General features: G+C 48.2%; 1 protein-coding gene across 4 annotated transcripts; it reads right to left on the reverse strand.

Moving 5' to 3' along the window:
• Positions 26,818–156,675, reverse strand: CPXM2 (carboxypeptidase X, M14 family member 2). 4 transcript variants are annotated; one of them, XM_021073605.1, is made up of 14 exons: positions 156,321–156,675; positions 144,235–144,333; positions 125,236–125,345; positions 103,299–103,438; positions 73,386–73,470; positions 72,252–72,402; positions 59,851–59,939; positions 50,893–51,021; positions 49,495–49,686; positions 48,291–48,470; positions 43,013–43,310; positions 37,414–37,553; positions 34,626–34,725; positions 26,818–28,166 (listed from the first exon to the last, which is right to left on the reverse strand). In XM_021073605.1, exons 1-14 carry the CDS (start codon positions 156,637–156,639, stop codon positions 27,913–27,915), a joined length of 2,286 nt encoding a protein of 761 aa, XP_020929264.1. In that variant the 5' UTR covers positions 156,640–156,675; the 3' UTR covers positions 26,818–27,912. The 4 variants fall into 4 exon arrangements, with proteins under 4 accessions (XP_020929264.1, XP_013839280.2, XP_013839281.1 ...); XM_013983826.2 differs by having other exon boundaries at positions 27,200–28,166; positions 49,495–49,691; positions 50,898–51,021; positions 156,321–156,672; XM_013983827.2 differs by lacking the exon at positions 156,321–156,675 and adding an exon at positions 150,902–151,053 and having other exon boundaries at positions 27,200–28,166; positions 49,495–49,691; positions 50,898–51,021.

Genomic DNA, 220,282 nt, shown 5'->3' on the forward strand with positions numbered 1-220,282 from the left:
CAGAACACCATAAACCAACTATAATGGAAAAAATCATTTAAAAAATAAAAATAAATAAATACACAGGTTAAAAAAGAAAAAGAAAATTGGTACAAGGCTTTAAAGCACTTTCCAGTGACTCAGAGACCATGAAACTCTCTGAAACATTTTCAAAATCTAAAAAGGAGAAAAAAAAAGACAAGCTCCTTTTGAAAAAAAAAAATCTCAACAACTTAAATACTCAGAGCAACTCCATCAATAGATTCAACATTCTATCCTCAAAAGTCTGTGAAATGATAACACCTTCAGCCTCTTAGAAGGAAATGGTGAGGTTTATTTTAGAAAAATGGTACCCAGCCAAGACTCCAAAGGTTCTTCCTGCCTATGTGCTCAAGGACCTCTCTGTGTTGGCTTGTAGAAGAAAGCAAATCTCTAAGCCTGGAACATGAGAAGTGTCAGGTAAGATCTGGCTGGATAAAATTTGCTGACTCCCCAGTGGTACCCACAGCAAGGCTCCCTGCACTGGCATTAGGAGGAACCAGCCCCTCTCTGCCTCCTTCACTTTACTTCTCATCTCTCAGAATGAAGCTTGGTCTCATCATGCTTTCAAAGTCTACACTGAAGCCAACTTCTCTTGGATCATCTTCTAAGTCTCCCAGGGTTGGCCCCACAAGGGTGCAGGACAAGATAAAGAAAACAGATCTTACCATGAGCCCACCATGGTCCTCTCCTCACAGCTCCTGCACAGGAGAACCAGGTTAAGGAGTTCCTGTTGTGGCTCAGCGGGTTAAGAACCCAACTAGTATCCATGAGGACGGGGGTTTGATCCTTGGCCTCGCTCATTGGGTTAAGGACCTGATATTACTGCAAGCTACAGCTTAGTTCCTATCCCATGTTGCTGTGGCTGTGGTGTAGGCTGGCAGCTGCAGCTCCAATTCAACCCCTAGCCCGAGAATTTCCATATGCTGCAAGGGCATCCATAAAAACAAACAAACAAACAACACCCCCCTCTAAAACTCCAAGGTTAAAATAAGCACCAAAGGTGATTTTGAAAGGAAAAAGAGGATGTAGATGGGAGCTCACAGAAGAAGCTGGTGGAAGAGAAGGCAACAGTAACAATGAGAGCAACAGTTCCCTTAGTCTAAAAATGTCAGGAGGGATGGTGGATGAATACAAGTATAATAGGAGGTGGAGGGGGTGAGGAGTCATCATGTAAAAGCACCACTGCTTTGAGAGACACCAACATTTTAATCACTATTACACCAGTATTGATGAATTTTCTGCAGATATGCTTTTCTTAGAAAAGAAGCCCTAGTCATTACTAAGGATTTCATCTGTACCAAGCACTTTATAAACATTAGTATAGTTCATCTTCTAGCCTGGAAATGTTAGTATGGGGAGCCCCATTTAAAAGATGAAAAAATTTCAGCTTATAAAGTTTAGGATCTTAGACACACTAAATGGCAAATCCAGATTCACACTCAATCTTCCCACTTCACCTCAGGGAGGTTTGTGTCATCCAGTGGATAAAAGTCACTGGCATAAACCAAAATCTCCTGGGGGGTCGTGCAGACACAACCCTGATTAATGCTGAGAAAGGAGGTCGTTTCACCTGAGGACATGCATGGTAGGTAGGAAGGCAGGAGTGGAGGACACAAGGGAGGATGGATGGAAAGGTGCTGAAGGGGTTTTGCAGGAAAATGGAAGCAGGAAGGTGGGGGAAGAGCAAAGAGTGTCTAGGTCTTTGGTTGGGCTGCTTGCACCTGCTCTGCTAGAGTGTGATAATGGAGGGTGTGACAGAGATGTTTTAGCTGTGAGCTGGCTCTCCCCTGCCAGCTGAGAGCATGGCACAGGGCCAGTGTCCTCTGGGTGCTCAGCAAAATCAGACTCTCCTGCGTGAGGACCCAAGATCCATTTGTTCCTGGCATCTCTGGCCCAGCCCATATCCTCTCTCCAGTCTTCTTGGTCTGTGGCTTTCTGCTGAAAAACAAACATGGTGCCCAGATTGTGTGGTGGTCACCAAACTACCGGAGCCGCAGGCCCACCTGGGGATGCTGGTTCCAAAGCAGAGGTAACACCAGATCTCCCTCCCCTAGAATGTCTGACTCCAGGAATTCCTTAACACTGCCACGACTTTTCCATGGTGATTGTGTAAATTCAAGTTCCCAGTTTCTAAAACTGAGTCTGCCCTTGGTCAGGTTCAGGGTCAGGAGATAAGAGAAATCAGCAGGTGGACAGAGGACAGGATGACCTATGCTACCACTCAGGACTGTGCTTTTATCTGTCACAAGACCCTCACGTGATGCCCTTGTTCAGGCCCTCCTGTGGCCCTGCCCAGAGTTAAAGTCATCTTGACATTGCAAAGGACAGTTCTGTACAGAAATTCTTAATTAAAAGAGAAAACACACAGCCTGAGTTTTGTTGGCAGAAATGCGCCATTACAGGTTCAAGAGTTTCTTCTCTTCTTCCCATTTTCTCAGGTAGACAGGATGGACATTCAACTGGCCATGCAAAGGCTCATGAACAGATTGAGGGGATTTGGAAAATACAGGCAAATAACCATCTGTGAGTTGGAATTGTAAGCAAGACCAAAACCAAAGAAACGTGTCATCTCATCCAGGTGTCCCCAAGTCCCTGCTGCCCTTCCGCCCCACAGATAGCATGTCCTTCGGGGCCTTTAAATGTCAATGGGGAAAGGGTCTGCCCAGATCACAAGCGGGGCTTGCGGAGAGAAAAGGAAGGGGCCACCTGTCACGGATGCCTTTCCTGTCGACCCAACATGGTGGCTATTCTAATTCAGAGAGTGTACTTAACTTAGGGGCTTCCCACCCGCTCCCCACACAGCACAGGTATGGTTACACCCATCAGGGAGAGTGACTCCTTTTCTTGTGGGACTTGTGGAATCTTATTAATCAAATTCAAAGATGATCTTAGTGCTTGAAGGGAATATAGAGGTCCAATTATACAAGACTTTTTTTTTTTTAATCAAGATCACCTACAAGAATTTGATGCAGAAAAGACCAGATCATAGAGTTCCTGCTCCCAGACAAGTGAACGGTCAACAGAGTGGACAGACGTTCCACATGAACCAGTGACACCACGGTCAACAAGGCTGCCGCCATCCCTGCCTTCACAGGCTAATACGTCGCTTCTGCAACCCAGCCCCCCTCTTTTTCTGGGAATAGCACCAGCTTCCCTCTGTAGAACCAGCCTCTCCCCCATTCTCCAATCATGCTCTTAGGACGGGGGTGATCTCTGTCCCCTGGCCCTGGAGGTGGGCATGTGATCCCAGCCTGGCCACTTGGAATACTGCATCCCCTGTACCAAAGATATCAGCTCCGACACAGGCATGCCCCCTGTGAAGTAATAAGAAAAATATATTATTTATTAAATATATTATTTAAATGCACACACACACATACACACATTAGTCTTTGCCCTTGGTTCCTCTGATTTGGTCTTTGATCTTGGTTCCTGACACAGAGCCTGAATCCCTGAATCCCTTGGCATTTTCTGGGTGAGAAGAGCATCTTTTATTTTTATGAAGTGACTCTGGGTGGACTCCTGGATGGGGGCTGGTCACCAGAAAGATGATGCCATGATTAGAAGCTTAGGATTTTTAGCCCCACCCCCAATTTCCCACAGAGGGGAGAGGGACTAGAAATTGAGTTAATAACAGATTGTGCCTATGTGATGAAGCCTCCATAAAAATCCCTAGAGTTTGGAGTTCAGAGCTTCCGGGTCAATGAATACATCCTTGTACTGGAAGGGTGGTGTGTCCCACCTCCACAGGCACAGAAGCTCGTGTGCTTGGGATGCTTCCAAGCCCCTCCTAACAGATCTCTTCATCTGGTTGTTTATCTGTATCCTTTATCTTGCATCTTATAATGTAATCATAATGTAAACATAACTAAATATTTCCCTGAGTTCTGTGAACTATTGTATCAAATTATCAAAGCCAAGGAGGAGGTTGTGGGAACCCCAGTTTATAGCCAGTCAGTCAGAAGTACAGACGACGACCTGGAACTTGTGACCGGCATCTGAAGTGGAGGCAGTTGTGTGGGACTGAACCCTTACCTCCAGATAGTATCAGAGCTGAACTGAATTGTAGGACATCTAGTTGGCATCACAATTGGTTGGCATGGAAAAAACCCACATCTGGAGTCAGAAGTATTCAGTTTGAAGGTAAAGAAAAACAGTGTTTTTTCCCCTAGACACAAATTTGAAGAAGCACAGTCAATCCAAAAGCTTCCTTGGAATTACTAGGGAAAATAGTTCTCTCCTGGTATTAAGCTTATAGGATAAAAGTCTGGCATTGCTAAGACTTATCTCTGACACAACATGTTGGGAACCCTCTCACCATGAAGTAACTTCAGAGAAAGTCAGAGACAAGGTTTGAAGAAAAGTACCCCCAATGTCATTGGTGCCCAGATCCAGCAATGCCTGATGCCCACTTACTCCTTGAAGCTTCAGTTGCCTTAGTCACTCCCAGTTGTTAGTTCTCTCCTCTTCTCCAACCGCTTAACCAACACTACTTCCCTTACCCTGCTTGCAACTTGCCTCAATCCTTTATATCCCAAGTCCTTCTACTTTACCAGCCCATTTTGGGTAGCCACCCCCATCTCTGCCCTCTGAGTCATTTTTGGTGCCAAGAACCCTGACTCTGGGAGGGGTTTCTCTCCTACTAGCTTTCCTGGCCCCAGGGGACCTTCTTTTCTCCCTGCGTTCTTGCCAGGAGAGGAGAAACAGACGGAAGTAACATACAGCATCTTATTGAGATTTTCTAAGACAGAAAAGGAAAAAAAAAAATCCAAAGAAATATAGAAAACAAATTTACCGTTTGAGGATTGATAGACAGTGGAAATTACAAACAAATTTAGAAGACAAAATTCCTTTTTCTGAAGTGCTTGCAGAAAACATTACCTGTTCCCCCAGAAGGTTAGTAAAAATCACCCTAAAAGTGATCTTGGTAAGCTCACCTCCTCTTTGAGCTCATGTCTCCCACTGATAACATGTTGGAGGCTGGCTTAAGCTGTAATTGAGTTAAATGTTTGAAAAGATTGACTCGGACTCTAGAAGTTCAGATAAAGATGCCCCTTCTTTTCCAGCATCATAGATATGATCTTCGAGGCCTCGGTTCTCTCCACTGGGTCTTTGGGATCAGGGTGGAGAGAAGCAAAGGAGAGGAAAGGAAGCATTAACAGAGCTGAGTCTAATCCGAGGTCACGGAATCTGGCCCGAGCCATTATTTTTATTTGAGTTAGTGACCAGCATGTAAATCCTACAAAAACCCTGGTTTCTGGCTTTTCTTGAAAATCTAGCAGATTGTGTATATCTGGGCTGCCTTGTGGTGTGGCGCATGGGCATGCACCCTGAAGATCCCTGTTCCTGGCCTGGCACACCCAGCTGCTACCCCATCCTGGGTCTCACAAACCACTGCCAGGCCTGGAAAGCCAGCCAGTGCCTGCAGCCTCGATGCTGGCAACGGTGCCGGAAGCGCCCTTCCTGTTCCAGCAAGGCCCTTTCTTGCCTTTTTTGGGCAGGGAGGGGGGCTGCACCCACAGCATTTAGAAGTCCCCAGGCCAGGTACTGAATCAGAGCTACAGCAGTGACAATGCAAGTCCTTAACTGCTAGGCCACCAGGGAACCCCCTGCCTTCCCCTTAATCTCCTTTCTCTCTCTCTCCTTTTATAGTCTTTATTTTTAAATTAAATTTTTATAAAAATTTTATTAGAGTTGATTTACAATGTTCTGCCAATTTCTGCCATACAGCAAAGTGACCCAGTCATCCATCTATATACACTCTTTTTCTCATATTATCTTCCATCCTGTTCCATCACAAGCGATTGGATATAGTTCCCTGTGCTGCACCGCAGGACCTCATGGCTGATCCACTGCTAATGCAATAGTTTGCATCCGCTGATTCCAAACTCCCAGTCCATCCCACTGTCTCCTCCTCCCCCTTGGCAACCACAAAAGTCTGTTCTCCATTGGAATACAATTGATTTATAATGCTGTGTTAGTTGCAGGTATACAGCCACGTGAATCAGTGATGCATGTACATGTATCCATTCCTTTTCAGATTCTTTTCCCATATAGGTCACTACAGAGTATTGAGTAGATTTCTCTGTGCTAGATAGTAGGTCCTTGCTATTCATTCATTCCTTATATAGTAGTATATATTGTATATGTCAATCCCAAACCCCCATTTTATCCCTCCCCACAATATTTTGCTTTTGTAACCATCAATTTGGTTTCCAACTCTTTGAAACAGATTCTGGTTTGTTAACAAGTTCCCCTGTATCTTCTTTATTAGATTTCATATATTAGTGATCTCATGTGATACTTGTCTTTCTCTGTCTGACTTACTTCCCTCAGTATGATAATCTCTAGTTGCATCCATGTTGCTGCAAATGGCATTTCATTTTTTATGGCTGAGTAATATTCCATTGTATACATATACCACATCTTCCTTATCCATTCCTCTGTTCATGGACATTTAGGTTGTTTCCTTGTCTTGGCCATTCTAAGTTATGCTGCAGTGAACATTGGGGTGCATGCATCTTTTCAAATTATGGTTTTCTCTGGCTAGATGCCCAGGAGTGGGATTGCTGGATCGAACCATAAGGCAGTTCTTTTCTTTCTTTTTTTAAATTTTTTTATTTTTTGTCTTTTTGCCATCTCTTGGGCTGCTCCTACAGCATATGGAGGTTCCCAGGCTAGGGGTCAAATCGGAGCTGTAGCCACTGGCCTACGCCACAGCCACAGCAATGTGGGATCCAAGCCACGTCTGTGCCCTACAGCACAGCTCACAGCAATGCCAGATCCTTAACCCACTGAGCAAGGCCAGGGATCGAACCCGCAACCTCATGATTCCTAGTCGGATTCATTAACCACTGCATCACAACGGGGACTCCAAGGCAGTTCTATACTTAGTTTTTTAAGGAACCTCCACAGTGTTCTCCATAGTGGTGGCACCAATTTACATTCAAGGGGTATTGGAGCCAGGCCAAGACCCTCTTCCCCCTGGTCTGGGGTCAACCAGGTCCACACAGGCTGACCTTTGAGAAGGAATCTCCTCTCTTGAAGGACACCCCAGCCTCCTGTAGATGCCCAGCTACCTGGGAGCCCTCCCTGGGCCTCTGGGCCCACTGTCTCCCCTACCCCCCTCCTCCCAGTACAGGCTGGTACAGCCACACCTGGGCTTGAAAAGGTCAGCCTGTGTGGACTCCACTAACCCCAGACCATGGCGAAGAGGGTGTGAGGCTGGCTCAGATACCATTTTTCCTAAAAAAAGGATTTCAGATAGAATGTGGAGATTAGGAAGTCCTAATTCAAATCATTCTTTTAAAAAATCCTACAGAAAAGAAGTCCCATGACCCCATGAAACAGCCTGTGATTGGGAGATGGGATGGTGGCATTCCTGCAAGTGGCTAAGTGATGCCGGTTGGTCCCAGGGGCTGGGCGTGCAGAATGTCACTCACCCTGCTGCTGGCCTGGCTCCATGGGGTTTTGTCGTGTCTGTGCCTGAGTCTCAGCTGGAGTGAGAGCAGGATGGCGCCTCCTCTCACAGACACTGCCTGGCCCTGGGCACCTGCCAAGATGGCCAAGAGCATCTCCTCTCAGGAAGCACGTGGGCATTTGCCGAGAAGACTCCCTAACCTGGCCCTGCACTGACTCCTCTTTCTCCAGAGGCTTCGGGGTGGAGCCTGGGAATGAGCGAGCAGTGCCCGCTAAAGACCACCCCTCGGAAGAACATACCGTTATTTTTCTATTGCCTGATCACGTCAGGAACAAGAATGTAAATTAGCTGCTGGCATTTCTGCTGAGTGGGACGATGGAATGATTAAATGTGTAAGCTGAGAACGCTGATTTTTCAGTAGATGGACGCATCCCCAGGAGGACACACACATACTTTGCAGGACATGCTACTGTCGGCAGCATTGTCTTTCCCACAGAAGGTACATTCCTTTTTCCTAAGGATGCTAGGCTCTAAACATTATGTGACACATGGGGTGCAAAGATACTGGAACAGGCAAAGACTAGCCAACTTAACAAATTCTAGCCTCTGATTGGTTAAACCTCATGGGACAAATCTTCTGTACTCCTGACAGGCTTACTGGGGACAACTGACACATCTTTGAATCCATTTCCAATGTACAGAAAACCTCCCTGCTCAGTGCTGAAAAAACATGACCAATTAGTAACAGGGTAGCATATGTTCTGCTCCTGAGAAAATAATAACTGATGTTTTCTTCCCACTAGTAATGAAGAGGGGGATAGAGGGTTTTTTTCATAAAGATGTTTAAAAGTAGAAGAAAATCCTGCCTGAAGACAAACTTTTTTATTTCAGTTCAGTCTAATTTTAATTAGAGTATGGTTGATTTACAGTGTTGTGCTAATTCCGGCTGTACAGCATAGAGACCCAGTCATACACATATTCTACATTCTTTTTCTCATGGTATCTTCCATCGTGTTCTATCCCAAGTGACTGGATAGAGTTCCCTGGGCTCTACAGTAGGACATCATTGCTCATCCAGTCTACGTGTGATAACTTGCATCTACCAAGCTTTTAAATTTGGTAGTATCACCCTAGGGTTTTGGTGGTGGTGGTTTTATTTTATTTTATTTTATTTTGTGGGGTTTGTGGGTTTTATTTGTTTGTTTTTTGTTTTTGTTATGCTTTGGTTTTGCTAAAGCTAATGGATTTAATCAGCTCAGTTCAAAGAGGCATGACCTGAAAATGGGTGGGACCAATGGGGAAGGACCACAGCAGCATTGAAGGGGCATGACCTTGACTTCAGTCCTTTCTAATGAGGGAAAGGAGAGATTGGCTTGGAAGAACAAGAGGGCAAGACAAAGTTCAAAATTTGAAAGTACTGACTGGATGAATTAGACTTGAGACGTGACCTTTCCACGGGAGCCTGAAGCATGGAATCCATCTGAGAAAGCCCTATGCTGTCTGATTTGTGACATCACCGTCCCCATGGCCGCTGTGCTGCCCAGACCCCATCACCTCCCATCTGGTCTGGTGCAGTAGCTTCCGATTGGCTCTTCCTTTCCCCAATCTCTTCCCCTGCCAACTTCATCCTTGCTGCTGTCCGTACACTCTTTCTAAAGTATGGAAACATTGGGAAAGGCCACTCCTTGGCTCCATACACTCTCCAATGTCACTCAACCACATGCATGTAAAAGACATGAACAACAGAAGCCACTGTGGGGGAGCAAAACCTGCCGCCCAAAATGTCTCTTGGGCATGCAGAGTATTTCAAGCTGAGAAGGATCAAGTCCCAAACAATTCAGGAAGAAGCTCTGACCGTGCTCTTAACTTCCTAAAATAATTTAGCTAGAGGGCGTGTTCCCAGAGCAGAGTCATCTCCAGAGACGTCTGTGGAGAATGCGGGCTGGGTGTGGTGGGGAACAGCGCCTAGAGATCAGCAGCCACTCCATGCCCAGGACCTTGCCAGGCCCGGCAAACCTTCATTTAGCAAACATTTACTTTTCCATGTCTATGTGATTTGCCTTCCTCCCCTTCAGAGGCCCAAACCACTACCCCTAGCGTCCTCTTGTCTTTAGCTGAAGATGAGTTTGAAGGAGAGGGTTTCAGCCCTTTTGGAGATTTCACTTTCCTGGGTCTCTCCCACGTATACATGTTATTACACTTCTGTGTCATTTCCTCCTGTTAATCGGGTCCGTGTCAATTTACGTCTTAGACCAGCCAGGAGACCCCAGCATAGTACAAGAAAATGTCCTCCTTCCCGACACCACCGACTTAGGTGGACCTCGTGGGGTGTACGTCTTCCCAGAACATGTTATGCCCGTGCAGTTAGAGGACACCCACCCCCTAACCCCACCACCCCCTTATCCCATCAGGAAGGCTCGAGACTGACTGTGCTCTCCCATCTCCCCCAGAAATCCACTTTCTTGGATGAAGATATTTACATCCTGCAGAACTTCCTCCACGTGTCCTTCCCGGGTAACGTGAACTTGCAGAGTAGCTGAGCACATCAGTACATTGGACAAGGCATTGCTTCACCTAATCCCTCTCCACCTGTAAGCTCCTGGATGGCCTTCTACGGTCCACAGCAAAGCCACCAGGGCACCACAAAGAGCGCATCGGGGAGTGCCATGTCCAGGAGGACAGAGACACTTCCTCTTTCCTTTCCTGCTGTCCCCTGGGCCTCAGCACAGCGTAGGCTTCAGTAAATCTATTAAGTAACTGAGCAGATGAATAGAAATGTGCAGCCCAACTTCCAGTTCACTTGCTGCCCTCCAGGAACCCGTGGTCCAGGAGTCCTTGGAACCGACACTGTATCATGGTGACGAGAAGACAAGAGATTACTGGGGTCCTCACCAGTGCAGGGCATTGAGGTGGTGAATTCAGACCATTTCACACTCAGTTCTCACATACACCAGTCCTGGACCCCTCCCCCACACGTGCCTTTCTTGGGGTTGCAGGTGCATTCGGTGACTGGCACCCATGCCCCTAAGGCCACCTGCCATCTGAGCATCACACTCACTTCCTGCTGGCAGCATCCCCCTCAAGATTCTGCATCACTGGCATCTCACACTCAAGCCTTTCTCTGACACCCAGAAGCCCCCCGGCTCCCACCCCCTCTGCCTCATGTGGATAATAGTGGGAGGTATCTGCTTGCTTCTCAAGGATGCTGGGGTGTGAACTGCCATTGCCAACAACAGCAACCTTTTATTTTTCTTTAATGGCTGCACCTGCAGCATATGGAAGTTCCCAGGAGAGGGATCAAACCAGAGCTGCAGCTGCCGGCCTACACCACAGCCACAGCAATGCAGGATCTGAGCCATGTCTGCAACCTACACCACAGCTCACAGCAATGCTGGATCCTTAACCCACTGAGTGAGGCCAGGGATGGAACCCGTGTCCTCATGGGTACTAGTCGGATTTGTTACCACTGAAGCCACGACGGGAGCTCCAACAACAGGCATCTTATCTTGGCCTCCCCTCCTGCATCTCTTACCTGGCTCCCTCACTCCTGTTTCCTGGGATTACCCCCCTAATAAACTCCCTGCACCCAGTTCTTGACTCAGACTGCACTTTAGGGAGCCCCAAACCAAGGCTGTATTTTAGATAAAATATTCCATTGTGGACACTTTTCTGCTCCAAATTCCCATCCTGCAAAGCTTTTCATTATCAATCCTTTTGCTAGATGCTATTCCATTTTCTTGATAAACTGAAAATGGTCAGATACATTACTGACCGTTCCCAGGCCTCACTTCCCCCTCAGTAAAGTGGAAATAATTACACACATCTTCCCATCTCACTGCTGTGCTGGGGGACAGCGCTGGGCAAGCCGATGCCCAAGAAATGCTTACAAAGAGACCAGATTTGCCAAAAGTAGGTTTGCAATTCAATCCTAAAGCTTGTCCTGCAGTTTCTGCTTTCTTTTTTAAAAAAGCCTATTTATCTTCCTTTCTTAAGAACAAAAGACATTTTCCACCCCTTTTATGAAAAGGAAGGTTTTTAACGTCAGAAGCCGTCCTCTGACAGGGTCCCATTGCTTCTCAGCAAGCAGCAGGGCTCCTTCTCTGTTGTATTTCTTGGATATTGTACGTGTGGCCTCTGATGAGTTCTCTGTGGGCCAGGAGCACCTGCAGGACTCTGCTCAAAACAAACTCCAGCACCAAGACCTGGCCTGATCTTGCTTTGCTTTCCTTTTTGCCATCATCGGCCTCTTCTCACCTGGCTGTTTACCACTCTCCAAGGTGAGATCTTTTTCTAGCTCCTCAAACACAACACACCTTGTGTGTCTGTGTCGTTGCCGACTGTCCCCTCTGCCGGGAGAGGCCTGCTTTTCCTCCCCCGGCCTGGTCTGTCCGGTGAACTGGGTCACCTTCCCCACCCAGCGGAGGGTCACCTTTCCCACCCTACACCAACCAAGGTCATCACAGACCACCAACCTGCCTCTGGAACTGCCACCCCGTACATTGGCCTGTCTCTCCTTCCACCCGTGTTCCAAGCACGAGATTGGGGTCCCACTGCCTATCAGGATGGGACCACAGCAGACACCCCATAAAGGCTTTTAACAACAAAGTGTTACGGTCCCCGTCTCACTGTAGTGAAGCATTGGAACGGCGGACACTTTACAAATTTATTAAAGTGAAAGTACATTTTCAGAGAGGGAGAGAGGACTCAGGTGCATGCAGGTTAAAAAAAGAAGGTCTGGAGTTCCCGTCGTGGCTCAGCAGTTAACAGACCTGACTAGAATCCATGAAGGATGAGGGTTCAATCCCTGGCCTTGCTCAGTGGGTTAAGGATCCAGCCTTGCTGTGAGCTGTGGTGTAGGTTACAGACGCAGCTCAGATCCTTCGTTGCCGTGGCTGTGGTGTAGGCTGGCTGCCGTAGCTCCGATTCGACTCCTATCCTGGGAACCTCCATATGCCATGGGTGCGGCCCTAAAAAGCAAAAAAATAAATAAATAAAAGGGGGCCCGACTCACTCTGCCATAGTCTTTATTCCCTACATGGGACCTGAGTGGGGACCCAGTTTGACCTTCTGCTTGGTCTTGGGTGGGAGACCTTATTTGCATGGGGAGCAGGTGATCTGGTGGCCGGGCGAGGAATGGGCAACACTCCTTCTCTAGCAGAGAGTGAGCAGCCCAGGCTGGTCAAGGTGGGGGAAGGGGCATTACAATGAGACATGGCCAGAGGCTCTGGGGTTTCATCTCCTTGAAGGGGGCTGGAAGCCTTTAACAAAAGCCTCTTGGTTTGGGTTTTTTTTTTTTTTTTGTCTTTTTAGGGCCGCACCCAGGGCATATGGAGGTTCCCAGGCTAGAGGTCTAATCAGAGCTGTAGCTGCCAGCCTACGCCACAGACACAGCAATGCCAGATCCGAGCCACATCTGTGACCTACACCACAGCTCATGGCAACGCCAGATCCTTAACTCACTGAGTGAGGCCAGGGATCGAGCCCGAAACCTCATGGTTCCTAGTTGGATTTGTTTCCACTGCGCCACAACGGGAATCCCCACAAAAGCCTCTCTTATGACAAAGCTTCATATCAAGGGAACCCACAGTAGACTGCTTAGGGCAGGATATGAAATTTCCTTCCTGGAAGAAGGTCAGGTGCTCTCACGTGGCCATTGGATGGTTGGGTCCCATCTCTGCTAGGAGGCCTTTATATCTTAACGGTAAAGGATCCCAGGAGACGGGGTAAGTACTTTGATCTCACCCCATTAGAAGCCTACCCCAAGTGTTCTCTCTCTCAGATCCCCCTGGGCCAGCACTTGATTGGCCAGAACCTATAGCAATCATTGATCTGTGTTGTCCTACCGGATGGGGTCATGAGACACCAAGGCAGGAATGAAACCCAACAGCACCCTGTGGGGCTCCTGGGCACACAAATCTTTCTGTGTCCCCCATTTCTTGTTTTTAGGAAACACACTTCAGGCTCCATGACCTTCCCTGAGGTCCAAAGGGCAGGTTCAAACAGTTGCTCATCAGGGAAGGGAGGGGATGCAGAGACCTGGGAGGAGCAATCAAGAGACAATAGTGCAGCCTCAGGCTGGGTCCCGGTCCCTCCTTGAGGAATATACAGAACAATATCTTTGAGTTCTTCTGTGGAACCTAACCCCCCCACCCCCACCCCCGCCAAAAAATGGAAGACGTTAATGAAGCATTTTTTGTTGGGCCATCAGACCATTGAACACCAGCTTTGAAAACAATGCAAGCTTGACTCTACCCTGATCCTTATCTGTGGCCCTATGTTTCACTCCCCAAAACAATAAAACCACCTCTCAATCTCTCCTGGGGGAGGGGGGACAGTCTTTAAAGCATTAGCCTGCTGTGACCCTCCTTTGCCTGGCAAAGCAATAGAGTTATTTTTTTTCTCCTTTGCCCAAAACTCTGTCTCCGGGTTTCTATTCGGCACCGGAGAGCAGAGGCCACTTTCTGGCAATAGGAACCCTTGTTCTTTCTCCCTCCTGAGCCCCTACTTAGACCTAAGCAGGCCTAGCACTTGTATTTCCTCGTCATTGTGCAGGGAGTGAGTCCTTGAGAAATTTCTGGGTCCATCACTGCCATTGGGGGTGAGGAAGGGCTTGGCGTGTGACCAGAGAAGCCTCCACTGGCTTTGCTCTTTTTAAAGTGGCCTTGACCACTGCTCCACCATCATTTTTCTTGCATGGAGCTTCTTGGAGCCTCTAGGGAGTGGAGAGAGGAGGTCAACAGGGAAGGATCTGGGCATTTCCTGTACCTCTGGACTCAGTGTCCTCCAAAGCACCAGCTTCCCATCTTGATCCCAAATGACCTCTGTTGGCATAGATAACACTGGGTGTCAGCACAACAGGAGCAGACTCCAAACTAGAAAGTGGCCCTAAGACCCAGACCAAGGGCTCCATGTGGAGGAAGCCAGGCGGTTGGCAGCAGAATGGAGGGTTGCTCTGATCTGAATCAAGAGTCCATATATGATTGCCCAAAGGCTATAAATCCCAAACAAACAGCCCCAAGAGCCAAGCAGACACATCTTGTCTTAAAAGAGTACAGGGTAGGGAAGGGGCTGGTACAGCTTCCCCCTGCACAGCCCTTGTTCGTGGTCTAACCTCACTTCCTCATTTGCATAATGGAGCTGATAAGAACTTCCGGGCCAGCCCCCGGGGTTGCTGGGAGGTACAAATAAAATACTGACTGTACAAGTCTTCATAAACTATAAAGTGCCATGTAAATGAAAAAAAAAATTTTTATCCAGTATTCCTAAAAAAACCAGAAAAACAAAAAAACAAACTAATACAATCAATTCCTAGGACGTGACTTTAATAAAGCAAAAGGGTTCCTCATTTCCTGCGAGGGTGTTCCCTTCGAGTCAGTCCCAGGCAGGATGCTTTTGTTTCGCCGTCTCCTTTCAGATCACTAAAGGGACCCTGTGTGATCATTGCCCCTGGCCCATTATGCAGGGGAGGACACTGAGTGTGAGCAAGGTCATGTGACCTGCTTGGAGTCACAAGGCAGCGAGTGACAGAGTCTGAAATCAAATCTGCTTCTCTCTCCTTCCAGTGCCTGAGCCTCTTCTGCAAAAGCAGTGATGAGATGACCACCCACAGGAAAACAAGCAGGGGCTAGCAATTCTGAGCTGGCTCTAGTGGGGAGTCAGCCTCTAGCTCTTACATTTTGGCAGAGATTCAAAGGCAGGCAGAGGAGCTGAAAGCTTACTACCGGGAAAAGGGAAGGCTTCAGGTGTGATCCTGATGGGAGGCTATTGGCCATGGGAGGCTGGAGGTGGACTAATTAGAAGTCGAGCATCATGTGTGATTGGTTAGGGGGCATATAGGACTGTCTCTGGTGAGTCCTAACTTGGAAGCAGAGACAGAAATTAGGGAGGGCTATTGATCAAGCCCTGGCCCTTTGGGGTCGACTGTTATAGGAGCTATTGTTTGGCTTCCTGAACTATTACAAGAGCCAGCAGTCTGACTTCCTGTAAGCCTGATTTACAGGTGGCAGGCTGTTCTCCTGGGCTGGTTCCTGCAGATTATGGGTCAGAATCCTCTTTTTCTCTATGTTCTGGCCGCCGTCTACCTGCATATCCAGTTTCTCTTGCCTCTCTACCACCTGACCCAAAACCCAACCCTTCACAGCAGACTACATCTCTTTCCTAGGTATTTAGGAGAACACAGACAATTTATCCCTAATGAAGGAACCTATCAAGGAGTTCCTGTCGTGGCTCCGCAGAAGTAAATCCGACCAGCATCTGAGAGGACAGAGGCTCAGTGGGTTAGGGACCCGGCGTTACCGTGAACTGTGCTGTAGGTCACAGATGTGGCTCAGATCTTACATGGCTGTGGCTGTGGTGTAGGCCAACAGCTATAGCTCTGATGTGACCCCTCGCCTGGGAACCGCCATACGCTACGGGTGTGGCCCTGTGAGAAGTAACATAATGTCTCTTCTATCAAAGGAAATCTTGGTGACTCCATTTTGCTGAAAGGCCTTCCTGTGCCCCCACCCTCCCCTTTCCCTCTTCTCCCAGTAACAATGTGTTTCAAATTAGCCAATGGGGAAGAGTGTGTGCCCTGACCTGACCCATGGGAAGGGGACAGGTACATCACCTGCGTTAGGGATCAATAGGGGAGGGTCCTTTGATCGGGTGCACACTTTTTGGAGGGTCCGCACCCTTCTGCAGAAGTAAAGAGCCTTGTCGAGATTTCTCCTTGTCCATGTGTCTCACTTTCTGACACTGACGACCCAAGCCAGAGTTATTGTAATTTCCAACAGCCCTAAAAAAAAAAAGACTAACTAACTAACTAAATAAAAATGAAGTAACCTAACATGAAGCGAATATCCTTGGATGCTCCTTACCTTTCTGTTAACCAAAAGAAGTATCTTGAAAAGTTCTTTTTTTTTTTTTTTTTTTTTTTTTTTAAAGGGAATTTATTTATTTATTTATTTATTGTCTTTTTGCTATTTCTTGGGCCGCTCCCGCGGCATATGGAGGTTCCCAGGCTAGGGGTTGAATCGGAGCTGTAGCCACCGGCCTACGCCAGAGCCACAGCAACGCGGGATCCGAGCCGCGTCTGCAACCTACACCACAGCTCACGGCAACGCCGGATCGTTAACCCACTGAGCAAGGGCAGGGACCGAACCCGCAACCTCATGGTTCCTAGTCGGATTCGTTAACCACTGCGCCACAACGGGAACTCCGAAAAGTTCTTTATTTGTTGATCAGCTGGAAGGTGCGAAGCAAAGTTTTTGAAATAGTATGTGTCTACTTTCTGCAGAGCCAAAAAATATCTGGTTTCACTGTTATGGAGTCACCGTGCTGAAAGTTCCCACCCAAAAGTGTGAACACAGCAGTGTCCGTGGCTCCCTCCACATCAGTGCACCGAAGCCTTTGCACCCTCCAGAATCCTTAACAAGGCTGCTGAGTTAGGAGGTGGTGACCAGCGACAGCTTGAGAAGCGTTAGAAATAGCAGCCGATTTAGTGAGGTTGTCCACAAAGGACCTCAGTGCATAATGGAACATCTGAAATCTGGAGCTGAAAATACCCCGGCCACACAGTTATTCTTTTTAGGGTTATTCTTTTTAGTCACCGTTTAGCATTTTGGCTTTTGGTTTCTAACGTTTCCAGGCAGACTAAATTAGAAAAAATACATGCAAAATGTTCCTGAGTTCAGGATGGGCTGAGGGGTTGGAGAAGATTTTTGCATCAGAGAGACCTGAATTCGAGCCTTGCCTCAGTTAGGATAAAGCTCTGTGGCATAGAACCCAAAACCCTCCAATAGCAGAGGCTGAAATGAGGTAGGTTGGAAATGTCCAGAGGAAGACAGCTAGGACCTGATATATTGGCACTTGGTAACTCCAGGCCCCAGGCTCTGCCTTCCTCAATGTTTGGTTTCCATCTTCTAGGTTGGTATCAAAGATGGCTGCTGGGGTGCCAGCCTTCGTGTCGCTGTTCCAAGTTGACAGAAGGAAGAAGGAGAAAGAACAAAAAGCCGGGCCCTCCTTTGAATCTCACTTCCTGGAATTCTCATTTACATCTCATCACCCAGAGCTTATAAACATGGAGTCATCCCTACCCACAAGGAAAATTTATTTTTTAAATTTTTTTTTTAGGGCTGCACCTGTGGCATATGGAAGTTCCCAGGCTAGGGTAGAGTTGGCGTTGCAGCTTCCAGCCTATGCCACAGCCACAGCAATGTCAGATCTGACCCCCATGTGTGACCCATGCCACAGCTTATGGCAATGCCAGATCCTTAACCCACTGAGTGAGGCCAGGGATCAAACCCGCATCCTCATGGATACTAGTTGGGTTTATAACCCGATGAGCCACAACCGGAAACTCCTAAATTGCATTAATTAGTGGAATATCATTGAATGCCTAGATCATTTCTAAGTAAGATGAATGTTGAAAAGATTACTATGCATAGTTTTGAATCTATAGGCATTTGCTTCTTAACTTTATATTCATTGGGCCATATTAATGAATGTGCACATTTTTTGCTACTTTAAGAGAGTCTTTAAGGGAGGTACATAGTTATAGAAAGATGTTATGTCAATTCATGAGCTCTCCTAGTTGCTGAAATGCTGGTGTGACACGGTTCTCAATTAGCCATCCCACAGTTTACTGGATGAAAGAGAAGTTATTTTGGTTAAAAATTATAATTGAAAATAAAAGCTATTAGAAAATAAAAAATTATAATTGATACCATCGGTTAAGACTATACTGGAGGTAACAGTGATAGGGAAATAGAGTTACGGAATGCTCCTATTTGTCAAAGAAAACAGTAAATTTTCCCTAAAGCTACATTTCTTGATTTCTTTCTTTGTTTCCAGGTATCTTTATTCTCATAAAAGTGACAGAGGATCCCCCAAAGCTTTTTTTTCTTGGTCTTTTTTAAGGCCACACCCACAGCATATGGAGATTCTCAGGATAGGGGTCAAATTGGAGCTGTAGCTGCCAGCCTGCCCCACAGCCACAGCAACACCAGATCCGAGCCGCGCCTGTGACCTACGCCACAGCTCATGGTAACGCAGATCCTTAACCCACTGAGCGAGGCCAGGGATCGAACCCACATCTTCTTGGATACAAGCTGGGTTCATTAACCACTGAACCATGATGGGAACTCCCACCCAAAGCTTTTGATCTTAGAGTTATAACTATCCATCTTTTTTGAATTGGAAATTGAGAATTTTTTAAAAATTTATTTTATTGAAGTATAATTGATTTATAATGTATTAACTGCTTCTGTACAGCAAAGTGACTCAGTTATATATATATATATATATGTATATATATATATACACACACACATTTTTTTTTAATTTTCTTTTCCATTATGGTTTATCACAAGATATTGAATATACTTTCCTGTGCTACACAGTAGGACCTTGTTGTTTAGCCATTCTGTATGTAATTTCTGTATATAATAGTTTGCATCTGCTGAGACCAAACTCCCCATCCATCCTTCCCCAGCGCTCTTGGCAACCGCAGGTCTGTTCTCCATGTCTGTAGGTCTGAAACGGAGTATTTTTTAAATGCTTATTTATGAATACATTTGAAGAGAACAGTGAAAGCATTGCAGGTTAATAATATCTTCATGCCATTATTAAAAAAGTATTTTCTTCATAGGCCCCCGAAGATACCTGGCCTCAAGTAAGGTGTCCGTTTATTCCAGAACAGGAGCTAATGAAGGATACACTTAAAAAGTGAATTTTATTTGCCTTGATTTTTAATAGCTCAATTCAGAAACTCTTACTGAGTCTCCTACTTTGAATGGCTCTAGAGTTGTTTGCATGGATTTAGTAGGAACTGGGTCTCCTTTTTAATAGGATATAATTGGAAAAATTACTAACGCGACCAAAGTCTTGCCTGGAAAGTCAGATTTGAAAATGATGCTTATTTAATCTTATATGACTGCCGAGACCAGCTCAGCAGGATGGGGCTGAAGAACCAGTGCTGTGAAACTTAAGGAAAAAAGTTAACATAAAACAAGACACACAGACATTTATCTTAAGTACAGGTGGTAACCCGGGGACTCAAGGTCTCAGGGACCAAGAGCACTGCCTTAAGAAACCACACTGTCTAGATACTCATGTTGCAACAGAACAAAGGGTGGGGGGAAAAATATAATTGTAATGTATACATGTAAGGATAACTTGATCTCCTTGCTGTACAGTGGGAAAATTAAAAAAAAAAAAAAGAAAAGAAACCAACTGCTTTTATTGTGTTGTTTAGGATTATGTCACGTGCGAAGGGGATTGTAGGTGCAGGATATAGGTTTTTTTAAGTTATTTTAAATAAGTCACATAGCCGGTTGCTGATTAAGCTTTTACTCTGACCTTTAGGCATTGAACAATCATTAGCATTTGAGGAAGCTTGGCGTCAGCTATCTATGCACAGCACCTAGAGAATCACCATTGTGCATCTGCAGAAGGCGTGCCTATCTACAGCAACCCTGCGTGCCTAGGTTTGCACCTTGGTTCTTCTTTGCTAATGCATATCCAGCTAACGACCCCTCATAAACCCCTGGGGCTGTGGGGCTCCTCTTTTATTCTTAAGAGGACATATCATGCTGTGCAAATGGAGTGCCAATCTGTACAGGTCTGGTGTGCCTAGACCAATGCATTAAGTCCTCATTCAGCTGACCCTATGAATAACTTATGCCTTTGTTCTTAAGCTTAAGTCATTCACCGTCACTGCGACTATTTTTCAAGCAGGAAGATGGGGTAAAGTAAAGCAGGACAAGATAAGAGTTTTCAGCAAAGAGGCTAAGAAAATACTGTAGAAACACATCTCGTGACATATGACCCTGTCTTTTTAAGAGTGCTCTGTTGAATACAGTCCATACCATACAATTTACTCTTTTAAAGTGTATAATTCAGGGGTTTTGCAGAGATGGGCAGCCATCGCCACAATCAGTTTTAGGAGATGTTCATTACCCCCAAAGGAACGCCATACCCCTCTGCCCAACCTCCCATGCCCCCAGCTCTAGGCAACCCCCAATCTACTTTCTGTCTCTATGGACTTGCCTGTTCCAGACAGTTCATGTAAATGGAGTCATACCCTATGTGGTCTTCGGTGACTTTTTGCACTCGGCTTGATGTTTTCCAAGTTCGCCCGTGCTGTAGCGTGGATCAGTATTTCATTCCTTCTTATGGCTGAATAACATTCCATTGAAAGGCGAGATCACATCGCACTCCCCCACTTAGCAGGTGATGGACATTTGGTTCGTCCCCGCTTTTTGGTTACGATGACTAATCCTGCCAGGAACATTCCGGCACAAGTTTTATGCAGACATGTTTTCATTTCTCTTGAGTATTTACCTAGGAGTAGAATGGTCTGATCATACAGTCACTCCGTGTGTAACATTTTGAGAAACTGCCAGACTCTCTTCTAACGTGGCTGCACTTTTCTCTAAAAATAGTCTATTTTTGTTTCTGGATCTTTTTGATGCCGAAAGTTCCAAACATTTTCAGTACATTAACATTCATTGAATCTCCAATGACAATTCTAAGAGGCGGAGATTACTAAACCTTTTTTTTGGCCATGATTTGCAGTGGCTTGAGGTGGGATCTCAGTTCCCAGACCAGGGATTGAACCCAAGCTGCAGTGGTGAAAACACTGAATCCTAGCCACTAGACCACCAGGGAACTCCTTAAGCCCATTTTAGAGATGGGAACTCTCAGAGAGACAGGACAATTTACTCAGCATCACTCAGATGATAAGGGTAGTGGGAAAAAACTTAAGCCCCTCCCCACAAAGCTCCACCCCTTTCCTCTCGATCCCCCTGCCCCCCACCCCACTGCCCTACCCCCCGCCCCCCCATGGGTGCAGTGAGTGGCTGACTCTTTCCTTCCTCCCTCCACGGGCCTGGGGGTGCAATGGAAACTTTCTCTAGGGGGTCAAAGCTCTCATCTTCTTCCTGCCCTGAAGAATCCCCCGGCTCCAATGCAGTGCGTTCTGTATGAATCTGCTGAAGGCATAAGAACAGCTCCTACTGTCCCAGATTCTCTGCACTCCCCAGAGCTGGACAGAGACAACATCCAAAAGAGAGTGGCCTTTGCTGAGCCCCCTTGGCCCCTCTGGAGAGCCTGGAAGCTGGAGCTCATGCCTAGAGAGAAGGAGGGGCAAGGCAGAGTCAGACAGGAAGCTGTGAGAAGCAGTGAACATTCATTAAAAGCCAGCGTGGTATCGTAAGTATTCTCCAGGGGAGACCTGCCTCCGTAGCTCTGGAGTTGTCGGTCTCTTGGACTTAGCTCTTTCCTCAGCGCTCAGCTAATGCACGATTCAAGAGCAAAGGAAGAAGTAGGTCAAAATGGCTGCTTCCATCACAGTGATTAACTTAAAAAATCCAAGTAGTTGGTGTGGCTACGCTTATCTTTGCACGCACCCTAAGCCTCTGTCTCCTCGTTTGAAAAATAGGAATATTGATAATTACCTCTATGTGCACCTGTGAAAATGGAAAATCATCTGCACTGTGCTGGGAACTCAGTAGCCGAAGAAAAATATTTAGCTTCTTCTCTGCCTCTTAGTGCTTGCAGTGTGCCAGGTGCCAGCCCAAATGCCCCCAACCCAGATCCTCACGACATCCACGTGACATAAAGCTCTGTTTTGATACCCACTCTGCAGATGAGAAGCCTGAGTCACAGAAGTTATATAATTGACCCAAGCTTGTGCAGGGAGGAAAAGGCAGGGCTGGGACCACCATGCAGATCTCCTGGCTCCAAGGATGAGATTCTCAATTACTTGGCTCTAAAATGCCCCAGAGGTGAGTGAGAGAGGCTGGAAGAAGACTCCAGAAAGAGGTCCTCCCACAGATGGTGACAAATGGACCGGGTGTGGACAGAGTCCATTGAGAAAGGCACTAATGAGCCCCCTGCTCCAGCGGGGGTGCTCTCCTGACAGATGAGATAACGAGAAATGCCTGCACGATGCTGACCTCGGAGAGCTGACCAGGCTGTGAAGGACACCGCACTGCATCTCTGATGAGCATCGTTATCTGAAAATCCAAATGGGGCCGAGAGTCAGGGCAGCACCCAGCTGTTAGGTTGTCTGAAATGGACAGGAAGCTATGACAGCAAAAAAAAAAAAGCATCCAATAAAGGCCCAATAGCTTCTTTGGGGTTTTATTCTACATTCCGGCAGCGCCTCACTAATGTTTCTCCAGACAAGTTGATCTAATGAGGGTTCCTACCTTTTGTCCTCTGATTTCCGAAATTCCCCTGTGACTCCCAAGGCTTCCATCGCTGCCTGGGGCACAATCTGCTTCTAAGAAAGTTAGGCCAAGAGGCACAGACCACAGGGCTGCTCCAGGACCTAATGACAGAGTGCAGGGAGGGCAGTAGAAAGAGCCTTGCTCTGAGAATCCTGCCTCTGCCACGGACTGAGACACTGCCTGGGATTCTTTGTTCCTCTCCCTGGGCCTCAGTATTTCCATCTCTAAACTCAGGGGATTGGACTAGTTCAAGGACAGAAACATGAGGTACCACGGCTGTCACCCCCTTCCCATACCCATCGCAGACATAGCTAATCAATGGCAGCATTCTTTCCCACCGAGCCAGGACTCTGCCTCAGACTCTTTCTTAACACAGGGTCCCAAGCAATTACTCCCAATAAATCAGAATTGGCCTGCAAGAGGAATCCTGGTTTCCATCCTTGGACGCCTTGATCTTGAGATGCCCCCAACTGTCATTCTCCCATGTACACACCAGAAGGCCCCGGAAGACTATTCCGTGGGCTCCAGCTCTCTAATTTCTTTATTCTAATTTTCCCTGGAGTCCCTGTGCCTGGGCTGGGAACCTGAAGCTGTGTTTATGCGGCAGAGGATAGACAGACAGAAGGAAGAACCCCCACAGCCTTGGGAGGGGGGGTCTGGGTGCCCAGAGCTCAGGGGCAGGATGGGGCTCTGGGCAGCCTGTCTGGCAGCTTTCTGGCTGGTCCTGCTGGGTGGAGATTTGTGGGTGGCGGCTATCCCATTACTCTGACTCCCCCACTGAGCATGGGGATGCCAACACGAAGTGGCAGAGGAATTTGAGCTTCTCTAGGCAGGGTGGTGACCCCCAGGGCCAGTGCTCAACCTGTAACCCTGGGTGCTTTTCCAGCCCAGCCACCCCAAATACCAAGTAACCACAATATCCTTTATACTATGTCATGATTTATAAATGAATGCCAACTGCAGTTTTAAAGTTGGCTTAACGTCTTTGTCACAGGAAGACTGAATGAATTGGGGGGTTTTCTGTGAAGGTCATAAAAACTGAGCTGTGATCCCTGGAGGACCCTGATTTGAGCCGCTCTTTAAATTCCCTTTAACCAAAACAAGATGACATTACATAAGGCACTGCTGGAGTTCCCTTGGGGTGCAGCCCGTTAAGGATCCTCCATTGTCACTGCAGCAGCTTGGGCAGCTGTTGTGTGGCACAGGTTCGATCCCCGGCCTGAGAGCTTTCACACGTCATGAGTGCAGAGCCACAAAAAGGGACAAGGCAGGGCTGCAGCGGCCACGGGGCCTTGAGCAGGAGAATAAGGATAAGGCGAAGGCGGAGTCCCTGACAGAAGCAGACATTTTGTGTTGGTTTTACCCTAAAGAATGATGTCCAGATGGAAAGCAAAAGCTTCTCTAAATCCTTCAGGCGTGTCTCTGTTCAGGAAAGTACTAGGTCTATAAATGTGAAGACTCTTAAAGAGGGAAAAAGACACTCCATAAATTCAAGTGAACAGATTTTCAATGTCTCAAGTTGCATTTTCCTAACGTAGAGGGAATCTTATAAACAAAGCAGCACACGCGCAAGGCTAGTTCAATTCCACACGGATCTGTTGAGCACCCACTGTGAGGAGGAAGCCCAGCCAGCCTCGTGGGGCAGAGACCAAGTGGGACGTTGTTCTTGTCTTTGGGGAGCTTCCGGGTCGGCAGTGGAGACAGCCCAAGGTGAGACCTCTCCCAGTGGAAAGGGATGGGGGACCGTGGCCGAGAGGCCCCGAGGGCCCTACGGATCTGTCCCAGTGTCTCCACGTTGTGAACGGGAGGAGGGCTTCCCGCAGGAGGTGGCATTTGAGAAAGACCTTGAGAAAAGTGGGACAGTTTTCTGCTGTGGGGAGACACGGCAGGTGCAGAGGCCCAAGGCCACCCCAGGGAAGATCCAGACGGGCTAATTCTGAGAAGCTGGGGCGAGCCCGGTCGGAGAGACACCCCAGGAGGTAGGTGTGGGAGGTGGTCTGGCCTGAAGGCCCAGCGAGGAGAAGCTGCTCTTTTACTCTGGAGCCAATGGAGAGCCCACTGAAGGGGCTGAGGGGAGGAGTTGCTCCAACAGAGCAGTGTTTGGCATCCAGAATGTCACTTCTGCACCGGAAACCAGGGGACGCCACACCCAGACAGGCCTTCACAGTCCAAGCCCACCAGCTTCCGTTGCAGAAGCAGCCAAGATACCCGAAAGGCTGCCCTGCCCGGGACCACAGGCCACAGCAGCGCCAGCGCTGGAAGCCCCAGCCCCAGCCAGCAAGCCCAGGACACCTGTCAACAGGCTAAGCCTTAAGACAGGGCTTGCGGAGGCTGAGAACTGCTGCACACACAGCACACGGAGCCCCGAAGCCCCACGGGTTGCCCAGCTGGATGCTGGCAGTGGGATGATCATCTTGGTGCCAATGCGGGGACCTGGCTTCCTGGCAGGACATGGCAGGGGCCTGGCATTCCAGCCTGCGGTGCACTGGGGATGGTTACCCCTTCTGAACTGCAGAGCTGGGTGACCGTTTCGAGGGCTTCATGTTGTTGCCTGCCATGTCTCATGCTGCAAGGGGAAGGTTCTCCTGCACTGGGCTTGTTGGAGAGCTCTATGGCTAACAGCTGTATAACCGGTAAAAGTTAAATTTAAACTCATTAAAATTATACAACTAGAAGGGCTGTTCCCAAGTTGCACAGGCCACTTTTCAAGTGCTCCATGGCCACATGTGTTACACACCAGAATCAAACATCTTCATTGCTGGAGCTCCCATTGTTTTTTTGTTTTTGTTTTTGTCTTTTCGCCTTTTCCAGGGCTGCTCCCGCGGCATATGGAGGTTCCCAGGCTAGGGGTCTAATCACAGCTGTAGCCGCCGGCCTACGCCAGAGCCACAGCAACGCGGGATCCGAGCCGTGTCTACAACCTATACCACAGCTCTCGGCAACGCCGGATCGTTCACCCACTGAGCAAGGGCAGGGATCGAACCCGCAACCTCATGGTTCCTAGTCAGATTCGTTAACCACTGAGCCATGACGGGAACTCCTGGAGCTCCCATTGTGGCTCAGCAAGTTAAGAACCCAACACAGTGTCCATGAGGATGCAGGTTTGATCCCTGGCCTTGCTCAGCAGGTTAAGGATCCAATGTTGCTGCAAGCTGAGGTGTAGGTTGCAGATGCGGCTCAGATCTGGTATTGTAGTGCCTGTGGCTGTGACATAGGCCTCGGCTGCAGCTCTGATTCAACCCTTAGCCTGGGAACTTCCATGTGCTGCAGGTGCAACAAAAAAAAAAAAAAAAAGAAAAGGAAAAAAGAAAAGAGTATTTCCATTGTTGCAGAAAGTCCTATTAGTTCTGATAGGTAGCAGGGGTCAGCTAACTATGCCCCCTGGATGTGGGGGCCAATTCCAGCCACCACATGTTTTTATAACTAATGTCCTGGAACACAGCCTTGCTCACTGGTGTATCTACAGTGTGAGTCTGCTCTTGTGCTTCAAGAGTTAAGTACTCGTGACAGAGACTCAATGGCCTGCAAAGCCTATTATAAATATTATAAAAATATTTATAATCTGATCCCTTGTAAGAAAAGTTTGCCCATCTCTAGTGTAGATTGCCCCAAAGTGACATGAGGATTTTTTTTTCTTTCCTTTTTTGTCTTTTTAGGGCTGCACCCGTGGCCCATGGAGGTTCCCAAGCTGGGGGTCTAATTGGAGCTGGAGCTGCCAGCCTACACCACAGCCACAGCAACACGGGGATCCAAGCCGCATCTGTGACCTACACCACAGCTTGCGGCAACGCTGGATCCTGAACCCACTGAGCGAGGCCACGGATCGAACCCGAAACCTCCTGGCTCCGAGTCTGATTCGTTTCCGCTGCGCCACAGCAGGAACTCCGACATGAGGATATTTCTGGAAAGGTGCTCACTGGCGTCCCCAGGAGTTGCTAGTGGGTCCCAAGTGTCAGGATGATTTCACCCCAGCACAGGCTCCTCCAGGAAGGAGGCGGGAGACAGAGAGCTGGCAGCACCCCTGCAGAGCTTGAACGGCAGAGGGTGGGGGGAGTTTGTCCCTTCTCGAGCAGGCGGGGGCTTCTCCAGGGTGACTGAGGGGGTGGGGTGTGGCCTTTGGGTGGCCGCGAGTCTACCCAGGACAACCACACTCTAGAAGCATCTTGCCATTTGCTTTCTTTATTTTTCTATTCTGCCCAGGTCAGTGAGGCAGCGACACTAAGAAAAAGTGAGACAAATTGTTCTCTGGCACGGCGATGCACTAACCCCTTCCACATGGATGCTCAGAGGTCGTTCTAAGAGCTTTTCATCAAACTGAGTTGAATCTGGAGGGTCTGGCAGCCCACACACCAAAAATCACTCCCAGAGTGATGTCAGGCCAGCTTCGGATGCCTGTTTCCAGGAAAGGGGAGCTCTACTGAACAGGCAGCTTTGTAGGTCAGTGCCCTTCCAGCTCTTTCCAAGTCCCAGCAGGTCAAAAAGGAGAGCCAGGTGAAGGGATCTGGTTCCTTAGGCAGGCTGGCCCCTCCTGCTCTCCCCACCCAGGGAGCCCCCCAGAACTACGGCAGCACAGGAAGGTTGGGGGGTTCCCTGCGAACCCCACTGCAGGCCATGAGCCCCAGTGCACGCCTGCTGCCTGCACTCACTCTTGAATTATTTCAGCCTTTGTCTCCTTTCATGAGCAGGATCCTTTGTTGAAAGGGAAGCTAAGCCGATTCAAGAGGCTCACTGATGCTCACTTGGTAACGTCTCTATTGTCAACAGAGATAGGATTTATTTGCAGCAGCTTAGAATGTCCTGGGGCCAGAGAGGGTGGATTCTCTTAGAATACCCAGGAGCCTCTGGAGAGGAGCCTTTTGAAGGGTCATATTTGGGATGGCAGAACCCTGGGAATGTTGCCTTTCAGTCATGCAAATTGCAAATGCATGGGGAACTCTTGCTGTCACGCAAACAGGAGAAGCACCAGTTTCCCTTCCTGTGCAGCCAGGAAACCTTCAACAGGCAAGCTCCTCTCTTTCCCAGACTCCCAGGTTGACGTCCTGAATTTTCTCACTCTCTCGGCCCCACTAGCCTTCTTCTCCTGCTCCGCCCAAGAAACTACCCTAGACCTCCCCTTGGGACTAGCCTTGCAATGCACAGATTCTCCCAGGTCTTCTTGAATCACAGAGAAAACAACAAGGAGCGAGTCCTCTATGGAGCTACAGCCAGAGTGGTTTAATTTGCAGGGGTCCGGAACATGACTCAAGAGTTGCGAGGTCACCCACGCTGTCGTCTCTTCCGCCCCCGCAGCTTCTGCCGCCTGGCGGGCAGGCTGACAGGCTGCTTGCCGAACTTCTCCATGATCTCTCTGATTCGGGCCAGGTTGGTTTTGCTGAGTGTGAAGTCGCACCGCGTGGCCCCCATATCATAGCCGACCATGCAGTTCCGGGTAGACGAGGTGAAACCTTCTGCCTTGGCTGTGACCACATACTCACCAGGGTTCAGGAGGCGCCAGTAATCCCCATCACCGGCTGTGAAAAGAAAGCAGGGGAACTCAGAGCAGCTCTGTTCTAACACAGATACCACCAGCTCTGTTATTCCAAGACCTGTCTCCTGGCCAGAGACTGGCAGGCAGGCAGTGTGGAATTTGAGCTCCTGCAGATGCAAATTCTTAATGCATTTTGGAAGCCAGGATGTTTTCGTTTTTTGGAAGCCGCCTTAATGGTTTTAACAGGCAGGGGGTGGGGGGTAGGCTCCCCGCCGTGTTAATACACATGAGCAGAGATGGAGAAATGATGGCTCACATTCCTTTCTCGAGACAATACACACCATTCATGATGAACTTGAACTTCTAACCAGCATGCCCTTGCCACAGAATGCCATCTTGAAAAGCCATCTGTGCCTGGCTTCCCGGCTTCCCTTAGCAGGGAGATAAATATAAAATAGTAATTTAGGGGTGGGGCTCTTCACTTCTGAAAAAGAGAAGGAAAAGATGACAGAAGGCGAGGGCCCGACGACCTGGGAGGAGGCCCTGGGTCTGCACCTCCTTCCATGGTTGTCTATGAAGAAAGGGGGCTGCAGCAGCAGGTACACGTGGACCCAGCAGGCACCTAACCGGTCCCATGTCCATCCTGAGATCAAGGCTAGACCCTTGTTGCATAAGCGGGGTTCTAGGCTAAGGCCACTGCTCCCCCTATACCAGCTGAGAACACCTGGATCCCTGACATTAAAGAGGCTTCAAGACAGAAAAGGGGACAGCGACTCCCACGTGGCCCACAGAAGCTGGAGGCAGGCACCGATCCACCGACCCCTCCAAGCCCAGCTCTGATGCAGGCTGTACGGCGATCCCCTTTTTCTGTGTCCGTAACTGGATGCCCAGAGAGGTGTGACATCCTCCACAAGGCCACACAGCTAGTGATCAGCTGGGCTTCCAGCATCAGGATGGTTTTCTTTCTTATGACCATCTGTCCTGCACCATCGAAAGAGAAAGGGCAACGGAGAGGAAGAGCTATGTCGCCTGGGGAAGGCTTACTCATCTAAACAAGGCCCGAAGCCTTCTAAGGGTGGAGGAGAACTCTGGGACTGTGGGAATAAATAGCTCCTTCGTACACGGGTATAGCTCCCTTGTACATGTGCATGCAGCACGTTTCTTTCTTTCTTTCTTTTGCTTTTTAAATCATTTATTTATTTAGGGCTGCACCTGCGGCCTATGCAAGTTCCCAGGCCAGGTGTTGAATCAGAACTGCAGCCGCTGGCTTTTGCCACAGCCACAGCCACACCGGGTCTGAGCTGCATTTGTGACCGACACCACAGCTCACGTCAACGCCGGATCCTCAAAGCACTGAGTGAGGCAGGGATGGAATCCGCGTTCTCATGGCTACTAGTTGGGTTCCTAACCTGCTGAGCCACCACAGGAACTCCCGGAAGCGTCGTGTTTAAATTCATATCACAGTCTTCATTCATCTGAGATGCCCCACGCAATGCAGTGCACTCACGGGGGCACAAGGCGTCGTGACAAATGAGCCAGGCAGGCAGCTGTCCGCCACACGTTCACATGGCCTGCTACCTGGTGAACAGGCCTCACCGTGAGAGTCCTGTGCCCACAACACAGGCAGGCAGCACCCGGGATTTCTCAGCACCGTGCCCTGTGTCTTTGTGCAGTGAGAATGCCAATGATTACACACAGACAGACTGGATAAACACCACGGTCCTAGCGCAAAGCACAGGGAACTATATTCAATCTCCTGAAAGAAACCATAAGGAAAAGAATAGGGAAAAGTGTGTATCTGTGTAACCGAATCACATTGCTTTACAGCAGAAACTAACACAACCCTGTAAATCAACTACATGTTAATAAAACAAACTTTAAAAAAGAGGTATTGATCCCCCCCAAAAAAAAGCATGGTTCAGTTCTCAACTAAATAAAGATAAAGTGCCACTTTGTGGCTTTTCAGAAGCCCAAAGCCATGTACAGCCACTTTTGGTTTTTTTTTTCTCTTTTTCTTTTTATGGCTGCACCTGCAGCATGTGGAAGTTCCTGGGCCAGGGGTGGAATTGGAGCTGCAGCTGCCGGCCCATGCCACAGTCACAGCAACACTAGATCTGAGCTGCATCTGTGACCTACACCACAGCTCATGGCTGCACCAGATCCTTTACCCACTGAGGGAGGCCAGGGATTGAACCTGCACTCTCACAGAGACAACATCGGGTCCTTAACCCACTGAGCCGCAACGGGAACTCCAGCCTCCTCTGTCTTGCAATCAGATGGCCTGTGCCTCCTGGGGCAGGCACCCTCTGAGCCATCTCTCCAGACCCCCAGCTCCCTGGGCAAACCTGTGGGAGCCGCCCCTGCATGTTGCAGACCACGTGTCCCGAGTGTGAGTGGCCTCCCTGTACGGTCCTGGCCCTGGTAAAGCGGTGGGCTTCTTAAGGCCTGACACTTGGGGTGTGTCAGCACTATGACCTCCCTGAACGCCAGCTGGACGGAGGCAAGACCTCCATGGAAGCGCCCACCTCGAGGGCACGTGGAGGCCAGTTTGAAACACTCCAGAGAAAGGGCAGCCCAGGTTCTCACCAAGGGAGGTGCTCAGGGACCCAGAGGAAGGGAAGGAAACCTATAATAAATTGGGGGTTCCCATTGTGGCTCAGTGGCAACGAACCCGACTAGCATCCATAAGGACGCAGGTTCAATCCCTTGCCTCGCTCAGTGGTTAAGGATTTTGTGTTGCCATGGGTTGTGGTATAGGTTGCAGACACGGCTAGGATCAGGGGTGGCCGTGGCTGTGGTGTAAGCCAGCAGCTGTAGCTCCCATTCAAACCCTAGCCTGGGAACTTCCATATGCCGCAGGTGTGGCCCTAAAAAGACAAAAAAATAGAAGAAAGAAAAAGAAACCTATAATAAATAAATGCCTGTCAGCACTACTGATTCAAATTTATGTTTCTAAGAAGGCTCTGTAATTCTTTTTCTCTGCACAATGGCAAAGGCTCCCTCCCACCCCACCCCCACCGACCCGCCTTTGCTGTGCCAGCCGCCTTTCCATCACACCCTGGCGCCCTGTCAGGTGTGTGTTCAGGGCTGTGTGTTCTGTGGAGCTGCTGGGGGAGGTGGGCACCTCGCTGGCATCGCCTGTCACTATGGAGGGAAGGGACTACCTGGGCCTTAATGGATGGCCATTAGCAGGTCAGGTTCACGTCCCCCAAACAAAGGACAGTCACATGGCATTCTGAGCTCAGTGTTTGGCCAACCTATTTACATGTATTTTGAAAGCCTCTTTTCTGTGGAATTCCATTGACTACCCCTGTTTAGTTTATGCAAAATCCCTCCTGGAATAAAGCTTGTCAGATCACATAAGCCTCAGACGGAAATCCAGGCAAATTCGGAGCTTATGTTGAGCACGCAAGGACGCTGAAACCAACACAATACAGCACCATCCACGAAGCACAGATTCCTCACGGTGAGAACACACTGGGAATTAGTTACAGGAGGAGTGAGAGGGGAAGGGATGTGTTTCCCATTAGCTCATCAAAACTGTCTCTGCGATGACAGGGGCTTGAAATTCCAAGCTCATTAGGCAAAGCACTCTGTGCAGGCTTGTGGGGCCCGGGGGATGTTTTATCTCCTGCTCCCAGGAAAACTCTCATTTCCTCACATTGCGTACAAGGCACTAACAGCCCAAGGAATGTTCCAAGCTTGTTGACGAATCACTCTTTTATGCAGAAGCTTATTAATAATGTTTAAAATACAAGCCCGATACAGATGGCCAATAGGCACGTGGAAAGATGCTCAATATCTCTAATTGTTAAAGAAACGCAAAGCAAAACTACAAGGAGGTACCATCTCACACTGGTCTGAATGGCCATCTTTAATAAATCTACAAATAATGAATGCTGGAGAGGGTGTGGAGAAAAGGGAACCCTCCTACACCGTTGGTGGGAATGTAAATTGGTACAATTACTATGGAAAACAGTATGGAGGTTCATGGATTAAGAAGATGCGGTGCACATATACAATGGAATACTGCTCATCCATGAAAAAGAATAAAATAATGCCATTTGCACCAACATGGGTGGACCTAGGGATTATCATAATAAGTGAAATAAGTCAGAAAGAGAAAGACAAATATCATTTATGTTATCACTTGCATGTGGAATCTAAAATACGACACAAATGAATTTATCTGTGAAACAGAAACAGACTCATAGACAAAGAGAACAGACTTGTGGTTGCCAAGGATGGGGTGGAGAGGAATGGACGGGGAATTTGGGGTTAGCAGACGCAAACTATTATACACAGAATGGATAAACAGCAAAAGGTCCTACTGTGTAGCACAGGGACCTATATTCAAAATCCTGTGATAAACCGTAACGGAAAAGAATATGAAAAAGACTAGGTATGTGTAAAACTGAATCACTTTGCTGTAGAGCAGAAATTAACACAACATTGTAAACCAACTATACTTCAATAAAATAAATTAAAAATAAAAATAAATAGAATACCAGTCCTCTGCAGAACCAGACCAAACAGCCCGTGTCATTCACAAGGCTCACCTGCACCTCTCGTGTCTGGTCCGTGACAAGTTTCCATCTGTATTTGTTGAATGAATGACTGAATGACTAAGTGAATGAACAAATGAATCAGTGTGTGCCTACGAGGGGCTACTGGTACCAAATGCCATCCCACCCCATGTGTCGCCCCTCGCTCAGTGGCCATGAGGTCCTGGAGGGCAGGTGCTGGGGACAGTCAGGAAACAGGGCTGAATGAAGAAATAGGCAGCTGCCTTGAAAAAGATGATTCGCGATTCACCGCCTCACACTTCAATCTACGGCTTTGCGACATTTCACGTGCACTTGCCCCATTTGCACAGTAACGGGCCCTCTCTGCCAGGCACAGGTCTGCGCCCCAGCCTCCCCCGTCCTAACGCCCAGAGCCTCTGTGTCCTAGTAGGGCAAATGGGGTCAGTTTTGGGGGACAGGGTGTCTGTGAACAGCTAGCGGGCAAGGGCCCCTCCCTCCTTCAGGAGGAACAGCGTGGGGACAAGGGAACGGGCACTGCATGCAGAATCTCCAGCCCAAGGCTCAAGCCCCACTGGGCCTCCCCCTGTGCCCTCTGGGGATCATCACGTAATGGCCAGGCGGTTGGCCGTCCCAGCGCAGCGTCAGCCCTTAAACCACCAAGTGCAGGTCAGGCCAAGTCGGTGTCGTCTTGTTTCTGCCAGTTCAAGTGCACCTGGGGGCGGAGTGGTTTTTCTATGGCAACCACGATGTCCTTTCTCTCACAGATGAGTCTGTTCTCTCCACCTGGGCGGGACCTACCCCAGGTTCAATGAGGCCCCTCTCCCCACCCCAACTCTCACCCGCAGATGGCCCACATCCTACTACCCAGGACCTGTGAATTGACCCTCCTTGGAAAGAGGGTCTTTGCAGACGTCATTAAGGATCTCAAGATGAGGTCACCCTGGACTAGGCGGTGGGTCCTGAATTCAGTGACAAGTGTCCTCATCAGAGACAGAAGAGGAGGAGCCAGAAGAAAACGAAGGCAGAGGCAGGAGTGACACATCCAAGGAAGCTCAGGAAGGCCTGAAGTCATCTGGAGCTGGAAGAACCAAAGGAGTCCCCCCCTGCCCCCCCCCTGCCCCCCCGCCAGGATCCAGGGGAGCGCAACCTTGCGACACCTTGATTTCAGATTTAGGTCTCCCCGCAACTGTGAGAGAACACATTTCTCTTTCTTAAAGCTCCCCAGTTTGTGGTCATGTGTCCTGACACCCACTGGGACCAATGCAGGACCCAGTGCCCCGGGCACTGCAGCTCAGAGCAAAGCAGAGCACCCCCCACTGGACGCAGTGCACCCCAAAGTTTCCCCCCACATCCGGAAACCTCCATGTGTAACTTTACACATGGCCATGGCCCCCCCATCCCCATCAGAACTCTTGCTGACAATCTGGCCTAAGTGTCTAACCAATTCTTTTCCACGTGCATCTGTCATTGCATCATGCCGCAACATCCTCCATCAAAGCCAAGGTCACTGTTTCTCCATTTCTCCCTGAATACATCAAGTGCCATCCCAAGTGACGACAGTCCTGGGGCACGAGGGAAAGCCTAGGCTTGTTTTCATATCACTTTCTAATGAGCAAAGAACTGGGCAGCCTTGCGCTGATGCTCGGAGTGTCTGCAGAGCTGTTTCCCAGCAGCACCGAAGCTCCGGAGTGAGGAGAGAAACATCACGCCATGGCTCCGGCACCTGAACCCAGCCCCCCACCCCCGCCTCCTGAACCTTCACTGGGTCCTCCAGCCTCTGAGCTTCCGGTTTTCACTGGAATAAGGGACAGAGAGAAGCCAGAAAACTTTGCTTTCTAGGAAAGTGAGAGGAAAGAGCTAAGACAGGTCTAAGGAATACGTTGCTGGAGGTCGACTTGTGGTTTTCAGTCTAGCAAAGTCCTGAAAGAAATCGGCTATTTCCCCCTGAGAAAGAGTCTGCATACATTCGCAGTTACCTGTGCGGATGTCATGGTTAATGCCTTCTACAGAGATAACGGCGTTTGGAATTCCTTTTCCGTGCAAGTCTCTCACCACGCCTTTGATGCCCCGATGAACCTGCTCAGCAAAAATGAGGAGAAACAGGTGAGTTCACCGACTTGCTCAACCAACCAGCACAACAAGAGGGCAATTACCCTAACGCCAGCCCAAGGCTACCAAGAGCCCCGACGAAGCCACATCTGGCTCAGAAGCTCCCTGGCCTGTGTAGACGTGGTGTATAAATTTCTGTATTCGTTCGGGGTCCATCTACTGGAAAGTCTTTGACTGTAGTTAAAATATTCCAGAATATTAGAAAATATTAGGATGAGAGATGGTTCATAAAAAATACATCCAGCAGTTCCCACTGTGGCTCAGCAAAAATGAATCTGACTAGCATCCATGAGGACGCAGGTTCGATCCCTGGCCTCAGTCAGTGGGTTAAGAATCCAGTGTTGCCCTGTGTTGCAGTGTAGGCTGCAGGTGCAGCTCGGATATGGTGTTGCTGTGGCCGTGGCCTAGGCTGGCAGCTGCAGCTCCGATTTGACCCCTAGCCTGGAAACCTCCATATGCTGCAGGTATGGCCCTAAAAAAGCCAAACAAACAAACAAAAAATCCCAAAACAAAAAAAGCCACATATCCAGCAAAAACAGAATTTAATTTTATAGGCACATTTATTTTGACTTTCCTGGTCTGTATAGATTAATACACAGACTAAGTGACTTTAAGAGTCAAAGAGGCGAGAAGAGACTCCAAGATGTTTCTGGAAGTCCTAACTCAGTCTGTAGCCCCCTTCCCCTGAGGTGCCATGACACATGACACGCACCAACTCTGAACCTCGTGCCTCAGTTTCCCCATTTGAAGAGCGAAGGTGACATCCCTATGCTGCCAGTGACATTCTTTAGACATATTCCTATGCCTGGAAATTGGAGGTTCATTGGCTAAACTAGGATCATCACTTTTTTGTGTGTCTTTTTTTTTTGTCTTTTTCTAGGGCCACACCTGCAGCATATGGAGATTCCCAGGCTAGGGGTCTAATTGGAGCTGTAGCTGCCAGCCTATGCCAGAGTCACAGCCACGCAGTATCCGAGCTGTGTCTGTGATCCACACCATAGCTCACGGCAATGCCGGATTCTTAACCCACTGAGCAAGGCCAGGGATCAAACCTGAAACCTCATGGTTCCTAGTCGGATTTGTTAACCACTGAGCCACGACAGGACCTCCATGGATCATCGCTTTGGATGTCTGAGAGGACAGAGAAGGTTCCTATCCTTCCGCGCCAGCAGGGTGTGCCAGCAGGGGTGTGCATGTGGGGTGTGCCAGCGAGGTGTGCCAGCAGGGTGTGCTTGCAGGGTGTGCTGCAGCTGCACTGACCCCCTCCCTGCCCCCAGGACCCTCACGGATCAGACTTGGATGCTGCATCCTGGTGCTGGACTCTGCCACCCGTGTGCAAGTGGAGATGCCAGGAAGCCGGCAGGCCAAGCCCTTAGCTGGTTGCTTCTTCTGACTCATCTACGAGAACCCATGGAAGAAAGGCAATCACCCCGAGAGCCTTGGGATCTTCCTGGTGAATGGGAGTCACAGCAGAGTCATACGAAGTTCAACAGTCACTCTTTTTTTTTTTTTGTTTTTAAGATCTGCATCTGTAGCATATGGAAGTTTCCAGGTTAGGGATGGAATCAGAGCTGCAGGTACTGGCCTACACCATAGCTACAGCACCGTGGGATCTGAGCTACATCTGCAACCTACACCACAGCTCCCGACAACAGTGGATCCCTAACCCACTGAGTGAGGCCAGGGATCAAACCCACATCTTCATGGATACTAGTTGGCTTTGTTCCCAACATTCACTTTCATTTCTCTGGCCTCTGTGAGTCTACTCCTCAGTGGGGCACGGGGTTTATTTGGTTAGTTTTAGTAGCAAACTAGAACCAGTCTGCTCAATGCCACAACCCAGGCGTGTCCTTGAGAGCAGGAGGAAAGGAGGGCAGGCAGGGGCCTGACCTACACGGCAGGGCTTCCTCACCAGCGACAAGCAGGACCACTGCAGGCACTTGTTAGAACTGTTCCAGGTGACATTCTGCCACCTGCTGCAGTGTTCTTCAGCCTCAGCATTGTTATGGGAAGAACTGGGTGCCCCTCAAATCCACATGCTGAAGTCCTTACCCCAGCACCCTAGAATGCGACTCATTTGGACTCTGTGTCTTTAAAGAGCTGATGAAGTTAAAATAATCCATAAGAGTGGGCCTTGTAATCTGACTGGTGTCCTTATAAGAAGAGGAGATTTGGACACACAGGGCACCAGGAGTGTGTGCACACAGCGAAGACCACGTGAGGACACAGTGAGAAGGTGGCCGTCTGCAGGCCAAGGAGAGAGGCTGCAGATGAAAGCACCTGCGGATACCTTAATTTCGGACTTCTAGCCTCTAGAACCATAACTTCTGTTGTGTAAGCCCCCCAGCCTGTGTATTTCCTCAAGCAGCCCTTGCAGACGAATACAAGGGACCTGGGCCAGCTGGCTGGACACATGTCACTTCCTCCCCCTGCCACAGCAGCATCCTAGAACCTTGGGAGCAGTCTCCCTCACCGTGAACCAGGGGGAGCCATCGACACTGACTTAGAACTGCAGACAACAGCTTCTTCCGACTCTTTAGTCGCCAGCCAGGGACAGCGGCCACAGTCAAAGTACTCATTTGATCTAGGCTTTTGACCACGGAAGAGCTTCCTTCCTTAGCTGGCCCCCATCACAGCCCTGTGCCCACGTCATACCTGCTCCATGAACACGATCAAGGATTCCCGATTATTCTCCCACTCCTCGGGCAGCTCGCTCTCGTGCGGGTACTTATCACAGCCCACGTAGATGGACAGCTCGAAGCAGTTGGTGTGAAGGTAGCTGAAGTCGTTCAGACCTGCCGAGCCGAGCGGACAACATTTTGACTGAACGGTGCTCAGAGCGGCACCGGGAGGCAGCAAGAATTCAAGAAGGTGACAGAGGACTTTGTTTGAACAAGGAGGTATCGAGTAGCGACTCAAGACAAAAAAATTAATCAGAGCTGCTGCTGGGGGACAGAATGGGGGCGAGAGAGAGAGAGAGAAAGAGAGAGAGAGAGAGAGAAAGATGCTGCCGGAATGGCTGATGGGGAAGATGGGGAATGTATGAGAACATTTTTGACAAAAGAAGGACTAAAATAAGAGATTTTTATTATATTTTTATTTTTTCCCTTTTGGGGCCGCACCTGCAGCATATGGAAGTTCCCAGGCTAGGGGTCGAATCAGAGCTGCAGTTGCTGGCTTACACCACAGCCATAATCATGCAGGGCCTGAGCTACATCTTTGACCTATTCCATGGCTTGCAGCAATGCCGAATCCTTAACCCACTGAGTGAGGCCAGGGATTGAACCCACATCTTCACAAACACTATGTTGGGTTCTTAACCCGCTGAGCCGTGGCAGAAGCCCCTAAGTACTTTTGAGATACAATTATTTTTATTTTATGAATAATTTAATAATAGTTTAATACTATTTTTTTTTAGGATAAAGGTATCATTCGCTAATACTATGGGTCTTTAGCATTTAATTACATTCAGCTCAATACACACGCTGCTCTCAGCTACAGCTTTTTAACCGAGTTTTCTATTCTAATTCATAAACATAGCTATCCGTACCACCACTTGGTGAGTGTCTTACATAAGCCAGGACCCATCTTTCACCCTCTGCATCTAGCACAAACCCAGCAGAGAAACAGGTAATGTAGCCCGATTTTACAGCTCAGAGAATTGAGTCCGAGAACAGCTAAGGGATGAATGTATCTAGAGTCACGTGTCTGGACAGAGTGAGGGTTTGAACCCAGGTGTGTGTAACGTCCAGCCCCAGCTCGTCACTGCCTTGGGGACCAAAGGGCAGATGCCCCGACCACCTGGCTGGAAAGCAGACAGCCTCATGAATCCTGGCATGACTTTGATAAGGCTTGGTCCCTGTATTAGCGTCTTAGGGCTGATGATACAAATGCCCACAGCTTGGGTGATTTAGAGCAGCACTAAATGATCTTCTCATAGGTCTAGAGGCCGGGAGTCTGAAATCAAGGTACTGGCTAGGCCACACTCCTTCCAAAGGCTCTGCCTTGTTTCTTCTGGCTTCTGGTAGACCCTGGCTCGTTCCTCGGCTTGTGGCCACGTCCCTCCCATCTCCGCCCCTGTCTTCATCTTCTGCCTCAGTGTCTGTCTTCTCCTCTTCTGTCCCTTATAAGGACATTTGTCACTGATCTTAGGGCCCATCTGGGTGACCCACAATGACCTCATCTTGAGACCCTTAATTACAACTACAGACTCATTTCCCAAACAAGGTCACACTCAGAGGTTCTGGAGATTAGGGAGTGGGTGTATTTTTGAGGGGTTCCCTTCAGAACACAACAGTACCCAACATTTGCAAAATTAGTAAATGAATGTCAGATGGCCTACAGTTCCAGTGGCTCCCTTCCCAACATGTTTGCTTGGGGGGAACAGGGTCACGAGCAAGAACACGTGCTGCTATGTTCTGTGTGATGGCGGGAGGGCTCTCCAGCGCCTCCACCACGTCCTCTCTGGGTTCTGAGGGTCAAGGCCACTGACAGCAGAAGTCAGGTGGGCTGGTTTCTCTGGGTCAACTGGGAAAAAGCAGGTCCTCCTGTGCGTCCACCAGCCTTGGTGCTCATGTGTCGTCCTTGGAACGCTCGTGATGCGGTCTTCCACACAAACGTCTGTTTAAAACTCACAGCTTTGGGTGCCAAGAGCAATTCTGGGAGTTCCCATCATGGCTCAGCAGAAATGAATCTGACTAGCATCCATGAGGACGCAGGTTCGATCCCTGGCCTCACTCAGTGAGTTATGGATCTGGTATTGCCGTGAGCTGTGGTGTAGGTTGCAGAAGCGGCTTGGATCCTGTATTGCTGTGGCTGTGGTATAGACCAGGGCTACAGCTCTGATTCAACTCCTAGCCTGGGAACCTGCATATGCCACAGGTATGACCCTAAAGATACAAAAAAAAAAAAAAAAGAAAAAAAAGAAGGAGCAATTCTGTATCAGTCTGCTGCCTAACTGATAAGGTCACAGACAAAATGGCACAAAATATAAGGCCACTCTCTCTATCTGATGCCAGAGTCAAACCAGTCATATGTCAGCAGTGAGGGGCCTCTGGTCACATTTGTCTTAAAATCAGGACAATGACAGTGGTGGGATAAAAGGGGATGGGACAGTGTCAAGGGAATGGGAAATCCTTGGCAGGGCCTGGTCTGGTTGAAGAAGGTTGGTCAAGATGCCAGGTCAGCTCATTGGGTGGAACCGGAAGTGCGGAAGGACAGAGAACTTGGGGAGGCCACGGACATCTGCCCACCGGTCAGCACGGGCAGGGCAAATAAATCAATGTGATACTGAAAAATCCTGAGATGGGCCTGCCCTTTGGCAATAAGTGCGTGCCTTCAAAGCCCCAGAAGTGCTAGCAGAATTGTCAAAATGATGAGAAGCCAGGAGAATGATGGAAAACTCAAGCCAGGCTGTCTTTTTAACGCCGAACGCCTGCCCGTCCTCGAATGTCATGTGGCTGAGAATTCTTGGTAAGAAATGGCTTCAAAAGGGAAACGTAGGAGTTTCCATCATGGCTCAGCGCAAATGAATCTGACTGGCATCCATGAGGGTGCAGGTTCAATCCCTGGCCTCCCTCAGTGGGTTAAGGATCCGGCGTTGCCATGAGCTGTGCTGTAGGTCACAGACGTGGCTCGGATCTGGTGTTGCTGTGGCTGTGTAGGCCAGTGGCTGTAGTTCCTATTTGACCCCTAGCCTGGGAACCTCCATATGCCACAAGTGCGGCCCTAAAAACCAAAAAAAAAAAGAAGGAAAAAGGGAAACATGTGGGCAGGCGCCACGGGGTGACCCAGATGGTGTGTCCCCAGCCTCGGGTCCCACCTGGGGACCACCAGACTTCCTCTGTGTTCTCTCTCTGCCTGGATTCCTGCTCTCATCACAGCTTCAAGATGCAATAGTGTTCCTTAAAGCTCTGTGTGCCCGATGCTGTCACAACGTCCGTCTTCATTGTGGGGGAGAGGACACAGGAGGGTGGCCTTAAAAAGGGTCTCACATTCCTTTGCAGCTGAAATGCACACTACAAACGATGTGCCTTCCGAGCCAGGCCAAACCCTGCTCCCAGCTGCCCACTCTCCACTAACTAAGGCCTGTCAGTGCACCACTAACGAGTGAGTGAGACCCAGACACAAAGGAGAAGCGGGGAGGGGGAGGGAAGGAAATTAGAAATTGCCTTTCATTAATCTCCAAAAAGAGAATCTGTAGACTTCATCACACCGCCAGCAGAAAGAATGATTAAAAGGCTCGAGCCACTACATTGGCTCTGCCACAAAAGTCCCCGAAATAATGGAAAATATAATTGATAGAAACAAATCAAATGCTGCCAACGTGATGAGGTGGCAGCCAGCTCTTCCCAACATTGCCACTGACCCCGCTGCTGACGAATCCAGCCGTGTCCAAACCCAATTTAATCACAGCAGCCATAAAAAATAAACAGATACTTTATGTAAAGATTACTGTCCGTTTTTAGGGTTAGAGTTGAAAAAGCCGGCTATTAGGAAATTTTCTTGATAGATAGATAGGTATCTGCCTTTATTGACATATTTTTTTTACTTTGTACAGAACAAAACCAAGATGGAGATAAATGAAACACCTCTACTCAGTATGAAACCAAGAAAGAAATGGCAAGCTTTAAAATGTAGGTGTTTTTAAATGTTCACGGGAACAAATATCTACCACTTTAAAACTGTTCTTTTCCCAAGGGCTGAAACATACCTGAAAAGTATGTGAAGGCTGAATCTCTAGCAAAGGAAAATAAAGGTAATTAGTGCAGTAACATGGAGAATAGGGATTTGCTGAGACAGAGGTTTCATGGTGAGCGTGCTACGGGAAGAGGGGCCAGAAGGGGTGGAAACTTACCATAGCTGAGTGTTTCCGATAAGCTAGACAAAGAATACACACATCCACCATCTACATAAGCCTCACAATAGACCCAGAGGGGCCATGATCATCATGGCCACCACCATTCTCATCAAGCCCATTTTATACATAGAACATATGGAGGTTCAGAGAGGTCAAGTAACTTGCCCAGAGTCACACAGCATTTAGGTGATGAACTAGAATTGGAACCCAGGAGGTCTATTTGACATGGCTTATTTTTCCTTTTTGTTTCCTTTTTTCTTAGGGCCACACCCACAGCATATGGACATTCCCAGGCCTGGGGTCCAATCGGAGCTACAGCTACTGGCTATACCACAGCCACAGCAGCATGGGATCTGAGCTGTGTCTGTGACCTACACCACAGCTCATGGCAACGCCAGATCCTAACCCACTGAATGAGGCCAGGGATCGAACCCACGTTCCCAGGGATACTAGTCGGATCCATTACAGCTGAGCCACGACAGGGACTCCTCCGACACGGCATATTTTTCAGATTCAACAGAGGTTTGACCAACCTTCACAAAGTCAAGCAAATACGCGAGGAACATTATGTTTGGGATCTTTGCCACCTCAGTGCCGAGGGACCTTAGGGAATGTGACATCCTTAACCCTCCTCCTTTGGTAACTAAGGCCAGGAGCAGCCCTGACACAGAAAACGAAGGGCTTATCCTGACACTTGGACCACGGGGTCCTCTGGCTGCTGTAAAGGAACTTCTGACCTCGCTGCTGGAAGCCCCTCTGTCCCAAGTGGATGCTGGGAATAGCACCTCATGTTTCCTGCATCACAACAATGGGGCTTTGACCAGATGCCCGGCTGTGCCTGGGAGGCCTCCAGGGAACGGAAGATGTGTGACAAAGTCTGAGCGTGGGAGCCATGCCCACGTGTGGAGGAGGCACAGCCTCCACAATGAGAGGGCTTCTGAGCACAAAGCCCTGGCTCCAGCTCCAGGAGCAGCGTGCTCTCTGCCCCTTAGCTGGGTTTGCTTTCCGGGGCAGCATTTCGCCTAAGTCTATTATGCTTACACTCTCTGACCCTGCAACATCCAAAAAGCTCAGTGGCTAAGAGCAGACCACCAAGTCAAAGAGACCCCAGCTCTGCTCCTCTGGAGCTTGGACAGATGCCTTCCGGCCCCGCTCATCTCATGCATTAAGTCGGGAGTCGGTCAGACCCCCTCCGAGACTACTGTACGGATGAAGAGGCGTCCCTGCAGTGCAGGCGCTTGGTAAGTGGATGCTCAAGCCGCTATGACGCTGATGACCGTGGCGAAGGGAGGATGGGGAGGAGACGGTCCACAGGCTCCCCCTCCCTTCCCCACCCCCATCCCAGGAGTCCGTCATCCTCTGGCCCCCAGATGATGGCAGGACCATCAGACTTACTTCCAGCCACAGTGTGCCAGGAAGCCCCATTGACAGTTCCGTCCTCCTTCTGGAAGTCTTCCGTGTGGCACACCCTCCTCCTGGCGTCCGTCATGAGGCGGTGCGTGGATGCGTAGGAGTAGGCCAGCCAGCGGAACACGTGGTCGTCGGGCGTGGGGGTGTGCTCCTGCGTCTTCCACAGCGACCTCACCATGTCGTAAGGGTAGGCCACCACCAGCTCGCCCCCCTGCAGGTTGCCGCCCAGCACAAAGGGGATTTTTTCCATCCAGGCTATGACGGCCCTGGTCTCCGCCGCCACCTGTGAACGTGCCCGATTCAAATACATTGGAGAAATGAAGCAAGAAGGACACTGCCTCCTCTCTCCAGCTTTCCAAATAGGGACATCCTTGCAAAAGCAACCACGTTATGGAAGCAGCTTAGCAAAATTTAGAATTTCAAAATCTGTCCTGGAAAAACTAGACATTGTGGAAATAACAGATATAAAAAAGAGAGAGAGAGAAATTCAGAGACATTTCTTTTGGGAGGAATATTCCAGTTAAGGCACAAAGAGGGCATATGATAGAGTTTCAACATGCAGCGACTCCGCTGAATGAATGGGTCCGTCTAATGAACTAATGTTCATCAGTGGCTACAGAGAGCAGGGAAATGGAGCTGACCCAACATAATGCACCTCTTGAAAAAGGAACACATGCTAAAAAAAGCACCAGCCCTGCATGTGACCAAGCCTCTAGAACAGGGGTCGGCAGACCTTTTCTATTAAAGGCCAGAGAGGAAACAATTCAGACTTTGGGGCAACACGGTCTCTGTCACAACGACTCAACTCTGCCCTCGCAGCAGGGTACTGCCAGGGACAAGAGGCAGACAAATGAACGTGGCTGTGTTCCCATAAAGCCTCCACGGGCTGCATTTACCGAGCCCTTCCTGTTCTACATAGCGTAGTGATCTGAACCTCACTGCCAATTTACAGGAAGCAGAGAGGGATATGCCAGGTGACATCATAAGAATACAGTCAGCACCCAGACAATGGAAAATGCTAGAAGACCATCGAGTTTATAACCTAGTTGTTACAAGCGAGATCAACAACAACAAATTTGCAAGAAAAAAGGTAATACAGGAGAAACATGCAGCTTAAAGGAAACTTAAGACTTACAAACCAGGGAGTTCCCGTCGTGGCGCAGTGGAAAAAAAAAAAAAAAAGACTTACAAACCAATCAAAACGAATGTGCTTTAGTTGGATCGCAACTAAATCTCTGTGTGTGTGTGTGTGTGTGTGTGTGTGAGAGAGAGAGAGAGAGAGACGGAGAGAGAGGGAGATGGGAAATGATTATAGAAGAAATGTGAACCCTGACTGGATATTTTACAATATTAAGAAATAATTTATTTTGGTATAATAATATAATCATTTATGGCTTTAAAAGAGAGTCTGATATTTTAAAGATACTTACAGGAATACTTTAAAGAAATATTTACAAATGAAACATCACACCTGAGATTTGCCTCAAATAATCTTGGGAAGGAGGGGAAAGTGGCGGAAGGTAATAGATGAAACAAGCATGGCTAAGTGTTGAAGCAGAGATGGGTACATAGGGTGGGCAGTGGGGGGAGTCCTTTACAGCTTTATCTGCTTGACTTTTTAATGATAAAAAGTTAAGAGAAAGGAAGGGAACTAACAATGTTAGAAGCTAAAATTGGAAACTGGATATAATCAAATACTTATCAATGAATCAAATATTTATCCTAAGTTACTGATCCCTGTGAAGATAATTCCAATAGAAAAAACAAAATTGACAATGGGTTAGAAACAGACATTGCAAATGGCTTAACTATGCAGCATAGAACATTGGATCAAGGGGTGAAAGCGACTAGATAGGGTTCATTAAGCTTTGTTCTTGCTCTTAAACACACCAGGGGCCCTGAGTAGGACTAGTCAGGACTTAGCTCATGACACAGTATCAATATTGGTCCATGCCTGTCCCTCTGCTTTTATATACCTGGATATAATGAACCCCCGTGAACCCACCATCCACCCCAAGATCCACCATATATTGACAATTTCTGCATCCATATGCAACCCCCTCTGTCCTATCCTCTTGCTGCCCACTCAAGGGTAACCACTACCCCTAAATGATATGATTCTGATTCTCTTTTAATTCCATAGGTGTATGTCTATGTATATATATTATTTGCTTTTACTCTCTTTTAGTCTAAAAAGGGGGGGAGTAACCGCACTGATGATTGTCTCTTGTAATTTTTTTCCTTTTACTTTATGTTTCTAAGACACATTCGTGTTGTTGCATAAAGCTATAGTTCAGTCTTTTTCACTTCAGGATGAAGATTGTATCATTTATCTGTTCTTGTGATGATGGGCATATAGGAACATTTTCAATTTTTTTTTGTTTTTTTGCTATGACCAACAGGGTTGCTTTCAACTAGTGTGGTCTTCTGGTATACCTGTGTTGACATTTACCCTGCAGAAATCACCAGAAGTGTAATCGTCATCACACAGTCCACTTTCCAAGATCATCAAATTCTCTCTCAAAGTCACTGTCTGATTTACACTCTCACCCACGATGTATGAGATATCCACTGTTCCACAGCCTCTCCAACGCTGGCTCGGCTACTGTTAGTTTTGCCAGTCAATGGGTGTGCAATGTTCTCTCACCTCCGTTTCCTCAGTACTAGTAACACAAAATATCTTCTCTTGTTTATTCACCATATGTTTCTTCCTCCACAAATTGCCTCTTTGTATCTTTTACTCATTTTTCTACTGAGTTGTGTCTATTTTTTCTCATTTGTTATTCTTTATCTTTTCCAAGATTCTAATTCTTTTCCAATTATGTAATTTTCAAATAACATCTCTCAGTTTTTAACCTCCTCTCATTAGTTTTTTAAGTCTTTTGATGAGCAGGCTTTCTTATTTTGATGTAGCTGAATTTACTAAACTTTTATAATTAATGCCATTTAAAATCATTTTCCTATCAACTATACTTCAATAAGGTACTTTAAAAAAAAAAAATTGTTTTCCTCACCCTGAGGAATGACAATGTTAGAAGCTAAAATTAGAAAGCTTGATATGGTCAAATACTTATCAATAACCTGCTTCTCTCTGTAGACAAATTCCTTTTTTTTTTTCCTATCGTTTCATTGATTTCTGTTCTTTTTAATTACAATATCTCTACATTTGGGGAGTTTGTTCTGCTCCTCTTTTGCTAGCTTCTTAAGTTAGTTAATGTTCTGCCTTTCTTCTTTTGGAATATAATCATTCAAAGGTATAAATTCCTTGCTATAGTCCCCAAATTTTGATATGTAGTATTTTCATTTTTGTTGATTTCTAATTAATTTTTAGTTGCCAGTATGAACTTTCTCTTTGACCCATTATCTAGAAGTTTTTAAAACTTTTTCTGAATGTGTGGTGACGCTTTCATTTATCTTATTACCATCCGCTAGTTTAACTGTATGGTGGTGAGACAGTCATGGTCTGTCTGACTCCTATTCTTTGAAATTTGTGGAGATTTCCTTTACAGCCCAGAGCATGATCAATTTTTGAAAATGCTCCAGGAATCATTCAGAAAATTTATATCCACTGTATTATCTACATGTCGGTTGTAGAAGTCTTTTGGATCCCTTCTGTCAAGGCTGTTAATTGCCATTCAAATCTTTATCTTTGCTGATTTCTTATCTAATGGCTAGTAACTGAACAAGGTGTTGTAATGGTAAAGTTATGAAATTCTCCTTGTGTTTCTAAAGAACAAGCTCCAAAAACTAAATCCCAGTCTTAAAGCAAAGACTGAAATCCAAGGACTTTCTATAACTGTACTAAAATAATTACTTATCTCTGAGAGCCTCAGGGCTAAGAAAGCTGGCAACTATATTGCAATTTTGGTCCAAGGTTTCCCAGATTATAACATCACTTGAATTCTCAGCTTTGCCAGATGACATTAGTATGTTAGTTTAAAAAAAAAAAAAAAAAAAAAGAGAGATTCTATAGGATGGAATTAGGAAACGTGAGCATCCTAACTAAACCAGATGGTATTGCCACTATCTGTCTCCATCACTTGACTGGTTGCTTCTTGAGGGTCTGAAAAACACCATCCTGTGCATCACTAAATGAGGCAACCATGCTGGCTCTCCTCCAGCAAGTGGTACCCACGTGTGCCATGAGCTAGAGCTCTGAGGCAGAGCTGAAGAGCTGCCCTCTAGCCATTCATCCTTTCTCCTTGATTTCTTAAGAAGAGGAGCCATTACTTTTTTGGAGATTGTGATGTGCTTACATTTCCCAGCCTTCCTTGCAGTTGCTTGATACTGTGTTTTAACTAAATTCTGGCCAAAAAGATTTAAACAGAAGTATTATGCAGGAATCTAGGAATGTCTCTTAAAATTAACTGGCTTATCTGAGAGGGGAATTTTTTTTAACCTTTTCTCTTCTCTCCCTTCAAAGACATGACAGCTGGAGGATCAACTACCATCTTGGATTATGACCTTAAGAGTGAAAGTCATATGCTAATATGTGGAGGCAGAAAGATAGATGACTGCTAGGTTCCTGATGATCATGGGGCTTCTATTTGCTGGCCCCGAATCATCTGCCACCAGGGTCTTATGTGAAAAAGGAAAACAAACTTCTACCTCTTTAAGCCACCGTTATTTTCTTTTTTCTCTTGTTATAGTGAAATCTCACCCTTACTTATACAGCAGTTGAGGCAAACCCCTTCATGGACGTATAGGGTCAAGGACTATACGGATAAAGAGAGTTTATTGTGGGCAGAGGAGGCAATAAAAGACATTGGACATTTTGTGAAAATCAGACCTTCTCTAAGATACTTTTTGGTGAAACTAGACTTAAGAAATTTGGGGAAAACGTTTCTCATCCAATTGCATTTTTTCTTTCTGAAGAAACACCATGTGTTACAAATCCATGGGGACTTATTAAAATAAAAATAAGATACCTCAACTAATCAGGGAAGTCTAAGGATAATTTTGCTGCAATTTCATAGCACTGCCAAAAATGAGGGTAATAATGACCACAACAAACACACACAATTCATGTGGAATTTTTTTGGAAAAAGTGCTGTGTAGTTGTAAAGAAATATAATTAAATGATTTCTCATCTAAGAAGAATCTCCTCAAATAGCAACTGAAAAGGCAAACTTCCTTACATTTGGAGAAATCATGAAAGAAAAAATGATTTTGTCTTGTTTTTAAATGTTATATCCTCTGCAAATACCATGGGGGTTAACTTTGGCCTCCGCTGCTCTACAGATTATGGGGTGTTTTTACTCACCGTGGCATTTTCGGACAGAAACCACTCAGGGATTGCAATATAGTGATTGGGCACTTTCCTTGGGATGTTCTGTCGGTCCTCTGCCTCCCAGAGCAGCGTGTTTAAGTCAGGAAAGTTGTTGTTGATGTCAATTCCGTCATGGGTCCAGCGTCCCAGGGACCAGCCTCCCAGTTCTGAGCCCTGAGAGATAGTTCAGAATGTGAGGAACCCAGAGACGTCTGGACCATTCTGTCTCTCACACACATGAGATGCCTCCATCTCAATCATTATCTCCATCTCTATCTGGATGTGTGTCTCTAAGCCTCTATGTACCCTCTGACCCATAGATGACATCCAAAGGAGAATATTTGGTTAATAATCTGTTAATACTTGGTGGGCGATGGATAACATAGCCAAGTCACTCCAAAGAGGGAATGGCACAGAATCACTCCTGCCACGTGGCGGTGCTCAACAAGTATTCGGTCCTCCCTTCCTCCTCTCCCTTCCTCTCTTCTGCACTGGTTATAGGAAACTCCAAGTAAGAATGAGTCTAAGACTCCATCTCTGCAAAAATCAAAAAGCCACCATATTCACGCATATTCTCCCTGCAATTCTGGCTCACTATTTAGTATTTCAAATCTTAACCAACTATTTGCACCAATAAATAAAATCAAAATTCCACATGGTAAAACTTGCATCTGATAGGTGGCATTGTTTTAAATATAGCTTCCCATTTTATTCTCAGATATTGTGATACATAATTACAAATACACAATATAACATCATACGAACTGTATTCTATACATAACTAGAGCCTATATAAATCCTATACTATAATTAGAACAGGAAATATAAACAATACATCAGAATAATAAGAAGCACTGTCCTCAGAGGACTGATGAGAGGATTATAGTTTAGAACATGCCTTAAGTCCTCAATCAATGTGAGGTGTTACTATTATTCTATCCTATTGTTCCCATTGTACATATAACAGTATTATTATTCACATTCACTTTCTTCAGTCTGTTACTGTGTCTACCTCTCAGGCTCCCCCAAATTCTCAATTACTGCTGTGCCTCTTTCATAGGCCTTGTGGATTTCCCTGTCTCTGCAGAAAGACACTAAAAAGAAAGCTGGTAATGCAGAATTTGGATGAACTCATGACTCAAGACTCTGTGCAGTTGGAGCCCAGCTGCTGTGCTGGGCTAGGGCAGTGGTCCATTACCCCCTCGTAGGCTTTCTCATAGCCGTCCGGGTTGAGGGAGGGGAGGATGTGGATCCGGGTCTCCTCCACCAGGTGGACGATGCGTGGGTTGCCTGCCAAGTACTCCTGGCACAGGAACTGCATCAGTAGAAGCATCAGCTCCCGGCCCAGCACCTCATTACCGTGGGCCCCTGCGATGTAGTGGAACTCTGGCTCTCCTTTACTCAAAGATGGGGAAAAACAGAGGATGACATCAGACGCTTACAGCAAAACATCCTTATCACATTGTATTAGGGAAAAAAATCTCTGAATAATAGAAACCTACAGTGTTAGCCCTCTCTCTCCTTCCAAATCAACCATAACTACATCAGTACAATTTTTACTAATTCCCAGCTAGTCAAATATATAAGGTATAAGATGTATAGGAAAATCTTAGATGATGCCAGCCACGGAATAGGCATTTTACTCTTTTTTAGCAAGAAGAGATAAAATAACCCAGCATTTAGAGTTTAAAAACTTACAAATCAAACGCAAGCCACAGCAATTATTTTTCTCTTTGGGGAAGCAATTATTTTTCTTAAAAGAACTTTGTGTTCACTCTGACAGAGATAAGTAAATAAAAGCAGAAAATAGAGTCGGGGCAAGTCAGCATGACACAATTTTGTAAAGGGGGCTGTCTTTGAGACTGTTCTCTTCAAAGCTTAGCTTTTTTAGTGTTGGGATTTATTAGTGATGGACATGAGCTGACAGGATTTCGATTTCCCTCATTGGCCAAACTACCACTTTTGAGAAAATGTGATTCTACCCACAGATAAAGCTCTTACCTTTTAGAAGAAACTCCTAAGAGAAACTCCTGAAATACTGACGAAAGTTACAGTTGAGAGACTCAGACAAACCCTTGCATTTAAATTTCAGTGGATTTCTAAAGGGCTCACCATTTTACCAAAACAAAACAAAATCTTTGACCACCTTCTTCTGACCTGTAGGAGAACTTCATTTTGCGAGCAACTGAATGAGAAATGGTAGAAAACAGGAAATGCTTGTAGATTTCCTGTTGATTGAAATTGAAAAGAAAATCAGTGGAACCACCTCTACCTTGAGCCACTGGTGATCAGGGAATCCAGTTTTCTCCTGAAAAAGAACTCTGTCCTAACTGTCTCCAGTCATTCTCCTCTTTGGTGAGTGCGACTGGTCTCAGAGATGGAGAACAGAATTAAGTATGGTCCCTTTGGAGAAAAGGAGGGTATTTCTAACTTCAGTAATTTGACAGCCCACATCACAAAATGAGAGGTTCACAGAACCAAAACCGACAGAATCTATGTGAGAGTGGGTGTGTGGACAGGTTCCCACAGGGCGAACCACCCCCTTGCTCTCTGAGAAGGCACCAGACACGTAGGGCCAGGTGCACTGTGGGGGAACCTCACCGACTTCGTGCTCCCCAGGGTGGTCGGAGATCTCCACGGCGTACAACTTCAGGCCCTGGTGGCTCTTGCCGATGTTGTAAATTCTGGTGATGTTGGGGCACATTTCATTCACAACCTTCATTAACTGAGAAGCAAGAGGGATTTAAGGCTCTAAGCCTTCATGAAGGCAGTGCACTGAAGGGGGCAGAGCGCTCAAGACCGTTCTCCCTGCTGCCCCCTCCCACACACCACAGCTACCCCTTTCCCAGCTTGGAATGTCTTCCTCGTGTCTCCTCTGCTGTGTCCTCCAGCCCCTCCTGCTTGTGTTTATCACCTCCCTGGGTTATGGTTTTACCCCCCTTGGTGGTGGGATCACATCCTTAGCTTGTGGTTATCACCTTCCTTGTGGTGGTATGAACGCCCTGGGTTGTGGCTTTATCTTCCTTGGTGGCATCACCTCCGTGGGTGGTGGCATCACCTCTCTTGATGGTGGGATCATCTCTGTAGGTTGTGGTGTCACCTCCCCTGGTGGTGGTGGCAGCATCCTGGGTGAGGGGACCAACTCCCTGGGTGGTGGTATTACCTTTTCACTTCATTTTCTGTCGTCTTATTGCAGGTCTTATCAGGGACAGACTGAGCCTTTTCTCTCTCTATCTTTCCTAAATCAATATTTGTTCCTGAATATCATCTTTCCCTATCATTCAACGAACATCTACGGTGTCAGGCTGAGGACACGCACACTGCTGGAAGCGTACAGTAGATGTGGCAGCAGAGTCACACCAGGCCACTCCCCTTGTGCTTAGAAAGGGGCAGGGGGGCCGTGCCAGGACGGGGTGGGGGATTCAGGCTCCCATGAGGAAGGGAAATATATATACGTGTCGTTTCCTGAATTCTGCCGGGACAGGCGAGCTATGCTGTCAGACAAGCTGCCAAAGGAGGGGAGGAGGGCCCGCGGGTGGCAGGAGCACATGCTGCCCAAGTTGGGGGTGAAGGACAGAGGCACCCCTGCCAGAGGCTGCTGTGTCCCCCACCTCTGGACAGGTACTTGTGACACAGCCGGTGAGTCGCCTTGACCTTCTGGGTCAAAGTGTTCAGCCACCCCCTTGTGAAAGCAGCTCTGATTCAAAAGCCATCTCTGCCAGGCACCAGACAAGCCATGCTTCCCCATGGTGGAGTCAGGAGTGTTCGTGAGACAACCTCTGAGCAGACCAGCAGGGGAGCCTGGGGACTGTAGGAACAGTTGAGGAGGGCCGCCCAGCCCAGGGCAGGGAGGGGCTTTAGGCTTGTGCAAGATGAGCAGGAGCTGGGCTGGTGGTGACGAGAGGAGGGGCCCACAGAGGGCGGTGTAGGCCTGGACAAGCTCTCAGCATCTTTTACTACATTCCTGACCAGCCCAATGATCCATAAAATGTCCTCGTAAACTGTAAATAAACAAATCTGTCACAAACGTTATGGTAGTTTAATGTCTATGAGAGCTGAGAAATGGGTACCATGCGGGGTGTCTGATGGAGGCGAGGGGCATGGCTGGCCCGCGGCCTGCCTCTCACAGCACAGCTCTCTGCTCTGGCAGGTGGCGTGCCTGCGTGGGGCACCCGTAAGCATCCCTAAAGGATGAAGGGCTTCACTGCTGCTGTAGCGTGGCTCGGATGACACACACGAGGTGTTCCAGCTGCAGCCCCGGTCAGAAATCCAGGGTCTAATTCTCTCACTGCTCCTGGGAAATGCAAACATGCTTCATTGGATGAGAACTCACTTTAGGTTATGGTATCGAGGGGAGAGAAAGAAAGCTGACTATAAAGGCCTCCTGTTCACAAGAGGGCAGAGGCAGATGCCCACCCTCAATGGAGAAACCGCAAGCTAGGTCCACACTTCTCACCATGAGGGGTACAGACTGCGGGGCTGCAGTGCAGCTGCCTAGGCATGGTGCCATGTCGTAACAAGGGACACGGTGATGCTGTCACTAGTAACGTCAACCATCGTGGTCACGGAAAGTTCTATTTCTCTCCTGAATCTTGCTGTGATGACCAGCAGTGACGTACATAAGGCAGAAGGGACTGTGCCCGTTCTCCAGATATGGAGGGCGAGGCTCAGAGAGACATCGAGGGATTTGCCCAGGGTCACCCAGCTGGCAGATGAGTCAGGGCTTTGGACTCTTAGGTTCTTATCTGTCCGTGAAGGTTCAGCAAAGCAATGAAAAGCAGCACTGCTGCCTCTTTTGTCTGCTGCACACGTGACTGTTCTGAGAGAGGATCACAGCACTGTCACTCTCTAATCTGGGACCTTGCACAGCAGACCCTACTGACCACACAGTCCTTCTCAGCTATCAGCGTGGACCTTGGCAAGTCCCGATCAGCAGATGATCCACTGTCTGGCGTTCAGATCAGTGACCAGCTCTGGAGACACAGAACCACTCCAAGCAGCCTTAGCTCGGTGACCTCCACAAGCATGCAGCACGGAGCCCGGCTGTCATTTGACGCCCACCCTCCTCCCCGTTTCCATTAGATGCAGGAGAAATGTGCTCCCTGTGCTGGGGACCGTGACCTTGACACGAAAAAGACAAGGAGCGTCTTCCCTTGGATGCACACTTCGCCATGGATACAGCCTCTCAGGATGGGGTGACTCCCGGCCATGAGTCATCAGTCACCTTATCATACTCTACCCACCGCTGCAGTATTTTCACACCAGTCACATTTGCCTTCTTGGTGTCACGGTATCACAGGCATAAGAATGAGAACACGGCATTTGACTCCCTTTGTGAAGGTTCCTCTCAATTTTCTCCCCGCAGTGGCCTCTGCAATGCTGGGAAGGGCTCCTCCAGTGGCCACCAGCCCCACCAAAGCCCTATGGAAGTTCCCAGGCTAGGGGTCCAATTGGAGCTACAGCTGCTGGCCTTCACCATAGCCACAGCAACGCAGGATCCAAGCCACGTCTTTGACCTACACCACAGCTCATGGCCACGCCAGATCCTTAACCCACTGAGCGAGGCCAGGGATTGAACCCAAGTCCTCATGGATACTAGTCGGGTTCGTTACCGCTGAGCCACAATGGGAACTCCAGGTCTTGATGTTTTAACGTGAGAGAAAGGAACAGAATTTTCTTTATGGTCTTAAAGCATGCAGTCTCAATAGGGGTGACATCAGTTCAAAAGAGGTGAGAATTGGTTTTCCGGGGGCTATACGTCTTAGCTATTTCAGTGTGTCGTGACCCTCCAAAGTTCAACCCTACCTGATAAAATCTTATTCCTTAATTTTTAATACAGCGGATATAATGGGTATAGTTATGGGTATAGTTAAGAGCAGTGTCAGGAAAGGGCCAGTAAAGAAACCTGGCTGAGAAACCCCGCCCTGGAGAGTAGCAGGGCCTATAAGATGCTCAGCTTCCTCAAGACACTGCTTCCTCATCTCTGATAGGAATAAATTTCAACCTGGGATCTACTGATTTCCAGGCTCTGTGGCTTCCCTCCTCTCCTGGAGGAGCTGGAAGAAAAGAGCCCCCTTTTCTAGTAATTCAGTGTCTACTGACACATCAGAGGAAATTTTTCATAAAGGACCATAAGTTACACGCACGCTGACACCTGTTGTAACATACGTGTCATCCTCCCTCGGGGTTCATTAAAAGCGGGGAGCTTTCCAAACGCTCCCGAGCAGGAAGGTAGCTGAGAAAGCGATGACGCATCCACTTGCTGGAACACTCTGCAGCATCACAATGACAATTAGGAAGACAGCATGAGACGGAGCTAATGATCTGATTTTAACGGAGAAAATCTGGGCAAAGCTGTCACCATTCTCTGATCAAAACCCCATGAATTCTGTGAACACAGGAATTCAAACACTGGGTAGAAATGGGAGAAGATGAAAAGTGTGGATTCTTTGGGGGAGTGGGTTCATGGTGGCTCAGCCCTGAGACTCTTGGTGTGCGTGTGATATACAGACAATGTTGTTTATCTGATGAGTTAAAATGTTAAAAAAAAATTAAAAAGGAGACGATAAAAAGTCTTCTCCCATCATTTTTTACTTACTTGCCTGAGAAACAGACCCTGTGTCTGATAAGCGAAAAGGGAATTCCAGGAGTTCCCATCATGGCTCAGTGGAAACGAATCTGACTAGCATCCAAGAGGATGCAGATTCGATCCCTGGCCTCGATCTGCTGCTGCCATGAGCTATGGTGTAGGTCGAAGATGTGGCTTGGATCTGGCGTTGCTGTAGCTGTGGTGGAGGCCAGCAGCTACAGCTCCAATTCGACCCCTAGCCTGGGAACCTCCATCTGCCAGGGGTGTGGCCCTAAAAAGACAGAAAAAAAAAAAAAAAAAAAAGGAATCCCAGAGGGAGGGAGAGCCAAGACCAGAGGCATCGCCATCCCGTGGGTAGGGAACTGGGCTTGTCCAGATCCGCAAGCCTGCTGTCCTGCCCTGGCTTCCTGCCACCACTGCCCACCCCAGGGTCTGGAGCTCCGTGGCCCCACAGCCCACTGCCCATGACCACCCTTAGCTGCCATGGAAGTCAAAGCCACTAGCGGGCTGCCTGCCACCCCATGCCTCTACTGGACTCCTTTCTACTGCATCGCACACTACTTACCAGCCAGCCAACCAGCTCTCCCTGGGCATTGGGGACCGGACGACCCCAGGCCCTCAGGCAGAGTCAAATATTTTTAATTTATTTTTATTAGGGTAGAGTTGATTGGCGGTGTTGAGTCAATTTCTCTGTCCAGCATAGCGACCCGGTCATACACACACACACACACACACACACACGCATACGCACATTCTTTTGCTCATAGTATCTTCCATCATTCTCTTGGTCTGTCCCAAGAGATTAGATAGAGTTCCCTGTGCTGTACGGTGGGACCTCACTGCTGACCCAGTCTAAATGTCATAGTTTGCATCTACTAACCCCAAACTCCCCATCCTGCCCTCGAGGTCCCTCCCCCTTGGCAACCACCCTTTCCCTCAAAACCACTTCTCCTTCTCCCTCCATGGAGGGAGATATCACCCCCCGCCCTGGGAAGCACGGAAGACCCCTCTCTCTCCCTGACTCACTGGGGGGACCCAGGACTGGCCAGCCCACCATGAAAACGCCTCTCCCCATCTTCCTCCCGGCAGATCCCTCTCCTGGAGATGGCACCAGAGCTCACCAGTGTGCTCTCCATGCGGCTGCCCAGATGGATCTCCCCAGACACAGCTCTGCTCAGAGAAGGAAACTCCTGGTCTCAGACTCAGGGCAGACGCCTCTCCTGGCGCTCAGAGCAGCCTCCTCTCCTGTCTAGCTGTCCCAGACCACGCCGTTCCCTCCTTCTGCCACAGCCCGGCTCTGGTCCTCACTGCCCAGAGCCCCCTTCCTGCCAGAGGCCCTGGAGGGTGGCTGATGCCACCTGCAACCCCAACCTTTCCCAACCATGGCCACCCATGCCGCTCACTTCTCCCTCTGGTCCCTATATAGCTCCCCTGTAAAGACCTCAAAAGTACACAGCTAACCCTACACACAATGAATTTAAGATAAAATGACAGTTTCTGCCTCATGGCCTCAAATACGGGAGAAAGGCACATGTAGACACAGAGATGACAAAGCAATTATAATCAGTGACATATGCCATGAAGGCCTTTGGCACTCAGATTAATTAACCCACTATGTCTCCTAATATTGGTGTCTATGCGGCTGTTTCCCCTGCACAACACCCCGGAGCTCCCTCTGTGGGAAGAACAGTGTTTTACAAGTCAGGGTTCTAGGAGGTCCCATCGTGGCCCAGTGGAAACGAATCTGACTGGCATCCATGAGGATGCAGGTTCAATCCCTGGCCTTGCTCGGTGGGTTAAGGATCCGGCATTGTTGTGAGCTGTGGTGTAGTTCACAGATGCTACTTGGATGCTGCGTTGCTGTGGCTGTGTTGAAGGCTGGCAGCTATAACTCCAATTCGACCCCTAGCCTGGGAACCTCCATATGCCATGGGTGTGGCCCTAAAAAGACAGAAGATCAAAAAAGAAAGAAAAAAGTCAGGGTTCTAGAAATATTTCCGGCACACAGGAACAACTCCCACTGTCGAGATTTCCCTCCAATTCCACAGCTGTTCTCTTTTCTTTTCTCACTTCCTGCTCTTGCGCCTGCTTCTTTTTTTGTTGTTGTTTTTTGTTTTTTGTAAATGTCTGTCTCCATACTAGGATAAACTAATAATTTTTTTGCCCTGCAGCAGTAGACATATTTCTGCGGCAATCCAGCAGATTCCATATAGGGAATTTCTCAAAGTCCTGGCTTCCTTCCCAGCACCAGGAGCCAGGGATGCAAAGGGCCAATCATTTCCGGGGTGAACACACTTCAAGACTGATAGATGGTCCCTGGACAGTTTCCAGCTGAGGGCTGTGAGGTCATGGGACCTCCGAGAGGTCACCCGATGACCCCTGTAGGGGCCACGTTGCATCACTGGGTTCCAGTTAGTTCCAACATCTGCCAAGTGATGGTGACAGAGTCCCCAGGGTGATAAGGCATAGCCACCAGGTTTCCTTCTATGAGAAGGACCCTTATTCTCCACCTAGGACGACTATTTAAAAACACCAGCTACCCGCGTTCTCTGTGCAGTGAGCTCATTTGGAATGCATTTAGATATACTGCTTTTGACATTAACTGCACCAACTGAGTTGTTATTTGTCTAATTTCTGGGCCAAAAGATATCCTGAGATGCTCAGCAAGCAAAGGCGAGTTAAGACACAAGTGCTTTATGAAATGGACTGGTGAGCGGGGTCACATAAACACGCGAAAATGGAGAGCAGCAGGGCTGAGTCACAGACCTCAAGTCCAAACACATTATCCTGACTTCTGCAGAGCCAGACAGCGAGGCAATTTCTTTAGCATGTCCCACCTCCAAGTCTGTGCTGACAGGTGTCGGGAAGCTGTGTGTGCATCTCAAATTAAATGACGTCAAGACGAATTGGGTTTGTCGATTCCCTAGGAGAAGGCAGAGAGCCTTCGTGACACAAGCTCATGGCTCCAACCTCAGGAAAGTCTCCCGCCCATGGAGCAGGTGGCTGGTCCCCTCCCTCAGCATCTATGAGGGCTTGCTTTGAGCCAATGTTAATTTGGCCTTGGCGAACAGTTGGTTCATTAAATTCATGTGTGAAGACACTTCTTTGTTCTGTCTCTTCAAACAGTTTCTTAGATATTCTCATATCTAAGGAGTTGCCAGCACTTTCCTGCTCTTTCGAGCCCCAGGCTGGAAGCAAACGCTGATCAGGATTTCACAGCAAAGCATAGGGTCGGCTCTTGCAGCCTGTCCAGTAAACACTGGGCCCTTCCCAATTCCACACCCAGTACGCAAATGCGGTCAATAGCTCAGGATTACTAGATTTCTGTAATTAAATCTGGGGCCAGTCTCATGGAGGATTCTTCTCCTCCTAATGGTACGAAAGTACTAAGAACCACAAAGGTATCAACCAGTTGTTCGGAAGCCTGCCTATACGTGAGAACCACAAGGAACGCTTTAAAAAAGTTAGACGTCCAAGCCCTTCTCCTAAGGATTCTGCTTTAATTGGCCTGAGTCAGGGTTCAAGCAGGGGGATTTTTCTGAACCAAGAATCAGAATAACAAGGGGGGTGTCATGTATTCCCTCAGTGACTCAGTTTCTCCCTCGCAGGACAAGGACGACAGCCTTGGCCTCCTAGGGTGGTTAAAGGGACAGATGGGTTAATGCAGATGAATGGTTAATGTGGGAAAAGCGATGCAGGCCGTAGGTGTAGGTCCTGCGATGACTGTTATCAGTGTTTTTCTAGATCCTCTTCCTTCTTCGACTCTGCGCGTGACTGACATCCGTAAGTTAGCGGATGTCAGTCAAGTGCCCAGTGACCCTTGAGAACTGAGAATTGTTTTAATTGAAGTGTAATTGACGAACGGCATTGCGTTCATCTCGGGAGTCCAGCAAAGTGATTCAGTTACGTATCTATCTTTTCAGATGATTTTCGATTACAGGTGATTACGAAATATCAAATGTAATTCCCTGTGCTCTACAGGAAATCCTTGGTACTTACCTCTTTTGGGTATAGTAATGGGTGCGTGTTAATCCCATGCTCCTAACTCACCCCTCCCTTTGCCCTTTGGTAGCCATAGTTGGTTTTCCATGCCCGTCTGTTGCAGTTCTGTATATACGTTCTTGGGTATTATTTTTTAGATTCCACATATAAGTGATGTCATAACACAGTTGTCTTTCTCTGTCGGACCTACTTCAGGAAGTATAATATTCTCTAGGTCTATCCATGACATCTTAAGCCAATTGTCTGCTGATGGGCACTTGGGTCGTTTCTATGTCTTGACGGTTGTAAGCCACGCTGCTATAAACACTGGGGTAAAGGGGTTTTTTTTTTTTTTTTTTGGATATTTTGATATATACCCAAGAGTGGAAATGCTGGATCACATGGCTGCTCGATTTTTAGTTTCCTAAGGAAACTCTGTACTGTTTTCCACAGTGGCTGCACTGATTTACATTCCCACCAACAGTGTAGAAAGAAGAATTCCAGTATTAAATCATAAGGTCTGGGTTCATATTTTGCTTCAATCACTTGCTGGTGAAGGAGGCTTCCTTTGGGGACCTGAACCCCAACAAAATATTCTCAACCTCGAAACTACAAGTATTTAGTGTGGCTTCAACAAAACCATAAAACCCCAAAACCTAGGAGTTCCCATTGTGGCTCAGCAGTAATGAACCCAATTAGTATCCATGAGGATGCAGGTTTGATCCCTGGCCTTGCTCAGCGGGTTAAGGCTCCAGCATTGCCATGAGCTGTGGTGTAGGTCACAGAGACAGCTCGGATCTGGCATTGCTGTGGCTGTGCCATAGGCCAGCAGCTGCAGCTCTGATTGGACTCCCTAGCCTGGGAACTTTCATATGCTGTGGGCGTGGCCCTAAAAAAGACAAAAAACCAGAAACAACCCCAAATCTCAAATCTATGTGCTTCTGGGCACATGGCAGATTTCTTTTTGAAAATTGTGCCTCTTACCTGACGCATTTCCTTATAGTTGTGGTGCTTAAAATCCAGGTCATCAGTGGTGGTCATTTCATTCCGTCGGTGATAATAGTTATTTGGATCTAGGGACAGAAATATGGTTTTGAATTCACTCCCATCATTCAATTATTTGTGGTGGCTCTGTTAGGTGCCTGATTCATGTGGAACACAGCCCAGTGTCGTTTCTAACATTCACACAGAGGTCAGAGGGCAAACTTTCCAGAAGCATCTTAAGAGTCAGAACTACCCAGTGGGGAGAGCCTGGATCTGGAGCCAGAATGCCTAGGTTCCAATCTCTGCTCTTCTACTTATGTGCTATGTGACCTTGGCTAAGTCATGGGAGCCATTTTTGCCTTAGTATCTTCACCCCAAAACAGGGGAACACTGGTACCTCCCTCACTGGTTTATTGTTAGTATTAGTGCCTGGGAAATTGTCACATTAAATGAATGAAGGAATGAGTGAATGAACAAATGAATAAATATCACAACTATATAGAAATTTTCTGTAGTGTGGTTGACACTGTCAGTTGCTCATCCAGCATTAAATCCACTTTCCTCCTTCCTAACAGAAATGCTGTGTTGTTTGAGAAGCCCCACTTCTCCACTTAGAGAAAAATGACCTCATGCCCCCAGCTCCAAGGGTCCAACATGATTGGTCTAAGCCAATCAGAGCACAGCAGCCCAGCCACTCTTACTGGTCCAGGTTGAAAGGAAGGACTATAATGGCACAGAGGAGTGAGTGAGAGTCTTTCCGGAGTACAGGACAGAGAGAATCCCCAGTACCAGGAGCTACTGAGTGAACCAATCCCGGGTGCCCATCACCTTCCCTTGGGACTTTCAATCACATGAGACAAAGAATTCCCTGAACTGCTAAGCCAGTGGGAGCTGGAATTTCTGTTGTTGGAGCCAAAGCACCCAAACAGACATTATCAGGATGCATCAGCAGTGGGGACCCCTGGGGACTGGGGGTCAAGCGGAGGAGATTCTGCTCTTGATCTGATTCTCTTCCATATAAACTGACTTTTTCCTTTAATTCCTAGAAGCAAAACAATAAAGAGCACACAGAAGAAAGGAGGGGGGCATGGAACAGTAAGAGTGAGAAGGATAAGAGGGAAGGGGCACCCAGTGGGCCCTGAGGACTTTGTCCTGACCTGACAAAAAGTAGTGAGGCTTACAGAGCTTCAGCCAGGCTTGCCATCTCCATCCCCATCTGCATCTCCATCTCCACCCCCATCTGTATCGCCATCCTCATCCCCGTCTGCATCTCCATCTCCATCCCACCTGCATCTTCATCTCCATCCCTGTCTGCATCTCCATCCCAACCTCCATCTCCATCATCTCTATGCAGCCAGAAATCCTGGCCAGCTCAGATCTCCCCAAAATGTTGAGAGAATGTGGTGCTTTAGACAGGTCAACCTACTAACCAAAAACCACATGAGCAAAGTTGGAACCACAGCAGCTGTTTGATCCAAGAGGCTCAAATGATGATTCTGGAGGCAGTGGCGGTGGTGGGTGATGGAGGGACAAATATCTGTTCCCAGTGGTAATAGAAGCAGGGGGTCTTAATTCGTGTCACCAAATGTGGCCACAGACCAGGGGCATCCATTGCTTGTCAGACCCAGCCTAGGTCTACGGAATCAGAATTCATATTTTTAAAAAACCCAGAAGTTCGAGAAGCCTCAGGTTAAAGTACTGAGGACACTGGCAGCAGGGCTGAGGTCCTTGGGGCACATTACACACATCTGCCATCACCTGAACCTGCTGCCAGCCTGTGTCCCACAGCCACAGGTGGTGACTGTCACAATGGAACCTGCCTGCCAGGGTTCCCTTCAAGGCTGATTTCGCCCCCGAGAACTGGGGTCACATGCAAGAAGCTGAAACTCACATTTAGATCCAAACACCACAAAGACTGTTTTTAATATTCACCAAAGGTTTTCCAGTAACGCTATGAGAAACAAATAACCACTACTGAAAGAGAAATAATGTGGGAGGGAAAAGTGGCATTCTGTTCAGGGAAAAGGGCAAAAGCAATTCTCGCTTGACAAAGGCCCCCCAGTTACAAAAGTTCCAAGCTCTCCTTTGGGGAGTACAGGCCGACAACACCCTCAGGCAAGCCACCTGCCCTTTGCTTTCCAAACCTGGCCTTTTCAAGGGGAAGCACATTTCCACGTTAATTTACACTTAACTTACCCACCTGCTGTTTCCTAAAAGCTATTCAACATCCCCCAAGTTCTAGGGGCCTCTTTGGAAACTCTTCTGGAAAGTCCCTTTTGTCTTCAAACACAAGTTATGCCTTGGAGGTTCTTTTTTTTTTTTTTCTTAATTTTGTCGGAGTATGGTTGACTTACAGTGCTGTATTAGTTTCAGGTGTATAGCACAGTGAATCAGTTATACCTATACATATATCCATGCTTTTTTCCCATATGGGTTATTACGGAACATTGAAAAGAGTTCCCTGTGCTATACATAGGTCCTTGTTAGTTAGTTATCTATTGGATATGCAGTAGTGTGTATATGTTACTTCTAAACTCCTCATTTATCCCTACCCCCCTATGTTTCCCCTTTGGTGACTATGAACTTGAGCTCAAAATCTGTGAGTTTGTTTCTGTTTTATAAATAAGTTCTTTTGTATCATTTTTATTAGATTCCACATCGAAGTGATGTCATATGGTATTCGCCTTTTTCTGTCTTACTTGATTTAGCATGATAATCGCTAGGTCCATCCACGCTGCTCTAAATGGCATTATTGTGTTCTTTTTATGGCTGAGTAGTATTGCTTTGCATATATGCACCACATCTTCTTTATTCGTTCATCTGTCGATGGACATTTAGGTTGCTTCCATGTCTTGGCTATTGTGAACAGCACTGCCATGAACATAGGGATGCATGTATCTTCTTGAATTACGGTTTTCGCCAGATATATGCCCAGAAGTGTGACTGCTGGATCATGTGGCAGCTCTATATTTAGTTTTTTAAGGAAAGAATTATAGTTTTCCATAGTAGTTGCACGAATTTATATTCCTACCAACAGTGTAATAGAGTTCCCTTTTCTCCACATCCTCTCCAGCATTTATTGTTTGTAGACTTTTTTTTTTTTTTTTTTTGTCTTTTTGCCATTTCTTGGGCCGCTCCCATGGCATATGGAGGTTCCCAGGCTAGGGGTCCAATCGGAGCTGTAGCCACCAGCCTACGCCAGAGCCACAGCAACTCGGGATCTGAGCCGCATCTGCGACCTACACCACAGCTCACAGCAACGCCGGATCGTTAACCCACTGAGCAAGGGTGGGGACCGAACCCGCAACCTCATGGTTCCTAGTCAGATTCGTTAACCACTGCGCCACGACGGGAACTCCCTGACTGGTGTTCTTAAAGGAGATTGAAGAAAAACCCAGAACTCTACATACGGAAGGGCTCCACAATTGGGTAAAAGTTCCAAGACTGTCTCAGAACCACAGGTGAGCATTTTTCACAACTTCGTCTCCCATTTTTTGAGCAAATACTTCTTTACTTGTCCACTTATTCTGATTGGAGAAAGTTTTTTTTTCTTTTCCTGCCACACTCCATAGCGTATGGAAGTTCCCCGGCCAGGGGACAAATCCAAACTCAAGCTGTAGCTGCAGCAAATGCAGGGTCACTAACCACCCACCCATGGTGCCATGGTGCCACAGTGAGAATCCCCCTGATTGGATAAAGAAGTTGTACTGAGAACCTATTAGGGGCCAAGACTGTAGGTAATAAGTGAGACCTAAGCCCTGCTCCATCAGAGCCCAGAGTCTGCAGACAGAGCCAGTTAGTCAGCCAAACCCACTGTCCCCCTTCTCCTTCTGTGGACAACAGAATCCCTTTCTCCTGTTTCTCCATATTTCAGATGGTTCTGATGGAATTGCTTTGCTCATCACTCACAGGTACGGGTGTGTGACCCAGGTCCAGCCAATTAAAATATGCATCCTCTGGCCACAGTCACTGGCTCAGAGATGATTCTAGGATCCCAGTTGGGCTGATAAGACGGCTTTGCTCCCACAGTGACAGGAGGGCAGTCTCCTGCTGGAGGCACTCACGTGGTGGGTGAGTGGGGTGTTAGTGGCCAAGCTTCTTGCCGGCAAGGTGGTGATGGGGGGAGCCTGACTGCCCCAAGAAGGCCCTGAGATCCTAGACCTCTTCCTGCCTGAAGCCAGAGTCAGATCTACCCCGGAACTTTCATTTCTGGGAGCTGAAATTCCGCTCCCCGCCCCACCTTACTTAAGCTAATTGGAGTGGGACTCGTGACATTTGAAACAGCAGAAGCCCTGATTCAGTCTGCAAGGCCTTTATCCTCACAGATGGAGCTCTGGCGGATGGCTCCTGCTTCTTTTCATGTGGCTGGTTTTATCTATCAGATGTACTGAGGAGTTCTTGTCATGGTTCAGTGGGTTAAGAACCCGACTAGTAACCACGAGGACACAGGTTCAATCCCCGGCCTCGCTCATGGGGTTAAGGAGCCAGCCTTGCCATGAGGTGTGGTGTAGATCACAGATGCGGCTCAGATCTGGAGTTGCTGTGGCTGTGGTGTAGGCCAGAGGTGACAGCTCCAATTTGACCCCGACCCTGTAGCCTGGGAACTTCCATATGCTACAGTTGTGGCAGTTTAAAAAAAAAAAAAAAAAAAAAAAAAGGGCAGCAGATGCACTGAAAACCAGCGAAATCCTTCTGAAAAACCTTAGTCACGGGACTTGACAAAGTCCAGAGAGGGCACGTGAGGCCTCCAATCATCCTCCCAACTTTACTTCCCTTATTGAACGACTCAAAATCCTGCTCATTCCCCACAGGTCCACTCATAAGGCCTGTCTGGGCTTGAATGACGTCCTTCCTTCAAAAAGACAGGTCGGCATCCTGGCCCCGAGGAACTTAGGACGTGACCTTATTTGGAGAGAGGGTTTTTACAGAGGTTATCAAGTTTAAGTGAGGTCGTGAAGGTGGGCCCTATTCCGTGATCACCATGTCTCTCGAAAGGGGAAATGCGAATGCAGAGAGAAGCAGCAGGGGACACAAGGGTGGCAGACCCCATGTGACAGGAGATCGGGAGATGCATCTGCCAATGGAGGGATGTCAAAAATTAGACAGCAAACCACTAGGAGATGGGGGAGAGGCCAGGAACAGATGCTCCCTCCCGGCCTCAGAAGGAACCAGCCCTGCGCACCTTAACCTTGGCCTTCTAGCCTCTGGAACTGTGAGATGATAACTGCGTTATTCTAAGCCATTCGGTTTTGGGTACTTTGTCATGGCAGCTCTAGGAAATTCCTGTCTCCTCGCTGCTGCGGACACTGGCCCTGTTCATCCCAAATCAGGCGCCAGCTCACTACACAGGGTGGTAATAACCCCAGACCAAACCCCACTACTGGACACCCAGGGAATACCAAGGTTCCGGGACCATTCTGCTTTGCTGTTGGCTGCTCCCAGGGCTCGGGTGTTGCTTGACAGTAGCGGGTGCTCAGCTGGGAGAGGAAAGGCTATGTTTGCTGGAAAGGGGGCTCATGGAGCTCATGACCCCTTTGCTAGGATTAATCCAGAACAGGCAAATACGTAGCGACACAGCATTTTAGAGGTCACCAGGGGATGGTAGAGGGGGATCCAGAAGGGATTACTCAGTGCATCCAGGGTGTTTTGGGGTCCAGGACAAAGTTCTACAACGAGAGAGAGCCGGTGATCTCCCAACCGTGTGAATACACTAAAAAGCACTGCACCGTATTCTTTAAAACATTGAATTGTTCGTTACATGACTTCCATCTCATTAAAAAAAAAATTGCTGGCTTCAAAGTGCTCTCCGAGGAATAAGGAGGACACCAGAAATGCAGCCACAGCATATCTTTCTTTACCTGCCGTGAGGCCAGCCCTTCACCCAAGGAAAGGCACATCGCCATGGCCTTGTGACCCCCCTCGGCCCTGACACCCCCAGCCCCCCCGACTCCTGAGCACAGATGACCTGCTACCATATGCAAAGAACACCAAACCCCTTCTGCAAAGAGCTGGCTCCCTGATGAGAAGAAGGCACACTTGTCCATGCCCATCTGACTGTCCTTATGACAAGGGCACTCCAAGAGGGGCAAGAGGGAGACACGGACCCCCTGGCAGAGCCCGTTTTGATCCAAGGTCATTACTGTCAGTGAAAGCATCAAACCCAGGGCTCCACGTGGCTCTGAAGAGGGAGCAGCACATCGTTGGTGCTTATTTCCTTTCTGCCCCATCTCACTGACCCTATCCCACAGCATCTCCACCAGGCTGGTCGCCCAAGTCCGGGAAACTCTGATTTCTTGGCCGGCGCTGCTTCTCCAGAGAGTCCCAGGGCTAATTTGCAGCCTGACTGACAGGAGAAACTGTCAGGAAATACAATTTCCAAAAGTGTTGCTTTTTTTTTTTTACAGTTTCCTAGGATCATCAACATAGGGGCAGTTGGACAAAGAAGAGAAATCACACTTTTATTTAAACTCAGAAGGGTAAGGGTGAGGACAGGCTGCAGCCAGCAGCGCTGGAGCCTCCTGAATTGAGAGGGATTCACCGGGGAAAAGATGCCCACACGTCTCCCTCACTGTGCTGTGAGGGCTCTGGGAGCAGCCATTGTGGCATCTTATGTCAGAATCCCTGCCCCTGGCTCAGAACAGGTATCCCCGAAGTGTTTGATACAAGAATGAATGAGGGATGGATAGATGGATGGATGATGGATGGATGGATGGATAGATATTCTAATCAAATTATTTAGGAAGGACTAGTTACAAAAAAAGATAACATCTTTCTAGGTCCTGGAGGACCTCTGAGAAAAGGCTTACTTTATGCTATGATGCTATTTACCTAATGTTATAGCAGAACAGAGAATGGAGAGGAGAGCGGAGGGGGTGGCAGATGAAAACCACAAACTCAGGATTGAGGATAATTATGGAACATAACGTCATCTGCCATCTTTGGGTTTGTTAGTATACTGGCTCCCTAGAGCTGCCATAACAAAGTGTCATAAACTAGGCGGCTTAAAGCACATTTATTGTCTCACAATTCTGAAGGATGGAAGTCTGAAATCAAGGTGTCAGCAAGGACCTGCACTTTAAAGGCTCTAGGGAAGATCCCTGTGACACGGAGCAGGACCCTATGGTCCTTCCCATGCCTTATCCTTCGCCTGCCTTTGGTCTGTAGGAAAAACTCAGTCAAAGAACAAGTTTAATCAGAGAAGTGAGAAAATGCAGATGCAAAGGAAAATAGTCAAATGAGACCAAACAATAATAGTTCAGTCATTAATCAAAGTCAAGGACTTTCGGTTCCTTCTCAAGGGCTATAGATGGTATTCTGAGCCATATCTTGTGAGCTGCCTTGTAAATACTGAAACTCCCACCAGGTGGAAGAGGTTAACTACTTGATGACCAGACTGTAGCCATGACAAAAGCTGCCACAATTGTGAGAACTGCCCTCAGGGAAAGGGGAACAAAGTGACCCTGGAATTGAAGATAAACTGTACTTAAAACAATCAAGATGGGAGTTCCTGTCCTGGCACAGCAGAAATGAATCTGACTAGCATCCATGAGGATTAAGCATCAGGAGATGCTGTGAGCTGTGGTGTAGGTTGAAGATGTGGTTCAGATTTGGTGTTGCTGTGGCTATGGTGCGTAGCCCAGCGGCTATAGCTCCAATTCAACCCCTAGCCTGGCAACCTCCATATGCCACAGGTGCAGTTCTGAAAAGACAAAAAAATAATAATAATAAATCAAGGTGATGCACGCAGCCCCTCCCTCCTCCTAGAAAAGCTCTTGCCCGCTGGTTGCCAATGGTGGGGAGCCAGCCTTTGGACAGGAGTCCACCAGCCTCCCTCCGTTGCCGGCCTCTGAAATAAAGCAAACTTTCCTTTCCACCAACCTTGCCTCTTCAGTGGCTTTAGAGCGGTGAGCAGCAGGACCCCACTTTCCATAATGCTCCCTAGTATCTTCCTAGTTTCTGGAGGTTGCTGGCAATCCTTGGCTTGTAGCCACATCGCTCCCAATTCTGGCTCTGTCATCACGTGGCCTCCTCCCTGTTTGTCTCTGTGTCTCTGTTTTCTCTTCTTAAGGACACCAGTTATTGGATCCAGGGCCCAGCCTCACCCCGTACGACCTCATCTTAACTAATCACAAAGACGCTCTTTCCAAATGCAGTCATGTTCTGAGGTTCCTTTGGGCAGGGGGAGCGGGGGCGGGCTGTGACCTGACTTCTGAAGCAAAGGAGAAGGTAGCAACACAAATAGATTTAAAAGATCCTTGTCGCTCTGCTGACCCAGTAGAACTCAAACGTCCCCCAATTTAGACGTATTGATGAGAGGGCGTAGGGTGGGCTGAAACACGATTACCGTTCAGCAGGATTGGTGGTGGTCTTAATTAAAAACATTAAATGAATGAATTAATGTTAAATTAATTTAAAAAGTTAACATGTTAAATGAAGACATTTTCTCAGGGGCTAATGACTGGAGGGTCTATATAGTCAAAGAAAGGAGACACAGCATTTCAGCAGGTCCTGGCCACCCAAAGGAATGACTCAAGGCTGCTTCCCTCCAGGAGCATCTCTGTGCTTGAGGGACACAAGCTCCTTGTCACAGGTCTCTGGAAGGCTCTCCGCAGGCTCCTCTGAGTCGAATCCAAGACCCTGAACGCTCCCCTGCCCCCCGCCGCCCCCGCAGAGAAAGGCTGGTCTCTCAGGCCGTCAGCCAGGAAGACCAGGTGGGTGAAGCGGGGTCTTTCCTAAAAGAGGTCAGAGTCACCCACGCGTCATCGAAGCTGCAGCGCAGCAGTGAGGGCTCAGGCATCACCACACCACACACCGCAGGTCACTTCCCAGGACCCTGGCACCCTGTGGGGCAATCACGTGCAGGACAACCGGGCCCCTTCCAGAACCAGGCAGAGCAAAATGTGGTGTTTGCAATAGCAAACTGCTCGGAAACCACCACCGCTGTGGTCTGGGATTCATCTGTGTGTGCCTCAACATGAACCCTTCAGCATTAAAAATGCATCTTAAGAAGGTCCTCCCAGCGTCTGATATGCGTAGATCCTTAGTCCGAAATGGGGAACAGGCTTTGCTTTTACTTCTTAAAAACTGAACATTTAAAAGATTTCCTTGAACGAAAACAATTTTTAATCTGAGTAAAATACACCACCTATAATGTCCCATCTTAACCATTTTGAAGAGTACAGGGGAGTGATGTGAAATATTCACCCTGTTGTAGAACGAGAGCGCTAGAACTTTCTCATCTTGCAAGACGGAAACTACAACCACTAAACGGCACTCCCCCTTCTCTATTAGTTTTGAGCTTTAAAAATCCTATTAGCTGTCCATGGTATAGGGTAGTTCATTTTCCAGTTCAAAAATGTCTGGAAACACTTTTCATGAAGACTTAAAAAGAATCATCTCCTTCCTTCGCCCCCAGCTGAAAGTTCACAGGAAGACAGGACAGAACAAAGAGAAGCAGAAGCAAAGGTAAATGAATTTTTCATAAGCAAGAGCTCCAGGAAGAACAGACTCTGGGTGGCTACATTTAGAGCACAGGTCGCCTTGGGTTTGAGTGGCTGAGCTGGTTGGGTGACCTCTGCCTGCGGCCTCATCAGCTCACACAAAGGAACCGTGTCAAAAGTAAGGCAACCAGACAAGATGGATTTACCCACATGGACTTGGGGGGGGGTCCCTATGCCACCCCAGGCCCACGGATGGGACCACCACCAGGCGGTGTGCTCAAAAGCCAGCTCCCCTCTGGGCAGGCTGCTCTGTAACTTCTAGAAGAAAGATGGCCCTAAATACTCGGGGTTGGAAAATAGAACCATTTCAAGTCCATACTTGAACCCCGTCCAGATTTCACGCTGGCACTCTCTCTTTGTGTTTAAATTGCCCCCAGGACCTATCTTCAAACACACACACACACACCAAGAATAACTTCACAGGAAAATATTTATTTCATGAGACTCTCACAGGCTGCCCTCTGCCCTTTAACCATCAACAGATGAATTCCTGGCCTCAGAGAGAAACTGTGACCGCGCCCGTTAAAGCAGGCAGACTGGGCTGCGCTGAGCAAACTGGCACCGAGAGGGCCTCACAGACCCCCGCCCGCGCCTGTCGTGCAGACTCAGCGAGCCCAGGAAAGCCCAGCAGGCCCCGGCCAGCAGCGGGTGGCCACCTGAGACTGGCATCCTAGGATGAACCAGCCACAAAAGGAGGCCCGGACCCCAACCAGGAAGTCTTCAACATTCCCCCTGGGTCGGCCTTGAAAACACACACACACTGGCCTTTCTACTGTGCCTCCGTGGGTTAAGAACCCAACATAGTGCCCCTGAGGATGTGAGTTCAAGCCCTGGCCTCACTCAGTGGGTTAAGGATCCAGTGTGGCGGCAAGTTGCGGCGTCAGTCACAGGTGCGGCTCAGATTCGGTATTGCTATGGCTGTGGTGTAGGCTTCAGCTGCAGCTTTGATTCGACCCCTAGCCTGGGAACTTCCATGTGCTGTGAGTGCAGCCCTAAAAAGACCAAAAAAAAAAAAAAAAAAAAAGGAAGCAAGTAAGCTCAGGAAGTGTAAGTTCATGGCAGGGCAGGATGGCTATAGAAATAGCATGATGGATAGAGTGGCTCCTGGGAGCATCAGAGCTGGTGGTACCCTTCCCCCTGGCAGGGGAACCAGAGGGAGCAAGGCCTGAATCTCACACCAGACAGGAGAAGTGAGGCTTCCCTAGAGGAGAAAGCTCCTCGCTACGGCCGGATAGTGGGTGGAGAGAAAGGCCAAAACGCCTAGAGGCCCTCATGAAGGGCCTTAGGAATGTTCTGGAGGCCAGCTTCCTGCTCTGGAGCTGTCTGGTTAGGATGAAGAGGCTGCCACGTACAGGCTCCCCGTGGGCACAAAGTCAGAAGCTCTGAAAGGCCAACAGAGCAGCAAGCCCGACCAGGTCAGCCTGTCCAGACTGACACCAGCAAGGATCCATCCATCTTCCTGTCACCCCGGGGCTGTGCCCAGATTCCATCACGTGAAAACAGGGCAGGAGGAATACAACCTAAAGAAGCAAGTATTTACCCAAAGACAAAGGCACTTGAGTGAAGCTACCAAAACAGAAAGAGACCAGGCACATGGTCAAGTTTAAAATTACCTTCCAGCACTTCCCCCGCCCGGTGTAGCAGGAGCATTCAAGGGCAATGAAACACATTACCTAAAAAAAATGTTTCTGTCACTTTCTTTTGCCCACTTCGGAGTGGTAGTGTTGAGTGAATTTTCAACCCGGAACCATGCATTATCTTTTTTTTAAGGCCACATCTGCGGTATATGGAAGTTCCTGGGTCAGGGACTGAACTGGAGCTGCAGCTGCCAGTTTACTCCACAGCCACGGCAATGCTGGATCCAACTGCACCTGTGACCTATGACACAGTTCCTGGTAGTGCTGGATCCCTGGCCTCACTGAGCGAGGCCAGGGATCAACTTTGCATCCTCATGGACACTAGTCGGGTTCTTAACCCACTGAGCCACAGTGGGAACTCAATATGCATCATCTTTTTTTTTCTTTTTTTAAAATTATTATTATTTTTTAATAGTTATTTCCCTAATACAATTTTTTTCCTACTGTACAGCATGGTGACCCAATTACACATACATGTACACATTCTATTTTCTCACATTCTCATGCTCCATCATAAGTGACTAGACATAGTTCCCAGTGCTACACAGCAGGATCTCATTGCTAATCCATCCCAAAGGCAAGAGTTTGTATCTATGAACCCCAAGCCCCCCAACCATCCCACTCCCTCCCCCTCCCCCTTGGCAACCACAAGTCTATTCTGCAATCCATGATTTTCTTTTCTGTGGAAAGGTTCATTTGTGCTGTATATTAGATTCCAGATATAAGTGATATCATATGGTATTTGTCTTTCTCTTTCTGACTTACTTCACTCAGTATGAGAATCTCTAGTTCCATCCATGTTGCTGCCAATGGCATTATGTCATTCTTTTTTATGGCTGAGTAGTATTCCATTGTGTATATGTACCACATCTTCCTAATCCAAGTCATGTGCTGATGGACATTTGGGTTGTTTCCCTGTCTTGGCTATTGTGAATGGAGCTGCAATGAACATGCGGGTGCATGTGTCTTTTTTAAGGAGTCAATATGCATCATCTTAAAATCCCAGGAGGCAAAACCTACTTGTCATATTACTTTGGCATATTGCTTTGATGTCCCAAACGTCCGTGGGATTTCTAAGTGGGATCATGGGTGATTTTTATTTGGTTTCTTTTCTGTTTACCTATGTTTTCTAAATACCCTGCAATAGATGTGGTATTTTTGTATGTGAGAAGAAGATCATTGGGCCTTGTTACTCACCCTGGCCAGGCACCGGCCCATCAGCACTCCCGCCCCTCAGGCAGGCAGTGCGGAAGGGCAAACTCACCTGGCAGCGGGCAGCCCAGAATCTCCATCCTCATGCAGATGCTGCCATTATCAAACCAAGACTGGGGGTTGATGCGAATGTAGCGTGCCACCAGGGGGACGGGCAGCTCGTTGAGGACAGGGATCTCCTTTTCACTGTTGCCTTCAAATATCTGTTTATGAACAAGGGGAAGAAAGGAGACTCCTCTGGAGCCTGATTATCAAGGGACGGAAGCGTCCGTGATTCACTCGCTCCACAAGGTCTCTCTGAGGAACACCCACAGCGAGCTGGGCATTGAGGGGGAAGAAGAAAGGGATCAGACCTGGACCCTGCCCCCAGGAAGCCCCCATCTGGTGGGGGGGTGGAGGAGGGTCGTCCTTAGGTGTCATAGGTGAAATCTGCTAGGGCCACGGCCAAAGAGACAACGCCAGAGCTTTGGGGTTTTGGAAGAAGGAAAGGACCAGGCAAAGCTCTGGGGAGGAGATGCTGTTTGAATTGGCCTCAAAGGAAAACTACTTAGACGTGTAGGGATGGCAGGGATTCTCAGGAAAAGGAAGCAGCGGCGGGAGGGGAATTCAGGGGGGATTCGGGGGAAGAAGAGCCACTGGCTCCCTTTTACCGGAGCACAGAGGAGTGTATTCAGGGTTTGGCGGAGAGGGGGCGGTGAAGAACGCGAAAGGTTGAAGCAATCGGGGCTGCAGTCAGACTGCGGAGGGCACTGGATACCATGTTAAGAACTTGCCCTTGAGAACTCGGGGCAGAGGGTGGCAGGAACCCAACTGGCTAACCTGGAGGGAAGCATGGAGCTGAACAATCAGGGTTGTTAAAGGCAGTTCGAGAACTATTATAACTGAATGGCTGGAAGGCCCCCCACATACCCCATGTGCCCCTGATCTTCCAGAGCTGACCTGTGAGCCTCAGAAGAGACTGTATCCCAGTGGCTCTGAATTCTACATGAGCCCGAAATGTGGGCCACTTGGTACTGAGTGTCAGGACATAGAAAGAGGGTCATTATCCATCAGACGGGATGGCTGGCTGGAATCGGCATGGAATCAGCCAACAACTAGGTGCAAACACTGACTGGCGCCCCCTGCTTCTCCCCGCAGAGCCCCGCCCAGCCGGACCCCAAGGACACAGAGGGAAGGAGAGACTCACCATGTCTCCAGATCCATTCTTCACAGTGACCCACGTATGGCTGTCATTGCTCACCATGACCTTGTAGGAGGTCACCCAGTCGCTCCTAAGAGAAAACAAAATATCACTGGGCCTACACGCCTCTTCCAGGCAGAGATGCAGCAAAAAGGAACGCAGGTCCCAGGGCTGGACAGGACTGTGTCACACCCTGGCTCCACTGCTCACTTCCCTGTGGCCTTGGCCAGGTAACTGACCCTGCTCTGCTACAGATTATTCATCCATAAAAAGGGAATCATGAAAGCGGCAAGTTTAAAGGATGAACATAAGCATTACATGGTTTCAGCCCCTTTAAACGCTTAGGACAATGCCTGGTCCCCAGCACCCGAGTTGGTCCCACACATTAAGACATACGAGTACTTCCACGTTTGTTTATCCGGAACATTGCATCACACATGCAGTAGAGGTCCATGTGGAAAATACTCTCGGTGAAAGTGGCAAGTGCATCCGGAAATTTCATCTGGAAAACTGATTTGGGACCATAAACGAGGTCCCACCAGCCCCAAAAAGAGCAGCCAGAGCCTCTGAGAAACAGTAGGCTGCTCCTTGGCTGTCACAGCCACCTGACAATTCCCCCACCTCAACCCCCAGCAATAATCCAGCGACACCCGGGCCCAAGGCCAGAGCCCTGTCACCACATCCTACTGCACAGAAACACAGAGGGGAAAAGAGCCATAATTTGACTTCTCAGAGGGGAGGTCCATTTGATAGCCTTGGCAAAGAAAAAGACCTTCGTCTGAAAAACACGTGTGCCCCACCGCCGCCTCAGATTTTTTTTTTTTTTTAACAACATTAACTGTTAGGCAATAGAGGCTCGTCTTCCTGAGCATCTTCCTTTGAACTGTTTTAAGCTATTGGAACAAAGCCCCAATGTGCACATTTTGTAGAGACCATCCCACCAGCTAAAGCAAACCCTTGTTTCCCTACTGTGAAATCCTGGACCCAGGACCCAGAGAGATCCCAGTAAGGTTCTCCGTCTCTAATCCAAATCAACACTGTCTACTAAAGTTTCTTTAGAAAGATCAGCTGGTTCTCTTCATTCTCGTTCATCGGACGGACTAGCTGCAAAAATTAATCCTAGGTGCTTTTATACGCGCTTGAAATCAAACCTTCAGCTGAACCTTCTCCCGTTTTCTCTTGTGCCTGCTGGGAGCCAGGATCTGTCAAAAACACGGTCCCCCTCAGGAGGTGATGGAGCAGAGCCCATGCCTATAGATTAAGACACGTTAAGCACGCTTTTTTGCAAGGCACCGGGGCAACAGCTCATGTCCTTTGCACTGGAAAATTGTCCTCACCCAAAATAGCGACCTGTTTCCCACATTCAAGTCATTTCCAAATGACTTGCCTCTGCAGTTCCTTTGCCATCTGTTTTCCCTCTGATAAGGCTGCACAGTGATCCAGCGTGGCAGCTGGCAGAGGTGAGGGCTGTATCCTGCACAGGTGGAGGCTGTGACTTTAGGAAGCCTTGCAGTCAAAAGAAACACGCAAACAATGAGAAGGGGGTGGGGAGAAAAATTAAAACAGGTTCTCCAAAGAAAAGAGGAGAGAGGAAAGAGGAAATGAAAACCAAGTAACAGGAGTTCCCTGGTGGCCTGGTGCTTAAGGACTTGGTAGTTGTCACCGATGCGGCTCAGGTTTGATCCCTTGCCTGGGAATGTCTGCATGCCATGGGCACTACCCCCCAAAAAAGGTAACAATTTCTCAACCTTAAAAACAAAACAACTATGACCAAATTTGACACTTATGTTTGAAGGGACATGGATTTACCTACGTGGCTCTACCCTCTCTTCGGAACTGCAGACCTAGCTCACACCCTTCTGCCTGACCTCTCCACTTAATGTCTCAGCAACGTCTCAAACTGAATCTGCCCGAACCAACTGATAACATTTCATCCACTTCCACACCTCAGTCGGGGAGCCCTGGGCTCAGAAAAGCTCCTGCCCCACCTCAGGGCAACAAATCCCAGAGTCATCCTTGGCAACTACCTCCCCCGCTTACTTCTCTAATGAAACATTACGTCCCTCCCTGCTTAAAATACCATTCCCTGGAGTTCCCGTCATGGCACAGTGGTTAACGAATCCGACTAGGAACCATGAGGTTGCGGGTTCGGTCCCTGCCCTTGCTCAGTGGGTTAACCATCCGGCGTTGCCGTGAGCTGTGGTGTAGGTTGCAGACGCGGCTCGGATCCTGCGTTGCTGTGGCTCTGGCGTAGGCCAGTGGCTACAGCTCCGATTGGACCCCTAGCCTGGGAACCTCCATATGCCGCGGGAGCGGCCCAAAGAAAGAGCACAAAGAAAAAAAAAAAAAATACCATCCCCTGCTGAAAATATTTTAGTATTAAGCCCAAGTTCCTTATCATGCTCTACAAGACCCCTGCTCGCCTCTTGTTTGCCTTGCTCTTGCTTTCAAGTCCTGACACTGCTTATACTCACTCTCTCTTGCCTCAGGGCCTTTGCATACACAGTTCCATGTGGCTGGACTCCTCGTCTCCCACCCCACCCCCATCTGCCTCTAAATTATTCAGACCTCAAACTTCATCAGCTAAGCCTGTCTTCCTCCTACAACCTAGCCAATTTCTCAGGTGTTCCTTTCTGAGTTTAATTCTGCTGGTAACTTTGTACTCCTTTCTAGAATTATCTGATGATGTCCTCATCCCCTTATTCTCCGTTATGGAGTAGAAGCATCTCAGAGATGGAGGGAGATGAGATCACGCAATACTTTGGAACATGCACAGGCTCGCCAATGTCCTAGAGGAGAGTGAGGGGCAGAGCAGCAGAATAGGGGCCTCTGCGCTTGCGCTCGGTGGGCCATTTGATGGGGGCAGAACTGCCTCTGCCAACCAGTAGGGAGCTGGCGCCTTTGCTGTCGCCTCAGGTGGTTAAAAGTATTTTAGGACCAATTAGAAAGTCTTCTCTACTTCCACAACTCTGTCTTCGAGGAATGCTTGGAAGTCAGACTCTCTTAGTGTTTCCTTTCTTTTTCTTTTTTTCTTTTTGGCTTTGTGTCCTTTTAGGGCCGCACCTGCAGCACATGGAGGTTCCCAGGCTACGGGTCCAATCGGAGCCACAGCAACGCGGGATCCAAGCCGCGTGCAACCTACACCACAGCTCACAACAATGCAAGATCCTTAACCCACTGCGCCACCCGAAACCCCATGGCTCCTAGCCGGATTCATCAACCATTGAGCCACGACGGGAACTCCTAGTATCTCCTTTCTTCACTCTAGGAGCTGACTCTCCCTCCTGCCACCTTTGACTCCTGACGAAGTGACACCAACAGCAGAGGGTCCTCTTGCCCCAGGTTTACAATAAAACAGCCTTTGCTCATTTTGGCTCAGGCTTGGTTTGTCTTTGACAATTCATATTATGGTTTCTTTCATTCTCACTGCTTTACAGTATTCCACTTTGAAGATGGACGATTGATTTGTCTATCTCATTGCTAATGGGCATTTGAGCAGTTGCCAGTTTGGACTATTACAAATAGTAGCAGCTCTAAGGAAATTCTAGGTATATAGCTTTTGGTGAATTTATACAAAATTCTGCATGGTATAGAATTAGGAATAGGAGTCATTATTATTTTTAATTCTATACATAAATTTTCTAAGACATTACTATTATTGTTTTGTATGGTGAATATTTATAAACCGATTTATTTAACCTTTCTATATATTCTTCATTTATTTTTGCATTCCCATATTTCCATCTGGGATCCTTTTTTTTTTTTTTTTTTTTGGCCACAACCACAGTCTGCACAAGTTCCAGGGCGAGGGGTCAAACCCGCACCACAGCTGCGACCTGAGCCACAGCAGTGATAATGCCAGATCTTTAACCCATTGCGCCACCAAAGGAACTCCCAGTACATCTTTTAAAGCAAGTACATTAGCAATAAATTTTTTCACTTCATTTCAGACTTCATTTCACGTTAATTTTTTTTTCACGATATTTTTTCTGGGAATTCTAAGTGGACTTTTTTTTCCCAATATTTTAAAATTTTGAATTTAATGGCTTCTGAGGCATTCTTTCATTTACACACACACACACACACACACACACACACTTTGAAGTTACTGTTGTGATGTTTAGCAAATGTACAATAAAAATATGAATAGAGAAACGAGTGCTGACTATTTTAGCTCAAATTCAGCTTGTTTACTAACTATATAAACTTAACAAGCTTTCAACCTTTCTGAAAATGATGATACCTACAAGGAGGTGATATACATATATTAATTTATAAATTGAAAGATGTCATTGTATAGTAATTAAGACCTCAGGCTTTGAGGTCGAGAAGCCCACACTAGACTTCTAGTCCTTCCACTTAATAGCTGTGACCTGCATGAGATCACATGACCTCTAGGCTCCAGCTATAAGACAACTTCGCATAATGAATAAGGATTGAATGAGAGAATGCAGGTAGAATCTGACTACAGCATCTGGAACAAAATAATTGCTCCATAAAACTGAGCTTTTAAGGAGAATAATACATCATAAGTAATACACCATCAGATGCTATATTAACGTATAGGATTACCAGTCGAACTGTAAACAGAATTCAGATGCTCCCTTCAGACACTTCCAGAAAATGGCTGATCATCACGCTTAACCCTCTGTGCTCAGATAATAAGAACAATCTATTGCAGCCATAAAGAAAGAACTAATTAATTTTTTTCTTTGTCTTTTTGCCTTTTCTAGGGCCGCTCCCGGAGCATATGGAGATTCCCAGGCTAGGGGTCCAATCAGAGCTGTAGCCACTGGCCTACACCAGAGCCACAGCAACGCCAGATCCAAGCCACATCTGTGACCTACACCACAACTCACAGCAACACCAGATCCTTAACCCACCGAGCAAGGCCAGGGACCGAACCCGCAACCTCATGGTTCCCAGGTGGATTCGTTAACCACTGAGCCACGACAGCAACTCCCAAGAAAGAATTAATTAATTTTTAATTAAACTTAAGAAGGTTGATAGTCCGGGCTGAGAGAGGAGGTATTTGCCAATTAATAATGCTGTGGTAGGAGTCAGCTGTGTCTGAAAATTCTATCTACATGGAAAGATGAAGGTAACTTGGATGCGCTAAGTCCTGTTCCTAACCCTGCAGCTACTACCTTGCAAACACCATGCCAGCCTCTGAGAATACAGGGATCAATTCTATATGATCTCTTTACTCAGATTTGTACAGGTTACTGAGGGAGACAGGGAAGTAAATGGGAAATTTCAAAAGAATGTGATTAAGAGCTGTGATGAGGGTGGTAAAAGGGGGTACAACTCAGAGGAATGAAGGAAGCAGGGGGCTGGTTCATGAATACAACACACTCCTTATCTAACATAAAAGCTGTTTACTTTTTTCTTTTGTGACGGACACATCCATTGCGATTAGAGAGCCAGCTTCAAAGATCAGAGTTACAGTGCCCATGTTTCCTGATCTCCTAATCCTTGGGGAAGGTTTGAAATTCACAGCACTTTGTGGCTTTTGTCCATTTCCCTCAGAGAGATTTTTTCCACATCACAAAACCACCTTGACATTTAATTCTCTGTGACTGGAGATTTCAACTCAAAGCAAGGCAGCCCGAGCAAAGAAGTGTTTGTGTCAAAGATTTCCTGACTGCAGAAAGGCAGAGAGGCTATTCTGTCTCTCCTCTGGGCTCCAGCCCCCTCCTTCATTTAAAATGAGATAAAAAAAATAATAACCCCCCCAAAAAAACCTGCACTTGTATGAGATTATCATAGTTCCCAGCAATCCAGTCTTCTTCAGAGCAGGAAAATAGAGGAGGTGAGCTACAAAGGAAAAAACTGTAATACATTCAAATATTCTACTACCTGATATTAATTTACTTTAAGTAAAAACGGAGAATGAACATCCGTCATCAATGAAATGGTAGACTAAATGCTTACAGAATCTTCTGCTTCAGCAAAATCAGATCCTGGTTCCATTTAAACAATTAGATTTTTTAAACCATCAGTAGGCTTGCAAGCAACTAAAGGGAATATCAGGGCAGGGTGGGGGCGGGGGCGGGCTGTGAACAGGAAAAAAAAACAAACAAAAACAAAAAAAACCCCAGGAACACTGAACAGAGGAAAAGGCAGAGTTGCCCTGGGGAAAAATGCACGTAACAGTGCTGGGATCAAAACACTAAGCCTGAGATGACAAAAGGTATGGAAGCTGAACCAGGGAATATTTCTTGGATTCTCAAAGAGGGCTGAAATGGTTTCAGAGAAGGAACATCTACTGACTCCCCAAAGAACTGCATGCGAATGAATCCCCTCTAGGGAAAAGACTTTAATTTATATTTTGTTTTCACTAAATTCAATCACAAAACCATTAAACATGTAAGAAAACATTCTCCATAGACAAAAACATTCTCCAAAAACAAAAAGTAACAAGTTTTGATCCCAAAGAATGTAACTATCTACAAAGGAAACTCAAAAGAAACTAGAAATTATTACATTGATGAGCGAGTTCAGCATGATGACTGGACATAAAGCTACTGTGCAAAAGCCAATCGCAGTTCTATATACTTGCAGCCTAAAATAAGGTCCTTAGAAATAAAATGTGCAGGACATTTAAGGAGAAAACTTTATTGAAAAACATTTTAAAAGACACAAATAAGTGGAGATCTATACCATGTTCATGGATTGAAAAATACTGTAACATGTCAATTCTCATCAAAAATCCCAATAGCATATTAAAGAAACTTGACAAACCGATACTGAAATTTATTTTTATTTTTTTTTTTATTTTTTGCTTTTTAGGGCTGTACCCACAACATATGGAAGTTCCCAGGCTAGGGATCAAATTGGAGCTGAGCTGCTGCTGCCATATGATCATGGGATCTGAACCACCTCTGAAACCTACACCACAGCTCACGGCAATGCCAGATCCCTGACCCACTGAGTGAGGCCATGGATTGAACCTGCATCCTCAAGGATACTAGTCGAATTTGTTTCCATTGTGCTACAATGGGAACTCTTGATACTAAAATTTATATGGAAGAAAATAATCAAGATTCTTTATGAGAAGAAGAAATGGTGGGGGAGGGGTGGGGATTGCCCTACAAGATATTAGGACTTATTTTAAAACTTTAACAATTAAAATACTGTGATATTGATGGACAGACAAGTTATAAATTGAACAAAACTGAAAGCCCAGAAACAGACCTATGCATATATATAAATTTGATAGAGATGTCTTGCATATCAAAGGGAAATAAGTAAACTATCACATAATTTATCTGGAGGCCACTGGATATTAATATAAAAAGAAGTTGAAATTGAACCCTATATTTCACAAATTTTGCAAAAACCCCAACCAGATAGATTAACTACTTAAATGAGAAAAGTAAAATTTAAAGAAGAACATATAGTAGAATTACTTCGTAACCTTGAGGTATGAAAGGATTTTATATACAAGACACAATCACTCTAATCATAAAAGACAAATAAATTCAACTATGTTAAAAATAAAACTTTAGCTTTTCAAAAGATATCATAAAGAAACAAGTAAGGAAAACCTTCAGCTGGGAGAATATATTTTGGGCACATTTAGCTAATAAAAGAACTACCATATATATATATATATGTTTGTGTATATATATACATAGCTGAACCCTTGGCATATGGAAGTTCCCGGGCCAGGGACTGAATCTGAGCCACAGCCGCAACCTAAACTACAGCTGCAGCTACGCCAAATCCTTTAAAGCAAAACCAAACGCAGTCAGAGGGCAGGGCAGCCTGATTTCGTCTACACTCCAAGAGCTGCCATTTGTGAAGATTAAATGAGCTTGTGTAAAAATACAGGCATCAACTCTGGTCCTCCGGTATACAGCTGATGTACTATAAATAGAATCCCATGCTCTTTCAAACCTCCTGATAACAACAACAACAAAGACCACACAAAGAATGGGTAAGCACAAATAGGAACAGACAGATGTAGATGGCAGGAGGGTAAATAATGGATACAAAGCCTTCCAAAGTAAGCTGGAATTTTGGTTTCTGTCCGCAGTGCATGCACACACGCACATGCACACGCACACACACACACACACCCTAAAAATTTCTTATTGTACAATTCTGCAGAACAGAAGTCTCTAGTCTAAGGTCAAGGTGCTAGCAAGGCCAGTTCCTTTCTGGAGGTTCTAGGGTAATATCTGTTTCCCTGCCTTTTTCAGCCTCTAGAGCCTCACCCCCACATTCCTGGGATGGTGGTCCCCCTTCCTCATTTTTGAAGTCGGTGGTGTTGCATCTCTCACCAATCAGTAGTCATGTCTCCTCGGACCACAGCTGGAACAGGTTCTCCCTTTTTAACCCATATGATTAGATGGTCCCACCTGTAAATCCAGGACCCTCTCTCCGTCTCCAAGGCCGTGACTTAATCACATCTGCAAAGTCCCTTTTACCAGGGAAGGTAACATTCACAGGCTCCAGGGTTAGAATGTGGACATCTTGTGGGAAGACCGCAGGAGCCCCACTCAGGTCCCGGCACCACTCTTAGACTCCTTCCAGATGCTTTCAGAAAGTCAACAGATAATAATTTAAAAGAATCAAGAAAGAATAATAAAAGCATTTTGTTCAGAACACAGGGTTTAAGAATAAAACAGAGTAGACAGCAAAAGTGTTTGCAGTAGTTGCCTTGAGACACCAGGGATCAGAACCAAGGAGTAAGGGGTTCTGAATTGGAAGTAGTGCAATTTGACTTTTTAAACTTTTTTAGACAGTTTTAAAAACTTCTTAAACTTTTACTAATCTGAATTATAAATAGTGTAATTTGACTTTTTTTTTTTTTTTTTTTTTTTTTTTTTTTTGCTTTTTGCCTTTTCTAGTGCTGCTCCCATGGCATATGGAGGTTCCCAGGCTAGGGGTCGAATTGGAGCTGTAGCTGCCGGCCTACACCAGAGCCACAGCAAGGCTGGGATGCGAGCCGCGTCTGCAACTTACACCACAGCTCACGGCAACGCCGGATCCTTAACCCACTGAGCGAGGCCAGGGATCGAACCTGCAACCTCATGGTTCTTAGTCGGATTTGTTAACCACTGAGCCACGACAGGAACTCCTACATTTCAAACTTTTTTAAACAACAGTTTTAAAAACTTTTCAAACTTTTAAAAATAAATCGCGTGTGTCCATGATTAATTACAAAATAACCCCCCATATTTCTCTTTTTCTGATTTCTTCTTCACTCTTCTGATGCCTCCTCAGTTCTTCCACCCAGCTCAGGGTCATTTTCTTCCAACACTTGCATGAATGGAGGCCAATTTATACCTCAGTTATAGACTGAAAGCAAGATGAAAAAGCAGTGTTTCTTTTCCTTCTGAGGGTTTGCATGTTACTATATTACTCTGGAGAGAAAGCCAGTGGAATTTCATGTGAGTAAAATCGGAAAGTATTCTGCTTTCTACTTCCCATTGCCCGCCTTGTGTTCTCAACATATTGCCAATTGACTACTCTGTTGGCCCACGAATGTTATTTTTCAGACAGACTTAAGGGAAAAACTGGAGATCAGAAGGTTACTTACAAAGAAGAAAAATATTGACCTCTGTGAAACTTAGCGAAGATTTTAACTTTTAAAAATGCTTTAAGAGATGCTTAGAGAGTTCCTACTACGGCACAGTGGGTTAATGATCTGGCTCCTCTCTGTGGCATTGCAAGTTCAATCCCTGGCCTGGTGCAGTGGGTCAAGGATCCCATGTTGTCACAGCAGTGGTGCAGGTTGCACAGGTGGCTTGGATTCGATCCCTGGCTAGGGAATTTGCATATGCCATGGGTGCAGCTGAAAAAGGAAGAAAAAAAAAAAAAACACTTAGAAAAAATCATGGGTTCAACACTCCCTCCACCTGGCCTGGAGCTGGAGTAGTATGAAATGTTTTTCCCCAGAAAAGAGTTTTCAGTGGAAAAAGGAAGGATCCCAGCAGGCATGAAAGACGGTAAAAAGGAAGAAAAATCCACATGGAGTTGTTTGTTTTCAATCCCACTGGAGCATCTGGGGGGCAGATAGAACTGCCTCAGGCAGGACACTGTGGCTCAGCAGGTTAAGAATCTGACCAGTGTCCTTAGCGTCCGTGAGGATGTGGGCTGGATCCCTGGCCTCGCTCAGTGGGTTAAGGATCCAGCCTTGCTGCAAGCTGCTTCGTAGGTCACAGATGTGGCTCCGATCCCGAGTTGCTGTAGCTGTGGTGTAGGCCTCAGATGCAGCTCTGTTTCGACATTTAGTCTGGGAACTTCCCTATGCTGCAGGTGCAGCCCTAAAAAGTAAAAAATAAAATAATTGCCTTGGACAATTCCTGGCGCTGGATGGCATCTTGTAGACTCGCAGGATGACTGGATTCAGAGACTCACTCTGCCACGTACTACCCAGCCACGTTTGGCCCTGGCAGCGTTCTGTAAGAGTAAGCCGTTCAATGCTAACTGCCAGGGACGCCACCAGGGACAAAGTTAACAGACACAAATGCACTCACTCCTGAAGCTGCTTGACGCGTGGTAGATATTTCCATCATGACTGTTTCGTAAGGAAGTGTGCCCTCTTCCAGCGCCGGACACCTGACGCAGCAAGGGCTCAGGTACTCAGCCCACTGCCACCTGCCAGAACGCGTGGAAGCGGAGGGGCTGCTGCAGGAGAACCCGCACCCAGAGGAATCACGTCTTTCCTGTTCGAAAGTCTCCTTTGCTCCCCAATCAAAACGGCCAAACGTGGTTTGGAAATTTCTGCTGAGATGACTGCACCCCTACCAGAAATTCCAGGAAGACCAGAAGCTTCTGGGTAGAGGAGGAGGACCAGAAAACATTCGTTTTCTAGACCTATGTTGTACCTTAATCACAATTCAGAACAGGTTTCATAACATGGAGAATCCACTGGCTAGACTTCAAGCCACATCATGTGTTCTATACAGAGAGCCGGTGTCTGTCATTCGAAGGAAGGGGGAATAATGCAAATAAGGCCCAAGGCACCTTTGTTCATCCTCCATGGTTCCCCAGTATGTTAATGTTTGTAGCCCCGCGTCACAGCAGCCACGACGGTGCACGATGCCCAGGTCCCTCCTTGCCCAGTCTGGCCATGTGCTCTGTCTTGGAGGTGTTGCATGAGTGGTTATTTACTATCTTGTGCAGAAAGAACATACAAAAGCCCACCAGCCAGAGCCTTCATCGCTGGCATCATTTCACCAGAGTTTGCAGCCGCTAAACCCCCTCAGACAATAATGTCCATGTATCCTTGTCTCTATAAGTGTAACACAGTAGCCTCAACCCTCCCAAGCTAATTTCACCTTGTGGTTAAAAGTAGTGCCCTTTATGTATTTGAATGCAGGATGTAACATTGTCTGCTATGTTAATATGCTGATATTTTTATTAGGATTGTTTTCAGTTTAGTTATGTTCTGGTTCCAAGTTGCTTGGGTTTTGTGAAGACTGTTCCCAAAAGCCCTATTATTTTTAGTGTGCAATTTTGCAAAATGTCAGGTCTTCACGAACTGGAGTGTTACAGCGGAATGGGCTCTGTGGGGTGAGCGGGGCGCCACGGTTTCCTTACAGCCTCAGCGGTATTTAGTGTGAACATCTTCCGTGATCCCTACATTGAACCATAAAGCCTCATCGAGCCCCAGGAATCAGGCTTATCAAGGTGGACTCCTATGGGATGCTGACTCTGGACCAGACTCAGTGTAACCGTGTTACCCACTTTATTCTATTTAGTCAATACCAGGAGGCGAGGGTTATTTATCCTCATTTCACAGAGAAAGAAACAGAAGCACATGATGTCAAGTCACTTGCTCTGGGTCACATGGAAAGTGGAAATTTCTCCTGCCTCCTCGGCAGCAGGGTTATCGTCTCCTCTGCAAGGTGATGCCACTGGGCGCAGAGTTTAAGAGGCTTCCTCATTCACTTAGAGGTGGGATGAAATCACATCCAGGTTCTTTTTAATCTTTTAAATCTGATTCTTTTTAATTTGCCCTTAACAGCTGAAGAGGAGGAAGGGTGGTGAAAAGATAGTAAAGATAGCGAATTAGGTAGCAGAGTTTGGGGACAACTAATACACACAGGTAAAACCCTAAGAAAGGTAAGCAGTCAGCTAAAAGCGGAAGGGGGGTAATTACATAATTTCATATAGGGTGTTAATAGATAGTGTCTAAAGAAACACTGTATTAGGAACATTATGTAAAATTGTAATCAGAGCAAAAGCAGCCAGAACTAAATTTCAGAACTTCTTAATTATTAGAGGAAACACAACTCTATGGATATATATAAGAAACAGACTATGTGAGTCAGAAAGTTTGAAAGAGAAGCATGAGCACATAGCTATCAGCCAGTGCAAATACGGAGACAGCTGAGATTGCAAACATAAAATCTAAAGGCCAAATTCAGGGGAAAAATGCATTAAACCAGACAAAGAATGACAACACAAGATTCCAACCACTACAGCTCACAATAAGGCATTAAACTGTTATGAGCATCTAGGCACTAAAGCACAGCATCAACATTAAAGAAACCAAGTGTCTGAGATACAAGAACGGGGGGTTCTCTAGGGCATTATGGGTCATTAGTGTGAAAAAGACTAAATGGTATGATTAATTAAGGTAAATCTAATTGGAGAAATTCTAACATGAAGTTCTCAAGTCTGGAAACAAAGAGTCTTTATAGTCAAACATTTATGGAGCATTGAAAAAAACTCTCCCTATTTTTGGTCTCAAAAGAAACTTCCAAAACACCTTGAAATTAGAAAGTAGAAACAATATTCTCTGATAAAATAAGAAAGGCATAAAATCAAAAATCCAAGCCCCTCTTGCCCCAGGAAATTTAAATCAGTCTCCTAAACAATCTTTGATGAAACAGAAAATCACAGCTGAAACTACAGACTGTCTAGAAATTGATGATAAAAATATTTTATATCAGAACCCACAAGATAAAGCTAAAGCAGTGCTCATCAGAAGTCTCTTGATCTTACTAATCTATATCACTAAATAAGAGAGAGAAAAAGAAATTAAAAAGTCAACTCCAGAGGTTAATTAAACAATAAAATAAACCTTAAAAAAGGAGGAAAGAATCAGTCTTAAAAAATTAATGAATTCAAAAACAGAGAAAAAGCAGAACTTATAAATAATTCTGACCAGCAAGGAGGTAGGTCAGATGAGACGGAGGAAGGACTTTAGATGGGTTAAAGACCTAAAGGTAAGACCAGATACTATAAAGCTCCTAGAGGAGAGCATAGGCAGAACGCTCTTTGACATAAATCATGGCAACATCTCGTTTGATCCACCTCCTAGAATAACGACAATAAAGGCACAAATAAACCAATGGGACCTAATTAAACTCAAAAGCTTTTGAACAGCAAAGGAAACCATTAAAACAACAAAAAAAGACAAGACAACCCACAGAATGGGAGGAAATCTTTGCAAACAATGCAACTGACAGGGGCTTAATCTCCAAAATATAAAAACAACTCATGCAACTCAGCAACAACAACATCAAAACAAACAACCCAATAGAAAAATGGGCAGAAGACTTAAATAGACATTTCTCCAAAGAGGACGTATGGATGGCTAGTAGGCACATGAAAAAATGCTCAACATCACTAATTATTAGAGAGACGCAAATAAAAACTACAATGAGGTACCACCTCACACCACTCAGAATGGCCATCATTAACAAGTGAACAAATGCTGGAGAGGGTGCGGAGAAAAGGGAACCCTCCTACACTGCTGGTGGGAATGTAAATTGGTACAACCACTATGGAAAACAGTACGGAGGTTCCTCAGAAAACTACAGAACTACCATATGACCCAGCAATCCCACTCTGGGTATATATCCGGACAAAACTTTCATTGAAAAGGATACATGTACCGCTATGTTCCCTGAAGCACTATTCACAATAGCCAAGACATGGAAACAACCCAAACACCTGACAGATGAATGGATTAAGAAGATGTGGTAGATATATATACACACACACAATGAACTACTACTACTCAGCCATAAAAAGGACAATATAATGCCATTTGCAGCAACATGGATGGAACTAGAGATTCTCATGCTAAGTGAAGTAAGTCAGAAAGAGAAAGGCAAATACCATATGATATCACATATATGGAATCTAAAATATGGCACAAATAATCCTGTCTACAAAACAGAAACAGATCATGGACATGGAGAGCAGGCTTGTTTGCCAGGGGGGTAGAGAAGGGGATGGACAGAGAGTTTGGGGTTGGTAGGTACAAACTATTACCTTTAGAAAGGATGGGTAATGGGGTCCTACTGTACAGCATAGGGAACTGTGCATAGTCTCTTGGGTTAGAATATGATGGAAGATAAGTATGAAAAAAATAAATGTGTGTGTATATATATATATATGTGTATATATATATATATATATGTATGGTTGGGTCACTTTACTGTACAGAAGAAATTGAAGGAACACTGTAAATCAACTACACTTTAGTAAGAAATTTAAAAATAAAAAATATGTTGTATATGCATATATAATGGAATATTACTCAGCCAAAAAAAATGGAATAATGCCATCTGTAGCAACATGCATGGACCTAGAGATTATCATACTAACTTAAGTAAGTCAGAAAGAGAAAGACAAATACCATATGGTATCACTAATATGTGGAATCTAAAACACAGCTCAAATCAACATATCTGTGAAGAAAAACAGACTCATGGATAGACAGAACAGACTTGTGGTTGCCGAGAGGGACAAGGGGTAGGGGATAGAAGGATTGAGAGTTTGGGATTAGCAAAAGCAAACCATTTTACACAGGATAAATAACACGTTCCTACTACGTAGCACTGGGAACTGTATTCAATATTCTGTGACAAACCATAATGGGAAAAATATGAAAAATAACACATGTACAAATGAGTCACTTTCTATACAGCAGAAATTAACACATTATAAATCAACAATAAAATTTTTAAAATTAAAAAAATAATTCCAAGGAATGTTTGATCTTTAAAAAAGAGAAAAAAGCAACGATAAGATAAACTAAACATTAGGTAACGTGAAGAAAAAGAGGAAATTTACAAATACTTTGAAATGATAAAATAATCACTGATGAGAAGAAATGAGGAGAATCAATTTTTCTGAATCAAATACAAATATATTTAAAAACACAGATTCTAGGGCAATAGAATTTATCAAAACTGACTAAAGAGACAAAAAATCTGAACAGCCTTAGCACCGTGGCAGAAAGAGGGCCATTCATCAAAGAGCTCCCACCAGCCCCTTGAAACCTCATGCCTGGATGTATTCAAAGCAGAGAACTGGAAAGAAATGTTCCCACACTTGGAAGATCTGATACCACAAAACAACGAAAATTGCTCACAGAAATGAAATTTTAGCCTAATGTCACATCTGAATATTGATACAAAAATCCTAAATAAAATTCTGGCAAACAATACCGTTTACAATTGCGCAAAAGAGATGAAATTCTTAGGTGTAAATCTAACAAAACCTGCATAGGACTCACATGAAAACAGCTATAAAACGCTGGTAAAAGAGACTGAAGAAGATCTAAATAAATGGGAAAACACTGTTCAGGGACTGGAAGACTCAACACGGAGAAGTTCTCCCCTAGTTGATACACAGGTTAATGCAATTCCTATTAAATCCAAGGTTTTTGTTTGTTTGTTTTGTTTGTCTTTGTTTTACTTTTTACAGCCGCACCTGTGGCTTACGGAAGTTTCCCCAGCTAGGGGTCGAATTGGAGCTGCAGCTGCAGGCCTACACCACAGCCATGGCAACACTGGATCCCAGCTGCATGTGTGACCTACACCAAAGCTGGCAGCAACAACAGATTCTTAACTCAATGAGCGAGGCCAGGGATCGAACCCACATCCTCATGGTCACTATGCTGGGTTCTTAACCTGCCAAGCCACAACAGGAACTCCAGAGTTTTTATTAACAGAAATAAACATGATGATTCTAAAATTAATATTGAAAAAGGCAAAGGAACTTAGAATAGCTAAAACAGTTTTTTGTTTGTTTGCTTTTTAGGGCCGCACTCTCGGCATATAGAAGTTCTCAGGCTAGGGGTCGAATTGGAGCTACAGCTGCCAGCCACAGCAATGCCAGATCTGAGCTGCATCTTTGACCTACACCACAGCTCCTGGCAACACCAGATCCCTGACCCACTAAGCGAGGCCAGGGATCGAACCTGCATCCTCATGGATACTAGTCAGATTCTTGAGCCATGATGGGAATTCCACTAAAACAATTCTGTAAAAGAATAAAGTTGCAGAAATCCATCTACCCATTTTCAAGACCATTTATAGCTACAGTAATCAAGACTGCATGGTATAGGTAGAGGAACAGACACACAGATCTGAGGAACAGGATAAAAAACCCAGAAATAAATCCATACCAATATGGCCAACCAATTTTTGGTACAGGTGCAAAAGCAATTCCATGGTGGAAGGACAGTTTTTCAATAAATGGTACTGAAGCAATTATTATATATCTTTAGGTAGTTATTTATCATTAGGTTTAACAAGATATGTCATTAAACCTAGCACTTTATATAAAAATTAACTCAAAGTGGATCACAGATTTAAATAAAACTATAAAACTTTCTAACAAAGGAGAAAATCTTTGGGAGTCAGAGTCCAGAAAAGCGTTTTTAGACATGACACCAAAAGCATAATCCATAATGGGAAAAAAATCAATAAAGAAGACTTGATTGAAATGTAAAATCTTTTTTCTGAGACGTCAATATGAAGCTAATGTTAAGAGGATAAAAAGATAAACTGTAGACTGGGAGAAAATATTTGCAAACCACATATCTGACAAAAGATATCTAGAATTGAAAAGAACTCTCAAAACTCAAGACTAAAAACACAAGACAATTAGAACATGGATAAAAGGAGTTCCCACTGTGGCACTGTGGGTTAAGAATCTGACTGCAGTAGCTTGGGTTGCTTCAGAGGTGCAGGTTTGATCCCCAGTCTAGCATGATGGATTAAAGGATCTGATATGGCAGCTTCAGTGTAGGTCAAAGCTTCGGCTCAGGTTCAATCCCTGACCTGGAAACTTCCATATGCCATGGGTGTAACCATTTAAAAACAAAAAACAAAAAACAAAGAACATGGATAAAAGATACGAAGAAACATTTCATTAAAGAGGGTATACAGATGGCAGATAAGCACATGAAAAGATGTTCAAGATCATCAGCTATTAGACAAAATGCAAATAAAGACCATGATGAGATAGCACTACACATTCATTAGAACAGCTAAAACAAAAATGAATGACAAAACCAAATGCAAGAGAAGATGCAGAGAAACGTGAAACTCACACATTGCTTGTGAGAATATAAAATAATACAGTCAGCCAGGAAAATACTTTCCTACAAAACTAAGCATGCAATTAACATAGGAAATTGCTGGGGACGGGACGAATTTTTAAAAATCACAAAACAGTAAAGGAGTTAACAGGGATACTGGAACAAATGGAAATGCCAACGTCATGTTCTTATATAGAGGAAGACACTCTGATCTCAGGGATGTCAGTTCTCCTGCAATTAACCACTCTGGTTAAGTCATCCCCCTCTAACACATCACCCAAAATCATTCTTGGAGATAATCAAAAAATTCATATGAAAAAGAATATTGCCAGAATAGCCAGGAAAATTCTGAAATGCTTATTAAGGTGAAAGAACTAGACCTATGAGAGTAAAACAACATGTGCCGTAATAACCACACAGCAGCATGGTGTTAGCACCTAAAGACAGCAATGAGACAAAATAAAAAAAATCCAGAAGTAAACCCCGCAATAGATAGGAGTTTACAATATCATATTGGGGGCTTTTTAGTTGGTATCTTAGTCCCTTCATGCTGCTGTAACAAAACACCATAAACTGGGTAGTTACAAACAACAGAAATTTATTTCTCACAGTTGTGGAAGCTGGGAGTCTGAAATCAGTGTGCCAGCACGGTCAGATGAGGACCCACTACCAGGTTACAGACTTTTTGTTGTGTCCTCACTGATCCCAACCACGAGAGCTCCACCCTCTTGACCGAATCACCTCCCAAGGGCTCCCCCTACAAATACCTTCACATCAGATATTAAGATTTAACTGTGAATTTGGGGAGAACACAAACATTCAGACCATAGCAGTGGAGGAAAATAAATAATTCTGGGATCTTAATGGCCATTTGAAGGTAAGAAGAGTTTGATCTATTGCCTATACCCTATGACAAAATACACTGTGCACAGTTCAAAGATTTCAGTGTAAAATCTGAAATCATAAAAGTACTAGAAGAAAATACAGTGGAAATTCCTTGTGTATTCAGAAAGGACAAGGTCTTTCTAAGCATGACATAACCTTAAAAGATTGATTATGGTAACCATATAAAAATTCAAAAATTTTGTACATCAAAAGGTACTCTAAGCAAAGTGACAAGAAAGAGAATAATGGGGGGGGGCATGTGTAGCTCAAATGAGGGTCAAAGAACTAATTTTGAATGGATGTAGGGTAAGATCTGAGGGCACCCATTGGGGGGTCTCTCACACTGGGGTTTCACGGCAATTGGTCATACTGGTCAGATTCTTCTCTCCCTCCACCCCACAGAGATAGAATCCTTTCAAACCCTTGAGAAAAACCACCATGAGCTTCAGTACGTTCCATCTGATGTGGCCAATGGGCATTCATCAACTAAAAGACAGCTAATAACCCGCAACCTCCATTGTAAGGAGCACTGGGTGCCAGCCACCTTCTTGCACAAGTAGGAAAGAACTATTAAAGCCCTCTTCCGTCAGAGAAGCAAAAGTCCAACAATCTCTCCTGGTCCTGAGGCCAATTTTCTGTTGGAAGCTGGCAGCTTCCTCTTCCTGTCCAGCAAATCCTGGCAGCAGCTGAGTTATAACTCTGGGCAAGATCACTCCTCTTCAGAGGTCTACCCTTGCCTTTTGTAGCTTCTAGAAACAACATGGGGAGAAAACAAGATTTATCTCTGGTCTTCAGTAAGTGTGGGCACACCCAACACTCAAGAATGCAAGTGATACTGTGATCCTGACTCTGGTTCTCACGCTCCACACTCCCTGCCCCCCCCCCCCCCGGGCTGCTGGAACCACAATCACGTGGTTCAATGGTTCTGCCACATTCTCAGTACAGACAAATGCTGGACACTGAAAAATCAGCCACTGATTTACTGGACTTTTCACTTTCGACTGGTTACCATGGCTATTTGAGAATTCAGACCATAAGAGGGAATGTCATAAACTTAGAAATATTATCTATTTTCCATTACCTCCAGTAAAAACTGTCTACTGGGAAAAGAAGAGGGGGAAATGCCACTTTGAGGGGCCAAGTCCGATACATCTGGGTAAAGGGTAAAAGGCAGTTCCTAGTTAAGAAGCCCGCTGCAGAGAATTAAAAGTTAAAAAAAAAAAGGGTTTTTTTTTGCAAAGGTATTCAAGTTCCTCCAAATCTGAAAGGGACACTTGAAAGATCAGGAGGAAAAGAACCAAACAAGTGGCTCTCAGGAATCCCAGAGACTGGCAAGGAGAGGACCGGCCCCGATTCTCTTCACTCATAGCGTGCGTGGTGCGCAGAGCTGCCTGGCAGGCACAGCCCACAGCTGGAGGGCTCCACCCTGGCATCGTCTTGCGCCAGGCAGCAGGGCTGGCGAGGGGGCAGCCAGGTTATCTGAGGGCTTCTGTGGGCTGTGGCTACTTTTGCCTGTGGGTCTATTCATTTTCTATGGCTGCTGTAAAATCACTGCAAACATAGTGGTTCAAACACCACAGATTTACTATCCAGTGGTTCTGGAGATCAGAAGTCCTGAAATCAAGGTGTCCACAGGGTTGGACACTAGGGGAGAATCCGTTTCCTTGCCTTTTCCGGCTTCCAGAAGCTGCCCGCATTCTCTGCCTCTGGCCCCTTCCTCCAGCCTCAAAGCAGCTACCGCGGAGTCCTTCCTTTGCTGCCATCTCTTCTCCTTCCTCGTCTACTTTTAAGGAGCCCGTGATTACATCAGACTCACCCAGATAGTCCAGGGTCATCTCTCTATTTTTAAGGTCATCTGATTAGCAACCCTAATGCCATCTGCAAACGTGAGTGCCCTTTGCTATAAACCCTAACATAGTCACAGGTTCTGGGGACCAGGATCTCGGACAACACGGTGAAAGAAGAGATGGCTTCCTCCAGAAAAACAAATTAAATTACATTCTATGACTGCATTGGTATAAAGATGAACATATGAACATTTTATATTAAAATGCTTTTCTTCAAACTAAAAGTCCATTTACTTTCTCCAGGTTAAAAAAGAAGTTCTCCAAGTCCATGAGTTTCTTTTCTGCAGAGAGGTTCACTTGTGCTGTATATTAGACTCCAGATATAAGTGATATCACATGGTATTTGTCTTTCTCTTCCTGACTTATGTCACTTAGTATGAGAGTCTCTAGTTCCATCCATGTGGCTGCTGTACAGCAGAAAATTGACAGGACACTGTAAACCAGCTATAATGGAAAAAATAAAAATCACTTAAAGTGAAAAAAAAAAAAAAAAGTTCAGCACTTTCACGGGCCTCTGAAGGTCACAAGGCTCCAGGCACCGTGCCTGCTGCGTCTGACGGTTCAGTCAGCCCTGGGGCAGTCATGCAAAGTCCCACAGGAAGTGGCAGATGAAGCACACGTGGGCTCACTCACGGGGCTTAAGGCCTGGTGGCACAGGAGAGAAACCTGTGAGTCATACAGGGGGAAGGCGGGAGCAGAAAGGACAAGCATTTCTGAGGCAGAAAGAGCTCCTTGGGCTCTCCAAGCCTCAGTGGCCTCATCCACACAATGGGGACGAGAAAGGGACTCTCCTGGCAGAGTCACTGAGCCACCAGGTGGGGCAACACAGGACCTTAGCAGCCCCGGTCTAGATTTTTTTTTTTAATGGCACACCCATGGCACATGGAAGTTTCTGGACCAGGGACTGAGTCAAGCTGCAGCTGTGGCAACACAGGATCCTTTACCCCACTGCCCTAGGCTGGGGATTGAACCCACACCTCTACAGTGGCCTGAGATGCTGCAGTCAGATTCTTAACCCATGGGCCACAGCAGGAACTCCCTAGGCTTTTGATTTACGGAAATTTCTTGCTGGCTGAGGGCATCCAGCGAAACACAGATGTGTCACAGGAAGGTTGTCACAAAATGTCGGGCTCTCCTTCGTAGCCGCAACGTGACTGGTTCAGTTCTAAAGTCTTTCCTGGGTGTCCTCTGGGGGCCCTGGAGGTTCAAGCTCTGGGTGGCTGGGGGGCTGGGGGTTCGGAGGCAGGGAGGGGTGAGATGAAGCCACCTCATAAATAACAGCAGCCACGGTTCACTGAGCCCCTGCTGGGTCCAGAATGTGCCAGTTCTTTCCATGTGCATCTCATGGAATGCTCCCAACATGCTCTCCTCACCAACCAGGAGACGGAGGCTTGGAAGCGAGATAAGACGACCCAAGCCAACCTTGGTCTCGGGCCTCCCGTGAGCCACTCTAAGACCACACAGGAGGAGCCGGAGCAGGGCCCTCCGGGAGAGGACGGACCATCCATGGCCTGAGTGCTCCAAGAGCTTGGCTGGAGAGAGGCGGGGGTGTGTGTGCATGTGTGAGCCGAGAAGGGAAAGAACCCTAAGAAAACATCAGGAACCACAGATATTTGTGGGGTACTCACCATTCCTGATAGGCTATCTTAACTGCCTGAAGTGTATGAACTCATTTAATCTCCACAGTGATCCTATGCAGCAGGTACTATTATCTCTATTCTACAGATAAAGAAACTGAGGCTCAGAAAGGCTCAGAAGCACACACAAGGCCAAGCAGCCAGGGAGTCTGGAATCCCAGTCTCACTATAGAATCTGTACTTTGGGGGGAGGGGGAGGGGGAGGCAACTGTGGCAAAAGTTCCTGGGCCAGGGATTGAATCCACAGCACAACAGCGACAATGCCACATCTTTAACCACTAGGCTGCCAGGGAACTCCCGGAATCTGCGCTCTTATCGGCTCTACTCTACCAGGTGAGGACCTGGATAACTGAAAAGGAAGGACACCCAAGGACTACGAGACATGTCCCCATGGGGTGTGACACGTTTCCTCAAAGTGCTTTGTGCACTAAAGCGTCCCTTACGGTGGGCAGACTCTGGGCTGGTGGGGCCATCCAGCCTCGGGAGAGGAGAGAATCAGGATGCGATCTGAACCCTTTTGAATGGCAGAGCAGGTGAGGGGGGCAGTCATGGAGACCTTCCCTGTGCAGGGCTCCCAGCCAGCACTGGGGGCTGGATGGCAAACAAGAGCCAGGCTCCGTGGGATCCCTGGGAGTGACATCAGTACGGGTACAAACAAACCAACAGGGACTCGAACAGAGTCACATGAGGATGCAAAGCAACTGAGACTGGGCTTCAGAAGGATGGTGAGAGAAGGGCCCTGAATTTCGGGAGGCTTGTGCCTTCAGATGGGGGAATGGCACGTGCAAAGGTCCTGAGGCAGGAGCATGCTTGCTTATCTTCAGAACAAAGAGGAGGCTCCTCGGCTAGAATGAACAAGCGATGGGAAGGAGGTCAAACGGGCGGTGGGTGCCAGTCTGCACAGGCCCTGCGGGTACAGGTGTGGGAGCATGAGGTGAGCTTAGCCAGGGAGGGTGCCCGTGCAAGGGGACCCGCTCCACCAGGAGCAGATGAGAGAGAAGGCATCCCTCCCCGAGGGTTTCCTGGGGACACAGACCCTGGGTAAAGCCGGGTGACAGAAGCTGCATCTCCAGGAGGGAGTTCCAGAGCTGTTTCCTTTTCAGAGGCTTTATCTCCTGAGAACTTACTCCTTAGTCACTGGCACCCAGAGCCACACAAGGAAGAACTGCATTCAATCTCAAGTCAGTACCCCTGCGTTGTGGAAACTTAACAAAGTGAAGAAATGATTGCATGCCGGGCCTTCTACTTGAAATTGGAGATGTTTACATCGAAACCCATTCTCGCCAAACTCAGCCGTCCAGAAACTTGACAGTTTTCATAGAGGTTAGAAAGGAGTTTGGAAACTTCTGTCTCTCCCCCCCCCCCCGCCCCCCAGCCCCGCCACAGGTGCCAAACACTTCATTTTGCCAATAAGGGAAGAGACGCGGGGGGTCACGTTCTGAACACGCACGCGCTGCTCTCCCGAGGTGCCGACTAAGTGATTTACGAAGTGCCAGCGGCCGCCCTTCGAGCCCGGCTGCCAGGGGCTGCCAGGCGTCCTCGCACGCCTGGCCCAGCCTGGCGCCCCCTTCCCTCTGCGCTGGCAGGCTGCTCGGCCTCGGGGCCCAGTCCTCCGGGAGTGGAAAACCAGACGAAATCGAAAAGAAGGGGAGGGACCCAGTGATCACTTCTCACTGCGGAAACCAGAGGTCCAGCTCCTGGGCCAAAAAAAAACCCGGGCCACGAAGGTGTCGGGAAGGTTTCATTTTTCATCCCGGCTCCGGAGGAACACCCTCCAGCTGCTTCTGCGTTTGCCTCCGTCTCTTGTCACCTTCCTTTTCCTTCGCAGACACATCCCGCCATCTCCTCAACCCACCTCCTGAGCCACAGGGTCCAAAGGTATCTTGGAAATTCTCCCACAGGGGGCAGCACTGAGCAGCCAAACCCGCAACCTCAATGTTCCCAGAGGTCTGCTCCTCCCCAACCCTCCACCCCGCCCCTCCGGACCCCGATCCTCGCCTCTACTGGCCCCGTAGAGTCCCCAGATGACCTGGGTCTTCCCTTTCCAAGTTTCTATTTCTTCGGAAGCCTCATCTCCCCCAGGAATTTGAACTTGACGTTAACTTCCAGGGAATCAGCCCTCTGGCTTTGACTCTTTCCTGACCAGCCCTGGATCTCAACCTCATAACCCTTCACTCCTAATGCGCTGTGTCCCACCTGGGTCCCACATTGCCCGTGTCCTGGACCTCCTTCAGCGGTACTGCCACCAACTCCACCGCCCCCTAGTGGAGAAAGAGCCAATGGTACCAAATGGGACCATTTCAAGTCCTTGCGTTCCGGGCGTCAGCCAAGCCCCCTCTGTAACCGGGCAGAGCAGCTCCCTGCCCTTTTTAAGCCTCCAACCCCTAAATATGCCATTCTCACTGTCTGCAGAGGACCAACCTCCTACTTCACCAAGAATAGAAGCCCCGCTGGTGTGAAGGCTCTGAACCCCTCAGCACCCCCTCTCCCACTCTAACTCAGGGCCAGGAGACGCTCCTTGGTCCAGATGAGCCCTGGCACCTGTGTCAGCCCCACTCCTCACCACCACCTGGCACCCCTCAGGGAGCTACCCCTCCCATGGACACAGCGTTCTCGAGAAAAGGGCGGGAAGCAGGCCTTTCCTTGACCTTGTCTTCCTCTGAATGCAGTGCCCCATGGCTCCTCTTCTCACCATCGGACTTCTCAAAGGGGAAGCTCACATTCAGAATCTCAGCTAAGACTGGGCGCTGACAAACAAAGTGAGCTTCCTCGGGCTGGGGCTGTCTCCTCTACCACCTCTGCATCCTCAGCCACAAGCCCGGCTCACAAAACACACGCCATTCATCCTGCTCCGATGAGCCCAACTGCTCTGAAAAAATTCAACCAACCAGGCAAACCGGATTCCCCAGCCCTCACCGTCCAAACTCGTCAATCAAATTGCTGCTTCTCTTTAAGGACACACTTACAGACTCTCAAGAGAGGGTGAGAATTGTTTTGTTTATTAAATAATTAAAATTTAAAACATTGGGCTATTTTAAATTGCCTGTATTTCACCCACGTCATTAGAAGCATCTCATCACCACAGGCAGGATAATTAACTTTTCAATCATCACGTTCATTAGCATTATAACACTCAGAGATCTAATATACTTTCTGAAATCGGGAAAACAAAAGATTGGCTTTCACTAGTACACGAATGTTTCACTAAATTGCAACACAGTGGGGAAGGGTCATTTATATTGGTGAAAGATATGAATGATTCAACATCATGAAAACAATTACATATTATTACTTTCATATAGCATGACTTATTTGAAAATTACTAAAACTAGAATCATAGCGTTTTTGATCAACTTGGTTATGAACTAGTCTCAGACCATGGCTAATTCATGACCTGCCATATCACACTTCATATCTGCATCCCAGGTCGGGCGGAAAACAACCCTCTATCTCCATCCCCAAGCTATTGGACCTGTCAACACGTTAGATTCTTCCATCCGACCGAGCATTCCCTGCAGGCAGGCCCCTTTTTATATAGAATGCTTCGTGCAGAGTGCTCAATCTACAGGCGAATGAATTCATAAACACAGCAAGACAATGTCAGGAACAAATAAGATGATGGATGTTCATCTTAAAATACCAACCGTCAAAGTTTTATAAATAAAAAATATTCAGTGTCCTTAAACATATACGGTAACTCCAACATGCGTGTATAATCTAACAACCAGATAGATGCTATTTATAAACAGCCACATCCATTCGACCAGTCCCAAGGAGCCATCACCCCATTTCCCTTCAATTTCTAAAGTATCACCAACCAAATTGCAACACTCTGAGGTGAGGGTATGTTTTGCACTTTTGCCTAGAAAAGTCAAACTCTAATTCCAACTCTGCCATTGCCTATCTTGTTCTGAATTCCACATCTGCCTGTTACCCTAGAGGATTCAGAACGAAGCAATTAGCACTTGGCAGGATTGTAACCAGCTAAGAGGTGCCCTCAAGCTGTTTAGTACACTTGTGCCTAAGCGATACCTGGATGAATGATCTGCTAAGGATGCTCCTAGGTAAGGCGAGGGCCAGGCAGGCGATGCTCCCCCCAACACCAGAGTCACACAAAGCAGCTTCATCTCTCTCTGGTTTCTGAATGTTTCCAAGAAAGACTTTATATACAAGAAGATCTATGGCTGAAAATTAAGCTTGAAAACGACTGTTCCAGACAAATCCCAGGAGATAGAGAGGGAAGAAGGTACCTCTTTTTTTTTTTTTTGGCCACCCTGGGGCATGTGGAGTTCCCAGGTGAGGGATCAGATCTGAGCTGCGGTTGCAACCTACGCTGCAGCTGTGCCAACACCAAATCCTTTAACCCACTGTGCCAGGTCAGAGATCGAACCTGTGACCAGGCTCTGCAGAGATGCCGCCGATGCAGTTGCAACACAGCAGGAACTCCAAGAAAGTCCCATTTATTGAACACCTGTTTATTACATGCTGGAATCTTAAAACATCATAAGGTGATTGCATTTAGCTTTTGCCACATCTTGATGAGCTAGATGGTAGTTACCCCATTTTAAAGAAGAGCAAACTGAGGGTCAAAGAGAGAAATTTCCTAACTAGCCACAATGTGATCCCAAAGCCACACTGTTTTTCTGTGCCTCCATCTCTATAACTCCTTGTCACCTCTCAACCTACTCTTTTTTTTTTTTTTTTGTCTTTTTAGCTATTTCTTGGGCCACTCCCGCGGCATATGGAGGTTCCCAGGCTAGGGGTCCAATCGGAGCTGTAGCCACTGGCCTACACCAGAGCCACAGCAATGCGGGATCCGAGCTGCGTCTGCAATCTACGCCACAGCTCACGGCAACGCCGGATCCTTAACCCACTGAGCAAGGGCAGGGACCGAACCCGCAACCTCATGGTTCCTAGTTGGATTCGTTAACCACTGCACCACGACGGGAACTCCTCAACCTACTCTTTTCACATCCCTGCCCGCTCCCCCTTACAAGTGAAGCTGGCTCTCAGTCACTGACACTCATAAATTAATTAACTCATTACCATTCGGTGTGAAAGACTCTTTGCCAATTTGTTACTTCCTTACAATATTCATTCATTAGACAGTCATTGATTGAGCATCTATCAGATGCCTGGTACTGGGCAAGATCCCAAACACAGGCTATCAAGGCATTGCCTCTACCAGAGACTGGGGGGGAGAAATATGGAAACCAATAAACAGGAATATTAAAAATGGCACCATAGGTGGCGGTATGGGGAACAAGGTGGGGCAGAGGACACAGGAGAGGGAGGATGGGTCCACTATGTCTTCTTTGCCATTGGTATGTGGTGAGTTCTGCTGTTGGCATGTTTTCTGGTCCTAAGGGAATAGGGCCCAGGGCCTCCACATTATTCATGGGAAAAGGGCTCAGACACCAAAATGTACACGTGTCCACGTCCTCTTCACTCGCCAGCGCACAGTCTTATTCCGGAGGCAAGAGACACTGAAACTCCTCAGATTTCTTTTCACTGTTCTTGGCTTGAAATACATTCAGATGTTTAAAAAAAAAAAAAAACCTGACTCTTAAAAGCAATTCTATCCCTTGCCTCCTTCTTAGATGTTCCCAGTCCTGGGCCAAGTCAAAGAGAGATATTGTTCTGCTGCAATTTCTTATCCACCCCAAACCCTCTTGTGTTTCTGCCTGAAATAGAATGTGAGCGGCACGCCTACCTGCTCTTTCTTTTAATCCAATAATAACCCAACCACTGAATCGCGAGTGATAGTGAGTGGGCAGGTTACTAACCAAACATTAAGGTAAAATCCTTGCTTTCCTCCCACTGGATAATCTCAAATCACACCTCCTTTCCAAGTGTCTATTCTCCTTAGCACGCCAACTTTTTTCTTCTCCTGAAATCCTTGCCTTTCAGAATCTAAACAGTGAAAACAATTGGTGTGGTCATAACCCACTGGTGAGGGCAAAACACAGACCCCAGAGCAAAACTCAGCATATGTGAACTCATTCCTAAGGGCCACTGAAAGGTAAGAATAAAACGTCACACACAAAGGAGCATAAATACATAACCAAATGCTGTCAAAATGCACAAATTATTCCCGCTTTGGATTTTTTTTTTTTTTTCTTTTTAGGGCCGCATCTGTGGTACATGGAAATTCCCAGGATAGGGGTTGAATCAGAGCTATAGCCGCCAGCCTACACCACAGCCACAGCCACAGCCACTCGGGATCTGAACTGCATCTGTGACCTACACCCCAGCTCACAGCAACGCCAGATCCTTAACCCACTGAGCGAGGCCAGGGATCAAACCCTCATCTTCATGGATGCTAATCGGGTTCATCACTGCTGAGCCACAATGGGAACTCCTGGAAATTTATTTAAAGGAAATGATTCAAAGGGGATCAAAAGTCTGTACAAAAGGATATGCGACAGTAGAAAAGGGAGGTGCTGACAGAGGTGTGGCTGAGTCAATTACAGGCTATTTGAAAAGGATGCTCACGAAGCCTGAGTAACAGCATGACAACGCCATGGATCTGTCTTTAGGCGAAGGGTGAAAGCTGCACACATGATATGATTGCAAATAGGGAGAACAATTGTGTTTGTGCGAAGGAGACTGGAGTTCTGGATCATGTTCCAAGACGCCGTTAGATGTCACAGTATTGTCCTCACAGTCAAAAAAGCTCAAAGGAAAACAGACGTGGAGCCACTGCCTGACAACTGCCATTTTATAAGAAAGCCCCCTTTACAGCGACAACGACAGGCAGAACGATGTGAGCCCAGGAGCCAGGTTCCCGCCTCTTATCCGGATTGACTTATTAATGTTGGCCTTTCTAGGAATTAAATGAATCCAATCAACAAATGACCGATTTTATGTGACTGCCAGCAGGTAATTAGTAATACCTGAAAGGGGTGGAGCCATGGGATCAGAGAGGGCAGGGCGGCAGGGCAGGGGGAGGGCGGACAGGGCAGGAGGGCTCTTAGCTAACTAGGTCTGCAGCCCGTTTCCTAGCGTCTAGGTGAGGGGCACTGGGGCCCTCAGTTTCTCAGTGTAGACAGATATTACAGGAATTGAAAATGTCTTGTTTAAATTTAGAAAACACCCCGGGTCCTGCAGCCCCTCCGAATTCTCGCCTCGCCCACAATCTCTGCACATTTGCTGTCCACACGGCTTGAGCCCAGGACAGTGCCTCAGATGCAGCCCAGCCTGCCCTGAGCGGAGGTGGAAGGATTTGGCTTTGTTTACACATATATTGTTTATTGTTGTAAAATATACCTTTTAATTTTATATACTATACCATAAAATGTATCCTTTTAATCCTCGGGCAGTGTACAATTCCGTGGCATCAGGTACTCTCATTTTCTTGTACAACCATTACCTCCATCCATCCCCAGAAATTTGCATCATTCCCAACTAAACTCCACACCCACTACACAGTAACACCCCACCTGCTTCCCCCAGACCCTGGAGGCCACCATTCTCCTTTTTGTCCCTATGAGTTTGTTCTAAGGACCTCACGTAACTGGAATCACTCAGTGTGTGTCTGGCTGATTGCATGGAGCATAATGTCCTCAAAGTTCATATTTTTGAACGTTGAAGGACGTTTTTCAGAATTTCCTTCCTTTTGAAAGCTAATACCTCATGGTACATCTGTACCATGAGGTGAAGAGTTTTAAGGGGATAGAGCCCATCTCTCTTGGGACTACGAAGGTTACTTACCCAGCCCTGATCCCAAGCTCACCTTTGCAAAATGGGCCTCCATCTCACTCTCCAGCCCCACACTGCTCATCCTTCAATTGCACTACTCCTCTAGTAGTTTATTTGGGAACCTGCTTAGGCTTCATCTTTCTTCCCCGAGTCTGGAAGATTCCGACCTTCTACCGCAGGACCGTGGCTGGAGCCCATTAGCTGCTGCTTACTGGTTGTGCAGAATTCCCACTGCAGGCAGTCTTCAGGCCACCAGTCAGGGGACCAATAACTTGCCCCAGATCCAAGATGGCAGCTACCTGGCTAAACCGCATCACTCGGACAGCACTTTTGTCGGCTCAGCCTAACCTATGAGTCCCCATCTCTGGTCCTGGACCAAAGGAAGGTGTTTTTCCACGAGATGCACCTTCCCAGCCATTCCAGGCTCCCGTCCTCCTGCCGTTTTCTTCTCCTCTATTGCCTAGCACCACAAACCTCTCGGCAACTTCCTAGAACTTTAGACCCAGGCACAGGGTCCAGGAAGCACAGGTCCAGCCACACTTACAACCAGAGCGAGTTCCTCCCTTGAGTGATGACACCCGTGAATTTGGTCAGACGTCTGGCATCCACTTCAATCCACTGATGGAGGTCGTTCCTTCCCGCACACCACGCCCCGTCGTAGAAATCATTTTCATTAATACCCGCCTGAAAAGAAAGAGAAGGTAGTCTTCAGAAAGACCCAGAATAGAAGAAAATTAAGACAAACTTTTTTTACGAGATTTTGAGCAAAGGAGGCGAGGACAGAAGGGAATGGAGACGTGGATAAAGAAAATTATTGCCACCTGAACGCCTTATTCGAAATGATGAGAAAGGAGTTGCTTATTATTAACGAGGGGGAAATATTTCAATATGCTGCGTTTTCCTCTTGCCCAGTGTGAATAATGAAATTTAATGAGTTTGCGTATTACTCATCCATCCAGCAAACAGAGATCATTTCCTATGTACACCTGCCAGGTGCTGGCGAAACAAAGGTGAATCGTGCCCTCTGAGAACCTCAAGATTTGGGCAGGAAGAAAGACCTGAAAATGGATGAGTCAGGACACAATAGGACTTGTGTCATTTCAGGAATAGGAGCAAACTGCTACAGGAGCATCGAGAACAGCCCAGCCCACTTGGTCTGGGGGACACCACGAAAGGCAAACCCCAAGGCAGAGGTGATATTTGAACTAGGTGCTGAAGGCTAAGTTCATCTGGCGAAAATGTATTTATCAGGACATATTTATGTATTTATTTATTTTCTTCTTAGGGCCACACCTGCGGCATACGGAGGTTCCCAGGCTAGGGGTCAAATCAGACCTGCAGCTGCCGGCCTACGCCACGGCCACGGCAACACTAGATCCCAGCCACATCTGTGACCTACGCCACAGCTTGCGGCCACGCCAGATCCTTATTAACACACTGATCGAGGTCAGAGATCGAGTTTGCATCCTCGTGGACACGACATCAGGGTCTTAACATGCCGAGCCACAACTGGAACTCCTTTATCAGCATTTAAGTCATTTGATGTATTTGAGTATCAGCTGCAATTGCTACCCAAGATTCTCTTTATCTGCATGTACAAGGCAGGTGAAGTCTCTGCACTGGAATTTTCCCTGTATCATCACCCATTTGAAGAGACAATTCCCTGACCTTAACAAAAACACAAACAAAAGACCTGCGAGCCAGGTGAACCTTCCTTCTAAGACCCTTTCTGCAGGAATCCCATTTCCCCATGGCTATTTCAAAAGTATATAACCAGATGAGAAAAAGGCTGAGCGATACTGAAGAGATAAAAATGACAGGCCAGTCTATCTTCCCTGCCTCTGGGCACTTCTCTGCTGAAATTCTTACTTTTAATGGCCAACAGTGACATGAAAGTCAGAGCCCAGCTAGAATAGAGGAACAGCTGGGCTAAGAGTCCCATTTCCGGAACCCACCCATCACTGCACTGGCAAACAGAAGCCTTATATCAGGACGAACACAGCACATGCATTCTCAGTTCACTCCCGAAACAATCCTGAAAGGGCTCTGAGAGCAAATGTCAGAATTCTAACGTATCACCTTCTTCTAAAAGCACAACCACCTCAAATGAAGGTGAATAAAAAAAGCTGTGAGCCTACTTGCTCCAGAAGCCCAAGCTCTCAACTAACCAGTACCTTCATGTCTGTAATAAGGATCTAGAGGTGCTGCAAGGTTCTGCCTTCTAGGGCCATCAAAGAAAGGCTAAATTTTGCAAGTGTGTGTTACTGGTCCTTACCTGCGCTTCGGGGCTTGTTTAAAGTAATGGCGACTCTTAAGTAAAACTTCTCTTTTCCCAGTGCTGCCAATCAACGGGGAGACCACCATGCCAGCTTGAAGGCGCTCCTTACACAATCGCTCCCTTTCTTCATCTAAGCCACGTATCCCCCCCACTGGAGGAGACCTGCAGCCCATTAAGGGCCTGTAATATCACAAGTCATCTTCTTTAAAAAACCATAAGACACACTACACTTTTGTGGCGGTTCCTCTTTACTCATAAACCACCCATGAGGCTGGTGCTCAGAACAGTTCCATTCGTTTATGGAAATTAACCTTCACCTTGCCTCTGCATTATGCCAAGTAATGGCCCAGGCAACAGGAATACAAAAGTAGACAACGGGGCAGAGCTCAGTATGGGCAGGCAGAGTGAAGTCCCCATGATGGCGCTTGTGCCTTGGTCTTGGCATCTCAAGACCAACCACTGCACAGTGTGCTGATTAAGAGCATGTGCCCTGGGAGTTCCCGTCGTGGCGCAGTGGTTAAAGAATCCGACTAGGAACCATGAGGTTGCGGGTTCGGTCCCTGCCCTTGCTCAGTGGGTTAACGATCCAGCGTTGCCGTGAGCTGTGGTGTAGGTTGCAGACGCGGCTCGGATCCCGCGTTGCTGTGGCTCTGGTGTAGGCCGGTGGCTACAGCTCCGATTCAACCCCTAGCCTGGGAACCTCCATATGCCACGGGAGCGGCCCAAGAAATAACCAAAAAGACAAAAAAAAGACAAAAAAAAAAAAAAAAAAAGAGCATGTGCCCCGAAGTCTTGTCTGGTTGTGAATCCCAGCTCTGAAACTTCCATACTATACAAACCCCAAACAATTTGCCTAAATGTTCTGAGCCTTCCCCATCTGCTCAAGCAGGGTCACTGAGCATTTCTCGCCTAGGATGCTGGCTGTGCTTCCAACAGGACCTGGCACGTAGCTAGCCTGGACTCAAAAAGAACTGAACGCTTAATAAAGGTTAGTTATCAGTGCATCTAAAACAATGAATGTTTGGTAAATCATGAAAATACAGGTGTTTTATGAATGATTTCACATTTTACAAAATTCTAGGGAATTGGAATACTATTCCAGTTAATTGGTGTCACACTGTCTAAAAGCTCAAATATCCAGAACAGAGTTATAAAATCGAGTCCCACTGTCTTAAATTCTCAACAGGAGTCCATATTGCCCCTAGGGGACAATGTTTGCAGTGATTTGGAGCCGTCATAACTGGGAAAGGTGTCTGCGTGCATTTGGCCGCTAATGGATAGAGGGCAAGGGATGCTACGAACCATCTGACAATGCACAGAACATTCCCCAGCACAAAGAGTTGCCTGGCCCAAAATGTCGATGGTGCTGAGGGTGAGAATGCCCACTCATGGGCCAAGCAGACAAAAGAGAGTTGCCACATGGCCCAGGATGTTCCCCCTCAAGGTTCACAGAAGCCTAGGGCAGCTGTCCTCATGCCATTCAACCAAAATCCACTGACTGGGCTCTGAAATTCAATTTATGGTTCCTGGTTTGGCCAGCCTGGATTATTTTACTTCTACTGCCAATCTCAGTTCTTTCTGAGCCCACTAGCAGTCAATTAAATGCAATAAGCTGTCAGGGCATTGAAGAGCCTTTCCTGAAGCTGACGCTTTGGGAAATGACAGCCACCTCTGCAAAATCAATTATAAATTTATAAAGCCAACGCCTGGGAGAATTCAATGAAAGAGGAGGTACCGGCCCCAGAGGCGGCACCAAGTTACACCAGGGTGCTGAAAATGATACTTAGTAAAATGTCTGAGAAACCAAGAAACATTTTTCCTTCTCTGTTTAATAATGCAGAGAAATACTTCATAAATTTTGGAGGCATTTCCGTCAGAAGTTATTGAAATAAAAGACTGGATTCCTTAAAGAATAGGCTAGTCTTGAAAACACCACTTGCATGGAGTGATTATTTGTGCTATGGTACCAAATATATTAAGAGGATGCAATTTTCTCAAGGCAATTACTATATATAGCACCATTTCTTTACCTTAGAAAACCTCTACCAATGCATCTAACAGACTAAATTTTGCTTAACATAAGTGTGGGAATTATTGATTCCACGACAAAGAGAAAACCTGATTCTACCCATTTAAGATCAAAGAGGATTTTTGTTTCAAAATAATGGCTTAAATATGTTAATTTTTCCATGTTCTTCTCTCAAAAATTCCCCCAAACAAAGAAAACAAGATAAAGAAGTACCACCTTGATTTCTGATAAAGCTAGGAGACATTCATAATATCCAAATTATGATATATGGAGGGAGAAATTAGATGGAGGACTATTGAATGACTCAGCAAGAGAAGGAAGTGCTAACTTCTGAGGGGCAGAGCAGAGAGAAGCAAGCCACACAGAACCTAAAAAAGCTCAGAAACTAGATTCTTAGGTGTCTTGGAAGGCAAGAGTGAGGCAGGACACAGGGAATTGATTAGGGAATTGATTCAAAATGCATATTAAAAAAATGTAGATTCTCATGTCCCTATCCTCACTCTGCAGAAGATCTGAAATTTTCTCTTAAAAAAAAAAAACAAAGCAGGCAGGTTCTGGATTGGGGGACCCCAAATGCAAAGGGGGGAAGATGTGATGTGAAAAACAGGGAACGTGGTGGATATGACCCAGTGAAGCCTGAGGTGATGCGCCTCCCATCCTCCAGGAACACAATGCAGCCAAGTAGAGAGCAGAAGACAACTAAATAAACAAAGAAGCTCCAGTTATTATCCTTTGAAAGAGAAGATCTTGCTTGCATGAAACAAGAGCAGGATATTCTTAGGAAGGAAAAGGTGGTGTACCAGAAAGAGCTCTTGGAATACGAAAATTCCAGAAACAACAGACAGTAAGAGACAAGTAAGAAGAGCAGAGGATGCAGTCAGAGTTTTTTATTCAGGGGAAGAAATGACATAAAATACTGCACTGTAATGTCCCAGATCTCTAAGGCTTAAGCCTCTGAGAAACTAGTATAGGCCAAATAAGATCCTTACCAAGAGATATCATTGTGTACTTCAAAACATCAGAAAGAAAGAAAAGACTCTAAAAGCTTCCAAAGAGGAAACAAATAATAAAACAAAGACAAAAGAATAAGAAGGGTACCAGAATTCTCAGTAGCAACATCTGAAGCTAAAAGAATGAAGAGATACTGACCCTGAAATTCTGAAAGAAAAGGTCTTCCATCCTAGAATTTTATACTCAGCCAGACTGTCAACCAAGGGTGATGGTAACATGAAGACAGGTTTCAGGTTCACAGATCCTCAAAAAAGGTATCTTTCAGGTCCATTTCCCTGAAGCTATTATATGATGTGTTCCACATAAATGAGGCAGAACACAACAAAGAGAAAGACGTCAGATCCACAGACCAAGGGTTGCAACATAGGAGGGAATTCTCAGAATGATGGGTTAGCAAGTCCCAAGACGGTAGTGATGTAGAAGACCCAGAATACTGCAGGTCCAAGGGCTCCTGAAAGGCTGTCTATAGAAACGTAACAAACAGAAGTGAGGCTAAGAATCACTGAACGGATCCGACCTTACAGAAGGGTACACTGAAGGGTATTTTACAGACCCAGACTATCGTAGTGTATGGGGAGATGTCTTTAAAAAACATGAGCAGTTCCAAGACAGCAAAGAGTTGTCAAGAAATTTTATAAAAGGAATCTATTTCTTGGCTCCAAACTACAATAATTCTTGGCTCCGTAGTAAGCAGTATTTACAGTCATAATAATTAAAAAACCCTAAAATATAGATTTATCCAAAACTTGAGATACAATTTTTTGGAAACGTAAATAAGGGTAACTTGGTAATAAAAAGAATGAGATGAAATTCTCATCATCCAAAAGAACTTGAAAGATCTTGGACTTGAAAGATCTTGGACTTGAAAGTCCAAAGTTTATAAGCCAATACATATCAATATGTGCATATTATTTAGAAGTTAAGATTTAAATGCCCAAATAAACGATTAAAAAGAGTTGGAAATAGTTGTCCTATTCACAGCATTTGATGGCAGCCAGGGAGTGGGTATAAGGTGAAATGCCTCCACAAGGACTACTGTTTTGTTTTGTTTTGTTTTTTGTCTTTTCCAACTACATTGAAGAATAATTGACAGATACACTGGTATATATTTAAAGCGTATGACATGATGATTTAATATGCATATTCATTATACAGAATAATTAATTCACTGATCACCTCAAGTGTTGGCTCACTTTGTGTGTGTGTGGTGAGAATGCTTAATATTTAATTCTCAATGATTTTCAAGGATCACAGAATATGGTATTATTAACTATAATCACCATCCAATGTATTAGATCCTTTGAATTAATTCTTCTTATAACTGAACATTGATAGCCTTTAACCTACATCTTCCCGTTTCCCCTCCCCCTCAGCCCCGGGATACCACTATGCTATTGTTGTCATAATCCTTAACTGCTCTGATTTCTTCACTTGCTCATAAAAGAGGTAAGAATAAATTTTAATGTTAAGAAGGAAAGGAAAGGAGATACATGGATATAAATAGTAACTGATATAAAGCTGACTTTTTTTGGGGGGGCACACTGGCAGCATATGGAGGTTCCTAGGCTAGGGGTGGAATCAGAGCTATAGACGCCAGCCTACACTGCAGCCACAGCAATGCAGAATCTGAACTGCCTCTGCGACCTACACCACAGCTCACGGCAACTCCGGATCCTTAACCCACTGGGCGAGGCCAGGGATCGAACCTGTGTCCTCATGGATACTGGTCAGATTTGCTTCTGCTGAACCATGATGGGAACTCCTAAAGCCTACTTTTTAATTATTTAATTATCTGCCTGTCTACAGAGTACCTGCTCGGTGCTAGGCATTATGCAAAGTGCTTTGCTTTATGGCATACGTAGAAAACCGTGAATCTCAGAATTCACTGTTGTGAAATCACTGATCTGCACAGTACGTATTTCATGATCATGGGAAGTCGCTATACAGAAACATCTGGAAGCAAATCAAAAAGTGATATTCAAGCGAATCTAACTATTTAGCGATTCCAGGATAACACAGCTGCCACTTTGCAAACATAGCCCAGGGCTATTAGGACAGAAACAGAATAAAGTTAATAGTTATTTTAAAATATTTTTGAGAAATTTAGAAGCAGAGTCTGAAACTTTATAGAGACCAACAAGTTACCTTCTTTGGAGGGAGCGGTAACCTAAAAATATTAGATGAGGCATCTGATAAATATAGGCAAGTAACTAATCTCCCATAAAAGGCCATATCATGGTCTGAATATCTACCTTCAGTCAATTTCTGTGATAAACTTTAGATAAAGCCATAAAACTGCCTGGCTGCATGTCAGCTGATCCTTTTGCACGTTAGCAGAGTGCCTTGCCAGTTCAGCCCTTAATTATCAGTAAAGTTGGTTAAAAAAATACTCATTGTTTCAGATGCCATTTTTAGAAGCCCAAACCAATGTTAAAAAACATTTCCTTGCACTGGCCAAGGAAACCAATAAAAAGCAAGAGTTTTGAAATTAAAAACACTTAAAAATAAAATCTACTGGGAGTTCCCATTGTGGCTCAGAGGAAACGAGCCCAACCAGTATTCATGAGGACATGGGTTTGATCCCTGGTAATTACTCCATATAATGTATATGCATATCAAATCATCATATTGTACACTTTAAATATATACCAGTGTATCTGTCAATTATTCCTTGAGGTAGTTGGAAAAGTGGGATAAAGATCCCGCATTGCTGTGGCCGTGGCGTGGGCCGGCAGCTGCAGCTCCGATTCAACCCCTAGCCTGGGAACTTCCATATGCTGCTGGTGGGGCCCTAAAAAGACAAATAATAATAATAATAATAATAAAATCTATTGGATATATCTTAAAGCATTTATTAATTATTTTAAAAAATAAAAGGGAGAGAAATATGTTAATTGAAAAGATAGTAAAAATTTTTCATATCAACATTCTAATTCAGTTCAACTAAACTCTGGGAACACTTTGGTCACTCTAATTGTATATCTGTGGAATATGTTGTTTAATTCTCAAATAAACAATTATTTATTCACTCACCAAAAAGTGACCCACATAAAGACAGAGGGTGTGCCCCCATGCTCGAGGGATATAGCACAGCAAGGATTAGCTTCTGCAGTCCCATGTAGGCTAAGTTCAAGTTCAGGTTCCACAGCTCCATATCTAAAAATCCTTAACTAGGTCAGCCTGTCTGTAAAATAGGGTCAGAAACCGAATCCACCTGGTAGGACTATTTCACAAGTCGCATGTGAAGTACCACAGAGTGCCTGGCACATAGTAAGCACTCAGTAAAAGGAGGGTTTGAGGGCACAAGCATGACCCACCCTGTCTTGGGTATCTACCTGCTGACACCTGTGACTGAATTCGCTTTATGCTACAATCAAAGTTTTCTTCTTTAACAAGTGAACTTGGTCAAGTTGGCTCATTAACAGATGTTCTTTGTTTTAACAAGTCATCAATCTTTTTTTTTTTGCTTTTTAGGGCTGTACCTTCGGCATATGGAAGTTCGCTGGCTAGGATTTGAATTGGAGCTGCAGCTGCCAGCCTACACCACAGCCACAGCCACACAGGATCTGAGCCTTGTCTGCAACCTACACTGCAGCTCACGGCAACGCCAGATCTTTAACCCACTGAGCAAGGCTAGGGATTGAACCCACATCCTCATGCCAACCTGTCTTAGATATTCAATTTTTATTGCTTCTTTTTTTTTTTTGCTTTATCTTTATTCATTGACCAGTTTTCTTTGCTTTAAGTGCATATTTCTTTCCTCTGGAAATTTTAAAGATGTACCTTTGTTTCAGTGGTTAATTTAGTAACTCCACCTTAATGTAACATACTTAATTTTCTATTTTCTTAGAAAGTTTCTATTAATGCCTATTAGAGGCAGTGAGGAAATCACTATTTCTATTTCCTGCTACTTCCCAGTCTTCCCCTTCATCACCTAATTTCATTTATTATATGCTTAACATTCACTTTTAAACATTTCAATCAAATGTACCTCCTTTCTTTGATTTACCAGCATTTTTTGTCAATTGTCACAGAATTTTAAAATACATACAGAGAAGTGCCCAAGTCCTAAATGTGCAGTTCAATACACGTTTACAAAGTACATGCACCCACATACCCACACCCAGGTCAAAATATAGGATGTGACCAGCATGCCAGAAGCCTCCCTGATGCCCTCTCCAGACCCACTGCTCTGATGTCCATCTCCCTGGACTGGCTTTCCTGTTTTGGGGGTTTTTTTTTTTTCACTTTATACAGATTAAACTTACCGTGGCTACTCCTCTGTATTTGGCTTCTTCTGCTCAATGTGATATCTGTGAAATTCATCCCTCTTATTGCAGGTAGCAACAATGCATTCCTTTTCACTGTTGTATAATATTCTACCGTATGCATATACAAATGACTTATCCATTGTGCTGTTGATGAACCTATGGATGATGACCATCTGAGGGGGTACATGAACCTACCTATACACGTCTTTTGAACATGTGTGAATGCCTTTCTTTTAGGCGTAAAGAGTATATTTGTTAGATTAACAGGTATGAGAATGTTGAGCTTCAGTAAATGCTGCCAAACAGATTCCCAAGAGTGTGCTATTTCACAATCCCAGCACTGTACAGAAGTTTCTATTATTCCACTTCTTGGCCCACACTTGATATTGTCCTTTTTTTTAAAAGCCTGATTGATGCCTATGTATCATACCCCACTGAGATTTTAATCTGTATTTACTTGATGATGAATAATAATGAGCATTTTTTCTTATGTCTCTTGGCTATGATCTTGCCCCATGACTATAGCACAGCTCCAGCCACATGTAACTTTGCTTTAGTTCTCAAATAGATCATGTTTCCTCCACCACAGGGCCTTTGCATGTACAGTTCCCTTCAACCTGGAATTCTCTCCTCTCCCCTCTGCCAACTCTTTGTCTGATAAACCCTTAACTTCCAATCCTGCTTCAAATCTTGTAGCCCATCCCCGGGGAAGTCTTCCAGATCTCTAGTCCAAGGCAGGTTTATTGGGCATAGAGAACCATGTATGACGTCCTCCAAAAAGATACGTTCAAGCCCTGATCCTTGGAACCTCAGAATGTGACCTTATTGGGGAATAGAGTTGTTGCAGATGAGATTAGTTAGGGGAGGATAAGGGCCCTAAACCTGTTAACTTATAAGAAGGGGAATTTGGATACAGAGAGGAAAGACGATGTCAGGGCTCATGGGGAGATGGCGTGTGACCACAGAGGCAGAGATGGGGTGACACAGCTATAAGCCAAGGGGCAAACTGGGACACCTGGGGACCAGAACCTAGAAGAGGCAAGGAGGGATCCCTTCCTCAAACTTCAGAGGGAGTGCAGACCTCCCAACATGTGGATTTGGGACTTTTAGCCTCTGAAACTGTGCGAGAATGCATTCCTGTTGTTTTAAGCTGTGCCTAGTATATGGCACTTTGCTACGGACGCCCCGGGAAACTTCTGCACCTTGACAAAAAAAAAAAAAAAAAATAGTGGAGTTCCCATCGTGGCTCAGTGGTTAACGAATCCCACTAGGAACCATGAGGTTGCGGGTTCGATTCCTGGCCTTGCTCAGTGGGTGAAGGATCCGGCGTTGCTGTGAGCTGTGGTGTAGGTCGCAGACGCGGCTTGGATCTGGTGTTGCTGTGGCTGTGGTGTAGGCTGGTGGCTACAGCTCTGATTAGACCCCTAGTCTGGGAACCTCCAAATGCCACGGGAGCGGCCCCAGAAAAGGCAAAAAGACAAAGAAAGAAAAAAAAGAAAGAAAGAAAAAAAAAGAAAAAAGGAAGAAATTTCTGTACCTGATGCTCTCCTTCTGGGTATTCATTATAAGATGCAATTGGGCATTGACCAGGGAGATTCTTAAACATCACTTCATTTCCCCATGAGATTTTCCAAGGCCGAAAAACACGGGAAGCATCCTTGACTACTCTTTTAATCTCCCAGACCCCTTCTCCAAACCTCATCCACCTCCTCATCAGAAAAGCCTACTTTCAAAATATCCACAATCCAACCTCTTCTCATCCCCTCTGCACTCCCATTTTGGTGTTTGCTGTTGTTGTTTGTCTTGTTTTGTTTTCCTTTTGTGGCCGCCACACAGCCTATGGAGCTCCTGGGCCAGGAATCAGAGCCGAACCACAGTTGTAACCTACACGGCTGCAGCAACACCAGATCCTTTAAGCCAGTGCTCTGGTGCTGCAGAGACAGCTGATCCCATTGCGTCACATCAGGGACTCCCACACTCCCTCTCTGGCCCAAGCAAGTATCATCTCTTGTCCAGGGTGCTGAAATCACCCCGCCCAGACCCCCTGGCTTTGACACTGGCTCCCCTAAAGTCAACACAGAGACCAGGCTGCCCCTTTGCACTTGGAAAGCAGAGCACATCATTCTTGGGCCCGAAAACGTTCTGTGATTCCCCCAATTGACTCGAGAATAAAAGCCAAAGTCCTCCCTATGTCACCTCTGGGCTGGCGTCTCCTTCCCGCCACACTCTGGGCTCCAGCCGCACTAACCTGGGTAACTGGTGAGGCCAGGCCTGCTGTCACTACAGGGCCTTTACTCAGGCCACACCCCTGTCCAAACGTTCCTCCCACAGCTACTTGACTCCCTGCTGATCCTCCAGCCGACTGGGCCCAAATACTACCTCCCAAATGAGGCTGGTCTGGATCACTTCTAACTATAACCCGTCCCTCCCAAGAGCCAGACCCCACTGCTGGCTAAGTTTCGCTTTTCTTCTTTTTCTTTTTTCTTTTCTTTTTTTTTCCTTTTTAGGGACACCTCTGCGGCATATGGAAATTCCTGGGTCAAACTGGAGCTGCAGCTGCTGGCCCACGCCACAGCCATGGCAACTCGGGATCCGAGCCACATCTGAGACCTACGCCACAGCTCACGGATCCTTAATCTACTGAGTGAAGTCAGGGATCAAACCCGAATCCTCATGGATCCTAGTAGGGCTCTTAATCTGCTGAGCCACAGTGGGAATTCCCTGTAAGTGTCTTTTTCTTCTCTCCTAGCATTTATCACCTTCTAACTACTATAAAATTCACATTGTATTGCATTTCTTGCTTTGATGTGCCTCCCTCCCACTAAGACTGCAAGCTTTCAGATGGTGAGACTCTCTGTCTGTTTTGCTCCCAAGGACCTAGAACAGAACCCAGCACCCAGAGGGTCCTCTGTAAACATTCGCTGAGAGATCATGGACTATTTCTGGATTTGTCCATCACCATCTCCCCAGGACTCATGATAGCGCCTGCTTGGCACAGATAAGGTCCCCAAGAGGTGGGGTTTTTAGTGAAATAAAGGAATAAAAGAAAGACTCGGCTCTGCTCTTTCCTGCCTCCCCCTCTCCCTTCCCCATCCTTCCTCCTCTCCCCACACTGCAGTCTCTGCTTGGGCAGTGCTGCATCCATGGAAGCCCTAGCTCAGAATGACCTGTACCCCCGACTCCCACAGTGTGTGTCCAGGGGACAGTCTGGCAGTCTGCATATGGCTGGACAGACAGCCCAGAGGCCCCATCCCCACGAGGCATCAATTGGGAAGGCACAGCTCGGTTGTGCCAGCAGAATGGACACAATACCCCATGTGGTGACTGCTGACACCCCTCAGACGTCTCTGGGTCCTGCCAGGATGTGGGCCTGGAAGGTTCTAGGGATGCTCAAGCCAGGGGTCAGGGAGAAGAGCCAGAAGAGGGGATGTGGGGGGACACCACAAGCTGGTAAGCAACCTGAACCCTCTTGTGCCTGAGATGCATGGAAACAGTATTTACCTGTAGCTGGAAACCTCCCAGTTGAGTCTCAGCTCTGCACTTACTAGCCCGCAGTAAGGTCTGGGCAGGTTAGCTAGCCTCTGACTTCAATGCCTTTTCTTTAAAACATTTTCCCTCTGAATATATTGAAGATGAAATAAAATATCGATTGAAGGAAATTTAGTAAAATAATAAAGACACATTCACATAGCGAGTGGAAGAGAGTTCACTTCTGCACCCGGGAGTCCTGTGGTTCCAGAGTGACCTATGACCCACAGGCCAGGTGCTTTTGCTACCTCAGGGCCCCGCTTTCCGCATTACCCTGCTCTGCACCTAGCTCGTCTCACTGCTCTCCGCGTTCCTGATGCAAGCTTCGGAGAATAAGAACCACCCATTGATATCATGATGACAAATGCTGATTTTGAATTTTCCAAAAGTCATGATCTAAAATATTTGGTCCTGTTATTCCCATACGAATTCAAATACCCACAATTCCAGCATCAGGGCATCCAAGCACTGTCCCAGACTGTTTCTGGACACCAGATGCAGCACGAAATTGCTCTATCAGAGCAAGCAGGACATTCCTGGGTTTGGAAACTACACCCACTGTGATGAGTTTCGCCCTTGCAGCACCCAGCACATAAACAGCCCCCGGCAAGGGCTGGTTGAGTCACTGCAAGGATTCGTGCAGCCAGAAAGGAGCTGGAGGCTAACATCCGGAGAACTGGGATGGTATGAAGGGACGGACAGGCTCTGGGGTCAGAAGACCCTGGGTGCAGGTGACTCCAGTATTGGGAAGGAGAAGGGGGCATGTGCGGTGATGCCTGAGAAAACCGTGCTGCCTTGGGTGGTCTCCATACAGTCCCTGTCAGGATAAAAAAAACTGGTCTCAGAGTTCCCGTGTGGCTCAGTGGTTAACGAATCCGACCAGGAACCATGAGGTTTCAGGTTTGATTCCTGGCCTTGCTCAGTGGGTGAAGGATCCGGCGTTGCCGTGAGCTGTGGTGCAGGTTGCAGATGCGGCTCAGATCCCGCATTGCTGTGGCTCTGGCGTAGGCCAGCGGCTATAGCTCTGATTGGACCCCTAGCCTGGGAACCTCCATATGCTGCAGGAGCAGCCCAAGAAATGGCAAAAAGACAAAAACAAACAAACAAAAAAAACTGGTCTCCACGTCTGGGCAGGGGGTGAGAAGTGGTCACCAGGTACCTTGGGGCTAAAGAGGAACTAGAGACAGGTATGTACGATGTGAACTTCGACACCAGGATAAAACTTGGTTCTGTGTTTTTTTGGGTTTTTGTTTTTTAAGGCCACAGCCACAGCATAGGGAAGTTTCCAGGCTAGGGGTCTGGAGCTGCAGCTGCTGGCCTACACCACAAACATGGCAACACAGGATCCGAGCCACATCTGCGACCTACACCACAGCTCACAGCAACGGCAGATCCCTAACCCACTGGGCGAGACCAGGGATCGAACCCATAGCCTCATGGATACTAGTCAGGTTCGTTCCACTGAACCACAACAGGAACTCCCTTTCAGCGTTTCATAACCGACTCCCTGTGGGTTTATCTGAAGCCACGGGCATCAGCCATCTTCATGGCTTACACCTCACGGCAGGTAAAAAGGTTATCAGAACTCTGGAAATGGATTCTAAAGCCAGCATTCAGGTGCTCTGTAGAATTCCCTGAATGGAATAATTAATAAGAAGAGCTATGTTTCATTCTTGCAGTGCTGAGAAAAGGCTCAGACAGATGCTATTACCATAACCAGATGCTTCCTCCAGTTAGAAAGAAGTCCAACCCACATGAGACAAGTCCTCAGCCACAGTCAAATGATGGGGACCAGCCATCACAGTCATCTGGTGGTGTTAACGCTTGTGTTTTTCTTGTGACCCCCAAATGCCAGCTCCTTCTTCTCAATTCTTATTGGAATATCAACCCTCTTACCTTTCTGATTATAATATTATAATAGGCAGGCATGACGGTGACATCCTGGGGGCCAGCCAGGCTCTCGGTAGGCATTTCATTTCTTCTGATCACATGTCAGACTTACACTCAGCAGGACTTTAGAGTCTTAAGAGTGAAACTGCAACCCAGCCCTTTGAAATGTCAAGTGCTGTTATAAGCTGCCCCAAAAGCATCCAACATAACAATGGTGGTGGGATACATCGTTCAAAGAATAGTGATATTTATGAGCGATGGACAATCTCTCAGGGTCCTTAGAGGATTCTGCTGGGTCAGGACAGGTGATTAGCTGCCATTAAATGACCCATTTGAACGCAGTTACCTCCCGAGACTAACCACAGGCAAACGTTCCAAGCGTGATCTTAGAGGTCATTACTGACATTTTCTCTTTGAGATTCGGAATGTTCATTTCCAATCTGCCTGCGCTTCTCCCAGAGCAGAAGCCAATGGTTGTTTGTAAAGGAGATCACGGTCTCACAGGTGAGTCCTGTCTAAAGGATCCTGGCCACATGGGCAGGATAATCCCTGTGAGAGGACGAACCTTAGCCAACCGGCTGAACTGGATCCCTCCCTTGAATTCCTGAAAATCTCTTTTGTCCCAGGGTACTGATGAAAAGTAAATCCAGTATTTGTCTTTCTCTTTCTGACTTACTTCACTTAGTATGAGAGTCTCTAGTTGGATCCATGTTGCTGCAAATGGCATTATTGTGTTCTTTTTATGGCTGAGTAGTATTCCATTGTATATAGGTACCACATCTTTTTTTTTTTTTTTTTTTTTTTTTTTGTCTTTTTGCTATTTCTTTGGGCCGCTCCCGCGGCATATGGAGGTTCCCAGGCTAGGGGTCGAATCGGAGCTGCAGCCACTGGCCTATGCCAGAGCCACAGCAACGCGGGATCCGAGCCGCATCTGCAACCTACACCACAGCTCACGGCAATGCCGGATCGTTAACCCACTGAGCAAGGGCAGGGACCGAACCCGCAACCTCATGGTTCCTAGTCGGATTTGTTAACCACTGCGCCACGACGGGAACTCCTGTACCACATCTTCTTAATCCATTCATCTGTTGATGAACAGTTAGATTGTTTCCATGTCTTGGCTATTGTGAACAGTGCTGCAATATCACTTATATGCATCTAAAACACGGCACAAACGAACCTGTCTACAAAGCAGAGACAGATTCATGGACATAGAGAACAGACAACGTTCTAACCAACAGTCCATGCTGGTTGCCAAGGGGGAGGCGGGATGAAGTGGGATGGATGGGGAGTTTGGGGGTGGTAGATGCAAACTATTACATTTAGGATGGATAAGCAAGGAGGTCCTATATAGCAAAGAAGTCCAACCCACAAGAGACAAGTCCTCAGCCACAGAGATTGGAAACTCTATCCAATCTCTTGAAGTAGAACACGATGGAAGATAGTATAAGAAAAAGAATATATATATATAGAATATATATATATATATAGAGAGAGAGAGAGAGAGAGAGAGAGAGATTTATAGAATATATACAGCATAGGTCACTATGCTGTACAGCAGAAATTGACCCAACACTGTAAATCAACTATACTCTAAGAGAAATAAAATTACAGAAAAGTAAACCCAGGCTTCTCCTCTAAGCTTATATTATTAAATCGACACAAGCAAAATTCTACCTGTGAAAAAGAGAAATTATAAGTTGATCTATAAGGTGCTTTTACTCTGTCCAAGTCTTTGTGCTGAAAATGAGGACAGAAGTATGCTACAGACTGAGTGCTTATGTCCTCCATATTCATGTGTGGAAATCCAATCTCCGAGGTGATGGTATTAGGAGATGGGGCCTTTGGGAGGTGCTTAGGTTACGAGGGTGGAGCCCTCCTGAATGAGATTAGTGCCCATATAAAAGAGACCCCGCAGGAGTTCCCTGATGTGGCACAGCAAGAAAGCAATCCAACTAGGAACCATGAGGTTGTGAGTTCGACCCCTGGCCTTGCTCAGGGCGTTAAGAACCTGGCATTATTCAGATACAACTTAGAATAGGTTTATAAGGAGATCCTGCTGAGTAGCATTGAGAACTATGTCTAGATACTCATATTGGAACAGAACAAAAGGTGGGGGAAAAAAAAGTATACGTGTAAGAGTAACTTGATCCCCATGCTGTACAGCGGGAAAAGCAAAAATAAACAAAAATTTGATTGGAATTTTGTGATATTAAATTATTGTCCTTAATTGTTTACATTGGACAAATGTGTAATGTGTTCTCACACACATCAAAAATATTCCTCTATATAAAAAAACCTTTAAAAGCTTGAACTATGAAAATGAAAATAAAAGGAGTTTGACAGAGAAAAAAAAAAAAAAAGAATCTGGCATTGCCATGAGCTGTGATGTAGGTCGAAGACAGGCTCGGGTCTCTCTGTTGCTGCTGTGGCTCTGGGGTAGGCCGGCTGCTGTAGCCTCAACTTGACCCCTAGCCCAGGAACTTCCATATGCTGCGGGGTGCGGCCCTAAAACGCAAAAAAAAAAAAGGGGGACCCCACAGAGTTCCCTCGCCCCCTCCACCATATGAGGACGCTGGAAAAAACAGTCGTTTGTAAGTCGAGAAGCAAGCCCTCACCAGACACCCAGTCTCCCAGCACCTTGATCTTGGCCTCTCCAGCCACCAAAACTCTGAGAAATAAATCTGTGTTGCTCATAAGCCACCAGCTTATGACATTCTTCTACAGCCACCCAAAGGGACTAACCCAGGGGTGAGTGTCTCTACTTTAACATGGCAGATGCAATTCAGTAAGTGCTCATATCTGCAAAATCTCGGACTTATGAAAACCAAGTCCACAGGAAAAATAAGATTCAAAATCTATGCAGCTCTGTAACCCAAGAACAGCAAAAAAAAGTCAATTCTATGGAGTTCCCGTTGTGGCTCAGCAGAAATGAATCTGACTAGCAGCCATGAGGTTGTGGGTTCGATCCCTGGCCTCACTCAGTGGGTTAAGAATCCAGTGTTGCCGTGAGCTGTGGTGTAGGTCGCAGACGCGGCTCAGATCTGGTGTTGCTGTGGCAGTGGTGTAGGCTGGCAGCTGTGGCTCCGATTCAACCCCTAGCCTGGGAGCCTCCATACACCGCGGGTGCGGCCCTAAAGAGAAAAAAAAAAAAAAATCAATTTTAAAAACACTAAGACAGGTAAGAAGACATCTTGCTAAAAAAATTTTTTTAAATACAGCTCTAATGACAGAATTTGATCTTTAAAAACTACGGCAGGGAGTTCTCTGATGGCCTAGCGGGTTGAGGCTCCTGCGTTCTCACCACTGTGGCTCTTGTTGCTGCTGTGCGGTGTAGGTTCAATCCCTGGCCCAGGAATTCCCACATACTGCCTGTGTGGCTAAAAAGAAAAAAAAAACAAAAACAAAAACAAAAAAAAACAAAAAAAAAAAACAAAACCAAAAAAAAAACAAAAAAAGAGAGAGAGAACCTGAAATAAACATTGCAACTTTCATTAGAAAAAAAAAAAAAAAACTATGGCAAAGGCAGTACAAAGGCAGGGGGTGTGAGGAAGAAAGGAAGCTGCTGGGTTGTGGGGACAAGGGCTACACCGGCAAAGGACCTGAGCAGTAAGCATCCTGGAACAGAGCACGTGGCCGCCCTGAGCCAGAGCCGCACGGATGACAAGTACCATGAACAGGACTGAGTTCTTCTGAGGCTTCCACCCGAGGCTGTGTTGGTGCCCCTTGGGGTCCAGGCTGGTGCCCGGCCCCACAAACCACTGCTCTAATGGCAAAAATGGGACATGAGCCAAGGCTGCTTCCGTGTCCTGATGACGTCATGCCGTATTTGCCGATCGCGTAGGAGCAAATCTGCAATAATGAAACACTGAGATGGGCACCACTTCCTCCCTCGAGAAGACTTCACAGCAGCCACGGTGCCCTTGGCACTGCAGCAGCGCCCCGGGAATGTCTACGTGGCACATGCCTACGTGCAGACCCGGTGCCGTGGCAGCATGGGAAACTCAGATAAACAAGATTCACACAACCCGTGAGTAAACCGAGGCGAGATAAACGTCAGAAAAGAGAGCTGCACACGATTTAACAACCATCCAGGGGTGCCTGGAACATGAGCTGTCGGCTGGGCCAGTTTTATGGGGTTGTTTGGGGCAACGGCTCCAGCTTGAATTCACATCCTGCCTCTCCTGGGAAATCTTAACCGAGTGACTCACGGGTCCACGTGGCTGTTTTCTAAGAGACAGAGCTAATAAAAACAATTAACAGTCTGTCTCATGTCGAGGAATAAACAAAATAAGCCAGGTAAAGCACTCAGCACAGCGCCAACAACTATCAGAGCCGATTCTCGCTCTCCTTCTGCTAGAGACTGAGGGTAGCTTGAGGAAAGGGAATCTCCAGCAGCTTTTCTTCTCTGCTCTTTTAGGGCCACACTGTTCTGGAACACAAATGCACTTCGTCATGGCCAGGTCAGTGAATGGCTACTAGTGGGCATGGACTTGGCATCTGAGAATCGCTGGGGACGGTTCTCTTTCTTCCTCCTTTTGCTCCTCAGACTCTGTGAAGGTGGCAAAGGCAAGCATCTTGCCCAACGCCTCTCAGCTCATGAGCAGGTGCACCAGGACGCACTCGGAGCCCGCGTTCTGGGGGGACCACGTTCTTGCCTGCAGAGCCTGACCAGCAAAGGGCTGGACTGACCTCGCTCACATCCCGCACTCGATGCGTTTAAACTCAGTTTCTAATTCTGACACCTTGGTGTTTCTCACACATCAGATCCCATTAGCTTGACACGCCTGCCAAATACTCAGATGTGAGAGAAAAAGTGGTTATTTTTAAACCGCATTCAAACTGCATGAGTGGGACGAGGCATTTGCAAGCCCCTGTGGTGGTGGAAGCACTGATTCTGGAAGGTGGGACCCACTGAAGGGGATCCTTAATGCTACCAGATGCTTTAAGCGGAGGAGTGAGATGATCCAGGCAATGTTTCAAAAGCATCAATATAATTTCAGTGAAATCAACCTAATTTCATTGTTCAAGGAACCCTGAGCGCGCTTGGGACTCCCATTTTTCTTTCTTTTTTTGCTTTTTAGGGCCGCACATGGCATATGGAGGTTCCCAGGCTAAGGGTCCAATTGGAGCCACAGCTGCCAGCCTACACCACAGCCACCGGCCTACACCACAGCCACAGCAGCGCCAGATCCAAGCCAGCAACGCCAGATCCAAGCCGTGTCTGTGACCTACACCACAGCTCACAGCAATGCCAGATCATTAACCCACTAGGCAGGGCCAGGGATCGAACCTGCAACCTCATGGTTCCCCATTGGATTTGTTTCCGCTGCACCACAACAGGAACTCCCAGCACTCCCGTTTTTCTGATGAGGCAACTGGGGCTCAGAGACGTGAGATCATTGTTCCAAAAGTCCCCAAATCTACCTACACATGTCAAGGCCAAGGTCTGGACTCAGCCTGCCTGACTGTGCCACATACAGCCTGTCCACTCTGCCCATGGGGTTCCCAACTGGAAACACAAGACCCTCGCCCTCTGCCCAGCCTCCCACAACTTTAGGACTAACGAGGCCGCTCCCTTTCTGACCAGAAGTGCCGGTGAACGCAAACGCTTCCTCTTTAATCAAGGCTGACCTCATTGCTAGAGAAAGAATTCTGAGGCGTCAGATGACGGCCGGATCCTTAACCACTGAGCGAGGCCAGGGATGGAACCCACATCCTCATGGACACTAGTTGGGTTGGTTACCACTGAGCCACCACGGGAACTCCAGAAGAATGAATATTTTTACACCAACTTTAGATTTCATTCAAGTTAGTTCTGGAAACATTCTGCCCGAACTGTCCTGAACTGAAACGTGGTGACGGCGGGGTGGTTTGACAGTCGATTTGATGTGGTCAAGAGCAGGGGAAGAGATGCTTGGAGTGGGAGCTCTACTCAGACGCCCCGAGCCTGGGGGTCCCTGGGAAGGGGCCTCGTCCACAGTGACTGCCAGGAGCACGTTTAGAGTGACCGCTGGGAGAAGGGGGCGTCAGCTCTGCCTCTTAGAAGCTCTGAGCCTTGAGCACAGTCTTGATGGCCCGAAATCAAGGTCATGCCTAGGAGGCAGGTCAGGCTGAGATGGTAGGCATGCCAAAGGGTTTGGGAGCCACCCACAGTTATGGATCAGTTGGAAAGAAAATTAAAATATGAGAGAACCACACAGGACGGCGCAGGTGCAAATGCGGAGTTAGGAGGGGCGGGTGAGCGGGAGCTGGAGCAGGAGGGACAGGCGTCCTGGATGGGCGGGCAGAATAGCACCCCCTCCCCCGTGAAGACGTCCACTTGCTAGTCCCAGAACCTGTGAATAAGCTCGGTTACTTGGCTGCCAAGGGAAAGGAAGGCTGCATTTGCAGTCAAGGTTGCCAGAGATGGGCACCTAATGAGGCCACTGGGGCTCAGGGACGTGAGATCATTGTTCCAAGATGATCCCTTGGGAGACATCTGGTGAGAGGGTTCTGGATGAGCCTGGTGGGCTCAGTGTTCTCACAAGCATCCTTTAAAGCGGACGAGGGAGGCAGAAGGGAGAACCAGAGAGGTGCCAGAGTGAGACGGACTCAACCTGCCCTCGCTGGCTTAGAAGGAAGGGGCCATGAGCAAGGAAGACGGGCGCCTCTAGAAAGGGGAAAAGGGAAAGAAATGCTTTTCCCGAGAGCCTCTAGGGGGGTACACAGCCCTGGCGACACCTCTATTTGAGCCCCGTGAGACACCTATTCTCCAGAACTGAAAGAGAACAAATCTGTGTTGTCTAAGTGGCTACGTTTATGACAAGCTGTTAAAGCATCACTAGGACACGATACCGTGGATGAACTGGGGTTTACACCACGGGGGCAAGGTGGGGGCAGGGAGCTGCAGGCAGGACCTGCCTGGGAAATGGCCTGCAGCCAGGAAGTGTACGGTACCCGGAGGGAGCCTGGGGCTGGGGGGTGGGCAGGAGCAGGACCTTGGTGGCAGCAAGGACCACAGTGATGAAGGCCTTGAGCATCAGGGAGGGAGGCCAAGCACAACAAGAGCCAATAAGGGTTTGACCTGGCAGAACATGATGGAAGGAGCCACAGAACAGCCTGGAAGAGGCGTGGGTGGTGGTGGTGAAAAGCACTGGCAGAGAAGCGACAGAGGGCAAAAGCCGCTGCCTGCCCATGGCCTCAGGGGCTCAGCGTCCCCTCCTGCCTTTTCCACGCAGATCCCGTGGCAGGCAGGTTCAGGAACCAGCAGCATCCTTTTGACCACCTCATCGCTCGCCGTATCCTGAGTCCCAGGGCTCTCTGTCTGCAAAATGAGGATGCCCTGTGGCGAGATCCCGCCCGCTGTGCGAATGCGTGCTAACTCGCGTCAAATGCCAGGCACAGAGTCTGCCCCGAACTCAACAAACCGCCGCTGCGTCTGGGGCCAGAGCAACTAGCCCTGCAGTCAGAAGCCTTCCCCGCGAGCTGGTACCTGGATGTTGAGTCTCCCTCGATGCGCCCCCAGGCCGTAGCGCTTCGAAGTGGACGCGTGGAGCTGGAAGTCTGTGATTTTTAAGGTTTCCAGACCAAGAGGTGGGCAACCTGGAAAGGACAGTGTTGATTAAAAACAAGGACAGATGTGGACAGAGACGAACTTCTTTTTTTCTAACTCCGGCCACGTCCTTTTGTCTCCCCTGAACTCCCGCTCTGGGTGCAGCCCCACCCACTGGTATGCGCGGGGTTTCCGGACAAATACTGTCCATTCAACTCTCAACATCACACCCCTTTTCTTCTTGCCGGCCTTTCCCCCCCGGGTGTTTTTGCTCTGATTTTCCTTCTGTCTGATGCTGTCCCTGCTACTGTCTGAGGCTGTTGCCAATTAAGGATCCTTCCTCGGCGTGACTCAGCCAGGGAGCGTTATTGCTTAGAAATTTCAGAGCCATCCCGTGGCTGAGCTCTGCCAATTCATCAGAACTTGTTGATTTTGTTTCAGCAACTCTGGCCCCTGTCTTGGGCACACTAATGAGCAGAGCAATAGAAATAGGAAAAATAAAAAAGCACCTATTGTCTGCTGTTCTTGGCAAAACCAGTAATTTTGAGAACGGCTACTCGGCCCAGTTTACTGGGTCCAAGCTGTCTCTGGAATAAGATTCTGGCACTTGGGCCACCCCTCAGCCGTCATCCCAGTCCAGGCCATGGTCCCCAGGGATAACAGCTCTAACAGCAGCCTTGGGGGCAGATCCCAGGCCTCCTGAGTCCTGGGCTACTATTCTCACCGCCCACCCTGCAATCGGGCTGGAAACTTCCAAGTGATGCTTTTGCCTTCCAATCAGACCCAGGGAGAGAGAAAAACACGCAGCAGGGTAAACGAACACAAGCCACAAAAAGGGCTAGAAATCCCTACTGTGGAGTTCCTGTTGTGACTCAGCGGGAATGAACCCAACTAGTACCCATGAAGATACAGGTTCCATCCCTGGCCTGGTTCAGTGGGTTAAGGATCTGGCTGTGAGCTGTGAGCTGTGAGCTGTGAGCTGTGGTATAGGCCAGCAGCTGCTGCTCCAATTTGACCCATAGCCTGGGGACTTCCGTATGCCACAGGTGCAGCCCTAAAAAAGAAAAAAGAAAAGAAAGAAATTCTTACTGTGACAGAGGCAAGTTAAAGAGCCATGTGGGTCCCTGCTGAGATGGGAGTGAGCCCTGGGATCTCGGGATACTGGGAAGGGCCGAGAGGATAGAAAGGAGACAAACGGCCCCATTCCAGCCACGGTCCCTGCCTTGTCCACAACTTCTAGGAAATGAGAGATAATTACACTAACAGAAGTCTCAGTGGCAACTCTTGCATCCAAGGGCAGCGACTGGAATCTAGAACCTGCTGCCTGTCAGTAGTGAAAAGGGCGTCTTCAGACAAATGCCTAGAAAACTAAGCCCCCTCCCATCATAACCTCGGATTCTTGCTGAAATAGTGTGTCAGACACACACACCCACACACGCACATACGCGGAACAGTAAGAACGCGCTCCATGCAGTGACTACCCCTCAAAAGAGCCCAGGGCCCTCGATCTGCCAAAGAATTCCAAATGCAATGCAAAGCTGGAGCTGGAAGCTGGAATTCCTTTGGTTTTAAAATTCTCAAGGGCACATCGGGCCCCTGCCCAAGGAGCTGTCAATCACCATACCACCTGCTAACAGGCAGGACTTTTCTCCATCCTTAGAAAAGGTCACTGAGGAAGACAGAAGTGCTGCCTTGAGGATCAGATAAAATGGAGGAGATGCAAGTATTCCAAAGCTTAATTTAAATATCTGCAATCAACAAGTCACACGGGCAGGTGGAGGGATGGCGTCCTAGCATCCTTGTGGGACTATAATGTGTTGGTATCATCATCAAGACTGTAAGTCAATTGAGGAGACAAGCACTCGGTTTAAAGAGTGCTTGAAATCCATGGGAAACTCATTCCCAGCTCTTCGCACCTCACTCCCCACCCCCGTCTGCCAAGTCTCCAGCCAGCCTGCACGGAGCGGCTCTGGCCGGAACTCACCATGGACACAACTCCTGGGCCAGTCTGTCCAAGGATGGCCCCTGAACAGCCCTCAAGAAGCTCCCTGCTCCTCCCACAGAAATAAACTCCTTCACCATCAAGTCAAATTTTTGTTACTTCTAAGAGGAAAAAGGCTCTAATCCTGAGAAGCATGTGGGCGAGGAGAACATGGGGAGAAAAAAAAAAGTGTGAGAAGAACACTTGAGGAAAATATTAATTAGAGGTGGGAGATGCCATAATCTGGAGAAGAGTGACAGTCATCAAAGATGACTCCGCTTTTCTCTTCCAGCGAGCTCGGCTCTCTAAGAACAGCCTGTGCTGAGCAGGGCACCGTTTCCCAGGCCTGGGCTCTGTTGCCAAGGAAGTGAGCAAAGTGGGGCCCTCGGACCTCATTCCGCATCGCCCCTCCGACAGGTGCGCACACGCGCACATGCATTTAATTAGATCTGCCCCTTGCTCAACCTCTCTGCGTTGCAGCCACTTTACAAAATGGGTATTAGCACTATGGCATGTATTTATTATTGTCCCCACTATAAATGATGATTTGTACCCACCAGCTCTTTTTTTTTTTTTAATAGCTGCACCCGCGGCATATGGAGGTTCCCAGGCTAGGGGTCCAAACAGAGCTGTAGCTGCCAGCCTACGCCAGAGCCACAGCAAGGTGGGATCTGAGGCTTGCCTGTGACCTGCACCACAGCCCTCAGCAACACCGGATCCTTCACCCACGGAGTAAGGCCAGAGATCGAACCCGAGTCCTCATGGATCCTAGTTGGGTTCACTACCCCCGAGCCACGACGGGAACCTCCCCCCCACCCAACCTCCCGCCACGAGCTCTGTAATGAGTCAGAAGTGCCTGTTGCTTTTAACATCTTGAAGGGCTTTGCGACCTAGAAGTGACGGCACCGTCAGAAAAGAGGGTTTCATGGGGACCCCACCCAATATTCGCCGATAATCCATGCGGAAAAAGCATCTGAGAGAGAATGGGTGTGTGTACACGGGTGACTGGGTCACTTTGGGGTACAGCAGAAATGATCAGAACCTTATAAATCAGCTAGACTTCCATAAAACCTAAACAAAATTAAAGATTTAAAAAAAAAGAGAAGAAGGCGTTTAAGTTGGAATTCTGAATCAGGACAGATATTCAGCGCTGATCCCAAGGCCCGAAATCTGTGTAGCGGGAAGGCTGTTAGGAGAGTTAAGTCGTGAAAATTATTTTCTTTTTTTTTTTCTTGTTTTATTATTTAATTTTTTCCCTCTGTACAGCATGGGGGCCAAGTTCCTCTTACATGTATACATTTTTCCCCCACCCTTTGTTCTGTTGCAGTTTAAGTTTCAAGACATAGTTCTCAATGCTACTCAGCAGGATCTCCTTGTAAATCCACTCCAAGTTGTATCCAATAACCCCAAGCTCCCGAACGCTCCCACTTCCTCCCTCTTCCCCCGGACAGCCACAAGTCTATTCTCCAAGTCCATGATTTTCTTTTCTGTGGAAAGGTTCATTTGTGCTGTATATTAGATTCCAGTTATAAGTGATATCATATGGTATTTGTCTTTGTCTTTCTGGCTCATTTCACTCATTATGAGAGTTTCTAGTTCCATCCATGTTGCTGCAAATGGCATTATGTCGTTCTTTTTTATGGCTGAGTAGTATTCCATTGTGTATCTATACCACATCTTCCGAATCCAATCCTCTGTCAATGGACAATTGGGTTGTTTCCATGTCTTGGCTATTGTGAATAGTGCTGCAATGAAGATGCGGGTGCATGTGTCTCTTTTAAGTTGAGTTTTGTCTGGATAGATGCCCAAGAGTGGGACTGTGGAGTCATATGGAAGTTCTATGGATAGATTTCTAAGGTATCTCCATACTGATCTCCATAGCGGTTGTACCAGTTTACATTCCCACCAACAGTGCAAGAGGGTTCCCTTTTCTCCACAGCCCCTCCAGCACTTGTTATTTGTGGACTTATTAATGATGGCCATTCTGACTGGTGTGAGGTGGTATCTCATGGTAGTTTTGATTTGCATTTCTCTTATAATCAACGATGTTGAGCATTTTTTCATGTGTTTGCTGGCCATCTGTATATCTTCCTTGGAGAACAGTCTATGAAAATTATTTTCAGGAGGATTGTGATTCAGGGAGCAATGCAAGCCACCGCCCTAAGCCAGACCCTCTGAAGACGTTTTGTTGTGCAATCTTCATAAGGACAGATGGGCTCTCCCACCCCCATTTTACACAGAAACAAATGAAAATTCCAAGAGGCTTATCCCGGGGTTAAGGAGCTCGTAAGCGTCTGAGTTAGAATTTAAAAATCAAGTGGAACAAAATCCCAGGCCCCTGGGTTTTTACACCACCTCCCTCTGACTTGAAAACTCAACAGTGTGATCCAAACGCAAGCTGCACGGTGGCTTTCGGGGTCGCATGGAAGAAGGGAAGCAGAGCTGGGACAGGTGTCACCAGCTGGCAGAGCAGAGCTCAGACTCTGAGGCCTTCTGGCCTGCTACGCTGTCTGCTGGCAGGGGAGCAGAGACGCCTCCGAGACCTCCAGGGCCCTGCCAGCTCACAGCCGTCCCGAACGACTGTGCTCATTGTCGACCATAAACCAAAGAGCCCTGACTTAGGACGTTCTTTCTGGCCTTTCTGAACTTGACATTCCCTTTGATCAGTGAAGAGTGCAGAGGCCACTTGGGGTGCACTGGGAAGTGTGAGCAGTGGCACTTTGTGCGGCTCAGACGCCGCTGCTCCCCAGGGAGCACGTCTCCCTCCAGCTCTTGTGCAGATGCTCATCCCAGCCTCATCTAATCGCCCTGGGAAGCTCCTTCCTCACCTCTGGACCCCTCCCTGCAGCAGTTCTCGCCCTGACTCAACGTCAGAATCTTCTGAGGAGAAAAATAAAGATGCCTAGACTTCTCCCCAGAGACTCTGAGCCACAAGAGGGCAGAGGGACCCAGGCCCTGATCTAAAGCTCCCAAGGGCATCTTCGGAGACCCTCAGAAGCTGGTTGGCTGGGGTCTCTGACTTCCAAGGCTACACGAGCTCAGAGACTCCCTTTCCCAGGCCCCCCAGGGATCAGGCAGAGGAAGCTCTCAGGGGCGCTGGTATCAGCTAGCCCTGGCAAACATCGCTCAGGCCAGGAGCCTGCCCAGAGCCGCCCAGTCTAGAGGCGTTGACTGCTGATCAGCGGCTGCCTCACTTGAAAAGCTCAGGAGGCCTCGTCCCCCAACGCCCACACCTCTCACCCTACCCACGCCCCCTTTAAAAGTACAAACCTCACTGTCAATGTCCCAGGGCAGCCACGATGAGTTCTCATCACTGAATTCCCAAAGCCTGGGTCAATGAACACATCTGTCCTACAATCCAATAAAGCTGATATAACTGTTTGCATCATCATGGGAAATTAATCTGTTCTTTACACGTCGCTTATAAAGCCAAAAAAAGAATTGCTGGTTCAAAATAGCAGTTCTCAAACCTCAATTACTTACTTATCATCTTCATGAATTTTTTTCATGCACTATGACCTAATTAATTACTATTGCTTTATTTTTGCTTAAACCAAGTAATTTTAATAGAAATATGTTAAGGTCAAAAGACACCTTATTACTAGAACATAACATAGAAAAACATGTTCATGATTTGGGGGTAGGTAAAAAATATTTAAACATGGGGGGAGGTTTCCCACTGTGATGCAGTGGGTTAAGAATAGGACTGCAGTGGCTGGGGTTGCTGCAGAGGTGTGGGTTCGATCCCCAGCCCGGCTCAGAGAGTTAAAGGACCCGCCATTGCTGCAGCTGTGGCGTAGGTCACAGCTATAGCTCAGGTTCAATCCCTGGCCCAGGAACTTCCTTGTGCCATGGGTGCCGCCATTTAAAAACAATTTAAACATGAAACAAAAGCACTAAAGGAAAATATTGATGACTGGTCTATACTGAACTTAAGAAGATCTGTTACTCAAAAGACGTGATTACTAGAAGGCAAAGGTAAGCCAAAGAGTGCAAGAATGTATTCACTATGCTTCTACCTAACGAAGGACCCGTATCCATAATATTTTTAAGAAAAGCTAGTAAACAAAAAAACCTCTTCTATAAATCAAAAAGAGCAATGAGCCAAAGACCTGAAGAGGCATTCGCAAGAGAAGATATCTTAGTGGTGAGTAAGCCTTAGTCACTAGCCTATAGGAAAATGCCAGCTAAGACCACAGGGAGATACCAGTACACAACCACCAATGCGAATAGAACTAGAAAGACATGATATCAATGCTGGTGAGGAAGTGAAGCAATAATGCTGGCACAAGCTTTAACTGGTACAACCAACTTGGAAAACTCTCTCCAGGACTATTTGCTGCAGATACTCATGCCCTAAAACCCAGTAATTTACTTCTAGGAATATACCCGACAGAAACACATTCATACATACGCCAAAAAAACGTATGCAAGAATGATCCCAGCTGCACTACATGGCATAGTCAAAACCAAAAACAATTCAAATGATCACTAATATGAAAATGACTCGATAAACTCTGGGTGGTCATGCACTAGAATACTATAAGCCAATGAAAATAAATAGGGCCATAGCTCAACAGGACATGGATGAAATTTATAAACATGATACCAAGTGAAAGAAATCAGCCACAAAGAGTATGCAATGTATGATTTCATGAATATTAAGTTCGAAACAGGTTAAAGTGATCTCTGAGGGAGGTTATCTTTGCAGAGAAGCAGGAGGAGGGCATCTGAGGTTCTGGTCATATTCTGTTTCTGATCTAAATGAGTTTAATGACCGATTCTTTCACATTATATGGGAGTGGTGTAGGTGACAACCCAGTGGGTTGTACCCTTACGATTTCTACACTTTTCTGTACGTATGGTACACTTCAATAACAATAATTTTTAACAGGCTTAGCTTTTTCTGACCACTACATCCCATTCTTGCCAAACTAAGTCTACTTATCCAATTCAGAAAGAGTAAAAGAGAATTATGGAGAGGGAAAAAGGCCAATCTCAAAAGCTGTATGCTGCATCCCCCCATTTATCTAACATTCTTGAAATAACAAATTTATAGAAGTGGAGACCAGAATAGTGGTTGCCAGGAGTTAGGGGCTAAGGGAGGAGGTGAGGCTGTCAAGAGGTAGCACCAGGAAGCCTTATGATGATGCAAAGTTTTTTTTTTTTTTTTTTTGTCTTTTTACCATTTCTTGGGCCGCTCCCGCGGCATATGGAGGTTCCCAGGCTAGGGGTCAAATCGGAGCTGCAGCCACCGGCCTACACCAGAGCCACAGCAGCGCGGGATGCGTGGGATCCGAGCTGCGTCTGCAACCTACACCACAGCTCACGGCAATGCCGGATCGTTAACCCACTGAGCAAGGACAGGGATCGAACCTGAAACCTCATGGTTCCTAGTCGGATTCATTAACCACTGCGCCGCCACGACGGGAACTCCAATGCAAAGTTCTGTATCTGTGGTGGTATTTCCATGAAGCTACATCTGTGTACAGCTGCACAAGACTATGTACACACACACACACACACATACACACACATGAGCGTGCGTATAACTGGTACAATCATGCTCTGTGGATTGCACTAGTGCCAATGGCCTGATTTTGTTACTGCACCACAGTTATGCAAAATGTCAGCACTGGGGGAAGCAGAACAAAGGCCACACAAGACCCATTTGTTTGCAACTTCCTGTGGGTTGAGAATTGTTTCAAAATAAAAAGGTTTTTTTTTTTTCTAAAAGGAATCTTAAAAGGGAAAACTTTCTCACAATATGTTCAGGGTTATTTAACATAACTCATAAAATCATCAGTTGTACGGAGGCATCACAGACTTTGGGAACTCGAGCTTAAACTTTTGCAACCTCTCCCAAACTCATCCTCAAAACCTATAAATATGGAGGTAAAGAAAGACTCCCAACAATGCATTAAACCTAATGCCAGATGTGAAGAATAGTCACCACACAGGAAACCAATGGAGACAGTTGAGAAAAAAAAAAAAAAAATGGAAAGGACCAGAGGAGGGACAGAAAAACCCTTCCCCCTCTTGCATGGGTCCATTTTGAAACCCAGGATCTGCAGCAAGTGGAAAATCGGACACCCGGCTTCAAAGCTCAGATGTGGCTTTCTGAGGTGGCCAGGTGCTCACCTCTCCCCCAAGCCAAGTTTCGACAACTGTTTGGATCAGAAACTCTCAAAAAACCAACTAGACAGGAAGTAGGGGGAGGGCACACTGTCACGCAGTGGCAGTCTGGAGCAAAGACAAGAACACCAATAACAACATATGAAGGTAATTATAGTTCCCCATGCTCCCCATCAGATCCGAGAACCAGCAGTGAGGGAAGAAACGGGTACCTCAGAGAGCAGAAATATGTACCAAAAAACCCATGCCACCAGAAACCAGAAACTGTACTGGGGGTTCTGCATGTTGACCTGGTCTGCAGATCTGACGATGGGCTCAGACAGCCCCCTGTGGAAAAAATCTGACTGTATGTTGCCTCATCCAAAGAGAAGTAAAAGACAAAACACTGAAGTTTAGTCTTAAGGAATAAAAATTCTACAAGAAGGACATGAAAAGAGGTACACCATCTAAAATACTCCAAAAGAAATAATTTGATGTAATAACCAGAAAAATATTTTCCCATACCATACATTGTTCATTCTAAGTATATTACAAGAGACATGGCCTCTATTTGCCATAAAAAGAGTATGCTGAAAAAAACAAAAACAGATAGAAAAATATTTAAAATAAGCCAATTCAAAAAAACTAAAAATCCAAGGGCAGAATTAAAACCTATGAGGACAGACCTATTATTTCTGAACTAAGGTCTTAGTCAAATCAATAAGGAAAAGTAAATAAAAGCCTTAAAATAGAAAGGAAAAAGAGAAAATGGTCATGATTTAGTAGATATTGATTTTGTACCCATATCCAAGTTAATATTTAAATTTATAATTAGTGAGTTTAGCAAGGTTGCTGGATATAAAATTAGTATACAGAAATCAACTGTACTCTATACACTAGCAATAAAGGATTAGAAAACTAAAATTAAAAGCATTACAGGACAGCAATTATCTAAGAATAAATCTATTAAAAATGTGCAAGACCCATGCATTGAAAAATATTTTAAAAGATCTAAGAAACAGGGAGATATACCATGTTCATGGATTAGAAATATGTAAATTCTCCTCCAAGATGATTTTCCAGAATTAATGAAACTCTAATCAAAATTCCAGGAGAGCTTTTCAAGATAGTGTAACTATGTGTGTGTGTGTATGTGTGTGTACAAACACACTCAATGGTTCAAGAATAACCAAAACTGGAGTTCCCATCATGGTGCAGCAGAAAAGAATCTGACTAGGAACCATGAGGTTGTGGGTTCCAACCCTGGCCTTGCTCAGTGGGTTAAGGATCCGACATTGCCGTGAGCTGTGGTGTAGATCACAGACACGGCTCAGATCTGGCATTGTTGTGGCTGCAGCATAGGCCGATTGGACCCCTAGCCTGGGAACCTCCACATGCTGCAGGTGCAGCCGTAAACAAGACAAAAGACAAAAAAAAAAAAAAAAAAAAAAAAAAAGAATAACCAAAACTTTTTGAAGAACAAAGTTCTGCTCTATCAGATATCAAGATTTATTATTATAAAGCTATAGTACTTAAGAGAGTGAAATATTTTATGTATAGGTAGAAAAACGAACATATGATAAAGAACAGAACTGGGAGCCTGAAAACAAAGCCATGCACAGGTGGACATTGGACAGCAAACAGATAAAGGCAGAATTGCAAAATAGTGGGAAAACAATCATTATTCTATTTGGGTACTTACAAGGAAAGAATTAAATTGAACTTTAATCTTCTATCATAAATAAACAAAAAAATCCATTCCAAGTATATAAAGACCTAAATCATAAAGAGAAAATGAAAAAGAAAGCATTAGATAATAACATAAAATGTCTTTATGACTTTGGGATAAGAAGAGATCTCTTAAAGCAATTACAAATAGTAGCAACCATAAGGATGACTAATATCTTTGACTACATTATAATTAAGAATTTCTATTTATTAAGAGTCCATAGAACAAAGAGTAAAAAAAAAAAAAACAGAATGTATTTGCTACAAAAACTATAAAGTCAAAACTCATACTCAGAATGGATAAATCTATTAAAAAATTGAACAGGAATTTCACCAAAAAAGAATACTCAGATGACAAATAAATATATGCAAAGATGCTCAAGTTCATTAAAAATTAGTAAATGCAAATGAAATTACAGTGAGTCACCATTATACATGCAGTAGATTGGCAAAATATTAAAGTCTGATCATACAATGCTTGTTCAGGATGTGGAGCCACTGCATGCTGATGGGAGGTTAGGTTAGGATGAAATGGCCACTGAGGAAAACAATTTAGCATTTGTCAACTGTCAAGTTGAATCCAGTCATTCTACACCTAACGTATACACACCAGGAGAAACTCATGCCCATGGGCACCAGGATGTGTGTACAAGAATTTTCACTGGTAGTACTTTTCATAAAAGATAGAAACTGCAAACAAGCCAAATGTCCTTCAGTATTAAAATGGATAAAGAAATTGTTGTGTATTCCTATGACGGAGTGAAACTGAACAAAGTAAGCAAGCATAACACTGATAGAAAGTTACATGACATGCCTGAACACACACGGCACCATTCTACTTATATAAGTTTTTAAAATAGGCTCAACTAATTCATTTAGAAATGCAAACATCAGTGGTAAAACTATAAAGAAAACAGAAAATGTTAACAAAGTTGGGAAAGAGGCTACTCTAGAGTCGAAGGAATAAAAATATGATGGGAAGATTGAGGATGCTCTACTTCTTGACACATGTGGTTACAGAGGGATGGGCTTTATAAATATTTGTTAACAGAACATACATTTTATGGGCTGCTATATACATTTTATCTCACAATAAAATATAACATATTCTACACAAAGCTGTATGAGCAAAAATACTACTGCAGAAAATGACATCAGATGTGGTAACAAGTCTGCGAAGATCTCAAAAGGCTTATCTAAAGGATAAAAAAAATCAGGCGCCCCCATCATCTCAGCGGAAACGAATCTGACTAGTATCCATGAGGATGTAGGTTTGATCCCTGGCCTCACTCAGTGAGTTATGGATCTGGCATTGCCATGAGCTGTGGCATAGGCAGGCAGCTGCAGCTCTGACTCAACCCCTAGCCTAGCTTGGGAACTTCCATATGCTGTAGGTACGACCCTAAAAAGACAAAAAAAAAAAGGGACAAAAAAAAAAGGATAAAAAAACTAAAACAAATAAAAAATGGAGAGAATTAACACTGATTTTTTTGGTGGTGTAAATGTAAATTACTAAGTGGCACCAATCTTTAAAGGCTACATAACTGTAGGCGTCCAGGTACACGCCATTCTGGAAAAAACGAATCTCTAGAGACAGTGGTTGACAGAGGTTTGAGGGATGGAGGAATGAATGGGACGAACACAGAGGGCTTTAGGGCAGTGAAACTACTCTGCGTGATACATGGCAGATACACATCATTCCATCTTTGTCCAAACCCACAAAATGCTAAAACGAAGAGTGAACGCTAAGGCAAACCATGGATGTTAGTTAGTAAAAATGTATCAATACTCTAATCAGTTGTCACAAATGTACCCCATGAATGCAAGGTGTTGCTAACAGCAGAAACTAGAGCAGGAGGGTAGGTACATGGGAATTCTGCACTTTGCTTTGTCTGTAAACTTGGAACTGCTCTAAAATAAATGAAAAAAAAATATCCTAAAGAAGATATATTCATGGAGTGACAGTAGCTTGAAAAAGAAAATTTATTAAGATGAACTCAAAAGAACAGAAAACCTGATGGATAGAGGAAGAGCCCTCAGAGAAAGTCAAGAATTATTAAAGAATTTCTTCTATGAAAAGTGCCCAGCTCAGATGAATTCAAAGCCTAGTTCTTTCAAACTTTCAGAATGCATCATTCTACCTTTCTATACTATTCTGGCCCTTTAAAAAACAAACAAGGGTTAAACATAAATTTTTTGCTGTGTAACTTCTTGGTTGTCACACAAAATAGGTTTTTTTTTTAATCAAAAAATAGTATTAGTTATAGAGAAAGTCAATTTACAAAAGTAGGTAAAAACCCTTCTCCAGGAAGATAAAACCATTTTAAACCTGTAGGCACTTGCTTAAAGGAACACTTCTTTGTTCCTGGCTCGCACGAGGGAGTGCTTTGTACCTCTCTCTGCCACCTGACTCACTCCGCCCTTGGAGAAGCCTGCCTGACTGTACACAGGCACCGATAAACCGTGTAGTTTGGCTCTGCCCTTGACTTCTCTCTTGGAAGCAGGGAGCCCTCATGGAGCGTCGTTCCAGAGAACAGAAGGTTGCAAAACAGAACCAGTTCAATGTCATAAAAAGCACTTATATGATCTACAAACATACCTGCGATTGTGGTTCTGTACACACATACACACGTGCACACACACACACATGCGCATGCACACACAAACACACAGAGAAAAGATTAGAGAGATAGACTCCAAAATACTGATGGTGGTTTTACCTCTGGAAAAGAAGACTGTGGATTCCTTTTATTTTCCTCTTTATGTTCTTCTGCATCTTCCAAATTTTCTCCAAGGTGCATGCACCATTTTCTTTCTTTCTTCCTCCCTCCCTTCCTTCCTTTTTCTTTCTTTCTTTCTTTGCTTTTTAGGCCCATTCCCGTGGCATGTGGAAGTTCCCAGGTTAGGGGTCGAATCAGAGCTACAGTTGTCGGCCTACACCACAGCCACAGCAACGTGGGATCTGAACTGCATCTGCAACCTTCGCTGCAGCTCATGGTAACACAGGATCCTTCACCCACTGAGCGAGGCCACGGACCAAACCCGCATCCTCAGGGATACTAGGTGAGTTCACAACCCATTCACAACTCCTACTCTCATTGTCAAAATGTTGAATGTGCCAGGAAAGAAATCTATTTTAGAACAACATCCACTTCAAGCAGGTTATTTAAAAGAGTTTTAGCTCATGACAAGGCGAATTGGGTTTTCTGCTAAATCCATCCCAGAATCAGCAATGTAGTCTACAAAGGGTTTCGTCATAGAAGCTTGGAGAAGATGGAGAGAAGGCTGACAGCGTCACAAAAACAAAACTCCAAGGGCAGCAAGAGCACAGGTGCTGCCTCCGTCACGAGGATTCAGAGGAGTCCAGCACTCCAGTGGGGCCCAGTGGGAGCTTGGGTCAGACAAAACTACACTTGGGGTCACGGGGTGACAGAAATGAATGGAACCTTTCAGTGCCACCAAACCAGTGCTCTGTTCCCTGACTCCTTGTCTGGGAGGTATTTCTAGGCTGGCACGTCCACGGTGGCTCTGGTTTCTGACCGAGGCTCCTGATGCCAGTGGCCCTGGGCTGGCCACACAGCCCACACGGTACCAATAACACATCAGTGTGCCATCTGCTGCAGACAGCAAGAGTCCAGGGCCCCTGCTCGGACCCCCGCCACCCCAAAACCATGGGAGGAACAAAACAAATCTCTCCCAATTGCAAGAAGCAGCTAGAAAAACCTAAAAGGACCTATGTTTCACTTTAGAGACAAAAGAACTTCTCAGGCATGTCTGAGATGTTGCTGAAAGCAGAGAAAAGAGTAAGGACAGAGAAGCCCTGGCTTTTCCAGGGTCCACGTCGCTCAGACTTCCCAACAGAGGCCCCAAGAGAGCCGACACTTAGTCCCAGTTCTGGCTCCTTGGCTCCCCTCTCACTTCCAAAGGAATCTGAAATCCAGATGTGATCCTTTATCACAACATCTGCAGGGCAGCTGAGACCATGTCGGCTCTGCCTCCTCTAGGATAAGGAAACCAGGATTCACTCCACTGCCTTCAACAGCTCAGCCAGACGTCTGCGGACGACCACGCTGAGCCCCAGAGGGCCATCTGGCCCACAACCACGGGCAAGGCTCACAGCAAGGGTTTGGATGAAAAACCGAACTGTCTGTGTTGCAATGAAAAACCCTCAAGATTCTCTCTCTCTCTCTCTCTCTCTCTCTCTCTCTCTCTCTCTCTCTCTCTCTCTCCCTCTCTCTCACACACACACACACACACACACACACACAGAGTAGGTCAATCCCCAAGCTACCTGGCAGGGGCCTCAAATCTCACCCAACCCAGGCACGAGGAAGACATTGAGGGCGCCCCCATTCACCAGCACGTACTGCTTTGGGAAAACCATGCTATTTTCATCATGGCAGGAAATCAAGCTTCTTCCCTACAGATAAAGAGCAAGCACTTCCTGCGAAGGACCAGTCCTGCTGGTGAGAACCATGGAGAATCCACTTTAACATACTGGAGCATCTGCTCTCCACCCCAGAGAACACTAGTTCCAATATGGGGCAGATGCTCAATAAACAGGTTTGTTACTCTGGTCAAATGCTGCTGCTTCCAACATGAGCACATCCTGTGGTGAATCAGACAGAGACCCTACTCAAAACCCATGTAGCCTCTCAGAAGAGAAGAGCCAGGCTCAGGAATCACTGTGATGTGAGAGAGGTGGGGCCCAGGAGCATGAGGAAGAGATACAGGAAAGCAAAAGACAGGCATTTAGGGCAGGCTTCCTGGAGGCACCATCTGCAGAACCGTGAAGGGGTGTGTGTGTGTGTGTGCGTGCATGCTTTTTAGGGTTGCACCTGCCACACATGGAAGTTCCCAGGCTAGGGGTAGAATCAGAGCTGCAGCCACCAAGCTGCACCACAGCTACAGAAACACCAGATCCAAGCCACGTCTGCGACCTACACCACAGCTCATGGCAATGCTGGATCCGTAACCCACTGAGCAAGGCCAGGGATTGAACCTGCATCCTCATGGATACTAGTCGGGTTTTTAACCCACTGAGCCACAACCAGAACTCCAGAACCACGAAGTCCTATGGCAGAGGTTGGCAAGCTACAGCCCGCGTGAGGGCAGGCCCACCATCTGTGTCTGCACGGCCAAGAGAGAAGATGGTTTTTATATTTTTTAATGGTTATTTAAGTACTGACATAATAGCCTCCCCTTTGCTTGTTGGCCAATAAAGAGTGAAATATTTATGACCTGATCCTTTAAAAATATCTGCCAACTCCTATAACTGAAACATGAAAAAAATCCAAGAGAGCAAATAAAATTCAGAGCTAATGCTTGCTGAGCGCTCGCTGTGGACTGTGTGAGCTGCACTCCGCACACGTGATTTCCCCACAAAAACCCCAGAAAGGAGATGTTATCCCCTCTTTACAGAGGAGGCAACTGAGTCCAAGAGACAGTAACTTGCCTGGAGCCTCAGAGCCTGGGAGGGTGGAGCCTGCCCCCAAGGCTGCCTCCCCAGCCCCACTGAGAGGCTGGCCCGGCTCCCTTTGGGGGAAACACATGAGCCGGCTTTCGGCACAGGATACGTCTGAGAAACAAGCTCCTGCCTGGCTGAGAAAGAAAAAAAGGAAGCGGAGGTCAAAGCATGGGGGGCTCTGAAGGGCAAGTAGGGAGCTGGTCTGCACCCGATGCCTGTAAATGACAGCAGATAGGGTTAAGTTCACAGCAACACTCTCTATGCTAGCAAAGTACTGGAAAGACTCTAAAAGTCCGTCACCTAGCGATTAAATAAACCACAGAACATCCGCTGGGGTGCAACGGGATCAGTGGCATCTTGGGAGCGTCAAGATGCGGGTTCAGTCCCTGGCCTGGCACAGTGAGTTAGGGATCTGATGATACTGCAGCTTGGCTTAGGTCAAAACTACAGCTCGGCTCTGATCCCTGGCCCGGGAACTCCATATGCCAGGGGGTGGCCAAAAAGGAAAAAAAAAAAAAAAAAAAGATCGTAGAATGTGTCCATTCTGTGTCCATGCAACAGGACACAATGAGACTTTTTCTTTAAAAAGATGAAGATCAAGCGTTCCCGTGGTGATGCAAATCTGACTATTATCCATGAGGATGCAGGCTTGCTATCTGGCCTCGTTCACTGTGGTGTAGGCCAGAAGCTGTAGCTCTGATATGACCATTAGCCTGGCAACATCCATACGCCTCAGGTGTGGCCTTAAAAAGAAAAAAAAAAGCAAAAACAAAAAAACATGGTCTTCATCTTCAAAGGATGTGTCAGCTACTGCTGTGTAACAAACCACCAAAGACTCTCAGAGTAGCGCGTATTTCCTAGTTGTCTATAGATCGGCTGGGCTCAGCTGGTGGCTCCAGGATGCAAGGTGGGCCCCAATCTGCTCCACTTATCTGTCAGGCTCCCTGGACCAGTGGCCTAGATGCCTGCATTCTTCTTGTGGAACAGGCAGGGGCACAAGGAGCAAATGGAAAGAAGCAAGGTCTCTTAAGCCGTCCGTGTGAAACTGGCACCTGCTCGCCCCACCTGATCCTCCTGGCCTCAGCAAAGCACACAAGGCAGCCCAAAGTCAAGGCCCTTGCACCTTCTGTGAAAGGAACTGAAAAGTTATACAGCAAAGGCTGGAGAGATAGAGAGAAGTCAAGAACTAGACCAATACCTCGACCACGGCTTATGTTATTACAAACAATATCCAGGATATATTTTGGAGACTTGCTCCAGCTGACACTGCTCCTCAGTGATAGCGACAGTCATGGCCATAATCTCTCCCCTAAAGCGAAGGTCCTCTAGGGATGAATCCATATCCACACACGCTCTTTGATGCCATCCACTCACACAGCTCTGTGTGGTTAACATCTGGCCCATCCACCACCCTGAAAATGAAGCAAGTAACATCTGCTCCACCTGCTACCTTGCAGATGATACAGATGACACCTGTTGGACCTGCCACCTTGCATACGATGTAGATGACACCCCCCCTCGACCCCTTTATTCGTCCATGTCTTCAGCAACACTCCTAGCACGATCGAGGGAGGTGTTGAGAGAGTGAAGGATGCGGGGTCTGGAGCCTGTCCAGCTGTCCATCCGAGGCCCTTCTCTGCCCAGCTCCACCCCTCCTGGCCCAGACCCCTGTTCCCAATCGCTGGTCCCCTGCTCTCAAACAACCTCCCCTCTCACCATCTCTCTCCCTTCCGTGCATGCAAATCAGGGCCTCCCCAGCTTCGCTGCCCTCCAAGGCCAGCCTCAGTTCCTCAATCTTGTTTTAATAGAAAAGTAACGTGAACAAGTGTCACAGGCCAAGATCACTTCTAGGGCATTCAGTGAATCGGAGCCACGACGGCTGCCTGCGAGGCCAGGGGTCCCTACCTGCTGAGACAGGGCTCTGAGGCGAAGGTGGGGGAGGGGAAACGTCCATGCGGCAGAAAGGGAGGCCAGTTCAGACTTCAGAGTGTGTGTGTGCGTGCACGCGCGTGTGCGTGTGTGCACGCACAGAAACAGAAATGGGCCTTGAAAAATCTCGGTGAAAATGCCTCCCCAAATTACAATATCTTCCAATTCTGGTAATGAAGAACGAAGATAATTCAAACCGGCCCTTGTGCTAAGAGCTACTTTAAAAAATCTGGAAAAATATTTGTAAAAATATGTTTGAAAGCGTCTAAGAATGAATAAGACAGTAGAAACCCTCTGGCCCAGACCTGACAGCAGCAGCACCCCGAGAGGTGAGGCTGGCACTGGAAGCCACTTTAGCCCCGTGGCTTATGACCCTGAGAAACAGCTGGTGTTTCATCAGCCTGGGGGAGCAAGGGGACAAAAAGTCAGGCCCAGGACCCACCCACAGTGGGCGTCTCATTACCACTCGCTCAGTGGAAACCCCAAAGGACCACACTAACAGGTGAACCTGCAGAAACCCAGCCCCTGCAGCTTTCTGCCCTCTGGACATGCTGGGCAATGCGCCCCTTCCCACCGCCCCCCCCACACAAGGCGACGATCACGTACCTGCCTGCCTTACGACAGAACAGAATTCTCATTGAGTAAGTGACTGCAGAAGCTCACTGCAGGTGAACTGTTTTTACTTTAGGGTGCACTGTTAGTCGCATCTATAATTTCCTGGATGGCACGTTCTGGGTTAGAATCACAGCCCCAGATCATTACATGGTGCCTACTACCGGAACTCCCAATTCCCTTTGCAATGACCCACCCAGCACACGGCTTATGGGCTCACGGGGCAGCTGAAAGCAGATGCTGCCTCTAAAAATGCAAATGTGTGAAATGCTCCATTTACGTCAAGCAGCTGTGCTTCGGAGCAGAAAGTCTAGAACCAGAAAATCTTGAGTTCACATCCCTGGTGTCCAACCTGCAAGCTGCTTAACAGGAGGCAAAGGGAGACCCATATTACGGAGTCTCATTTCCTCAGCTGTGACAATGATGATGACGACAATGAGGACGATAATGATAATGATGATAATATCCAAAATACTCAGAGGGACACCAGGAGATCTGAAGGACGACGCCCAGCGCCTGGCAATTACTGAGAGTTTAAGCACCTGCTACATGTTCCTTATTGCTAATAGCAGAAATGTCATCCTAAATATCATAGAGTAACAGGGGTATAACAATGGCAATGGTAACAGTTAATAGTAATAGTAACTGTAGCAAGAGGGCCAGAATTTGCCCGTGAGTAGAACCAACGGCTTGGAGCATCCTAAGGTAAGTAGTTAAAGGACCAACATTTTTACATGATGGTGAAACGCCCAGCCTGGCACAACTTACTTTGGAAGAAGACTTGACTCTGACCCGGGGGGCCCCGGGTTTGGTGGGGAGATAAGAAATGCACACTCAAGGCCGTGGGCCTCTGTGTGGCCCCACAAGAAAGGAAGCGATGCTGTCGCTGAGGGGGAAGGCCACCAAGAGTTCCAAGGTCATTCGGAAGTGAGCTGAGTCAAGCCGACCGACGGGGAAACTGAGGCCGAGTTACGTGCAGTGCAGAGGAGAGCGGCTGCGAATGTTCCCCGCCCGGATTCCTGCACAGATGGCTCAGAGGAGACAGCAGGCCCCGGGGGCCCCACCCCAAGGCCTCTCGGGGCCCTGATGGGGCCGGGGCCTGACTCACCCTCTCGGACGGCATCTCGGCCCATGGGCACGTGGCGCTCGTCACTGGCAGCCTTCTCAGAGCTCTTGGTTTTCATGCCTTTTCTGTTGCTATTTTTACCTAAAAAGAAAAACAGTGCGAGAGAAGCCTTTATTTCCACATAAGCCAGCAGTGTCCCAGGACGGTGAGGACTCACCAACGTCTCCTGCAAGGCGGGGTCTCCACCCCCGGCCTTCTCTGTTCCCAGCGATGGCACCTGCAACTCTGAGGGGCTCGTGGTTAAAGGAAAGGAAGTGAGTTATGTGAGCACCCAGGGAAATGAACACTCCTAAGGAAAACAACGTAGGCTTGCAGGTGTTACTCCTCTAAGACTGCAAAACCTCCTGGGCACTACCTTGGACCCTCCCTGGGGCCCAAGGGGGACAGTACATCCAGCTGATACAACGGAGCTGGAACGCCTGACCTCTGAGCCCAGAGTTCGATTCCCTACCATGCTGGACTCCTCCCTCCTAACTCTCTGAAAGCCCTGGCTGGGTACCAGGAGGGGTGATGGTGTGCCCACCAACTAGAGCCCAGGACGTACTGGAGCCCAGGACATCTGCCTGCTCGTGCCCCGCTGCCCCTCCAGCATTCTCCCACAGTCTGTTCTCTCTGCTCCACAATCACCGGCTCCCTTTCAGGCCTCAGTTCCAATTTCCTGCCAGCCAGAACCTGGCATGTGCTGTTCCTCCTCCTGAGTGCCCTTCCAGCCCCTCTCCCGCCACTTCGATCCTGCTGATCCTTCACGTCTCTGCTCAGCCTGCCTTCCTGAGATGGCTTCCTAAACTCCCCACCGGCATCAGTGCCACCTTGGCTGGACTCTGCAGCACTTGGCTTTGGTCAAGCTGCCTCTCTGCAGAGCCGAGGCAGGGTTCAGTGCACTGATAAACTGAGAGAGCGCTCGAAGGAGAAGGGGGGCAGGAGCAGGATGGGGTAGAGTAAGGAGCCAAGCCGGGCTGTGTTTCCTGGTAGAGTCTGACTCAGCCTGATCCCCTGGGGAGCGCTGGAGCAGGAATTTCACACACTGTGGTCCCCGCCCTGAGATAAGGGGCCACCTTTCCTATGCCGGTTGCCTCTGGCTACAGACTGATCAGCTGGAGAGGGGCAGATGTCCCATTCCATGTTCCAGAGAAGGGAGCAGCTGTGACATCATAGCTGAGCACCCAGCAGCTGTAGGATGGGGGTACCTGGGGGGGCAAGATGGCCTGGGTGGGGTGTCAGCAGCCCCCACTACTGCTCCACACACCCGTCCTGGGTCACATCATCACACATGAATAACATGCATTATTCTGTCCATGGGGACAGGAACCGTGTCTGGTTTTGCTCATTGCTCTCCCTCCAGAGTCTGGCTAAGTCCTAGATAACAGGCTGTGATGAATGAACGCTCGGGAGGGACTATGAGTCAGTGAATGACCAACGAGACAAAAACCAGAGAAAGGCAGGCTCTATGGAGAAAGATACTTAGGTTGGACTTTAAAAAGCAAGTTGAAATACTAAAAACATCCCGTGGACTGTGCCAATTAATGAAAACATTTCACAGAGTTCTAGAGTCACCCCCCCAAAAAAATTATCAAGAAAACCTTAAATTTTCAAAAAATTCAAGGGTGCACTGGACCCGGTCAAGAGCAATGCTCTCTCCATCATAGTCTTGGGTAATAAACTGCTGGGAGCAGCTTTCCTTTTCCATGTAAAGTAAAAAAAAAAAAAAAATCACAAAATGAAATGTTCTCCTCAGGTCAAGGAAATCAATAAGCCAAAACACGCAGAAAGGCCAGGGGAAGAGGGGTGCCACCCTGAGTGCATCTGACCCCAGCCTGATGTCACCTTGGCATCTGTGCCATTTCTCAGGGTAGGAATGTCATGGGCGGTGACCTCCAAAGACAGCCTCTTCTGAAAGGGTCTGATCGGGGGTCTCTAAAGACCGATAACGACCTTGATTGTTCAGGAAAGCATACTTTTGAGAATGCAGAGTCTGATTTGGCAGAAAGAGAAGATGTTGTGGGGGTGGGAGAAGGTTTTACAAAATATGAGAGGAAAAAACCAAAGTTCTGGGAAATAATATTCCATCCCACCCTCCCCGGAAGTTGGCCATTGGCTGCAAGCCTTCCGTCTGCTGGGGCAACCTCTCCGGGGCCTCCATGGACAACACAGGTGACTCGGTCAGAGAGCACGGCCCGTGAGCACCCTCAGCCTCAGTCCCCTAGGCTGGATCCATGGTCTGTGCTTGGCGCTGGAAATAAAGGCCCAGATGTGGGGCAGATGTGCCATCACCCCTGGGCCAACCTGTGGGGGACAGAGTCCCCACAGGGAGTGACAGCGGGGCCTCGACAACAGGTGGGGGCTCTGCTGCCTCCTCTGGGGGAGATGCACTTCCGGATACGCACCCACCAATCTGGTTCCAGCCTGGGGCAACCAGGTTCTGCCACCACACTGATGCCGCGTGTTCTCAAGGGACCCACCTCTATCTTCCATCCCAGTAAGATGAGGAGACACAGCACCTGCCTCAGTGGAAGTTACGGGAGGAAACAGACAAGATCAAAGCACTTAGGGCAGTGCCTGACCTACAGGGACCACTGAATAGAAGACAGCTGCCACCTCTGCATCATGAATGCCAGCACCGAGTCCCCATGTGTCACAAAGCACCATCCCAGGTGCCGCAAGAGTGACAGCCAACAGGTAGAGCATGAGTCACAGTGTGCGAGGCACTTTCACATAGGTTAAAACATTCGAGAAATTCCTGCAATGAGGTCGGTGACACCTTGGGAGCGCTGGGACTCGGGTTTGATCCCCCGCCCAGCCCAGTGGGTTAGGGATTGGTGTTGCCACAGCTTTGGTTTGGGTCTGAACTGCAGCTCGGATCTGATCCCTGGTCCAGGAACTCCATATGCCACGGGGGCGGCCAAAAAAGAATAAAAAAATTCAATCTTGGCAAATACCCATCAAGGGCAGGAAGCTGGCTATGAATGCTATTCTAGAATGGGGACACTAAGGCTCAGAGAAGAGAGCCACCCAAGGTCACTGGCAGAGCCAGGGGCTGGCAAAGCAGGAGCCTGATGCCAAGTCTAGGAAGGCCCTTCTCAGCCCCTTCTTCTCTTATGGCAAGAAAGGCAGCATATGGTCTGTACAGATGAAAGAAAGAGGAGAGTGGAAATAATGTACAGAGAAGGAGCCAGAAGCAAATCAACATCTCCATCTGGGCTGCGTGACAACACCGAATTCCTTAAAAGTAGCCAACTGAATTGCCGGTGGGGGCCGCCTATTCTATTCTGGTCTATGGTGATAAATATCATGCTTCTCGGTTGATAGGAAACTATTTTTTCCCCTCTCTATACAAGGAGCTTACAGTAGCAATCCCAGAAACTGAAAAAATTCTTTGCCGCATATTTGCATTTTCCCCAGGAAATTCCAGCCCAAAGGCATCTGCACGCCCCTCTTGAGCAGGACCCAATCCTGGGCCCTGAGCGCCTCACCCAGCTCTCTGTGAAGGAATCCACAGGAGGAGGAAGGCCCTGGCCCAAAGGCTCTGCAGGTTCTCAGGGCCTCCCCAGAAAGGCAGCCTCACGGCACCTGCACAGGCATGAATTCCACTTTCTCAAACACCATGGCATAAGGAGGACCTGGCAGGTGAACGTGAAGAGCCTAAACAAAAGCAGTTAGACACCTTATGCTCCCTGCGGGGGTTAGCAGGAAAAGAACCCGTGTCCTTATCCAGTTCCCAAACCTGAGACGGTTTCCCAGGGATCAGGTGAAGCCTGAAAAAGAAAAAGGGTCGAGTGGCTGAAGAACACGCTTGCTGTGTTCTGTTCATCGGTGACCTGAACGGTCGAGCTGGAGATGGAGGCACCAGTGCAATTTTCTAAGTACTTCTTACCAGGCTGGACCAAAGTCAGTTCATCAATTCATCAGTCTGTCAATCAAGCAACCAAAAGCCCTCCCTTCCCCCACGTCGCTGTGTCTTTCCTGAGAAGCTAGCTGGTCAGCCCGTATCCTCCTCCGGGCTGGCCGTTCCTGCAGAAGGTTCGGTCTTATGGGAAAGGCTGGGGGAGGGATACGTTAAGAGTTTGGCATGAACATATATGCACGCTACTCTATACAAAAGAGGTAACTAACAAGGACCCACGACCGGAAACAATACTTAATATTTTGTAATAATCCGTAAAGGAAAAACATCTGAAAAAAACAGACACATATGTATGTATAACTAAATCACTGTGCTGTCCACCTGAAACTAACACAACATTGTAAATCAACTATACTTTAATTTTAAAAAATAACGAAGCCTAAAAAGAAGACGAAGACGTGGTCCCTATCAGGTCCCCTGAGCAGAAAGGACAGCCACTCCCAGCCTCTGCACAGCTGCAGCCACCTTCCCAACTTGCAACCAAATAAGAAGCCCTTTGCCTTTAAAGAGACACCTCCACCACAGCAGCAGGTGCGGTGTGCCAGGTCCTGTGTGGGGACAGCTGGTACTTGCTGGTTTCAGCTGGGCTTCTGCCTGGACCAGCCTGAAGTGGGTCTTGGGGGCAGGAGTGAATGTGGGAGGTGATTTCTCGAAGCACAAGTGAAAAAGTGAAGGGAGTGAGAAGGAAACCCCGTAACCAGGAGCTGTGACGCTGAGCAGGACCCACAGGACGCAGGGTGCTTGGGACCTTGGGGACTTGGGGACCTGGGTAGCAGCTTCCTCTGACCTGTCCTTAGAAAGACTGGGAGGAGTTCCCGTCATGGCACGTCAGAGACGAATCCGACTAGGAACCATGAGGTTTCGGGTTCCATCCCTGGCCTCGCTCATTGGGTTAAGGATCTGTCCTTGTTGTGGCTCTGGCGTAGGCCGGCGGCTACAGCTCCGATTCGACCCCTAGCCTGGGAACCTCCATATGCTGCGCGTGCAGGGCTGTAAAGGCAAAAAAAGAAAAGAAAGAGTGGAAGGCTGTGCATTGACCTTCAAATGTCACATCACCTGGGGAAGATTATTATTATCATTATTATTATTATTCCTCTGTCACAGTGAGGAATTTGAGACATGAAGCGGTCACACGTGCCCATGAGTGGAAGAGCCAGATGCTGATTCTCTCTCAGTTCTTTTTTTTTTTTTTTTTTTGTCTTTTTGTTGTTGTTGCTATTTCTTGGGCCGCTCCCACGGCATGTGAAGGTTCCCAGGCTAGGGGTTGAATCGGAGCTGTAGCCACCGGCCTACACCACAGCCACAGCAACGCGGGATCCGAGCCGCGTCTGCAACCTACATCACAGCACACGGCAACGCCAGATCGTTAACCCACTGAGCAAGGGCAGGGATCGAACCCGCAACCTCATTGTTCCTGGTCGGATTCGTTAACCACTGCGCCACGACGGGAACTCCTCTCTCTCAGTTCTGAACAAACTTAGCCAAACACCTGCCCATGCCTGGCATCGATCAAGTGTTCCCTACAAATCTGACATAGAGTCTTAAATTCACATTTGAAGGTGTCTTGGGGGCCGCTGACCAGGCTATGATGCCCAGATCAGTAGCCTTTTGTCTGCCAGCTGGTGGCAGATGTTAGCCCTTCCCGCAGCCAACCCAAGGCACCCCACCCTCACAGGTTTCATAATCCCAAAGAAGCGGCTGTGGGGGCAAGGACCTCAGAAGGTCACAGAGGGCAGAGCCATTGCGGGAGACACCAAGCCTGAGAGCTCAGGCTCCCTGCCTACCTCAGGGACATCCGGCAGAGACTCCACCTCAAAAGCCCAGGGCCCAGGACCCAAAAGCCCAGGGCCCAGGCTGCCACTGTCACAGGACTGAAGGCACCAGCCACCAGGAGATCCAGCAGCCATGGATGCTTGGGGCTCACAGGAAACACAATGGCTACTTTCAAGGACCACAGCATCCAACCCAACCTCCCCCAACACGCATGGTCTCCCCCTGATCATCTACGCACAAGCCCTGGCTTCTGGAACCACGGGCACAGGCGAGAGATTTGCCAGCAGGAATAGTTGACTTTGGAATGCATTTTGGAAACAGAGGTGGCGTCTGAGAAAGCTGCTTGCTGATGCACATGCAAAGACCTTTTATATAAAAAGTTCTTTCCCTTGGAATTTTGTAGGGAGTTGATCTGGACAAATGCTTTGGTTTTTTTGTTTTGTTTTGTTTTAACCTTTTAGGGCCTCACCCACGGCATATGGAAGTTCCCAGGCTAGGGGTCCAATCAGAGCTGTAGCCACTGGCCTACACCACAGCCACAGCAGCATGGGATCCAAGCCACGTCTGCCACCTACACCACAGCTCACGGCAATGCCAGATTCTTAACCCACTGAGCAGAACCAGGGATCAAAGCTGCATCCTCATGGATACTAGTCAGATTCATTTCCACTGAGCCACGACGGGAACTCCTGAGCAAAACACTTTGCATTTACCTCTGCACAAGACCATAAAATATCATGATATAAAGATTTCTTGTTATTTTTTTTAGGGGTTCAGATAGCCTGGTGATGACTTTAGAAATACAACATTTTGAAAAAGAAAGGAAAAGACTGAAAAAGAATCAGTGATACATGTATCACTGATTTACTTGGCTGTATGCCTGAAATCAACACAACTTTGTAGGTCAACTATATTCATTAAAATCTAAAATAAATAAAATAAATAAAAAGTAACAACATAGAGCGAAATACTTACAAACACGTCCTCCCCATCCTCACATCTCAGCTTTGCCCAGGAGAAGGCCTTTCGGTCCAAAGGCCAAACCTTGTCGGACGCCCTGAAGAGGGTTGAGGCAAAAGCTGAAGCTCTTCCCGGCAACGGGCTTGCAGGGCACAACAGAAAGAGCTTTGTTTACATCCAAATACGCTCAAATAACAACTCCTTGGTTATCGCCCCACCCCCAGCCCAGGCCAGGGCACGACACAGTACAAAGTGCAAACTGGCCAATTCTGGGCACAGACATACATGCAGCCGTGGCTCACTGCCCACTCTGCAGATTCCACGGGCTCAGGACCGTGGACCAAAACCATGGTGGCAATGCGGGCGAGTGTGTGTCCCGACAGAGGTGCATGTTCCCCAGCCCTTGGAGAAAGTGACAAACAAACCAACAAGAAGAAACCCGAAAGCCAAAGGCCACTGCTAACCCAACGGAGAGGGGAGAACCAAATGTCTTCAAATAACCTATTAAAAGAGTCTTTTGTGTTAACTTGTTTGTTTCTTTCTCCCACTTGGGAGGGAAAAGACAAGCCAGTTATGTAACTATGGTTTACTCCTCTGTTCTATTTTATTCTCCAAAAAGACTGTGGCTCCAGACCAAGGTCATCAATTTGGAGATGACATGAAAAGTACCTCCCAAATCCACTCGTGCCCGAAATGTGGTTTCGCATCTCACTTTTCGCCCAAAGGTTGAAAACTGGGGCCCTGAGAGTTCCCTGGTGGCTCAGTGGGTTAAAGAACTGACATTGTCGCTGCTGTGGCTTGGGTCGCTGCTGTCGTGCGGGTTCCATCCCTGGCCTGGGTGCTTCCACATGCCAGAGTCACAGCCAAAAAAAAAAACTTCCAAAACAAAAAAACTGGGACCCTGAGACTCACTCTCTGGACTCCAAAGCATTCCAACTGCAGGGATCTAGAAACTATTGAATTTGGCTACAAACAGCTGCGTAAAGGGAATTAGAGAGAAGCAGCCTGCCAGGTCCCTGTGTGAAAGAACAGTCTAGCCACGAGTACTACTCATCCATTGAATGGGCAGCCTCGCAAGGTGGTGAGAACCAAAAAAGCCATCAGCGGAAGTGCCTGAGCCAAGACTGGTGCTGAAATGAATTTCGAGGCCCAAGATGGAATTGCTCTTGCCTGGGGTGCCACGTTAGCAAACCAAAGCTTACATAAGTTTCCTGTCCCTAGTGATCCCCTTTCAACCAGCAACACAGTCAGCCAATTCCCAAATTCTAAGCCAACGCTGAGCCGTCTCACCCCAAACAAAGTTGATTGCGAAGCCCCAGCCGAGCAGGTATTTTCTGTTCTCTTCTTCTTTAGTCTTTATCCTTTATCCTATAAAGGTTCCTGCCTTCTGTCCCATTTTGCCTTTCTCGCTGTGCACATCAAGGAGTGGTAAATAAAGTTTGTATCCTCTAAATTGCCTTTAATCATTTTTTAACACTGGGCAGCCCACTATCAGAATCTTGCAGCGAACAAGAACTCGCAGGTGGGAGTTCTTGTCGTGGCTCAGTGGAAATGAATCTGACTAGTATCCATGAGGACTCAGGTTCGATCCCTGGCCTCGATCAGTGGGTTAAAGATCTGGCGTTGCCGTGAGCTGTGGTTTAGGTCACAGAAGCAGCTCGGAACTGGTGTTGCTGTAGCTCTGGCGTAGGTCGGCGGCAACAGCTCTGATTAGACCCCTAGCCTGGGGACCTCCATATACCATGGGTGCGGCCTTAAAAAGACAAAAGACAGAAGAAAAAAAAAACCCTAGGGAATGTAATCTAGTTAAAAATGATTGTACCAATGTCAATCTCTTGGGGTTTTTTTTAACACACAGTGCAAACAGCTTTTTTTTTAATTGATTGATTCATTGATTTCTGCTTTTTAGGGCCACACCTGTAGCATATGGATGTTCCCAGGCTAGGGGGTAGAATCAGAGTGCCTGCTGTCAGCTGGCAACACTGGATGCCCGACCTACTGAGCAAGGCCAGGGAATCGGACCCGCACCTTCGTGGTTACCAGTCGGATTCGTTTCTGCTGCACCACAACCAGAACTCCTCCATTTTCTGTTTTGATATTGTATACAGCAGTGATTCTCAACCCAATGGGGACATGCGACAATGTCTAAAGATATTTTTGGTTGTCACAACTGGGGGAAGGGTACTACTAGCATCTAGGGGGTCAAAGCCATGGATGCTGCTAAACATCCTACAATGCACAAGACAGCAGCCTCCCCCCACCCAAAACACACACACACACACAGATTTGGCTCCAAAATATCAATACAGCCAAGGTTGAGAAATCTTATACAACAGTTCTAGAAGACATTGTCATTGGGGGAAGCTGGAGAAGGGTGTAGAGGACCTCTCTGTACTGTTTTTGCAGTTTCCTATGAGTTGACAATTATTTCCAAATGAAAACTTTTCTTACGAGAAAAGTTTATTTTTTGATACTTAAATTTTCTTTTTTAAAGTATAGCTGATTTACAGTGTTGTGCTCATTTCTGCTACACAGCAGAAATGTAAAAAATTCTTAAGACTCCACTCTATTCCGTATATTGGAGCTCTACTTCTCAGGGAATCAGAGAGCCACTCATGGAAAAATGCAATGCTCTCAATTAACCAGAGGATGCAGCTGTCCAAGCCATTTCCAGGAAAATGTCAGCCCATGAGATCCACTGCGTATATCTACGGTGGCGTGAAGGAACTGCCAAGGGTCAAAGCCAAACTCACACCAAAATCAAATTCCCAAAGCCCTTGGCCCCTTAAGTAAACCTTCCCATGGGAGTAAGACAAGACAGCCTCCTAGACCCGGGCACACGGAACAGTCACCTTCCATCGTCTTTGGAACCCAGCCTCTACCGCAAGACCGACTAGCTGGAAAATATTCACCCGCCAAGACAAAGCACATGACAGACGTTTAAATGAGTAGTTATCTATGCTTTTACGGGCGTATTCATCCCTGACTCTAAGCCCTCACTCCCACTTCAGTGCCTAGACGGTGCCTGGTATGTTGCAGGCACCAGCCACCCGGTGAGGCCAAGTCCAGAAGCTCACACTAAACCCTCCCGCTGTGGCTCAGTGGCCTTCCTCTCTAAAGGCCTTCCCGCATCTTAGGACCACCTGCTCGTGGGTGGTCCAGTGCAGGGATGAACGCTTTATTGCTACCAAGTTACAAGGAGGACACATATCAAGTCACCACTTAAGAGGGGAAAACTCATTGCCTCAGTGCAATTGAACTGCACAAACTATCACTGAGGTCCAGGATAGAGGGTTCCACCGGTCAAGTGCAAGAAAAGCGGGGTGGGGAGAGCCGGAGTTGAAGGTTTGTGCTGAAGGTCACACGTGGCAAATTGAGGTCTCCAAAAAGCCCCACACAGTTGATTAGAAACGCACACTGGAAGGGCAGCAGGCCTGGAGGCAGCTGTCCTGGAAGCGGAGTCCCTGGAATTTCCAGGGACCTGTTTTCAGTTTGGGGGATAAGCGACACAGCCCTTGACACATCCGCAATTCCCCTCTGCAAGCCCAGGAACTCCGGTGCAGTTCCAGGAGGGTGGGGCCAGGCCGTCATGTTCTCCCCTCCCCCCGGACCTCTCCCAGCACCTGTTGTTGAGCAGGTTCTCAGTAACGACCCGTAGAATAACGAACAGCAGCTCACAGAAGGACCAGCACAACCATGAGCTGACACACAGCAGGCTTTTGCCGAAAAGCTCACAGAACGATGGACAATGCAAAGCGAGGTAGCCAGTGCCAGCCGTCCTGTGCAGATGAAGATGCTGAGGTCCAGGAAGCTGAGTGCTGAGCCCCAGACCGGGGTTTAAGTGCAGGTCCCTGGGGCTTCCCCCCACGATCTCCCTGCATTCCCCCCAGTAAATACCAGAACCTAACAGATGTGTCTCCCACCCACCCTGGCCCCGCCATGCCCAGCGCTGGGCTGACCACATAGCAGATACTGGAAAACAAAAAGCACGTGCAAGCTTGATTCAAACTACCAAACAAAAAAGACCCTGAGTTAAAAGCACAGGAGAAGCGCTTTCAAACCTCCCAAGCCAGTGGGTGGCCCTGAGCAGGTTGCTGAGGCGGTCAGAGCCTTCATTTCCTCATCTGTAACATAGCAAGAATACCCACTCCTCCGAGCCCCTGAAAGAATTAATAAGACAGTTGCCCACAAACCTCCTAACACAGTCACAGGGGGTGTTCTCCAAATGAGTGTTTTTTCCCAGTATTATTAAGCCAGTATGGTTTTTACGAATCTTAACGTCCATAACTCCCCAGGAAATGTGGGGAATTCTGACTGCTTCTGTGCAGGCTTCCACAACTTGCAGAACTGCCTACAGATCGAAAGAGTCGCTCACAAACTGAAATGTGGCAGGAACCCCAGCCGCCCAGGTACGTGCAAAGGGGCTGCCGAGCTGGGCCCACTCTCAAGAGCTCTGGGTCCCCGTCTCCACCCCTTTCCCAGTGCTTCCCTGCTGCCTTTGGAGAACAGTTTAACCAAACAAAGGTGATTCCTTTCAGGCCAGAAGCTCCAGGGACATGCATCTCCTTCAAGGAAGGTCATTACCAGGCTGGAGAACTTGGCCACCATCCTGCTCTCACTCCTCATTCTAGAAATACTAGGACCTGGGACCACAGCCCTTTGCAAATTTGAGCAAAGAACACCTGGGAGAATTAAGAGCAAGCGTTCTGTTTTGCAAGGAGTGTAAGATAATGAATGGAAGTCATTCTCCCAAGACAAGGCGGGCAGAATGTGGGGCTGCCCTGTAAGGGGTGAGGGATGGATGGCTGCGAGGTGCCACTGGGCTTTCCTGGCGACCCCCAGTTTGGCCCCTGCTAGGGTGCAGGAGTTGGGCTGCAGCCCAGCCTCCCCTAGCAGAGGCTCTGCTTCAAAGGGACAGCGGAAATAAGGGACCCACACAAAACGGGCGGGAGGGAGCTGAGAAGGGACACTGGCTGGATAAAGGTCCAGTGATGAGCTTTCCCCAGAAGGCCACTGTGCCAAAACAGACCCCCTTCACCAGGCCAGATCGGAAATTCAGTCCCGAGAGAACGCCCTGTGAGAAGACTGCAAAAGTAGGCAGAGTAGGATGACGGGTCCGGGCCATCGACGTGAAACTTGGGGCAGAGGGACCAGCTCCCCAGGCAGCTTCCCAGCTGCTCGGCCCGTGTCCACCGAAGAGGGGAACGAACGCCGCCGCTCAGGTTTAAGTTCTGGGGGCTCAGAGGGGCAGCGAGATGCGCAGCGCGGTGCCTAGGGAGGTGGGGGCAGCGATGGCGAGGTTCACGGGGCCCTCTCCTCCCAGACCCACGGACAGGGAAGCCAGCTGTCGCCTCAGCCCCAGCGGGCCACTGCTGGGGTCAGGCGCACGGCCACGGACGCCCCCACGGGCCGCCCAGCGCGGAAAGTTCCTTACCTGCGGGAGGTTTCTCCGGAGCCAGCTTCTCCCTCTTGGGCGCTTTCTTGGGCTTGGTCGCCTTCTTGGGCAGCCTGGGCTCGGCCGGGCGCCGCTCCCGCTCCCGCTCCCCCTCCCCGGGCCCCGCGGGCCGCGGCGGCGGCGGCGAGAAGGGCTCGGGCTCCGGCTCTGGGCGCGCGTCGTAAGGCTCCCGGTCCCAGATCTCCTGCACGTAGTAGTCGGGGTCCTCGACGGCTGCGCCCCGAGCGCCGACCCCGGCCAGGGCCACCGCCAGGAGCGCCAGGGCCAGCGCCGGCGCGGCGGCCCCCCGGCGGGCCATGCCCGCTCCGCCCCGCGCCCCGGGCAGGGTCACGGTCGCCGGGAGCGCCGGGCGGACGGCGGGCGCGGACGGCGGCGCGGGGCAGGGGGCGCCGGGCACAGCAGCGCGGCGCACGGGGCGCGGAGGCGGCCGGCCGGCGGCGCGTGTGACCCGCCCGCGGGGCTGGGCTGGGCTGGGCTGGGCCGGGCCGGGCCGGGCCGGGCAGGGGCGGGCAGGGGCGCGCCAAGGCGCTGGGCGGGCGCAGGGGGCGGGCAGGCCCGCCCTTCCTCCCTCCCTCCCTTTCCCTGCAGACCCCGCGGTGGCCGGCCCTCGGGGTTGGGGCGTGGGGGCCCCCGCCTCCATGCCCTCAGCAGTTTCCAAACGTCCCCCCTTCCGCGCACCCCGGAAGCCGACCCGGGGCCGGGCGCCTGCTTCCCCAGAGACTCAAAGGAGTTTCCATCTAGCGGGAAGCTGGAGAAGTTTTACAGCGACCCAGGGTGAGAAAGGGTTTGCCCAGGGCCGCTAAGCAAATTAGAGCCGGAAGCGCAGCCTCAGGCTCTCCTGCCCCCTGCCCTGGCCCTGGCGTCACACCAGACACGGGTTCCCCCAAAGGCCGTGCAAACCCTTCCCTCAACCTGAGCGTGATCCTATTTCAGGAACTGTGAATGAGCCCCCAGGTTCCCAGGGTTCCCAGGAATAAAATTTCCAGCAGGACAGGGCCCTGGAGGACCCCTGCCCCTGTCTCAGATGTGACTGTGCTGCGTGGGAGAGTCACAGGACACGTTTGGTTCCTGGGATGAACAGGGTCCTGTGTCCAGGGCCCTTCAGCTGGACCCGGAGTTCACCACCTTCAGAAAAAAGGACCTTCTGCCTTCGGTCAACTTGTGTTCATCCTTCAGTCCACGGTGTTGGGGAAATGAGGCTTCGAGTTGGCTTTTTATTGGTGCTGCAACAAATTACAACAAACGTGGTCATAAAAGCAACACACACATTATCTGACAGATCTGCAGGCTGGGTGTCACTAGGCTAAAATCCAGGCATCCAGCAGCAGCCTGCATTCCCTTGTGGGGCCTCTGGGGAAGAATCTTCCAAGCTCACAGGGTTGTTGGCTGAGTTCAAGTCCGGGAGGTGGTAGCTCTGAGGTCCCGTCTACTGGCCCGCTGTCAGCCTGGCTGGTGTTTACTCCCGGCCGCTGTCTGAGTCCCTCCTCTTGCTGGCTGTGAGGCGTTCCCAAGGGCCTCTGTCTGGTCCTTGCCTGTGGGCCCTACGTCTCAGAGCCCGCACAGGCATGTGGGGTCCTTCCAGGGCTTCAAATCTGTCTCTTCCCTTCTGCCACATCTTCCCTCTTCCCAGCTGGAGAAAATTCTTCACTTTTAAGGGCTCCTGTGATTCAATGGGCCCACCCAGATAATCCAGGATAATCCCCCCCCCCTTTAAAGGTGCAAACCTCAATCACATCTGCAAAGTCCATTCTGCTGCATAACCTCACCGATTCACAAGTCCCCAGGATTCAGGTGGCCATGTCTTTGATGACCACAGGAACGGACTGACCCATAACCTTGGGTTGGGCTAGCACCTTCCCTGGGCCTTTGGACCCTATTGTTCCAGGATGCCATTGAGCTGGATCTGGAACCCAGGCAGGCCTCCCCAGTTCCCTGGAGTCCACACAGCATGCAGGTATAGGCCACCCTCTGCCTCTGGCCTGCCCCATTTGCCACCTCATTTTCTTTCATTGTCCCTGCACTGGCCCATTAATCAGGCCATCGTTTAGGGCAGGTCTTCCGGTCCCAGGCCGAAGGCCAGAACAGAATGGCCAGAGTGACAGGGGGAGGACAGGCTGAGGCAGGGCCCTGCCCTGTCTCCACTAGGGCCAGGAGGTCTTGGACCTGCTTGTCAATTCCCTAGAACATGCTGGAACCCAGAGCCAGCAGAAGTCTCCAGAGCAAAAGAGGAGGAGAGCCCCCTTCCCCTCCCTCCCTCCACTCTCCAAGCAGGCCTGGGCTGGGCTGGTCCATGATCTTCCTCTGGATGCTTGTCCACCATCGTCCAGGCACCATCCTCCAGGCTCACTCACAAGGGGCTCTTTTATCTAAAGCCAGGCGCTCCTGGCAACAAAACAAGTCAGCATGGGGCTTCAGTGGGAAAAAAAAAAAAAAAAAGCTGCAAGTTGTACCCCAGAAATTCCAGCTGGCTGTACAAAACACAAGCAAGAGGATCACGTGGCAGCCTGGCCAGAAGGGGCCTCCATCCAGGCAGAGGTTTGCACCCTGCACCCCCGTTGATCAGAGACCCTGGGGCTTGCTCAACATGCAGGTGTCTAGACCCCGCCCCAAACCTACTGAATCTCCTGAGGAGTGGGATGGGGCCCCAGGCACGTCCAAGTGGCTCTTCATGGAATTCTGATCCACTTAAAGCTTGAGTCTAACCTCCTCCCTCCCGTTTCACAGGGGAGGGGACCACGGCCCAGACTCTTCCGAGGACACAAAGCAAACTAACAGCAGTCAGACCAAACCCTGCTCTTCTGCCTTTATCCAGTAGTTAGGTCGGCAGTCTGAATCTTGATGCCCTCAGACCTCTAAGTTCTGACAACATTTTCTTTCCCGGCACCTCTTCACGAACTCAAAGAACCAACACCAACACTGCAGCATCTGGTGAACGATCAGAGAAGGGCCTCCCCAACCGTGATTCTCAGCACATCCCTCGAATCAGGAAATGAATCCCATTCATCAGGGATCTCCGTGTTTTTGCTTGTTTGTTTTCCATGGAGAGGCACGTAATTAAAGCAAATAGAACAAAGAGAATAGAAACTGGCCCTGATGCCAATTCTCCCAACACGCAGCAGCCTGGTTCCTGCCGCTGCCTTCATCTAGCTCAGATGCACTCTCTCTGGGGCTGCTTGCCTAGAACTGCGCAGGGCACAGCCAGATTTCATGACGTTTAGGGAGAGGAGATGGCCAAGCCGACCTCGTGCTCTTGTTCACCCAGCCCCATTCTGCTCCTCAAGCCCAGCCTGTCTGCCAGGGATGGATCGCCTCAATCTGCAGCTTCCCAGATGAAGACTTTGCTCCATTTAGGCTTTCCCTTCTAAGCTACCCCACTGCTTCCGGTGGCACATGTGCTTTCATTCACCTCTCCCTTGGTTCACACTGGCAGTGGGCTGATCCGTCGTTCAGAGCCCCATGCCAGATTCCTGGGACATTTGATCAGCAGGTCCCCCTGCTTTTGGCCTCTGTGACTTGCTGGTCACCTACACAGGAAGCTGCCCGCTTGCTCCCTGAAACACCCACTGATAATGCTGCTCTCCTCTTGAAGAGCCCAAAGTGCTAACTACTCTCCCCTAAGTCCAATCCCTCTGCACAGGCTCAGGCTCACCAACTCACTTGAACGTAATTGGATTTTGCCAACGGGTGTTTTCCCGGGGCTCTGAGTGAGAAAGCCATGTGCTGAGACACGACGTGGCGGTGAGTTACACCAAGCAGGTGAGCAAGAAGAAAGCCACCTGCAAACAGCAAGGAGGACAAAATTAAGATGCCCTCTAGAGAGGAAAAGGAAGATGATGAAGCAAGCAGGATAGACTTTTCCCTGAAGAAGGAAGCAGTAGCCGTCTGTGTAGGAGATGCTGGCAAATCTGTACTAGAGAAGGCAGAGGCCAAAAAAGAATAAGCATTTGGTGAAATTCTTAATCACCCCTTCCTTGAACCATGATGACGAAAACGTGGACGGGCCAGCTTGGGCTATGAAGAGAGGGACAAAAAAGAGAAGACAGAACAAAGCCGCTTTTTAGGACCAAACAGTGTGTTTGCAAAGCACTGGCACCTGTACGAGTGACTGTGGAAATCAAAGTTATTTAAATGGTTTAAAAAAAAATGTACCACACCAACGCACCAAGGAGCAATAGTGCTAAGACTTGTTCTTCATAACGCCTTGCTCAGTGTTTATAAACTGATGCTTACTATAATCTGCTAATTTTACAGCCTACATAACAGACTATAAGAAAGACAAAATTTTTTCAGTAAGTCATTGCTGCATGGCTAATCTTAACTAGGGGTCTCTCAGGGCATCAGCCAAGAGGGCTTCTTTCTGAGACCTTTTTGTTCTCAACATATTTATCAGAGTTCCCATTGTAGCTCAGCGGGTTAAGAAGCCAACTGGTATCCAAGAGGATGCGGGTTCCATCCCTGGCCTTGCTTGGTGGGTTAACATAAGCTGCAGTGTAGGTCCAGGCTACAACATAGGTTGCAGATGCGGCTTGGATCCAGCGTTCCTGTGGCTGTTGCGGAGGCCAGCAGCTGCAACTCCAATTCGACCACCTAGCCCGGGAACTTCCACATGCTGAGGTACATCCCTAAAAAGACAAAAAAGTAATGTATTAATTTAACTTCAGTCTAGAGACCCTAACAAAAAGCGGTTATCATCTCCAATAGTGTAAGGTGAGTTGCCACGCTCTGCAAGCAAACCCTCTAGGTGGGGTAGTAGCGGGGAGCAGATGTGGAAACCAGCATGGTAGCTCGGAATGCCTTCTGGCTTCCGAGTTCTTCAAATGATGTTTTTTTGAAAAGTCAACTCGTTGTTTGCCTCAGTTGGGCATCTGTTACGTGCATTTCTGTTAAGCAGGGTAAACCTGTGTTTACTCAGGCATTCATTCCTGAGACTCAGGATTCTGCGAAGCCAATTTCTGTTACACAGCATAAATCTTGACTTGTCAAATAATCCTCAAACACCTTACAGAACTAATAATTTTTCAAATATTTATGAGCCCCACAGAGAAGATTTATGTTAAGCTGCTTGACAAGGAACAATAGAGTGTACAGGTCCAGAGAACATTCTGTCGAAACAAATGTAGTCAAGACATCCACACTTTTAGAGCGTTTTTCATAAGGAACTTTCACACCTGCTCATTTCTCTAATTATCCCTGAGACATTTACATGCAGAGAGAACGAAAACAGAATTGTTTCTTTCCCCAAGATCAGTAATTTGAAAAATTAGCTGCTATATAAAGAAAAATACATGTTGAGGCACAGTCATGGCCAAAAATAGAGTTTCGAGATAGATGTTCACAGAGAGAGATACTAAGTTGTTATGGCAACTATGATTATAATTACAAAGCTGGAGGGTTTTCCCGTTCATTACTCTGTTGCGATGTGATGGTTTAAATGGCAGTGTCCTTTGTAATGTCCTCAGTCTCATTACTGCATAATCACCCCTTTCATATTTAATTTTCAACATGCTTTTCTCACTCCTATATGCTGTAGAGTTGGCATCTTTTGATAAGCCTTATTCTTGGCTCATGGGTTCCCCACTCTTGCAGTGCAATTCTGCTCCTCACTATTGCTTCTGCTCTGTGATTTCATTTTCAGTTTGACCTGGGGAAACTTGCTCTGGCTTGAGGTAGCCCATGGGCAAACAACAAGATGCTCTTGTGAAAACTGTGAAGAAATCACACCCACGGACGCTTGGGGAGACACTGAACTCAGATTAGGCAGACGCTGCTCAGCATCCCTGGAAAGGCAGCGTTCCTTGGTCACCTACTACATGTGGGACAATTTCCAGAAATGTTCACATCTAACCTTTGTGCTGCTTTTTCTCTGTGCATCCCCTCCCATCTCCATCCCTCTCGATCCTCTGCATCCTGGAGCTGACCCTTGTAGAATGAGCGTCCTTGCGCTCTTGTTTCTAATGGGGTACGTCAGGGAGAGGGGTCGGCAGGGTAGGAGGGTGGGGGAGAGAGAGCTGTGTACTATCCTTCCCCCACCCCTTCCTCATCCTTCCTTTCTTTGGCTCCAGGGATCCTATTGGTGGGTGCATCTTTGTGCTGCCCTGAAGCCCCCATCCTCCGCTCCTGTTCTGCAGGCCAATGGGCAGCGGTGACTTTCTGCAGGTCTAAGCCTGCTCTCACTAGTTTCTGGTGTCTCCGTATCCCCTGTCTGTTCTCGCAGTCTTACGCATGCCTCTGGACTTCCTTCAGTTTTGGGTTTATTTTACCTGTGTCTGCACCTGTATCTGCCTAGACGTAGTTACATCCCTCGCAGCAGGTCATGGATTTAACAAGTGATTGACACAGGAGCTTAACCTCCAACTATCTGGCTCCAAAATTTCTGCCTCCATCATGCCCATTACAGTCTCAGGGCAAAGGTAACCCTGGCCCATCAGAGCGCCCAAGATGCACTTAGGCACTGGACTCCAGTGCTGGTCATGAAGGGTTGGGGCGGGGGGGGAGTGGCTTTAGTCTCTAGCAAATCTCTAGCCTCTCCTTCCAAGGGGATTGCTTCAGTCTCTAAGTTCCTCAAATTCTAGAGCTCCGCCAGTGGTCACTTAAAGCGTGAAACCTAAAAGAGAACGAGTGTAGATCAATCTTTGTGGAATCACTGCTTTTACAAAAAAGAACTCACCCTGAGGAGCCAGGAAGCCAAGTCTAGGAAGATGCCTTCCATTCTCAACTCACCCCCCCACCCCACACATGGGGCTGCCACACTCCAGCCCAGATCAGAAGCAAGGGCTGAAGCTCAGGTCTGTTCCTGTCTCTCCCCGCTCAGGGTTCAGGGCTCTCGGAAACGGCAGTGCCAAACGCACTTCGTCCACAAACTCAGGGAGGCCCCAGAAACAGACAAGACCCATGCTTCTAGCTTGTTCTCTGGCAACCAAACCCCAAACCAGGGGTCTCACGGCCGTCTCTGCAGGAGAAGTGCCTGCTCCTCTCCGCATCACTGAAGACACTGAGCCTGAGAGAACAGAGACCAAAGCTATAACGAGAAAGTATTATGAACTTAACAAATTTGAAAATCTAATAAATCCCTAGGCAAAAATGCAAAATTCCAAAGTTGACACAACCAGAGAGAATCCAAGCAGATCAACAACACTAAAGAAATTAAAACAAGAGTCAACCAGTCTTTGTAAAGAAGTTCCAGTGGTTTTACAAATGGATTTGCCAAATTTTTTAAAGGCCAGAATTCCTATCCTGTAACAGTTTTATTCTAAGAAACAGAAAAAGAGTGAAAGCTGCTTAAATCATATTATGTGGCTAATATAATCTTGTTTCTAAAACCAGAGAATGAAAACATATGAAAATGAGCACAATAGGCTCATTTTATTAGGAACATAGATGAAAAAATCCTAAATTAGATATTAGCTAACTGAATCCATCAGCTTCTTTGTTTATTTTTATTCATAGTCTTATTTTTCATTAAAATATAGTTTATCTACAATGTTGTGCCAATTTCTGCAACAGCTTATTTTCTAATACGGTACAAAAAAGCTAGCCTTGAGTTTCCTTGTGGCACAGAGAGTTAAGGATCCAGCATTGTTACTCTGGCAGCTTGGATCGCTGCTGAGGTGTGAGTTTGATCTCTGGCCAGGGAACTTCCACATGCCCTGGGCATGGCCAAAAACAAACAAACAAACAAAAAAACAAAACAAAAACAAAGATTGTTCAACAGAATAAAATCTATCTATGTGGTTCATCACAGAAATAGACCAAAAGACAAAAAATGTGAGATTATCTGAATCAATAAATTGCCAATGCATTATGTAAATCCAAAAGGCATTTCTTAAAATTCAGCACTTATTTAGGAAAGAAAAACTCTTAACGAACTACAAATTAAAGGGAACTTTCATATCTTGATAAAGTCTATATACTAAAAATCTGCAACAAACATTACAATTAGTGGAGTCAATTTAGGTGCATTTCCTTTAAGCCTGGATCCGAGGCCAGATGTGCACCATCACTCATTGTTTCTCATGGACCTAGAAGCTGTGGCCAGTGTTATGGGGACGGGGGGAGACAGAAAGGGTGTAAAGTTAAGAAGGAAAGAGAAAAAAATCTGTATTATTCAAGATGAATGATCTGCTCATTAGCCAGGAAAGACCAGCAGAATCATTAGAAAAAAATAAAAGCTGGTTTTGCAAGATTGTCTGATGAAAAATACATTTAAAAAAAAATCAGTCACATTTCTGTACACCCATAATAACAAAGCAGAAAATATAATAGAAGGTAAGATAAATTCCCAATGGCAGCTAATTATGGCGAGAATTACTTCAGAATTTATCGAAGCAAGAATGCAGAAGACCTGTAAGGAGGCAATGTGGAAAATCTAATAAAGAACTTGGATGATGTCCTGAACAAATGACAAAATAGAATCCCATGCTCTTTCACAGATGACTTAGTGTCATAAAGATTTAATTCTTTCCCCTATGTATTAACCTATAAATAAGTTAATTATAAATATAAGTCAATTATATGCAATAAAAACCTAGTTGGATCTTTGAGAAATTGAATACACTTATTCTAAAATATGTACAGAAAGGAAAAGGTCCTGAAATAGCTCAAATAGCCTCGTTCAACTAGGTATTAAGACACATGACACAGTCACAGCTGGGGGGCAAAAAAGGGGAAAAAAAAGAAATACAAATCACGGTATTGGCGCAAAAACTGACTGCCGACTAATGTAACCAAAGAGTGATTCGGTCCAAACTTAAGTGTGGTACGTGGGGAACAAAACACAATGTGAGAACGTTACGGATCAAGGTAGAAGTTTCACTGTATGGGAGTTCCCGTCGTGGCTCAGTGGTTAACGAATCCGACTAGAAACCACGCGATTGCGGGTTCGATCCCTGGCCTTGCTCAGTGGGTTAAGGATCCGGTATTGCCGTGAGCTGTGGTGTGGGTTGCAGATGAGACTCGGCTCACGTGTTGCTGTGGCTCTGGCATAGGCTGGTGGCTACAGCTCTGAATTGACCCCTAGCCTGGGAACCTCCATATGTCGAGGGAGTGGCCTAAGAAATGGCAAAAAGACAAAAAAAAAAAGAAGAAGAAGAAGTTTCACTGTATGGCATAGGGAAATTTGGCTTTCTACATGGGGACCCCTAAAACTGGTTCTCCACCTAAGACCACTCAACAACAGTGAACTCTAAATGGGTTAAAGAACTAAGTGTGAAAAGCAAAACCATAAAGGTAATAGAAGAAAATATAGAAAAAATATCTTTGTGACCCAGAGATGGGGGAACACTTCTGAAATAAAACCTCAAAAGTACCAAAGCATAAGGTGAAATGAAAGTGACAGTCATTGGTAAAGTTGCTGACAGTGAGACAAAGGATGTATGTTCCAGAAAGGACACCCTGGACCATAGGAACGGGCAGATAACAGACTGGGAGGTGAGGCCAGAGTGTCTAAATCTGACAAAAATGGAATGTCCATGATATGTAAGGAAGGAAAAGAAGCCCCAGTGGGCAAATGGTCAAAGGATATGATCAGGCTACTTACAGAGGAGAAAATTCAAAAGACTAATAATGGGAAAAGAGATGCTCAAAGTCATTAGTAATCAGAGAAATAGAATTTTTTTTTTTTGGTCTTTTTAGGCCCGCACCCTTGGCATATGGAGGTTCCTGGGCTAGGGGTCAACTCAGAGCTGTAGCTGTCAGCCTTCGCCACAGCCACAGCAATGCAGGATCCTAGCTGTGCCTGCGACCTACACCACAGCTCATGGCCACACCGGATCCTTAACCCACTGGTCGAGGCCAGGGATCAAACCTGCATCCTCATGGATCCTCGTCGGGTTGGTTAACCGCTGAGCCGTGACTCCAAGAAATAGAAATTTAAACGGCAAGGTGTCAACTGGCAATTATTAGCTGCACAGAAATGAGACGGCCGGATAGTGTCAAGTGCTGGTGACAGTGGGGATGTAGGACCCCACCCCCAGCATTGCTGGTGGGCCTGGGGGCAGGTGGCCTCCACCTAGAAGGCAGACTCACGTTCCTTGATGCACTCCCAATGAATGCGTGTCCACCACACCTGTGCTCTTTATTTGTATAAGAGAAAAGCTTAAAGATCATGAGCCCAATGAAAAAGACAAAATTAGCCGAAAGCACTTTTTCCTGCTAAAATGCTTATGCCATCAGAGACTGTCACAGGATACACATCACAGAAACAATTTCTACACTGCCATTTGAAAACAGAAGACTTTCCAGAGAGACAAACATCGTATAACATCACTTATATGTGGAATCCTAAAAAAGGATACAAATGAACTTATTTGCAAAGCAGAAAAAAACAAAACAGATTTTGAAAACAAATTGTACGGTCACCTAAGGGGACAGGTGTGGGGGAGGGACGGACTGGGGGTTTGGGACTGGCACATGCACGCTGAGGTATACGGAATGGTTGAAAAACAGGGACCCGCTGTAGAGTGCAGAGAACCCTCCCCAGTGTTCTGTGCTAGTCTATGTGGGAAAAGAATCTGAACAGGGATGGATGTGTGTGGGGGTCCCTTCATGGCTCAGTGGTTAACAAATCCGACTAGGAACCATGAGGTTGCGGGTTTGATCCCCGGCCTTGCTCGGTGGGTTAAGGATCCAGTGTTGCCATGAGCTGTGGTGTAGGTCGAAGACAAGGCTCAGATATGGCATTGTTGTGGCTGTGGTGTAGGCTGGTGGCTACAGCTCCCATTAGACCCCTAGCCTGGGAACCTCCATGTGCCTTGGGTTCGGTCCCAGAAAAGGCAAGAAGACAAAAAAAAAAAAAAAAGAATGGATGTGTGTGTATATATATACATACCTGAATCACTTGTGCAGCAGAAATTATCACAGTTATAAATCAACTATACGTCAATAAAACTTAACAAAAATTAAAAGTGAATATCAACATATCAGCAATATGATATACAGAGTTTCTTTGGGAGGTAAAATAAAACAAAATAAAATAAAATAGAAGATTTTAGCCAACAACCAGCTTAACTGATTTTTTTCTTTTCCATTGAATTGAAGATATCAATTAATTTTACGGCACTCCCTTCTAGAGTCAGCCCAAATTAATTATTTGGTAATGCCAATTAATCTTTTATTCTTCCACAACTTTCCAATTACTTTTGGGAACTAACAGATGTAGGAACAGGTAAACAAATGCAGTATCTTTTTTGTTTGTTTGTCTTTTGTCTTTTTTTTTTTTTTCTTTTGGTCTTTTTAGGGCCGCTCCCATGGCATATGGAGGTTCCCAGGCTAGGGGTCTAGTTGGAGCTGTAGCCACCAGCCTACGCCACAGCCACAGCAACACCAGATCCAAGCCACATCTTCGACCTCCACCACAGCTCACAGCAACACCGTCTCCTTAACCCACTGAACGAGGCCAGGGATAGAACCCGCAACCTCATGGTTCCCAGTCAGATTCGTTAACCACTGAGCCACAATGGGAACTCCGACAAATGCAGCTTCTTAAAAGCATTTGTAACATGCCCCTTTTCCATGTGGGGGCTCTATTATATAAATACCCCAATATGGTAAGAAAAATAACTCCCTGTTCTCAAGCTGCAATTACCTGATTTAGATCACAGCACTGAGTATACACCAAAGGCAGGGCATAGTAGTTTTGTAATGCAATTTAATTACCTCTACCTTTAGGGGTACACTCAGGAAACACAATTTTTTTCTTGAAGTCTCGGCTCATCCTTCACACCTGGGTTTCATGGCAACTCCCTCCAGGTTGGAAATCACTTGCTGAAACCTAGGGTGCTTTGGAGGGGCTCAGGCAGAAAGAAGGGGTGCTCCTGGGCACAGCAAATGCTTCCTTTCCTTCCCCCTAAGCACTTTCTTCTCTCTGCCATGGGGAGGGCAAGTTGTCGCATCCAGTTATAAGGTCTGTAGCTAAGAATCCATTTCTATTTCTAAGAAGGTTGATTTTCAAGGCTGAAAACCTGACGCTTTGTGTATCCAACCAAAACTGGCAGCCCCTGCAGCAACCTGGCTAAAATTCTTAAATCTTTCTTAAACCTAAGCTTCCAAATTCCAGGGTCTAAAATAGAAAGCGTGTTTGTTGATTGTTTCCATTCTCCATCCCCGGGGTGGAAGTGAGGGCTATTCAGCACTAAGGTGTTTATTTTATATTATTTTCATTCTCTTTCAGATTCTTTTTCCACATAGATTATCACAGAACACTGGGTAGCATTCTCCGTGCTATAACAGCAGGTCCCTGCAGTTCCCGTCGTGGCTCAGGGGAAACGAATCTGACTAGGACTCGGTTTGATCCCTGGCCTCGCTCACTGGGTTAAGGATAGGTGTTGCCGTGAGCTGTGGTGGAGGTCACAGATGTGGCTTGGATCTGGTGTTGCTGTGGCTGTGGTGTAGGCCAGCAGCTATAGCTCCGATTTGACCCTTAGCCTGGGAACCTCCATATGCTGTGTGTGTGGCCCTAAAAAGAAAAACAAACACACACACACAAAAACCCAGCAGGTCCCTGTTGGCCAGTCATTCTGTAGCCCTGAGTGCCCATGCCAGGCCCAAACCCTCAGTTCATCCCCCCCCCCAGCCTATCCTCTTTGGAAGCCATGTTTGTTTTCAGTTTTTTCATTTTAAATTTCATATTTTAATGTATAAACAGCCTCCAAATAGAATTACCCATCCAGGAGGGGCCCATCTGAGGACATGCAGCCCCGGGGCACAGACTGGTTATTCATCAGCATCAGACCAACCTGGGCCTGCGGGCCTCTCTCACCCTGACTCTACCCATCACTAGCTGTCAGCCAGGGGCAGGGCCCGGGGGTACCGTCCTAGCCACAATTCATGCATCAGTAAAGTGGGAGAAATCCCCCCCACCCATCAACTAGAGAATTGTGAGATTTTCATAATATGCAACAGGTAACTGCTTGGCCTAAAGCTTGGGGCATGTGGGTGCTCAGGGAACGTGAGCTGCCTCTCATTATTTGTCGCAATCACCTTGTCCTATCAGAGCAAGGCGCATGCTCATGGCTGCCTAACAAAGAAAGGAGACCCCACACGGCGCCCTTCACGCTCTCCTGTTGCCCCACCCCCACCCCCCACCCCACTTCTGCACATACCATTGCCACCACCTGCACCCTCTCTGGCCCTTCTTTTCCCATTCATACTTCCAGGTCCCCTCCTGGGGAAGCCCTCCCTGACTGCAGGTCCTCAGCCCGCCATCTGGGCTCCCGCAGCACCCTGCACGTGGCTCCAGGACTGACCCTAGGGCACTGTGGGTTCCCCACCACCCAGTGAGCCCCTCCAAGGAGGGGAAAGCACTTGGCCTCTCTCCTGTACCCAGAAGGTGCCCGGGCCATGCTGGCTGCATGGCTGCATGAAAATGCCTTAGCAGCATCCCCAGCCTAATTTCTCCCCAGGTCCCCTTCAGCGCCTATCCCAGGGCCTGGCACAGCGGAGGGGCTCAGTGAACAGTCATGTATTGGAACTGACTTTCAACACATCACCTGGACGGCATTTTCCTCCAAGTGGCCCATCCAGGCTTCCGGCGCCATCTGGGGCCCAGGGCACGCGCCTATCCTGTCCTGCCCCCGTTATCGTCACCCAGCCCTCTGGTCTCCCCCTCACATGCGTGAAGCCCTCCCGGAGAGGGATGCACAGGGTGAGGAAGAAGACGTCTCCCCTTCCACGAGGCAGGAGACCAAGGGATGCTCTCTGCCATCTCCCCGTGACGGAGCCCCCAGGCCGGGGGAGGGGGCCCGGCCCTGTGCAGAGAGCACGCCCAGCTGACGCGGCCACTTTAAATTTTACGGTGGAGCTTGGTCTCACAGGAGGAAAGGAGGCAAAGGCAGAGCCAAACCAATTAATTTTTTAAACACCCCGAGATCCAAATTAAACAAGGTTTGCCAGACATGGCTACAGTCTGACAAAAACAGGAGACTTTGCGCCTCTGGCATGAGTTAGCCTGGCCAAGGCGGGGACCCCTCCCGTCCCTGCCCAGTTAGAGCCTCCCAAGTTTGCCCCACTTCAGCTAACGCAGCCCTCAGCTCCCTCTGGAGAGAAAAATTAATGAGACTTATGAGGTGCAATAAAAGTAGCATAACAATTAAAACCAACAGGCAAGATTTCCCTTTTTCCAGTGAAAGCTTTGCAGTTATTAGTTACATAAATGAAATCCCTTTCAGCCTTCAGGTCTCAGTTGAAATACCACTTCCTCAGAGAGCCCCTTCTGGAAGATTCTATCTCAGGTAGGACTTACCGTTCTTCCCTCATTTCCTGGCTCTGTGTCCTTCTTTTCCTTCACAGCAGCCATCACACGTGATCTGATTGTTCTAGAGCTTGAATCAGTAAGACTCATGCTGGTTTGGTGGCTGAGGGAGGAGACCCTGGATCTGTTGCCAGAGTTCAGAGTCTGGGTCAGTCACTCAGCAGCTGTGCCTCAGTGCCTTCATCTGGAAAGTGGGGATAACCATGCCTCCTCATATATCCACAGTGGAACACTACTCAGCCACGAAAAAGAAAGAAAGAAGGCCATTCATAGCAACAACAGACAGAGCTAGAGATAATCAAGCCAAATGAATAAGTCGGAAAGAGAAAGACAAACATCACATGATGTCACTTATGTGTAGAATCTAAAAAATGATACAAGTGACCTTATTTACAAAACAGAAATAGACTCATAGACATAGAGAACAAACATGGTTACCAAAGTGGAAAGAGGGGTAGCTCAGTGAGGCCTTTGGGCTGAACAGATACACGCTACATCTAAACTAGACAGCCAGCAAGGACCTATGTTATAGCACAGGGAACTCTAGTCAATATCCTATCACAAACCGTAATTGAAAATAACCTGAAAAAATATATATGTATATATATATATATATATATATATATATATATATATATACATACACATATTTATAAGTGAATGGCTTTGCTGTACACCTGAATCAAATATATTTCAATAAATATTATAAAACATTTTAAAAATAGTTTTTACCTCCCAGACTTGTGGGGAGTAAATGATCTCATTCCTGTGAAGTGCTCGGAGCAGGGCCTCGCCGTGGGAAAGGCTCAGTTATGTTCTTATTGTCTCCACTGTCAGCGTCATAGGTTGTATTCATTATGCTCTGACCACACCCAGCACCATTCCTGGCTCGGGGCCAGTGGTCTGTCAAGGCTGGCCTCTCCTCGGCCCTGGGGGTCCACACTCACCCTCATCTCTTGTTATTTGGCCTCCTGGGGCCAAACGGAGCGTCTTCCTCTTCTGCAATCACACGACGGGCTCGCCCAGCTTCCTCCAGGGCTGGCCCCCCTGCTGCCACCTGTCCAGCGTTTCCTTCTGGTTGTGTCACCCGTCCCCTGCTCCTGGTCCAAATACCGCTTCATCCATCCTTCCTCCACCGGAGCCTCCTTGCCCTGGGAAGCTGGACTTCCTGGCAGTGTAGCCAGTGACTACACTCTGGGAGAGGCAGGTGGCAGCTGGGCCAGGAAGTGACCCCAAGACCAGCACAAAGTAGGGCTTTGGAGCTCCCTTATTAGGTGCTTGCCTCCCGATCCCCTGTGCCCCCCCACCCTCAGCGAAGCTTTTTTTTTTTTTGTCCTTTTAGGGCTGCACCCGCGGCATATGGAGGTTCCCAGGCTAGGGGTCGAATCAGAGCAGCAGCTGCTGGCCTACGCCAGAGCCACAGCAACGCCAGATCCAAGCCATGTCTGCGAACTACACCACAGCTCACAGCAACACCAGACCCTTAACCCACTGAGCGAAGCCAGGGATTGAACCCGCAACCTCATGGTTCATTGTTGGATTTGTTTCCGCTGCACCACAATGGGAATTCCATGGGAAGCAATTTCTAATGGGCGCCTGCAGAGATGCGGGCCTGTCAACCAAGGCGACGAGGGAGTAAGAAATTCTGAGGCATGTGACACAGCGGGGCCATTTGCAGCCCCGGGTTTCCAGATTTAAGGATGATGTGACCTTGGTGATGAAGCTGTGGTCCCAGAGAGAGCAGTGCAGGGAGAGAGCACAGGGCCAGGGTCACTTTGGTTCCAGGTGTGCCGTGCTCTGTGCCTCGGCCTTTCAAAGCCTCACTTGCTTTGTCTGCAAACTGGGGGGCCGGGCAGGTGACCCCTGGAGGCCCCTCCTCCTTCTTCAGTCCCTTTTTTCTTTATCATTGGCCACACATGTGGCATATGGAGGTTCCCAGACTAGGGGTTGAATTGCAGCTGCAGCAGCCAGCCTCCACCAGCCATAGAAACAAGGGATCTGAGCAGCCTCTGTGACCTATGCCAAAGCTCACAGCAACACTGGATCCTTAACCCACTGAGCAAGGCCAGGGATCAAACCCGGATCCTCACAGACACTGTGGTAGGTTCTTAACCCACTGAGCCACAACAGGAACTCCTGACCCTGAACTCCTGAGGCACAGAGACCAGACCCTTGAAGTCTCGGGCAGAGGATGCTGATGACCAAGGGACGGCCCACCCCGACACGTCAGGACCTTCCTGGGCCCCCAGAGCCAGGTGCGTTCCTCCTGCCCTGCTGACCACATCTGGCTCCTCCTTTCCGCCCACCCAGCCCCTTCCCCGTCTCTGTGAACACCTGTCACCATCCCTGCTCCTCCTGCCCAACCGTTTCCCTCTTTCACCGCCTCCCTGCCTCCCACCCCCAACCTCATCCTCCATCCGCCTTTGAGACGCCTCACCTAAACCTTGGCCTTCTCCGCCATCTCTGTCGGAGGACGAGCTCACGCCCTTGGGTGCTTCCCTGACATCTGGAGGATGACACCCGGACCCCAGGGTCTGTGTGAACCGGCCCCCTCCTGATACCGCCCCCTCCTCTTCACCCCACCAGTGATATCCGGATACGGAAATGACGTCACACTATCCACATGGCTCCGCCACACTCCTGCTCATCCACAGCCACTGCCAGGAACAGCATCCCCAACTCAGGACACCTCCTCCTTGCAGCAACTCCACCTGCTCCCGCTCCAGAATCCCATGTCTCCATACTCCATTCCAGGAGTCTCCCCAGAAACATGAAAGAAAGGGGAACACGAGCAGACTGGGCGCTAACCCTGTCATTTAGCCTTACTGAGCCTCCGTTTCCTCGTTTATAAAGTGGGACACTACTGCCTCCCGAGCTCAGAAGAGAGTGGAACAAAGATGCCTCGCAAGCGGGAAACACCACACAAACGGCAGTGGAAGCCGGGTCCTGGCGAGATTCCCCCTTCCGCCCGTCCACAGTAGCCTCCACAGTCCAGTAAACTTAGAGCCTCTGTTCCAAACAGCTAAGGATCCTGAGGGGTCTGCCAGATCGCCACCCCCCAAATACCCCTGCCATAAATCATGTCAGCCTCGCTCAGCTGCTTCTGAGCCTCTGGGCATGTGCGCACAGTATCAGAATAAAGTTTAAATTAGATCCAGAAGCTGCAATACTTCATAAAAATCACACTGCAAGTTCTCTGCCCCAGATGCCAAACTAAAATAATAATAATAATAATAAATAAATACCACGTTTTGCCCCATAGGCACTGAATTCCCCCCAACTTGGCTCCACAAGGCCTGGGACCCTTCCAAAGATAAGAAATCTAAGCAGGAAACTTCCCGCCTTTTCCTTAAGATTCAAGCCACTCCCAGGCATTTTCTAGAAGAAGAGAAGCAGGGTTCCTAACCACCAAGGGCCAGAGTGATGGAAAGGCTTCCCCAGGGGCAGGGGCTGGGGTGTCCATACTGCTTTCCGAATGACTGCTTCCCCGGATATAACCAGCCCTCGTCTTCTACTGGCAAAATTGCCAGCTGCCCAGGAGCTGCCGATGGAAGTCTGGTATCCATTTGGGGTTCACCCTGCAAGTTCCTGCTGAGGGGCACCTGTGAGAAGACCAGAAAGGTAGGGGTGTGTGTGTGTGTGTGTGTGTGTGTGTGTTCTAAACAGCTGCATTTCCATGGGGGCTCCCCTGCGAATGGAGTGTTCGCAGGAGGCCCCCGTGGCGTGGTCCAATACCTCCGCCTGCTGCCAAAATGATTTGCTAATGTAATTAACATTCCGGCTGAAACTGAAGAAGGCGGTTCGAATCACAATGACTATTTTTAGAGGCCTCCTAATGGAAACCTCTTTTCCTTTCAAACCACACAGCTTTCTATAATTAGGATAAAGACTATTATTCAAGTCAGATCTTTTTTTTTTCCTTCCAATTTCTAGCCTTTATACGATGTTCTCGTGAAAATGCACCACTTACTTGGGGTGGACCATCCACAGAGCCAGCCGGGGTTGGGCATGAGTGGGAAAGCAACAGAAGGTGTCCTTGCCCGCCCGCCATGGCAGAGGGAGGGCAGTGTCACCACCACAAGCCCCCTAGTCTCACCCCGTGGCCCACGCTGACCTGGCTGAGGATCACTGGGTGACACGGAGCCATTCCTGGGCACTTTGCTCTTAGGAACCAGCAAAGGGTCCCTGAAGGGACTGACATATCTGGAGAATGATATTTTAAATGTTTCCTCCACTGTTCCTGTAATAGCGTCATGGGTGTCCTCCTGCAGGTTCATTTGTGCACCTGGAAGTGGTTGGTGAGTGACGGCTTGATGCCAAGAGGGCGTGGCCCCTCAGAGGGTCTAAGACACACAGATGTGTGTGGGAGCCACCACCGCTGCCTTCACAAGCTCGTGATCTAGAGCAGGGAGGGGTTAGGTCGATAAGCCTGTACATCACCAAAACGTACAGCTTGGGATAAACACTTCCGAAAGAAAAAGTAGGGAGGGAAGAATGAGAGAAGAAGGGAGGGAGGGCTAAATTCAAAGAGAAGGCGGGGAAGGGAAGGGGTCCCTTCTGGGATACTGTTGGGCGGGGAGGCCCTCTCTGAGGTCTCAGGACCACCAAGTGTCCTGCCTGAGGTGCCAGGGACAGCTGCACAGGGGCCAGGCAACCAAGCAGAATCTTCCAGGACCACTGGAGTCAGGTACAATCCACCCACCCCAACTCTGTCCCTATAAAGTCAGACTGCAGTCCACACAAGGCTTAATTTTTTTAATTATCTTTTCTAAAGTACCGCATTACGGTAATTCACCGGTGCCATGCCCAGAAAGCAGCAACGTAATTTTTGTTCTGCCCCAGGACGGGTGACACATCAGAGCCCGTGCACCTGCCATTCGTTACCTTGCCCAGCTGTTCCCTTGGTTCTAAACGCCGTGGTCCGGGGCTGCTTCTGTCCGATAAGGCTGCACTGCTGAGCTCATCCAAGCCCCCAGCGTGCTCCCCTTTCCAGGCGCGTTTTACTAAATCTCTGCTGACACATCCCCAGGTGCAGAGGTTGATAGTCAGCCTCCGATGTTTACAGCGTGACAAATGGAAAGCCAGTAACAGCTCCCTGCGGAACGGCTTTCAGCAGGTCATCTGATTTCATTTAGAATAAGCCAAAGAAGGCGAGGCATGAGCCAATGGCTCGTCCATGCTGCTCTCCCCGTTGACCACAGAGGGGAGGGTGGGGGGCTTTCCTGTGGTCCTGGGATGGCACCTCCCAGAAGGGCCATGGGGAGGCCAGTAGACAGGACCCCCACAGGCCCACTCTGCAAGCAGAATCTTCCAGAGCCACACCCGCCGAGCTCAGCCCCCCGCCATGTTGTCCGACCCCCAAAATCGAGCCCCTGTCTTGGGACGCCTGGCCAGGGTCTTTGACGCTTCTCCGTCTGTACATCCATGGCTTTGGAGGTGCAGTTCCTCTTCCAAGAAGGACCAAGACTATGCACTTCACCCCAAAGGGCCCTTGAATGTTTTCTCGGCATTAATCAAATCTGATGCCACTCCTGGCCCCGTAGGTTCCGGAGGCTGCCCCCCTGGCACCTGCCTCACCTGAGCCAGGACCCCAGGTGGGGAGTCCTCCCAGCCCCCGTCTCACAGGATCCCAGACTTCACCGCAGCCGGCCTCTCAGTGCCCGCCAGCTACAGGCACCAGTTTGGCTCAGAAACGACTTAGACTCTAACAGAGATAAGACGCAAGGATTGACAGCTCCTCATCCAGCCACACCTAACTCTCTGACTCACCACTGGCTTTGTCCTAGGCTCCTGGGGCTGCTGCAATGAAGCACCACAAACCGGATTGTCCCAAACCACGTAAATTCTCCTCTCGCAGTGCCAGAGGCCGGGAGCCCACCATCCAGGGGTCCGCAGGGCCGCGCTCCCTCCAGAGGCTCCAGGGGAAGATCCTTGCTTGCCTCTTCCTGCACCTGGAGCACAGGTGTTGCTGGGCTGTGGCTGCACCGCTCCAGCTTCTGCCCCCATCGTCACACAGTCCTACCTCTGAATCTGTATCCCGGAGTTTTCACTTCTCCGGAGTGTCCTTCTCCCATGAGTCCGTGTCTGTGTCCAAACTTCCCTCCTCTTACAAAGACAGCGTCTGCACGGGGTTGAGCCCATCCCAGTGACCTCCTCTGAACTGGAGCAAATCTGCAGAGAGACACCCCCCCCCCAATCTCCAAAGACGTTCATATTCTAAAGTACCGGGGGTCAGGGCTTCAACATAGCTTCTGAAGGGACACAGTTCATCTGGTATCAGAGCTGGATTCTTTCTCCCTTGATGTCTATCTAGTCTGCTGTCTCTTTCATTTACTGATTCAGTCCACAAGCATTTATTGAGCACCTACTGTGTTCCAGGCATTGTGGTACATGCTAGGGACTCCCGGCCTCTGGGGCCTCTGACCAGTGGACAGCAGGGAAGAGGATTCAGGGACAGTGGGGACCAGAGCGGCATCTCCCCCAGGCAGGCCCCTCCCCTGTCCTGGGGCATCCAGGCTGCTTCTCAGGAAAGAGTGATGGAGTTGGGCAGAGAGGCCTGGGCAGAAGATGAGCCAGGGATGAGAGATGTTCGGGCCTTCAGATGACTCAGGGGATCCAGGAAGGTGGACACAGAGAGGTGACGAGAGGGCAGGCTGCAGAGGTGCGTGGGGAGCGAGTCCAGAAGGTCACGAGAGGCGCTCACAGGTCACTGTACTGGGCCTCAGATAACGGGCACCACTCTGTGGGCCAGCTCTGAGGGCACTGGCTCCTGGGACCCAGTGGCAGCCCAGGAAGGGTCCTCAGGGCCACTGCACGTCTGAGGAGACAGGCTCATTGCTCCCGGTCACATGAAGGGCAGCAGATGCTGGATTCAGTGACTCCATTCTAGAGCCCAGGTGACAGTCCTGCTTCTGCAGCCTGGCCCTTCCAAGACATTTCCCAAGAGGCAAAGGAGAGCCAGGGCTTGTTTATTTTCACCTTGTCACCCTCTAGGGCACCAACCACAGGGCTCACCCTTTGGGGAACCTGCCAGGGCTCAGGAGCCCCAATCCAATCCAGGCCCTTAACTCATTTCAGGCTGGGGCCCCTGAACAGTCAGTCCCCTCTCGCCACTTTCACTCCCATGACCTATTAATATATTTTTTGACATCCTCCATGTAGTGGACCACCTAGTTGTTTCCATCTCTCTGGGGTCAAATAACAGGTTTAATTGTTTGGTTGCTGTGGTTTCATTGGCCAGCTGTCTCTACTGCTCTGGAAGGAACCACCCGCCCTGGTCTTTTTCTCACCCCCTGTGGCCGTACCCAGGCCACTGCCAAGGCCAGTCCACGCCATAAGCTCCTTGGTGGTCCAGACATGCCCAGTCTGCTGGAAGACCCCTTAGGGATGGAGATGGATCCCCTGGCTCTGTTCTGGAGGGAGGAAGAACTCTAAATCCACACAGTTCTTATACTTGTTGGCTGTTGGGCTCCCTGCCCTGATTTGATTAATGAGTATGGGATTTGGCAGAGGCATTCTTGGACGAATCTGGATCGGTTTGTGTATATGCATAAAATAAAAGATGCACCATGAGTATTTTTAGCTGAGCATGACGGATGGCTCTGTTTATAAGATAGGAGCAGTCAAACCCTGCCTGTTTTAAGTTAGACACAGATACACCCAAGTGCTGCCTTGGGAGAATCTAAACGAAAGTCTCTGTATTCCAAGTAGCATCTGGTGAATGACGCGGCTAGAATGCACTTCCCCCATTCTTGATTGTCATCTTCATAACGGTTTGGGTAGCGTTGGCTTGGAGCACCAGCCCTGGGATTATTACATCAGGAACGTGTTTATGTGCATAGGTGGGTATGTGCATACATCTAAATGAATATAAGTATGCATTTGCCACCTTATTCCTGCAAGAGAAATTAAAGGAGGCTAACAAAGCTACACAAAATAGAATGGGGAAAAAAAAAGCAGACGAGGAAATTAGGACAAATGAGATAGAAAGTGGGGGATAAAAATAGAGAGAGGAGAGCGAGTAGGTGTAAGGACAGGAAGGAAAGAAAAATGGGAGGAGGAGGAGAAAAAGAGACGAGGAAGTGGTGAACCAACAGCTTCGGTTTCCATGGTGACCAGCAGGTCCAGGTCCACAGAGATAAAGCTCTGAAAGATGCCATGGACCGTTAAACTAGATGCAGTGGGCATCCTCCCAAGTGTTGGTCCTGCCCAGGGGGTTGCATCCTCCTTGCTCTGGAAGCTTCCCTCATCCTGTGCGCTACGCCACTCCCCGGCCCCGAGCCACACGTGATAGAGCCGGTGACCACTGTACACTCCCTCCAGGTTTCCTTCCTGGCACTTACCCAACTGGTTATTTTTTGTCAGCTCATTGCTTGTATAATGTCAACTTTCCTTGCCAATCTGTGGCTCCTAAGGACATGGACCATGTCTGACTTACTGTCACATATCCTCATCATCCATCCATAGTAGACATTCAGTGAGTATGGCCTGGGAAGCTGAGCAGAGAGAAGACAACAGGAGCCTGAGAAAGTGTTCTCCACAAGTGCCAACTCTGGTTCCGGCTGCTCCAGAAGCCAGCGTGCTGTCCCAGCTAGGAATGCCGCTGAAGACCTCAAGAGTCTCCCAGAAAAGTCCCCTTCTGGGTTAAAGCAGATTTCTGACCCTGAAACCAGGGTCCTCTCGAGCACCTGGACCCGAGCCTCTATCCATGCCCTCTGGGAAACTAGCCAGCTCTAGAAGCTTGTGGATTCCAGGGCACCTGGGATAAGTCTCGCTCTCTTTCAAGCTTAGAGTTTGATGGTGCACTTTATGCTTTGGGGGGAAATTAAATCACTGCAAGAGGGGAGGCCATCTCAGCCACCACTCATTTCCTCCCCAGTTGGCCACTGTTGAGCTGGGAACTGCACGCTGGGGGTGGGGGCAAAGTGCCATTATTTGTGTGACAGGGGTGGTGGGGTGAAGGGAGAGAAGGGAGTGAGGGCAGGGGTCCTGACAAACTGTGAGCTGACCAAGGCTCTGGATTCCCCTGGGATCCTGTGTCCAGGTCCAGGCTGAGATAGCCAAGCCATCAAGTCATGCAGTTCAATTTATCCCACCCACAACACACACACAAACACTCTCTCTCTCTCTCTCTCTCTCTCTCTCTCTCACACACACACACACACACACACACACGCATACACACACACCAGCCAGGAGTGACAGGCACAGCTCCTTCCACACTCCCTAGGAGTTTCTTTTCACTTAATCTGGCCATTTATCACAAATTGTCTTGAGCTTTCTCCAGACTATTAAATTTTCCCTGTGTGTGTATGTGTCTGTGTGGTGTGTGTGTGTCTGATCACATTAACTCAGAAGCTCCTCAAGAGAAGGGCCCTCAGAACTTGGCATACAATAAGCATCAAATTAATGTCTGTTGGTTTGGTCTGGCTGAGTTACCACAAGGGTCCCTTCCAGCTCTCTGGCTCAAGCTGCCTCTTCCCGCCCTTTGATGCTGGGGTGGGGGTGGGGGGAGGAAAACAGATGGGAAGATAGGAGGCAGGAAGGAAGCGAGGAGAAGCAGAGGAAGGAGAGGCTGAGTCCAACTTTCCTGAAACTGAGGGAGGCTGGGTGGAGGCCCAGACGTTCAGAAAGAGCTCGAGGCAGAGAGGGAGAGATAGAAGGTGGAACTAGATCTATACAATCCCCAGATGCCAAAACATTCGGAACGTGCCTCAGTGTCCCTGGACCATCTTACCCGAGGAGCCCATAGACAAGAGCCTTCATTCCTTTTCTAATTAAGGATCCACTCTGATGTGCTTGGCCGCAGAAAGGAAAGTTAGGGTGACTAGCGTTTTTATGTCATTTAAAATAATGAAATTACACAGCCATTTCTTACACCCAGCCTGGACTTCTTCCAACACTTCCTTCAAAGTGAAACATTGCAAAGACATCAGGGAGCTAGAGAGAGACAGCAGACGGAACTTCATTTTAACGGCCAGTCTTGGCCAAGGGCTGTAATGGGCTTCACCATCCATAGGAAATGTTCTTACTATTTTGTACGCAGAACAATCGATAGAGTGCCTCCGCTTTGAATGGTCCCTTCCTTCCTAACAGGCAAACATGTTCCCACTGACATCTTCTTTTTGCACATCGAAGGGGGGAGAAGCATGACTGGCCCATTTTACAGAAGAGAGCAACGTAAGCCTTAATAGTCACTGAATGGTCACCAGACCCTAGGCTCTGAGCTGTTCACACAAAGTCATTTATGCCCCCAACAAAGTTGGAGGTCTGAGCTAGTATCCAAACCCAGGCAGTGTGGCTAAGAACATGGGTGCTTAAAACACTATGCTATATCATTTGCTCCACAAATGTTTCTTGAATATCTTCTATGTGCCAGATACAATGCTGGGTGCTGGGGGTACAGTGGTGTATCTTTCCCTGCACAGCCCTTTGAATCCCTTCCCTTTCAATGAGAATGTCTCTGGTCCATTCCAGAATTGCGCATTCTATATATTATTGACGGGGGGTGGGGGCAGATATCTCATCGTTGACATTTGGGGTACACTGTATGATGCTTAGCAGCATCTCTGGCTGCTACTCAGTAGGTAACAGTAGCACATCCCCCCCCAACTGTAACAATCAAAAATGTGTCCATGCATTGCATAATTCGCCCGGGTTTCGGGCGGGGGGAGCAAAATTGACCCTGATTGAGAACTAGTGGTCTGCCCATTTTGGAAACTCTGTGGGGGGGGATTTCTAAAGAGCAGGAGGGGAGTCCAGTCGACTTAATCACAGGTACAGTGGCTGAGATCAGCAGAGCCCGGGGAATATGGGCAAAAAATGTAAGATTCAAGTTGTTTTTTTCTTATTTGAAAAGAGCAAAATTTTATCAGGCTATAACTTTTCACCAAGGTAATTTGTTGCTATTCGTACTCATTCGTTCATTTAAACAACACTCATTCAGTCCAGCGCTGCGCACTCAGCAACAGCCGGCCCGACTGGCCTGCATCTGCAGCCACAGCCCCAGTTTATTTACGCAGATAAACAAATACAGAACTTCACTTTAAAAAAAAAAAAAAAAAAAGGAGTTCCCATAGTGGCTCAGAGGGTTAAGAACCCAATTGGTATCCATGAGGATGTGGGTTCCATCCTTGACCTCATTCAGTGGGTTAAGGATCTGGCGGTGCTGCAAGCTGCAGTGTAGGTTGCAGACATGTCTGGGGTTCTGAGTTGCTGTGGCTGTGGGTAGCCGCAGCTGCAGCTCCGATTCAACCGCCAGCCTGGGTACCCTAAAAAGAAAAAAAAAAAAGGAAATTTATAAACTGTGCTTTGCCTCACTGAGTCCCACAGCCTTTTGGGGAGCTGAGATTAATTCCCCTAGAGCAAAGGTAGCTCCGGGAAGTGAGAGAAATTTCTAGGTGGGTGGAATTGGGGGTGGGGAACTCTTCTTGCTATGCAGTAGGAACCAAAGGGCACCCATTTGCAACCTCAAGGCAGTCATGGATTCAGGCCAGAATCACTGGTGAAACGTCATTGGGAACGAGATGTTCACACGATGCCAACTTATGACTAATCACTAAGGAAAAAGCTGTCTTAACGCGGAGACATCCCCCTGTGGCCACCTTACCCAAGGGATCAGATATGCCTGCAGTGGCACAGAAGTCGGATGCCGTGTGCTTCCTGATGCCTGCAAAGCCCTCTGATGCCTGCAGCTGTACCAATGAAGCAGCATTTTGCCAGAGAAAGCTAATGAAACATCTAGACTAACTGCCAGTTCAAAGGAGCTACAGGGCATAGAAGAGCATATGAAGGCCACGAGGACACAATTAGATGGATCCAGAAAGTGGGGCATTCTACAAGACCACTGGCCTGCAGACTTCAAAAAACTTAATCTCTCAGAAAAGCAAAAAAAAAAAAAAAAAAAGTGGAGGGACCATTCTACATTTAGAAGAATTAGACTTAACAACCAAATACAATGTGTGTGCCTGAATTGGATCCTGTTTTGTTTGTTTTTTTTTTAATAACTAGAAAAGACATTCTTAGGAGAGTTGAGGAAATATGAGTACAGCATGAATATTATACAGTTAAAATAATTGTTTTTTTTAAAAAAGTAATACAGACTCATGGACATAGGGAACTGACCTGTGGTTACCAAGGGCGGGGCATGGCGGGGAGGATGGACTGGCAGATGAAAGCTATTGCATTTAGGATGGATAAACAATGCAGTCCTCCTGCACAGCACAGGGAACTCTACCCAATCTCCTGGGATAGACCATGATGGAAAATAATATTAAAAAAGAATGTATCCAGCAATCCCACTCCTGGGCATCTATCCAGAGAAAACCACGACTCGCAAAGACACATGCACTCCAATGTTCATTGCAGCACTATTTACAATATCCAAGACATGGAAACAACCTAAATGTCCATTGACAGAGGAGTGGATCCAGAAGATGTGGTACATATACACAATGGAATATTACTCAGCCGTCAAAAAGAACGAAATACCAGCATTTTTAGCAACATGGATGGACCTAGAAACTATCATGCTAAGTGAAGTCAGCCATACAATGAGACACCAACATCCAATGCTTTCACTGACATGTGGAATCTGAAAAAAGGACAGACAGAACTTTGTAGAACAGATGCTGACTCACAGACATTGAAAAACTTATGGTCTCCGGAGGAGACAGTTTGGGGGTGGGGGGATGTGCCTGGGCTGTGGGATGGAAATCCTGTGAAATCAGATTGTTATGATCATTATACAACTACAGATGTGATAAATTCATTTGAGTAATAAAAAAATGGAAAAAAAGAAAATTAAAAAAATAAAACAAAAAAAAGAATATTAAAAAAGAATGTATGCATATGTATGACTGAGTCACTTTGCTGTACAGCAGAAATTGGCACAGCACTGTAAATCAACTATATTTTAATTTTTTTTGAAAATGTCATAAAAATGCTCTGGTAATATAAGAACGTCTCTTTGTTCTCAGGAGATTTGGAGCGAAGGGTTAGGATTTAGGTGTGAAATGTCATAATAGCATTTTTTCTAAATGGTACATATATTTGTATTGTGTACATTTCATATATACAGTAGACAGAGATAGATATGGAGACAGGTGCATAGAGAGAAATCAAATGTGGTAAAATGTTCCATGGAATCTAGGTGAAGGATACAAGTTTTCAACTTTTCTATGAGTTCGATACATTTTATTAGCTGTTAGGGGTTCCGGTTCCCATAGCAATTCATTACTATACATCCACTCAACACATGAAAATGAGCACTGCTGCCTACAGCCCAGCGCTGTACTGGAGCTGGTAACCTCAAGCCCAGCTGGCAGGGTCCCCGATCTGAAGAAGCCCACCACCCACAGAAGGGTGGGAGGAAGATGTGGCCCCTGGAACCAATTTAAGTCCCCGAGCCAGTACATTTTCCGCCGCTTTACACATAAAGTTTTAACAGGGAGCGATTTGGGTGTCCTATCCACCAGCTATTTTTCTCAGCTCAGCGTAAGCTCTAACATGTAAAAACAGCATCTACTTTTAACTATCTGAGAAATCAGGCTTGAACGCTTGCCGACATCTTCGGCAAGTTTCCAAACTCATTAAGCAAAGATTATTAGAAAGAATTTCACGTACTTATTAATTTTGTTTTCCAGTAAATCAAAGATCATCTTTTCCAGCCTTTGCTAAATCTGCCAAAACATGTCAGCATTTTGATTGTTAATTAGTGTGCAGAGAAAGAGGGGCTTCAACAATTAAATACAGTGAATTTAATTGAAATGCATACATCTAAAAAATGCTCCAATTTGTAAACATACTCTTGAAAGTCTTCTGCTTGTGCCAAAACATTTGTAAGTGGCACACAGCTCGTGAAATTGGCACCTCCTAAGTCGCTTTTCCGTGTGTTTCCAGGTAGAACTTGTGGCTGCTGCAATGCTGAGCTTCCTCACCCGCCACACTTACCACACCATGTTTGAGCTTTTGTTTTCCAGCCTTGCTCCTCCTCTAGACTGTTAGAATTGCTCATTCATCATTCATCCATTCATCAAATATTTCTGACAACCTGCTATGTGTCAAGGCTCTGGAAACTAGAGAGTTTCAGTGGTGAACAACACCCGTGGAACTGAGAGATATACAACCACAATGGATTGCGATGACTTAACATAGTTGAAATTCATTTCCAAGCCCTGTGCCTTAGGCAACATCACCCTGTTTTCATTGATTCCCAATGAAATTCCAGAAAGAGACATCTGGATATAATGCTTTTGAAATATAGCAGGAGGAGTACCTATTGTGACTCAGTGGTAACGAACCCGACTAGTATCCATGAGGATGTAGGTTTGATCCTGCCTCATTCAGTGGGTTAAGGATTCAGTGTTGCTGTGAGCTGTGGTGTAGGTTGCAGACACAGCTCAGATCCTGTGTTGCTATGGCTGTGGTGCAGGCTGGCAGCTGTAGCTCAGATTCGATCCCTGGCCTGGAAACTTCCAAATGCTGAGGGTGTGGTCCTAAAAAAAAGAAAAAAAGCATCAAAAGTTAAAAAAAAAGTGTAGCAGGATTTCAACATTAAAAGGGCCCCAGGGGGTCATATATCCCAAGCCTCTCACTCCCCTTTTTTTTTTTTTTTTTTTTTTTTTTGAGAAGCTCCCCAGAACAGGCTCTTCTCGGGGCAGATCACAAGAGAGCCAGAGGGCAAGATCAGCAGTTCATGTTCTTAATGGTCCAACCGCCAAATCAAGTCACCAGCCAATCCCAAACCAAGGGTCAGAGAAGAGCCGGGAACACTAACCCCATCTCCCCAGTCTTCCAGTGGGTTCCATTCCCCTGCCTTCCACCCTTCTCTGCTCACCCCTACTGTCCCTAGGGTTTAACCGGACATCATCTTCTCTGAGGACCCCTCTGGGCTCTGACGCCCCTCGCTGGGCTCCCCAGCACTCTTGGCTTGCCTCACTCATGGCACTTACTGGAATCATTTATTTGTATGTTTGTCTCTCTCCTTCAACCTGAACTCCCCTGACAGACACTGCTCGTTGCCTCCCAAACAGCCCCTTCCCCTTCTTCATACCTTAGAGGACACTGATTTTGTCCAGGGCAGTGAACAAAATGGCAGCTCATCCTGTTTAAACTATTCTTCTTCCTGGATCCTCTTACAATCAGGCCAGCCTGTGACAGAGTCTGGTTTTCTGAAAATCTTTCTCAAAGGGGATAGATGCAGCTAGCCTGGTTCTCTTCTGCTGGTGTCCTTGACTCCTCCTCCTTTATTATGCCTGGAATGTGAATGCAATGTCTGGAGTGGCAGCAGCCATTTTGCAATCATCAGGAAGAAAGCCACAAATTAAATAAAACAAGTATAGCAGAAAGATGAAAGAAGATAAATACCAAGTGGCTTCTGAGCTGCTGCATCAGCCTTGTACTGCTTGGCTCCAGATTTATTGTAATATGAAAAAAATCTCTTTACTTCTTTGAGTCATTGCTATTCAGGTTTCCTGAATCCCAGCCAAAGGCAACCTAACAGATAGAGTCTCTCAAAGAAGGGACAGACTTACTGATTCTTATACTCTTAGACCTACCACAGCGCTAGCACATAATAGGAACCCATTAAATGCTCAGCTGTGTATAAGCACATGTAAGCAAAGCCCTGCCAACCTTCTCACCTCCTTCTCACCACTACTGCTCCTTGATTTTCAGGCTCTAGCCACAATGCACAGGCAGCTCCACTCATACCCCTTGATCAAGTTCAACTTTGGGCCTTGGCAATGGTTGGCCCTTTGTAGAAAGCACTGTTTCTCTTCTTCTTCTCTCCCTTGAGGCCTCTTTGAGGCTCCTTCTCCGGAAGCCTCCTGTGTCCCACCCTCCCACAATCCTAGGCCAGTGAGATGCCCCCCGTGCCTCAGTGTCTTCATCCATAAATTGGGCATCATAACAGTACCTGCCCGAAGGACTGCTGTGAGGACTGTGCTGGATGAGAGTAATGAACCATCAGAAGAGCATGAGCTCTTACTACCTACCAGGCACAATTATAACCCTTCACACTCCACAGTTCAGTTTCTTGTTTCCATGAGCCTATCAGCACTAATGTCATCTTCACCACATAGATGAGGAAATTGAGGCGCAGAGGTGACCTTGCCCAAGGTGACACAGCCCTTGAGTCTTCTCAGATGGAAAACAGAGGCAAGGGATCCATCCCTACAGGCTTCTTTCCAGGTTCCCGACCCACAGAATCTGCGAGCACAAAAACGTGGTTTGCAGTTCCTGTCATGGCTCAGTGGTAATGAACCTGACAAGTATCCATGAGGACGCAGGTTCAATCCCTGGCCTCGCTCAGTGGGTTAAGGATCTGGCGTGGCTGCAGCTGTGGTGTAGGTTGGCAGCTGATTTGTTCTGTGACTGCGGTAATGGGAACCTGGGGCTGCCCCAGTGGGTGCCTGGGAAGCCCTCTGTGACCCTGAGTGGAGAGGGGGCATTCCTACAAGCCAGCAGCTGGTCCCTCTGTCGTGGGAGACTGGGCCAGGGAATCCTCCAGAAGCCAGCAGCCTTGACAACAGAAGACTCTTGAGGTCCTTTCAGGAGATCTGAGCTGTCACAGGCAATGGGGTGGGGCAGGCAGTGCCAGGACAGGCGATGGCTGAGAATGCCAGCAGGACGGGCTTTGGGATGGCCGCAGCGAGGGGTCTGAGAAGCCAATGGACTCAGGCTAACTGTTCCCCAGAGTAAAAATGGGGCTGACTCAGTCTCTGGAAATTGGGGACTTCCTGGTTGTCCCCATTGGTGGCATAATGATTTACAGTCCCTGGGGTCACTGTCAAAGTGGAACGTGCAGAACCGCCCTTGCATTCGATTAGAGACCAGGAAAACTGAAGACCTAGCTGACAGCTTGCCTGGGAGGGGGCAAGGTGGGAGGCTGCCTGGAGGAGGCCACATTTGCTCCCTGAACCAGCTGCTTTACACCCCTTTGGAGGGAGTGATCTAGCCAAAGTTTTTTTTTTTCCCCTCCTTTTTTGGCCACCCTGCTGAATATGGAGTTCCCGGGCCAGGGATCAGATCCAAGCCACAGCTGCAACCTACAGCAAAGCTTCAGCAACACCAGATCCTTAAGCCACTGTGCCACGCTGAGAATCGAACCGGCATCTCAGTGCTGCAGAGATGCCCCTGAGCTTGTGCTACCGCGGAAACTTCAGGCCAAAGTTCTGGTCCTTGCTCCTCCCTGCCCCCCCCCGCTCCTGCTGGGAAGTGCTCCCCTGCCTCCCACAAGCCTTATCTTTTTCTTTTCTTTTTTGGTCTTTTTAGGGCAGCACCTGCCATATGGAGGTTCCCAGGCTAGGGGTCGAATTAGAGCTACAGCTACCAGCCTACACCACAGCCTCGGCAGTGCAGAATCTGAGTCATATCTGTGACCTACACCACAGCTCATGGCAACACCAGATCCTTAACCCACTAATCAAGGCCAGGGATTGAACCTACATCTTTATGGATACCGGTTGGATTCTTTACCACTGAGCCACAACGGGAACTCCACAGGCCTTATCTTCAGTTACCTCCAAGGGACTGCCTAAAAGCTTCCACTAGACCACAGTCCGGGAGAGAAGTGGCCCTTCCTGGGGCATGTGCACTGCCCCCCAGCCAGCCAGGTCTCACTCACACTTAAATAGCCTGTCTATAATCGCCAGGAAGGTGCCAGACCTCAGGGACGGACAGCCCCAAACCTGTCCTGCTCTCGCATGGCCGGGACCTCCTTGGTTTGCCTGGAGTCCCTGCTGAAACGGACTTGACAAATACCGTCTCCAACACCCTTCACCCACATGGCCAGTCTGGGAGGTGGCTGCGTTCCCTGATAGGCCCAGCTCAGCCACAGTCAGCCCCTCTCTCCCATGCAGATAACACCCTGGCCCCTTCTCACCCAGACAGATAAAACATGCCATAGGGAGTCCCCGCTGTGGCTCAGCCCTAACAAACCTGACTTGGATCCATGAAGATGCCAGTTTGATCCCTGGCCTCACTCAGTGGGTTAAGGATCTGGCATTGCCAGATCACAATGTGGTGTAGGTCACAGACACAGCTCAGATCCTATGTTGCGGTGGCTGTGGTGTAGGCTGGCAACTGCAGCTCCAAATCAACCCTTAGCCTGGGAATTTCCATATGCCTCGGGGGCCCTCACACAACAAAAACAAACAAACAAACAAAAACCACGTCATGAAGGTGGGCTCACACCTAAGCACCTGGATGGCTCTATGAGCTTTCCTGGGAGAAGCTGTGCGCAGGTGCACACAGGGGACCTATGAAGCAGCCTCGAGCTCTTCCCTTGAGCCTCCCATTTGCCTCCCAGACCTGCTTTCGAGATGCTGGTGTGAGGCCTTTGGCTGGCTCCCCCGGCACCAATAGGAACTTGAGGCAGAGGTACTGTCGGCAGAATGAAAACACACTGGGTCACACTCTGCCAGAAGCCCTGCGGCTCCAGCTCCATTTATCTTGGGCCTGAAACCCTCCAAAGGAACGCAGTCCTTCCTCTGCCAGGGACAGGCTGGGAGGCCCAGCCAGCATGAAAGCACTTCCTGCTGGTCCACTGGCCCGACTCCTAGAACCTGCTCAGGCCAGCCGCCATGCCCCCAGAGCAGCCTGGCCTCCCAGCGCCATCCAACCTCAAGGGCACATGACCCAGAGATGACGAGCCACTCGTCTCATCTGAGTTGGGGAGTTGGGATTTGAAAATTCAAAACTTTCCTGAGAGCCTCATGTGTTTTTAATTTCCCTGTTCCCGTAAAAGCCAGGAGGAAAAGACATCCAAAGTGTGGATCCAACGAGTCACTAAAAGAACACTTCCCAAACAATTCGCAATAGAATCTCCTGACATTAATTTTAATTGGATAGCTTAATGTTCAATTTTCACCATCCTTTCGCAGTTGTGGAAAACAAGTGGCCCAAGAAGTTGCCAGAGCTTGGTAACATGCTAATAAATCCTTCTCCACACTGCAGAGTTGAGCATGGGCAGGGGACTTGCCCATCGTGGATTTGGCATAATGTCCAGGTTTATGGCTCAGGCATCTGAGTGTCCAGCCATATCTGTGGGGACAGCTTGACCACAACTAACTCCAACAGTGAGTATGGACCTAAGAGGCCCCCCAGTTATGGACCAGATGTTTGTGACCCTCAAAGTTCATAGAATGAACTTTTACCCCACAGTGGGATGGCATTAGGAGGTGAGGTCTCAGGAGGTAATTGGAGTTGAGTGAGGGCATAAGGGTGGAGCTCCCTGAAGGGGATTAGTCCCTGATAAGGGCCACAGAAGAGCTGGCGTCCCTCCCTGCACTCCGCCAGGTGAGGATGCAATGAGTCTGTAACCCAGAAGAGGGCTCCCTCCTGTTCTGGACCACGCTGGCACCCTGGTCTCAGACATCCAGCCTCCAACTCTGGGAGAAATAGATTTCCACTGTTTATAAGTCACCCAGACTGCTTTGTTACAGCAGTTCAAGCTGACTAAGGCATCAGTCAGTGGGATGGGGGGTCTTGAAAACTTGTGGGGAGGGACTGGCCACCACCACTGACAGGTCTTGGGTGGGAAAGAGCCCCAGGTATCTTTGCTATTTAACAAAAGATGGAGGGAGATGAGGGGGACCTTTTGGGAAATGACTCCTTGGACAGCCTGGGACTTACAGAACTTTCATTCTTGGATGAGTGCCTGTAGATTTGCATGTCCATGGACAACTCTGTATTCAGGCACTGCATCATAAGAAATTAACTTTACCCTACGAGAGGTCTGGCCTTGCCCTTGGGTCCTGGGAAGTGCCCTCTAAGCCCTTGAGATGTCCTGCCTGATAAGTGACCTTGTTGACCAGGGAGTCCTGGCCAAAATGGAGAGTCTAACCATGAGATTCATGGTGGGCCTTTTCTTTGTATGTAGTTTATCAGCTCAACCATCAGGGGGATGCAGACTGGGTCAGCCATGGGCAATCAGCCATGTCTATATGACCTGGACCCAATAAAAACTCTGGACCCCAAGGCTCAGGCGAGCTTTTCTGGTGGATAACATTTCCTGTCTGTAATCCACATCTCTGCTGGGAAAGTCCATGACTCCATCAGGAGAGCTTCACACCTGGAACTTTCCTGACTCTGCCCCATACACCTTCTCCCTTGGCTCATTTTAACATTTCCTTTCTCTGTAATAAACCATAACCACGAGTAGAGCAGTCTTCAGCGTGTTCCAGGGTCCTTAGGGGCACTGCCAAGCCCTAGTGAGGGTATAGTTGATGGGTCTCCAATATCATAGGAGGTTTCTGGCTTTTTTCCTGCCCCTCTACCCTGGGGAACACAGGGCCAAACTGAGGGGGAAAAGCAACATTTGCAAAATCTGAGAAATCGGGCTTCATCAAAAAGGGATGAACATATGCTCATCAGCTTCTCCCACTGAACTCATTTGAAACAAGGAGAAGGAGGCAAACCCGACCAGAGTCATGGCCCTCTGATGAAGTGAAGAGTAAGATGCTTTCTGCAAAAGGTTGTCACCACCAGACCTGATGCCCCACCAGGAACCTCGGGCAGCCACTGAAAATGAAATTCACAAGAATATGACATAACATGAAAAATGCTTAGGCTGTAGTAGTAAGTAAAAAGAAAAAACTCAGGACTTAGGAGTATACAGAGCATAAATCTGCATTTGTAAGTTGTAAACAGGGTGGCAGGTGTTGATGAAGTTAGAGACAAGTGTTAGTGTAGGAAGGCACAGGTTAAACTGACAAAGGATGGTGTTGGTGACCTCTTCAGGCAGTGATGTCAGCCACCTTGAAGTCATTTGTCTTTGTCCAAATGTGATGCAAGTGTGAGGTCAGGAGGCTTCTTTGCCAGGCACCCTGACATGGGGGAAAGGCAGCATCTTACTGCTCTTGGGCCCACCACTCACCGCACCTTGACTTCAGCAACCAGCTCTGGGCAGGCTTTGCACAACTGGAGAGACTTCCACCCCCAGCTTGCAAGTGAACATCCCAAGGGAGACCTTTGACCAGTGGGGTCACAAGTTTCCCACTTTGTTTGTTGGTGGATAGTTCTAAGACATTGCATAAATTTCTCGGAAAGGCTGCAGGATCAGGCAGTCAGCTGCCTTTTGTATTGGCCTACTCAAGAATGTGTCTTTTTATTGGCTCTCTGTCCTTCCATGTGCTACACTTGGCCACACTCTGCTCCTTGTGTGACCATCCCCAACAGCGCTGAGACTGTCTGATGAGAGCTGCTTCTCCCTGGGAACACAGGGCTCTGGGTCCAGGGTGGATCAATCCACAGAAGGAACACAAGAGATTCTGGGGAAGGAGGGTCTAGCACGCCAATGCCTGTACCCCAAGTTCCAAGTGTGAGACACATGGGAGGTACCTATGAGCTGCTTTCCTAGTATGGAAGGCAGCAAAATACACCACGGGCCACCATAAAGGGTGTCCAGGAGAGAGGAGGACCCTGAGCTGGTGGCCCATTCACAAGCCAAGTGTATGGGGCTCACGCAGGGCGGGGCAGGCTCTGGAAATCATCATGAGCTATAACAGCAGGACCCCTAGAGCACAAGTCCAGAAGATACTGTGCCTGGTGTTCACTGGGGTTGAGACTCACGGCAGAGATGGGACTATCATAGGACCAAGCCACTCTGGTGCAATGATTATACATTAGAGATAAGAATTGACTTAGGAGGGGTTTCTGGCTCAGTGGTAACGAACCCAACTAGAATCCATGAGGATGTGGCTTTGATCCCTGACCTTGCTCAGTGGGTTAAGGATTAGGCATTACCATGAACTGTAGTGTAGGTCACAGATGCGGCTTGGATCCTTCTGTGTTGCTGTGTTGTAGGCCAGCAGCTATACCTCCAATGTGACCCTTAGCCTGGGAACTTCCATATGCTGTGGGTGTGGCCCTTAAAAAAAATGCAAAGAAGAAGAAGAGAGGGAGGAGGAGCAGGAGGAAGAAGAAGAAGGAGGAGAAGAGGAATTGACCTAGGAGATGTAAATTAAAGGTCACCTTAGATGTGACCTTGGAAGCAAGAATTGTGGCCTGGGCCAGGAATGAAAAACAAGGACATCATGAGGACGAGAAGCAGGATCACCCAGTCTCCATCCGTGACACCACATGGCAGGAAGAGGAAGGCCTGTCCTCCACTGACCACTTGGCATCCAGGAGCCCTGGTCTAGTGTTGACCCAGGAACCATTGCCTTTGGATTAAGTAAGTCCCAAAGCAGAGGTCTCAAGACAGATGCACTATCAGAGGGATCCAGAAGAAACCCAAAAACTGATGACACCATAAGAGTACCTCCAAGAAGCCCACCACTGGCTGGCAGCTGCTGTTTGGGGGACCAGCCTAACAATGACTTAGGCTCCTCTACTTGGACGTGACATCTGTTCTCACCTGCCTTCCTCTGCACCCAGGCCTGGGGCGTCTGTAAGGCTGCCTTGGGCTACAAAAAAAGAAACCTCCAACTCAAACTGGCTTAAATAATGATGATTCATGATTGCACAAAATTGGAAACCCAATCCCGCCTGCGTCGCCCCCTCCCTTCCACACTGCGAGGTGGGCTGTGCGAGGCCAGCACAGCCTTCGTGAGATGCAAAGGCCGCAGGGAGAAGGGGCATCCTTTTCTTCCCAGAACCCCCACCCCAAACTCCCTCATATCGTGTTGGCCAGACTGGGTCATGCCTGCTCCAGAATCAGTCGAGAGGTTGGGCATAGGACAACCCGACCAGACCTATTAAAGGGAATTAGGGCTGTTCCTGGAGTCACAGCATGTCACCTTCACTTTAGTCCTATTGGGACAGGGAACAGTGGTGTTGCCTGAGCCAGTGCAAGGTCCTGTTAGGAAAGGAGCAGGAGGCAACATGCTGGTGGACAACCAGCTGTGCCACTGTACCCGAGAGACACACAGAGAGAGAAGGGCCTTGTGTCATTGTCCTAGGGCTGCAGTGACAACCGCCACACCTGGTGACTTAAAATAACAGAAGTTTAGCCTCTCATGATTCTGGAGGCCAGAAGTCGATCCTTCTTTGCCTCTTTGGGTTCCGGGTGGTGACCAGCAATCTCTGGCTTGTATGTGCATCACCCCAACCTCTGCCTCCGTGGTCACCTGGCCTTCTCCCCTCTGTGTCTGGCTCTCCATATCCCAATGTCCTTCGTCTGATAAGGACAGCAGTCACACTAGATGTAGTGCCTACACTAACCTAGCTTGACCTCATCATCACTTGACTACACCTGCAAAGACCCTATTTCCAAATAAAGTCACCTTCACAAATTCCAGGTGGGCAAGAAGTCCACGCATAAGGTGCTCACAATTCCACCCACAAGAAATTCCCAGTGAAAGCATAGATTCTATGAGCCACATGCTGAGAGCAGGTCTGATTTCTGGTTGAACTATCTTGGGGAAACCCAAAAGCAGCAGAGTTCTTCATTCTCCGGTAGGAGGCGCCCCTAGGACTGTACTGGGTGGGTGCGCCTCCAGGGCCACCCCCCGCCCTCATGGAGAGAGAAGGTTACAGACCCTTGCCCTGCACCCTGCTTCTTCAAGCACTGTTTCTGGGCTTCCATGCCTTGCCTACTGCTCACACCTGACGGCGCCCAATGGTGGTGTCCATACATACTGTCAGCTGCGTGTCAGATGGATGGGCTTTGTTTCAAGTTCCTCTTGATTCCAACACTCAGACTTCACATTCTGTCAGGGAGGTGAGCTAGCGCCTCACCACCGAAAATTAGAAGGTGCAACAGAGACCATCTTGAGGCAGATTTGTAGATTTGTAAGTCGGGCACAATCCAGCCTGGGAGTTCCCGGTTATTCTGTCGTGCGAATGTTCTCCCATCTCTACCTTGGCTCCAGCATTTACTAGAAAATTACTCAGCTTCATGTCCTCTGTCTCCTTCTATCTAAAGGGAAGGCGTGTGTACAGCATGAGAGGACAGAATAAATGGCCAGGCAGTGCCCCGAGTATCCATCCTGATCGCTCCGAGCTGTTAACGCTATGGTGCAAGAGGGAGCTGGGAAGGCAGTGGAACTCACAAGATGGGTGATGACACCTGGCTCAAAGTGTGACCCAGCCCAGGGAGAGTTGCAGTTTATTCTGTTCTACTCCATTTTCTTTTCTTTTCTATTCTATTCTTTTCTTTTCTTTTACTAAGGGAGCATCTGCGGCATATGGAGATTGCCAGGCTAGGGTTGAATCAGAACTACAGCTGCCAGCCTACACCACGGCTCACAGTAATGCCAGATCCTCAACCCACTGAGCAAGGCCAAGGGTCAAACCTGCATCCTCACAGACACTATGCCACGTTCTTAACCCAATGAGCCATAATGGGAACCTTGAGAGTTGCATTGTAAACGAATACAGCTTTGAACTGGTGGCATTTCCAGCTGCAAAAGAGCTCCAGCAGAGGCAGCAGCTCTGTGGTTGGAAGCAGAGGCCGGAGGGGTCATCCTCAAACAGTGCGCTTCCGGGAGGGGACCGCCAGGCCAGGCCTCAGGACGCAGGTCTCCACAGCATCCGCTGCTCGGAGCCCCACCTCTGATGGTGTGAGGCTGCTCACGTGAACTCTGCCCTGGACAGAAATGACCAGAAACTGGGGAGAGAGCTCATGAGGGGGATTTGAAAAGTTCTGGGGTCCCCTCATTCCATCCCATAGTCTCACTGCTCCTCCCACCGTGGCTGGGAAGTGTGGTGCCAGACATTCCTAAGTTATATGTAGGGTGTAGGAGCCCAGGCTGGGAACCCCCCAAAGCAGTCGGGAAGAAAAAGAGCCAAGGTGAAGGATGGGGTCAGGGAGAGCATCTCAGCAGAAATCCAACCATCACCACCGTCCCCATAAGCTCCCATAATCTTCTCCTTCTTCATCTTCTTCATTCCCATCATCATCATCTATGATTAGTGAATGTTTGACCAGGGATTGGGCACTTGGCCTTACAGCCAGTATTTAATTTAGTCCCCTACACAACCCTCTGAGGTCAGCATGATCATCCCCATTTTACAGACGAGAAAACGAAGGCTCAAAGACAATAAAGCAATTTCCAAAGCCACCAGGAGGTGGGGGTGGTCCAGGACTTAAGCCAGATTTGCCTGATTCCAGAGCACGTGATTGGAACCATGGGTCCTCCTGCCCCCCTCCACCCCCAAGATCCATCCGTAATTGCTGGAGCAGATGGTCCAGGAGCTAAGCTGGAATTAGAAAATTCCAGAAGTGTCTGTGGTTCATCTTGGCCGAATGCCAGCTTCCTGAAGTGTGGGCGCATCAGGCTGGGGCAGGGGTTCTATTTCTGGGTAACAGGCAAGCAGAAGTGGTATCACCCATATTTTCCATGGCTCCCAAGTAAAGCAAGGCCACTTGGAGCCCCATCTCAGTGCCAAGATGCCACTGAAAAAAATAGAAATATACCTCCAATAAACCTTGAAAAAGAATGGAGGGCCTCACTGAAACTCTTGCCTCCAGGAGGAATTCTATCACAGGGTCCTCGAAGGTTCTTCACAACGTTCTCCCCTTTCTCCTCAAGTCTCACACCCAGCAGCATGTCCCTCTGCTCTCCGCTCCTCCCTCTCTCCCACCCTGGTCCTTGGATCCACGGCCTGCCCGTCTCCCTTCCTCCTGGGTATTAATGGACTCCTTCCTTTGGCTTCTTCCAGCCTCTTCTGGACCCTTCATTCAGCTCTCTCACCAGAGACACTCAGGTGCTGCAAACCAAGGCTGCCCCTAGAAGGAGCAGGACGGTTGGACACGTGGCCTCATTTCTCGCTCTCTCCATCTCTGTCAGAGGAGGAGACAGGCCAATAACCGTCCAGCAACAGCCAGGAGGAGGCCAAGCTGGGACCTTGGCCAAATTCTGAGCACCCAGCAATGCCCCCTCTCTGAGCCTTGGCCTCCCTGACAAAATGAAAGGAAGTCCAGGTGGCCCCAAAGTTCCTCTCATGATAACCGGGGTGGGGGGCTCACATATGGAGAGAAGCGTCTGGACTTGACACCACACTTCCAGCCGTGGCATCTCGGGAAAGCCGGGGTTCCCCTGGAGCACCACATCCTCTCCGAGGGGGAAGACGGCCGAGGGGCCTTCCTGCAGAGACAGAGAAACCTCTCCGAGGCTCTCCAACGGCGACATCCCTCCACCCCAAGCTCCCAGGAGCTAACACGCTTCCCCTGCACTCAGCCTGGTGAGAAAGAAAAGAGCAAAACTCTCAAACCCGGGTACTGGGGAGAAAAGCGACCCTGGAATTGAGCTCTTTTGCATTCTTCCAAGAACCAAACACCCTTCCTTCCACAAAGCCTCCGTCAGACAGCTCCTTGAAGCTAAAATCCACAAAACATTTTCTTCTTGAGCATCTTGAGTGCTTGTCTGGGAAGGGAAACAAGCTTTTTGAAAGAAAAAGCCCCAGGCAACATTTTTTTTTTTTTTTAATTTGTCAGGGCTCTTCTGTTCCGAACATGTAGGTTTAATCTTTCTAAACTTAAAGCCCAGACTTCAGAGAGGATGACAGAAGATCTAGCCCTAAAAGCAGCACAGCGAGCCAAGTGCAGATATGCAAATGTCCCCTCCACCCACAGCCTCGTGGGTCTGCTGGAACCCCACTGTCCACTCCTGCTGCTGGACGGGGAGAAGGTTCGGGGAGCAGGCGTTGCCTTCCCTTTAAAGAGAATTAGGATTTCATCGTTCGTAGCTCAGAGACGCATGGGGATGAAAATACCACCAAGAAAATGAAGCTCGGGAAAAAGCCAGCTCTTAAGAGGTTTCTCGTGGCCCCACCCCCAGCCCTTCCCCCTCCTCTCTCTCCTCAATGTTTCTCATACTTTTTTGTCGCGTGAATTACTTGGGGATCTTTTTTCAAGGTACCTTCTGGTTCATTAGGTCTGGAGCCACCCCTGAGAGTCTGTGTTCCTAACAAGCTCCCAGGTGAACACAGAGCTGCTGATCTGGGATCCCACTTCGAGTAGCAAGTGCTCAGACAATAAAAGGTATTTCATTATGTCACAAAGCGAGGAGTCTGGGGGCGACAGATGCAAGGTGGTTTGCTGCTCCGTCATGGCCACCCACGTGGTCAGTGTCTGTGATTCTCCTGGTCTCGAGATACTTCAAATCCCCTTGGAGGGACTCCTGATAGGAGGCAGAAAGAGGCTCTTTCTCCTCGTCTGTTCCTGTCACTAGGAAGGGAACAATGTCCCCAAAAGATGCACCCTAAAGTTTCACTGGCAAGCACTCTGTCTCGTGGCCACCTGGGCTAGAGCTTCTGGTCAGAGGGAACAGCGGTTAACCGCAGATGCTTTGAGCAATCGAGAAAGGGGGACCACTGCTGGTGACAAGCCAGCAATGGCTGCCACAGACGTTGCTTTCAAACGCTCTAGGCCACCCCTCTATTCTGTGTCTAATCCGGGGTTGCAGAAAGGGAGAGGGGGCATGCCAGGTTTCAACTTGGAACAAATAGCAGCAGTGAGAGGCAGGCCTCATCTGGGACGTAGGTGGGACACAGCCCAGGTGCCCCCACAGCCCACCCAGAGCGCCAGTCCTACCAGCCCCTGTCATCCATCAGACAGCCTGGAGCCAATGCGAATGACGCCTTGGGCTTCAAGCTCCTCTCTGGGAGCAAAGACCTCAGGTTTCCCGGTATCCTGGATACCGCATCCGGGACATAACCCGAGAAGTGTGACCGCCGAGCCAGCGGCCAGCGGCGCCAATTAAACTCCTCCCGCCGACCCACAGCCCACTAAGGGTTGGGAACCAAGGTATCATTTTTTCCAGAAGTCACGTGCTGCCCCTCGGAAACAAGGGTTGCCATGGAGATGTCTTCCCCGGGTCCGGCCGCGGCTGAGGCTGGAAACAAGGCCCAGTAAGTAAACCTGCCCACAGAGCACGGCCCAGTGGGAGAAGGGCAGCTTCCCGAAGGCTCTCCGCTTGGTGTCGGGCTGGGTCTGGTCCTCTGGGGTCCCAGGACCGCGATCCATGAGACCACTTGGGAGGAGCCCAGCTTGGGACTCGGACTGACCTGGATTCAATCCTCCCTCGCCACTGACCTGTGGGTGGCCTCTGGCGAGTTGTTGAATAGTCTTGGCCTCAATTTCTTTGCCTTTCTAGTGGGAGGAGCAAGGCACAGTGCCTGATTTCCAGGACTGTTGGTGTGTAAACAAGAGCGTGCAGGTGAAGTGCTGAGTCGGGGCCTGGAGCAGAAGCTGGCAGAGGACCAGCATCTGGGGAAGGGGTGAAGGGTAGAGGCCACGTGCACAGGGGGAGGGGGAGGGGGCGGAGTCTGCTGTGACCTCCCTCCAGCCCAGGCGGGCGGACTCATGCCCACTGGCACAGTGAGATGAAGGCCTCAAGGCACCATGGGAATTCCTGTCCGGGACACCAGAACTGCTCTAAGTGTACGTGACCCGTGTTGCCCCGGGGAAGCAGGATTCAGGATCAGGAGCCACGTGACCTGCACTGCGTGAGAAACACCATGAGAGATGGAAGAGTGGTGGGTCTGCTGGCACCCCTTCCCTTCCACAGGCAGGTCTGGCTGGCTCCACCCATAGGGCATGGGGGTCATGGAATGAGAGCGAGAGACCTAGAACAGATGCCCACCTCACTACCGAGATGCCCATCCAGGAACCGAATCCTCCCAATGTCTCCTCTGCAAAGCTCCTGCAGCCTCGCCGCCACCCATCAGGGGGGGCACCCTCCCTGCTTCCCGCACCCAGTTCTCCCTGGAGCCGCAGCCCCGCCCCTGACCTAGAGTCTGCAGCCTGGTCCTCCTGCCTTGGGAGAGGCGGTCCACACGGACCCAGGGCCTCTCCTTACACCCATCCTGTGACTCCTAAGCTCACGTCCTGATGTCCATGGACATTCCCAGGAATTCAACCTGATGAGATGCTTCTAATCACTTTCCAGCAAGTTTGCACATCTCTGACCTAAACGCTGCGGGTGTGGATTTTAACAACAGCTCCCTTGACCAGGCTCCCTTCCCTTTTTTGCAAGTTCTCCAGAGACACCTCCACACCCATCTAACCAGCATGTCAGGAGCTTTTCTCTCTCACTTTCCAGCACTTTAAGCCAACACTGAATTTTTGGAACAGGGGCATATCGGCAGCAGCACACTCCTCTCTGGAGTCATGGATTTTAGACAGAAAGTCCCATACTGAGGGGCACAACAGGGTGGGTCAGGGTCCTCCACACCGCAGGATGAACCGAGTCCTCCTTCTTGGAGCATCTGTTGTCTCCATGGTGAATGTCTCTGTTTCTCAGGGCTGCCATCACGAAGTACCACAAACTGGGCATCTGAGACACAGAAACATTTTCTCACAATTCCAGAGGATGGAGGTTCAAAATTGAGGTGTCAGCAGGGCCACGCTCCCTCTGAAAGCTCTAGAGGAGAATCCCCGCCTGGCCTCTTCCAACATCTGGGAGTTGCTGGCAATCCCTGGCATTTTCGGATTGCAGGTGCGCCAGTCTCTGCCGCCATCATCGCAGGGACTTCTGCCCTCCTGTGTCCATGTTCTGGGTCTCTGCTCCTTTTCTTATAAGGTCACCAGTCATGTTGGAGTCAGAGCCCACCCTGCTCCAGTATGATGTCATCAAGGTGTGACTAATTACATCCGCAACAACCCTGCGTCCAGTGACGTCACACTGAGGTTATGGAGGATTAGAACCTCAACCTATCTTTCTGGAGGACACAGTAGAACCCACAACACTGAGGGGTTGGAAACATTGTTTTTGAGTTTAACCCGACATGGATACATGAGGAAATAAAAATAAATGAGGAGTAAATTTCCCACGCGCTACAGCGAAGATGCCCATGCCTGCGGCTGGCTGGACCGCACATGTCCTTCGTCTTCCTCTGCCGTCGAGTGTGGAGACGAAGAGCTCAAAGGCCAGGGTCTGGGGCCAGAAGACCTCATTTTGTCACTTGTCTCGAGCAGGCCTCTTACCCTCTCTGGGCTCCTCTGGGACGAGGATGAATGCAGCCACCACCTGCAAACCTGCCGTCGGCGGGTAAGATGCCATCCTGAACATACACCTGGAAGGATGTGGTGGCAGATGAGATTGTGGGGGTCCTTTCTGCTGCGTCCTCCAGGGTTCCCTGATTCCTGGGGCCTGGCTTCTCATGGTCCCTGAGCTATCTGACAACTCTGTAAGTCGTAGAAAACTTAGAGAAAGCAAATGATTTTTGTCCAAACCCACGCTGATGAATTTTGTCCAGAGGAGCGGCACTGACTATTGCCCTGTGGATAGAGACCGTTTTGCATTGATTTCTATATTCGCGTCTGCATCCCTGATTGCCTTGTTATGTATGTTCTTCGAATTTTCCTCCAAACTTGTCATAACTCACTATTGGTTTCCTCGTTAAAGGATGCGTTAAACTTGACCTGACCATGTCCTGTCTTCCGAGGCTCATGATTTTAACCTTCTCAAAATGAACTTTTTAACGGGGCCAAGTTCCTGGCAAGTTGAGAGGTGAATGGTCACAAATGACAGCAGCCACAACCATTATGACTCTCTCAGGATGTGACACCTCCCAGGAACTCTGTTGTCTCCAGCATGATCTTGGAAGGATGTGCCTACAGCTCAGACTGTGAGCCGTCAGCAAGGGACACATCTTCAGGTGGCCAGCAGGCTGCGGGAGGGCCCGAGGCCCCTTGAGCCTCGCAGAGGGCAAGGTTTCAGCTCTGAGAAGTGCAGAGCGATGCGGTTAGGTCTGAATAACAACAAACAGGATCATAAAAACATCCCCCTGGCTGTGTGGTCGGGCCGTGTACGTGCCAACAGGCCAGTGCCTGGTTGCCGAGCCAAGGTGGGTGGAGGTCCAGGCCGAGGCCATGGAGGGGCCATTCTGAGCCTTGAATCCACCTGCCCAGACAGGCCCAGAGCCCTTGTGTCTGGAAGGCTTTCACTCTCCTGCTCCTTGTCCCAGAGGGAGGAATCAGAGCCCCTGCTACCCTCCAGAGCAGAGGTGCCTGCGCAGTTGGTGACTCGAGAAGGCACTTCTGTCTCGGGGCTGAAGTGAGGGCAGGTCCATCGAGACATTCTACCTAAAGCCACCCAGATCTGTGGGCGCTGCTGCTGCTGCCACCTGAGCCACCCTGCAAGGCTCCAAAGCTCAGGAGAGGATGTGCAGGGCCTGCGAGGTTAAACGTCAGGAACCCTTTGTCCACGATGTTGCACAAAGATCCAAGACTTGGGCGTGAGGCTGACCTGGGTTCGAGTCCCAACACTCTCCCTTGCCTGCCGGGCCACCTCCAGGAAGTTGCCCGATTCAACTTCCTCAGTCCAAAAAGGAGAATAACTGTCGTGCGTGCGTGGCGGGTGGTGGGGTTACAAGGGAGACGTGCCTGGACCAAGCAGACACGACTGAAATACTGTTCCCCACACGATCCCCGCAGTAGGATGAAAACAGAAGGTCTTAAGTGGTCTCTCAGAGCACCCGACCTTGCCACATTTTGCTTCTGGCTCTGACACAAACTCACTCCTGTCTGCTCTCTGGGTCTTTAAACGAAGGGGACCAGGAGTTCCCTGGTGGCCTAGCAGTTAAAGGATCCAGTGTTGTCACTGCCGAGGCTCAATTACAAACCCTGGCCCGAGAACATCCACACACCACAGGTACAGCCAAGAAAATAATAAAATCAAATAAGGGACCACAACAAGGTGTGGAATTCCAGCTTTGAACACAGGAACACAGCTGTTTTCTGAGAAATGACTGCGAAATTTGAGCAAAAGCAGTCCCCGCTCTCTTTTCCTCTTGACCCTCCCTGGTAGTCAGGAAAGTCTGGGAGGGAGGGGCACAGCAAATTTGAGGATGGCTCCTCAGAGCTATTCCCAGAATTTTCTATAAACCCCGCTCCCCTACTGCCCTCTGAGAAACAGAATCTCGGCTGTATTTGCAACATCCTTCCACTGAAGCCAAGAAGCTGCAGCACTGCCTCCCCTTATTAAGATGCTAAGCTGTTCTCAGGCATGCGAGGCCAGAGCGTGGGCTCTGCAGAGCAGGTGCGGAGACTCAGCTGTCCTCCAGACGCCGGCCAGCCACAGGTCAGCACGGGTGGGCAGCTGGGCCCGTTATTCAAGGTGATGGAATTCTCTGGCCTGGAAAGCTCACTGGGTCCATGAAGGAATCAGCCTCCCTGTTTCTGCCAAATGATTAAAATATTAAGTGAAAAACATTGCTGAGAATCAGAGAAAGCCCAGGCAGAGCGTGTCCTGAAATAACTCCGGCTGCCCCTCCAACAGCTCTTCACCCTGAACTTCTGGTAGCAACATCAAGTTCAGGAAAGGCCCAGGAGTGCAATTTCTTTCCCTCTCCTACGAAGACCAGACTTTTTTCTAGAATACCTTTTCCCTCTCGACAACTATTCTAAGAATGCAAGGAGAGTTTGTATTTTCTTCTAAAAATTATGCCTCTGGACTTTGAGCTGTGCTGATGCATATGTCTCAACAGCAGAGTCAACCATGGGCTGCTGATGCGAAAATCTGGGAGCACAAAAGGGATACATTTGGAACTGCCCCATCCCTGTTTCTTTCTTTCTTTCTTTCTTTCTTTCTTTTTAGAGCTGCACCTGTGGCATATGGAGGTTCCCAGGCGAGGGATCAAATTGAAGCTGTAGCCGCTGGCATACACCGTAGCTCACACCAACGCCAGATCTGAGCTGTGTCTGCCACCTACACCACAGATCACAGCAATGCCAGATCCTTAATCCACTAAGTGAGGCCAGCGATCAAACCAGCATCCTCATAGATACTAGCCCGATTCGTTACCACTGAGCCGCAAGAGGAATTCCTTTTTATTTTATTTTACTTTTCCAACCCTGTTTCTTGAGAAGCTATTTCAAATGTATATGAAAGGATCCCATTAATTGTAGCCCATGGGTCTCCCTGCCTCCAAGGAATTGGATAAGACCTGAACTGACCCCTCTTCTGAGGACTGTGGAGGACCTCGGTTCTGGGAAAGCAGAGGAGGTGTTATGTGATGTCCTGCCCGTGGACTCACTGTGATTCGTGTCCCCTCTCATCTATCCCCACACACACCCTCTGTTGCTCACGGAGCCAGCTCAGACCTGAACTCTGCAGTTTCTACACACACACACACACACACACACACACGTACTAGTCATGCATGGCATTTGTGTGTTTATAGATTTTCAGGGGGTAATTGGAGTCAGGGAAGGTACACCTGGGCAGAGATTACTACCTGTGCACCACAATAGGCGCCCTTCCTCTGGGCACATAGACTACATTTCCCAGCTTCCCTTGCAATGGGATTTGATCCTGTGACTTGAGTTCTAGCCAATAGAAGGAGAGCAGAAGTGAGGGTGTCTTGGTCTATGCATGCAATAACGTATTCTTCATCATTGAAAAGGCACAAACTACTGACTCGAGCCAGGACGAACCTCAAAAACATGGGAGAAGCCAGACATGAGAGACCACCTATTGTACGATTTTTTAAAATATTTGAAACATTCAGAAAAGGCACATCTACAGCGATGAAAAGTAGGTTAGTGATTACCTACAGGTAGGAACAGCAAAAGAACACCAGGGATTGTATGGAAGAGTTGGGGGAGGGGGGAATCGGTCCTGAACTTACTAAAAATCATTGGATGCTACATCTGAAATGGGCCAATTTTATAATATATGAAATATACCTTAATGAAATTGTTAAAAAATAAATAAATAAAAGAAGAGCACATACCATTTCCGGGAGGGGTCTGTAAAAAACTCTCCCACGTTCTGCTGCAGGCTCTTTCTCTTCACCCTGACTGATGCAGGCAGTGATGGAGACGGGGGTAGAAGGAGCCTGGGGCCCTGAGTGACCATGTGGAGAACAGCACCCCCCATGCGCCTGAGCAGGAGGTGACCTGCTCTGTGTTGAAGCCACTATTTGTTTGGATTTTGTTGTTACAGTAATAGATGCAAACTATTGCATTTGGAGGGGAAAAGCAATGAGATCCTGCTGTATAGCACAGGGAACTGTATCCAGTCACTTGTGATGGAACATGATGGAGGATAATGTGAGAAAAAGAAAATGCATATGTACGTTGTTACAGTAACTCACTTTCAGGAATGTTTACAGACAGTTTCAGGGCATCCATGTGTACTTCCATCCAGATCACATTCTGGTTCTTTGGTCACACCACTGCTGGAAGTTTCTTCACCAGAAGCCCTTTCATTTTTCCCACATCTCACTGGGTCCCGTCTTCCACTCCACCGCTCCCCCCACCTCTTGAATTGCCCTCAAGAACCCCCGGTCCTTCCTTCTCAGTTACGCAGAAGATGACCAAGCATGGCAGATGGCTTTCAGGCCAGTGGTGGGAAGGAGAAAGGAGGCGAGTATAGACAGCTTTGGACAGCAAAGAGCTCTCTGCAGGAGGCCCCTTGTCTCTTGTCACTAATCTTAAACTAGGCACCAACTCATCTCCTGCCCTGGCATACCCTTCAGATCTTTCCATCACACAATACTTTGCCCAAATCGTTGGTTCTTTCTGTAGATCAAAGAAGTAGGACGAAGAATTAAGTAATTAACAGACAACCAGATCTCTTCTCCAGCTTCCCCTTCAGAAATCTCGAGAACAACCTGCGTAACTAAGACAGCAGCTAAAGAAAAATCATAAGAAGTCAACAAGGCTGCACAAGAGCCAGCACACGGTAGGAGATGGCAATGACCCTGACCCCCCATCTCCGTGATTAACCATGGTTGCTTCTCTTTTTCCCCTTAAAAGCTTTCATGGCCAGGTAGGATCTTCGGAGGTGGTTTACGGGGGGAGGGGGATGCTGAGTCGACCATCTCCGCAGATTTCTGGCATTCTGATTAAAAGCAATTTTCCGGAGTTCCCGTCGTGGCGCAGTGGTTAATGAATCTGACTAGGAACCATGAGGTTGCGGGTTCGGTCCCTGCCCTTGCTCAGTGGGTTAACGATCCGGCGTTGCCGTGAGCTGTGGTGTAGGTCGCAGATGCGGCTCGGATCCCGCGTTGCTGTGGCTCTGGCGTAGGCTGGTGGCTACAGCTCCGATTAGACCCCTAGCCTGGGAACCTCCATATGCCGCGGGAGCGGCCCAAGAAATGGCAAAAAGACAAAAAAAAAAAAAAGAAAAAAGCAATTTTCCTTTCCACCAACATCTTTCTCTCTCTCTCTCCCTCCCTCTCTCTCTCTCTCTCTCTCTCTCTCTCTCTCTCTCTCTCTCTCTCTCTCTCTCTCTCATTGATTTTTGAGCAACCAGCAGCTCAAAGCAGCTGATTCAGTCACAGGAAGACACCCTACCTGTGAGTGTTAAGAATGGGGCCGGAGCCCTTTGGTGGGGCGACAACAGGTGGGAAACTCTACCAAACTCTGGGAAGCTACCAAACTCTACTAAACTCTGGCAGGTGGGAGAATCTACCAGACTCTACCAAACTCTGCTTTTTCCATCTCCAGCATCCAAGTTTCCCTGTGTCTCCAGAACCAAGACAGCATGAGGTTTGAAGGCATCAGAAACATTCTTTGAGTCACAGAAGAGAAAAGGTAGGGAATATTAACATGGAAGAGATATCCAAACAAAGAAATCCCTTCAAGCTACAAGGATATATTATTGTACAACGCAGGGAATAAAACCAATATTTTATAATAACCATAAATGGAGTATAACCTTTAAAATTGTGAATCATGATATTGTATACTTGTAACTTCTATAATATCAGCTATACTTCAACCAGAAAAAAAAATTTTTAAAGAAATGCCTCCAAATGTGTATTTTTTTCTGCCTCAAGCAAAATAATTTTTTCAAGCATCACCGAAACTGTGGAGGAGAAAAATCCTGGAAAGTTGCTGTGACAAAAGCAATGACGAATGGGAGCTAATTTTACAGGCCTCTTATTCACTGAAGGTGTTTACAACAATCGGGGCATTTTCCTTATTCGGTGTGCTGATGCTGTCGCGCTCCAGTCCCACAGAATCCACCCCCACATCCAACACACCTTCCTCTCCGTTCTCCCAGCACCGCCTGAGAGCGCCCTCACCTCCATTACTGTGGCTTCACTGCTCCTGCCCCCTCACTCTCCACAGCCACACTTATAACCATGTCCTCTCCTGCTTACAGCCCTTTGCAGACGTCCCGTTAGCACCAGGATGAAGCGCGTGTCCCTCCGTGGTGCAGATCACCCATTCAGTGACTCAGGTTTCGGGAGCTCCTGCAGTGGCTTAGTGCACAACCCACACATCCACACGCTGTGGTCCTGGGTGTAATGTGGAGAGCTCTTCAAGGTCTTTGGGCTCCCAAATCTCTCTGCCCTCACCTGTCACCATCTTTGACAGGAACCTTCTCTCTAACCATTTAGAATCCCCAGTGGTGCAACTCTGTGCCTCCAGAACCTCCCATACGCTGTTCCTTTTGCCTGAAACTCCTCCCACCTCCCTTCCTCACCCAGGCATTTCCCATTCACCCTTCAAAGCTCAGTTCAGCATCCCATCCTCCAGAGGCTGCCTCTGACCCCCTCTGTCTTCTGTGCTCCTCGGGGCACCCCAGTGACTCCATTCTGTGAGCACCCAGGATGGCCATCGGGTCAGGACAGGTGAGGTGAGGTTTCGGCTGTCCATGGAGGAGCCAGAAGTGGAGTCACAGACAGTTTCGCTTCAGCCAGGAGGAAGGCCAAGAGGGAAATGCTGAGGGAAACTGAGGCCAGGCCGAGGCCCCAGAGCAGACAGACTGAAAACCAGAAGCAAGATGGCAGATTATTGGTGAAAATATCCACACCCCTCCCCCTCCCCTCACACCCCTCCCCTCCCCTCACACCCCTCCCTTTCCCTCACACCCTTCCCCTCCCCATCCCACCGCTCGTCTGCACCCAAGCCTCTCCTGGGCCATGGCCACCATCCCCCGCTCACCCCAGGGCCTACAGGTCACCTCGTAGAAGGACCCTGGGAGGGGTCGGGGGCGGCAAAGGCAAATAGGGGCAAGTTGACGGTGGCAGCTCTGCTGGCCAGTGCGAGATGGCCCAGGCCCAGGAGCTGAGGCTGCAGGATTGCTGTCCTACAGAATAGCAAGAACTGGGCCAAGAGAACCAAGGGCAAGCATGCAGTTTAGTCCCTCTGAAGGGAGATAGAGAGCCCATCTCCCTGGAGGCACGGTGTTCTCTCCTGGGACCACAGGCACCTGGCCCACGGGTGCTGGCAGTGACGGTCTCGGAGGGAGAATCCTTGTTTACCCAAGAAAGACAATGGAACCCCGTAATCAGGGAGAGGAAAAAGCCGTCTGCAGGATCGCCCGAGAGCAATGCCGCCGGGATGGTCCCAGTCTTCCCGGTGGGTCTTTGATACCAAAGGTCAGATCCTTGGATTCTCTCTAAAGGGAGTGCCCTCCTCTTCACGATCCACACAGCAAATACCCACTTGAGATCTGGGGCCAGGAAGGCTCTGCGGCGGCGAGAAATAACAACCCTGGGGGGGCGGTGGGGGGCGGCTGCAGCCAGAGAGAGCCAGCCAGGCCAGGACAGGCGTGGCAACCTCTTCTTTAGGGAGAGCAAGGAGCCTCGCTGTATTTTACTCTTTTATTTTTTTTAATGGAAGGGTCCAGCCTTTCTTTTTCTCTAAATGAGAAGCAGATTACAATGGAGGCATTTGGGGATGTATATTAAATGCAGACACATCCAGAGAAAACAAAATGAAAAGGCAGACATAACACAAGCCTGTGCATCAGTGTTCCCATGCATATGCATCAGCTCCTGGTCCCTTAACATAAGCCAGCTTCTCCAGGCTGTCATTATGCAGAGAGGGGCGTGTTTCCCAAACACGCTCTCCATTAAGGGGAAATGGCTCTGGCAGAGCTCTCCTCTGACACAGTCCTTTGCTACACCTTCCTTTTCTCCCTGTCCGCCTGCCTTTCTGTACAAATGGACACATCTTTCTCTTTGGTATTTAGTTAGTCACCAGCTGGAGGGGGAAAAAATATTATTTTTTAAATAGGTCACAAGGAAGCAGATGAATGTACTGATTAAATGCAAGAGATGTGGAGTTAGAAAGCCCAGGTCCAGGAGTCCCTGCCTCTCCCTGCTGGACAAGTGACCTCACTTCTCTGGCTTCTTCAGTTTCTTCATCTATACAATGGGGATAAGAATATGAGGATTTAAGGAGTTCCCACTGTGGTTCAGCTGGTTAAGGACCCAACTAGTATCCATGAGGATATGGGTTCGATCTCTGGCCTCATTCTATGGGTTAAGGATCCGCCGTTGCTGCAAACTGTGGTGTCAGTCACAGATGTGGCTTGGATCTGACGTTGCTTTGGCTGTGGCATTAGCCTACAGCTGTATCTCTGATTCGACCTCTAGCCCTGGAACTTCCGTATGCCACGGATGCAGCCCTAAAAAGAAATAAAGAGAGAGAGAAAAAATATATGAGGATTTAAAGGAACCATGTCTGTGTAGAGAGGCCTAAATACACACACAGTATATTATTACATCTTATGCCTTGTGTATACCAAGTGCATCGCTGTCCCCAGAGAACTCAGTTTCTTGGGCCAGAAAGGGTCTTGGAGCTCGTCTAGTTTAACAGCCACCTCCTTCCAGGAGAGATGGATCTCGGGGGCAGGCGACTCACTAGGGTCAGGTGGCAAGGAGATAGAAGCCATCCTTATTATGTGCCTACTATGTGCCGAGTCCTGCGCTCAGCTTCTGGTCCTGGTTTGCTCTCTCGCCTGCCGCCGCCCTTTCCAGCATTCTGGTAAGAGAACGAGCCCAAGATTGCTCGGCTTTGTTCCTGCTCATCGGGCCCTAGAAGACATCCCTGGCCGCTCCTCCTACCCATCCCCAGGCCCCCCCATCTGGGCCACCCTTGCAAATGACAGAACCAGATCATTACTACCCCCCAAAAGAGGAAAGTATCATGAAAATACAGGTTGCATTGTGAACTTCAAGAACTAGAGAAAAGTTGGGCTTCTGGAAGACCCAGAACCAGGACTGGGTTGCCCTCGGGGACCCAATGCATCTCTGATTCCCTGGGTTCATCTGTGCCATTATTTACCAGGCGTGGTGCCAAGTGCTTCTACAGTATTATCTTATCTGAGATTTCCACAACCAGTGTTCACGCTGGGAAAGTGGGGCACAGAGCAGGTGCTGGCTCACCCAAGCTCACCTAAGCTCACCCACCAGTCCCTGGAGCTGGAATCTGGTGCCATTTCATTCTGATTGGGCCAAGCAGGTCAGGTATTCCCAGCACTTGACCAATCAGCATGGCCCGGAGGCGGGAAGATACTGGCAGCTGGAAGTGGCCCTAAAGACAGAGGGCACTACCACCAGGGAAGAGCCGGGAAGAGACCCAACATGACCCACAATATCGTCACCCCCTGAGATGCAGCAAAGAAAGCCATCCCCCAGGGAAGCGACCCTCTCCCCAGCCTGGAGCCACCAGGCTGCCCACTTTTAGGACAGTGTCTGGCACACAGCCTCTCCGCCACCAGATCCCTTGGAGTCCTGACTCTTGCTAATGTGAGACTCCAAGAAGCTTGAGAGTGTTGGACCCACCTCTGTCCGCAGAGACAGGATGAGCCTGCCCCCGAGGGCTACTCAGGCAGGAAGGAAGGAAAAGGGAGGGAAGGAGCCCCGTGTCTCCCTCCTCTCCATGTACACCCCCGTTTCTCTCTGCTCAAGCCCCAGCTTAAGATTTGCACAGTGGAAAGGTGAGATGGAGAGCCATTAGGCAGGACTGCTGCTCTGGAAAAGTCTGAAGTCCAAGCCACACCCTTGGTCCTGATAAGAAGAGGACCCACTGGTGTGGAAATCGGAGAGGGGTTTCCAGCCGTCTGCCCCCCAGAAAGCGTTCACGTGACCCTCTCCTCTGCTTACCCACCAGGGCTCCACCCTATGAAACAAGCCCCATCCCAAACTCAGGGCCTCCCCACTGGTTTTCTCCATGAGCCAGGTGCTCCCACAGCCTCCCAGTCTGGGCCAGACCTCTGAGCCCCAGGCAGCAGGAAGCAGGGAGACCCCCCCCTTCCCCTCCCCCTCTGCAGCCTCTGGTCTGTAGCCCTCAGCTCCTTCCTTGCCCTGGGGATGTGGGATTAGGACAGGTGCCTTCCAAAGACATGGAAATTCTTTCTTCTTCTTTTTTTCTTTAATGAACCAAACCAGATGGAAAGGAGAAAACTTGAACCGTTTTAAGAATAATGACTTTTTTGTTGTTGCTGTTAAAATAAAACATGCTCATTAAAAAAAAAAAAAAAATTCAAGCAACATAGAAAAGACCAAAAGATTCCTTCAAAGTTAAAGGAGGGAAGGGGTATAAAAATGACAAGAACAGGAGGTTATGTATTTGGACATGATAGTATGTTTCATGTTTTACTTCCTGCTATGAAAGGTGAGGAAAATGCCACCTTTCTCTCAACCCCCCTTCAAATTCGGTTACTAATGTCATGGTTTACACGGGCCAGGTCCGTGACACCCATCTTCTGTTCTAGAACTTTGTTCCTGGAGTCACGGAGTCCTAATTCCCGAAGAGAATGAATCCTAGGCATGCTTAAAAGTGTCCTGTGCCTTTTACATGTCAGGCTACATTTCCTTACCCTTCCGACTCTGCAGAGTCAGGCTACCGTCCTCAGGTGCCAGATGCCGTGGGGGAATTTTTGTCTTGCTTCCTTGCGATCGGCTTTGTGGTTTATGAGATTCCGCCTTTGTCCGGATGTTCAGGAGCTAAACATGGTTATTTTGGTTTTTGTTTGTTTGTTTTTTGCTTTTTTGCTTTTTAGGGCCACACCCGTGGCATATGGAGGTTCCAGGGCTAGGGGTCTAATCAGAGCTGTAGCCCCTGGCCTACGCCAGAGCCACAGCAATGCAGGATTCGAGCCAGTTCTGCCACCTTCACCACAGCTCATGGCAACGCCAGATCTTTAACCCACTGAGCGAGGCCAGGGATCGAACCCGCAACCTCATGGTTCCTAGTCGGATTCGTTAACCACTGAGCAACGGGAACTCCTTTTTTTTTTTTAACATGCTTGTGATTCAGGATTTGATCACCGTGCTTTTTTTCCCCTGGGATACATGAACTTTGTTGCATAGAAGGTTCAGGTCCTTCTTCCCAAGGGTTTACATCTCGTGCTCCTCTTCTGTTCCATTTTCTGTCCTCTTCTTTAAAAATTTTTTATCCTTTCCCTTCCATGTCAATCATCGCCGTCGTCCTGTTTGCACCTCTGTTTTATGTGATTCTTTGTCAGGCTTGTGTTTTCAGGTGTTTGCTGCTTTGAATGCAGTTTCCATCGCTGTGATGTTTTATTTTTCTCTCTTGCTGGTTTCCTAAGCCCCGTCCCCTGCCTTTCATCTCTTTCTGTCATCACAGAATCTCTTCCCAGAAATGTACACAGATCGCAGTGGATCTCAGTTTTTCAGCCCGTTTGCGTCTGTAGTTTCTTTGGATTCTGGGCGAGTTACTTGATCTTCTCCTGACCTTCTTTGAGCAGCCCCTCTGCAGAAGCATGCGATTCATCTGCCTTTTTCTGATACCCCTTTCCTCCTTGTTTGCTTTCTTGCTGGATCTATGCACAGTTTTATGTGGGTTCCTTTCTGTTTGTCACTCAGTTTGAGGGGCTCAGCCATCTGATGAAAAAAAATAGTCAGGGTCGAGGAGTTCCCACTGTGTGTCTGTGGGTTAAGGACCTGATTTAGTCTCCATGAGGATGTGGGTTCGATCCCTGGCCCCACTCAGTGGGTTAAAGATCTGGCGTTGCCACAAGCTGCCATGTAGTTCCCAGAGGCAGCTTGGATCCTGTGTGGCTGTGGCATAGGCCTCAACTGCAGCTCCGATTTGATCCTGAGCCCAGGAACTTCCTTGGGCCTCAGGTTCATCCCTATAAAAGGTGAAACAAATAGTCTGGAGGGAAAAAAGGCATAAAAGCACCTGATCAATCAGCCTTTCCCCGGGGCCACGACCCCGCCCAGGTCCCAAAGCCAAGCTTCCATGTGGGCTGTCCACCCGCCTGGCCTCCCGCAGTTTCCCCAAGTTGGGAAGAGGCTCACGGACAGCACAGTGGCACGCAAGCGGGGGGCCTCCTCCTCCAGCCCCAGCTCCTGGGCCCGTGACCGTGAGGTTCACTGAGGCAGGACTCCTGGCGAGGCCCACGTTTGAGGTGGAGGTAATTACCAAGGGGGCGGGGCGAGGGAGGCTCCAAGGTCCGGTTGGGCCCCGACCTGACACGCATACGCTCCACGCGGATCACGTTAACCACGGAATCGAAGATTTTTTTTTCTTTGATCACTTTCTTTCTGCTTTTCTCCTTTTGGCTTTCCTCGGGAGATATTAGATTTTCTAACTTGAGCTTCTAATTTTCTCTTTAGTCCCCTAAAGAGGAGGGACTTCCCTTTTTCCCTTTTTTCTACTTTCTTCCGATTCCTCTATAGATTGTGTACATTTTTTTTTTCTTTTTCATGTCTGCACCTGAAGCGTATGGAGGTTCCAGGCTAGGGGTGGAATCAGAGGTGCAGCTGCTGGCCTACACCACAGCCACAGCAACACGGGATCCGAGCCATGTCTGTGACCTATGCTGCACCTTGCAAAAATGCTAGATCCTTAACCCACTGAGGGAGGCCAGGGATCAAACTCGCATCCTTAAGGACACTATGTCGGGTTCTCAACCTGCTGAGCCACAACGGGAACCCCAGATTATGTAAATTCATTTCTAGCATGTGTTTAATCCCTAGAGTTCTCCTTGGGGCCCTGCCCTGGGACATGCCGTGTGGCAGCAGCTGGCCCCAGCCGTTCCCGCCTCTCCCTTCCCAGCCCTGGCTTCCCCTGTGCCAGCTCTCAAGGACACAGGATCGCCCCCAAGCTCTTCATAGTCTAAGCAATTCCCCGCATCCTGCCCATAACCTCCTTTGGCCATGCTGTGGGCCTAGAGGTGTTCATGCCGCCAGGGGGCCCAGTGGGGGAAGTGGGCTCAGGAGGGAGGTGAGCACAGGTCCTGAGAGTGTTGGGGGGCATCTGGGGCAGGCCTTCAAGCCTCTGGAAGGTGGAGCATCATCCAAAAGGAAGGAGGAATGGGTCCCAGCTGGGCCTGTCACCTTGGTTTTTGGACTCTTTGACCTTCTGGGAAAGGACATGCGCAGAGGAGGGCCAGGGAGGGGCACACCGAAGCCTCAGAGTGAGCAGGTGCTCAGCAGCTCAGGCCACTTCTGGCTCTCACTTGTGTCCAGGATAAAGGAGAGAAAACTCTTCCTCCATCCCAAGCGCAAGGAAACAAACTTTCACAAAGATTTTTGTAGATCCCACGCTTACAGTATCATCCAAACCCCTCCCAATTTGTCCCCACCTGCCATCCTCCAGGGGACAGAACCAAGGAGCAGGAGGGACGCTGTGGGGTTAGCCTTTTAGGGGCCCTACCTTCTACCTGGACACACCTTGATCTTCAGCACAACCACCTAAGTCCTGGCCTCCCACACTCCACGCTCACCTGTCTTCCTGATGCCTGAGGTCGGTGTGTCAAAACTCCAAGTTATACGGACATAGATTCAGCTAGGAAGACAATCAGTGCTCTAGTCAGTGGATCTCAGCCTTTAGGAATCCAGGAACCAGTCCTTTTAACTTAAACCAGGGTCTGACATTGGGTTGACAGCTTCACACAAAAAATATAAAACAAAACAGAGCGACAACAACAGTGCCTAAACTGCCCTCCACCCATCCCCACAATTGCATTAAAGAACACCAGCCATATGGCAGCAAGATGGGAACAACATACTTGGGGGTTCCCATTGTGGCGCAGTGGGAACTAGTATCCATGAGGATGTGGGTTCGATCCCTGGCCTCCCTCAGTGGGTTAAGGATCCAGCATTGCCATGAGCTCCAGCGTAGATCACAGACAAAGCTCAGATCTGGCGTTGCTGTGGCTGTGGCGTAGGCCAGTAGCTGCAGCTCTGATTTCACCCCTAGCCTGGGAACTTCCATATGCCAGAGGCACAGCCCTAAAAATACAAAAAAAAAAAAAAAGAAAGAAAAAAGAAAAAAAGAAAAAAAATAGGAACAGCACACTCTCAGTGTCGAGGGTATTCCTTTAAGCTGAATCAACTGAGCTTTATGAAAAACTCATTATATTTTCTTTATTTTTCACATTTTGCCTTAGGCCAGGGAACACTTGATTCTTTCTTCATTTTTTCCACATAGCCCAATGTTTGGAAATCACTTCTTTAAAGCATATAAGGGGAAAAAAATAAAAAGCCCTTATGTTAACACAGAGTCACACCAATGCCCAGATTCCTGGGGCAGCAGTGGAAGCCCATAGAGAAAATGGAGAAGGGCTGGGCGTGAAAGCTCTGCTCTTGAACTTGGCTTGTTCCAATTCTGTTGGAATATTCAGCCTCCGTGGGCTCAGGGGGACCCCCTGATACAGGCGGGTACTGTTTCTGGACCTTTTATTCCTAGTTTGTCTCCCCCAGGTAGAGTCTAGACTAGAAGTTCTTCTCGCCCCGCTGCCTGCAACACCCTCCCCCTGCTTTGGAGCTCAGCCTGGGTCCTTCCCCAGGAATCCCCAGGAACCTCCTGTCCGCTTAGCCCCACTTCCTTCTCAGCTACCTCCATCCTTTTTCCGAATCCATCACGAGTGCCCACTGGTCTAGCTAATGTCACCATCACCCACCTTCCTCTCGTAGTACAGGTGTTCAGAGGGCAGCGGGCTCACCCAGGCCTAGGCTCCCTTAGCCTCCCCATGTGGACTTGGGCACAATCGAGCTCTTAGACAAGAGCAAGTGGCCTTGAGCTTCAGACTAGATTGTAGCTCAGCCTCCTGGGCACAGTGGGGACCGGGCTGAGAGGCTCTGGCTCTCCCACCTGCCTGGCGTGGAGACAGCTCTGTTCCTTCGATTTACGTCCCTCCCTGGTGTGTTTCTGCAAAGTGTCTGATCACACTCCAGAACAGCCATTACTGCTGATGCCTTGTCTACAAACATGAAGGTTCCAGAGCTATATTAAGATTTTATGAGTCTCTTTATAAAAACAAAGAGATTCGGTGTGAAATTCTTCTGCTTTTTGAAAGTTTCCCCTTCCCCTGGGCTCCCATCCGTCACACCAACCCTGGCTCCCCCGTTGGCGTCTTCTCTTTGATCATCAAGTTCAAGTCAAAGCTCCTTTTTTCCAGAAAGAGATGAGCTGGGCCTCCCTCCCTCCTCATCCAGTGTTACTACCGGCCTGGGTCCCGATCCCATTTTTTTCTCTGCACGCAGACATCACAGAGGCTTTCTAAACAGCGTGTCTTTCCCTCCCCAAAGAACACATGGCTCCGAAGAGAAGATGGGTGCTCCTGTCGTGGCTCGGCGGTAATGATTCCATGAGCCTTCGGGTTCGATCCCTGGCCTTGCTCAGTGGGTTAAGGATCTGGTGTTGCCGTGAGCTGTGGTGGAGGCTGGCAGCTATAGCTCTGATTTGACCCCTAGCCTGGGAACTTCCATATGCCAAGAGTGAGGCCCTAAAAAGCCAAAAAAAAAAAAAAAAAAAAAAAAAGCTGCCCTGTGAGAACATGATGGGGTGGCTGTCTCATCTTGCTTGCCTGAGATGTCCCAGGTTTCAGCACTGAATTCTCCTCGGGAAGCCCTGGGTCCCGGGCAAACCGGGAAAGGTTGGCTGTCCTGGAATGAATGACTTGGTGCAGAATCATCAAATTTTTTTTTTTTTTTTTTTGTCTTTTGACTTTTTTTGAGCCACTCCCATGGCATGTGGAGTTTCCAAGGCTAGGGGTTGAATTGTAGCTATAGCCACCAGCCTACGCCAGAGCCACAGCAAAGTGGGATCCAAGCAGCATCTGCAACCTACACCACAGCTCACGGCATCGCCAGATCCTTAACCCACTGAGCAAGGCCAGGGACCGAACCCACAACCTCATGGTTCCTAGTCGGATTCGTTAACCACTGAGCCATGATGGGAACTCCTAGAATCATCAAATGTTTGAGCCAGGAGAGCCAGCTGATTTCCAGGGATTTCCAAATGACAGAGAGCTGAGGAATCCTTCCTCCAAATGAAGACCTAGAAGAGCTCCTGTAGTGGCTCAGTGGGTAAAGAACCTGACTAGTATCCATGCAGATGCAGCAGGTTAAGAACCTGACTAGTATCCATGCAGATGCAGGTTTGATCCCTGGTCTCACTCAGGGGTTAAGGATTTGGTGTTGCTGTGAGCTGTGGTGTAGGCCGCAGACAAGGCTCAGATCCCATGCTGCTGTGACTGTGGTGTAGACCAGCAGCTGCAGCTCCGATTGGACCCCTAGCCCAGGAACCTCCATATGCTGCAGGTGCGCCCCCTCCAAAAAAAAGAAGAAGAAACAAGGAAAACTTAGAGGTAGAGCACTAAGCAAACAGAGAGGCTGGTGGGCAGAGGGGAGGAGCCTGTAGCCTGACTCACCTCCTCTGACGTCATCCAACCCCCACCCAGCCCCCAAGAAGCCAAAGGGCGGCCTGACTCTGCTGACCGCACACGGCAGCCCTGGGAGAGCTTCTGCAGTGACTTGATTAAGGACACAGGATGAGAAACCGCAGCCCTGGGAGGGAAACGCTGCCCCACAACCATGTGGTTGGAAAAACGAGGCTCAGAGGCTCAGACCAAGAGCGCCTCTTCCTTAAAAAGAGGCTCGGAGATGAGAGCCACCAGCCCACACCCTCTGGCAGTGTCCCCTCCATCCCCCTGGGAAGAAGGTTTCTAAATGTGGACCAACTGTGTGCTCCAACCCCAGTCTCCAAGACACCACCACCTAAACCCTCACACACACACACACACACACACACACACACACACACACACACACACACACACACACAAAACCACCCGGGCCATGACTATTTAAGGGAGGCCAGCTGCCCACTCCTCAGGGCCCCTGATGGCCAGGGCTTGGTTTGGATTTGGAAGAGCCCGCAGGGCAGGGGTGCCTCCATGCTGGGCTGTCCACACTCTGCGTCTCCGAGGCTCACATCCACCTGCTCCAAAGGCCGTGGGTGTTTATGAGCCTCTGCTGGCACATCCTCGCCTTCTCCCCACCCGGAGCCTCGGCACGGTCCTGGGCTTGATCCCCCTGCGCTTCGGAAGAGACCAGACGCCTAACTTACCCTGAACCTGGAAACTTCCACCCTCAGAAACTTGGGCTCCACACCTTGGCAAGAAAGAGGCAGGTCAGCCCCTCTCCCCGCCTTTACTAGACTGGCGCTCAGCCAGACCCTCCTGCCCGGAGGGGCCCTGCGGGGGTGGGGGGCAAGAGCAGGCTTCCATGGAAACACGCCCCTTCCTCCAGGGCTCTGAGCCTGGGCGACACCCCCCCCCACCCCCACGGGGGGCCCTGCTCTCCCCCAGCCCAGCGGCTGGGCCAGCCTGATGACGGCTCACCATGAACAGTGCTTAGCGCTAAAAGCTAAACTGAGGCGCATTCAAATTGTCAAGAGTTTCTTTGAGCAAACACGGGTTCACAGCAAAGGTGATCAGGAGCAGCTCACTGGCAGGGCAAGGGGAGAGGTTTTCACGGAGGAGAAGTGGAAACAGGGCAGGAAATTCAGCGTGATCGGCCTGAGCGTGTGCCTAACTGGGGAAACGCGAGCTGGCCCTTGGTGGCCGGTTGTTCGTCCGCGCCTCATCTCGCATCCCGGGCGCTGGCCTAGACTTGGGTTTCGGCCAGCTGACCTGCCTACCAGGTCCCGGAGCCGTCCCGGTCCACTGGCCTCTTTGTTTAATTCCTTTTCCATTAGTGCCATGTCCCTTTTAATCCCTCCTCTAACCACCCAAACCGGCAGGTCCCGAGAGCCCAAGTCGGGTGTCACGATAAAGTAACTGTGAACCCCTGGCTGTGTGTCCCTGCTAACACAGGTCTCAGAGGTTTCTCTTTATCATCACGACACTGTGAAACAGGTCGCAGTATTACTGCCTTGGGTTTGGAGGTGGGGAAGGAGGGTCTGCTCTGCCCGAGGACCACCCCCCCCTCACCGGGCACCTTCTTAGTCTGCGGGCAGCCTCTGGGATGGCAGAGCCCCATGTCACCGCTCCCCCCCAGCCCTCGTCACTTATGACCCCAGTGTGTCCCTACTCACTGAATGACAAGCAAAAAAGGTTGGAATCTGTGCCTCCCACCTTGTCCCACAGCTGCTTCAACTGTGGCTTCTCACCACCCCCCAGGCCTGCTTTCCAAGAGGCTCCCAGCTCCAGCCAGGGCTTCCAGATGCTTCCAGGGGGTATCGGTCCTCCTAGTGCCACCTGCGGGGAAATCAGTACCTGCGATGTGGGCCAAGCCTGCAGCAGGATAGAGAGTCTGCCATTGTCCCCAGGACTGCAGATAGGGTTCAGGAGGCCCAGGTGACCGGCTCGCTCTGCCGGGGGACTGGGGATCTAGGGCAAGTCATTCTACCGCCAGGCCTGTCCCTTCCTGTTAAATGGAGGAGCCACGTCAAGTCAACTCCACCTCCCTGCATCTGACCATCTTTTTGTAATTAATATTTCAACGGATTACGTGAGTCAGAGGAAACCAAAAAGAAGCAAAAGGATGAAATCAGAAAGGTTTGCTATTGGAATTCCCACAGGGCACACACCCCAGGACCATTCCACAATAAAAAGCCTATTGAGGAGTGCCCGCTGTGGCGCAGCAGAAACAAATCCGACTAGGAGCCATGAGGTTGCAGGTTCGATCCCCGGCCTCGCTCAGTGGGTTAAGGATCCAGTGTTGCTGTGTGCTGTAGGTCACAGACATGGCTCGGATCTGATCTTGCTGTGGCTGTGGCACAGGCTGGCAGCTGTAGTGCTGATTCGACCCCTAGCCTGGGAACCTCTGTATCCAGCAGGTACAGCCCTAAAAAGAAAAAAAAAAAAAAAAAACCTGTTGAAAGGTGATCAGGTGCAGCCAAGGCCAACCCACGCTGTTCAAGCAGAGGGACAACGGGAGCTGCTTTCTATGAACTTGGTTGGAAGGAATGGCCTGCTCAGGAGGGGGTGGGTGGGTCAGGGTCTCAGGAGTAAATACCAGCCTGGGGGCTTACAGGGTCCTCACGGAGGGTCCAGTTTCCTGCACCGTGACCCAGACGGAGGACCGTGGTGCCCCCCAGCATCTCTGCATCCTTGGCCCCATCCAGGCCCTGCCCATCTCTGGCCACAACCAAGCCCTGAAGGAGCAGCCCTGCCTGTGCCCAGGCTGTCAGGGCGGGTGGTGGGGAGGCCTCATAGCTCCCAGTAGCTCTCAGCAGGTTTGCATACCTCTGGGGGCTTCTGGAATGATCCAGACCTGTATACAATTTCACACTCTCCTTTTCCAGCATCTGAGACTGAAACTCAACCTCTGAGCATTGAAAAGGAACAAAAGGAAAACTCAATCCACTTTCCTTCCATAGCACACTGGGATACGAACTTTGCAGCTGAAAACCTTCTCAAAGAATATACAGCAAATGTGGTGGATGGAGAAGCCCACAGACCCAGGAGGGGCCAAATGCCGCCCACTCTGCCCACAGGCTGACAAAGCCCAGGCACAGCGGGTTTCTAATTGGGGAGTGGCTGAAAGAGTCAGATGGTAAAACCGGGTGTAACATGTCACCTGCCCTAGCGGTAAACAAAGGATGTGGCAGCCACAGGCCAATACAGCTGCCCAGTGGTGAGCCCTGAGGGGACTCAGGATGGAGACAAACAGGCTGCCCACTGCCAAGCTCTCAGCCACCACAGCCACCCCCAACGGTGCACCCTGAGGGCACTCAGGATGGGAGAGAACAGGATGCTGGCCTTAGGTGGCGAAGGTACACATCAAAGGAACGATTCCGTGAACGCAGATCCTTGCATCTCCCCACATACAGAAAAGTGCCAAATTCATGGAG

This window comes from Sus scrofa, chromosome 14 (genome assembly GCF_000003025.6).
Source record: "Sus scrofa isolate TJ Tabasco breed Duroc chromosome 14, Sscrofa11.1, whole genome shotgun sequence".
NCBI lineage: Eukaryota > Metazoa > Chordata > Mammalia > Artiodactyla > Suidae > Sus > Sus scrofa.

Bases quoted from the DNA above. Each gene is read 5' to 3' on its own strand.
- CPXM2 (XM_021073605.1), bottom strand. From the start codon at position 156,639: ATGGCCCGCCGGGGGGCCGCCGCGCCGGCGCTGGCCCTGGCGCTCCTG. The intron at 144,334-156,320 runs GTAAGGAACTTT...TTTTCTTTTTAG, and splicing joins TCCGGAGAAACCTCCCGCAG to GTAAAAATAGCAACAGAAAA. The intron at 37,554-43,012 runs GTAAGTCTGATG...TCGGCTCGGCAG, and splicing joins CTGGCACACTGTGGCTGGAA to GTCTGAACGACTTCAGCTAC.